The 269,549-nt window shown below is 44.3% G+C and overlaps 2 protein-coding genes across 3 annotated transcripts; both read left to right on the top strand.

The window, feature by feature from the left end:
* Positions 1–30,043: 30,043 nt before the first annotated feature.
* LOC138809327 (RING finger protein 150) lies at positions 30,044–161,068 on the top strand. The gene is made up of 9 exons (XM_069995859.1): positions 30,044–30,150; positions 30,317–30,488; positions 31,756–32,548; positions 104,701–104,951; positions 108,838–108,909; positions 110,302–110,384; positions 124,722–124,818; positions 130,596–130,806; positions 160,610–161,068. Exons 1-9 carry the CDS (start codon positions 30,044–30,046, stop codon positions 160,726–160,728), a joined length of 1,905 nt encoding a protein of 634 aa, XP_069851960.1. The 3' UTR covers positions 160,729–161,068.
* Positions 161,069–199,702: 38,634 nt separating this feature from the next.
* Positions 199,703–267,406, top strand: LOC138809333 (TBC1 domain family member 9). 2 transcript variants are annotated; one of them, XM_069995875.1, is made up of 21 exons: positions 199,703–199,954; positions 227,133–227,243; positions 234,180–234,298; positions 239,549–239,777; positions 240,426–240,687; positions 241,865–242,072; positions 244,007–244,213; positions 245,063–245,233; positions 246,276–246,426; positions 249,720–249,934; positions 251,825–251,942; positions 252,127–252,412; positions 252,642–252,771; positions 256,493–256,591; positions 256,750–256,818; positions 259,535–259,775; positions 261,579–261,644; positions 262,407–262,493; positions 263,902–263,976; positions 264,083–264,186; positions 265,023–267,406. In XM_069995875.1, exons 1-21 carry the CDS (start codon positions 199,825–199,827, stop codon positions 265,743–265,745), a joined length of 3,801 nt encoding a protein of 1,266 aa, XP_069851976.1. In that variant the 5' UTR covers positions 199,703–199,824; the 3' UTR covers positions 265,746–267,406. The 2 variants fall into 2 exon arrangements, with proteins under 2 accessions (XP_069851976.1, XP_069851977.1); XM_069995876.1 differs by lacking the exon at positions 199,703–199,954 and adding an exon at positions 202,124–202,319.
* Positions 267,407–269,549: the final 2,143 nt, after the last annotated feature.

The raw sequence follows: 269,549 nt of genomic DNA, 5'->3' as shown, positions 1-269,549 counted from the left end.
TTTCAAGAAGACAAAGAAACAATTTGTAGAGAAACTTCAGACACGTAGCAGCGTGAAGACACGAACAGAGAAGGAAGCAAGACCTGAGTCCTGCAAGAGAGGAGGCTTGTTCAACAACTGAGGCAAAGTTTTAAAAATCAAATCTTACCCAAAAAATTACATTTTAGAAATAGAGACTGGACTACAAATTCAGGTTTATCCACAGCAAACAAATCAAGTGAAAGTTGGCTGGGGAGATCTGCAAAGATGAAGCATGAAGTCATTTTGAGCTCAAGGACATCAACTTGGCTATCAGTCTTTCACTTCCTGAGTCAAAGAGAAGAGGAATATAAATTGGAAATGGGAGGTAGAGTCTCATATGCTCCTTAAACAGAGGGTAAATTTCATCACTAGATAAGCAAACTCTCTTGAAACTTACCTCTACGTAACTTAGCTGTTCCTGGTCAGGGTCTCCACATAACCATGTTAGGAAACCACAGGCTTTGTTGAGGTCCAAAGTCCAAAGTCTATTCTGAATATAGTGAATGATCAGTTCTTAGGTTTACATAGCCACCCATAGAAGACCTAAGAACAAAGCAGAAAATACATTCATTACACAATGTGTGATGCATCAAAACATCACACGGTACCCTGTAAATATGTATCATTTTTGTTTTTATGTACACACTAACATTACCTTTGAAAAGAGAAAGTAAGTACAAGGCAAAGATTCAGCTCTTTCCCTGTAAGAAGACACAATTAACCCTTAAGTAAGGGAAAATATACTCCAATGTTAGGGACATTTTATTATGGGGATTATAAATTGGGTACAATATTTTGGACATGCCTTCTCACTTAGACTTCTTAGCTTTGGGCTATAGGAGCATATCCCACCTTCTACTAGGGCTATGGATTTAGGTAGCCCTCATCCTGACCTGGGAGAAATGGTAAGAGAATGATTGGGAGAACAGAAAGCAGGAGAAAATGACATTTTGTCTCGCCCAGCATGCAAGGTCTTTAGAGAAGGAAGAGAGCTGAGGGAAGAGAGGCAGGAGATGAACTCCATCTATCTAAATTGGGGCTGAAATCAATACAAACTGACATCCATCCATCCCCCAGACATCAGCAGCATGGGTGCTAAGACCAGTGAAGGACTGGAGATGACTCCATGGATTGAAGAACCCCTCTGCTGTTGATCACAGAGCACACAAAAACCTTAGCTCTTCATGGAGACTGACACCCTGGAAAGCAAGATGGCGACCAGTACAGGGTGCTGATGTGTTCCTGGGGGAGCTTCTCTTCAAACGGACTCAATGCCAAGTGACAATGCATGGAATGACATTAATTTAGTAAGTTTTTCCTCTTTGTTACTGGCAAAAGGCTCATCAATATGAATTCATTATACAATGATAGTTTACCTCCTCTATATACCCATGTGTGGGATGGTCTCCTAACCTATTAACCCATGTTTTTTTTTTAATATTTTATTTTATTTTATTTGAAAACATACTATACAGAGGGGTTACAATTACATGGGCAGGATAATGCATACATTTCTTACCAAGCATTGCAGCCTCCTCCTTTGTTTACCCTTCACCTCCCTTCCCAGCCTCCCCCCTCCTCCCCACCCAATCATACCCCCCGCCCCCCCCACACCGACATTGTAAAGCTGGTTTTGACATGACATTTTGTACTTCTCATTGTTACAACAGATCCACCTGAATCCTTAAACGACTTGTTTGTCCCCATCTCCTCCACAAGTTATACTGACATCAAATATAGTGAAAGCGGGGGTTACACTGTGGGGGAGGGACATACAAAGCAACAAAGAAATAATCTTATAAATGCGTTAGGGACACATGCATGAAAGAAACGAAAACATTAAAATACATATTTAAGGGTTCGTTTTCCTAACATCACATTATCTGACCTTTTCCGCTTGACTCATACCTATACTAGATATTGCAAATAAGGGAAACCATGGGACCTATGTTTCTTTGGGCCTGACTTACTTCACTTAATATAATTTTTTCCAAGCCTTTCCATTTCCTAACAAATGGGGAAATGTCATTCTTTCTGATGGAGGCATAGAATTCCATTGTGTATATATACCACATTTTCTTGATCCATTCATCTACTGAGGGGCATCTGGGTTGGTTCCATATCTTAGCTATGGTAAATAATGCTGCAATAAACATAGTTGTGCTGGTAGCTTTAGTGTGGTCTTTTTTGTAAACATTAGGGTAAATGCCCAAAAGTGGGATTGCTGGGTCATAGGGGAGTTCTACTTGGAACTCAAAAAATTAAACCACCCAACAACAAATCCTCAAAGAAACAACTGCCCAATAAATAAGTGGGCGAAAGACTTAAAGAGAAGCTTCTCTGAAGAAGAAAGAAGGATGGCCAATAGACACATGAAGAAATGTTCAACATCCCTAGCCATAAAAGAAATGCAAATCAAAACAACATTGAGATATCACCTCACTCCAGTTAGAACAGCAAAAATCAAGAACTCTAACAACAACAGATGCTGGAGGGGATGTGGACAGAAAGGAACGTTACTCCATTGTTGGTGGGAATGTAAACTTGTTCAACCACTTTGGAAAGCAGTATGGAGGTACCTATTAACCCATGTTAGTGAACACCTGTATACCAAATTATGTGGGTGACACTTTTCCTATCCCGCTTCTCCTATCAGTAGTTATCTGATACCCTAGTCTTGGAATGAATTTTCTTCTCAAAATGATCCACACAGGAAACTTACAAGTTAGTGTTTAAGAGTGAAGATTGACATGCTAGTCAATTCACTCAGAAAGACCCTGAGGGGCCAGGTGCCATTCCTTCAGCCAGAGATGTTGCAGCAAGAAGAAAACAGGGCACATTCAATCTCCATTTAATAGTGACACAGCATGAGTCCATAACCCTATTCTCATACTCCCTATTTCTGACTTCTCTCTTATACTTACTATTACAAACTGGCCTTATCTCTATTCATATATTTTCCATTACTACAACATGAATAGCTTATCATTTATTCCTAACTACCAAGCAGCCCAGTAACAATTTTGCACATCATTAAATGTGTGTCAGATTAACCTTGCTATATGTTTTATTTAAATACCTAACCCTGGATGAGCATAGTACTCATATTTATAGATTATAGAGCATGGACATCTGATAACAGGAAAAAAATCAGAGAGAAAATTTGTATGCAAAAGAGAGTATTACTGAAAGAGTTGGGGAGAATTTCTATGCGTAATTACCCACATACAATCAAAGAGACAAAGAGCAGAGCTGCGGGGTATTTTCAAAGAGGTCAAATCAAGACTATCAAATAAATGAATTTCAGAAAAAAAAGGCTCACCTTGAAGAATGCATTTATTACTAATTATGTACAGGCAAAAACACTTAAATAGTTCAAGTCAATCATTTTATTTTTACCTACGCACAATTACAGGAATCTAGATAGTCTATTTTCTTCCTTTTATGTGAAAGGTTAACTTTGCAGCATGACATAATCAACAATTACTGAGAACATTTGTCCATATTACTTTCTTCTCGTTGGTGAAATGAAATTCGAGGCCTTACAAGGCAGCCAGTGACTTCAGATACCACAGGTAGAAAAGTGACAACAGATCTTTGCTAGGAGTTGACAAATAAATCCACAACATTGTGGTAGAGAGAGGCCTTCCTACCATACTATAATCCTGGCAGCACATACCAACTGTGTATTTCCTTTTCTTTCTTTTTTTTTCTTTTTTGTCAGTCGCGGGGCTTGAACTCTGGGCCTGGGCACTGTCCCTCAGCTCTTCAGCTCAAGGCAAACACTCTACCACTTGAGCCACAGCACTACTTCCAGTTTTTCTGGTGGTTAATTGAAGATAAGAGTCTCATGGGCTTTCCTGCCTGGGCTGGCTTTGAACCGAGATCCTCAGATCTCAGCCTCCTGAGTAGCTAGGATGACAGGTGTGAGCCACCAGTGCCTGGCTAAACTGTGTGTTTTCAAAAAGCTGTTGCCTTCTCAGATACCTTTTCAAAAATAATAAAGGAGAGTGCACTGCAATGCTTCTTTTGAATATCCCAAATCATGAAATTACCACATCTTCCTTATCGTGCATAAATAAAGATGTATAGGGTTGGAGACATGATTCAGTTGGTAGAGCTCTAGCCAGTGAAGGAAAGCATCAGGTACAGACGTAAAATAAATGTACTACAACCTGATATAAACTTTTGCCTTTATTACTCTAGGAAGTACAATACCTGAGAATGTAATGCAATATCTTCATGAGGCGGGAGTGATAGATGTTTGAAAAGAAAAAGAAAGGTGCAATCCTTTGAAAAGAGTGAAAAGTGCACGTTCTATTGATATGCTTAGTCTATAATGTGTGTGTGTGTGTGTGTGTGTGTGTGTGTGTGTATGTGTGTGTTCAACTTGCTGATTTTGTGCCAAATTGTCCCTTTCTAGGAAAGTGAAAAAGCTGGGGATGGCATCAAGCAGAGAAGAAATATCTTGAAGTCTGTGGGGGAAGTAGCCCTGGTGATGAAGTTTTGCTTCTATATTGAGGATTTTTTGTAGCTATTTTGAAAACATCCCCAATGCCCTTCTCCCCTTTCTGACACCTACAGATGGATAACTACAGAACTGGTGGATCATTTCGCTCCCTCCCAGAGCTAGCTTGACTGCTGTGCGGTGAGGTACAGGAAGCTGGGAATCCTGGGAATCCCTTCTTGCTTCCCATTTAGGGAGAGGGAGGTGAAGCAGTTATGAGTCTCCTGCTTGCCCCCTCCACCACCTGCCTTTGAACATGGTACCTGAGTAGAGGTTGCAGAAGTTGCATCTGTCTTCCAATAGCACATGGGAATCACAGGGACATTGCACCATCGGTCAGCCACCAATTCAGCATCAACAACCCATCAGCTTCCAGGCTTCTTGCGATGTGAGGAAAATCATCTGCTTCTGTGTAAACAAGCATCCATGCGCAGGGAGGCCACCTGCATCTTGACTGGGTACACCATTATCTGCGCTGCTTGTGACTGCAGAGATAAAAGACTAATTGGATGGTAACCAGAGGTGACAGTCATGCCAAGAAAGATTTCTTGTTTTGTTTTCTTTTGTTTCCCAGGAAAGAGAATGTCAGAGCTTATGTGTGTGGAAAGTGGAGCCCCAGCTTCTGACATGTCAGGAATGTCATTGTATCTTGTCATAGCTGAAAGGACATTTTTGACTCAGAGGTAATTACCACTAATTAATCTGTCTCTCTTTCCCCTGGGGCTTTGTACTGCACATAGATTGTGTAACAGCTACGGACTCAATAGCTATTAATGTCTAGAGGTTAACAAGACACAATTACTGCATGTGGCTACCTAGAAACAAAAATAAATCTCTGTGAAGCCCCAACACGATTGGAGAGGGGGGAGCGGAGGGTGGAATTGACCTTTCCTAAAATTCGAGTGGACTTAAGCAGCTGTGATGAGTCACTGTGTCAGCAGTATAAGGAAAATATTTATGAGAAAATAAATTTTTAAGAAGGATAGACCATGGACAAAAGAAATCACTCTTAAACACTTTCAAATATCAAATCCCCTTGGAAATAAAGGATGAACTACAAAAAGTTTCATCTAAACTTGAAAAGAAAACACATCAAATAGGTTGATTGGAAATGAGGCAAGCTCAAAATGAGATCCTATCTCATGAAAACAAAACCAAACAACAACAACAAAAGTGCAGATATATATAATCTCACATATTCCCATATGAGAAAGTGAGGAGGAAACATATATAGATTTACTCACTCAGGAAATCTTGATTGGCAATCTATCAATCAATCTAGTGCCATACTATCCAGCTATAATCTTGCTCTAATAAGGTATAAGCCAAACAGAGAAGGCAAACTCTTTTTTTTTTTTTTTGCCAGTCCTGGGGCTTGAACCTAGGACCTGGGTAATGTCCCTGAGCTTCTTTTACTCAAGGCTAGCACTTTACCACTTGAGCCATAGCGCCACTTCTGGCTTTTTCTGTTTATGTGGTACTGAGGGATTGAACCCATGGATTCATGCATGCTAGGCAAGCACTCTACCACTAGTCCCCATTCCCAGCCCCTAGAGAGAGTGAACTTTTAACAAGAGATCCTAATATATAACAACTCTATCATATCCCTATAGCTACATTTATTCTTGTTATATACTTCCCTGAAGGACAAGAAAAGGGCCCAAAGGGAGAAAGTTTAAGGATCCTAATTTAGATTTATGGGCCAGGGTTTCCTAGAGAAAGTGGCATTGAGCTCAGACATGAAGAACCAACTTGGTGTTGGTCAATGAATACGCATCAGGCTGGGTTGTGGTGATCCATACTCCACTCACACTCGACTTGGCAGGAATATTTCTACATAATTCAACATGAAAAATATTAAACTTGACACTACGAAGCAGTTGCATGCTGATCAACTTTCTGACACTGTAACAAAACGCCTAAAATAAATTAACTTACAAGGAGGAAAGGGGTTAGCAATGCCAGTCCAGTCATTTGACTCCATTGCCTTTGGGCCTGTGGCCCAATGCAACATGGCGGAGAGTGAGTGAAGCAAAGCTCTTCAGCTCATGACAGGTGAGAAGCAAAGAGAGAGGCAGGAAGGAGCTGGGCTCCCAGGATCTCCCTCAAGGGATGGCCTCAGTGACCTCTCTTCTTTTCCTCAGCCTATCTCGGAAAGGTTGTACCTCATCCTTGTGGCTCCACAGGTGACCATGCCTTCACCCACATTATTGGAAAAGGATGGAAACTTCATGGGGTGGGTCATGGGGGCATGTTCCTGAGGTCTCTGTCTTGTCCTGCTCTACTTCCAGGCCGCCATGAGGGAGGAGCTTCCTGTGTCCCATGCGTAATATCCTGCCTGGACTCGGCCTCAAAGCCATGGACCAGCCAGCCAGCCAAGGGCTGAAACCTCAGACACCATGAGCCACACCAAATCATTTTTCCTTTAAGCTGTCTCCCTCAGACATTTCAGAGTGATATAAAGTCCACGTAAACACCACAGTTAATGGACTATCTCAAGGCAATGAGCTGGTACAAGTTAGCCTTTCTCTTGCAAACTGTGTCCTCAATAACATTTTCTTTCAAAGTAAGACGAATCTCTTGGTTTTCCTAAATTCAGCTTTCTATCCCAGTGCAATTAATTCTCAAAGGAGCCCATATATTTTTACAAGGAAAGCTGTTTCTCCTTGCTTCTCTGCTGTGATATATTCACCACTTTCCCATGACTGTATTGAAATTACACTTTTGTATTTTGCCTCCTCCAGAAGTCTGTGGCTTTCCTGAGAGAGAGAAAAAAAGGATTACCTTTTAACTCAGTGTTCTCAGCTTCTAACCTAATTCAAACATTTGATGAATGAAGAAATATTATGGATTCAAATCGGCCTCGGTGCCTCCTAGTTCAGAAGCAAACATATCCAGCCAGGTGGAGGAAGTCTGCCTGGCCAGACTGCTCTCCTGTAGCATTCCATCACAGTCTTCCAGGAGCAAAGCTTGACTGTACTCTGGATTACTATAAAACCATCTGACATGGAGGTGATATGCTTGTTGCTTCCTTTGGCCATTCCAAAATAAGATTTGTTTGTTGACTGCTTTAGCACCTCCGAATGAAATGAAAATCTACCCACAGCTCTCACTCTAATGGATGTACAATTTAAGAAATGAAAATGAAAGCTATAACCCTTCTTAGGAAAACTAATCAGTCATTCTGACTGCTTTACCGATAGATGTTCTTTTGTAGGGACAGAAAAAAAGTTCTAACAGATTTTTATTTCCTAAGTGGACAAAGAGTTATCTCACAATTACAAGCTACAACAAGGGTAAATTAAAATGAGTTGCCTTTTGTTTCTTCACTCTTATGTTGTATAAACATGGATTTTGACAGCTCTGATCATCTAGAGGCAACCTTTAGCCATTCAAGCATTATGTGGTAATTCGTATCACAATAAAAAAACTACATGTGTCCCCCACACATAAAGTAAATGTCATCTATATGATGATGAAGTTCCTCAAAATAACTGCAAAAGTACAGACTAACTTGGCCCAGAGCAAAGTCGTCGATATGTTATATGCCATCTGACCTATCACTGTTACAAATATTTATAATAATGGAATATATTGTTAAACACCATGAAGCCTGATAGGGCTCATTAACTCTTAAATTAGATTCACCTCTCCATTTCTTTTCATTTGCAGACTGGTGATTCCATAGTTCTCTAACATTAGCTTAATTATAGGAGCACTGAACCATCCTCAAATCCAAAATCATGTTTAGTTTAATGCAAGATAAGTAGTAATGTTGGGTTGGCATTTCTGAGCAACTTCATGCATTTTCTGTATTTTTTTCATGTTGGCATTTCTAGGCTGTGGCACACATGGGAATTGTAGAGTTATAAAATACCAGGAGGTAGAGATCTTTCAAATCATAGAGATAAGAAAAATGCTTAAATGACTTGGTGATCATAGACTAAATCAATTTTATAAAAGGGGCTAGAACTAGAACTACTTTTGTAAATGTCAAAAAATACACATGGTAAACATCATACCAAGACAGATGAGAGCTAAAAGGCAAAAGTGAATACAGATATAAATGATTAGGGGTAAAATTAATAGCTTACCTTAACTTCAGATTTGAATAGATCAATCAATGAAGAATTATTCCCAAACCAGATGTTCTTCTTTAAAATGAAACATTAACTTTTTATTATGATTTTGTGGCTTTTTTCCTACTCAAGATACACTTTTTTTTTCTCCTTCCTAGATGAATTATTCTGATTCCTTACCAAATTATAACCATTAAAATATCAAAGAAATAATTACTTTTTGATAATTTTGTTATCCCAAAATTATTCTTCCATAAGTCAACAATATTTTTAGGCTACTTGTGAAAAATTACAGTTATTCCTTGCAAAGACCGCATATACAAAGTTACGTACTTTTAGATTGCTGTGGATACACAAGTATGACAGTTGGAATAAAGTTCAACACATTATCAACAACATCTCCCCTGTAGCAAATTTCTAATTCCTTCAGTCACTTCCTTCCACCAAGTGGGAAGGCCTCTTCTCCATACTTAATCTTGTAGCAATTGATTTGCCTTTGCCAGATTATCTCTGATAGCTTTCAGACTTTCTCTTTCCTTTCCTCAATTTACAGTATGGTAAGATTCTGACTGGTGGCTGCCAAAACAAACACAGAAGACTTGGCTAGCTGGAGGGCTGGGGTGGGACCTGATCGTGATGTGCCAGGTAATCTTGATGCTGGTGCTCTGGGACTAAGCTTCCAGGTTACAGCTGTAGGAACATTTATGTAACCAAGGAATGCTGCAGGAGTGTCACAGTGTTTCCAGGTGGTGAGAGATGAAAGTCGCTGAGGAGTTAAGAAAAATAGCCAGTGATGTTTGACTCTGTCTGAAATGTCAAGTTAATAAATCAGGAACTAAAACAGAGAGGGAGAAAGAGGTGAAGTCACATTTAGAGTGTGGAGAAACTGTGGGTTTCCTAAATCTGCCATAGAGCTATACCCCCAGGGGCTATGTTGACACTCCTGAATACAAGGTGGCTACTTGTTTTCTATTCACCTTTGAAGGTTACTTTGACCTGCTTGTACCTGAAAAAATCTTGAATGTCATTCTAGAAGGTTATACGCCGTCAGTGATTTGCCTCCTCCCCCCCCCCCAACCCCCTCAGAATCATTAAAAACAAACTACAAAACCCCTCTTCCTGGGACGGTACTCTATTCCACAGTGGAATACAGCGGAATACAGTGGAATAATTTGTGATCAGATCCTTGTAAGACAACCTGCACATTCTCCTTTTCCCTTCTATTAAACCTCTAGACACAATTTTTAAAAGTATGGAAGGGTGGAGTCTTAATAATTTTGTCTTTTTTACTTTCAGTGCCAATGTCCAGAGCACTATTAATTACCTTCTTAGCAAAGACTAGAATTTTATCTGTCCAGAGAGAATCCAAGGAAGGAATATCCTGATATTCCTGATATTCAGGAATATCCTGATATTGGCAAGCATTGCTTGGACTTGAAAGGCTGAAAACAAGCCACACATTCATTGGTAGCCTATACCTGGAGGCTTTGGTGTGATATCTGTGGTCAGCTCCTAATGGGAAGATAAAGATGGAGGAAGCATAGCAGCTTCTACTAGCCTTGGCTCGGAAAGGACATACATTTCACGAGTTCCATTAGCAGTTCTAGATACCTAAGTTCTAGATACAAACGGCAGAAAATTACAAACAGTGGGAAACTACAATGTGGGGAAGTGATGGTCCCAAACATCCTTCTCTGTTATCCAGCGTCAGTTCTGTGACTTCCGGGAAACACTACCATAAAGAATAAAGCAGGACAGACTGCGGAATTGTAGATGTACAGGATATTTATAAGTGAAATGTGTGTGTGTGTGTGTGTGTGTGTACACAGTTTGAACGTAGATAAAACCTTTGTGTTTGTACTTACCTTCCAAAACACCAAAATATAGACAAGGAAGGAAGAAAAAAATATCAGGAAGTCAAGGCCAAATGATTTATGCCTTTCAATTCATTATATGTTGTATTAATATTCTACAGTGTATTTTTTAATTTGGCACAGAAGAAGTTGAGAATTATTTAATTCCTTAAAAAAGGCTCATGATGGATGTGAAGAACACAAGAGTGGGCTAGAGTTTAACAGTAAGAAGCTAGGACATAGGAGGGCCTCTATGAACTTTAGTTTCCATAACAATCCTGTTAGACACACTTCATATCTCACAGGGACGAAGACTGAGAAAGAGAAATGAGATGCAGTCAAGTACAGAGCACAAAACCATACATTTTCTATGACCTTAAAAAAATGTCCAAACCCAATGTTAGACAGAGACACAGAGGTTGGGGGCTGGCTGACATATAATCAGTAAGTTAAAAAGCCAATCTGGTTGGAACAGCAGTTGGAATACCAATATCTTGAAGGATTTTCAAATAAGGGCTTCATGAAACTTCTCTACATATAATTGCAGCAGAGGCGTTCTAACAAAGAAGCATGGATGGTCAGAGGAAGGACTGTCTACAGCCCAGGTAAGCCTTCCCACACATCGTGACCTTGATCACTCAGAGTCCTCTTACTCTGTATAAATATGAGATCAGCCAACAGGCTGTTGGGACTGAAAACATGATTTGTAAGCTTGTTGTCCAAATGATATCCCCCTATTCCACTCAGTCTTAACAGATGCTACATGGAAAAAAAATTTTTTAAAGGTGACCCTGGGCAGCTTGGGTTGTAAAGCAAAGGTCAGCAACTGTTACCCAAATCTGACCCATTGCTTTATTTATGTCTACAGTGGGGCTTGAGCTCAAGGCCTGGGAGCTGTCCCTGAGCTTTTTCCCTCAAGGTTTGAACTCTACCACTTTGAGCCACAGTACCACTTCCAGTTTTTTGGTGATTAATTGGAGGTAAGAGTCCCACACTCTTTTCTGCCCAGGCTGACTTGGAACTGCGATCTGCAGATCTCAGCCTCTTGAGTAGCTAGGATTACAGGTGTGAGCCACCATCTCTTGGCCCGTTGCTGTTTTGAGCACAGACTAGGAACTATATTTGAAACTCTTATGGCTGTGAGGTTTTAGATTTCTAAGTGGTTGGGAAGGGAAAAAAATCAAAAGAAGAATAATGCTTCCTGGCATGCAAAAATTCTATGAAATTCATTCAAATATCATTGTCCGTATGCAAAGTTTTGTGGAGCACAGTCACCCCTAATGGATTTCCCATTGTCTAGCTGCTTCAGTGGGAGCTTCAGTGGGAGATTTGAAGCATTACAGCAGAGGTCCCAGATGACCCATAAAGCCTAAAATATTTTCTTAGCTGGCCCTTTGCAGAAGTTGTTTGACTTTTTGGCCAAGAGATTTGGATAGTTTGCTACTCAAAGTAATAGCAACTCTTGGATGTTGAGCAACTACCTATTTGTAATGCTAAGAAATTTTATAGCTCCAGATGTGGGCTGTAGTTTTCAGGGCTTCCAAACCAACTTGACTGAGGAGCCCTTCTCTCTTGAATATATTTCATAATATATTTTGAATAATGTCAGGTTGGGGACCAACTTTCTGGAGCAAAAGGAATGAAGACCTAATGGCAAAACATTGCTGTGAGGGAATTAATTGGACAATAGTCCAGGGGAACAGAGATTTTGGGTCCTGAACACCTGATATATCCACAGGAAATACTGATGGCGCTTCTTTGGGAATATAGCAAGGAGGAAAAGACAACTTTGAGGAAATAATGTTGTCTGTTGTGCAAATAATCCTACCATTCATTCACTGTAAAAAAGAGGAAGTAGTATAAAAGGGAAATGTCATGGGAAGAGCTGGCAACATCAGTTCAACCCCATGTTTATAAATGTTAATGCTTAATACACTAAAGATAAGCGTTCTACAGTGCTAATTCCTAAAGCCTTGGGAAAATCTGTGCATATTATGTAACACATATTAACATCATCTCACTTGGAATTTTAAAACAGATCAGGCATACAAAGTCCTCCTTTTGTGAAATCACAGTGACCTCCAGTGGCTGGCTTGATACTGTGCTTCATATTTCCTCAATGGCTTCTGAAACTGATTAGAGAAATGATGTACACACTTTCCCAGGCATTAAATGTTCATCTGAGTATCAAGAGATGCATAGGAAGAGTGTTTTTGCTGGTGCACCGTTCCTAGCATTAGGAGTTGAGCAGTTTAGATGCTGAGTGCTGAGCCACAGGAAACACAGTAGTGTCAAAGCTACTTATCCAGACAAGGCAGTTTGTTATTCAAGCCTCCACCATCTCACAGAGCCAAAAGAGTGACTGTGATGTTGTACGCAGACCTTTCTATCCTATAGTGCTCATTGCAAGTAAGAGATAGTATGTTACTATTATGTGTAGTTCCTTCCTTGGGGTTTTTACAAGAGATGTTTTTAAATATAGGAATGAGTGATCCAAGAGTTCAAGCACAGCAGTAAAAGAACAGATTGCCTTCTGAAAGCTAAAAAATGAAATCAGCTTGAAGGGTCTAGGGAATTTACCTTACCCCAAGACTCACCCTGTTACTTACCATTTCCTCCCAAATTTTCCAGGCCTGGCTGGGGCCTAGTTTGGTTCTGGCATTCAGCCTCTCCCTTCCCACTTCTCCATTACTCATTCCGGTTCTGAGGTCCAGCCTCCCATCAACTGTAACTTTTCTTCTCTTCTCAGTGACTGAATTTGGCCAGGGCAAATTAGGACTCAACTCAGACAAATGGGAGCGGAATTTTTCCTGGGAGCTACACTTATAAAGAGTTTGTAGGAATCAAGGTCACTCCTCTTTTTCAGTGTAGTGTCACCTCTGCATGTGACACTTGAATCTTCTGAGGCTGGTTATGAGCAAGAGAGGAGACACTGAGGACACCTTGAGAGGGGCAGAGAGAGGGGATGGGAAGCTCCTGCCTGCCTGCCATCGGCATTGCATTGGACTCAGTCTGCCGTAGAATGGTTGGCCTCTGGAAGTCTTGCTATGTGGGGCACTGAGTCCACTGGCTTTTAGACTGTTCTAGTTGGGAATTCTGTTACTTGCTGCTCAAGGCATCTTTACTTTTACAATACAAGGTGTTCCCCTTCTTTGAGAGCTCTATGCTTGGAAATGCCTGCACCTGTGTAAGTTTCTTTTAATGATCTGTAGAAATAATTAAATGTAATGTGTACCATACATGGAACAAAAAGAGCTCAAGCCATAGAGGAATCTATAAGGAGGAGGAGGGGGAAGTGGTAATATATGAGCTTGGTGAAGTATATCATCACTCAGTATTTAGCTTTAGGGAGTAAGCACACAGTTTATCTCTCTTGTCGCTCTGTGTCAGGCATAATGGTAGTTAGTTCCACCCACCTTTAGGATTGTTGATAGAATTAAGTGAAATGCTATACTAGAAGCATAGATTGTTGATGAACAAGGTTGGCCCTCTGTCCATCATCTTCGCCAAGTTCCAAACTTTCATCCTTCATGCCTTACTGAGAACTGGCCCTGTCATGACAGGCTTTGTGGGCATCAAATTCAACTGCTAATTTATTCCCCCTTCGCACTAAAGGCTATGGTCTGCATTTAAGTTTTTAGACATGGTTATGTGGGCATATATGCTAATTTTCTCTGTGTCTGTGTCTGTGTCTGTGTCTGTGTCTGTGTCTGTCTGTCTGTCTGTCTGTCTTTCTCTCTCTCTCTCTCTCTCTCAATACACATCAAGATTTCAAGGAGAGCAGCCAAAGCAGAAATTTTGTCTTCTTGTTTTTGAATGTGTGTGCTCCATGACTCTTCCCAGCTCTCCCTCAGATCTCCCAGATTTAGCCTACAGATGGACAGTTCGAACCTGGTAAATAGTGAGACTTGTTTGCTGTAATAGCCCTATGAAACACATGACATTATTGAGCAATCTGAGGAAGGACAGAATGACCTCTCTTTTTATTATGCAGACCTCCATAGTTCCTCTTCAGCTTTATAAAAGCCAGTTTCTGTCCCCAGGGTGGGAGTATTTGGCTACCTTATATGGGAAGAATGGACGTTGGAGTTGAGCCAAGGCCTGATAGCATTATCAACTGGACACACACTTTCTGCCTTATATCAACCATGAAGCAGAGATTTTCCTGTCACATACTTTGTGGACATTGTTGAAATAGCTCATTTCATAGCAAGGACTTACTGACTGCCTTTTAAGTTCTTAGTGCCAGTCTAAATATTTTATATGCATGTACTCCTCTGATAGTCAAAGCAAACTGAGGAGGTAGAGAGAATAATTACATGTTTTACTGGGGAGAAATTGAGCCCAGAGATAGGAAGAAAAGTTCCCCAATGGAGACAACTCATAACCGGTATCTCTGGAGTTTTTAACTTCAGCAATCTTAGACCAGAGCCTGCTCTTTACCATATATGGTACCACACTGGGTATACATTGTTGCATACTTCTCTGATTGACTATTGGTTTATCTCTGTGTATGAGCACTCGCTATGTTCAAGGACACAGGAGTACAAAGAAAAATTAGACATCATCTCTGCCCTGTGAGGTCTCACAACCTTGTGGGGAAGGAAATCACAGAATAGGTATTGGAAATCAAGCACCCCTTGGACCACCTAAACCTACTAAATCATCTAGTTGCTCATTATCTTCTTTGCATTAAGACAGCTAAAGGATCACCTGGAGATTTTTTTTCTTACCATTATTGCTTTGCTGTGTGTATTACTTCATGGAGGCTGCTATAACAAAGCACCATAGACAAGGTGGCTTCATGTAATGGGACTATTTTCTAGAAATTCTGGAGGCCACAAGTCCATCATTGCAATGTCATTGGAGTGTGTGTCTTCTGAAGCCCCTCCCCTTGGTTTGTCTTCTCACGTCCTCCTGGGGCTTTTTGTGAAGACCACTGGAGTGTGTCCATCTTTCCTGTTCTTATGGAGACATTGGACACACTGGATTGGATCCCACCCTAATTCCCTGGCTTTAACCTCACTGCTTTGTTAAAGACTCTGCCCACTTTAGCTGCATTCTTTCATACTAGTGGTCAGGGCTTCGATATGTAAATTAAACTCAGCCACTAATACTCCATTAACTCCCCTCTCCACCAACTTTTCCATGAAGTTATTTGACATCTTTAGTGACTACATGCCCCAGCACATGGAAGTCTTGAAAAAAATGTTCTCAGATTTAGACAGGGGAAAAATGAACATAATTATGTATATTGTGAGCAGAACATATAATGAAGATGTGTGTTTTCTGCAAATAGGCATTGGGTTATTCACAAACACTACCTATAGTTGCTTTCATACTGCTTTAATATATTCTTGTCCTCACAAAATGTCCCACATATGGTGAATTTGGAAGTGAAGTTTATCTAACAAAAACAAAAAAAGTTTAATTTCCCCCATTTTTATCCCAGAAGTAGTTAATATATGCCAAACATCTTGTGAGGTAGGATAAGAATGAGTCCTAAAACTAGGGTGAGAGGATACAGAATTTATCTTTATATTTGGGAACATCTCATAGTGAGCTGATATCTGGTCTAAGTAAAATGAGGGGTACAGTAAGCCTCTGAATAAATTCAACTCTTCCATGAAAATGAAAAGTAAAATTAAAGAATACAGACAAAATAACCAATGGGTGGTGCTTTGCTCATTGCAGTCGATTACATTAAAGCAACAAAGACATGTCATAGGGCAAAAGTAAAACGTTCAGCTATTCCATAGTCACTGGTTCAGGAGGGCTGATTACTCTCTCCCCAAAGTAATTATCTAGCTGAATTTATCTCAAATGTAATACCTGAAAAATGAAGGTTCAGGGTTTCTTCTTGTCTGCAAAATTCCACACTGTGGGCATTAAATCCACCTTTCAGATATATGGTACTGTGGGCATTAAATCCACCCTCCAGATATGTGATAGAACTGAGTTCTCGAGCAAACATCACCATAGCCATGTCCTGTCCCCTGAACAACCCAGATAGCATAATTCCCTAACATAAACTTACAGCTCAGCCTTCTCATGTATTTTTAATGATTCGCAGTGGAACTTCTCAAGTTCTTGAGAAGAAATACCAGATTGCAAAAGAAGCCATTGTTAAAACTGAATAAATGATAGTATTTATTAGTAACACTAAGGTCCAGATATTTTAGATGTTAGTGAAAATTTTGCAAAAAAGAAACAAAATAACCATATGAAAGATATATATCATGAATTTTTCCAAGACATATTTCCCAACAATAGCTATCTTTTAAATCAATTAAAGCAAGTTTTCCATCTGAATGAAATTTGAAGCTGGCATAGTAGAGACATTCTGTAAGGAATCTTATTGTTTCATGGAAACATATTTGCCCTCCTCAGGGGATTTCCATGTTTTTTGTAAGTACAAATGCTATAACGATTAGAAACATAATTTCTTTGTCCTTAAAATCAAAACAGAAAATCTGGCAAGCAGGAAACAAACAACAGAATAAAAAGTAATAAAAACCATGTCAGGAACTATTCTAAAGTAAAATGTTACATTGTGTGATATATAAGTTTTCTCTTAATTCTGATATTCTAAGTTCTGAGTACCATCACTTAGCGAAGTAGTCCATTTCACAGAATCACATGTAATAAATAAGCATGTAAAATTTGTCGTGTAATAGTTCTTATTATCTTTAAGTAGTGATACACAGGAGTTGCCATTTAACAAAGTAGTTTATGGTAAGATATATCTTGATCAATGTCACTCCTTTCAACATTGTCACTCATCATCTTATCTGGTCATATGTACATCCCTCCCCTACCCACACCTTTCGAACTCTTCTTAATTTTGTTGGATATATATTGAATTCTTGGCTGCATTCTTCCCCTCTTCTCCTCTTCATTTGTTTGCTTCTTTTCCCTCAAGCCCAGCCCACCCCTTCCATGTACTCGATTTTGGTGTTTCATTTGTGTAATCTCTTTTTTTTTTTTTTAAAAAGAAAGCAAGCAAGAAAGCAAAAGACATTAGTATAGCCCAGCATTGACTTTAATTACTTGTATAATGCCATTATTAAATATATCCACCATGAGATTATTTGTATAGTTCTTCTACAACAAAGAAGCTAAATTTATTTGCAAATCAAGTTATAGCAAAAGTAATTTAAAGACTCGATTCATTTCTGTATCTAAGGTGCTCCAAAGGTAATGCTTGATGGAAACTTAGGAAACAGCATAGCTGTTTCTTCACAGCTGTGGGCTTTTATTGACTTCTGCCTCAGTAAGTGTTTCTGTGGACCATATTGCTGATCACTGATGCATTTCTAATTGGTCCCAGAGGGCAGCCTGATCCATAGATTATAAAATGGCCTAACTTATGCCATAAGAATGATTCAGCTCCCTTGTTTCAAGGAATACAATTATTTTTGGATGGCAGAAGAAATGTTTCTTAAATTAAGCCATTAATAGTATCCGTATGAATATTCTTTTTTTTTAAGATGGAGAATAAACATCAGAAAAAGGTTCAGTATCAGAAATGTTTCTCCTGCAGATATTTTTTTCTCCTCAGGAAAATTGGGATCAAAGGCTCCATTATTATTATTTGTATTCATAATGTAATGTGAGCTTTTTAAGTGTGGTTTAGTCAATAAGACTAGCCCTATTTCTAGTTCATTAAACATGTGTGCCTCTCTCAGTAATTAAGAAAAACTAGTAGAATCATTTGTGTGTGTGTGTGTGTGTGTGTGTGTGTGTGTGTGTGTGTGTGTGTGTGTGTGTGTGTGTGTGTGCATGTTTTCTGAAAGCATCTTGTTGTGCTGAGTCCTGTGAACATGGAACCAGTCTAGTTATTTCTTCGGATGTAACAAATCAAGTACAGTTAAATTCTTTCTCCTGACATCATAAAGGGGACCAATGAAAAGCGGGCCGTAGCCCAGAGGCAATGGGATCCCGAACACATGGGAACTCCAGGCACTACGGAGCACACTGCATTCGATACTGTGTGTGCTCTGATAGAATGATAGCCCGAGACATAACTTGACTCCTTGAATTGTCCCCAAGATATAAAGTCAGGAACCTGAACCACAGCAGAACCTGAGCACAGGATCTTCCATGAGATACAGTTATGCAAGTAGGCCTTGACCCACGAGAGACTTCTACGCTGAGGGTGTAGAGCAGTGGTGTAATTGATATGGTTTCTGTCTTTTGTGTTTTATATAAATGAGATTTGTTTTTGTTCTGCATAATATCTGATCCTAAAGATGATTCAATTTAGTGTTCCCATGGCAAATAAAGCAAGTGTTCAGGTAGGACATAGAACATGTCTCTCTCAAAGTTATTCTGTATCTATAATTAAATATTATTCATATGAACACACACGTAAGGGTTGATATACACATATATGTTCACTCCTGTCTATTATCCTGGCTATGTTTTAGGCCTGTGGAATTCCTCTGGAATAGTCTTATATTTCTTTATTTTCTGCCTCTTATTTAACTAGGCAGTTTCTGCAATTTGCTTATTTCCTTATATTTAATCTTTAGTTTTAATAGTTCTAACTCAATTTGCATTTATTTCTTCATCAGCCAATGCTGCCTTTCCTCGTCACTTAAATGATATTTTGTAACAAATTTCCACAGCTCTATTTGCTATTAAAAACAGATATAATGTATCTACATGCATAAGTAAAAATCAGGAAATTACTTAGTCATTTATGAGCATGGACTACTATAGAATTTAGGCATTGTAGATGTATATTAATATTTCAAAAAATCCCATTTTTAACTTTTAAACAAATTAGCCATATGATTCTCATTCTAGCCACATGTTAGAAGTTCCAGAGTTGCTTTTACAATGACATGTGTTGAATCCTATCCTGGCCAATGGAATCCAGATCTTGGTAGCTATGACACAAGAAAAACCAAAAAACAAAACAACCCCTCTCATGGATGATTTTAACACACAGGCAGGGTAGGAATGCTCATGTATGCTAAATCTTAAGATCTGGTCCACTACAATATCACCACCAGTGAATATGGGGCTGTCAGGTGAGAATTGAGGGTGAAGGGACTACATCTGAAAAGTACCCAGACTGTGTGTGCTCTTGGTCTGGTAACATATGCCTGTATCTCACTTCATAGTTTTAAAGAGTCTCTAGATCTCACTTATAGCAAGACAGAGATAGACACACAGAACTTGCATTAACATGATTTATAAACACACACACACACACACACACACACACACACACACACACACACACACACACACACACACACACACAATTTCCTCTGATTGGAATCTAGCAGCAGGTCCTTGCCAACTATTTGCTTTAATAGCAGAGAAGTAGTTCCCATTCTACATCATTTCACTTTTCAGGTCCTTGTTTAATGTGTGGGAAGTAGATATATTTGTAGAAGTGACAGTGTGTGGTAGCAGTAACAGTTAATATTTACTGAACACTTGCTCAAGAGGTCATTCTGTTATGTATTTTTCACAAGTGGTATGTAGTCTATCTTATAACTACTCTTATTGTTGCCCCCTTATACCAGCCACAGAAATATCACTATAACATTATCTCCTTTGAATTGTATAAAAGGCCTGTATAGAAATTCCTATTGGAAGGTGATTGTGCTTGTTGCAAAAGCATAGTTAGAGGCATTGCTTATTATTCTACAACAGTAATGACAAGTGTTGTAAGTATCTTGAAATCTTTAAAAAGGAAATCATATATATTAAAGAGTAAATTTATCTTCATTGTTTTGTTAAACTAACCAAAAAACACTACTTAAATCAATGTTTTATTTTATGCCTAATTAGGAAATTCTGACTAAACCCAACACTCAAGAACAGTAATTAATACATTCTTTTACTGGTCATCTTTTTCTTCCTATTCCTTTCAATTAATTACATTTTCTCTTCTCAGACTTTTTCTTGGCCTATTTTCTATTAAGCACCATTTTGTCAGCATGTGTTAATTGTATTTCTGGAATGAGCACAAGACAAATGCGAAGTAACTGTCTTAAATGACCCGAGTTGTATTGTGATCTAGACCCAGTCAGATTTTGTAACTGATGAGATCCATTCACTATTGGAGGTGCATTAGTGCTTTTAGGAGCATAAAGACTGGTAGACACCAGAAAATTAGGTCTTGCATGGACTCACTTAAAGGGGTTGAGGGTTTATTTTTTAAGAAGCTCATTGTAATTGCTATGTGGAGACTCTTGGACAGGAAAACCCTTGTGCGGTCCCGTTAGAAGGCTGATGTCTTCCTCCTCAGGGAGGCCTGATGGACCAGACCAAGGCAGAACAGAGCAATGAACAGGAAGGCTGGTTTGAGATTTCTTATGAAGGTCAAATTAGTAGAACTAAAGGATGGATTCGCTAGGGGGAAAACAAGAACTGGTAAAGACAGGACAGAGTGAAGAGGGGCTCCTAATTTGAGAACCTATATGGCTATGGCTCCATTTACTCTATTATAAAGATTGACATGGAAAGAAACTTCAGCATGTGACATGTTAAGTTTGTGATGCACGTATGTCATCAATATAAATATGCAAATCCGGCAACCAGATAAGTAGGGGAGGGGTGGCTCGGCAAAAAAAAATTCAGAAGTCATCAACCTAAAGGTGAGTTAGATAACTAACACTGAGATAGATCACCTAAAGAAGGATACAAAAGCTCAAAAAGGGTCCCTAGCAACCCTAAGTACAGAGCCCTAAGGTACGCCAACATTTACGTGCTAGGCTGAAGAGTCAAAATAAAGTAGTTTTGAGGAAATCAAGAGAAAAGAATCCAGCAGAAGTGAGTGCTGCTTTGAGGATTTATAAGGAGAGGCAATTTGGCGATCATCACTGTTTGCCAGAGGAATCTCAATAGAATAATCCGGACATGGCTCTCTCTGTTTATTGGTGCTATAAGAAAATGCCCGACATGGGGTAGTTTTGAAAGAACAGAAGTTTGTTTGGAGCATGAGTCCGGAGCCTAGAAAGTCTGAGCGCACAGTCCTAGCACCTGCTTGCCTGTGGTGAAGGCCTTCTTACTGCATGATTACATGGCAAAGGGCACCACATCAAAAGACACAAGCATGTGTGCTAGTTTGGGTCTCTTCTCCTTATAAAAGCACCAATGCTGGGGGAACACCCCTCCATGCAACCTCATCTTACCTTAATTTCTTCTCAAAGGTCCAACATCAACTATTATTACATGAATGTAGAGAGTAATCAGAAAACGTGGGGGGATACATCCAAGCCATAGCAGAGTAGAAGCCAGCACAAGTTGGGAGTGGGGAGCATAGAATGTCTATGATGATACCCAACACTTTTGAAAAGTCTTACTGCAAAAATGGAGAAAAAACAAGGTAGCAGCGGCAGGGCCAAGAAATGGCTTTTGGTATTTGCAGAAAAGGTTTGTGTGTTGTTGAGAAATATTCCAGTTAGAAGTGATGTCTAATGCAAGAGAGCTTAAGAAGCTTAAGATGGGAGTGTTGGCCTCTCTAGGCTGGGAGATACTTTCCCTAAAGAATAAAGAAGAATACATTGGGGGGAAATAGACTGGTTTTTAATGTCAACTGTCTCATGGGAATCTTTCTGCCTTGGCTGGCTTCAAACCATGATCTTCAGATCTCAGCCTCCTGAGTAGCTAGGATTACAGGTGTGAGCCACCTCTCAGCTAAGGCTTTCTTTGTTAAATAAAAAGTGACCTGCTATTGTAAGCAAAGCAGCAGTACTAGGAAGTGCTCACAAGAGGCGTGAATACCCACAAGGGTGTGAGTAACTGCCAGAGAAATCCAAGAGGATTTTCGGGAGATGTCACTGGTAAGTTTATATCACAAATGTCAAGTCAAATCAATCCTCAGTAGTGCCACTTCTACGATATGATTAAGAGGAGCTGCCCCCCCCACTTCTGTTCCCCCAGTGGTCTTCAAGGTGGAGCTGAGTGAGTTCGTTGGCCAGAGTGTGTTGCTCATAACTTTGTTCTTATGCGAATGGTGTTAGGAGACTAGTCTCGCCAAAAGAAATTCCAAATATGCTTTCCAGATCCTTTTCTGGAATTCCTACGGGAATCAGCCCAAGTCATAATAGATGAAGGAAACTGTCCTTAGTTTTGGTCATGCCACAACAATGACAGTCACAGTGCGAAGAAAAGCAGGCATGGAAGCGTGTGCACAGGAGTTAGAGGGTGGAGGACAGCATACATTTCAGGGCCTCTGTTTTTCAGAATAGAAACTATGCCAGGAGGGTCTGGCCTCGCCTTTTTACTAAGTGTTTGTAGCATCGGTTCTGGCTTGTGAGACATAATAAACAAGTGTTGTTCCTTTCCGGTGACCTTATTATGTAGAGAGAGAGAGTCAGGCCATGGAAACATATTAATGCTCTAGTCTTGTGACTGGCTCTGTGATTGTGGCTCAGTAGATGTTTAGGAATTAATACCCATAGTACAGCATGCCAAAATGAGAGATTAGTCACGCTGCAGTCTTGACCTAAATAGCAAATTAGGCACAGGGCCGGATTAAAAGTCAGACACCTGTGCTTTTCAATCCTCATGCTGTGTCTCTCCATTGCCTCTAGGACTGGTTACTAGCCCGGTGGGAATAGGTGTGTAGTGAAAGGGAAATGGTGATGAAAACATCCTTTAGAAGGCCCAGGTGGGAAACACTGGAGAGAACACGGACCCCCTCTCCTCTGGTAAGTTTGACACCATATAATTCGAAGATGCTTGTGCCGAACAGCTGTCACCATTGCTCAGTGTGGAATACTTTGAGTGTCTTGATTTATCGCTGCATCCTCCCCCATCCCAGCTTCTGGTGAAAGAGACAAGATAATCTTAAGAAGAATAGGAAAAGAAAACTCACTCAAAAAATGATCTGAAACAATAAAAAGTGAACAACTATAAAAAATAAGGAAGAAAGAGAGAGAAAGCAAGCAAGCAAACAAGCAAACAAACAAGCAAGCAGATGTATTATGGTGAAGAGCTTTCTACTGGTCTTGGCTCAACTCTCACATCACTTTGTCTAAGAGAATTTCCCATATCTAGCCTCTTAAACATGTTTTTATAACGTAACATTGTTTAGGTTAATGAGAAGAGCAAAGATGCCCAAATTAAATGTCAAAATTGTATCAAAGATTGAGGGAAGAAGCCATTTGATAATTCAGAGGAGCAGAGAGAGAAAGAGAGAGCAAGAAAGTTATTTTAGAACCTTAGCCCATTGTTTCAAAATTTTACAAATTTAGAAGAAAAAAGACCCAAGAAACCAATATCATCAGTTGCATGCATTTTCTCCCAAAAAATTTCCATAGCCTTCCATTTCCATTTGCCTTATTTCCAGTAGATGTTTGAAGGTTTACTTGGAGTCGCAAAGGGCATACATTCTCCTTATAAAGCCCATGGCTTCTGAGAAGCAAAGTAGTCCACCCTGCATGGCAACCAAAGGAGACCATGAGGGACGGCCCAGAGCCAAAGTCAAGAGAGGAACTAGCCAGAAGCAAAAGAAGTGAAAATCCAAATCAGAATCAAGTTAAAGGAAAGATGGAGAGAAAGCCAAAGCAAAGCCAGGTCCTTCACACCAGAGCCTGGAGTCAGACTTACTAGCCGCAAGACTTCAGGCAAGTTCCTCCTTCCCTCCCTGAAATTCATGTTTCCTGATTTGTGTACTAGGAGTAAGGATGCCCACCTCATAAAGTCACCCTGAGAATGAAATAAGACATATATATGTCTATACATTTACTTCTATGTAGAATTATTGCTTATTAGTTAATTCTTATATGGCAGTTTTTTAAATTACCACACTTATGTACATTCAAAATTCCCTGAGATGAACACATCTGTTGTTAAATTCTTTAATTTTTAAAAAATTATCTTTAAGTTGCTGTACAGAGGGTTTCAATTCAACATGTCCATTTATGAATACAATACATTCTTATCAACGGCACTCACTCCTTCCATGGGTCTTCCCCATCTCTCCCAACCTCCTCCATCCCCTCGAGTTACCTGGTTCTATTTTCATATCTGCACATTAAATATTAAATATTATGACTATTCATCCATCCTTCCTCTCTCTATTCCTTAAAACTAGATGCTAAGTCCTTCGTGGCACAACTCCTATCTTATTTTTCTGAGCAGACAATGGAAAGCCTAACACAGAGAAAGCAACCGTACTCAAGTAGTACTATTTATGACTTGTAACTTTTTGCCTTTACAGTGGTTAAAAGCAATATGCACTGAGTAGAACCTGGACAGCGTTAAATTCTGACCTTTGCTGGGTAGCATGTACAGTACAGTACTCCTATGGTGTTAGAAAACAGTGGTCATCATGACGGCATCAGGAGTGGGAGTCACCAAACCTCCACTGAGGACTGGGCTGCTAAACTCTGGGCACATCAAATGCATTTTCAATTCAATGATCCTTTCCGTGGGTTTGTTAGAACCCAAACCCAGTGTAAATAAAGAATAACCTGTATTCACAAATGACTTTCTTGAAATGCTTTCAGACATTAAAAATGTTAAGATTCTCTTCCTTCCCACTCTGCTTGTCCTGCTTGACCCCTTCCTGAAGTCTCTCTCACTTCCATACATGCCCAGCCACATGCTGTCTTTTAGAATCTCTCACTAGCGTGGGGAGGAGATTTCTCCCAGGAAACTATGGTTCAGCCCAGGGAAAACAGCAGAGCTGAGATCCTCAGCCTTGCTGGTGTGGTGGGAGCATGTCCTCCCTTTGCAGTAAAAGGAAAACATGTAGGAGACAGGCTTCAGGAAGTCTCAACACTGGGGTATGTCAACACGGGGCTTTCTTCTTCTTCCTCTCCTTCTCCTTCTCCTTCTTCTTTTTTGTTGGTCATGGGGTTTGAACTCTGTGCCTGAACACTGTCCCTCAGCTCTTCAGCTCAAGGCTAGTGCTCTACCACGTGAGCCACTGTGCCACTTCCTGGGGTATGTTCTTGTGCAGGATATAGTTTTTAAATAATAATACTAGCGTTTACTCATAAGGTATGTGAATGCCTTATGAGCATGTTTTGAAAGGTATCTTCCACACTCAGTCATGGAGTTTGTTATTTAGCATATCAGAATCCTGCTGAAGAACCGAACAAGCATCATTGTGTGTGTGTGTGTGTGTGTGTGTGTGTGTGTGTGTGTGTGTGTGTGTGTGTGTGTGTGTGTGTGTGTGTGTGTGTGTGTGTGTGGCAAGTAGTGAGGCTTGAACTCAAGGCATTGTGATTGTTTGGCTTTCATTTTATTTTTCTCAAGGCTGGTGCTGTACCACTACAGCCACACTTTGTGTGGTTAGTTGTGCTGGTTAGTTGAAGATAAGAGTCTTGCAGACTTTCTTGCCCAGGCTAGCTTCAAACTGAGATACTAAGATCTCAGCACAATTCCACGAATTACTCAATTCAGAATGGAAGATCTAAAATGATGAATGACTTATGTTGATTCTCTTATATATAAAATGCCTATAAAACCATCAAAACATGGTTGTAAGGATACAGATTTCATAATAGGTTAGATTCCCTTTCACCATAATAGGCTCATGAATGACAAATTACAAAAACAGTGTCAAGCTGAGTACCAGTCGCTCATGCCTAGCTACTCAGGAGGCTGAGATCTGAGAATCAGGGTTTGAAGCCAGCCTGAAAAAAAGTTTGTGAGACTCTTAGCCCCAATTAACCAGCAAAAGCCAAAAGTGAAGGTGTTAGCTCAAGTGGTAGAGTTTCAACCTGGAGCAAAACGTTAAAGGGACAGCACCAGGCCCTGAGTTTAAGCCTCAGTACTAGTACATTTGTGCACACACACACATTCTCTCTCTCTCTCTCTCTCTCTCTCTCTCTCTCTCTCTCTCTCTCTCTCTCTCTCTCTCTCCCCCCCCCCTCTTTCTCCCCCTCTCCCCCTGTTTCTCACTTAAGACACAACCATTGCTGTATTCAAGTCAAGTCTGCCCTTACCTTTCAGGAAATAAGATCCTCTCCTTCTACCAAAGAGCTTCCTGGAGATGTTCTAATCCTGTCAGGACAGGGTGGCGTGGTTGGTGGAGAGAGTTCCCCCACATTCCAGCACTCAGCAGTAAGCTGTCTTCACTAGAAGCTCCAAGCACTGATTCTGAGAGTTCACTTCACTTGGGGCCTGGTAAGGCCAACCTTTGAGAAAGCAATTTGGCAGCCTGCATAGTGTGTCAATAACTTGAAAACTCTTTTCACGTGCATTGATCTAGCAATTTCCTTTCCAAGACTGTATGATGAGGCAAAATGAAACAAGTACCATTTTGGATAGCTGTAGGCACGTTGAGCTGAACTCACTCCAGCCTCTTGATCCTTACTTGAACAAATTCCCTTTGCAATCTGCTCCATCCTAGAAAATGAATGAATGACAACTTCACCTTACCAGATGCTGATGCTTTCTTCTTGTTGTTCTTCCTCTTCCTCCTCTTCCTTCTTCTCTTTTTCCTCCTCTTCTTCCTTCTCTTCTTTCTCCTCCTCTTCCTTCTTCTTCTTTTTCCTTCTGGCACTCCTGGATATTGAACTCAGCACCTTTGATTGCTCGAGCTACACATTCTACCCTTTGACTTTGTTTTCCAGGGTCTTGTGCTTTTGACTGTATACGCAGTACCTGGGACACTGCCTAATGGATTAAAATGCTCAATATTGCTTAATGAACAAATACGGTATTGTTTATCTCAGGTATTATATATAGGAGGATCTAACAAGTGGTTATTGAAATTACTGGAAAAATTAGCTGTGCTTGAGGAGAATATGTTAGAAACTTTTTAATGCCTTCATCCCAAGAAGTGAATTTTGATTTAAAAAATATCGTCATCTGCATTCTGGATTCTTGGAGAATATGGCCAATGGACACCAAGATTTTTGTCATTAGTCTTTTTTCTGATCCATTTAAAAGCTGCAGAGTCATCTCAGTTCTAGTAAATACTTCAGCATGCATCTATCACTCGCCAAGCCACACAAGAACATTCCTCCACAAAACTACAGTGCAAACATCCACAGAAGGAAATCACCACTGATAAGATAGCCCATACAGTCTACAGAACTCATTCGATTTCTGCCAACTGTTTGCTTTTGCTTTCCAGTCCAGGAGCCAATATTCAGGATCATTTGCTGTCATGTCTCTGGGGTCTTTTCAACTTGCAGCAGTGAGTTTTATCCCTCTTTGTTTTTTACGGGCTTGAGACTGGGAGAGAGTATACACCCTCCATCCTGTAGGCTGTCTCTGCCCCTGCATTTATATGGGGTCTCCTTGTGTGCCTGCTCAGGCCATGTATGGCCAGCAGGGATGTGACAGAAGTGGTGCTGTGAAATCAGTGGATTTCTCTGAGAAACACAAGGCCTGCTCATCCCATGTGGCGTGGTGATGTTCACCACCATCACCAGTCAACTTGGTGTCTTCCATGTATCTGCAATAAGTTCACCATCTTCCCCCTTGTAATCAATACATATTTTTCAAAAGATATTTCAAGACGAGATTAACATCTTGCTTAACAAATACCCCCTCCCCCCCACCTTACTTTTCATTGAGGACTCTTGTCTGAACAAAACAATAAATTCTCCAAGGGTGACTTTCTCTTGTCCCCCCTATTGGGTGGTATTTCTGTCACTAGGGATGATCAGAATTCTTCCCTACGTATTTATTACATCACTTATTTATATTAGTACAGATTCATCTCTCATGTAATCAGCCAGTAACTATCATTACTTATTTTGATACTGAAATTGTCCTTGGATTTGAGCCATGGCTCCTGTGTCATTTTGACATTTCCCATCATGCTTTGAGTACAACCATACCAGGATTCCAGAATCCTTTCTCATGTCTAGCCCTAGACTCAGCCATGGTTCCTTTTAACAGAGATGGCACATAGAAATCTGGCTATTTGATAAACTCTGTACTTCTCATCTCTGAAAGGGAGAATTACAGCATATATATGCATATATATATATACATATATGCACATGCCACTCACACATGCACATGTAGTTTTCATATTTCTTATTTACTTTTGTAATTTTTTACAGGTTATTATGGAATCTTGGTTATAAAAGAATTCTGAGAACTTAGATTTTTTTTTTTTGCTGGTCCTGGGACTTGAACCCAGGGCCTGGGTGCTGTCTCCAAGCTTCTTTGTGTTTAAAGCTAGTGCTCTACCACTTGAGCCACAGCTCCACTTCTGGGTTTTTTTCTGACTAGTTTATTGAAGATTAAGAATCTCATGGCCTTTTCTGCCCAGGCTGGCTTTGAACTGCAGAGCCTCAGATTTCAGCCTCCTGAGCAGCTAGGATTATACATGTGTGCTACCAGCACCTGGTGACTTAGGTCTTTTTTAACCTAAAAAAGAATGTTGAGACACACTTTCAAATTTTGGAAAGAATGGAAAATTTAAATCCATGCTGTCTGAGCCCTGACACTAGATGGGTTATGACATCACAATTCAGTATCCAGTGCTCTCGGTGGGATTGTGGTGGTGTCTCTCTTTTCTGTTTTGAAAGTGTATCCAGTGTATCCTATGTTACATGCTTTTTTTTAAAAATGGGATTTCATACTCACTTTTAATCTAATTCAATGCCTTGGGTTTTCTTAAAATAACTTTCTTTTCGCCGGGCACTGGTGGCTCACGCCTGTACTCCTAGCTACTCAGGAGGCTGAGATCTGAGGATCGCCGTTCAAAGCCAGCCCGGGCAAGAAAGACCGTGAGACTCCTATCTCCAATAAACCACCAGAAAACCAGAAGTGGCGCTGTAGCTCAAGTGGTAGAGTGCTCGCCTTGAGCTGAAGAGCTGAGGGACAACGCCCAGGCCCAGAGTTCAAGCCCCACAACTGACAAAAAAAAAACAACTTTCTTTTCATCTTTATAAATTCCACCTCCAACAGAAAAAAATGTGGCTACCATTTTACTTAATATTGTACTTATTTGTCTCAAAGTCCTATGAAATACCAGTCTCCTAGACACGATGCTGCCTCCCAGCCTTGTATAACCTCAGCCCCAATTTAAAAATTTTTTTTCCCACGGGAAGGAAAGGGAAGAGGCAGTCACCCCTCTCTTTTTAAACAAATATGTTCATTTGTTTTCACTAAATAGTTGTACAAAGGGATTTCAATTCCCAAAGTCAGGTTATGAGTACAATGTGTCTTGATCGATATCACCCCTTCCTCCACTCCCATCTTTCCCCATCCTATCTCTACCCCCAAGTTGCATAGTTCAATCTGTACATTGAACCTATGACTGTCAGAGTCAGCATCATATACGTGTTGTTTTGGGGGAGGGGGTGTGTGTGTGGGATGCGCGCACACACACGAACACTGATCTTAGGGCTTGGGTGCTGTCCCTCAGCAGTTTTGCTCAAGCCTAGCACTCTATCACTTGAGTCACAGCTCCACTTCCAGATTTTCTGGTGTTTAATTGGAGATAAGAATCTCACTTTCCGCCTAGGCTGGCTTTGAACCATAATCCTCAGCTCTTAGCCTCCTCTGAGTAGCTAGGATTATAGGCATGAAATGTCAGCAAGTCATATACTCTTAACTGACATTCCCCAAGTCTTGGAGCTAGATAAAAGTTGCTAAGAGATAAAGAGGTGAAAGGATCCACAGTGTGCGTCAGCATGGTTGAGCAGAATCTACTGAAGGCTTTGCAGACAGCAGTTTCCTTCCTCAGACCCTGGAGGTTTAGAGACCAGCAGCCTGGCAGTGCCACTTGTGCCTCCTTGGCGTTAGGCTATAAAAAGCACTGTCCCAATTGCCTAGAAGCCTATTTTCTAAAGTGGATAAGCTAGGAACACATACAAATCCAGCACACGCAATGCTGCAGAGATAGGTTCTTCCAAGTAGTTCTTGTGCCTGTTCTAATCTGGGTGCAGCTGGGCTCTTTCCCCTAGCTGCCGGCGGTTTGTACTGCTGTCTGTAAGAAGATGGCTGGTGGACACTCAGCAACAGAGCGCTGCACGCTTACTTAGCAAGGTCCCGCGTAAATGGGAGATTTATTATCATGACTATGAATGCTCTGGCTGTCTGAAAGTCACTGGTGCATTTTTGGACAATGTTTTCCAGGTATTTCAGGTCAAGGAAGCCATGGAGGCTACATGTTCAATCTGTAAGGACTGTAGGCCGTGTCCCAGATTCCAAAACCCTGCTGGAGGGTGACTGTGTCCTCGCTGCAACTCTGGGCACAACTGGAGAACCGGCTTTACACAGTAATCCAAACAGACCTCCCCTGTGGGTTGACACGGTGCACCCTAGAAGCGGTCATGGGACCACAACAAACGGTGGAAAACGATCTCACCCAGCGTCTTGCCTTACAGAGTCAGACACACCATGCATAAGAAAACAAATGCCGGCCAGGCGCCGGCCACTCACGCTAGTAGGCCTAGTTCCTCAGGAAGCTGAGATCTGAGGATAGGAGGGGTTCGAAGACCACCCCCGGGCAAGAAAGTCCATGAGACTCTGATCTCCAGTTAGCCACCCAAAAAGCTAGAAGTGGAGCTGTGGCTGAAGTGGTAGAGAGCTATCTTTGCACCCAGGCCCCGAGTTCAAGCATGTAAAAGCAAGCAAACGACCGCTTGCTTCCGGGTGGAAGGGAAGCTGGGCTTCCCTGCCCGGACACAGGCCATGCTGGGGTGACTAAGCCCAGCACCCGGGCAAGGTGCTGGGGGCGCTGCGCACGGGGTACCAGCTCCGACACTGCCTGGGCACAGTTGTCCACCTGAAGCTTGGTCCTAAACCGTGTCCCGGGAGTGGCTCTGGAAGGACCCAGCAGCCTGCGAGGGGGAGGCACGGGTGGAGACGCATGGTGCTCCTGAACGGACACGTCGTGCAATAGCAAACCGACGCGCCTTCCCTCGTGAGGCGGGAACCTTCAGGAGCAAGTCTGAGATACTGTGCGGTGTCGAAAGGCGCGGGAAGTTGTCCTCCTGGGGTCCCCCAGGAGCCGTTTTCCTTTTGCGCCCCCAACAGGTTGGGAATACGCGCGAGGCCCGGCAGGGGTCGCTGCGGCCCGCGAGGCGCGGGGCGCCCGGCGCGCGGAGCCCGGGAGCTTTGACATCACACGAAGCTCCTCCTCGCACACGCGCGCGCGCACACTCACACACACCGACACGCACGCCCGCGGGCCGCGCTCTCCTCTCGCTCCCCGAGCGCCGTCCCCTCCGACACAAGTGTGTCCCGGCTCCGCCAGGCCCGGAGGCCGGCCGCCGCGGGAACCCGGGCGGGAGGCGGAGGCGGCGGAGGCGGCCGGGCAACCTGGGCAGCACCCGGGGACTGCGAGCCGCCGACCGCGGCCCGAGGGCCCGCTCCCGGGACGCCGCCTCCCCTATGAGAGCGGGGGCCGCCGGGCGCGGGGCTCCGCACGCCCGGGACGGGGCGCCCCCGGCCTCCCAGCCCCCGGCTCTCGCGGGGAGCGGGATGCAGCCGCCGCGCCAGCGCTGAGCGCGGAGCGGGGGACGCGGACCGGGCCGGCGCCGTCCGCCCGCCGGGAGTCGGGTCCCCGGCGGCGGCCCCTCGGGCCCGGCGGGAGTGGAGCGCAGCCCCGCGCCCGCGCCCGCGCGCGGGGCCGGCCGGCCCGGGGTTGCGGGGACGGGGTTCCGGAGCCGGACGGACGCGCGTGGCCGGCGAGGGCGGCCGGCGGAGACAGGTGGCCATGTCTCTCGTGCAGGCGTGCCGCAGCCTGGCTCTCTCAACATGGCTGCTTTCCTTTTGTTTCGTGCATCTGCTGTGCCTGGACTTCACGGTGGCCGAGAAGGAGGAGTGGTACACGGCCTTCGTGAACATCACCTACGCCGAGCCCGGGCCGGGACCCGGGGCGGGGGCCGGGGCGGGCGGCGCGGAGCTGCGCTCGGAGCGCACCGAGTGCGGGCGCTACGGCGAGCACTCGCCCAAGCGCGACGCCCGCGGGGAGGTGGTCATGGCGCGCGCGGCGCACGAGCGCCTGGCCTGCGACCCCGCCACCGCCTTCGCCGCGCCCGCGCACGGCCGGCCCTGGATCGCGCTCATCCCCCGCGGCAACTGCACCTACCGGGACAAGATCCGCACCGCCTTCCTGCAGAACGCCTCGGCCGTGGTCATCTTCAACGTGGGCTCCAGCGCCAACGACACCATCACCATGCCCCACGCAGGTGAGCCGCGCGCGGGGCGGGGCGGGGCGGGGGAGGTCCGGGGGGGCCCCGGGCGCGCGAGCTCCCCCCTCCCCGCCCCCACCGAGTCCCCTGGGCTGGGTGCTGCGTCTCCGCGGGTCTGGGTACTCTGACCCAACTAAGTTTTGCTTGGCATCCCCTGGGGGCTGGGGGTGAGCGCGGAGGGGGGGGGGAAGGAGAGGACCGGAGTCACCGGGCTGGGGACCCCCCCCCAGGTACAGGCAGGACCCACCCCTATCCCCCTCCCTCCGTCTTGCTCTGGCACCTGCTTGGGACAGGGAGATCCGATGACTTAGCTCCCCGCGCGTGCGCGCGCGCCCCTCCCGCGTGCCCAAACCCCCGACTCGGGCCTCTGTCTGGGTATCCGGACTCGGGGGAGGGTCCCCTGCTAACAGGTTACCTGCTAGTCCACGTTCCCATGCCGTCCCCCCCTCCCACTCCTGCTGGGTTAACGGACGTCATTAATAACATGAAAAGCGGGGTGCTCCACGGGGGCCTCCACGGAGCCGGCCGGCCGGCTGCAAACCCCCGGTGCCCGGGCCTCCAAACTCCACACCACTCTCTTCCAGCGCGCGCTTTATCCGTGCCCGGCGGGAGAGGGTCTGACTGTGCTCAGTATGGTTGTCTTCTTTCTGGCCAGGATGAGTGGTTTCTCTGCTCTCAGGATCTTAAGTGCAAAGACTAGAGATCCACTGCCGCGCCCCCAGAATTCAACGAGGTAGCGGCACAGGAGCAGGGTCCCCGGGGCAGAAACCACAGCAGCCTCCAAGCTGTGATCCTCCAGGTTTGTCAGCCAGAGCTGACAGTTCGCAGCCGAGGCTCCTTGAGTCGTGGAGAAATGTGGGGTGCCTGGGCTCCCAAGTTCCTGAGATGAGTCAAAGCATGACTTTACTTAACAAAGCCAGAACATAATAAACAGGTTACTGACATAGAGCGCTAAGCTTTGGCAATGTTCTCCTAGGAGACAGGTTTCCATTGTAAGAGAGTTCGTGCCGCTTGTTAGGGAAATAGTCAGTGGATTTGCCTCTAGGAAGCAACACCAGCTGTTCTGGTCCAGGATCTCCTTAACCCTAACACAAACAGGTAAGGAGGAAAATTGTTTGAGGCTGAGAAATCGCAGGCCCAAAGAGTGCTGCATGTTCACTGATGAAGGGAAGAGGCAGGTGGAAGTCTTTAAAAAGTTAGAGGGCAGTACTTTAGAAGTATTTGACCTGTTTCCTGGAGCCCAACACTTTTCTAGGGGAAAATACTGTATTCTGATCTTGAGTAGGAGGCATACTGGTTGAACTTGATATCCACGAATGTGCGCTATGGAGACGTAGAGCGGGCAGTAAGTGGTGTAAAGTATCTTTACATTAACCTTTCATATAGAAAAACTGCAGTCAGAGGATGGGGAGGGAGCTGTGCAGATTTTCATGGATTCAGAAACTCCAAGGTGGTTCGCTGACTGCGGAATTCTTTAAGCAAGAGGTCTTCAGTTTAGCTTCTTTGCTCATGAACTAAGAGGCATTGCTTACCACTGTGTAAAAGAGGTTTTCCAGAACTGCCAGCAGCTTGGATCAATTGGGGGCTTGTTTTTAAAGAAAGCAAAGCTGATTTTCCACAAAGATGACGCTCCATGAAGACATTGCGAGAGTACAAGGTTTAGTAAGAGTTAAAGGCCAAAAATATGTAAGGGAAATTGCCTAATATCCAATAGGTCTTTGACTCCAAAAGTATGTTAACGCCGTACCTATTAATAGCTAGAAAACATTGTTGTTGTTGTTTTAAACATTTCCCCATATTAGTCAAAGACTGCCTTGAACTGCTCATCATGAAGGACATATGTGGATGGGGGTGTTGCAAACCCGTCACTGACTCTGAAATTCTTCTTCCTGGGTCACAGGCAGGGCCAGTACTATTCTGTCAATGTCTTACACTTGTTCCAGAACTTGAAGGCTTTACTTTTTGTAGTTAAAACATGAGTCTACATTCTTCAGGAAAGTACATGTGAGCTGCTCTCCACTCTTCTTGCTCTGTGCCTTTGGAATCTGATCTACCAGGGATCCTGTAGTTATGAATTTTAAATTCAGTTTCCAAGAAGATCTTTGGGGTCATGCCAAGGCTGACATGTTATCTTTTCTCCCATCTAGACAGTGCCTTGGGAATAGATGGTGTCCCAGTGAGAAGGGGCTAGGTTTTGAGTGATGCAGAGATCTTATTGTAGGTGGGGGTAGGGGGTAGGGGTAGGAGGACAGACACATGCACACTCAGTATCCTGACACTGAAATGATTCTGCACCCACCTTACTTCTGGAAATCTGGAACTCTAATCCAGGTCCTCACCTATGCTAGATAGTATTCTACCTCTGATCCACCCCTTTCCTTCTGGTTTTTAATCTTTTATTCTGCATGAGTGATTCTGGAGTTTCTGCTCCTTCTAAACCTATGGTTTTTAATTCTCAATGATGCAGATTCACCAGTGATAGACCAGTAATTTGCAAGGACTGACTTTGTTTTGCTCAGCATAACAGTTTCATTAGTGTATAATTTGCATACTCTGCAATTCACTTACTTAAGATACAGTCAGAGTGCTTCAGTATCCTGAGTTAAATCTTGCTAATTCTGGAAAAAACTTGTGCCAGTAGCAGTTACTCCTCACTATTCACCCCGCACTCAGTCATAGATAGGCATTCTGGAATCTTCCATCTTTAAATAGAAGGAAGATTCCACTCATCTGAGTAGAATCATACAAAGTCTATTGAGGCTGTAGCATGTGTCATCACCAATTCTTTTTAACTGCCAAATAATGTTCCATTGTATGGATGTGTCACATTTTATTCATTAATCAACTGATAGATATTTAGGTTATCTCCACTTTGGGGTTTTTATGAATAATACTGTTAGGAAATTTTTGTACAGATTTTTAGTGTGGATGTTTCTCCGGTATATATTCTAAATATGAATTTCCAGGTTAACCTTTTGAGGACCAAAGTACAGAGTGGTTTCATATTTATACCAGCAGTATGTGAGGCTTTCTCCATATCCTCATACACATTTGTTATGGGTTGTGTTTTTTAGTTTGCTCATCCAAATGTGCATTTCCCTGGTGCCTGACAATTATTCTTTGACATACTATTCATTGTCTATCAATTCATTTGTCCTCCCCCCCATGTCAGCTACTACTTGTGCAATTTACACCAAGATGACTTCTGGTCTGGGAGAGTAGACCAGAAATTTGTATGTTCCTTAAAAAAATAGGAAGGATCACATCTTAATACAAGATCGACCAGGGACCAGAGAAAGCAGCTATCCAGAATGTGCAGCAGCTAACATTCGGGTGTCATCTGAGGAAACTGAGGTATTAAAAATTTCTACAGGAAATATAGCCTCTAGAAAAACCACTTGGCTCTATGTCCTGGCTCTGGTACCAGCTCACTGTGTATCTATCTATCTATCTATCTATCTATCTATCTATCTATCTATCTATCTATCTATCTATCTATTTTTGTGCTGGTAATAGCACTTGAACTCAGGGCCTTGAACTATTGCTCTACTTCTGGCTTTTTGGTAGTTTTTATTGGAGATAATAGTCTCACAGACTTTCCTGCAGGGCTGGCTTCGATCTAAGAACCTCAGATCTTAGACTCCTGAGTATTTAGGATTAGAGGTATGAGCCATCAGCATCCAGCTGGTATCTTTAAGCAACCCATTCAACCCTTCAGAGAATGAAGTCTTCTTAGTTGTAAGATGAGGTATAATGGTATCTGTGAGCCTCTTATGTATGCCCATAACTGCTGAGCATTGAGCCAACCTTGTTTCTTAGCCTGTCTTCACCTTTATAAAATACGAAGTTTGGATTCATTAGTCTCTAAGAAATGTTGGAATTCTAATATGTATTCCTTTGTGTTAAAAAAAACTGAACATATCTACTGTAGGTCAAATTTTAGACTTATGTTGATAAGAAAATCCTGCTCCAGTGGTCCTCCCTGCCTCCCTCCCTCCCTGCCTGCTGCCTGCCTGCCTGCCTGCTGCCTGCGTGTAGAAGCAGCAGGCCCTCCAGTTGGCCAAAGTCCTTGGCTTCTTTTTTTCATCAGTAGAGATTGAACTCAGGGCTCTGGGCTTGCTGAGAGAACAAACATCCTACCATTTGACCTATGTCCCCACCTTTTGTTTTTGAGGCAGGATCTCTACTTCCCAGGCTGGTTTCTAACTTGTGATCTTTTCACCTAAGTCTGCAGACTCTGAAATTATAGGTCCCTTCCTTCCCCCAACACTTTTTAAGCCATCTATTATTACATTATTAAAAAAAAAAACAAAACAAAACATTTCTTAACAGCCTCAGTTTCCACTTCATTGTTCTCCTGAGACACACAAAGCAACTGTCACGGATGTTTGCTCTTCATCTTTCATGCCAAGCAGTTTCACTTTCCTCTCTCCAGTGTGCACGTATGTGTGTACTTGTTTATTTTCCACGAAACCCTAACTTTTCACCTGACTCTCTGTGGACAAACAGCTACCCAGCAGCCAGAATTCCAGCCTCCATTAATAAGAGCTATCATTGTATGTTTAGATGATATTCCTGCAGTGGGACTGAATCTTTATAGATGTTTCACTTGCTAAACCTAGCTCAAGTGGTGGAGTGCTTGTCTGGCAAGCTCAAGGCCAGGAATGGCTCAGCAGGATCGGATGGTAGTTCTGTTTTTAGTCCTTTAAGGAATCTCCTTTCTAATGTCTGTAGTGCCTATAGTAATTTACCTTCCCATAAATACTGCTATTGGTTCTTTCTTCCCACGATGCTCACCCACATTTGTTATTTTCTTGATGTTAATCATTCTGAGGGAGGAGAGATTGAATCCCAGTGTCATTTTAACTTTTCATTTCCTTTATGGCTGAAGCATTGCAAATTTCTTCACGTATTTATTAGTCATTTGTATTTCTACTGCAGAGAATTGTATGGTCAATTCATCTGTCCATTTACTAATAGGATTAGTGGTTCTTTTGCTGTTTTATGTTTTGGGCTCTTTGAATATCCTGGGTGTTAATTTTGTGTCTGTTGACTAGGTGGTAGAGACTTTCTCTTGCTCTGTGGGTTGTCTGTTTATTCTGATCATCATTTCTTTTGGTGTGCAGAAGCTTTAATGCAGCCCTGTTTGTTAGTTCTTGCTCATATTTCCTGAGCTATTAGAGTCCGACTCAACAACTACTCACCGTCTGTATTTGTATCTTCCAAGATTTCCCTGTTATCCTATAGTAGTCTCAAAGTTTCAGGTTGTACCTTAAGATATTTGGCCTGTTTTGATTTCAATTTTGTACAAGTTGAAAGATGAGCATCCACTTTCAGTCTTCCATATATGGAGTTCTAGCTTTCCCAACACCGTTTGTTGAAGAGACCATCTTTTCTCCTAAGTGCGTGGCACGTTTGTCAAGAATCAGATGGCTGTGGCTGTGGGTGTTTATTTCAGCTTTTCGATTCCATTCCATTGGTCTCCATGTTTGTGGGGAATCCTGAGCTGCTTTGGTTACTATAGCTTGGCCTATTTTTGATGCATGGTGATGGGAGAAGAACATTTGGCATGCATCGTTTGTTAGGTCTATTTTTACATTATATTCCAATATGACTTTTAAACAGACTACAGAAATAATTTGGAACTAAATATATGGCTCATTTCTATCCTTTCTGGGGAGAGAGGTATAATGAGCATACATATTAGGTAAGGTTTTCTGAAGAGGTTTGGTTTCTTAACCAGTCCAGCATGATGTTTACCCACTTATGCACTAACTTATACACTAACAACAAGAAAAAGACTTGAGGGTTTGGGTGAGCATTGTCAGTAGACACACACACATACATGCCGATTTTACCTCTTAATTCACCACCCCATCCCCAGTCTCCACTTTCTCTAGAAGCTATTAATCTGACTATTGCATAGCCCTGAAGTGACTAAATCTATATCAGAAATGTAATTGCAAATGCCCAAAGGACAGTGAAAGAGAAGGGATGATTTTCCTCCATTTACCAGGATGTTCTTCCTCCCAGAGGTCCACAGAGCCAGTGGCTTCTTCAGCGCCTCTATGTCATGACTTCACAACAAGGCACTCCACACCCATGCTCCTGCCAACAGCTTCCCCCCCACCATCTCCTCCTCCCCTGAGTACCTTCTCCTTTAGTATCTTCTGTGGCTCCTCCCTCCAGGATGAAGTCCCACAAGCGCAGAGGTTTTAGGCATGTTTCCTCTCATGAGTAAGTTCTTCAAGCTGACAGGAGTCCTGGCATGTGAGAAGTACTTACTAAATATTATTAAAGAACTTGGAAAGATGGGCTCCATGGGCATGCTCATCTCTAATTTCATAGAAGATTAAACTTATCTGACGTTCCCTTTCTGAGTTTGTGGCCTCTATAAATGAAGTGGATGAGTTTTTATTTGAGTCTCCATTACAAATGTGTGATTCTGTTTCATAGAATGTGGAGGAAGTTGTTGCCTGGTTCAAGTCATGCAAAAAAAGATAAACTGGTAGTCCATTGAAGAACTTCTTTAAAAAGTCTCAAACTTTGTAATCAAATACAGTTGTGTTTATTGTCTTGTAGCTCACTATATACAGTTTTTAGAAATGTTCTCCTTTTAAATGAAATGCATATGGCATCTAGATTAATTTGAAAATACAGAACATTTGAAAAGGAAGATGAAGGTAATCAAAAGCCATTCACAAACTAACTTACTCTGTGTATTTTCTCATTTCACTATGTGAAATATGTACTGTTACTAAATTGGGGCTGTATTGTATGTATGTGTATTTCTGTAGCTTTTTAAAAATTAATGGTACATTTTGAAGTTTTCATAACGTTCCCATGATATTTTTTCTTTTATGTAAACAACACTGCAGTAAACATTCTTTTATAGATAAACATGAATTCATACTCGTGATGACCTTCTTAGGTCACGTTTGAGAACATGGGGTGAGTCAAAGGTTAATGGTGTAGCTGCGGAGCAGTTCTTTGGGAGTGTATGTTTTGTTTCATAGCCTATTAGAGAAGTCTTTGTGTGCCTGCTCACCACTCACTCACTCTTGTGGTGCTCCTTTGATGGAGAGGATCCATCTGTCTGCCGGTTCCTAGAGACAAGGCCGCCCCTTTTGCTAGTGAGGGCTCTGTCTCAACTCTTCAGCATCACTCTGATGCAAGCTAGACTAGTTTGGCAGCTAATGCAAGCCATAGAATGTGGAGAGTCAGAAGCCAGGACTCCTGGGCTTGAGAACTGTCAGGATTATGGCTAGTGACCCCCTCCTCCCACATCCTGATGTCTGGAGGACGTTAGATGCAAACTGCAGCTGCAGTTGGGAAGCGCGGGTTTCTGTTGAGATCTGTTGGCAGGTCACTTCCTCCTCTCTACTGGTGAGCCAGGAGAGGCTCCTGGAGGGGATCTTGGTTTAGACGAGTGATTCTCCACCCTGATTTCACATTGGTCTTCCTGCAGAGAGTAAGCAGCCTGGGAGGTAGAAAGAGGAAGGCTGTGCTTTCCTGAAGGCTGGAGTGTGGAGACTGGGTTGATAGCTACTACCCTGGATGTATTGAAAGTCCCCTCAAGTTCTTTCTTATTGTTACTCAGTATTCTTACAAAAAAAAAACATGTATCTGAAAACATTTTTAATAGGGATAGGGAATTCTTTAATTAATAGGGAATTTTAAAAATAGGGATAGTGAATTTTTAACAGGGAATACACTCAGGTAGTTCAACCTCCTTCCTCCAAATACAGGGAGTCTGTGCAAATTTAACTTCTATTTTATTCCCACCTCTCTCCAGGTAACATCTGTGGTCAGTTTATAACCACTTGAGTGTGTTTACTTGCTTATTAGAGTAACACAAAACACATGATGTTTCCACACACACACACACATATATATATATATATATTTAATAAAATAGAAATTAGGTTAAACGTATCTCCTCAAGAAGCCATCATTTCTTTCTGATGAAATCATTCAAAATCTTGTTTCCTATCTTTCTGAGACACACAGCACATGACTGGTAGGGATCATCACTCCACAGAAATTCTTCTTCCCACAAACTGTAGCTCGTCAATATCACACGATATCCTCCCTCCACCTACTCCCTGCTATTCTCTCTCATGAGCTTTTATCACTTGGTTCTTCCTTACGAAGTAGGGATGCTGAATCTGACTGGTGCCATCTTGGCTACGTGGTGGTGTATAATAGGATATTGGGTTTAACTGACGCCATCTTATCTCCATGGTGGAGGCAGGGAAGTCCCACTTCCCCGGTGGCTAATTGGTGATAAGAGTCTCTCAGACTTGCCTGCCCAGGCTGGCTTCAACCCACATCCTCAGATCATAACCTCCTGAATAGCTAGGATGACAGGCATGAGCCACCAGTGCCCACCTTGCCCTTGTCTTTCAGTCTTAAGAGAGTGGCGTACCATGTTGTCTTTATCAAACAGGAAGTACCCAGTTTTACTCAGTGAGGTTGGCCTTACTCAGTTTAAGAGGCAGAATAAGGTAATAGAAGGCTCTGGGACACTATTGCCCTGATATGGTCATATGCCTGGAGAGACATGGAGCAACAGAGGGCTGAACACAGAAGCCTCAGGTCATTTGACTGGTGGGGACCAGATTCCAACATTCTCAGAGGTGAAGGACTGTAGACAAGGAGCCACCAACATACACAGCCCTTGATGAACACAGGGATCTGGGAGCTTCGGACCCACGCCCGAATTCCTCTCCCGTAAGATGAAACGCATGCTTCGTCTATTGAGCTGTGAAGTTCCTATGCTATGTAGTGCAGTAAAGAGGAAGTCCTGAGCAGTTAGTAGGCATACGCTGTAATGACTGAAAAGAGACTTAATCTGAATCCCATCACTTTGTACCACCAGCACTGATTGTGATCTCTGGCCTGTATGGCCTCTCTCACATCCAGCTAACATCTGGCTTTTATTCTGGTCCATTTTAATCTGTATCCCAGCCAGCAACATGTGCTGGTGACAGAAACCTTCATTGATAAACAGCACAGGTTTCTTGAGTGGGCGACTGTGCTTGGTGACATTAGCTAATTGTTATGATTAATGGCTGCCCATGCTGATGCCCATCACCTGCTGAGAGATACCTAGCTCTGAAAGGGAGTGTTTAGGAGAAGCCACCAACACCTTTAAGTCTCACCTTGCTGTATATACAAGGCCCACCTCAGGGAAGAAGTGCCCCTCTCCCCCAATCCACCCAATCACAGGGCTCTGCTCAAGAAAGCACATGGTGATGCTCTTTCACAATCGAAGTGTTACCCATTAAAAAGTCCTTGTCTCTCCTCATCCCCTTGACCTTTTGGAATGTCTTTAAAACCTCTTCACCCAATTAAAACTAGATTCTTTTAAATTAGAGAGTCTAGTTTTTAATAGAGCCAAGTGGTTCTTATCAACTTGGCTTCCTGCTATCCAACTTCCTCTCTTTCCATGAGATAGTCTATAGACTATTTGCATATCTCACACAAGGTCTTCTATGTTTATGTTTATTTAGTCATAGTGTGGAAAACACATTGTATTATAGGCAAGAGGGGTGGGGGAAAAGGCAGTTTTCTTTAGGGAAATACATTAGAATTCCTTTTGAACCACAGCATAGCTATGAACCTGCCCTACAGTTTTTGCATGTAGTCTTTGAAAGATTGGCACATAATTACTATAGGATAGTTTGTGAAATCTGGAACAAGTGGTATTATGATATTAAAGTGAAATTTGTGAATAGGTGAAAATACTGGAGCAAGCCATGCTGTCACTATTACGGTAGAACAATTGGAGTTCATTTATTCATGAAAACACATTCTGTTGTGTTTCCTGTTTGCAGTTCACATTTATCACTGGAACAATGAAAACGAAAACAGAAAAACACACCGCTGGAACATTGGCCCTTACTGATTTATTGGGTAACTGAACTGGAGCATTGCACTGTGAAGGAACAATAGTACCGAATTGCTCCACAGTTCGGTGGCCACCATATTGCTAAAGAAGGGAAAGTGACTGGGGCGTTAGTGTCATTGAGCATTCATTCCTTGGTCACCTGCTTCTGGGTGAGTCTCAGTCACAAGGTCCTTCCATCATTTTTGAAGAATAGGACTTTCTGGTTCGATGTACACATTACCCTAGAGAGCAGGAAGCTTGAATGTGATACTCTCTCAGTGCTATGTCATTTGTAAACATGACGTTTGCAGTGAAAATTCTCCAGACCAAGAAAAACCCAAGATAGAAGGATTCTTGAATCATCCAAACAGTGTCAGTTCAGTTGCCACGGTGTTGGGCTCAGGGTCCTGGGTTCACAGACCAGCAGATGGGTATGACCTATGCCCCTCCACCTGACTGTGACTGCTATCTAAGCAGCCCACTGACAGGGTCAAATGCAGATCATGCTTCCATGCAGATCATGCATGAGCTCGGGGCCCTGTAGCAATCCTGGCACTGACTTTTTAAGGCCCAGAGCCTGTGTAGCTCTTGAGCGAGATGACTGATGAGAAGTGGGGAGCCCAGCTGTCAGCAGCCCCCCTATGAGGGATACACTGGGCATTCTAATAGCCATATTGCTCACTGACAATGGACACAGACTGGCCATCCTAGCAACCACAGAGTTCATCAGTGAGGGACAAAATGGCCATTCCCACAGCTCTTCTTTTCACTCAATCTTACCTTCCCCTGAGTGACCCCATTCCTGATGGAAATTTGTATCCTTAATACAAATAATCCATTATCCATTGGAGCAACGAACTCAGCAAATCTATGCTGGATAGAATACATGATTACAAGGCAAAGAATTGTTCATTCTGAGTACTCAAATGCTCAAGGTGGTATGCTGGGGTCCTACCTAGCAAGCTTGCTCCAAGTCATAAACTTATAGCAAACACAAAACTGGGATTTGTAGACCAGAGCTATGTATGTTTCAACTAGATCATGAGGTATGTAGCTTTAAATTTTTTAATTTCTGTTAATTATGTGAGGAAAGAAAGACATTTCCTCAAAGCTAATCAACTGCCTAGAAATAGTTTCCCACAAAAATCAGGTAACTTAGTATTAAATTTATTGTATATTTGCACAATGCAATTCTTTTGTAGAACAAGAAATATTTCTAATTGAGTAACATGTAAATTATTGTGGATTTAATTATTACACAAGTCAAATTCATCCCTTCTGCAGTCTTTGATGTATTATAGTCTCTGTCTATATGTTTTTGCTTAAAAGATAGTTCTGGAATGATTTATTTTTGTTAATAAAAATAATGGTGTTCCTAGAGAATTGAGTCAGGATCCTGCCTGCTAATGCAGTTTATGCAAATTTGTACCTGTAAATGTTAATTTTAGTTTTATACATAAATCATTCTCATTATATTCTCCTGCAGTGGTTTCCCTAAAATTGTAGATTGCTATTCACATGTGCAAAACAACTTGAGAAATATTTTTTCATGATAAAAATCGGAGTGATATCATTACTATCATTGTGAGAATAAAAAGCATGCACATGTATTGAAAGCATGTAGTTTAGAAATTTAATGGGACTTGGGTAACGCCTGATTTGTGTATAGCCACTGAGCACTTTTATTTGCTCATTAAATGGCTACATCCTTGATTTTAAATAAGACTTTCTTGTACTTGTGATTCCTCAATAACTCATTTTGTTTACTTTATCAGTCCTTGTATTGCTTATTTGGATGTAACTTCTGGTTTCTGTACACATGTAGAGAAAACATACCACAACGTTGATGTACCTGGTATCAGTTGCAAGAAGCATCATGCAATATTTCTCTAAGTTCATTGTGAGAATTACGGGGAGTTCTACTAGATTATTATTAAATATACAGCTGTACAATGTTGATAATGCACTAGTACACAATCTAGAAGCCCTGTGTCCCTTACAATGGAGAGGTATGCAATTCATTGAAATAGAGCACAGTACTAATTAGAAAATGTAAGATGATCGTCGAAAGCATACTGGTTCCACACAGATTATAAGAGAATCTCCCCCTTGTGATTTAGAAGAGCTATGAAGAAGACTGTTTTCCACCTCAGGGTTGGCAGCAGACAAGGGTGCTACAGAGAAGTGAGCTATTTTTGGAGAGAGTGCTTTCACACTATTCCTCCTTGAATGTTATGCCAAAGAGGGGACAACAGCATCTCCCTGTGGGGTTATCTGTGGGAGGAGGAGCTGGAGCAAGCTCATAAAATACGAACTGTGCACACCGTAATTGAATTGTAGTTGGTGCACTGGGATTTTTCAAGACAACCAGAAGATCTGAAAGAACAGCCCTGCCATATTCTCTGCTTTTGCTTTGGCATGGGAGAGTGACATTTTAGTGCTTTAGCAGAAGAAATAAATATATGCCCTGTTTGAATAGGTGCATGGTTAGCTTATTAAAATGACGTGATTTTTTCCGGTTTTCTTGTGAGTTATTCATCTGGAAAAGAGGATGTACCTAGAATGCCCTATCCTTGCAAGTCCATGGGGCATGGGAGTTTGATGAACAGATGATATAGCTGAACTCACAGCCATGCACCTGTATAATCACTGTCACATGAGTACCACTGTATTCAAAAGCAAAGCATGCTGTCATTTGTCAGTAGTCCTGTCATTTAGATGAGTTGAGTTCAGCCCATAGAGAGCCCTTAGCATGAATGTATCCTGTAGACCCCAGAGCTGCCACTCACAGTGTGAGTCAGTGAGGGACAGTGACAGCCTGAGAGGCCAGCGACCGCCAACAACAGCCCCAGACTTTATAAACCCAGGCCACATCGGCCGCACTGAACTCATGAAAAGTGAATATTCTCTGATAGCAAATTAACCTTAGCTTACTGTGCCCCCTTCTCCTTTATAAACTGTGTCATGAATCTTTAACTCTTTTATAGTAAGTGTACCTTAAAACATAAATACATTGTGCAGCTATAAAAATAGTCTTTCTATCCTTCTTCAGTAAGCTTTTCTCTGGGTAATTATTTTTAACTTTTAAGACTTTTTTGGTTAAAAAAGAATACACAGCCGGGCACTAGTGACTCATGCCTGTAACCCTAGCTACTCAGGAGGCTGAAATCTGAGGGTCACAGTTCAGAGCCGGCCCAGGCAAAAAAGTCTGTGAAACTCCTGTCTTCAATTAACCACTGGAAAATCAGAGGTGGAGCTATGGTTCAAGAGATAGAGCACTAGCCTTGAGTGAAAAAGCTCAGGCACAGCACTCAGGTCCTGAGTTCATGCCCTGGGTTCAGCACAAAAAGAAGAAGAAGGAGAGGAGGAAGAGGACGAGGGGGAAGAGGACTAGTGGGAAGAGGAGGGGGAAGAGGAGGAGGAGGAGGAGGAGGGGAAGGGGAAGGAAGGAAGGAAAGGAGGGAGGGAGGAGGAGGATGGAAGGCAGGAAGGAAGGAAAGAAGGAAGGAAAAAAAGATGACACACAGGAACATGAGGTCAATACTACCACATATCCCATTGTGAGGTCTTCCTGGATGTACATACATGAAGCCAGTGTGTGATGTTCAATGGTGATGTCATGGAGATTTCCATGATTATAACAGTCTTCTGAAATCCTTCCTGAGAAACCAGTTCATTCTTTCGTTTTCTAGAATTAGAAGGAGCACATTCTAAAATAATAGTAAAACTATAGTAAGTATATTAGCCAGTAACAGTTGTTTATTATCGCTATCATGTATTAGACATACTTTCATTGTGATGCTTTTATATGACTTGGCAATGCAGTGGGTTTGTTTGTACAAGTGTCACCACAAACGTGTAATTCATGTGTTGTGTTTTGAAGGCTACACTGTTGCCAGGCAATAGGAATATTTTTAGCTCCATTATAATCTTATGGGACCACTGTTGTATATACAGTCTGTTATTGACTACAATGTTGTTATTTGGCACATGGCTAGACTTGGAGTAGACAATAGAAAGGTTCTTTCTCTAATTATCATGCTGGCCCTTGGATTTGCAAGTTTTCTGTTGATTTTTCTAAGGGAAAATACTGTCAGTTAAGTAGACAAGTTTAGAGACATTCTTTAACTCACAAATCCGGAGTTTAAATCAAATCTTTTAGTCCACCAAAGTCTTTATTCCTCCTTATCTAGAAATATGAATTTGGTCCTGTCATTGTGAATTCTGGTGTTTAACCTTTAGGAAAAACTTGAATAATGTTTGTGTGGAATATATGGATTTAGGAGACTCTAAATTTAATTTAACCATTTTCAGCCATCTGAGTGCAGGTGAGTTTATGAAAATGAGTACAGAATCTGTTCATATTAATATTTGGATGCCAGATCGAATCATGGCGAAGATGAACAATACCTGGTACCTTCAACAGTAGTATATGTTTGTTTGTGTGTGTGTGTGTGTGTGTGTGTGTGTGTGTGTGTGTGTGTTAGAGAGACAGACAGACAGATAGACAGAGACAGAAACAGAGAGACAGAGACAGACAGAGGCTGATCCATCACTTAGTTTCTATTCAGGCCTGACTTCAACTTTTACAAACTTGGTACTTTGGAATCTTAACTCTTTGAGTGATATACTGGCCTATCAGTTCTTTTTTTATTGGCAAAGGAAAGTTGTCCATTTGGGCTCTTGTGATGACTGCAACCATTGGATCTGGAAACAGGTAATGGGAACTAGATGAACTGTTGTTCATAGCTGGTGTGTGGTAGGCTTCTGGGAAGGGAGGCAGTCTTTTGCCCAATCTTGAATGTAGCATTCTTTATTTTTGGTATTTTTTATTGTAAAGATACTGTACAGGGGGCTTACATTTACATGAGTAAGGTAATGAGTACATTTCCTACCTAGCATTGTTACCTCCTCCTTTGTTTTTTCCCTACCATCCCTTCCCATGTTCAACATAGTGTCTTGTACATCTCATTGTTACAATGGGTCAACCTCTATCCTTATTTCAGCATTTTGTTATTTCCCTTCCCCTCCCCAAATTAGAAAAATGTATCTACAAGATGCAGGGCACCAGAATCAAATACAGTGAAAACAGGGGTTACACCATGGGGAAGGACATACAAAAGAAACAAAAAAAATCACATAGGACATTATATATACATTAAAACCAACAGCAAGAAATATAAAAATGCTGGTGTCTCTATCTTGGGGCTCATTTTGCTTAGAATCATCTTATCTGGTCATATGTCCATAGCTTTTGACCTTTTCTGCTTGTCCTTGACTTATACTAGTTACTGCAAATAAGGGAAACCATGGGACCTATATTTCTTTGGGCCTGGTTTAACTCACTTAATATAATTGCATAAACATATCCAAAGGTGCAATGTAGTCATTGGAGCTTTGCAATCTCTTCATTAAGAGATGGCTTTCCTCACAGAATGCATTCATTTGCATTTTGTAGCTCCTCTGCTGTTGGCTGCTACTTTGTTCTGACTGCCTGACTGCCCCCCCCGCCCCCCGCCACTTAACATTGTTGAGCAGGACTCAAGATGGATAAAAAGAAACAGGTTTCTGTGCTAACATGCTGCCGAAAGCCCTTGAGAATGTGGCTCCCAGCCATTGATTATGCCCCATGCTCATGTAACACACATTGGCAGAAACCTTGGAATTTTGCTGCTGACCTCTGACCTACAATTGTAGGCATCTCCAAATTCATCATGTCTCCAAGCAGCCACGACTGAAGTTCTCATTGGGCTCGGGGGTGGGGGGGTGAGGGGTGGGGGGGAGGGGGGAGGGTGGGGGGAGGGGGGAATCCACACAAACCAAGAAACCGTGACTGTCACTCCTTTCCCCCGACGCCCTCAAACCTCCTTACCTTTGGGCTGCCTTTATACAGCCACTCCATGAAGGATTTCCGAACTAAGCACTGTGCTTCTGGTCAATTAATTCATCCTGACTCAGAGTTAAAGCAGACTGCTTTTTCCTTTAATAGAAATTAAGTAGGTGTTCCCTAGACCTTTATGCTTAGAGTTTTGTGCAAACAAAATAATCCTAATAGCTTCAGGAACAGAACCTCATGTCTCAAACATGCTCTCGAGGTGTCCAGATTTCCTACAAGTAGATTAAATCAATTGCGTTGCCACCTGTCTTATTGACCTTTTGTAATGGCTGTTTTTCTAATTACAGCTCAAAAAAATGTAGAGGCTTATATAACACTTGAAACAAATGAAGCGAAGAAAAAGATTGCAATTCAACACAGGTAATATGGGTTGCTAGTGCCTTGTGGCTTTTGTTTTATTACATACACGCATGTATGTGATATGAAAGCTGTGGATTTAGGTGACTACTACCCAGGGATGGATGTTTTCTCTATTCTGTAAAGGAATGTTGTCATTCTCTGAAGAAGAAAGAAGGATGGCCAATAGACACATGAAGAAATGCTCAACCTCCCTAGCCATAAAAGAAATGCAAATCAAAACAACATTAAGATACCACCTCACCCCAATTAGAATGGCAAAAATCAAGGACTCTAATAACAACAGATGCTGGAGGGGATGTGGACAGAAGGGAACCTTACTTCATTGTTGGTGGGAGTGTAAACTTGTTCAACCACTTTGGAAAGCAGTATGGAGGTTCCTCAAAAGACTCCACATAGAGCTCCCCTATGACCCAGCAATCCCACTTTTGGGCATTTACCCAATTTACAAACAAGACCACACTAAAGCTACCAGCACAACTATGTTTATTGCAGCATTATTTACCATAGCTAAGATATGGAACCAACCCAGATGCCCCTCAATGGATCAAGAAAATGTGGTATATACACACAATGGAATTCTATGCCTCCATCAGAAAGAATGACATTGCCCCATTTGTTAGGAAATGGAAAGACTTGGAAAAAATTATATTAAGTGAAGTAAGCCAAGCCCAAAGAAACATAGGTTCCATGGTTTCCCTTATTTGCAATACCTAGTATATGTATGAGTCAAGCAGAAAGGTCAGATAAGGTGATGTTAGGAAAATGAACCCTAAGATATGTATTTAAATGTTTTTTTCTTTCATGCATTTGTTTCTAACGCAATTATAAGATTATTTCTTTGTTGCTTTGTATGTCCCTCCCCCACAGTATAACCCCTGCTTTCACTGTATTTGATGTCGATATAATTTGTGGAGGGGAAGGGGAAAAACAAGTCGTTTAAATAAGGATACAGGTGGACCCGTTGCAACAATGAGATGTACAAGTTGTCATGTCGAAAACAAACTTTACAACTTTGATGGTGGGGGGGGGAGGGTTGGGGGAAGAGGCTGCGAAGGGATGGGAAGGGGAAACAAAGGAGGAGGCTACAATGCTTGGTAAGAAATGTACTCATTATCTTGCCCATGTAATTGTAACCCCTCTGTACAGTATTTTCACAAAAAAAAAAAGAATGTTGTCATGATCGTGCAACATCTCCCTTGCCACCCAGTGGCTAGCTAGCAGGATAATTATTACTGCTGCCAGAAGGTTTGCTAATAGAAGCTAGTTCAAGTTTTGTCTTCTGGTTCTTCTTTATTATCCTAGTTTAGGCTGGACTGGTCAGCTAATAAGGAGAGCTTTTGCAACTCACAGATAATGTTCAGGGGGTCTTTCATGATGGCACAGGCATTTTCTTGGAGTGAAGGGTGTGAGTTTACCTGGGGAAAGGTGTAGCAGATGGGCTATGCATTGTCTAGCAGGAGTAAGCAGCATCCACCCTGTGGGCCATATAAAGCTCACAAAATTATTCGCTCTGGTTCTACCAAGGTGACCACGGGCAGGACTCAAAATTCAACAAACAGGACCTTTTTTCCTAGCCATGTAAACATCCATGCAAGCATACATCACACACCCAAAGCCCGTGACAGTAAAAAGCTTTCCTCTTCCAGTTAGAGCCATAGGAATGCGGTTGACAAAACCTACCCAGCCAAGGAGTCGGGCTGCACCGTGTTCCGGGAGAGGAAGGGTTTTCCATTGGCGTCTTTATTTTGAATGTATCTGAGAGAATGAGTGTGGGAGAGAAGGAAAGGCCGTGGGACCTGTGGCCACCCTGTCTGCGCCGGACTCTCTCTCAGTCATGCCCAGTAAAGAGCCTCTATGCATCCTTAATGGAACCCAAGTCAGTGATTCTTAGTTGTTCAGTTTTTACTTTCAGTTGCTTCGTTATTTACGTTGCTCAGAACAGCTGCTCAGTAAAACCAAGTGTAGTCACTGTGGGATGTCTGCAGGAATCTTGTCCACAGCGGTGTTCCTTCCTCATGAATTCCCAGCAGGCCTCAGTGATGAAGAACAGGCCAGCCAGGGACACAGTGGTTTATGGGTAGGGCTGCCCTTGTTCCTGAATGCTACTTCTTACCTGAGATTTCAAATGTCTGGGGGTGAATGTGACTTCATCAACTTCTCTATTAATAGGTGGATTGCAATGATGCTGCTGCTTCTGTGTTGTGTTAAGAAAGATGGAAGGTGGCAAACTGGGTATTTATACCGAAAGGCGAACTTGTTAATGACCTATAGGAAAGGAACAGATTGATCCGGCAGTGAGTATTCAGTATATGGATTATTGCTTTCCCCCCGATTCCTAATATTCTGTGCCTTTTGCCATTGCAGTTTTTTAGAAAGGGTAAGTATGCAGTGAAATTCCAATCAATATTGCTAATATCCCTGGCAGAAGTGGTATATAAAAGACTCAAGTGTGCTTTATTTGTACATCTTCTGTGAATGTGCAAGCAAGGCTGATCATAAGTACATTTACTACCCAAGCATGGGATTTTCTTCACTGGTAAATCCCAGGTTAGATATTGCGGAGGCTGAGGAAGTATCATAACAGGGAATGGCCCAATTGAATTATCTTTCAGTATTGACTTTGCATTATATTGGAGCTGCCAACAGAGAAAATGCCTGAACATTCCCGATGCCATTGCTTATCAATAATAGATATACAGTAACTATGATGAGATATTTTGTTTTGTTGTCATTTCTGGATATGGTACAAGAAAGACTATTGTTCTTTTCTATTAGTGAAAAAAACAAACAACAAAACTTAGAATCTATTCCAGAGTTTCATCTCCAAGCAGAGATAAAAATCTCTCGTTTCATTCTTCCAAGAAAGACTTGGAATTTCTTTCTGGGAAATTACTGCTTCTCTTAAGAAGTTTTCCAAGTATGAATCATGTTGATAAATTTATAAAGACTGGAACACAAATCAACACTGAGTTACATAAACATCATTTAGGCAAAGGAGTAAAATTCAGGTATCAGTTAGCTGTTCATAGTCCTTTGGGGTTTAGATTACATTGATGCTAGTTTTGTTTTTTTTTTTTTTTTCCCTAGAGCATGCAAAAGTTCAACTACTTCTTTGTGACTTCCGAGGAGGGTGGATACTGGGGATTGAACTCAAGAGATTTTGCTTGCTGGGCAAGTGCTCTACCACTTGAGCTGTAATCTCAGTCCTTTTGCTTTGAATTTGTTTTCAGATGGGGTCTCTCATATTTTTTACACGGACCATCCTTGGACCACAATCTTCTCATCTCCACCTACCAAATAACTGGAATTAGATTCAGGCACCACATCTCCCAGCACCTCTATATTTAAAAAATAAAAACTTTCCAGAGGGCTCATATCTTCATGGTTCTCACAAGACCTTGATGATTCCACATTCAGTTGTCATTAAACTAAATCTAGTTGGGTTCCCGATACAGGTGCTTGCATACCTCTGAAACACACACACACACACACACACACACACACACACACACACACACACACAACACACACACGTGCACACGTGCAGTCACGCACTCTTGAAGTCTTGTTCTAATGCAGAAAGTTTTTACTGAAAACCTGACAGGTAATATCAGATACTGTATTGCTTAATATTGCATTTAAGATACATAATTTTTCTCTCAAGATTTTTTTTTTTAGCTTTGGCAATGTGGGTGGCAATCCTGTTCTTTGTCATCCGTCCTGTCACTCTGGTGTCTCTGGTCTCTGATTTTTCCATCTACTCCTTTGAAACAGTTACTACCTCTAAAGTCAAAATGATCTCTGCTCACCTTCTACCGCCTTTTCAAAACTCTGCTTGCCAGCCCACTTGCCTTCATTTAAAAAAAAATTTTTTTTGGGTGGGAGAGATAGTATTGAAGTGAATTCTCTGTGATGATTTAGAGAGAGTTTAACAACTGGTCAACAGAGTTTTAGTCTTTATTCCCTGCAGAGTTAAATCTTGACCAAACCGCCTTCCCTGGAGTGTCTCTCTTGCTTTTCCTTAAGTCATGTTCCTCTCCTGCTTTCTTCCCCAGTCTGAGTGGTTTTCTCCCTGAAGCTCTAGAAGCTGTGGAACATTGTTAGCCTCTCTCTTCTGCCCCGGTCAAAGACATGTCCTGCTTTTAGACTAATCCTAGCTCCAGCTCTTTGGAAAATCACATTTTTGTCTTTGTCATACCAGCCAATATAAAGTGTGGCTCATATGAAACATACCGAAATTATAAGGAATAAGTAATTAGGATTCATTCTTAGTATAGCTATAAAGGAGAGACCAAAATGATGTTGGGGACACAGGAGAAAATCTCAAACAGCCACTTATGGGGTTGGGGGATGAGTCAAGTAATTACAGAACAGATTTCTGAAGGAAGCTAAAAGCACTCCATACTTGTGATCGTTTAAAAGTGAAAGAATAGACGTCCTTCTAGGAGCATTCAGTGTTGGCCGAGGAGAATGGGTCAGAAGCCCAGTCATCGCCTTTAATGTTTCTAATCTTGACTTTCATGTCTGCCTAGTCCTGTGAGGAAGGGAACTGGGGTCCAGGCTGCTCTCCACTAGTAGGAGGAAGCGTGCAGGACATGCGTAAGGTCAGCGGCTTTGGACAGACACACACCTGGACTTGTCACTCGTGCTTAAGTGGGCAGCACTGCACTGTACATGGTGGACCCAAACAGATTAGGTATTGATAAACCTGCACTTCTCTCATCTGAGAGACAAGGAAACTGAGGTTCAAAGTGACATTTCAGTGAGTGGAAAAGCCTGGGCCAGCACTCGGAGTATACAGCGATGCCTCCTGTGCAGCAGCTGCCCTGGACTTGGGTATGGTGGCAGGTAGCTCACGCCTGTAATCCCAGCCACTCAGCAGGCTGAGATCTGATGATCTTGGTTCCAAGCCAGCCGTTGCTATTTAATCTGCTAAAAAAAAGTGTTGTCAATTAAAATGAAATAGCGCACTGTCTTTAGGTGCTTAAAATCCATTTCATAGTTCCATAGAGCTCATTTCTTTTTGCAGTGTACATGTTAATTGTGCTGAATCGTGGCCTCTTGTGGTTTTGTCAAAGTACAGAAGGTACTTTGACAGTATTTAACCCCGTGTCCCACACCTATGTAGGCTCTCTCTACACTTAGATAGAGGCTTTGACTATTGACCATTCCTAAAAGTATGCAGGAAGAAAGTATAAGCAACGCAAGCTGACCTTCTCTAAACGTTTTCGGAGAATCTGGCACTTCTGAATCGCTTTTCAGTGGTGGCCTCTGTGTCTGTGCCCTGAGGTCACCTGCTGCTTCTTCGGCAGCTGTGAGAACAGAGCTTCTCATCAGAGCTCTGCTCAGCCAGCCGCCTGTTTCTTCTTTATTTCTAGGCCACCGACACCTATTCTGTGAGATTCAATGCTGACATTTTCATGATCCTAAATGAGGTATGAAGATGTTACCACAGGATAGTCACAGCTCCAGTTCCTCCTGGGGTGGTTGTTAAGTGGTTTTCTGGCTGGAGCGTTTCAAGGTGGCACAAGCTGTGACAACCACATGACAAGTGTCACCTGGCTGGCTGTGGCCACAAAGCTCTCTACATTGCACAAAGTCTGATTTCAGAGGTGTTAGCACACGACAACATTAAAGCAGTGAGATACAGTGTTACACATTAGCACAGTGTTGTTCTTCACATGTGATAGCAGGTACCCTCACAATACTTCGTTGTGTGTATACTTTTGACCCAGAAAATAACCATCTAGGGATGGATCCTAACCAGAGTCACTGCGAGTGAAATTTTTACAAAGATGCTTTTAAAAGACAAAGCTTTGTAATAACTCAAAGATGTCCATTGAGGTTGAGTTGGTTTAGCATTCTTTTAGCATGTAGCCATCATGCCAAACTTAGTCATTCCTCTGCATTCCAGAATTCCATGAGCCCCAGTGAGAATGGCTTGCGCAGACTTACAAGATACTAGGATGTTGTAAAGAACAAGTAATAAAACAATGCACCCAGTCATTACTAGTACTTGCCTCTTTCTGTCCTGCACATTTCCTATTACCTTTGCAGTTAGAATGAAGGGACAGTGGGATTTTTTTTGAATGCATCAAAGCCAGCTGTAGAACAGGTTTATTGCTATCACCTAGGGCAGAGTCTCACAGATCTCCATGGCTTATTATGCCAGGTAATAGAACTGGTTCGAGAGTATGGGCAGAAGCCCAGGGAGAGGCTGGTGGATAGAGTTCAAGACTGGCTTGAATGCTTTATCAGTCAGAGTAACTGATATATCCAGGCCTCTGTGGTGGGTGATAGGAAGTCTCGTGATGCCTACAGAAATAAAGATCCTTAAGGGAAAGTGACATGGCATCCTGAGTGGGAAATTGGTTTAAGCTTGGGGCTCCACAGAGACTCCCTGGAAGAGAGACAGAACAAGGGCAGGAAAGGTGGAGCCTGCTCTTGAATCTATGTATGTAAGCTACAAACTCGTTTAAAAAATGTTCTTTTTAAAGAGCTGACCTTTTCATTAAAATGTACTGTGCACATGTATAATCAAATCATACGGACTTTCAAAATTAGTGATGCCCCCGATTAAGAAACAAAACACTAATGTCATGAACTCTACTTCTGGCCCCATCTGGTCACTAACTATCGCAGGGCCAAGCACCAGCCCTAATTTAAATTCCATAGATTACATTGACCAGCTCTATGAGCTTTCCATAAACAGAATGGTACAGAATGTACTCTTGTGTCTGCCATCTGCTTCTCAACATTATGTTCATGAGTTACGCTGTGGTCTAGACTTAACCTCCTAAAAGGTATAAAAGCATCTTAATCATATTTGTTATCTCACTATCAGCTCAAGATTGGCATACATAAAAGTGTGCAAAATGCATGAATGGATGGCTGAAAGAAATTAATTTTCTGAGCTGCAAGCAAGCAAACGTACCCAACAAAGAGCTATCAGTCCCTTCCTTGGATTGCTGGCCCTCAGTTAGGCTCTGTCAGGACTGAAATACATACAAGAACATCTCTGGTGTGGTGAAACTCACACTAGATTTGGGGAGAAGGAAGAGATTCCCAAACATTCCAGTTCTGCAGATTATGGTCTGCTTAGACAAACAATTTCTGTCCTGATGTTGCCTGGAAAGTGCACCATCGTTTCTCTCTTCCTGACACCTGAGCTATTATTTAAGTGAAGCCTGAAAGATTTTTAGACCTGGAAAGAACATTAAAGAACATTAAAGAACACTAAGACCCACATTTAAAAAAAATCTCCTCATTTTCTTTATCAGTCATTGTAATCAAACAAAGAAATTTGGAAGTTATTTCAGGTTAGAAGAAATAAAACACCCATGGTTCTTGAAGTTTCTGGAAATTTCAGCCAAGTTATTTTCGAGAAGAATTTCTTTGGCTGGCTGCTTTGGACTTCCAGGGCCCTTGTATGTGTAATGGACTATGCAGATTGTTACTTTGTCCAGAATTTTTATAAAAATGAAAGGATTATTTGAATGAAGTAAACATGAATCTCTCTTTCCTGTATTATTATCCATAGTCTGGTTATTTCTGGATTTATCCAATTTAACAAAATGAAAGTTGGGTAAGCCTGACAACTCACTCATTTGAAGTATTTTTAACATGTAGCAGAAAAACATCTTCCCAAAATGGGCATCACATATTGTTTTAGAAACTAAAAATTCTGCTTAGTGTTTTAAAAATATGTGTCTATATATAGTGTTCTTTAAATATACATATATAGATATATGTATATTTATAAGCCAGTGTACAGTCTTCTTTATGATATGAAACCAAACAGAAAGGGAAATATATTTGATAAGAAATAAACAATACTGGGCTTTGGTGGCTCATGACTGTAATCTTAGCACTCAAGAAGCTGAAATCTGAGGTTCAAAGCCACTTCAACGCCAGCGTAGGCAGAAAAGTCCCCATGAGACTCTTACCTCCAATTAACCACTCAAAAACAACAACAACAACAACAACAACAAAAACCAGAAGTAGTACTGTTGTTCAAGTGGTAGAGCGCTAGCCTTGAGCACAAAGGGGCTCAGGGACAGCACCCAGGCCCTGAGTTCAAGCCCCACAACAGCAAAAACAAAAACAAAAAACTGTTATATGTATCTCTTCACAGACATTTAAAAAATTACACAATATATTATCTTTGTACAGGATATATATAACACACATATGGAGTTTAAAGAATCATGTACAAATTAAAACATTCCCAGCACTTGGTCTACTAACTAGATGATTAATTAATGGCACCTATTGGTAGCCCTGGCATCCATGCCAGAGTGTAACCCCCTACTCTAAAGCCAACCACTTTCTTTGAGTTTTGAAGTCAGTCCTTTGTTTTACTGTTGCATCCATGAGTATGCCAGCCAAGGGGAAACAATATAGACATATGCACTTGATTTTGTTTTACTTGTTTTATATAGTATATAAAAGTATGTGTATATATCCCAACTCTTTATAACCTGCATATACAAATTTTATTCAACTCAGCAGGTTAATCTGATGTAGGTGAAATCATAATTTTGTGTGGAAATTTTCCCGGAGAGTTATTATATTTTTGAGGCGCAGCCATTTTCAAGCATGGAGAACATATTCTTTTGCATGATGGGCCAGCACATTCTACTGCTAATTCCCTTGGGAGGCATTAGAGTTGCCAGTGCCATGTTTTCCTTTTCCTTTTGGCTTTGCATGAATCTTTGGCTCCAGGAGGGACCGGTCTGGGTGAAGAGTGGCTTCTGTGCCCTTCCTAGACCAGTAGCTGGTCCATTTCCTCTGCCTGGGACTGTCCTGTTTCTGCCTTGCCCAAGCCCACCTGCAAGGTTTTTAGAGAACTTTTGACCACGCACATCTTGCATCCATCAGAGACACTTGATTTATGTAGATCATCTTTATCTGGAGTTTTCACATATGTTACCATTGGTTGGCTCATTATTTCTTCCTGCATCTCAGACCTGAGGTGTCATTTTGCATGTGTTTGAAGTTTCCTTTGAAGATCCTGTACACTAAGAGTCTGTGGGCAAATGTCTATTGAGTGAGTACCCCAACCCATTTCTAGTTCTCTATGTACAATATGCATACCTGGGACAAAAACAACTGTTTTTCCCTTTAAAAACAGGATCTCAGGAGGTGGCAATCAGAGGATCACAGCTGAACCCTGGACAAAAACAAAAACCACAAACATTTTAGCGAGACATCATCTCAGCTATAAACTGGACCTTGATGTCATGGGTCATGCCTGTAATCCTAGAGAGGTAGAAGGCAGAGATGGGAAGATTACAGTCTAATGTTGGGCCCGGAAAAAAGGCTAGAGATGTGACTCAGTGGTAGAGTGCTTGCTTAGCAGGTTTATGACCCCAATCTGACTGCCAAATCAATCAAGAAGTAATAAATCAATAAAAACACAGTGCAAGATAGTAAGAAGATGGTGGAATTTGGGATTAGAAACCCCCCACTACCACTGACTCACTGTAGATCCTCAGCCCAATGTTTTAGTTTAGAAAGTAGATGTACCCTGCCTACTGCATGATGTATTGTAGGAAAAATAATAAAGCAGTCTGTATCTCTGAATACAGTCATAAATCATCAGGTACTTCATAACTCTACAATATGGTTCTTAATAAATGAGGCAAAGAAAATACATTTCAGGTACCGCTAACACTAAGGGCTGGAAGAAGAAAAATGATAAATGCAGATTTTGTTAAGACATTTTGTTTATGTCTCTTTTGCTCCATTCCAGCAAAATCAAATATTGGATCTGGGAACTTTTACGGTCACATTAGCATTGTAATGTATAACAGTGTGCAGTCAGTGTAATGAAAAACAGCTTAGTACAGTTACTGAGATTGCAGTCAGACAGGTCGGCCTTGAATACTCCGTGTGTATGTGTGTCTGTGTGCATGTATGTATGAGAATGCGTGCATATGTGAGTATGAGTATATGTGAGTGTGTGTAAATATATATATATATAGTGAGAGAATGTATGTGTGTAAGTATATATGTGTATGTGAATGTATGTATATGACTTTGTGTAAGTGTATGTATGTATGTGTGAGAGTGTGCATTTACGAATGTGTGTGTGTGTGTGTGTGTGTGTGTGTGTGTGTGTGTGTGTGTGACATAGTAGAATCCTTGGTAGTGCTGCCTTCCCCATATCTGGAGTTTCTTTTACAGTTTCCTTTGTGTGTTGGTGGCTTAGTTCATATAAGCCTCTTAGTCTATTTGTCTCCATGTCACCTCATCATTAAAGTCTCAGGGCTGGAAAGGAACTTAGAGCATTCAGTTTCTGTAATTCCTGCATATACTGTGGTTGAGTACTTGACCTTCCTTCTATGTACCTGCCTCCATTTTCTCGTCTTGATTCCCTAAATGATATAGCTTAGCAACTATGCCTGCATTTACCTCGGGGTGGGTATTAGTAAAGCAAACAGGAAGATATTGTGGAGATTATACACAAATGCAAAGCAAGCACTCTATCACTGAGCCACCTTCCCAGCCCCAACAAATACTGGAACAATTCATCTAAGAGACTTGAACATCCATGATTTTGATGGTTTGGAGGAGAATAGAACAAATCCCTTGATTGTATGAACTTCCTAGAAGTTAAGAAGCTAACCCAAGATCACATGGCCAATAAAAGGTGGAATTGGAATTTGAAGTCACCAGTTCACCACTATAGTCTCCTCAAAGAATGGAAATAGAAATAAAAATGGGGTTGGGAGGAGGACTGAAGGGAAATCAAAGCAGCGTAGGGGTTTTCTTATGGGTTTTTCTGGCCTAATATTGTTCAGAATAAAATAGCATTTAATTTAACCCTTGAGAATCTGATGGGCTTTGTTAACTAGAGTCGGCCTTTGAGCTAGAGTCAAAGAGAACAGAAAGCCAACATTCTCAGCCAAAAGATTTAACCTCTTCCTTGTCACCTTGGACAGCGAATCATTCCTATTAACAATAGATAATTAGAGCACAAATCAGAGCAGAAAAATGTAATGAAACAAATCGCTCTTAGAACTCTCCTACCCAGAGCCATCGCCATGTTCTGCTGAGATATTTTGCATTTGAAATGGAAATAGTCTTTTAATGAATCTATCTTTAATCTTAATTTTCTTTTATAAATTGCCACCGTCTCCTCCAGTTCTGGAACAAATCTAGCAGCAAATTAATGTAAAATAGGTGAAACCTTGTTTTGCTTGTGCAGCAGAGAAACACAGCCAGTGTAACCCCCCTCTCCCCAACACCCCACCTCCTCCCTCTTCAGAGAAGAGCAGCGGGAAAGGACTCCAGGCACCTGTGTTTCCTGAAGTCCCTGTTGGCTTAGGACAAAATCCTGTCACACCCCTCCGCTTGCCACACCAGACCAGAGAATGGCATCAGGCTCCATGGGGTCTCTGCTGGAAAGGCTACATTCCCAGAGAAGTCATTTCTTCCTCTCCATTTCACAATTTTTTTTTTGGTCCGGTTTTTTTGGTGGGGCTTGAACACTGTCCCTCAGCTCTTCAGCTCAAGGCTAGTGCTCTACCACTTGAGCCACAGCACCACTTCTGGCTTTTTTCTTATGTGGGGCTGAGGAATCAAACCCAGGGCCTCAGGCATGCAAGGTAAGCGCTCTACCACTGAGCCACCTTCCCAGCCCCTCTTCCTCTCCATTCAAAGCATGATGAGATTTTCTTTAAAGAATCATTTTGAGAGCAGATGGTTCTGTTCCTTAGGCCACGCTTAGGCTTTCAGAAAAGAAAACAAACAAAACCCCCCAAGATTAATTTCTTTTCCTGATAAAAGTTCAGGGATTCATGTGAGCAACTGCTGCTGGGGTTTTTAGTGGCTTTGTTTTAAAGCTACTGCAAGAAATATTGAAGACTGCACAGTTTGGAGAATGGACATCACCTCGGTGACCAAGGAGGCGGGACCAAGCCCCAGGCCAGCCCACCCCTGACACAAGCCCAGGGCTGCAAGGATGAACCTCCAGTCTGTCTGCAGAACAACTTGAGCAAAATCTCTGCAGTAAGGACAGAATGCTGGCCGCCAGCGGCCTGGCTGGTCCCCTATCCACAGAGAGGAAATTTAAGGAAAAGAGACCTGGAGTCTCCTCCTCAACTTGAAAACTAAACAATGGAGGTATTTCATTCATTCAGCCGCTCACTGAGTCTTGACAAATGGTGTGTCATAATTACAAGCAAGATGCAAGATGGTTCTACCACACGCACGTGCTCTTCTGGGACCCTCCTTCCCCCTCTCCCTCCTTCCCCCAGCCTGCACATCACAGGTCTTCTCTCTGTCCCCATCCTTGGGCCACCGACAAACCATGTCAGCTAACAGCACAGAACCTTTTGTCTCTGGCATCTCATGCATTTGGGACTCACTGCCTACTGGGTAGCAGTCCTCTGTGTGCTGTGGTTCCTGTTCTCATTCAGTTTGAGAAGACGATAACAAAAGTTGTAATCCTTACATAGATGAGTTTTATGTCTTTTTATTTGAGGGCAAATTTACTTTGGAAGGGGAGAACCACTATTTCAAGCATATTTGAGGTTCATAAAGTAGCATTGCATCATACTTCCCTCTGGTGCTATACGTTTGGCACAGCAACTTTGATCAAATGTGTATTGGATTTAAAATTTTTAATGTCATAAATTATTATAGGTAACTGGTTTAGTGTCAAGATATCTCTGGGTTTGTGTTTAAAAGATTTCAGTGGTGTAAACTAACTGGAACGTTATGATAAGGTGCCACTGGTATCTTTTATTGAGAAAGGTATTACCATGTAAACTGCTGTTTACTGCTCATTTCTCACAATACCATGGATGTCTTTTCGTATCCTGACTGTAAAAAAACAAACATCACTAGCATTCTAAAAAGATATAATCTTACAGAAGATGGAGCTATGCTTCTGAAGTTTACAGTACAGTTGTAGGGTATTAAAATGACTAGAGAATAGGTTAATTCTTTGCACAAGAACAAGCGATGCTTGGACAAGCGATGGTGCTGAGCAGCCGAGCTGCGGTGCCTCCTTCGCCACATGAACACCTCTGGACCACAGGAATCCACCAGGCTTTGAGGGAGAAGGGTTAGAAAGCACTGGGGACAGAAGGCCAGAGGAGATGAAACTACCCAGGCAGAAAGAATATCACAGCCTTTGATCTCAACACCAACAGCTTCTGCAAAGGAGCCTTTTCTGGGGTTGCTGAATAAAGATCTAAGATTCCAGCTTATTTTAACATCAGAATAGAGATGGATATGCTAATGCCACACCACCTGTGTTTGAAGGGTCACATGTAAGCGCCCAAGCTTCGTGTGGACAGAGGGAGCCCAGACAGGTTCAGGAGCAGACGTTTGGGAGATCAAGGGAGGACAGGACAGTGGCCCACTCCGGGAATCTTGAGGACATTGATGTCAGAGAGATAGATGAGCCGAGAGTGTCATTATTATTCAGTTGCACATTCCAATCAATCTTCAGAGAGTGAACTGTAATGAATTTCTTAGCTCACATAGACCCAAAGTTACTGCCTTTTAAAATCTGCCTTTCATGAAGAGCCCTATCTTAACTGATGATAGGAAAAACTTGAGAAGACATTAACTGTTTGCAAGGGAACTTTCCCTCCTGTGTTGAATTCTAGAAGTGATTTCTGTTTCTAATGATTTCTAAGTGTTTCAAACATGTTTTTTCTTTCCTGTTTGAGAAGGATCAGAAACATCAGGTATCCGTGACCTCATGCAGGAGTAGGATGTGTGACCTCTCCTTAGAGTCATTCAGGTCACAAGGATTCATCTCTGAAACTGGAGAACCAAGTGGTTGTAGAGACTTTAAACTTTTTGATATGCATAGAAGTTAAGATTTGCCAAACTATTAAACTTAAAGCCTTAAAACCACATCACAGTGTCAGACTGGCTGCCTTGCTTTTAATTCAATCCTCTTTAGTTGAACAAATAACGCTGGTAGTATTCTACCTCTCCTTTTGTTGATATTCATTTCTTTTCCCTGTCTCTATTCCTTTGTTGTTGTTGTTGTTGTTTTAATGTCCTTGGGTCTTTAATGTGAATGTAAGTACATGCATGTAGTTACATTTTTACTTGGTTTGGCTTGGTTTTGACAGTAGTAGGGTTTGAACTGAGCCATTCTTTCAGCCCTGTTGTTCAATGGTTGTTTGGGGAGATAAGCAACGGCCTCTGTGGCGTGTGTCTGAGTTATGGTCTTCCTAGTTGCGGCTTCATGGTGTTGCTTGGATCACAGGCATGCTCCACCGCTCCAGTTTCCCTTCTGTGGAAATGGAGTCTTTAAGACTTTTCTGTGGGGCTGGCCTGGGTTCATACTCCTCCCAGTCTGCAGCTTGGAAAGAAAGGCACACTGCATTTTGTCCAGCTGTGGGTTGAGAAGGGGTCTTGTGAGCTGTTCTGCCTGAGCTCACCCAAGTAGCTAGGATTACAGGTATGCAGCACTGATGCTCAGTTAGTTGGCTTTTCATCTTAACAAAGGAAAGCCAGTGTACAGTCTTCTAGCTATAACCTTCAACTCATAGTGTTCACAATCTGTGGCCCCAAACAGAAATATACATAGCCGGTGATGGTTAAGATTAATTGTCCTAATGCCCATCATATTGTGGACAGCATAATATGGGTTTTATTATTAGTATACAAAGGCTGAAGTCTCATGTCTGCCTCTTGCCAGCTTGGTTGTTTAATTTGTAAGGTGTAAAGTAATGGAAATAAGAGTACTTAATTCATAGGATTGAGCTATACCAAGTGCTTAGAATAGTGAGTGATACACAGCCTGGGTTCAATATGTGTTTTATGTTTATTAAATAGGGCTTTAAAAGTAGAATGGAAGAATGAGAAAAGAAGCTTGTTTGGATTCATCAGTGGGCTAACTTGGTGCAATTGTTTATGGAGACACCAGTTGATTTTCATCATGAGTGGTTCGGTCAGAAAGACTGAAAGCCAAAACCTGCCACTAGATAGAGTATGACTATTTGTTAGCTTTCTTTTGCAAGGCAAGAGCTCTACCACTGAGCCACCTTCCCAGCCTGTTATTTTCTTTTGTATTTATAACTCCCCTAATCAACATAAGTGCACAAACATACAGAGCACAGGTATGAACACACACATACATTTATATATTCAGCTTATGAGAGTTGCAAATGCCTGTTGCTAGATTTAGCATTTTAGCTTCTGCAGTAGTGTAATGCAAAGAACCACTTGGGTTATTAAACATCTAACACCGTTTCTTTTAGGTCTTCTTGAAGAGTAAAACAATGTTCATCCCAACCACCAACTGTTTTTCTTATAGAAAAGCAATTTTCTTTTATAAAGAGCCATAAAAGGATTTATATAATTTATCCTGCAAATTTGAGACTCTAGCATAAGGAAATAATGCCTTTAGTACAGCAACACTTAAGTCTGTGTTCGTTTATTAGAAGTTAAGATGCTGTAGGAACAGAGGAGGTGTCGATTAAGGGAAATGTGAATGCTTCAGTGGAATTTAAATTCCGTATCTTCTTGGGAAGCAATTCTATTAGTTTTCAATGTTGTTTTATTTATGTGTTTTACTGAGTAATTTTATGAGTAATTTACTAATGATTCACTTGATATAATGCATGTATAAGCTTGTGAATACTAAAATTGTCACTAAAATTGTTTTTCTGAAGCTGTAGAAACAAAATTACCCAACAAAACAGCAAGTCTGTCGAGTAGAATCCCAGCTCTACAGAATGCATGGGACAGCACTAGCTGGATTGATGCCATGTTGTTCAAAGGTGCTGTCACTCAGGGTAATATTAGAAGTGACATTTCCCCAGCTGTTGTTTGCACACAGATACCTTACAAATTTGCTATGACTTCCATGTATATGTGTGTTATATATCCATATATATGTACATTAATATATGTATATATATAATATATATATATGTGTGTGTGTGTCTTTTTTTTTTGTCAGTTCTGGGGCTTGAACTCTGGGCCTGGGCACTGTCCCTCAGCTCTTCAGCTCAAGGTGAGCATTCTACCATTTGAGCTACAGCGCCACTTCTGGTTTTCTGGTGGTTAATTGGAGATAAGAGTCTCACAGACTTTCCTGCCCAGGCTGGCTTTGAACCGAGATCCTTAGATCTCAGCTTCTTGAGTAGCTAGGATTACAGGCGTGAGCCACCAGTGCCTAGTTTGTATGTCTCTTTTATACTACAAAAAAACAATGTTGTAGAAAGTCTTGAAAAAGTCATCAGTTTCATATATTTAAGAAATTTGTTTTTCTTATTTTATCTTCATATCTTATATTACTATGGGTACAATGTGTGTATGAGCATGTATGGTTATAATTTTCCTGTTTTCATGTACCATCAATGAAAATCCTGAGTCCTGAGTCCTAAATCCTTTTGTGGTCATATTCTTAAATCTTTTCACATGTCATTACCACCATGACCTCTAGGCAGAGTAAGATTCACATTGCTGTACTACATTTGAAGCAATTATAAGAATTTATTGGGCCAGGTGCTGGTGGCTCACACCTGTAATCCTAGCTACTCAGGAGGCTGAGATCTGAGGATCATGGTTCAAAGCCAGCCTGAGCAAGAAAATCCATGAGACTCTTATCTCCAATTAACCAGCAGAAAACCAGAAGTGGTGCTGTGGCTCAAGTAGTAGAGTGTTTACCTTGAGCTGAAGAGCTCAGGGACAGTGCCCAGGCCCGTAGTTCAAGCCCCACGACTGAGCAAAACAAAAAGAGAGAGAGAGAGAGAGAATTTATTGGCGTAGTTGATGTGCTGTAACTCTGTTTTCCCAAAGGCAAGTCAGATTGCTTTTTCAGTAATTATAAAGGCAATTTCCCACTTTTTTTGCATTATATTCACTTCTCCCCACCTTCAGTTTATTGTGTATCGTCTTGGACTTAAATTGTACATCCCCTGTTGTTATTGTTTTCAAGAATTATTTCTGTTGCTATCATATAACTTTCAGGTGCATTACCTTAGCTTTCTATACAGAATTGTTTAAGTCTTTTTTTCCCCAGATAGAGGCTTGTGCTTTTGCCTGGGAAGCCTCAGCACATCATTCTTCTACCTCTTCCACATATCTGGAGTTACTGACATGTTCCACCACATCTAGCTTGTTTTTTGAAATAGGATCTCATTAACTTTTTGTACATATTTGCCTTGAACTGAGATCCTCCTTTCTCTGCCTCCCAAGTAGCTACATAATTGTTAATGCGTAACAAATGGAGACTATTCAATAGAAAACTATTTTTTTAAGGATAAGTTACTGAAAAACATAGAGAACAGAAACTGGGATGAATTATAAAGAGAAATATACAAAAATTGGGTCAATAAACTTCTGATGAAAGCACAGATTCTATTAGGTTTTTATTTATGTTTTTGTGTTCACAAACACAAATCAGCGAGTGAACACTCTACCTGACCACTGATTGTAGACAGGAAGCACTTCTTTTCGTGTGTGGTGTATTTAAGACCATGGAAGTTATTCAAAACCCCAATCACTGAAGGGCGTCTGGAGTAGATCAAAGGATGGCAGATTAAACACACACTTCCATTGGGAAGTGCATTTTTGTGTGTCTTCAGCCCTTGTTTCGTTGTCTTGCATGCTTGCCGCTTCCTATGGTTGCCATTCTGTCAAGGCACAGTGCTGTTGTGTACAATTTGGAGAAGATCACTCTGAGCTGGGTTTTCCCCCAGCAGCAAGGCAGGGTGAGCTCTGAGGTCTGCTGGTTGGGAAGGACATCAGAACTGTCCATCTTTACCTACGCAGCAAACCTAAAGTGAGAAGCCGAAGAGAGCAGATACCAGATTTAAGGCACCAAACAAAGGAACTTCCTGTTCCACTCCTGTGAAAGAGCTGAGGGGTCCTCAGGAAGCCATGTTCCCCTGGGGTGCAGTGGGCAAACCCACATGAAAGCCCCCCAGAGGAGAGACGGTGCTCCTCGCGACTCCCCTGCAAGGTTGTTGAGTACTTACGCCACTTCAAAGGAACACACAGGTGTATTCAGCAAGCCAACTGGTTTGCACAGATTCCTTGCTGTTATTAAAAACTAATCACAAAAAGCAAGTAGAGCATGATGCTGAATTGCTTTAATGAGAATCACTTTATGGAGTTTCAAAAAACGAAACTGGATACTGAGCAGGGTTTCTTAGCATGTTCCTGGATGGTCAACCCTCCAGAATTAGGACCAGAAATCTGACAGATGAATCAGAACTGCATTCTAAATCCAATAGAATGCTGTTTCAGTGATCTCTCTGTGCCATCTGTCCCATGGCTATCCTTCAGGCCACCTTGGCCAGCTGGTTCTGACACCAGAGTCTGAGTAGAAATACCTGCCTGAGAACCCGAATGTTTGAGATCGCCAACCTTGTATGATTTTGAAATTGAGTAGCCCACTTTGGATCTCAGAGCACATAATTGGACAAGGTATTCTGGCTTTCCCTTTTCACCCTCGGAAACAATGTTAGAAGTCATGGTATATTAGTTTGTAGAGTTAAACTACATGGCTGGGGATATGGTCCCGTGGTAGAGCAGTCTCCTAGCCATGTGCAAGGCCATGAGTTCAAACCCCAACACTGGGGGAAAAAATTAGAAAATAAAAAGTAACTACCACTTTTACCTCAGCCAATATTTTACCATTTTGTTGTGTTTGTTGCTAAGGTTCTAATAGCAAGCACCGCGCTACAACACCAGTGTACATTTTCAATAAAGCCAATCAGGAATTTGGAAAATGTCCTGTTGGTATGAGCAAACACATGCTGGCCCAAGAATTGACGTTATCTTATTTTAAGAACAATGTTTTTCAAAGAGTGAGGTTTTAGAGTCTTTCAGACAGCTGGGTCTGTTTATTAAGTAGCTTAGTCACACAAGGAAATGAAATATTTTTCAACATTTTTGTGTTTGGGGAAAGCCAGGCTAAAATGATAGGTGGCTTAACTTTTATGGCTTTTGATGAAATTTTATTTTTATAAGAATACTGGTGGTACATATTTAAGGGCAAACAGATCATTTAAGTAATAAAAGGCTGAGTGAGTTCATGTGAGTACCACATGAACCACAGTATTGGGAAATACCACAGAGACTGTTGGGGACTATAGCTTTTTAAAATCATGTCTAAATTATTTAAGAATTACATATTGCATGTCATTGTGCATGTAGTTTTAAGTGTGTAATTTTAATCGGGGTATAATTTATAATCATGTAAGTGTAACTTTTGTGAAATAAGCATGACCGCCAGGGAATGCCTGTCATATGCCAGGCCCTGTTCTAAGTGCAAGCATCCCAAAACGAATGCCCAAAGGGAAAATTAGATGTGGTGGAACCTAAGGATGTACTAATTCTTGCTTCACAAAATCCCTGTGGGAGATTCTGGCTGGCCATTTTGCCTACCGCTCACTCATGATAGAATACCAATGTAGCTCATGTCAAGCTGTCAATCACTAGAATGTCTGTTGAGGATATTCCTGTTTGTCTCTTGGACTGGCTGGTTTAAGCCACTTTAGTGTATCCCCCATCTCTGGCTTAAACCTGGAATCTGTCCTGACCCCTTCCTCCTGGGTACTACCTCATGCTCATGTCTGGACGTCCCTTGATGACACTGATAACAGCATTTGCTTTCAGGTAAACATCTCTGTCAGGCTCCCAAGTATTAGTTTTATTTTTTTTCTCTGCTTCAATTTCTCTTATCCTGTGAGCTCGGCAATGCAATAAACCTTTTTACTGCTAGCTGTTTTATGTTTTGGAAGGCCTTTAAAACATTTACAGCTTCACAATTTAGAAGAAGTAGAACAATATCGCATTATACTTCCCTTGGAAGTAGTTTGAGATAAAACTTTAAGAAACCACATCCCAAGCTACAGCTGGTTGTGTTTCATCATGGAGCTGGCTTCCCACCATGCCTGCAAGCAGGCAAACACAATGCTCATTACGTTGAGTATTCCTTAGGAATGGGGGGGCAGATCTAGAGAAGCTACTGGTCAACAAAGCTGATGAAGTGGATGGGCAAAAACAACAGAGCCCAGCTTGCTCTTATTTTGTGTTCATTTGTTTCCACAATGATCTCTGTGTGTCTGGCACAAGGAACATGGACACCTGCTGATAAATGACTATGTTTGCTTGCCCCAAAGGGCCAGGTGACATTATAAAGCATTCAGAATCCATTCCTCTATCTTAATCAGATTAGCAAACACTCCTCCCCCCCACCAAAGTTTCAGACTTTGTTTCATGTTGCTGGCATTTGAAGCAGACTTTGCAATTACAGGCCAGGATTTCCATCTTCATCAACACCTGCCACTACTCCTTGCAACCCTCTTTTATTACAAACCATAGAACTAAAATCTAGAGCTAGACTTGCTTTACTTCCGTGGGGCTCTTTGTGAGGAATGGTGACATCATGCTCCCTCTTTTTTTTTTCTTAGTATGTATTATAAAGTAACGTGTGTTGCAAAATACTCAATTTTATTCTTCGTTACCACGTTTGCTTTGGAAGTGTTCCCAGTCGTGAGTGTGATTTATCGTTTCAATTTGATATGTGCACTTTGCCTCATCCTTTATTGCATTAGTACCTAATGCAGTTCAGAGCGGTGCCTTGCTCACATTTCTGGGTATTGGATTGTTCTTCTTTATCACATTTTCAGGCCTGCAGATCTACTACCACTTTTCTCCTGGGCAGTTTGTCCCAAAAGAGAGGGCTGCCGCTCCTATCATTACCACCAGCACATTAACCTTATCAGAGGTATTAAGAGGGGAAGGGGGGCGGGCTCTTGATAGTCAGTATTACTCTACTAAAGTCCATTTCTAATGTGCCCAGACCCTTATGAAGTCAAGAGTCATTTTTAGAGCTGAAGTGTAGCTTGCTACAAATCACATTCAGACAAAATACCTGCGGGCTTGCACCCATGCTTCCTTGATTCCTTTGTAAGAGGGTTATGATTTGTTCGTGCACAGCTTAATAAATACAGATTGCAGAGAAATTTTAAGATGCCCTCCTATTTTGGTCTCTTCTCACTAGTTAGAATCTATCCTGAGGAATTAGTTCAACAGCATTTAAAATAGAAATAAGGACTATTGAGTGAATAATGAATATAGGAGCATTTTCTGTGACAAAAAGTTACTTCCAGGTCTGATATTTTATTAAAGCATGAAGCATCATCTTGGCTATTTTGCAGACATTTAAGTCGTAAGTATAGCCATAGAAACCTGGGTGGTCTGGGGCTGGGAAGGTTGCTCAGTGGTAGAGCGCTTGCCTTGCATGCCTGAGGCCCTGGGTTTGATTCCCCAGCAAAAAGAAAAAAATCCAGAAGTGGCACTGTGGCTCAAGTGGTAGAGCACTAGCCTTGAGCTGAAGAGCTTAGGGACAGTGCCCAGGCCCAGAGCTCAGGCCCCACAACTGGACCCGGAAAAAAAAAGAAAAAAAGAAAGAAAGAAATCTGGGTGGTGTGTATTTTTTCTATATGCTAAGTGAGCAAAATAGGTAATGATTATTACTCGATGAATCTACTTGGACACAGATCAGACAGGATACAGAAATGTAAAGAATTGTATTCACTTTGGAAATTAAAGGCAATGTTTGAAACATTTCCCTTTACTGTTTTTCATGGCTTTTATGGCAAATATGGGATTTCTGAAAGCAGTAAGAGGAACAGGTATGGGTAAATATAGGGCATTGTGATTGTCTCATAGTCAGATCACACTCCCCTGCCTGGGACAGGCCTTCAGGGCCAGGTTCTAGGGTGAGGTTTGAAATATCCTTTTGAAGCAGGGAAAAAGGGGCCACTTTGAAGAGGGAGTTCCAGCGAGGAAATGGAGCTGGTTGCTTCTCCTGCTTTCTCTTTCATCTTTATCACCATTCACAGGCTCCATGTTTGTGCCTGGTAGCTGATTTCCCTTTACCCCCAAGCCCAGGCCAGAGGCCTGCCCCAGCCAGGGGACCAGCACACACGCTTTGCCTGCTCTGAGGACCTCCTTCCCTGCCTCGCCCATCCCTCTTCCTTCACCTGCAACCACATCACCCTGTTTCCATGCAAGACATTCGATACGGTGTCTTGTCCTCTTGTGAACCCTTCCTCCACCCACACCCCGCACCCTGCCTCACTGACAGCGCACGCTCACACATCCATCCCTCATCGTAGGGGTCCCGGTGTTATTCATGATTTTGATCATATTCGGCTCAGCCTGTTTGAATTTGGGTGTATATCCTAGGATTGGTTTAGTGACAGTGACTCTTTGTTGTCATTTTAGTGGTGAAAGTGCCACCCCAGTTTAGCTGTTGAGTGTCGCACACACACAGGTCCGTGTGTGAAAACGTTGGCTCCTGGGGTGTTGCTGTGGGGAGATGTGGAGATAGGAAAGGTCCTTAGGTCACTGGGATGCCATCAGGAGATCCAGCCCTTCCTCTCTGGCCACGCATGCCGTCTGCAGCCAGTGTTGAGGGCCTGAAGTCAAGGACCCACCAGAAGTTTGCCTGGAGCCTCCAGAACTAGGAAACATTTATTCTCCTAATTATCTTGGGTGTTTTGGTATAGTCATTGCTGAGCAGACCAAGGTGGAAAGCTCTCTTGTGTCCCTCACCTCTTGGCCCAGTACCATCTGCATCCATTGTGTGTCAGGAAACACTGTCAATCTCACTCAGAAACATCAGCGCTTTCAAGTAGGCAACTACAAAATACCTATTTTAGGTGGAAAACCAATTACAAAACATGGCACCTTTTTTCCTTTGAAACATTCACTTTGTGATGAGCAGTAAATTTTTTTTTCCTAATCACGTTTTAATTGGGTGTCATTATTAATTTGTTTTTAGACACTGAGGAATAGAGAGGCCAAGCAAGCATAGGAAATGTCAGAAGGGGCAAGCCAGGATCCCAAAGGGAGTCATTGGATAGTAAAAACAGTGACTGAACTCGATGGGATAGGAGGAGAAAAATGATTTCAGTGTTTCATAGCTTGAGAGAGATCATCAAAGTATCCGAGTTTGGGCTTTTCTTGAAAAATAATGAAGTTTGACTGCAATATGTTAGAGCTGAGTAGAAGTTGTTCTGCTGGAGGGGAAACAGACCCTAGAATGCCAGAGTTAGTTTAAGTGGCCTATATCTTTTGTGCTATTTGACAATGGGGCATTTCTTGACATTATGAAATCTGGACTATTGGGGGACTTTTGATTGTTTCAATGAAATTTGCAGTATTGATTGCTATGGGGGAAAATTACTTGTAAAATCTAGCAGTTCAAGGATATGAAGTTAAAATGGATATGTTTCATTGAAAAGGATAATACAAAAAATTAATATGATAATAAAAATTAATAAGAATGGGAAGGGTTTGTGCATAGTGTGTCAGAAACGGAAGCAACTCAAAAAAAAGAAAAAAAATAAATTTCCCTAAAATATCCAAGACAACTGACTAGACTTCCTTCTCCTACCCTTCCTCTTGTTCATTTCTTATTTTAGCCCTCTCCATTCTCCTTCCTGAAGACCAGCACATAAAAAGGAGGAAAGGAACAAAAGCATATTCTGAACAGACATGGCTGGGATTTTGTCAGGGTCAGCCACTGAGCACATGGTCTTCGTTGGGAGGCCTAGCAAATTATGTGCCTGTGATTCAGAAACATGATCTAGCAGATATAGAAGTTGTTGCACTCCTTTTCTCTAATTTAATTGGATTTCTGAGGGAGAGAGAAAGAGAGAGAGAGAGAGAGAGAAAGAGAGAGAGAGAGAGAGAGTTCTCAAAGTGAAATGGTTTCTAACTATACCCTCTGATGTATGACTTGAGTTTATTTACTTTTTGATGAAAAGTTTATCCTATGACTTGCCATCCGTTTGTGTGCCTGTCTTTGATGAGTTCTGGGGACATGTAGTTCTTCCTCTGGGCCAGCCTCTCTGACTTTCTCTGCCACACGTGAATCGTGTTGGTAGAGGACTGTGGGGTACAGGGCTGGCCAGCTTTCTCGCAGCAGGAAAGGGCAAAGGCATTTGACACATTTGATTAGAATCCTGTGACATTTTAATGCATGTAAGCAGAGTCAAACTCTTGCACGGTTATTTCTAACGTTTTTCAGATGTAGGCAAGCTGTGGAATGTTAATGCATAGAAACACACACGTGCACGCACACGCACACACAGACACATGCACACAGCCTTCCCGTGAGGCTCAGAAGATCTACACTAGTTTTCAAAACAAAGTTTAAGCAATTTTTCCCCCTTTTGGTATCAAGGAATTTCTTTTATTGATGTTTAGGGCAAATGTTAAACCTTGAAAGACAAAGAAAATGATTTGATCTAAATATGTGCTACAAAGAAAGTAAAACATGCCTGGTATCTTCTTTTATTCTGATATCCTTTTTTTCTAGAAAAACAAGTAGAATCCATCCTCTTACAGGCTCAGGAATCGCAAAGCCGCCTGAGCCTCCGTCTGGCAGTAGCTCTGTAGTCAGTGGGATAAATGTGGAGGAAATGGCATGATGAATTGCCTTTTGATTCTTCTCTTCTTCAGCTGGCAGAAAAAGAGAGAGAGAAATTAAAATAAATGGTCATGGGACAGAGCCACAGGGATATTCTGAAGCTAAGAATCAGTACTGGGAGATTCCTTCAGGCCCCTGCTTCCAAAACATAGAGCCCGTGACTCCATGAATGTGAATTTCCATCTGGGTCCGGGTAGGTGTTGCTAAATAACAGTTGTATGGAAGCAGAGCCCCTGGCAAGCAGTTGCTTCCCAGACTTGCGGTTTTGTATGTCTAGAACACCCATAACAAGTTTACATAACTGGTCCCAAGCTCTGGCAATTGAAGAATGGCCTATCATCCAATCATGATGTGTCTGGTAGAAAAGAAGAAGGAGTGTTGGTATCTATTTAGGTAGGAAAAAGAAGGTTTTAACGTTCTGTAGGAATGTTGTTCTCCTAGCCCCGATCAAGGTTGTAGGAAAGCAAAACAAAGTTATAGGCTATCATTCAGAGCAAGTGCATATTTGATAACTTTTTATCTGCTGTACAGAATCCTATCTTTAAATCACAATTTCAGCATTTCTGTAATTGCAAAATATTCTGATTTTTGACCTGTATTTCCCCTATATAACCAGACCCTTCCCTTCAACTTTCCTATTAACTCATGCTCCTTTGTATGTATTATTTATTTCAACTTGAACATTCATGTAGAGACTTGGACTGATGAAGAACATTTTATTGATATTCTCTAAAACTGATGGGAGTAACTCATGAGAGTGTGTTCATGAATAAAAATTGGTTAATAAGGCTGTGGAGGTTACTTTATCAGTAAAATTGCTCGGGACAAGGGACCTGATTTACACATGTTTACATCCTAGACCCCCAAACAGAGAGTTCTGACCAGAATAAGAATCTGGAGAATATTGGGAGAGTATAAGTCAGACTAATAATAACATGGGAGAATAGAAACATAAAGCTAGACTAAATACCAAGGATATATTTACAGCAAGAAAACAGTTACACAATTTTAGTCTCCCTACAAAGAAGTTTTGTGGAAAAGATGTTTAAACTCTGCATCCTATGAATAGATAGAATATGCCAAGTTTGGGCATTCTTTTTGTTTGTTTGTTTGAAATTGTTTCTGGCTCTTTAATGATTTTAATCTTAAGCTTTTTTTTATAAGTTTTTTATTGTGAAAATACTGTACAGGGGGTTACAATTACATGAGCAAGGTAATGAGTGCATTTCTTATCAAGTATCTATTTCTAATTTTACTGAGCCTTTTGGAACAACTGTATTTGCTCAATCATTTTTGTAGGACTGAATGTTTTATGAATTATTGCTTAAAGAATTAATGACATAATTACTGTATGAACACCTCCAGAAACCTTTCTTTGCCATCATCTGTGTATAGACTGGCATGTTGGCTTCATCAGAAAGATGGACTTGGGAGACAGACTAAGGAGAATTACAAGATTGAAGCCAGCTGTGCTACAAAGTAAGACATTGCTGTATCAAAACAAGAAGGAAAGAGAGAAGGAAGAGAAGGGGAGGGGAGGGGAGGAAAATAAAGAAGGAGAGAAAGGAGAAAGGAAGGAAGGAGGGAAGGAAGGAAGGAAGGAAAGAAGGAAGGAAGGAAGGAAGGTTCAGAAGTCAAGTGTCTGTGTCCCAGCCCTGTTCTCAAACACATCATATTTTCTGTTTTAGAAAACACACTCTACTCTTTGTTAATTGTCTATCTCTTGGGAAGATTTCTAGTTTTCCTGACAGACAGGTCTGTGTTGGCTTACTACCACTAAGAAATATTTGAATATTTTCCTTCATACTGATAATCAGATTGTATTTTTCAATATAAACAAGTCATAGAATTTCCCAGAAAGGACTTGATCACTGAGACAAATTTTAAATCTATGAACAGCTTATCACATATCTTTACTATGTTTTCCCCAAGATAGTTAATGTTTGATCGGTATTCCAGGAAAAGTATTTTGAAGGCAAGGTTGGACTTTACTAAATTCTGTGAGGGTGATAATAAAGACACTTAACACAAGTGTAAAGAAACTATGACATTCACCACCACCATTGCAGGAGGGGAGAAGGAATGAGAATGGGTGTGTGAATATCAGAAAATGGCACAAAGTATCTCTGAGGGGACAGTAGCACTATCTCCAATAGAAATTGAATTTTAGTGTTCCGTTTACATGTTCCGGTATTTCCTTTTCTGTTTACTTTTGGCAGCAGTCACAGTGCATGCTTTTCTCTTTTATGATGTTTATCCCAGTGATTGTCTTTTATTCTTGGTCTGTGCCACAGCATGTTGCTTTGCTGCCTGATCTCTGCACATCGAAAGGACTACAGGGCCCTAAAATTTGGTTGTGTGTGTACACTTCTCTTTTAAGTCATCTTGTGTGGGTGTCATTTACCAAACTAGATTGTCAGCTGGCAACTGAAATTTATCTTGCTTCTCTAATAGTAATAAGATATTTCTGTGACACTTACTTAGATAAGAAAAAGTCTTTATACCCATTCGCCCTGCCTTCCTTCCTATGCATTATATTATTTTATATATAATTCAAATTTCATAAACTATACTTTAGCTTTTAATGGATAGTTATAGTGTAGTATGTGTGCTCATGTTAGCTGTTTTAAAGTGTACCTTCTTCTACAATAAGGCTAACACATGGTGACTTATATACTGTCTAGCCACAGCTAGGTCTGCAGGTCTAATCCGCAGAGCTTCAATAACTGATGGCATTGCTAATCTCCCATTGATTGTCTTTCTTTTAATATTATATGAATGACAGGAATTAGGCTACTATCAACTCTCTCAGGAAAAATGGAGTTTACTTTTACAGCTGGAAATAATTTAATCCTTGGCATACATCTCTTTAGCTTTCTATCTTGGGAAAGATGATTTTTTAGATCCAACAGTTTATTGCAAAAATGATTCAGGCTTCTGTTTACATGATGTAAAAAAATTCAAAATAAATTATATTTTTTATTGGGAAACTGGGACTAAAACTCCTTCAAAGCAATCTGGAAATTCCAAGTCTTCTTGAGCTATTTTGTTCCCTTCAGAAGAAAATGCAATTTTCCTGTTCTCATCAGATTAAGTCAGATTCTGTCTGCTTTTGATTTTTTCTAAATGAAATTTATCCCTCTGGTTCCAAGCTTACCCTCACATTAAAACAAGGTTTCTCAAGGCTTTTTCTTAAGGTCTTATAAATTACAGTAATTGAATTAAAGAAGGGGAGTTTACACTGGGGATATGAGCGATAATACAAGTTTACTTTGTGCTATATTTTATGTTTTCTCAAAACCTTAAAGGCCATTTCGTAGAGAGATGCTGAACAAAAGTGATCCTACTTTAAAAAGAGAGAGAAAAAAAGCACCTTAAGTGAAATATTACATGTTTAAGAAGAAATAGTAGAGGGGAAAGTGGCTCACACCTGTAATTCTAGCTATTCAGCAGGCTGAGATATTAAGCTGAAGGTTCAAAGCCAGCCCAGGACTGACAAATCCAAGAGACTTTTAGTCCCAATTAACCAACAAAAAGCCAGAAATAGAGGTGTGGCTCATATGATAGAAGGCCAGCCTTGTGAGAAAAAGCTCAAGGACAGTGCTCAGGTTCTGAATTTAAGCCCCAGTACCAGCACACACAGCCAAAAAAAGGGAGAGGAGAGGAGAAGAGAGGAGAGAAGGGGAAGGGAGGGGAGGAGAATGAAAAGAAGAAAAGGAAGAAAGAAAGAGAGGGAAAGGAAGGGAGGGAGGAAGGAAGGAAGATGAAGAAAGGAAAAGAAGAGAAAAGGAAAGGAAAAAGAAATAAAATTCTATGTATGTCTCTTTAAAGCAAATAGGGGCAGCCAATCAGCCTAAAAGTTCTTCAATAATCAACAATCCTTTGTCTTTCTTCTATAATGAAGACCACATACAAGAAAATACAGTGACACTGCTGATGAATTTGTATAAAGTAGTGGGTCAGAGTTTCAAGGTCATGGGCAGTGAAAACCTGGAACTCAGAGGATAAACGTGCGTTGGTTGGAAAACTCAAACCAGTAGTCTATGACTTCCAGCAGTTTTTGGTTAAGGATCTTTTGGAGTAAGATAGACAGGTTACATTTATTTTGAACTATGCTGTGCTGTTCATTGTTGGGGTATTGTTTTGAATGATTTCTTCATTAATTTAACTGAATGCTATTTGAGTACTAGTACCAATATTTTTTAGATAAATTAATATAGCAGCAATTATCACAATTATATTAAATTGAGATTTTCCTTAACAAATCAAGAATATAAAGTTGTGGTCAATTCACTGTGCAGACTCACCAACCAACAAGGGATTTTCCTTTCAGGCAAACTGTTGATGTTTTGACATAAACTTAGCATAATTTTTTTAACCTTAGCATTATTGCGTGTTAGTTCCCAAATGCAAGACAATCTTTTATGAAAACTTGTTTAATTTTATATATAATTTTATGTCTTTAAGTAGTTGTGAAAACCTTCAAAAACACACTCTTGTCTACCAAAAAAATAAATAAAAATCCAAATTCTGGGGACTAGTGGATGAGACTTCGCTGAGACCTGGAGGACTGTGGTTTGAAACCAGCCTGGACAGAAAAGTCTTGGTGACTCCATCACCAAAATAACTAGCAAAAGCTAAGCTGGAGGCATGGATGAAGTGGTAGAGCACCATTAAGCAAGCAAGCTGAGACCCTGAGTTCAAACTCTAGTACATGTAAAAAACATGCAAATTCTGAATGGAGACTTGAATTAAGAAAAGCTGTAGAGAACTGTAGTACAACTACTTGTCTATATATCTGTATCTATTTATCTATAGATATATATATGTGTGTGCAGATATATCTATCTAAAATTTATTATACAGAGAGAGAGAGAAATTCACATTCAAAGTCTAGAAATTTGTAGTAGTTATGATCTGGCCCTCAAGTGTCTTTGGGTTATTCATTTAGGTCATTCATCTTTAGGTTATTCATTCAACACAATGTTCCAGTTCTCATTATATACCAGAAACGTGAGTACAGCGATGAACGGAACAAGTACAGCCCTATATACAAAATTTAAAATAAAATATGACTAGCATAGACAGGACCACTTTAATTGTTCTTGTTGTTAAGGGTTTTTGGTTTTTTTTTTTTTCTTTTTGGCCATTGGTATCTTTAGCAATCACCACAAAAAAACTTGACATTTACATACTTTCTTTTTTTTTAATTTTTATTTATTTTTTATTGTGAAAATACTGTACAGAGGGGTTACAATTACATGGGCAAGATAATGAGTACATGTCACAGCTTTGTTTATGATACTTTGTTTATGCCTCCCTACTTTCTCCTTGAGCTCCTCAATTTCACATTCTTTCTCGATCTACAAACAGTACTTTCGCCATTTAAGATGCCATTTAAAACACAGTCTCTGACATGCAGCTCCTCCTTGGAGTGCCATTATGTATTGTATAGCTTTCTTTATCCTGTGCCTGTAGACAGGGGGCCTTCAGAGTGGTTTGCACTATTCTGGATACTAACCTATCTTCCTTGCATGGCAAGGACACTGTGAAAGTATCTTGAAAGCAATGGAATGTGTTGTTTTGATAATGATGGTAAAGTTTGGCTCTGAAGATTCCATTCCATTCCGCCCGATACCCTATACACTTTATGGTGAGTGGACTCCATATTGGGCTTAGATTCATGGGCTTGTGGTGGAGCTCAGCGATGCTGAGGACATGGTGCATGCGGCAAATAATGAGGGTCATGCCCTTCTTGGGCTGTGTTCTCCCAGCTGAGGCTGCTCCCTGAAGCGGGAGTAGCATTCCAAATTCATTTTCGTTCTTCAGATACCTCTTCTGCATACTAACTCTGTTTCCATACTTATGAGAGAGTGGAAAGACTTCTATCCATCAGTAGACACTTCATAAGTGTACACCCTCGCTGTTTTGAACAATGTTACTATGAAGCCAAGACTTCCCGTAACCTCTTCCAGGCCCTGTCTTTAGCTCTTCTCAGCCTCAGTATTCTGAGGAATCTCCAAACCGATTTCCGCCGTGTTTGTGCCGGTTTACATTTTCACCAGCATTGCACAAAGGTCCCACTTTCTTCACAACTTCCCCAGCCCTTGTTAGTTTCCACTTTGTGTGTGTGTTTGTTTTTTGTTTGTCAGAGCCATGCTAGTTAGTGTGAAGTGATGTCTTGTGATCCCGGTTTGCTTTTCTCCAGTAATTACTGAAACCGACGGGTGGGGCTTCCTTACACATTTAATGTCATAATTTAAGTAGGAATGTTCTTTAGTTGGTCTGCCGAGGCCTAAGCAGTAATTGCTTCTTCTCTGTAAGTATGATCAGCAAGGTACTTTCAGTGATTAACATCTTCCCAATTCCATTAAACCAATAATGATGGCAAGGCAAACTGGAGCTCCAGTATTAGCATGATCCATATTGGTTATTGATCCCTGTATAATGTGTTAAAGGCATTATGATTTAAATGGTCCCAAAGTTGAACCGGGACTAGCCTAGTACAAGGAGATTCTGAGTGTGTGAAGGGGGAAATGTTCGGTTTCCCAGGGGACTTGGCGATACTAGTTATAGTAAGAGTAGTAGAGTAGTAGTAAGTAGAAGGGTCTGGAAGTTTCCCAGTGTTGCATGGCGAGAGTCTGTTTCTATACAGGATCCAGGAAATGACATACTTAGCAACCCAGTGTAGGAAAGAGGGAAAATGTTTGTACTTATTTTTCTAGGAAAGATGTACATTCTGTGGTGTGTATAGAATCTTCTGTCTCAGGAAATATCAATGTGTTCATGAGTTATATAGATTCAGCTTCTCCATTAGAATTCATATCCAGGCCATCAAATTCTTAGGATCCAATATTTCCTGAGTACTAAAATAAAATAGGATCATTAATGATTATTTAGTGTATTTTAAGAAATGCTGTGGGTTTGGGGAAATATAGTTGTTATTTTCAAGTGCAGATTTCTGCATCTTAAATTAATGTCATTATATCGAAGAGAGCCCAGTAAATACTTGGCTGCCTTTTAGGGCATGAATTTCACTGGCATAGTTTTCTTTTTTATGCGAAATAATATTTTTACTAATGGAAACCATGAAATACATCAAAATGTCAAGAATGCCCTGGGGAGTAATATCGTGTTTTACATTTAAGAAGCATTTCATTTTTACAATTTTCCCAACACCAAGACTACTATTCAGAGCCTCAAATAACCAACAGTTGGTACTTGAAAGTGAATTGCAAAGTTAAATCTATATTTAATTATAAAAGAGGATGCTAAAGAGCACAGTTCTGCATGGCGCTTCCTCCTTTTTTACTGTTTTAATTTGTTGTTGTTGTTTTTAGTGTCCTTTAACTGACAGAAAAATTCATACTCCATTTGTCCAGCAAGCCATAAAGCTGGAATTTCCTAAGAACACTGCTTATAATGATTATGGCCAAATGCCAAGTTTTTCCAGTGGGGAACAGGATTTTACTCTTTTTTTTTTTTAAACTGTCAAGCTGCTGGCAAAAGCAAGCACTCTAGTTAAATGACTAAGCAAATGGTTTATGAGCCATGCCCAGAGATCTTTCAGCAGGGGCCGTAGAAGAGAGAGAGAGAGAGAGAGAGAGAGAGAGAGAGAGAGAGAGAGAGAGAGAGAGAGAGAGAGAGAGAGAGAGAGAGAGAGAGAGAGAGAGAGAGAGAGAGAGAGCCAGCTGAGTCACTGAGCCTCATTTACAGCCATGCATAGCAAAGATTAATCACCAAGGATTCTGACTAATTCCAGCCACTATCTCTTAATGAATGTCAAATGTGAGCCCATCAGTCTTTTTCCCCCCCACATGACATGAGTAACATCTGAAAGAACCAGTTGTCTAGTGCCCCATGCAGTAATATGATTAATTCTACAGAGGGTTTTGGTTCCAGCTTGTTCCAGCCCTGTGTGTGCCGGCTGAGAAGTGAGATTTCAATAGTGTTTATCTCAGTAGCAGAAAACCTCAGCCCTGGAACCCATCATCTGTCATATTCTAGCTTTAACTTCCTGTCGGGCTTACTCTATGCATCTTGATCAAGCCAGGTTAGGAAAAAAAAATGTTTCAAGATCATTAACTAATGGTATTTTAAAATGTTAGAGTACAGACGATGGAAAATCAGTGTCTAATGCAGATGTCTGTGAAAATAGACTAGCTCGATAAATGGAAATAAATCCTGTAATCCACGGGTGATGAGAGGAGAGGACTGCTCTGAGCCAGCGGCCACTCAGGGGCCAAGGACGATGGAGACTGTGCCTTCCTTACTGCACAGCCCTAGAGGCTGCCCTGGATGCCCACGAGCATTCAGCATGTAGAAAAGAGAGGGAGGATGCAACTAGATAGGCCTTCATAGGCCACACTGAGAAATGGAGCATCTTGACCACCTGACCATGTCTGATTGCAAGGGAGACTGGGAAATGGGGTCTAATTGTATGCAAAGAAGAGAAAACAAGTGGAGACTCCAGATACCCAACCACTGCCCCAGATGTGATGGGAACCAGATAGAGGAAGATCTAGAGCAGAACACAGTGAATCAACCTCTCTCTTTCTCTTTCCTTCCCTCTTTCTCTCTTTCCCTCTCATCCTATCTCTTTTTGTATGTTTTTTATTGTAAAAATACTGTACAGAGGGGTTACAGTTACATGAGCAAAGTAATGAGTCCATTTGCTAGAGAGCATTGTTGCCTCTTCTTTGTTTTTCCCCTACCATCCCTTCCCTCCCACCTCCACAACCCCCTAGCCAGAGTTGTAAAGTTCATTTTCACCATAGTGTCTTGTACATCTCATTGTTACAATGGGTTAACCTGTATCGCTGTTTAAGCCCTTTGTTTTTTCCCTTCCCCTCCTCGAATTAGACAAGTGTATATATAAGATGTAGGGCACCGGAATCAAATACAGTGAAAACAGGGGTTACACCATGGGGGGAGGAACATACAAAGAAACAAAAAAAATCACATGGTACATTATAAATATGTTAGGAACAATAGCAAGCAAGAAAAAAGATATCTGTGTCCCTATCTTGGGGTTCATTTTGCTTAACATCATCTTGTATGGTCATATGTACATAGCTTCATCCTATCTCTTTTTCCTTATCTCTCTTTCACATACACATATACAACTAGTGTTTGTGTGATTGAGCAATGCCATTCAAAAAGCAAATGATATGTATTAGAACAGACATAGCTATTATCTACATAATACTTCGGACCAACATTCTAAATATAATCATGCATTCTAGACCGTTTTGACACTTAACATGACTTACTAAGTATGCCAGATTCCTCTTGAACCAAGCTGGTTCTAGAACCAACAGAAACCTCTCCGTGACCCACACTCTCAACGTCCAGGGAGTCTTAATGTCCAGCATTGTCGGTGAGTCTTCTCCTCAAAGCTGGAAGACTCGCTAAGGAGGAATGTTTGCAGGAGCAGCTAACAAGGTTGAAGTTGGCTTTTGCCTGTCTTCAGCTGTGGGAAGGCTGGGCCCCTGGAAGAGTCATTGCAAGGGACCATTCAGATTTAGTGGAGGGAGCAACGGCCACGGCATCTGAGCCTCACATGGCCACATCTGAAACCAAGGGGCATCCAGCATCTCCCAGCCTGCCCCTCACCCCAGACAGATGCAGGATTTCATGTCGCTGGAGTTTGAATAATCCAAGCGCCGGTCTGACTGCTGCGTGTGTTTCCAACTTTACATCTTCCCCATTCCTTTGATGACTTTCAAGATTGGAACCTGTTTCTCAAACCTGGGTTCCACTGCATATTATTCAGAAAGTCATTAATGCACATACTATCGACAAAATCTACTACATGAGAAAATACCTTTGTGAAACATTATGCTGTGTTCCTAGTGACCAGATATGTGGATCTCTGCTGTATGTTAGCTAGCATTTTGTAAGGTTTTATAAAAGGAGTATTTCAACTCATTATTCTACCATATTCCCATAATCTCAGATTTACTGCATATTAAGTGGAAGAGTGAATTTAGATGAAGTAGAGTGGGATTCTGGCAGAGAGACAGAGACAACAAAGCAGGAGAGTACAAGGTGGTGTGTGATTGTTCTATCTAGACATCCGCTGCATGACGTGGGAGCCACTAGCTCTACACGCCCAGCGTCTGAGCAGAGACCTATTGATGGTGTAAAATGCACATGGGTTTTGGAGACAATGATTTTCACAAGCGGTCTCTGAAATTTTGAATGCATTATATACATTGTCCAAGATATTTTCTTTTCTTTTTTTTGGGGGGGGGGTCCGGTCGTGGGGCCTGAACTCTGGGCCTGGGCGCTGTCCCTCAGCTCTTCAGTTCAAGGCTAGCGCTCTACCACTTGAACCACAGCGCCACTTCCAGCTTTTTTTCTTTTTGCTTATGTGGTGCTGAGGAATCGAACCCAGGGCCTCATGCATGCAAGGCAAGCACTCTACCACTGAGCTACCTTCCCAGCCCTGTCCAAGATATTTTCAAATTAATTGCATATCTTTTGGGGTAGTACTGGGATTTGAACTCAGGGCCTTGCACCTGCGAGGCTACTGTTCTACCATTGGAGCTACACCTCCAGCCTCTCCACCTTCTTTTTCACATGGCTCCCAGAAATTTTCCAGTTTAGTCTGTGACTCCCCTGTGTCTGTTGAGCAGCACTAGGGTGCATCATGGTCGAGCAAATGGATGAAAAAAAGCAGTTAGTAATCTTGACTTATCTCTTGCTGTTCCAAAAGTTAGCATGTGATGAATTTTATAATATCTACAAACATTTCACATTCATAATCTTACATCTATGGAAGTGAGACATGACAGAGTAGAATCCAGATGCCTGCAGGGTAGGAAGTTAGCTAAATGCTTTTGGCAATTACTTCACAGAATAAACTACACATCTTTAGTAATCTTCCAGAAAATTTTGGTCATGTTTTAAGACATGTAGGAACATTTTTACATAATAATATACACCCAAAAAGCATTAGGAAAGAGTGATAAAACCTAATCAACTTTCTTACTTTGCTATTGGCTTTTCCCAAGAATTTTAGTCCATCTACTTCCCCAAGTCATTCATACTCAAGTATGTGGAAAGACCAAGAAGGTGCTGGCAGATAGACGGCATGTGTTTTGTCCCAGTACTTTTGAACTTGCTTGTTCACTCGATGGTATTTTGCCTTTGGGTTGAGAAATGAACTGCAACTGGCCAAGTCAGCTGTGCAGAGTTTGTGAAGTCATCACCTCACCGGGAAACCAGCAGTGTGACATTTCTGCATGTGCCTTGCCAGCTTTTGCCTTTGTCACTCTATACATTCCACAAGCACCCTCTAACAAAGTCCGTATGTTCTGTTTCTACGTGGGAGTGTGGGGGATGGGGAGTAAACTCATGAAAGAGGAACATAAGCTAACCGGTCTGAGGCTCCCTGAAAGCTGTTAGCCTACCAGCCTACAGACACAAACTCTAGTGCCAAAGGATCTTACAATTTGATTCCAAGTCCTACGCCAGCTGGTTGTCCCCAGGGACCATTTTTGTCTGGGTAAAGAAACAGCCCTCTTGTCCGTTGCCACTTGTTTCCTGAAGCTGGCCCTGGTATCTTTGCCCATTTGCTGGACGGGTCTGCAGCTGTCTTTGCAGCACGCAGACCCAGCACTCTGCTAGCACTCTCTTGGTCACTGGCTGCAAGGGCAAGTAGCAATCTCTTGCTTTCCCTTTGAGCCTCCCACAGTGCCCACGTTTATTTCCTTCTCCTTCCGCTCATGCTCAGCTTCCACATGGGGTAGTTCCTCACAGCCGCCTTTCCGGTATTGGTTTCTACCTGTAATGCTGGGACACATCTGTTTCTCCTTGAGGACAGGGACATGTGGACCAAGTGATTAAAGCATCTGGAAGTGCGAAGCACAGCTGTCTTTGAAGTGGGATTGTCTGTAACTTGTGTGTCTTTTTAAAAATTTAATCTGTATATTTAGTATTCTAGTCTGTAGGGAAGGGATTGTTAGATACCTCTATTAATGGTCCAAGGGACAAAGAGACAAAATGTCCCAATAGCAAAGTGGAAAGGCAGATTTAGTGAGCAAGAGCTTTCCCTGTGTTACCGCTGACCCTCTCAATATCAATACCGTGTGCGTGCGTGTGTGTGCATATGTGCCAGTGCCAGTCCTGGTGCTCAATTTCAGTGCTCAGGCGCTATCCCTTAGCTGTTTTGCTCAAGGCTACTGCTCTACCACTTGAGCCACAGTTCTACTTCCATCTTGTTGTTATTGTGTTTGTTTTTGTAATTTTGGTGGTGATTGGGGATAAGAATCTCCCAGATTTTCCCACCCAAGCTGGCTTCAAACCAAGATCCTCAGACCTCAGCCACCTCCTAGGTACTGCGACTCCAAGTTTGAGCCACTGGCTCCCACTTGTCCCCACTTCAGTTTCTGGTGTGACACAGAAAGATCAGTGAGCAAACAGAAATGCTTTCCTTGAATGTTCAGTCAAACAGAAGACGAGGAAGTGTTTTCTTTTAGGTTTAAAACAGCTTGCAAAACTGGTCTTTGTGTAACTCGATTTGGGTTCTCCCTGCTGTTTTCCAGCTACATTAGCTTTTTAGAATTCTGTGTTTGTTCTGCATGGTCCAGTGTTAGCGAGGCTCCCGCTAAGTTGGCCTGGCTACCCTCAGCCTGACGTTCTCCATGGACCCCAGGCCGCTGCCTTGCTCTACAGCCCCGTTTCCTCATGCTGTAAGCCAAGCTCTAAAATGAGAGAGTGAGAGTTCTAAAGAGAATCTGTTTTTAACCACTCTACTACCCAGCTCTGCTCTTCTTTTCCTATAGTGTTTGTTTGTTTTCACATGAAGGGAAAGTGTCTAAGCATGGAGAGCTGCTGAAGAAAACATGCCATGCAGCACACACGCTCCAGCATTGCCTGACTGTCACCGGCAGACGAGCTGGGACAGGAAATGTATGGCAGCCATAGGTAGTTCCTCATTTTGCCCTGTTCTCTGGACCGCTTAGGAAGATTGAAGGAAAGAGTCCCTTCACCTTTAGGTCCCCGGTCAGTAGGAAGCGGCATAACCAACAGGTCAAACAAAGGAGTTTCCTAGAGCCATGCCACTTAGGTACTCCTGGGAGAGTTTGAAAAATTCCCAGGTGACCCATCCTATCAGGCACTAGGCTTGCTGCTTAGATTGAGATTCGTTCCAGTACACTCTCACCCCTCAGACTTGGCCTGCCTGCAGGGAGCTACACCTGTACCTTCCCTAAGGATGTGGAGTGGCATTCCCTCTGCATATAAATGACAAAAATGTGCACTAAGGGGCAGGGGGCGAAGACAGAAAGAGGGAGGAGAAGAAAACATCATCAGATTTTCCTGCTGACCAGATGGTCTATGAAAGTATACCTCAGGGTGTGGAAAGAAAGAAAGAGAAGGAAGGAAGGAAAGAAGGAAGGAAGGAAGGAAAGAAGGAAGGAAAGAAAGAAAGAAAGAAAGAAAGAAAGAAAGAAAGAAAGAAAGAAAGAAAGAAAGAAAGAAAGAAAGAAAGAAAGAAAAAGAAAGAGAAAGAGAAGGAAGGAAAGAAAAAGAAAGGAAAGAAAGAAAGAAAAAGAAAGAAAAAGAAAGAAAGAAAGAAAGAAAGAAAGAAAGAAAGAAAGAAAGAAAGGAATATTTTTTTACTCATTGATCAATAACATAAAATGAGAGCCAACCAGAAAAGAAAAATTCCAATGGCCAAGGAACGATGAAGAGAGGTGCTTTGCGGATGAACACTCAGCCATGAAGACCAGAGACACCATGATTCCTAAGGAGCTAAGGACACAGCTGTCCAGCAGTGGACAGGATAGCAACAGCTTTCACATTGAGATTCAAGACGTGTGACAGTCTAATTTGGACTTACAGTCGGAATTTAAAGCCGTGATAAAATGATAAACTATTGCATTTATGTTTGAAGTCGTTTTCCTTAGAAACTTGAGAGAAGACCAAAGTAGTCTCCTTGCTGCTACAACTACCTAGAATTGAATAGCCTGTTATTCAGAAAAACTCTTGAATTGGTTAGCATTAAAGATACACGAGAGAGACATTTGCTCTTAGCACACTGGGATATACAGAAAGGTTTTCAATATGCATTTCCAGACGGCAGACATTTAAATCTCAGTTTAGTTTTTCAACATATGCTGGGGGCTTGGCAGTAGAAAGAGTGCTGCTGCTGCTGATCCTTGAAACAGCTCAACTAAGAAGTCACTTTAGCGCTTTGCGAAATACCGTTGTTCCACACGAAGACAGGCTCTGTAATAGAGAGATGGGGACGTTCATGAGACCTGGAAAGTGTTCTTGATCCTGACTGGACGCCGCGTCAGATGCAAAGCAAGCATCATAAGAATGATTATCACACCCGCCTGACAGGGTCCTTACGACTGTCCTCAGGCGGCTGGTGCTGGCAGCCGTCTCTGAGAGGTGACGCTGCTGTGAGCAAGAAGAAAATCACCTCGAGGTTAAAGATCAAGTCTTTATAACAGTTTACCATTCTGTGTCCACCAAGTATGCCATGGAGAGCCCCGTGGATGAAGTCGACCTCAACAACCTCAGACAATGGAATATTATTTGGCGTTAATAAGAAACGAGCTCTCGAGGCAGAAAGGGCATGGGTGAATATTCAGTGGGAGTGAAAGAAGGCAATCTTGAATCGTTAATGACTGCAATTATAGACCATCCTACAAGGTGAAGTACAGAGAGTAAAAGATGATCTTTTACAAGGAGCAAAATGGGAGGAAGAGGTAGAGCACAGCGGACTTTCAGGATGTCTCCCATGAGGGGCTTCCCATTCTCCTGAGTTGGTGTACACACACACACACTCTCTCTCTCTCTCTCTCTCTCTCTCTCTCTCTCTCTCTCTCTCTCTCTCTCTCTCTCTCTCTCTCACTCTCTCTCTCTCTCTCTCTCTCACTCTCTCTCTCTCTCTCTTTCTCTCTCTCTCTCTCTCTCTCTCTCTCTCTCTCTCTCTCTCTCTCTCTCTCTCTCTCTTAATAGTACAACCTGGGAGGAGCTAATTTCTTTACCCTACATTAACTAACAGTCACATTTAGGGAGAGGAACACTAAGAACACTAACTACTTGCAACTGTTTTGCAAGCTTTTGGAAGTAGCCCCGTGTGGTGTACAGCCTCCGCTGGGCCCGGCTTGTCGGCCGCTATGGCAGCTCTCTCAGAACACAACTGACCTCCATCAGCAGAAGCTCCCTACAGGCCCCGCGCATTGGGATTTGAACTGAGGCTTTCTGAAAGAAAAGACTCTTTATTTCACAATGACTTCAATACGAATGGCAGTGATTAATGAAAGAAAGAGGTTTTTAAGGAGTAGCTGTACTCAAAAGGAATGAGGTTAACCAGAAATACAGCCTTAGAAGATGATGAAGTCTTGAAGCTCAAGTTCATATCAAAAGGGTTCTTTGTTCTTCACAACCACTAGGTACATCCCTTGACATGTGTCCAAAATTCCTTTCCCTCTAAGGAGATTTTTGTGCATGTGAATCCGAGTCTTGGTGTTGTGTATCCTGGCATGGAGTTCTGTAATCATCCAGTGAATGGAAGTCGCCTTCGGTCACACTTACTGTGGTTGATCCACTTTGGTTAGGATTTTACAATGCAAGTTAAACACAGAGGCGAGAAGCAGAGGGAAGGGAGGAGATGATAGGTGTCTATTGGACATGGTGGTACTGTGCCAGGTGCTTGGACATAAATTATTCTTTTTAATCCATGCAGATTTAAGGACTTGGTGGAGTTCCCCAAGTCCAGGCCACATCGCAATAACATGACTGAGCCGAAATGAGCCTCACATCAACTTGACTTCAAAGCCAGCAGTGAGCCAGACCACTCACTCAGCCAGAAAAGGGCGTGTGGGGGAACTCTCCTCAGTGGCAGCCCACTGCCCACGCAGACACTCTAGACCCTTAGGCAAGATTTTCAGGAAAATGAGGTTTTCTTTTTGTTCTTTTGAATTTTTCAGGGTGAGATGCATGGCTTTCTGAATTATGATAGGAAAAAAATGTAAAATCAAGTACAGTTGCACGCCTTCCAGCAACTATTTTTCTCTCAGTATCGCATCAAAAGCCTTCAAAGCTCCAGCTTTCCATTGTTAGGAGAATAGTTCCAGCATTTCATTTAATACTGAAATATCTGTGATCCAGAGTACCCTGACTTTGGCTCATTATAAAGAAGGTATTTTTAAATACCTGGAGATAAAAATGTGCCATGGTTGTGCATATTAAAACAAAAGCCATCAAGTAACCTCTGTGCTATTCATTGGCCTAGTCAGGAGACGCTGTACTTCGTAAAACCTTGTTTGGCCTTCAAGACACACTGCTCCTCCTGCGGACCTCAGAACTTGTGGTGCCAGAGCCCAGACAGCCGTCCTCCCTGGGGCCACCCAGTAGAGGTGACCCGTCCTGTCTCTGTGACTCCCCAAGACCCGAAGGGCAGCTCTGTGGGGCAGAGGTGGGGGTTCTGGTGAACCTCCATCAGAGGCTGCTTCAGTGATAGATGCTTCAGTGGGTAGAACCTCACTATCCCAGTTGGGAAGTTCCCCCAGAAACCAGGCTGCAACTCTAAGCAGCCTGAGGGCTCTGTCTCTCTATGAAGGAGAGGATAGAACTTAGTTTGCTTCCCTAATGTGTAATTTGCACGTATTCCCAACTAGGATATGGATCCCCTGTTTATAGTCCTCTCTGGAAACCTGAACATAGATGATCTGACGGACAGGACTCAATGCAAAACAAATGCAATCCTTTGACACAGGTTGTCTTTAGATTCAACGTGAATAAATCAAATCTCTGGGATAAAAAAAAAATCAAGGACTTTCGAACCACAATATAAAGCTCCAATTCTCCGATGTTAAAAATTTAAGCAACTTAATATGCCCCAAGAGAATTACTGCTTTTAAAATCATATTTGAAAAATCTCCTTCAACTTCAGATTTTATTAATGAAGGCCGATCATCCCTGACCACTTATTCCAGACAGCCCAAGTATTTTCACATCCTGATTTAAGCCACTTTCCCGAGTCTTAGTACAATTGTTCATCACCTTGCTGTCACTTCTGTAAGCAGCTTTCTTTAGCTGTTTTCTTACCCAGAGAGCCATGTCTATTCTAAGACCCTTGCTTAGAGTCATGGAAAGTCTGGACCCATTGTATATCACATTTTTTCCTATACCTCTCTATCTATGATGAAGTTTAATATATAAATTAGGCACACTGAGACTAACAGTTTTTTTATTGTGAAAATACCAAGACTAACAATTATAAGCACTAATAGAATAGTGACAACCATACATGCAACGAAATATTAGAGTCATTTATTTCTAGAATTTTCCACTTACTATTTTTGGATGTAGTGGACCTGGTGACTAAAACGACAGGAAGGAAAATTTGTGCATGAAAGGAGACTGCTGTGTTGAATTTGGGCATTTGTTTAAGAGCCATTCATGGGGCAGGCTTCTTGGAAAGCAACCCAATCAGGTAACTTCACTCACAGACATCCTGCGGTCTCCTTCCGGATTCAGTTAAAAAATGAACCAGCATTATTGAACATTCAGGAGGAGAGCACCAGGCAGGGAGCCGAGAGGAAGCGAGCAGAGATTTCTGCCTGTGGAATGCTTGCAGTGTGTGGGGCAGATACAATGGCAGACATGCAGGAACAGCACAGCCCACAGCCCCAGTGAAAGGTGGTGAATGTGAACACAGACAATGAGGTGAAGATGAAATTAGAGAGAGAGAGGAAGAGGGGGGAAGGGAAAGAAAGAACCTGGGTGTCTATGAGAATAAGATTTCCTTCTCTTTCATCTGGAGAAAATTTCATGCAGGAAATGCAGTAGGAGCTAGGAAGAATTTGAAAACAAATAGGTGATGGATAGGAAAGTACTAGTGACTAATTGGTAATATTTCTTACTAAATCACCATTCCCACAGGTATGTATCATCTGTCCTCACAGGATGTGGGTGAACAGAACAAATGACGGGTTGGCCCGATGAACTCTGGGTCCATGTGAACACAGTGACTTAGGTTGGGGGAGAGGTGCACTGCAGTGTGGGCACTGCGGTGGGGCTGGTGCTCTAAGCCAAATCCCTGCAGAAGGAAAAGTATCATGCATGGAGAAGGACACGAGCAGCATGAAAGGTTGGGGTGAAGTCATTGAATGATGTATAAGCTACATTTAGCCTGGTCAGATAACTTTCCATCGTTCGTATCACTGCGCCCATATATACTTTCCAGTTGTCTCATGTTCTTATCTGCTTTTATTAGTATTTTCTTTTATAAATGCCACCATTTGAAAAAGAAAGAAATTCCACTATTTAGTGACTATAGTTTCGTTTTCTCAGCTAATTAATGATGAGTATCCTTCCAAAATTGATAGGAAACACAATGAATCTCAATGAAAGCCACCCAGGTCATGAACTTTCATGCAGCACATATCTATGTGGACATTGAAAGGCTAATGTTAAATTTTTATGAAAATGCAAAAAAGCTTAAGAGTTATAGCCAATACTGAATAAAGAGATCAGTGTAGACTGGCTTAGAGTATGGACATCAACACTTGTAATAAATTCCAGTAATTTCGGCAGCATGTGATTTCTGCTGGGAAAGACAAATAGAACAATAGCACAGCTGAGAGTCCAGATCACACCAGGGGACCACTTAGTGTGAACTCTCTCCACTGAAGTGCAGAGCAGAGAGGATGCTATTTTAAATGAATTCTGACAAGTCCATCAGCTATCCATGAGGAAGATAAAGATTTCTAAACTCACCCTTTGCTATATAAACAATGAATGTAAGAGAAATTAGAATTTCAGAAGTGAAAACTAAAGCAATCTTTTGGAGAAACGCCAAGGTGGCTATCTTTGTAATGTTCCGTGAAGATGACTTTACTTGGAAATAAACAGCACAGACTCTGGAAAGATTAATGAAGTCATCTTAACTTGGCAATGTATGCTTATTAAAAGAATCCATTAAGAAAGTGGAAAGACAATCATCTATTAGAAGAAGATACTTTTACTACATATATTCAATAAAAAGGCATACATAAATTAACTTCTACAAATCAATTTTTTAAAAGTGAACCCAATTAGCAAAATGGCTTAGGCACTATGAAAAGAGGACAAATCTAAAACACAGGTCAAGTGCCAATTATAGAATTTTAAAATGTATACTGAAATCTAACATGCTGAAATTCTAAAACTGAGATCTACAAAGTACATCTGTCTCTTGATAGGAGAGCCTGCATCACCTTCCAGTGCATCTGGGATCTAGCCAGGGTGGCTGAGCCCTGGTAGAATTTGGGTGGAGCAGACTGGAATACATTTTTCCATTTCCAGTCACAACTTCCTTGCTCAGGGTTTTAACTTAGAGCCTTCCTGTCCTTCACTTAGACAAATGCAAGTATTCTTAGGTTCACATACCATATAGGGGACAATTCTTCCTTCCTCATTCTTCACTGTTAAGAAGTCTTCAGTAAGGGACTCCTACTATTTTCTGATAGGAATGGAGATGGTGGTTCTTTGTCTCCATGGGTCCAACAAGACACAGAAGGTAGGGAAACGTGAAATAGGCAGGTTGTAATGGGTGTCAGCTTATTCCTGTTACTACTGTTACACAGACACACATACACACACACACACACACACAGACAGACACACACACAGACACACAGACACACACACACACAGACACACACACACAGACATACACACACACACACAGACACACACACACACAAACACACTATCTGAATACTCAACACCTGAAGCAAGAACCAAAACACCAAACCTACTAAATACCTACAAAAAATATAGCCATTTGGTATTGTATATTACAATTTATAATTGATCCAATATGAAAGTACACAAGTTATGTGACCTAAGACTGTAACATTAGCAATGGAAAACTGTTTAATTTTTTATCCTCTCAAATCTAAGGAAATTCCTTATGTAAGCCTTATAACCTTTTTTTTTAGTGTTTTAATAAGATAGCTAGATAATAGAAAGCTATTTCCATTAATAATTCAGTGAATTCCTGGTTTTGTAACTTGATCACTCAGAGGTAGTTGAGGTATTGGAAAGGGGATAGGATTTACAATGAGCCAAGATTAAATTGAATACTAATTCTTCTGAAACCTGTAACATCAACCTGCTGGCAGCTGACTGTTCCCAGCTGAGTCTTACTGTGCATTTTGCTTTCTGACTTCTAGAAAGAAAGAGCAATGATGAGCATTATCTTGGAGCTCAATAACACACGTATGGCACATGAGTCCTGGGAAGGAGAGGAGGTGAGGAGGGGGCAGGATGCAATGAGGCACAGTTCTTTTGGGTTGGTGCTATTTACAACAAAGAACGGGAGCCATCCTGTCTTTGGGATGTGACCTTTGTTTGCTTGCTCTGTGGGGATTTGTTCTGTTTTGTGGTGGTGGTGGGGTGGGACAGAATCTCACTCCATGGAGATCTATGTAGCCCAGGTTGGCCTCCAATTATGATGCTCCTCATTCTGCCTTCCCAGTTGTGGAATTACAGATAAGTACTACTTCTCCAGGCTTTCCAGTTTTACATATAAATGTAAGAAAAGAAAATGTGAGTAGAATGCCACGTGAGCTTCCAAGTTTATTGAGATATTTAAGGTTACCAAATATCAACTGAATCATAAAACAAGATGAGTTTTAGACCTGGCTTAGACTTTATCGATTATCTAAACAGTCCACTTACCTACAGAGAGAGAAGTTGAGTCTCAGAGATACTTACTAATTAGGCCAGTTACACAGTTAATAGGGCAAAACCAAATACTTATCTAAGGCCTTTCATTTTCCAAGGAAGAGTCATTTTCTCAGCTTGCATTTAGAAAAATTCTCACTATTTTACATATAAATAAATGTGAATGCTCAATAAATCTGTCATATTAAAATAAGGGTGAGAGCTGTTGCTTTCCAGCTCTTTCTGTACTTCAGGTGTGTGAATGTATGAATCACTAGAACTAGACTATAAAAAGAAAGGATGGCAATTTATTATTACCTCAGTTCCTTTCTAAATTTAGGGAATCATTATATTACTTTGAAAACCAGAATCATAAAATACAAAACGAGCGAAGGCTGGAAACTTTGAAATGCCCTTTGGAAGTAAGAACTATTTTTCCCTGCTAGGGATTACCTTTCTCAGACAGCTATAGCTTTCTTTTATTTTTTGTATAAGTATTTATATTTTAGACTAAAACTGTTTTCAATATGTTATCAAACTGAATATATACACCACACATATATTTTTTGGGAAATTGCAGCTAAAAACATTAATTTTCCAAATATTCTTAATGGTTAGGAAAAATAAATTATTTCAGTATAATTTGTTTTTTCCCCCGTCCTGGGACTTAAACTCAGGGCCTGGGCACTGTCCCTGAGCTTTATTTGCTCAAGGCTAGCACCGTATCACTTGAGCCACAGCACCACTTCCAGGTTTTTCTGTTGATGTGCTACTGAGGAATCGAACCCAGAGCTTCGTGCATGCTAGGCAAGAACTCTACCACTAAGCCACCTTCCCAGCTCCATTTCAGAATAATTTTTAAGTACAAGTAAGCATCAGTAGCAGAGCTCTGAGCCCCACATGACCTCCTTGTCTTGGGAAATAGGTAAAGGTGTTTGCAGAGCCAGATTCCCAAATGTCACCTTAAGCAACCATCCACTGCCTAAGCTAATGCGTCCATTGCAATCATGTACTACTAAGAGAATTAAACAGAAATGAAGGTGACATTCGTCTAGGTTTTAGTTGCATTCCCTTCCTTTGTTCCGTGTTCCCAGGTGTTGCTTTCTTGGGTTGGGTGATTCTTATTACTGTCACACAGAGGGAGGGGTTAGTTGGTCTATAGGCGAGTGCAGGACTGACTGCCAAACTGGCCAATCAAAAGAGAAATGCACAAAAGTGAGTAAAGGTGTTATACATCATTCCTCCTTTAATCCTTACTCTAGCCTCTGAAAACAGAGGTCCAATGAAAGGCAAATACCAAAAGAAGTGCTATTAGAAAGAAAACTAGTCTGGCCATTCAAAATAGTTGAGATTTCACTATGGTAAAGTGTACCATGGGCTGGTTGACACCACTCCCCATCTCAGGCCCACCAGAGGACTTCAGCAGACAGATTTCCCTGGTGGTTTTCAAGAGCTGTGGATCGGTGGAGAGGCATCACTAAGTACATCTTCCGTCTCTCCTAAAGAGTTGTACCCTGTGGTACTTACTTTCTGTGTGGTGGAAATTTATCTTAAAGCCTGTCCATATAGAACTATTGCGTATTATGTGTATTTGCTCCCTACAAACATTTCAAGGCCTGTTTTCACCAGGGTTCTCAAATTAGTCTTTAAATGTTTGTTTGTCTATCATGTCTTCACACAATAAGTGATAAGTAATTTTGTGCATGCTCAAGAAATATCTATTAGGCAGAAAGTGATGTCAACTCTCCCAAGTAAATCACAGTATTTCAGAGTGAAGATGGTAAATCTAATCTACTGTGTGTTGCACAGTGCTAAACCTAACCTACTATGCGTGTCACCCGGTGCTGAACCTAACCTACTGTGTGTGTCACAGGATGCTGTACATCATGAATATTATAGATACAGTTTCTTTCCCTTTTGGAATGTAGAAAGATCTCCTTAAAACATTTAAAAGTCATAGAACAACGAGAAGACACTGTTGAGGTCATGAAGGCAGAGTTGATTGTTGAGAAAATGGTAGCTCAGTGAGGACAAGTGGGGTGTCCAGAGCAGCAGGTCTGGGGCTACAAGGAGAGCCTGCATTTGCCCAGCCGTGTCTCCAAGCTCACCTCCGCTGCATGACTGCAGTTACCTGTTGGAATGATAGTCTTGTCTGCCTGCAGCAGACCTGCAATTTGTCCCTAGGATTAGGCCTAACTGTACCATGTCCAGCGCAAGCTCGCTCAGTGAGGAGACGCTTTCTCCAATCTGAGGAGGGTATGGAGAAACTCACAAGGGAAGTGCTTTTATAAGACAGAAATAGTGAGTGTTTACATAACCATGCTGGACCTAAGCTCTTAATCATTCCGTGTGGCAAAGCTTAAGAGGCTGAGGAGAGGAAGAAGGTGGGTGAGGCAGATGGATTAAGGGCTGACATCATAGGCCTGTTCTTAGAATGAGAGGCTGTTGGTGGGGCTGTCCATGATAGCAATCGAATAACCTGACCTGGCGTAAGTGAGCCAAGCTAGTACAGGCCACGTCACATGCTCCTTTGTTCGCAGAAAATTAAGTGTTTCTAATGCACAAAATTATAACCCTTCGATGCTACTTTTACTACATAATAATCTGCAACGGAATCAACCGCTTTTTCTAGGCAGCTATTTCCTAAACCTGAATCAGGATTTATCAAGCCATGAAAAGATTTCAGATAACACACGAGGCAGTATTATAATTCTAGGTAGATAGCTAGCAGGCACCAAGAGATTCTTGAAGTAAATGGGGCAGAGGCTGATGGTCAGGGCTGACAGCTGAGACGCTGGGACCCTGGGCTCCCCAGGCTCACCGTGGGTTTGGCTCAGTGGTGTGATCGTGGCTCCTGGGTAGGGTTTCGGAGGTTCTCTGTGAGCCAGGCAGCGGGGGAGGGGGCGGGAGGAGGGTTGCCCTGGCTGGAGGACAGCCCTGCACAAGAGTCTAGAATGGCGCCTGCATTCCTTTGCATCCAGCTGCCATGACAAAACACCCCAGCTGGTTTGGCTAATAACTGACACCATTTATTAACAAAGTGAATCAGAAGACAGTGAATCAGTATCACTGCATATGGAGCTAACGATGCATCTGGTTGGTGCATTACAAAATCTGTGAAGCGTTCCATGATGAATTGGCTGCCATTTCCCCACCAGTCTGAGACTGATGGCCTGTTGCATTGTATTTCTCAATTTATTGAGTTACACTTAAAACATAAGAAGTTGACTGCAGTGAATATCTACATTAGTATTGTTTCACACTTACTGAATATCTTGTTGGGTAAGTTCCTACACGTGGCATGCTGAGAGCAAAGCCCCGTGCCTTTCTGTGTTGATGGAATTCACATGGTCCCCCTGTGGATTGTAAGAGAAGTTTGTGCGTGAAGCTGAAAGTTGGCAGTTTCCCCAAAGTAGGAAAATGTGCAAATTTTCCATGGATTGGCTCACAAATGTCATTTTCCAGAACGTTCTCCCACTCCTCTGCATTTTTACCCCCAGTTCTGTGGTGTTTTCCCTGCTGGTGCTCTGCCTCCTTCTATCCCTAGTCTGTACCACATCATGAACTCTGCTACTTGCTGTCGGGAAATCAAACAGACTGCAGACGTCCCTATGCTGCTGCCATATACTGCTGAGCTCTTCAAAGATTTCTTGCATGTACATCATTTTTCACACTAGACTGTCCATTCGAAACTTCTGCAACATTTCACTGGATAAGAATGAGTTTCTGCATCTATCCTGTATCCTCCCATCCTTTAGAAGTAGCCAGAGCAGTAATTACTCCCCTGAAGAGGCAAGAAGCAGACACATTGGGCTCAAGTCACACAGCTGTGAAGGGAAATGGCTAGGATTTTAACCCTGTTTTGGCCATTCTTAGCATCAAATGGTGCCTGGCTTTCCATTAACAGTTGTAGATTGATTGAATACAAACCCCCACCCAGATAGTCCCAGTGAAGCCAGGGGTGACAACTTTGAGTAGAAAATACTAGCTAGTGCTAGGCTCTTGTGAGCCTAGCATATGAATGACTTCAGCCAGCAGTGCCAACAATATTCAGGGAATATGTAAAACCCTTCCTGGTTTTTAACATTGCCTAATTCTTCTCACCCTCAGACCTAGCTTGGTGCTTCTTAAATGTGAATTTTGTTGTGTGGCCAGTATTGTAAAGTCACCTTCTGATATTAGTCTCTGGCTTCAGTATATGAGGGGTGTTAAATAAGCACTGGAGGGGGGCAGGGAGGGAGGGAGAGAGACAGAGAGACAGAGAGAGATTATCAATGAAGACATTTCCTCTAGAACAATCACAGGTTTATTATATTGTATATTTTTTCAAAAGACATTTTGTGTTATTTTAAGCCTTTCAGTTATTGAGTGACCCCATGAAGATTTATCTGAGGCTGATTGTTAACATAATTCTAGTCTTTCTGTATTTGGTGTACATTATTATATCATGATACTGGGAGGGAAATGATGCTTTTCTCTGCTCTCTAATTTTATCTGTTAGTATTATTTCCATATAAATTATTGTTCTAAAATTTCAGTGAGAATGAACGTACTTGGCTCAGATGTGGAAAGATGACTTATCAGTTGCTCAGCAACCCAAATATGCAACTGCCTTTTGCCTTAATTAGAATCCTGTTTAATATTGAAATCTTGGCATTCAGAGTTTTGTATTTCTCCTGAGGAAAGTTTTCTGGTCCTAATGAACTAGTATGATTCTGTAATTCCAGGAATGTATACTTGCAAGTAATTTTTTAAATGAAAGCTGTCACTGTGGTAAAAAGAAAAAGCTCATCATTTCATTTTATTTTGAGATTTCTTACGAAAGAGAAAACAAGCAGCAATTTTGGAGCAAGCTAAGGAAAACGATGACCAGCAGACAGCAGGTTCCTGCGTGCGCCATGTGGACAGCATATGGAAATCCTGAGAGGTCTTAGAGAAGACCCCAGGGTGCAGTGTGCTGAGAACATGCACAAGTGGATCCATGGAATATTAAAATTGCACTTGGTTAACATGTCTGTCTAAGGCTGAGGTTGTAGCTCAGTTGCAGAGCCCGAAGCCTTGAGTACATTCCCTGTACCATCGGGGGAAAAAATAAAATACCAGGGTTGTCTAAAATGGTCTACCTACAACTTAGATCATTCAAATAGATGCTAACGGCAGGTAAAAGAAAAGTTAGTTGTACAGTCGAATGATGCACATGTAACAGGGTCAGGATTTCAGGGCATGTCTTGTGAAGGTTCCTCCCTGAAAAGACTGAAAAGTCTCCTAATTCCTGAGGCCGGTGACCTGTCACTGGTTGGAATCTTTCTAAAATGAAAGACTAGGACTAGACTGTAAGTAATTCATAGCCTTAAGATTTGTGTTTCATAGGGTTTTGGAAAAAACAAAAAGCTAAGTAAAAGGATGATGATTTGCTGCTTCAGTTTATATATTAGTCGTTATAGTGCACAGGATAAATGACCAAAGGTTAGAATTATTTGATTTGAATATTTAAATGATTGTTTAATCTTTTCCAGGAAGCTTAGATTGTTAGATTGTATACATGACAACTTGCATTTAGAAGATTATTATTTATCTGTGAAGAATCCATTTCCATCGCGCGCGCGCGCGTGTGTGTGTGTGTGTGTGTGTGTGTGTGTGTGTGTGTGTGTGTGTGTGTGTGTGTGTGTGTGTGTGTGTGTGTGTGTGTGTGTGTGTTCGTGCTGTGTCTGAGGCTTGAACTCAGAGCCCGGATGTTATCCCTGAGCATTCTCCCACCTCAGCCACAATTCCACCTCTGACTTTTAACAAAAATGTTAGTAATATTTTCATAAAAATATTTTTCTAAAATTTCAGTCAGAATGAATGTACTTGGATTAAATTCAGAAAGATGACTTATCAGCTGCTCAGCAACCCAAATATGCAGCTGCCTTTTGCCTTATTATTAAGCACACATATATGTGATATATATATGTATATATATGGTAAGACTCTCACATACTTCCTGCCCAGGATGGCTTCACCTCTCAGCCTCCAGAGTGGCTGGGATTCCAGGGGTGAGCCACTGGTACTTACTTCCATCATTTTTTAAAATTATACTTTTATGATCCTTGAGCATCTAGTCTCCCTCTGTATAACTACACAAGGGGCTTACCATTCACCAAATCCGTTTATGAGAATAATGCATCTTGGCATAATTTTAAGTGGTTTTTGAAGCCTATTTGTGGGTCCACTGCTCCCCTGCTTCTGTCTTGGATAGCTTCTCAGGTCTTAGCTTCCTCCTTTCCACACTGTACAGACTGGGTTTGGCAGGCACCCTCTGACTGGCTTGTAGAAAAGCAATACTGTGATCTGAGGCGGGTCTTCATATCTGTCCAAATCCAAAATCAGTGTCTCCTGTGGTCAGTTCAACATTGGTATTTTCTTTGGATGAACATCAGCCAAAAAAACTATCTCCATGACAACAATCATAATAAAGCCCTGATCTGCAATTCCAATTGCACCTACATGACCTTGTGGAAAAAAAAAAATCTCACAATCCTATTTTCCTGCCATAGTGAGCTGCATGGTTAGTGGTGAAGAACAGAATAATTCTGGGAACCAAAGAGACAACCACATCCAGACCTGGGGCCACCTCAGAAACAGCCAAGCCCTCACTACCTATGATAAGATTAAATCACTGCAGCTGGTGATGGTCTTTGCTGAAGGCACATCCAATAGGCTACAGGGAAGTACCCTGTTTGTTTGTTTTTTAATGCCATATAAAACTGCCAATTAATTATTTTTTTTTTTGTCAGTAGTGGGGCTTGAACTCTGGGCCTGGGTGCTGTCCCTCAGCTCTTCAGCTCAAAGCTAGCACTCTACCACTTGAGCCACAGCACCACTTCTGGTTTTCTGGTGGTTAATTGGGGATAAGAGTCTCAAGGACTTTCCTTCCCCAGGCTGACTTTGAACTGCAATCCTCAGATCTCAGGCTCCTGAGTTACTAGGATTACAGGCGTGAGCCACCGGCACCCGGCCAATTAATATTTTAAGCATGTGGAATACTGTGGGATGTGTAGCGCCCGCAGTATGGTTTTGCTGTTGTCTCCAACATGTAAAAAGACAGTTGGAAATAGACTTGGGGAGTTCAATTTTCCCATCACTGGATTCCCACGTAAAAGGCCTCTGCATGATAAGGTGTACCCCGACTTCCAGATAGTCCAGTGAGCTGAATAACAGTGGATCTTAAGAAAGGAAGAGTAGAGAAGAGGTGGCACTGGTCATGCGTATTCAAAAATACATATCTTGAGGCAGAAAGAAGTAATAACACTTCGCATTTACATGGTACTTTACAGTTTTTATAATTATTTCACACATTACTTGAGAGTCCATGATAATCCAGAGCTGACAAATATTTAAATTTCAGTCGCTTTCAAGTGCATATATACAAAATAATCTACAAATGGAACAAAAGTTTTTCTTGAAATCACCTATATCCTAAAGAGCCAACAGCAAGACAATCACAAACAGGGATGGGGGCGGGGGAGGAATGCAGAAGACTGAAATTGAGTTCTGATCCCATGAATTCAGAAAAGGCTGGCCACACACTGACCAAGATGCATAGGGAAGGATGGGCTTACAGGCTCTGCGTAATATCTACGACTCTTCTGGTTTTGCAAGTGTTTTTTTTTTTTTTTAATGCAGTGTTTGAACAACCTGGCTTGAATTTACACGTAGAGGTTTTCCTGGTTCTTAAACATTCTTTGTCTCTGTGAACTTTTGTTCTGATTTCTTACTTACCTGCAAAGACAAGGTGAAATAGAACCAAAGAAGGTGCTCCATGGCTAAAGGAAGCACTGAAATCTAGAGATGCTCCCACTTTTTCTGGGACCTGCTTTTTCTAGACCTGCTCCCAGGTCTACAATTGTATCTACCTTTCCATCACCAGAACTAAAACCTAATTATAAGTATTAAAATGAACAAGGTTGAGGTTGAGATGAACAGAATCACCCCACTCCTGGGTTTTTCTTCTTCAACAAATATATATTAGAGGCTCAACAGTGTTACAGATGGGACTGGGTGTATGGCTCAAGTGGTAGAGTGCCTGCTTCGCCAGCACAGGGTCCTGAGTTCAATCCCTGGTACCTCCAAAACAAAGTGCTACAGACATCTCAAATCTAAGCATTTAAGTTTTTTAAAAAAGTGTTTTAGGATAGTTAATTGTTCTTTTCTCTACAGAGGAAGTGTTTTCTCAAGTCCCTGATAACAGAAACTGAGCAATTTAAAGGTTTCTGGAGATCAAAATTCGATTGCCTGGTTTTTTTTTTTAATGTCAACAGAGGTTTTAAATATGCTGTCCAATTGTAGAGACCCACTCTTAACTCTTAGACTCTGTGGTTTGTCAAGTGTATGTGCGTGGTAGCAAAACTATAGAGTGAGGACTGGGGAAATGGTGAGGAAGCAATTTCAGCTACCAGACAGGAAACAGGCTAAAAGCTCCAAGACTCAAGAGCCTGGACCCGGTTCAGCAGAAGATGGGACAGAGGTCAAACTCACAAAAAATAAACAAGGTACAAGATAGGCCTGACATTTTCATTTCAAAAAACAAATCTCAATTTTGTTATGTTATTTTTGCCTATCATAAATGTCTGTGTGCATATATAACAATATATATAGAGAGAGATCTCTCTCTCTATATATATAGCTATACACACATATGTGTGCATCATTCTAATCTCTCTTCTTCCAATCCATTGTAAGATATATATATATATATATATATATAGGTATATATATATATATATATATATATATATATATATAAAATGTTGTTATGAAATCACTTGGATTTGTTTGAGATTTAAATGCAGAAATTCAACAAGCTATTTTAAATGAGTGCTTCTATGTTCTTGCATGGAGATAAACATTTAAATACAAGTACCCAAATTGGGAGCTATTAAGGAATATATTAATGGGATTTGTCTACTGAAATAAACAATAAAATTATGCATGTCTAAGAATAAGAATCCTCATAATGGCCCCCAAAATACTGCCCACAAAAACAATCTAATTCTAGAGCTTTCAATGACTGTGTCTAATGAATATGCATAGGCACTAAATGAAATGAGAGCTTACAATTCTCTCATTACCTAAATAGCTGCAGCACTGGGGTAAACTTCCCCAGGCTAGACTAGTCCAGTGTACAAAGGAGATCATGTTTCTGTAGAATCTAAACCTGCCAGCAGCCTTAATCCCTTGCAAAACCCCAGACCACATGAGCCGCTGGCCAAAGTAAACACAAAAGGAAAAGGAGCGGCAGGATTCGATAAAGTTGGAATTTGAGCCATCAATTTAAGTATTTCTCCAAAACAAAACAACCCAAACAGTCACTGACTTTATGATTTTAAGTGGGACCAATGTAGGAAATCTCAAAATACACACAAGATGTATTACACAGCCACTTTTGTATATAGCGGGCTTGTTTAATGATAGAAAAGTATTTCATAATGAGAAATAAAGAGTGCTAATGTGGTTAGCTTTGGAAGTAGTTAGCCACAGTGAAACACTACCAAGACTATAAGACTGAAAACCTGAATAGAGACCAAAGTAAAGGGAAGCCCCCCGTAGCTTCTGAAACACTTGCAGCACCCTGAGCAAACATGGGCTGACCAACTGCAGGACGAGCGGAAGCCAACTGTAAACAACTGTCGCTGGGTTTCATTTTATTCTGTGTCTGCAAAGTGCCAGTTTCAGATCATCTCCCTTCAAACTGTGGTCCCTTCAAATGGTGGGTTATTTCCACACGGGTGTGGGGCTGCATGCCCTTACTGTTTCACGTCTTCTCTTGTGGGTTTGATCTGAGCTGACCCCTGGACACCCATAAAGAACCTAGCATTGTCTCCTGCGTAGCAGGCTGGTAACAGGTTCGGTTGCTTCAAGTGTCACGTTCTTACAAAAGGACCCCAAGTAGAGACCTTAGGACTCCTTACCCAGAGGCTACCCTGTGAATGGTGTACAAATCCCCATAACTCAGACTTTAAGAAACGTGCTGCTGGTTTTAAATTGTGTGGTGAACGAGGCAGCGTAGTGGGAATATGTGAGAAAGGGGAGGTAAAACAGCCCTGGAATTATCTACCCTACATCTTCCCTTTGCTTAGTATGGGGTCACAAAACTGTTTCCCTTAAATTAGGTAAAATAAGCAGAAAGTAGCTCCAAGAGCATTATTTTAGCTTGGCTAGTCATACCAGAGATCTTTCAGAAAGTCTTTTTCTTTCTTTCTTTTTTTGTGGGGCCTGAAGCCTGAACTCTGGGCCTGGATGCTGTCCCTCAGCTCTTCAGCTCAAGGCAAGCACTCTACCACTTGAACCACAGCACCACCTCTGGCTTTTTCTGCTTATATGGTGCTGAGGATCAAACCCAGGGCTTCATGCATGCAAGGCAAGCGCTCTACCATTGAGCCACCTTCCCAGCCCCAGCCTGTCTTTTTTGGTTGCTTGGGTATCCACCATCAGAGAAAATTGCCTTGACAATGGTATTTGGAACTCTGTGACTGAATGTTCACAGGATCTGTGAGCCTGGAGGGAGGAAGAGAGAGAGAACCAGGCAGGTAGCGTAATAATAGGTGTTTTACCCTTTGCCCTCCTGGAGGACCCGAAGACTACAACATGTAGCTGAGCACTTGGTTCTTTGTGGGGTAAGCCAGGCTCAGCACATAGTGATATGGAAGAGTAGCTTCATCCTGGCCTTACTGGTGCCAAGGTCATGAATCCCATTTTGGTGTTTTGGTGTGGACAGAGAAAAGCTTCCTAAGGTAGCTGAAGGAAAATGGGATCTGATGTTCTCAGCCTGGCCTAGGATTCTCAGAAGCAGTGTCATCCTTTGTGAGCCCAGACACTTTTTACGATGAGCCCTCTTGCCACAGGTGTGGAAGACATTGTGGCCATAATGATCCCCGAGCCGAAGGGGAAGGAGCTAGTGAGCCTGCTGGAAAGGAATGTCACGGTGACCATGTACATCACCATCGGGACCCGGAACTTGCAGAAATACGTGAGCCGCACTTCGGTTGTGTTTGTCTCCATCTCCTTCATTGTCCTGATGATCATTTCCCTCGCATGGCTGGTCTTTTACTATATCCAGAGGTTTCGATACGCAAATGCAAGGGACAGGAGTCAGGTGAGTAGCAAAGTGTTTTAAATATATATATATATATATATATATGTATATATATATATATATCTCATAACCTTTAAAAGTTATTGCAAAAGCAATGCATGTCACTGTATAAACTGAAAAAAAAATCACAGAAAATGTGTCAAAACAAAGTCAAAACTACCTGCTATTTCCACTTGACAAAAAACACGGCTGGCCGGGGAATAGTTTTTTTCAGATGTCTCTTAAATATCTGTACGTTGATGTCTGACCAGATGTGGTATGTACAATGGCATGATCGATCCCTCATGTTTACTGCTTTCGGGGGGACATTTATTTAATTAGGCCAAGAATAATGAAGGGAAAAGGGACATGAACCTAGAGCATGCTGATAGCACCAACATAATTTGAAAGAGCCGTAATTATTCTCTTCCAGCACAGCAGGAGAAATAGAGATTTTTCAAAATAAGGCTATTTTTAAAGCGATTACTTTTGTCTAAAATTGAATATGATGAAAAAGCTATTCCTTTCCATGTATTTGCCACAGCTGCTCACGTGCTACTCTGAGGATTTTTTTTCCTATTCTGGGAATATTTTCCACACATGTAAATGCACATACTTCTGTGTGCGTATACACGTTTGTGTGTTATCTAAACAAAATGAAGGCATGTTTAACTCTTTACTCTTTTCTCTCACTTCATCTTAGCCTCCAAACCAAGATGCTGCCTTCTCATGGCTAAAGACAACATAGCATTCTGTTGCTTGTGTATGTGACATTTATTTAACCACTTCCTATTAACAGACATATCTTTTATTTTTTATTTTTTATTTTTTATTTTTTATTTTTCTTGTCGGTCACGGTGCTGGAACCTAGGGCCTGGGTACTGTCCTCGAGGGTTTTGTTTTGTTATATTTTTTCTCAAGGCCAGCACTCTACCACTTAGAGCCACATCACCTCCACTTCCCCTTTTTAGGCAGTTAATTGGAGACAAGAGTCTCATGGCCTTTCCTGCCTCAGCTGGCTTCAAATCACTATCCTCAGATCTCAGCCTACTGAGTAGTAAGGATTACACATGTGAGCCACCAGCACCTGGCCAGACATGTTGTCTCCTAAAGAAAAACATTTTCACATGATATGTAGAGTATTTGAAAGTGTATTGTAAATCCTGGAAGTGCAATTTCTAAGGCACAGGAATATGTATTTTAAACTCTAAGAGAGATGCAAAATTATCTGCCAGGAACTGTGGAAACAATTTGTACTTTAACCCATCAGTATCTAGAAATTAGTTTCCCATATTCTCAAAAGAATGTGTTTTAGCTTTTATGCTGTGATTTGCTAACTCAGAAACAGTATCACATTTTTCATTGGAAGAAATGTTAAACATATTCTTAGGCCCGGTAGGAAAGGTGATGTTTCCCTGTGAAATATCTGTTCATACCAGTTGGTTGCTTTTCAGTAAAGTTGTCAGTTATTTTCTTTCTCATCATGATGATTAGCCCTCTTTACAATATAGAATGCAGTTATCTTTTCTTCCAGCTTATTGTTGTTTTTAATTTTATGGTGCATGTGAGCATGAAAACATTTTTGGGTTTTGTGTAGCTAAATTTATCAGTCTTCTGATGTTCCTTTCAAGATTTGTGTAATAAGATTGTCTACATTTTCACATCTTTTTCCACTACATTTTTAGAATTAAGTCTCGGAGAACTTATTTTAGTGTATAGAACAAAACTCTGAATGTACAAAATATATTGTACATGACCTTCCAGAACACTTTCGTGAAGTCTTCCCCATCCAGGAAGCCCGCCTTCTACTCTCTGCACATGCATAACTCATGTTCCTTTTGTTTCTTGTTGCACACATAGGTGCTCACGTTATTTTGGAATAGAAGAGGTAGTGGGATTTCAGACAAACTTGAACTTTACAGGGAGAGAGAAAGGAGTATGGCAAGTGTCAGCCACCAACACAGAGTAGGCAGAAAAGTGTCTATCTCGTAAAGAATAAGAACTAAAATTACCCCTGAAACTGCTCTAGAAGAACAGGCTGAGCTCCCAGGCTGACAGAAGACACAGGGGAAGGTCACATCTATAACGTGAGCAGTGAGCTGACGCATCGCCTTCCTCTGCGCCACCGCTCACACAGAACAGCGCTGGGATTCAACCCGGGGCACGTGCACAGCATCATCAGCGCCATCCACACAGCCTAGCTCTCCGTCACAGGCTGAGGCGTGATTTCCAACCCTTGGGCTGGGTCTGGGAGAATCCTTTTCATGGAGGAGAACAAGTGAGGATAAGGCGGGAGTCACTCAGAGCCACTAGACTGCATGCCGCTTAGTTTGCCAGCGTCCTTCCTGCACCTAGAACTCAGAACACTTCATTATTTTCTCCTTGGTGATGGGGGTGATGGTGATTAGCACAATTTAAAACAATAGTTTTGCGGGGAAAAGAGGGGTCAGCTATAGTTATCTGATCAGCTGAGATGCCACGTATGCAAACTCGGTTCTGGTGGTGTCATTTGGCAGGAACATGTCCTCCCCCGTCAGAATGGTCACGGCCAACCAATCTGATGACACAAGAGATTAACAGGAGAAAAACACACTGGATTTATTTAGTCACAGTTTCACATGGCACGGAAGCCTCCAAAGACCCAGGAGAAAACTGCCTTTATTCTTGGATTCCGTGTAGAAGCGTGGTTGCACAGTGATCTAGTGATAGACTGGGTAGAGAGGCAAGGCCTGTTTGCGTTGTATTGGTTTGGGTTCTCTGGGAAGCATTCCTTCAGTCTGGATGTAGGGCAGGCCCCTTTTGAGATGAGGGTCTTCAAGGGAGAAGGGGGAGTGGTCTTTTGAGGTTTCACAGCTCGTTTGGGAATGAGGGTTCAAATTCTCATGGCTTGCCCTGGAGAAGGGAAATTCCAGTCCCCATGACTCATTTCAGGGTAGGAGAAAGAACTCAGGGAGACACTTTGCTTGTGAGGCTCTTGAGTCTCCTTTGGCCCAAAGAATTCACCCACCAGCCTCTGTATTTTAGGATGTCATTTTTTAAGACCCCATACTGTGTTTTGTGTCTTTGTGTTCCTCATTTCTTTTGGTCTCATCATTTTTTGTTTTGACCACTTTCACTGTATTGCTAACACAGGACATGAAGAGGAAAGTGTATTTTTTCAGTTTCTTAAATATTTACATGGTCACTAATTTATGTGTCTTGGGTTCAACGAAGACCTGTTCACCACCCTTGTACTATTTTAATGTATGGTTCTGGTTTAGTTACCTTAAAACAATTCACCTTCACTATTGTTAAGAGACCAGTTACTGGTAAATATTTTTATTGTACTTGTTCAGATCAAATCCATTGAAAAAAATGAAAGTACCAAGATACCCAACTCCTGCCATTTGTTTAATGGAAAAACAAACAAGCAAACAAACAAAAGGATTGAATCTGTGTTGGTTAGAGAACATCCAGAGAGAAGGGAGGAAGAATCTTCACCTGGGATAGAAGGCTAACTCTCAGCTACAGGGTCTAGGTCTGCTTACAGCCAACTTCAGCCTTCTTCAGCCATTCTGTACTCCACATTTCTGAGAATCACCAGGGAGAGATTTTCTCTTGTGATAGACCTCAGGTTCCGATGCCAACATTCTCCATTTAGGCTTTATGCAAGATTTCAGTTTGAGCAAGGCCTGTAAATTTCCTTTTCCTATGTCCTGGGCGCAGTAAAGAACCCGATGACTGAGCTCCTGCATAGACCCAGGAGAGCTGGTATCACTCTGCCCCATCCCTGCCGGCCAAGGTCCTTAATGTTCATGCCACACGTGCATGATGCCAGAGACAGCTGCCTTGCTTTGCCAAGTGACATCAGAAATGCAGTCCAGAATGGCACGTCTTTATTACTAACAAGTAGCTCTTGGTTTTTCAGCGCCGACTTGGAGATGCAGCAAAGAAAGCCATCAGCAAGCTCCAAGTCAGAACCATCAAGAAAGGTGACAAGGTAATGGCCTCTTCCTTTCAATCAAAACAAATAAAAAGAATTTCTTTTTAATGAAAAGGTATTCAAAGAAGGGGTAGGAAAGAAGGAAATATGGGAAAAATAATTGCATGTAAAAGTTTGCCTATAAATATTTGCTATGTATATGTATTCTCTAACATATTACTTAAAGCAACAGAAAAGCAAGCACGCAATACCATAGACAAAGCCAGGATGGGATTGATGCACAAATGCATCAGTATAAGAGAAACAGGCCTCAAATTTAGCTTCCAGCTTTCTAGCAGCCAATGCCAAAAAGAAAACAAACAAACAAAAAAGACAAGGAAACAAAAGCCAATATTCAAACAATTTCATTACCTCAACCCAGTGTCACACAGGTGAAAGCAAAACAGTTACCTCTAGCATTGTGACCCAATAAAGTATTTCCAGGAATCCTTGCAGAAAAGACGGGTTTCTGTGCTGGGCTATGTTCTCCACTTAAGTCTGAGGTTTAAATGCAGGAAGGACATTTTTCTCCCTATGAGCTTAGTATAGAACTCCAAAGTCATAGCAACAGCCTCTCTCCCTGCAGGATGGTAACATAAAACCAAAGACAACTGCCAGTCTTGAGGAAGACTAAAAAGGCAATGTGGTCCCAGCCCGCAGCCCTTCGAGGCCGCTCAGCCCCCAGAGAAGCTTAGAGGAATGAGTTTGGAACAGCATGTGGGTTTAGGGCTCCTTAGAGCATTCCCAACCCCTGTGTATGACGTGTCTCCAGCATGAATCACCGATCTTTCTCACAGATGATGTGCTGTCATTGGTTTGTTTGTTTACCCATATGAAAACACGTTGGATTTAATGAGACAAAATTTATCTGAAAGAATTACCAAATTTAGAATTAACATTTTGGTCATTATTTTTCCCCACGTAAAAAAAAAAAAAAAAAGAAAAAAAGAATAGCAAAAGTGCAAGGACCGTTCTGTGAGTAATAAATAAAAAGATCTGAAAGCATATATGTATACTTAGAAAAATTAGGACTTTTTTGTTTTTCTTTACATTTCTTTTTATACCTTAGATTCAAAAGGAATAGGTGGATTAAATGTCATTCAGGTGCTTCTCCATAAACGTTGTTTCTGACCCTTGGGGTTTTGGTATGTCATATCTCATTGTGATTGGTAGCACTGTTGGGAATTCTACACGACAAGATGGTTTCGCTCACAGGAGTGCTGAAGTGGAATCCAGAAAGAAAACGTGGCGCTCAAAAGGAAACCAAGCTGATAGTAAATTATTGATTAAGAAAATTGGCAGGAGACCTGTTGAAAGCTCCTGCTGCAGACCAGCTCTGCTTCATTTTCTGTAGCTGTTGACCCGAGGACCAAAGCTCACGTCAGGCTCATCCGGCTGCTTCCCTTTCAGGAAACTGAGTCCGATTTTGACAACTGCGCTGTGTGCATTGAAGGGTACAAGCCCAACGATGTGGTCAGAATCCTGCCCTGCCGGTGAGTCCCGGGGTGCCAAGCTGTGTGCCTGGGCATGTGTGCAGAGGGCCCCTACCTTGCTGGTCTAGCCTTTTGACGATCGTGTTGCAAGCATGCAGAACACCACCGCTTTTTGTGGAATCTTGTAAATGTCTGTCTCTGGAAATTAGAAATATTTTTTCTAATCCATTCTACATCAAAGCAAGTAGCAAACAAACCTCTTGAGAAAGAATACAATGATGGTGTCCAGGTGTGAGTTTTCTTGAAGAATAGCTTGCCAAGATGTTCTGATCAGTTTTGGTTCTGATTAAAGTAGCACTCACTCATGCTGTGTTACAAAACAATATACTCTCTGTTTTGTGAACAGAGAGCTCAGCATTCAGTATATGGACAGGAATAAGTAGGAAGCCAAAGGCAGATTCCATGTTTCATAACTTCCTTCTTTTTTATTACTAATAGAAGGAGAATGTGATAGTCACCTTCTCCCCTTGCCAAATTCTGGAATCTAAACCAAAACATCAGTACGTACTGTTGGGAAAACTCCTAAACAGTTGTCATATAACCCTAAGTCTTCTTCCTGACTGAAATTCACGGTTAAAGCTGCCTGGATTCTTTTTAAATTGTTGAAATTCAATAAATATGAACACTTCCATTAAGCCAAGTGTTTTCAAATTACATAAAAGCTATCCTCCACTCAGATCCCTTCTAGTATTTTTACATCTGTGCAAGGATCCTAAAAATAAAATAAAACTGTGTTTTGATGAGATGTTCTTCAAGAGAAAGATTGGCTGTAGCAATTCTTAGAAAATTCAAAAGTAAATGAAGCAGAAACAAGGATGACTAAAAATAGAAAAGAAATCCACTGGTTCCTTAAACTAATGTAAATTTCAGATCTTTATTAGACATACAAAAGGAATAACATGTGCCTTTAGGGGCAGTTTAATAATCTCCAAATGACAAAAATAAGAATAACAAAGAACTGAACACTCAAACAGGAAAGAGGACAGATTTTCCTTGAAATTCTCCTAGGCAAATTGATCCTGAGGAAAATGGGGATAGTAAATAGTATGGTCCACTCTCCTTAGTTTATAGGTAGCTGACTGTCTCTAAGACAGGACTTTAGGTATGGTCCGTGGAGTGTTGGTAGAGTCTGTGTGTGCAGTCATTCTGTGAACTTTCTTTCTAGACATTACACTGACTGTTTAGCAATGACTTCTAGAAACGTTGGCAAAGCACGGAAAGCCTGTGGACCACTGCCTTCAACACTGCAATGTTTTCATCAAGATCTATAAAGTCTTGTGGTCATAAGCAAGTCATATGTTTCCCTTTACTTTCCTACTAAGAGATAATTTAGAGTCTTATGAGGCTTTCACTAATAAGAAAAAAATAGCCACAGCCAATAGCAGTGAAGTAGTTGTTTCTCTTGAGAATCTAGAAAATTTTCCAAATGCAACCAAGAAAAATCTATCTGTCTAGATAGTTATGTATATGTGTATATATATGCAGATATATACATACATATATATATGTATATATGTATGTTTGTGGCTGGATACTGTGGCCCATGTCTATAATCAAGTTACTTGAGAGGCAGAGAGCAGGAAAACTGTTATGTTGAGTCTAGCCCAGGCAAAAAGTTAGTGAGACCCCATCTCAACAAATAAACTAGTGGTGGTACTTGTCCATCAACTACCTATAAAACATAAACAGGAGAATCTCAGTCCAAGATTATCCTCAGGCAAAGAACAGAAGACCCTATCCAGAAAAATAACTAAAGGAAAGATAAGGCTGTTTTGTAAGACCATGAGTTCAAACCCTAGTACAGCCAAGAAAACAATACTTTACCCCTACAACCCATGCAGTATGAAATCATTCATTCATTGAAGGCACTGTAATGAATTAATTCCATATGACCACAAAGAATGCTGGAAGTTGCACAATAGCCATGCCAGAGTTGTGCCACAGTGTAACTTACCATGCCCTAGTCTGCAAAGTGACCCCATTTCAATTTTAATTATGACAAATTACATAGCTTTAGCAATCCTCACATTTTTATATTGGACCTAACTCCTTTCACAGTATACTATTTTAGAAGAATAAAACTCTAACAATGACCATGAGAAAGAAAACTTTCAGAACTTTAATTTTATCAACACGAGCACTTATCCAAGCTAGTACAGCATGGCTCAGGCTCCTCTTTTCTCACATGATTAATGAATTCTTGGCTCATTCCTGTCCAGCTATTTTTATTTCCTTATTTTGGATCCTGCTGTAAGTAGCAAAATACATCAAGCATTACTGAAACCAGATCATAATCAACTTACCGGGTTATAATCAATTACTGTTTGATCGCATACTAGCCCCCTATACATACTCTCTGAGTACTCCATGCATTTCTTTTCCTGGATGAGATTAAAATCAGGGTATTTCTTTGCCTGTTGCTGTTTCTCCCAGATAGTTTGCACTAATGGATGTTATCCAACAAATGCGGTGGTGTTTGCTTTTGCTGGATAATTTCTTCTAGTGTATTATTAAACTTTTGCTTCTATGAACATCCTAGACTCTTTTTCCAATTGTTTCCAGGCTGACTCACCCAAGAATTCTTTGCATCTCCTCCTTTAATACTTTGTTCTGTGGCCTTACAGCCCCTGACCTTCTCCTCTCTTATCATTTAGAAATCACTCCAGATGACCCAGATGTGTATTCATTTGTACCATGACTCTTCAAAAAAGCTCTGTTGTTAGTCTTTGTCAGAAATCCCTGCACATATGATGATAAACTGGTATCATGTAGTACGAACCCTCTTGTCTTGACATGGTGGTTATTGAAGGTGATTCATGTACATATACACCCTGCATTTCTACACCCCCCCATTCTTCCTTTTCCTGGGCCTTCTATTGCATCAGAAGATGAGGTTCCCTCAGATTGGGCCGGGCTCTGTGCACACACTGCAAGAGATCTGGCATGGCACGTACAGCACGTAGGCACCCAATTCACGTAGCATGGCAGGTCTGACTTCCGTGGTTTGGCCTTGATCCTAATGTACCACTAAGACATTTTCCAAGAATTGTTGGTTTTGCTGCATCATAGAGATGCTAAAAAAAAATGCACTAGACTGTGTTTTCAGGAGAGATTTTTATATCTTGCACTAGTGTATGTGATTATACATTTTAGCCATCAAAAGCTGTGTTACTGAAGCTGACTGTCTTCTTTTGTCTGGAGAATAAGTTGGGCCTGGAGTTTTTTCCATGGCTTTCATCTTTTGGGGGCATTTCTGTGCCTCAATGAGCGCTCACTCCCTTCTGTCTGAGTGAATTCTTTGGGCAGGCCAAAGGGACATAACGTCGTGTGTGTGTGTGTGTGTGTGTGTGTGTGTGTGTGTGTGTGTGTGTGTGTGTGTGTGTGTGTGTGTGTGTGTGTGTGTGTGTGTGTGTGTGTGTGTGTGTGTGTGTGTGTGCGCGCGCGCGCGCACACATATATGCTACTACTGGGACTTGAACTAAGATCTCAGCCTCCTAGATAGCTGGAATTACAGGTGTGAGCCACTGGTAGCTGGCTCCATATTTGATAAGCTTAAAGGCAAAATAATATATGTATTCTTTTCTACCTAGTGCCCATAATTTTTTTTCATATCACTACAGCCCTATTACTAATTGTGGAAATATTAGTTTCTTCTGTCTTTTTCTTTGATGTGGTGAAGTCTCCCTAATTGAGAAAAACTTTAGAATTATCTACTAGTCTACTGTTGATAAAATTGTTAGTAATGGGATGCTTCTTTTTGAACAACAGATATGTGTTTTAGTCGGTCATGGGGCTTGAACTCAGGGCCTGGGTCCTGTCCTTGAGCTCTTTTGCTCAAGGCTAGCACTCTTCCACTGTGAGCCAAAGCTTCTCTTTTAGTTTTTGAGTGATTATTTAGAGATAAGAGTCTCACGAGAACTTTTCTACCCAGGCTGGCTTCTAACCATGAACCTCAGATTGCAGCATCCTGAGTAGCTAGGATTACAGGTGTGAGTCTGTTGTCTGTGCCTGGCAACAACAGGTATGTTATAGGAATTTTGTACCAGAAATAGTGGGTGGTACCAGAAACGAAAGGACAAATGGTATGTTCCACGTTCTCTACAGAGAATAATTGAATAGGAAAGGCAGGAGTTATAATACAGAGTCAGAGTAGAGAATGAAACATGAAACAGTAATAATAACATATTTTTTTAAATTAGCAGAACTAGTACCAGGCACAAGGAATTGAGAAAATGCTTCACAGACAAAAACAATACCTTCCTGTTTCATAGTTTCATTGGTCCTTTATATGCTGTGGAAAATTGGTGAAATGTTGAACTAGCTCCTAACTCCTTCTTTGAAGTAACTACTGCCAACATGTATTTCCTTCCTTTATATGAATGCTTTGTTGTGTCCTTCCTTCCTTTTATTTCTCATGCCCTTTTTGACATCCCATTCTTTCAAAGATCATTATAAGAATTTGATAGAAATGGTACTAGATTCTTCATGGCTCCCTTGGACGCTGAAGCTGTGGCCAGTGCTGATGATGCTCTTACTCAAATAACTCAACCAAAGGCCCCTGGGGTGGTACACTGTGCAGACGCTTCACTTGAAGGGTCTTTGCATGATGTGACTGGAATTTTTCCCTGAGTTAAAACAGGGAAGTGTCTGGTCCTCCAGGAGTGTACTTCTTCAGACCCCACTGGTGGGGGTGGCTGTTCACAGCGCACCATCCTACCCACTGTGGAAGAAGAGAAGTTTGCCCATCTCAGTGCTGCCATTTGCGTATGTGGCTAGTAGAAGTCTTGTGTCCTGATGACTCGTTATGATCAGAGCTGGATCACAAATAAAATTCTCTAAGGCTCAAGCTATTCTTTGGGTGTGATCTCCCCAACATTTACTTGGTTCACAGATCACTGGCACTCACTCTTTTGTGTGTGTATTTCCTTAGAGTTTGTAAACAGTGGGTCCTGACGGGACTCTGAACAGTAGCGTTGTTGAAGTTGCCTAGGTGTTATCAGACCTCTAACTCCCATCCCAGAGGACGGGACACCATCTCCCCTCCCAGAGAAGCAGCTCTGGAGACACCTAGTGGACGCTGCGTGGGGAGCAGCAGTGGAGCCATATGCAAAGCTTTCTCAACAAGCAGGCGTCCTAAGGCTCTGAGTGACTTACCCGTCAAAGACCCAGCCTTCTCCAGATGGAATTAGTAAGATTTCCAGAGCTCATATGAGAGAGAACTCGGAGCTTGCAGCAAACGTACCTGTCCAACAGTGACTTGTGTCCAGCCAATGCCTTGGTAGACTATTCGGTATTTCCCAGAGCCTCTCCTCGTCTTTACTGGATACTTCCACCAAGCCCACCTTAGCAGATTATCACCACCCTGTCCTGTCCCAAAATTTCCTTGAGATTTGTATGTCACGATTCCTTAGTGACAAAAAAGTCAACACCAGGGGCTGGGAAGGTGGCTCAGTGGTAGCACGCTTGCCTCGCATACCTGAGGCCCTGGGTTCAATTCCTCAGCACCACATAAGCAGAAAAAGTCAGAAGTGGTGCTGTGGCTCAAATGGTAGAACACTAGCCCTGAGCTGAAGAGCTGAGGGACAGCGCCCAGGCCCAGAGTTCAAGCTCAATACCAACCAAAAACAAAAAGCAACACCAAAGCTGGACTCAGAAGCTCGTTTATGAACTTCTCTCCGCAGGGAGGAGCTAGTGCTTGGCCATACTCCCTGACAGCTAACACCTGATCGTAGAAAAATAATAACCCGAGGTAACAATGCACATCTTTGAATATAATCAAAAGTACTAAAAAATAGACACTATCCCCTTAAGACCTATAAACCCAGAGAGCACTTTGATTTAAGATGAGTTAAATGGACTGAATGCCTGTGAGGAGAGAAAAGCTTAACGTCTTTAGAAGTGAAAGATCTTTGTTAAATGCTGTAGTATGATCAGGATTCCGATTATGAGACCTATACCTAGTGAAGTACAAACAAGGAAAGCCTTTCTAGCTGGGCAGACATGGCCTCACCTGACTTTTACCCTGCTTGATTGGGAACAGCCTTTTTCTAAGATCCTCTTTTTGATGAGAAGGATGGTTATCAGTTGTATTCTTCACCTTTGACTTATTCTTTCATTCATGTTATAGGAATTATGTTATAGACCATTCTATGTTTAAATGTTTATTTATAGAAGTGGTACTTTTTTTGTCAGTCCTGGGGCTTAAACTCAGGATGCGGTACTTTTAAAAAAATAACTTTTAAGGTTCTTTTACTATTTTGGAAAAATTTTGAAAATATAAAGTTAACAAAAGCAAATCAGCTCATGATTCAGAAAGAATTATTGCTATATTTAATTTGTAATGAATATTTGTTAACAATGCATTATGTTTCTAAATATAGTAGAGTCAAGATATCAATATTTTGGTCCCACTTTCTCAGTTAACAGTAAAGAATAAGCAATTTCCTATAATAATTTTGGAAATTATTAAAAATAATTTAGTACTTACATAAATAATTGGGTTTTTTTATCCTAATCCTAGTGCTTTATCTCCAGGCCTGGACACCGTCCCTGAGCTTTTGTGCTCAAGGCTAGCATTCTTACCATTAGAGCCACAGCTCTCCTTGTAGCTTTTCTGGTGCTTAACTGGAGATGAGACTCTCATGGATGTTATGCTTGTGCTGGCTTTGAACCATGATGCTGAGATCTCAGTCTCTTGAGTCACTAGGATTACAGGTGCTAGCCACAGTGCCCCAACATAGAGTTCTTTATTTAAGTTGATTTAACCTCCTCCAATTCTTCATTGTTGAATTCACTTGTAGTTTTTAACCATTATAAGATTATGACCTTGGATTTTTATTTGGGGAGTTTTGTCTTCTTAATTTTTTTTCCCTAAGACACACTTCTAAAAGTGAACTCATTGGTTTACTAAGATTCCCTCACTATTTTGAGGGATCTTGACTTGCTTGCTTTTCTGAAAGGAGATTATGACTGACAGCTTGCTAGCAGTAGGGAAAGGATTTATATTCATATCATCCAGGAAGCAGGAAGTAGTATATTTTTAAAGATTTTTTTTGTCCGGTAGACAACTATTAGGGTGATTTAAACTCCTGTATCTTTGCTTTCTCTAAGATATTACTATTCTCAAACACAAGATCTTCATGTAAAATACTATTTTTAATGTAATTTGTCACTGATTGGAACATGTTTGCTAATTTGGGGTATATTAAAATGGAGAAATGCCACCTAGAATTAACTACATTTACCACTTTGGTTTTATAGTTTTTGTTAAATAGTGATTTTCTCACTGCATGATTTCATTTGTTTTTTTTTTCAACACTGTTTGACTTAGTGTTGAGTTGTTTTCTAAAGTTTTTGAATTTTCATCCACGTGTTTTTTATCTCTTTCTTCTTAGTTTAATCCTTTCCTATTAAGAAATCAAATAACTGGTCAAGTTAACTATGTTCTTCCAACTTACCTGAAAGCATGCCACTCTATGGTCTTGTTTTTCATAAAGAATATTTTAAAAACGATTCTTCCAGAAATGGAGTCTTACTGACAAAACATTCATGAATTGTAGTGGGGGGTTGAATTGCACAACACCTTGGAAACTTGATAGTTGCTATTAAAGTGACATTCGTGATGCTCTGTGTACAGAAATCCTGGTCTTGGATATATTCCCAAGAGAAAAGAACATGCTGGTGTCCACAGGAAGACTTGTCCCCAAATGCCCATCACAGATTTCTCCACAATAGCTATCAAATCGAAACAACCCACATGCTTGACTTTAAAAAAAAATCTGTAGATGAAATTCTACTTGTCAATAAAAGAAACAGCTACTGATAGATCCTAATGTATCTCAAGGTACAGATGAATTGACAAAACGTTATTGTGTGCAAAAGAAGCCAGCTGAAAGAGGAACAGGAGAGAGCTTTCTGGGGTGAGAGTTCTGTGCCTTTCACCCAGGTGGTATGCACCAAACTATGCCCCCACAAAAGAAGTCACCAGGTTTACTTGAGATTTACATGGTCTATTGTACAGTATAACTTCACTTAATGGAAAAGCCATGAAAGTACCAAAGAAGAGATTTCATAGAATTTAATTCCCTATACAGATTAGTCAAAATAACTTCATTTTTTATATTCAAAGTTTAGCTGATGGTGTTTCCATTGATTACTGCACCTGTTGATGTATGTGTACTACCATTATTACATCATTTAATCAAGGAATTAAAGGAAGGACACAGGAAGGAGGAGGGAATCTGGCAGATGGTGTCTGATGTGTGTACTTCTGTTGTCTTTTCAACAGAGCAAATGCTGCGTGAGTAAGGAACGGTCTTGCACTGTAATAACCTTGTTAAATATGGCATTCTGACTTCCGTGTCCTGTTCCCCGGTCCTATCCATCAGCTGGACACACAGATGAAGGCCACCAGGCTTTGCTGCCCCAGCCAAATGATATAATTAGAACAGGGTCAGGTGCTGAGCTCAGAGCCTGCAACACCAGAATCCTAGGGAGCAAGGCACCGCAACCCCTTGGTTAACATGCACCCCCAAAGTCAATGTCTCCCACTCTAGTTTTAAAAGGAACCAAGGACACTGAGTTTAGTAGCAAGAGGAATGGTTAGTACTAGGGGAGGAAGTGGTTGTTTTGTTTGGGGGATTTAGTTGGGTTGCTGGATTCTTTCATCCATTTATACCCCATACACTGGAGAGCTGGATGAGTGAAACAAATGCTTGGTTCTTACAATGTTTTACCGCTGAAAAAGTTCTATAATTTACAAAGTACTTTTGCATAAGTATATGTAATTGTATCTCATAATAGAGAAAACACCACTATAGCCCCTGGGTTTTACTACATCAAAGCCTTAATGCAAAAAGATAGGCCACAAGCTCAAAGCCGAGCTGGCTCAGATCTCAGAGCCAGTGATCTTTCCACGGCCACTGGCTATGGTTGGACACTTCCCTTCCCTCCCCCGCCCTCAGCTCTGCACTGCTCCTCTGCCTGAGAACTTGGCTGAAAGTCGGCTCTCCAGAGACGGATTTGCCTAACAAGAAATTTGTCTTTGACACCCTCAAGGCTCTCTAACTCTGGCTTACTTTGCTCATTCTTCCTCCTCTTCCTTTGCTTCCTCCTTCTCCTCTTTGTTCTTCTTTTCTCTTCCTCTCTTCTTCTCTCTTTTTCTTCCTACCCTCCTTCCCTCTCTCAACCATCCTTTTTTGTTTATTAGCTCTGTTGTATGAAACTGCTATCAGATTAGCATCTTAAAACCAAGTGATAACTTTGGAACAGTGATCAGAATACAGTTAGTACTGGGCCTTTCTTTTTTCATGTCCTTCTGTTCTGACATTTAAATTTATCATTATTATTATTATTATTATTATTATTATTATTATTATTTTGTCAGTCGGGGGCTTGAACTCTGGACCTGGGCACTCTCCCTGAGCTCTTCAACTCAGGCAAGTGTTCTCCCACTTCAGCTGCAGCACCACTTCCAGTTTTCTGGTGGTTCATTGGAGATAAGAGTCTCACATACTTTCCTGCCTGGCCTGGCTTCGAACCACAATCCTCAGATCTCAGCCTCCTGGGTAGCTAGGATTACAGGTGTGAGCACCAGCTCCCAGCTTCCATGTTCTTCTGTTCTGACATTTAAAATCATCTACATTTCAATGCAACTGAACTCGGTACACCTAAGATGCTGCTTCTTTACCTTGACTCATGTAAATTCCTCTTCCTTGGAATTCGTTTCTCTAGCTCAACTTTTCAAAGTTCCTCTCCTCCTCCATATTTCATGGTTTTCCCCATCCTTTAGGCTGCACAAAGGCCTCATTGTATGCCCTAATTTATTAATTTCCTCACAGAGTGACAGTTCCCTTCCCTAGATCCATGGCAGTTTTGTTTATTTCTGACTTCTCATTTATGTGTTGAACTACATGACTTAAAATAGCTAAAGTCACTGTTACTCAGTGAGCTTTTACCCAGCCCTGTATGACACATATTTAATTCCTACAGCCGCAAAGCTTATTGTCCAGAATTAATCACATGACCACAGTTACAACTAGGAAACACATGGTCTTCCCACGTGCTGGGTCTACCAGATGAACAAACAGTATTATTATTATCCTCATCCTACCAATAAGATAAGGTCTAGAGAGGTTTAGGGCTTGAAGAAAGTCATTGGAAGAAACAAAAGTGAGACTACTTCCCAACTGCCCCCTCTTCCCCATGACCATGGGGGAAGGGACAGAGAAAGAGCATAGAACTGGGCACTGACGTTAGGTCCAGGCTGGGACTAGGCTTAAGTCCTGTCCATACAGCCTACCAGGTGCTTACTTTAATGAGCAATAGCTTCCTCCTCATGAAATGAAAATGATTTTAACTCACCGGACGGTCCTGCTTTGGTCCTGCTTTTGGTCCTGGCATACAGTAGGGATAGAGTAAAGTAAGTAGTGGATACTGGCAGTAGTATTTACCCCTCAGAAGGGACATTTTGGCAGAAGCACTTATTATCTTTTTTAAGTCGCCGATGCTGCCTGGTGTTTTGGTACCTGAGCAAGTCATCCTTTCTAAGCAGCACTTCACAAAGGAGAGTGAAACACTCACTGATACCACAACAACAGCAACCAATCCCAATTCCAGGACGGTAGTGTTGAACACGCCTGCAAAAATGAGCAAGATGGAAAAGACAGGGGAAGAAATGTACATCGCAGGAGCTTTTCATACCTTTGGGTAAAAGAACCACAGCAAGCAGGAGTCCACACATGTGGAAACATTTTTATCTTGGTTTGTCCTTACTCCTAAATGAAATGTGAGACCTGATTAGCCATAATCACCTCAGCAGCAGCATGGAACTTCTCTTCTTGAAAGTGTTGGAAGCTTTTACTGTAGAATGTTTGCTTTGCTTTGGTAAGTAGGAATGAAACCAGTTTTGTTCCCCTTCTGCTTTAGTTCCAATTTGCCAGGGTCTTTAAGAGGTAGACATGCTTGTCCTAGAACTTCCCTATACTGCCTTTCTCATGCTGTTTGTTGAAATATGGAATGCTGGTGTCAGCTCCACAACTGAGAAGAGCTCTGACTGACTTTGCCTTTAAGATGTTTCCTTAATTGTTGGTGTACTTAAATTCCAGATTCCTGCCCTATATTTTAGTCTGCCCACCACTGCTATTTTTCTTTCCATTCAAGACAGAAAAAAATGCTCTGTGGTCACAGTTATAAGAATACTGTTTCAATATTTCATGGTTCGCACAAGAAATATGGTGCTAGAAAAGTGAATCTTAATAATAAACATGATTGCTCTATACATCAGTTCAGCACTTTTTTACTTTTAGTTCTCTAAGGTTGTTTTTTTTTTTTAGTTTGCAATTATTTGCTTTCATTGTTGGGAAGGTTTTTATCAAAGAGTAGCAGTTGTAGTAATCTTGCGATGTCTAATATCAAGATGCAGGAGCCGTAGTAATAAGGTTAATTAAATTTACAAGTTAGCTAATCCCCCAGGATTTGGCAAGGGAGGCGTTAAGTTTTATTTTTTGAGACAGTGCATTCAAGCATAGGCTGGTCTGGGATTCACAGTCCTCACGATTTCTGGGATTACAGTCGTGAACACCGGGTACAGCAGGATGTGTACCTGCCTCTATTCCTAAGATAGAATTTCATCAATGAGTGACAGAAGCTTAGGAAAGTCCTAAGATTCGAAAGTCCGGAAGCAGCGCGTCCTGCAGTGTGCATTTCAGGGGTCTTGGCCTGCTTGTCAGCGAGCAGTCACTGGAGGCTTTGCTGCTGCCTTGAAGGGCGGGACCTTGTCTTCATCTCCGTACCCAGTTCCTAGTACAGAACAGGATGGAACAAGAGGGTGACGTAACTAGGGCGCTATTTTAGGAAGATAAATCTGGCGACGATGAGTGGGATGAGGAGAACAGGAAAAGGCCTGGCAGAGCGGAGAGGGGTGTAGATGCTACCGCAGTAACAGACAGCGGAAGATAATGAGGCTGAACGGGACGGCGGCTGAGGCAGCACGAGTGAATCAGAGCTGGTGACTGGGTGGAGAAGCGGAGGAGGTGTCCCCATCACCCAGCCAATGTGTCTTGAGCATCCGCTGTGGCCAGGAACTATCGCAGTTCAGGGATGCAGCCAGGAATGGTTTTGTTCTCATTGAGCTCACATGCCTATTGAAGGAGGTTGGGTTCTCTAGAGAAGGGGAGTCAGAGGGAGATAGACAGAGAGCTATGTAGAGGAGGGCTACATGTCAGGGCTGGCAGGTTGTAGGTCTTCAGGGCAGGTCTATGGTCCGTAACCCATGAGTGGATGCTACAGTCACAAGGTGGAATTTCTTCACAGGGAAACCTCATCATTACTCTGGAAACCTTTCAAATGATTGGATAAGACGTACTTAGGTTATTAAGCATAATCTCCTTTGCTCAAAGCTCACCAATCACAGGCATAATCTACACTTGCATACCAAGGACTAGATGAGTGGTGTCTATGCTGAGTAGACCCAGGGAAACGCACAGAGGTCAGGCAGGTACGACAGAACTGTGGGGGTGTTTGAGGACAGTGGGCAGCTGCTGTGGATCGAAGTTCCAGGAAAGCCTTCTCTGCTTGAGTCGATATGTCCCCATTGTGCAGGGCATGCTGGGACGGGAGGACATTAGGAGATTTGTCTAAGTCTTAACATAGGTAACGGTTGGTCCTGCCAGCATCATGGCTCCCATCCATGACGTGCAAAAATCACACATGAGCCACCTGCCTCCTGGGTACCATCAAAGGGACCAGAATAATTGACTTGTCCTAGGAACGTCACCCACTGGTGAGCAAGTTTGTGTGCGGAACCTGTTTCTGGAGAGTACAGTGTGACCCTAGGAAGGCCAGTATTCTAACAGCACCCTTTCTGCTTGTCACCCTCCTGCTCACCGCTGCACCGGGACTGGGGTGGCCTCCAAGGGCCCAGCTCAGGGCCGCTGTATGGTCGCTCTGCAGGAACTGCTCATTCGGCCCAGAATGTTCTTCCTCTTATCCCTCTCCCCTTTGTGAGGGCCATTTCCACAGAGTCCACACGTCTCAGCTTGTCCTTCCCCCTGCAAAACCTGAGCTCCCGTGTGCACCCCGGTCATGAGTCCCCAACACACACACATTCTTTGTTCTTCCGTCAGGCCACTGTCTTCACTCGGTTATCTGTTTATATTGTATTTGATTAATGTCTGCCTTTCCTGTTCCCCTAACCCAAGGTAAGGAGCCAGGCCACCATCGCCAAGCAGTAAACTTGCAGGGCTTCTGGAACAATCACCTGGAAACACAATCCCATAGCCTGCTTGCTCGCTCTTCCTTTTTGTAAGCCCCAGTCAGGTCTGATCCCATTCATGTCTCGGCCCATCCTTGGTGTGTGAATTCTTCTGAATTTCAGTTTAACCGAACTCTTCCCCAAGTCAGGAGGTTCTTTTTAAACAGTTGAGCCCAGAACCCCCTAGCACAAAGCACATGAGCTTTTCAGAACGGTGAGAACAAGGATGAAAAGTGGAGAGCAGGTGGAAATATCTGAGACTCGTGCCCTGAGGAGCAGAGAGTCAGGAATGGATGGAATGTTCTGAGGAAGCCCTCATGAGAACACAGGAAGTACTCTCTCTTTGTACCCTCACCCCATGGGGAAATTCTGGATGGTTCTGCCCAGGATCTAAAGTCTCTGAGTAAGAAGAGAAATTTCTGACTGGCATAGCGAGTGGGTTGGGGATCCACCTTGCTGCTCCCCCATGCGAGATGAAGGCTCAGAACACGTGGCACTTGACCTTGGCAGTGCAGGTGAGCACTTTGCTAAAGACAGGCCTGCTCCCACGTGCCGACTCCACGCCGCCCTCCTCACTGGCTACGGCGTTGAGAGCCAGAGCGACGTCAGGTGTCCTTTGTGCTATGAAATGCTCCAGGTACCCCTCTGCCCTTTTATACTAGTACCCAAAATACAAATAGAACTCAGCCTTTGCTTGGTAGCTGTCTTCAGATTTTGTAGCAAAAGGAATTGGAGATTTTTGAAAAAGAGCCTCCATCAAATCCTCCCTCCGGGCCTTGTACAAATTTTCCCACTTGCGATGTTGCCATTAAACATTCTTCTGGTTGAGAATGAGAGAAATCTCTCCCCTTCGGCATTTCTCTGTCTTCTAGAGAGCGTGAGCTGCAAATCCTGGGAATCCAGACAGATGTGGGGCTGGCTCATCACAATTGATAGTGGAACACACTTCAGCCCAGGACCTAGGTGGCAGGGGCTCACATCTTGACCCTGCCACTGAGCAGTTCCGTGACCCTGGACAAGTAGCTGGGCTGCAGGGGACTTAGGCAGAGTCTGCACTTACCAGCGCTCTATGGTTCTCATTGCAGGCATCTTTTCCACAAGTCCTGTGTTGACCCCTGGCTTCTAGACCATCGCACCTGCCCCATGTGCAAGATGAACATTCTTAAAGCCCTAGGGATCCCGGTAAGCACAACACAGCTGACACCATCGTAATGTCTGTCTTTCTGCATTACACCAAAACAGGGGCCAACTCTTAGCTGGATTTTCTGTGTCCATCCAGCCACACAGCAGTGGCTGTATCCAGTGAAACCTCCAGAGAACTCAAGAAACATTCCTCCTCTTGCTCTTTCTCAACCTAGGACACCCAGATCCTTGGCCGTGTCATTGTGTTTGTGAGTGAGTCAGGGTGGCAGCAGGCAGCTCCCAGGGACCTCGTCTGCGGGGACTGGGACACCAGGAGATAGGACGAGCAGTCGCCCATTGGCTGCCGCTTGGGCGGCCACCCTGCTCAGTCCTCGAGGAGCTGTGCGTGCACGTTGCTCATCTGGCCTCATGGGCTTCTGGCTGTGACAGGGAAATGACTGTTTCCCCACCCCCAGCACTGGGAAGCAAGGACAGTGGCTGAGAAGTGAGCTCAGAACCACATCTCTGCAGGGACCTGGATGGAACCGGCAAGTTAAGCCAGAACTGTTGATTCTAGCTCTCCCATAGAGGCGAGTCTGCAGTTCCACATTTAATCTCCTCCCCAGGGCAGAGAGCTCGGCAAGCTGGCTACGTGCTCCGGGGAAAGGCTTTCCCAGAGCCATATCTCTGAAGCCCAGTGGCGGTGGCGGTGAGACTCAGCCACTCCTAGCAGAGGAGGGCAGGGAGCAGGCCAGGCCCCCGAGTCCAAGCACTGCGCACAGAGATGGGAGGGAAACCACACAAGCAAATTCCAGAAAGCAGCCCCCCTCCCTTCCCCGCAGTCAGTCCATGCTCTCTCCTCATAGCCAATGGCAGAGACTAAAGGGAACATGACCTGCCCCTAGCTGACACTGAAGAGGAGGATCAGATCATGTATTGGAGGTTTCTTTAATGCCAAAAGCCCACTTAAAAATATCAGAGTGACTGTCGCAGATGGCAGAGCTGATGATGATGAGGCCAGGCCCTGGCTGCTTTTCCAGTCCTGGGCCAGCTGCCTTTGTGCCAACCATATGCCCGTTTATAGGATTGATCCACCACACACAAATCAAACCTACATGACTAAACTACCTTGAAAGACAATGTCTTACATGTTCAGGCCAGAGATGTAAATGCATAGTGTACTCACAGTAAAAATCCACTAGAGCCAATGTGAAAGGTTAAGAGAGACTAGCCTTTCTACCAGACACTGGTGACGAAAAAAAATCAAACTTCACACCAAGCATGGTGGTTCAGGCCTGTAATCCTGGTTACTTGAAAGGTAGCTGATCTTGATTCCAGCTAGGGCAAAAAGTTTGAGAGATACCATAGCTGGGCGTGGTGGCACACACCTGTTGCCCCACGATGAAGAAGACAGTGGCTGTACACAGTAAGGCTCATCCATCATCCTCAGCAACACAGGGGAAACACAATGCTATTACAATAGCATCACAGCCCAGGCTAGTGTGTGCATAAAGTGAGACTCTACCTCAAAAATAATCAATGCAGAAGGGAGCTAGAAGTGAAGCAGAGACCCTGCCTAGCAAGCATGAGGTCCTGAGTAAACCTGTATTACACACACACACACACACACATACACACGCGGGGAAAAAAACAAAGACTTCTATCTTTGTGTTCTGTGTACTTCTGAGTATAACTGACTATTTTAAGGGAGCCAGTAAATGTGGGGTATGTATGTGTGTCTTTGCTCTCTAAGCCCTTCACCATCTTCATAATTAAAGGAAGCCGGATTGTACATTGTGACCTAGTTCCTGTGGCTCAAAGCCTATGTGTCAGCCTGGATCTTCGGTCAGGATAATGAAACCAAACAACTTCATGGCACTTAAATTTTGGACTAAACAGTTTCTGACTCCAAACTTTTCCCCTTGAGGTAGCTATCATTTCTCCAGGGACTACTTGCAGAAAAGTTACAAATACAACTATGAATGGCTGCTAAAATAGAATTCCTCGGTAGTTGTTGGGATTGTTCTCAAATGTACTGAGATTGTGCAGTTGAACATTCTGGCCATACTCTAGTGCCTACCAAGTAGGGCAGGATTTTACTTAATTTGGAGGAAAAAAAATGTTGGTCTTATCTTTTGGATTTTTCCAAGGGTTTTGAACATAACCGTCAGCCAAGCTCAACCCGCCGAACAGCACATCCTCCGTGAAAAATAAAGCGCAAGTAGCAGGGGATAGCGCAGGAAGCCCAGGCATTTCCCCGCCCACCCGCCACAGAGGCCTCTTCTGTTTTGTCCTAGAGAATGGCAAAGTCACAGCTCTGGCGGAATCTGGGGCTTGTTCCTTTCTATGCTAATGAGGTAGTTTCTGTGCCTTCATTAAAACCCTGCGTGTCATCTACAGGCTCTCTTAATTAGAAAAGGCTTCTTCTACCACAGTGTTCAATTGAGCTTAAAGAAATGATGTTAGCGTTTTTAAAGACAGGGTCTCGCTATATATCCCAGGATGGCCTTGAACTTGCCATGTACCCCAGGCTGGTCTCAAACTCATAATCCTCCTGCTGTAGGCTCCAGAGGGCTAGGACTGTAGGTTTGCATGACCCCTCTTGGCTCACCATTTCTTTTTATTTAAAGAACACTGAAAAGACCCGTCGCTCTCTGATAAGTGGTGTCTGTTGATTCCTTCATTTCTGTGTCCTTTTCATGGACTTAAGTATTCAATAAATGTCTGTGAAATAATAGCACTCCAAGTCTCAAAGGCTTTCAATCCCAGACTCAGACTTTACAATTTACACTGATTCTCCTTGGAATAATAGCCTTGACTCACAGACACCTTGGCTGTAACCATCACCCACTAGGTCATTCCAATCCAGGCAGTACTGTTATATTATTTTTGTTTGCATTTTTTGATTTGGTTGTTTTCAACCAAGAATCCGTGTACCTGCCCATGGTGTAAGACAAATAGGTGTATGTCAAGCGTGAAGAGCTGGAGTCACTTCTTTTTATTAGTGATTTCTCTGCAAGGAGCTAAAGAATGAGAGCACAGCTCACGGATCAAGAAGTGCCCCCCACAGCAGGTGTCTGTCCCCAGTATATTTTGCTCAAAGAACTATCACACTAAACTGGAAGTGTTGGGAGTTCTTGCCTATTGAAAGCATTTTATCCCTTGGCCCTACAGTACAGTGCTTTGATCCTACCTTCTACCCAGCCAGGTCCAGAGCTGTTTTTGTACATCAGCCCAGGTTAGTGGATCTCCTAAGCTACTGTAATATACCAGCAGCCCCCTTTTCCCACCAACACTGTCCTGATAAAAGTAGGTTGACGGCTCCCTTCTAGAAAAGCCTGTGTACCTGATATTTCCACAGTTCTCCACTGTCAATCTATTTTCATTGCCCAATGCTGTGCTGAATTTCTGTACCTTCATGGGATTTGTTTGCAAACAGAATTTGATGTCTTTTTTTTAAATTCCAATTGTGACTTTTCCTAGAAATATGTAACTGGGTTTCATTTCAAAATGTTCTGTTGGATGAGCCACCTAGAGTGGATGTAACTGTCAGTTTTCCTTAGTGAACATCTTTCCATAGTGTATCTTACATTTTGCATGGAACGTCACAGCCCTTAAGGTATTTTCTCAAGTCTTCTTGTCACTCATCTTAATCAGATACATATGTGCCCACATTTTCAGGGCAGGAATCAGAGACTCAGATAAAACGTTCAAATCAACGTTTCCTGAACACATAGTTGTCGTGAGCAGAACACTTCATGATCCATACCATGTGATTGCTTCTCTTCACAATGCTCATGGCCAGGAGACGAAGCAAATACATGATCCTCAGCCACACGGAATAGGAGAGGTGCTGCAGGACTGGCAGTGGCTGCTTGGGAAGCAACACTGGCTAAAATGTAACATTGAGCTGGAATGAGGGGGCCTAGGAATCCGCCTGGAGTCAGTTGGAGACCTTGGGGATGGGAAAGGAGTGGTGATGGGGACAGGCGACACTGAAGAGAGGGACGCACAGCTCCATTTCCAGAGGGTGAAGGTGAGGTCGCAGAGATAGGCTGCGGCGGGCCAGGCATCTGCCCTGTCACAGCTGGGAGCGTGTAAGAACTCCGGAGGGGAAGGAAAGGAGGGCGCCCATGCTTGTTTTGTCGCTTTCTTTTCTCTTTAAAAACATTCTGGTAAAAGAAAAATTGTGATTGAAATAAAGCGAGAAAAGACTAGGAGGAGAGAGAAAGCCTGGTAATGGAGAGAGAGAGTTCATGTCCAAATGTCCAAATCCCTCACGATAGTAGATTTCGCGAGTGGGTCATTCTGCGAAGTGAATTTTGACAAATTGAGTTTTAGAGGATTGGTACCCTTCCAGAAGAGACAGAGGCAAAAGACAGAGAGAAGAACGGTCCGCACTCACTCTGCGGGCCTTCCGCCCGACAGTGGAGGCCCCGTGTGGCGTCCACCGCTGAGGGACCCAGCCGCGGGGAAGTAGAACCAGGGGACGGCACTGCACCCCGTCTCCTGCTTTGTGCTCCCCAGGAGTCCAGGGGTCTTAATGAATTCTGAATATAGCATGTGATGCCAATTCCAGGGTCCACCCAGAATTCTCTTCCCTCCATCCAGCCATGTGTTCTGCATATACCATTACCACGCATCGAGCTGAAGTTCAGCCCAAAGTACAAAACAAAATCACGCCCATTCTTCATGTACCTTTCTTCTGTATTTTAAAATGAGTCTTCATGAATTCACATAGACAGCACAACTAAAATCTCATGTAGGAGAGAGAGAGAAAAATGCATTCACATTGCTTAAACAGAAGATCAAAGAATGAACAGTTCAGTGAGTAATATTTTTCTCAGTCGTCCCAGTAGTTAGAGGAGTTCAACTCTGGCTGCAACTCCTGCCCAGCTCAGTGGAGCTAGCTCTGCTGCTTTGACCTTGGCCGGAGAGCAGGCAGCCAGCTCAGGGAGAAAGGCAGTGACGGAATGAATGAGGTGATCTCACCTTATTTTCATGGTCCTGATTTTGAAGTTTAAGATGATGGATGATGGATCCTGTGTCAAATACATAGGAGTCTTTTTCTGAAGTTAGGCTGTAGCCTACTTTTTCTTGTATTTCTTTTGGAAGAGGGTGCTGTTCATGGGGCTTGAACGCAACACCTGGGCTTTGCCCCTGAGTTTGCTTGCTCAAGGGTTCTTGCTCTTCTACTTGTATCACAGCTCTACTTCCAGCTTTTTGGACTTTCCTGTCCCAGCTAGCTTTGAATTGCCATTCTCAGATCTCAGCCTCCTGAGTTGCTAGAATTATAGGCATAAGCTACCAGACATGCAGCTGGCTTATTTTTTTTAAGCATCCTTGCACAGTGTTTTGTGTATGTTTGTTTGTATATGTGTATCTTTAATGAGCACTTCACAGTGAGTCAGATTCCTCTCTCCTCCAACTTTTCTCCCACCAGTGTATTTGTAAACAGCGGTGAGTCCCTGGGGATAGTTACTAAGATGTCAACTCTATCCTATGTGGTAAACACTGCATGAAAGGAAATTCCCTCAAAAATAAATATCCCTTGTTTCTCCAAAGTATTTAAGCATGGAAATCTTGCTGCTTCTCCAATTAAATCTGCAGAGCTTTCTCTAACAGGAGCCTTTGTTAGGAGATTTTGGGAAGATCTTTTCATGTGAATGTTAAGATTTTTTTTCATGTGAATGAACTATATTATAGACTTAAATAATAAAATAGCTGGAGAAGAAAACAGTAGAAAAGTTAATTTTCTTTTGGGACAACATAGTGTAGAGACATTTCATGTGTAAATGAGTGGCATGCTCTGAGAACAGGCTCTCCTCTGCCCTCAGCCCAATGCGGACTGCATGGACGACCTGCCCACCGACTTTGAGGGCTCACTGGGAGGACCGCCGACCAATCAGATCACAGGGGCCAGCGATACCACCGTGAACGAAAGCTCAGTCACTTTGGACCCTGCCGTGCGGACCGTGGGAGCCTTGCAGGTGGTCCAGGACACAGACCCCACGCCCCAAGAAGGTGAAGTCATCTTTACGACTAACAGTAAGTTCTGTGGTGCCTGACAGAGCCATGGCCCTAGGGCTCTGGCCTTGTGGGAGCTGGAAGAGGAAACCCTTCCCCAGGCAGCCAACGCAAATCACATGAGTAGATCATGGCCAGGCATACCAGTCATAGCCGCCCGGCTCTTAGAAGCCAGATCATTCCAGAGTCAGCAGGACAGACGGCAGACAGGCTCTGGGTGTCCACACTCGGGCCTCTGGGGACACCTGGACATTCACCACAGCCCTGGATATTCTCCCCACCCTTCCCCACCCTCCAGCAGGTGGGACAGGGAGCCTGGCAAAGAAGCGACAGCAGGAGACGCTCCGGTGGACACGTAGACTATTTCCCCCTCCTCTGTGTGTGTGTCCTGCACATGTGTGTTCGCTCTAGCCTCCCAGGAGTACCTGTGGCTAGGAGAGCTTGTCTGGCGTGTGTACACGTTGCTGTGCGATCCACATGGAAACGGACCTCTATTATTTTTATTTAAGAGACAAGGTCTTGCTGCTGGCCTGAATGCCTGTGTTCTAGCAATGCTCCTGCCCTAGCCTAGCAAGTAGCCGAGACTACAGGTGTGTCCCATCCTATCCGACTTAACACATTTAAGTTTCATTTGGATGTGACCATTCTTCCTCGCATCTCCCGCACAGACTGCCACTGAACCCTGTTCTGTGTGATGGCAGTTATCAAAAAAAAATTTAAATATCTGTGTGAGCATGAAGATTGAAGGTCAAAGCTAAAGTACCTACTATTTAATTTAATCGAGTAAGAGATAAAAGCTTCAGGAGTTCTAAGAAAAATCAGCATGCAAATTAACTGAGGTTTAAAGTTAAAAGAGTAGGTGGATAATGTAATTTTTAAACAGAGTGCATTTCTTTCTCTTGATAGAAGTAACCTATTCAGTATGGAAGAATGAGAAATATAAAGAAGCAGAATGAAACATCTTGGGATGTTGCCTTTTAAGTCAGCGTCTCATTTTTTGTCTTTGTGATTTTTATAGATCTAAAAATTATGCTAAAAAGTAAAGATAAGCATTTCAATATTAATTCTTGAAAGATAGGAAGGGAAGAAGGAAGAAGGAAAAAGAAAGAAAGACAGAAAGAAAAGGGAGGGAAGGGAGGAAGGAAGGAAGGAAAGAAGGAAGGAAGGAAGGAAGGAAGGAAGGAAGGAAGGAAGGAAGGAAGGAAGGAAGGAAGGAAGGAAGGAAAGGAGGGAAGGCAGGGGGAGGGAGGGAAGGCAGGGGAGGGAGGGAAGGAAGGAAGGGGAGGGAGAGAAGGAAGGAAGGAGAAAAGGAAGGAAGGAAAGAAGGAAGGAAGGAAGGAAGGAAGGAGAAAAGGAAGGAAGGAAAGAAGGAAGGAAGGAAGGAAGGAAGGAAGGAAAAGAACCAGAATACCATTATTTAAACTTAGTCTCTTTTTAACATTATGGCCTATTTCCTCACCATCTTTTCTGACAGAGCTGAGATAGTCCTATAGAGTTCAAATGCTCTCTAGAAGACTTCAAAGAAGGTAACCTAAAGAGGAAGTGACTTTTAGAGGTGTAAGGACCTCAAGATGGAAACATTGCTCACTAGATAGTTAAACTCCTGATGCCTGTTGACGACAGGTCTACATTGAGGCTAATAATAATGCAATACCAGGCAAATATATGCCACAGTACAAAATTTAAAAAACACATGCGTAAAGATCATTTTAATAACATACTTTACTTAATCTAAGAGATCCAAAATATCTTATATTCCTTTTTGGTGTCCTATCTTCAAGATGTAGAACACATTTTACGCTTACAGAATATTTTAGTTTAGACTTGCCACTTTCCAAGTGCCCAGTAACCATGTAACCGGTGGTTACCATATTGGAGAACACAGATGTAGTATCTCAATAATTTAAATAGGAGAAACTTAAGGATTATTATTATTATTGCCGGTATAAACTTCTAATTTTGACCATGAGAAAATTGTGAGCAGAGGATAAAAATGTGTGACCCAAGTCAAATGGTAAGTTCCCTTTTTAAGAAGAGGACAGTCTTATGATGTTTCCCTATATTGAAAATCTTACCTCACACCATGAGACATGTAGTCACACTGATGATTTTTTATCACCAGTTCAAAAAAAAGAAAGAAAGAAAACTTTAAGACATGAGCATTTTTTAGGACTGTAAGAAGAACAAAATAAAAGTTGGATGATTATCCTTACAATTGAATGATGACTTGATTTTCAAGAGATAATGTATCATCTCTTAGATTCCTCATTTTGAAAAGTGACCGCATATTTCATACATCTTGGGAAATCGCAGAGGACCTAAAAGCATTTTAAATTCAGTGTAGATTAAATAACATCCCAAATGAAATTGATGTAAGTATGCCATGGGTTAACAGCCAAAAATAATGAAATAGAAAATTACGGTCTGTATCTGACTCCTCACCTGTGAGCTGTTTGGACATAAAATACAGCTAGTGTTGAAGTTATAGCAGGCAACCGTTAAAGCTTATTGAATATAAATAAGCCTGAAGCCAAACCTTCAGTTTACAACAGGAGCAAGCTAACAGGTAGTTTCAAAGGAAGGGTTGGATGAAGAGGCAGAGAGAATAAACAGTATCTAAAGTCAGGAGCCTAAGTGGAAGATGAAGAGTTTGCCTCGTTCCTCCTTGTCCTTGCCCATTTCTACCCCTCTCCCTCTTTTCCTGGTGAGTAGAGCTTGCATGCTTATAGGTCCAATGCGCATCAAAGGCATTTCAGCACTTTTGGGGGAGAATGTGAACAGATTGTGTTCAGAGGGAAGATGAGAAGATCTGACATTAGAAAAAAAAAAAGTTCCATAAGGAAAAGAAAAGTAATTACAAATCCAAGAAAACCCAAGCTCTTCCAAGAGGCATTCTTGCTTATGTGTTTTTAAACATTTCTGACATCCTGTCTTCTGTAACCTCGTGTGGCAATCAGGATCCCAGTCTTTCTCCTCCCTGTCAGTGCGGAGGGCTGAGTGCATGAATTCCCACATGCCACTCAGCAGCTTTTATCTGCAGGCCCAATCATGCCAAAACATACTTTGCCTCTGACTCCCCAGCTTTGGCTGAAAATTACTGTGCTTGCTTCTACAGGGAAAATAGTTTCCTAGGAACAAAGGAAAACATAGCTAAACAAATAGCCCTGTGTCTTTGGAGACTCCTGAGTGGAGGTAGAGAAAGACCCTAAGGGAGCCTTTATTAACCCACAGCCCTTCAGTGCCACTCCACATCACGTGGGGGGGGGGCCTAGAAACTTCCCTTTATTGTTCAAGGAGATTGTAGAATCCACCACCCATTTCCTTCTTTCCCTACCAGTGTCCTGTGGTATTTCCTAAAGATCATTACCATTTGCCTTCCATCTCTAATTGGAAAGAAACCACTGTAGATGCAAGGGATGGAAGCAGAGAGAGATAGACTCAAGTCCGCCCACAGGACATTCTGAAAAGCAACTGACAAGATGCATGTGGCCATGTCTAGTCTTTGAGCTTTCCAGATTGGAAAATAAATCACAGGAATTAGTATGGAGGCTAGTAATTCAATGGCTAGGTAGTCCAAGTCTCTGGGAAATGTCTTCTGCCAACGCTCTGTCAACTCTGGTCCTCAAGGGAAGAGTTGTGCGTCTACCGTATTGAACACACATGGCTAGTGACATTGCCGAAATGCATCTTAATTTTGCTGTACTGACACTGAGAATGCATCAGTGGGTGTGATGTTCCCACACCTGGATGAAAACTCCAGCGGGCCCAGGAGCTGTCTGTTTATTCTTAGGTAACTGACAGTTCTAAGAGTCCCTTGAGGTCCCAAACACAGACACCAAACAAGTTGATATTTCTGACGAGCCTCAAACACTGGCACAAGAGTTCTGATGAGCTCTTTCCCTTCCACTCCCAGCATCTCAGTAGAGAAGGATGTGTGTCGCTGACACACAAGTCCTTCTGCAAACTGCAAGCCTCCAGCTGTCCATTTTGAGCCAAAGTCTCCTACAATCCCCTTGCCCATACAGGAGCTCATTTTAGATAAGACCCATGTTGACCCCCTGTCTAACTTGCTCTCCTACCTGGCCACAATGATAGAGACTCTCACAGATCACCTCTCCCAGTCCAGCAGGACCCTCTATAGACAGAGGAGAAATCCACGTCCACCCTTGGCTAAAACAGAATGCTTAAGCCTTTCTAAAGTTTGAGTCCAGTGTGGCTGAGTCCCACCTACATTGACCCCCACCTCCAAACCCCTCAGGAGCATCCTTCATAGACCTAGAGATTGACAAATATCCTTTCCCAACCCATCAGCTGCAGGAGGAGATTCACCATGACAGCACTCTATCCAAACACAAGCTCCAAGCCAGTCATCTGCCTTCTACCGCTCTCCTCTTTTCTCATCTTTGCAGATCATGGGGTCACTGCACAGGTGTCCTTTGTATGCATTGTCCATCTCAATAGGAGAGTGGTGGACTAGAAGGGTGGGTGAAGTAGGAGAATTGGTCACCTATTTCTTTGATATCGATACCTCTTCAGGAGAAATTGAGGCAGGGAAAGTCCTATCGAGCATGAAAGGAGTCATTTCTGAGTGCTTTTGTGATCTTTGCCTGAACATCATAGTTTTAGCTGGTGTCAGTGCCTAAACTGAATTTCCTTTTTTAAAGAAGCTAGAGATATTAAACTCTTTGGGGTTAGAATACTTTTGTTTATACAAATAGGTAATGGTATGTGTACTCATACGCTCGTATTCTTCAAAGTGTGCTGACAAAAATACCTGCTGTGGCCTGGCTGGAGTCATTGTTTTTGTCAGCTCTAACAGCCCTTGTGTTGGGCACACAGGACTCCCCGGGGACACACATTTCAAACTAATTATGGAAAATGAAAAATAAAACATTTAAAAAGTTCATTCAGAGACTTGTGTTTAGTCTCTGAAATGACCCACTTTCTCTGACTCAGGGAACTCCGTAGAAACCTCTGGAGATTCTTCACTGCTAAACACACATTCACTTAAAGTAAGACCAGAAGTGGATTCACTCCCATTTTCTACAGCCTGTGTTTTTGGGGAAGCAATGGATCAAGTATTTGGAGTATCTGCTGTATTCAACAGTTTTAAATGCTGTGAGGCTTGCTCTGACACCAACCTGAACATGGAAATTAAAAAAAGATATATTCAGGACTTTTCCAAGGAAGCTGGTCTTCATGAGTCAAAACAGCTGAGGGAAAGAGAGAAAATCTATGTGAACATCACACTTCTGTTTGGGATACGTGACTACATTTACTGCATTTGACGGACAGCAATTTCCAGGTTTTGTGTGACTACAAAGCATGTGGATGCACTCAACAATGAGCATATTTAAGAGAATGAATGCTTAGCTGTCTCCCCACAGGCCCACAGGTTCCTCTCCTAAAAACCCAGGGCCCGCCAGTCCCCCCTCACCTAGCGCTTCAGCTAAATCAGCAGCACCTTACGGGTGGTGCTACCTCCCGCATTGGCTAGCCCCAGCATCACTGGTTCACTTGTGATCTCTGTCTTCTTCCTGGGGAGCAGTCCCAGCTCTTTCCTGCCAGTTCCCCAAGGGATTTATCAGGCCAAGAGTTGGGAATAATCACTGAGAATACATGAACACATCTAAGGAAAGAAAGAAAAGCTAATCAACTCCTGCAGCCTAGGGGTTGAGAGTGCATGGCTAAGGACATCTACTTTTCCTCCTGGGCACTGTCATCTGAGCATATCAGGAGAATGGGCTACAGGTTGCCAGACAGGTTTCATGTAACCTTAGCCATCAGGGTCATTCCGGCCACATTCCTCTCTTTCTAATGACATATGGCCTTGTCTACAGGGAGAGATGAGTTTGTTAGTAAACCTTGATATTTGATATAAAAAAAAAACTATCAAGCTTTTCCGTGTTCATGAGGGAGCTGTAAGAGTAAGTTGCCACATCTGCTTATTTGACTGGCCTTAAAGCCAAAAATGGCGAAGTAGCTGCCCTTCACTATGCTTAAATACGCCAGCTGGAACCAGCCAGGAGAATATCTCCCTCGCTGCCAGTGACAGTCCCCTTAGCCTTGGGATGATGACTGTGTTGATGCGTGAGCATAGTCCATTGTGGCCAATGAAAGAATCAGCTGCCCATTGAAGAAGTAAGACCCCTCTGTCATCTCCTCCTCTGGAAGTGGTGAGGCTTCCATGAGGAATTCTACTCAGCATGAAGCATTCGCAGATTATGATGTTGCTTAGGACACATCTCTCAACGTGTCTGTCCCTGGAGAAACATTATCCCCTTGTTCTTGAACCCTCCAACTCTCCAGCACAACCACAGCTTCACAGAGGACAGCTGTTGTGAAGAGCAGAGATCCTTGCAGTAAGCAGGACTCTACTGTCAAGCTTACCCAGGAGGCAGCTGTCCAGTCCACAGTCCGAGGGGGCTTCTGTGATCACATGCCTCCAGACAGCCAAGGTTTTCCTGTCTCATGTGTCTAGCCCCTCTGACAGAGGACGGAGGAGCGTCACGGTCACATATGGCCTGGGAGAGAATGAATCGATTTTTATTGACACTTGGAGCACTCAGCCTGGATATGACACACACCATCCACCCAGAAGAAATGTGTCTTCCTGCAGTGAAGCAACTCTGCCAGCAGATGAAATCGCAGATGCTCTGGAGTTACTCATGGACAGCACCATCTCCAGTTTAATGGCTCCTCACAAGGTTGTCCTACTTGGGATAAGTGCAGCTATTTCCAGTGTGAACCACGGGCAGGCCCATGGAGCAGGCCTGGACTTCACCAGACGTCGCCATGCTGTGCACAGAGCTCAGAAACCAGGCAGCAGCCGATGGATGGAAGCCCAGACAGTAGGCCAGCACTTTCTCGGTTTGAGGAGCATCGGGTATAAATGAGATAAGGTTTCTGTTTGCACTTCAATTCAAAAGTGAATCATGGGGAAATTCTACCATTCAGAGACTAAGAAACAGAAACAGCTGGGGAATGTGAAAGTGCCTCCCGTGTTTCATAAGATTGGCTCTGAAGAATCAGATTCTGAAGGCTCAGTAAGTTGCAGTATTTCAGGAGTGAGATTCAGTGGTTCAGCACCAGAATATCACTAGAGCTACTGGAGGTCAGAGTCTATCAAGGGAACACAAGAAGCCAGACACAGGAAACTTGGGCTTTTGGCTTCGTTTGGCCTTGGGAAGCCACCAACCCTCTTTTCTGTTAAGCATTTGTGGCCGAAGTAATTTCTAAGAGCCTTTCCAGACGGCTGACTCTGTGATTATAGTTAGAGTCCCCATCATACTAGGAAAGGCTCAAGATCTTGCATGCTCACGCATTACCCCTTCCAGAGCCACTACGCCAACATGCAAAGGAGCCACGCCCACAATTCCCTCTCACCCCACATGCTTAAAGACTCCAGAGAGTCAGTGTGAGGTCCAGCCTCTTCCCATCTTCAAATGAAATGATTGGCGGAAGAGACAGTGCATGGAAGTGACTAGAAGACCAGCACTTGGCCTTGGTCTACAGCTGTGGCCTGTGCGCCATCTGGGAGCCCTATGCTCTGTAGACCTTGTACTCCTCTGCACAAAATGTTCTTAAGTGGAACTTGCCTGGTTCTTATATAGCCTTAGTGTAGATTCTAATAAGAGCCACAGTGGCATGCAATTTAAGTCAAAATATGAGCATGGTAGTTCACATCTGTAATACTGGCATGCTTGAGGCAGGAATATCAGGAGCTCAAGGGCAGACTGGCTACACAAGGTATGTCCCAAAAATCAACAACAGGTTGTGTATATGTGTTTCCATGTATACATTATAAAACAAGTCTTCATTATTGCATTTTAATATTCTCACTAAATGATATGCACACATTACTTAGGGGGAAAAAGCACTGGGTTTCTTCTGGAGTGTGGAGAAGTCTTTATGCATTTCTGTCTATGTGTTTATACCGTGTGGGATATAGTTCCAATATCTACATCTGGGATTTTTGCATATTTATGATGCTTTTATTTTTACAGTAAATACCACATATATTTTCTCACTTCCTCTTCTCAGGGAGGTGGTTAAAAACAACAGAGACATGATGTGGAATTGGTTTTTTTTGGACAAATGAGGCACAGTACTACATTCAGAGTTGTTTATCCAAGTCAAAGAGCAACATTCTTGTACCTCACCCCAGTCAGAGCAGCCTGTGCTTTACGTGAATCAGTTCATATCATCAGTCAAGTGCCTTTAAAGTAGAACATTCTTAATCACCCAAGAATAGCTCCAACTCACCAACACATTTTAGAACTACTTTGTCACCAAAATGTTTAAGCTCCAGATAGTAGAGACTTAATTAGCGAGCAAGGTGAATGCTAAAAACTTCTAAAAATTTCTCTCTTTCTTTATAATTACAAAATATGAAGCAGAAAAAATATTTTGCAAAGAACACTTAATTTTATAGTTAAAGTCAGTCCTCCATTGAAGCACCAGGAATAGTAAATCTGAACACTGGGGGCAGAGTAGCTCAGCGGTAAAGCACTTGCCCAGCGTACAGGCCCTGGGATGATTCCCAAGCACCAAGAAAGAGGGGATGGGAGAAGGAGCAGGCAAGATAGGAGGAGAGAGGAGGGGAAGGGAAAGGAGGGGAGGGAAGGAGAGCAGAGCAGAGCAAAGCAGAGCAGAGACTTGTGTTCTCCTATCAAAAGTATCTTGAGTTCACTGACTGGCCTTTCTTTACAAGATCACAAAAAAATAATTCACCCATAACTTCCAGGTCTGACTTCATAACATTCTAGAAACGAACACTAACACCATCCCAAATGGAAAAACCAAAGCTGAAATGTTCAATCAACTTTCTTTCCCTAGGCAAGTCTTTCCAAAACTGGACCGTGTGGTTATGCTGGTTTCTAGAAAGAAATGCCAGAAGGGCTTAGTTGTTCCAAACTAAAACTGAAGAGTTAATACAAAAACAAAACCACAACTAACTAAAACAGGGCCATTTGAAATGAATAAGACTCAAGGGCATCAACACTGGTCTTCTTGTCAACTGGACTATCTAGAATCCTCTCAAGATTTCTGGCTGCATGTGGCAGACTGGCCCATGGGTTTATCTCTGCAACAAACCCAAGTTCCTCCAAAGAACCAATAAGAAAGCATAACTACATGGACACAGCCGAGTGAGTACGGCAGACCATATGTCCACACAGTGTAGATGAGGAGCCATAGAAACTCACTGGAAACAGTGGAGGCAGTTGGTGAAATTGAATGCTTCCTGAGGAAGAAGCCAGTGAGAAGCAGAGTTTCATACAGAGTTCCGGGGAGCCCTGGAATCAAGGGCTGGGTGAGATGATGCTCAGAAGATGAGTAGAAGCCCTGTGAAGGGCCCCGAGGTCCCTAGCCCATCCTGCACCACCTAACCATTGCCTTGCTCCTTATGGAGCTCCACCCAAAGTAGCAACTTCAAGAAAAACGAGGAAATTTAGAACGCAGAACTTAGTACACTAATTTGTATTACTATACAATTACGAGAGAGGAACTCATCCATGAAAAAAGAGACATGAGAAATGGGAGTTTGCAGAGAAGAAAGAACTCTTTGAAAGAATTCTTGGAAAATATACTTTTATTTTAATTGTGATATATGTATGTATATACACACATAGATATGTGTATATATCACAATTAAAATCCCCTTAGAATGATTGAAGTGTGAAAGTGATTAAAAGATGAGTAATTAAGAGCTAAAGTAAAAGATAAAGTAGTATTGCACTATTGGTCCTATTTAAACTATGCTCTTGGTATAAAACAAGGATTGAAAAACTCTGATTTTAAACATTGAATTCAAAAATAAGGAAAAATAGGAAAGGTCAGTTGACACAAAATAAAAAAAAAATTCACTAATTCCATAAGCATTTGTATTAACATCTCCAGCAAAAATGGAAGTTTTTTTTAAAATTTAATCACAATTAAAACTAATGTCCTGATGTTTGTGGTTCATGCCAGTAATCCCAGCTACTCAAGAGGCTGAGATCTAAGGACTATGGTTTGAAGCCTGCCCAGAGAAGGAAAGTCTGTGAGATTCTTATCTCCAACAAACTACTCAAAAAACAAAAACAAAAAGCCAGAAGTGGCACTGTGGCTCAAGTGGTAGGATGTTAGCCTTGAGCAAAAGAACTCAGGCCCTTTTAGTTAAACCCCAGGATGGGTATTTTAAAAAAAGAAGAAAGAAAAACTAATATTCCTGCATGGCATACTTATATATGCAAAATATTTAATTATTTTTTAGCAGGCTGCCATTGTATTGTGTGCGACATATTAGTAGACCGGTATTTTGTAAGTTGGTGACTGCTACGTTTACCGTGAAGTCACTTGCTAGCTAGCCTCGAGCCAATAGCAAGGTTGCCCTGTGTTCTTTCCCCTCTGTGATCCTCTGTCAAAAGAGCCTTTCCAAGCCCAGTTCCTGCATCCTCTGTTACTGCTGTAACTCACCAGCTTACCATTGCTTGTACTTTGTGCATCCACCACACCACACACATCAGCATCCTGAGTACTCAGCTGTACAGATGCTGCTTGTCATTCACTCCAGGTGTTCTGGTCATGTCTGGGTTAAAGCGCTCAGCCTCACCAACCTGACACGCTCGTTAAGCATGTAGCCTCTGTGCCTCCGTCCCTTATTTAGCACTGTTTCTATGGAACACTTTACAGGGAAGCATTTCCAAGCCAGCTATGGTTGCGGACCCCCTGCCCTGTGCCCCGCCCCTCATGCTTCTCCCTCTTCCTGCCGTCCTTCAAACTTGTCTCCGGACTGTACTCCCTGAGGTATCTTTTCACTACCCCAAGCACTAGCTCCTATTTCTTCTCCCATTACCTCTGTGACAATTTCTTGAGAAATTGCCTGTCTTTCCATTAAGTTTATAGGTCCTCAAAGGGTTTGAGCAGGACTTTTTGCCTTTATGTTCTAAAACCCAGCATAGTTTATGACTCCCAGGTACATTCAATGAGCCTGAGTTGGCCGAATGAATATGATGAATTTAAGGCAAGCCAGTTGTATTGTAATAGGCACTTGTATTTTGTCTTCTAACAAGATGAGCAAACAGTCATCGGATGCCATTCAGTTCAGACTGGGCTTCCTGATAGACAGTCCCCCAGGTACAGAGGAGCACCATGCTGAACGGGCCTGATCACAGGGGAGGAGGGAGACTAATGCTGTGTAGAAATGGACTAATGGTGAATTATTTATCAGTATTGATACTGTACTACCCGGCAGAAATGGGATTAGAAGCAGTAAAGGCAGATAAAACGCAGAAACAGCAGCCCAGGGCACTGTCTTGGAGAAAGGCTCCAAGGCCTAACTGTACTCAATCTCTACGGGTAACCCTGTTACATCAGGAAACCAAATTCCCAAGAACCACTGCAGACTTCCATGAGGTGGTGTAGTTCAACACAGGCACAGCGCCTGTTACTTCAAATTCATCCATAGTAAAAGAAGATGACCCTGCTGGGACATCATGGAGGGCTGTGTCAACCTCCTGAGTTTGGAACCAGGTGTATCTGGGCTCAAATCCTGCCCTGTACACATACTAACTGTGGCCAGTTCTCTAACCTCCCTGCCTCTCCTTTCCTCAGCACCAAAATGGTCGAAATAAAACGTACCCCACCGGTTCGCTCTGTGCAAAGATTCTGGCTTCATGCCTGGCACTCAGTAACTCATAAATACCTCAGTCCCCAGCCCACCTCTGTACCTCCCCGTGAGAATTCATATAGGACAGACACATCCTGAGTGTCCTATTGGTACAATTGAAACTTCTTTATATAAAAATACCTAGGAGCTAGGAAGGTGGCTCAGTGGTAGAGTGCTTGCCTAGCATGCATGAAGCCCTGGGTTTCATTCCTTAGTACCACATACACAGAAAAAACCAGAAGTGGTGCTGTGGCTCAAGTGGTAGAGTGCTAGCCTTGAGCACAGACAGGTTCAAGGGCAGTGCTGAGGGCCTGAGTTCAAGCTCCAGGACCAGCAAACAAAATAAAAATAAATACCTACACCTTTCCAAGGCCTGATAGCTCTCAGCTAGATCTTAAACCGTCTTCCTGTGGGGCTAAGCACAGATGTCATCTTACTCTCATCCAGTTACCAAGCTTATATTAGTTCTGATGCTAGAACTGCATGCTTGCTTATCATCATGTATCCTTTCTGTTAATTGGCCATGGAAATGCCCCTGAGTTATTAACTACAACTTTTATGACTGTGATCTCATAAAAAATAATGCCCTCCTTACAGAGTCATTTACTGTCCTTTATTTTTTACAGATTGCTGAAACTAGAAGTTTCAGATCTACTGAGTCTTGATACTCTTCGTATAGTTCTAAGTTTAACCTTAGAGGAAAAGTTATCCATATCATCACTAGTTAGTTCCACAATCAGTCAGCAACTTACCCGAATCAATTTCTAGAAAGTCATAATTAACACCCTTTCTATATGTGGCTCTGGCGTGGTTATTCGGGTCAGTAACACTCATTTCAGACATCAGGGATTCCTGATTTCTTTTTTAGATTTTGAAATGCTACTCGCATATCTGTGATGAGCTATCTTGAGGATAAGACACATTTAGACATGACATGCTTTTATGGCTCATATATTCCCAAAGCTACTTTTATGTCATTTTTGTGTGTTTACATTTTGACTTTGACTTGCCACATAGATCAGCTGTGGCAATTTCCCTGTGGCATAAAAACAAAATGTTTCAGAATTTCCAGTATTTTGGATTTCATATTTTGGATTAGTGGTGCCCCTGATCTGTATTCAATACACCAGGGCCTTAGCATTAACCTTCATGCATTTTGAGCATACTAACCTACAGATGGCTGATTTATTTTTATAGATTACTGAAACTACAAGTCTCAGATCTATTGAGTCTTGATACTATTCTTTAGTTCTAAGTTGAACCTTGCAGGAAAAGTTAAAGCAAAACTTTTGGAAACATCCACCAATGGGCACCCGCAGATTCTCTGTGTGTACATGGGGGACCCATAGCAGGCCCTCCGGTTGGTGGCTGCTCTACCCAGCTTCTTCTGTGATAGCTGTGTCTCCCCAGCTTCTTCTGTGATAGCTGTGTCTCCCTAGCCTCTTCTGTGATAGCTGTGTCTCCCCAGCTTCTTCTCTGGTGGGCCTCTCCGAAATTTTCTCCTCCAGGATAAGAAAATTGCAAGGAAAACTCCTGGAGGAAATAATACATGCTGTGTTTAGGTGATTTAGACTAACTATCTTCCTCATATCTGTCCAGGACCCTGCTCTGGTTGTCATAGTTAGGACACCCTCCCCGCTGGTTGGAGAAAATCAGGATAAGCAGACTGTCCTTCCTAACTCTCAAAGCTTCATTTGAAGCCCAAAGTGAGAGTAAAGATTCCCTATAACCACGTGTCCGTGTGTGTGTGTGTGCGCGCGCACGCGCGCGTGTGTGTGTATTCATGTCCATCTAGGCACATAAACACACATGCCAACCCCTGGGCGCCAGCTCATCATCCAGAATCACTAGGGTTAGCTATCTAGGGCATTCCAGGAATTGCTCTGGGCACAAGCAGTAAACTGGTGCCTCATATGACTGCCCCTCAGGAATGCATAGAATGCACTGGATAGAATTCAGGCAGGAGGCAGTATTTAACATGGGAAGGTTTTACATACAAACCTGAAACTCCAACTTGGGAAAATTGGAAGACACAACAAGTTGGGGCTTCATTCCTTGCTGGTGATGCACGGCCCGACTGGAGTCATCACAGCCCTCTTGAGATAAAGCATGACTTCAGAAATCCATTGGAACTTGACTGCCTCAAATGTGGACACAGTTTCAGGGCTTCACGTGCATTGATTGGTGGCACAGAAGAAATCAATGTTTTGAGTTTTCCTATTAGATCTCATTTAATTAAAATACTGGAAACATCATACAGTAAAACAGCATGTGTGCCTATTAGCCAACAACATACACAGCTAGTATCTCCCTGGTAACTAATGTTCACAGCAGGACGGAGTAATTAGTAGCTTTATAGACTAAAGTTTCACTGAAACTTTTTCTCAAATTATTCCTTTCCATAAATAAAAAGGCATATGCCTTAATCAAAGATGCCCAAGTACAAAAACATTGACTAGACTAAACTTGACTGTGAAAACAAGAAATGGAATGAATGTTCTCAGGAAAAAACAATACCATACTAAGACTGCCATAGTTAGAAGAGGAGTTAGCTGGGAAATGATTGGGATATCAAACCTAATAAAGAAACACAATGAATGCCAAACCTATCCTTCTTGTTAAAAAAGTTGAGATGAAATGTGTACATAAGGATACCCTTACATACATAGCACCCATGTACACATGTGTGAAAACCTAAGAATGCAGAAAAACATGCATGCATATATATTCATATATCCATATCATATAAGGCATGCTTATTTAGCTAAAGCAGTACTTATACAGGCATATACATCTGTGAGTGTATGTGAAACAAACACTCATGTCTGCAAACATAGTTACCAACATTCACCTCTTTATTATTGACTCATCTTTTAGCATTTCCCAAATGAGCATGAATGCAATTCTATGTGTTTGGTTGCTGGTTAGATTCTTCTTTGTGGAACATCTATTCTGTATACCCCCATCTATTCTATATACCCCCATGCGTGCAATGAAACTGACCACTGGATTCTCTAAACACGGATCCAAATCCCAAAGAAATATCCATGTAACATATAAGTAGGTTTTTGTCTCGTCATAACTTATTTGTGGTATTGATGAACATTTGACACCCAAAATGGCTATGAGGGACAGGATACCACTGTCTTTTTATTGAATTACTCACTCTTTTTTTCTGCTGTTGATGTGTGTGACTCTCGGGGTATAGTACAGGCACTGATTTACATTTTGAGCTTAAAGAGTAACTCCTGAGTTCTCTACTAGAATAAGGAGGAAGTGCTTTTGTAGAGAAAATACTCTTAAGCATCCACGGTACCAGTGTAAGTTCTTGATCCAACAGGATGGAAGATGATTGAATGAATTAAAATTGGTTTCAACATGATTTTACTGAGGTAGCAGGTCTTAGTGTCTTAAAATTAACTGCTAAATGCCAAACAAGGCACCAAGGTTCCATGTTACAGTTCCTATGGGCTCATGGAACTAAGACCTTCCAAATAGAATCTGGTTGTCGGCCACTACCAAGCAGAAGAGGAGGGTGGAAACTACATGCCGGGAGTCTGGTACTTACCCAGCTCTCACGACGCAGAGCTAATTTCGCACTGATGTGTTTTTGTCATCAAGGTGTATCGCTGGGGCTTTGACTCTCCACTGACCTAGCTCCAGGCTTACGATATGCTCCCCTCCTATGGCTACAGTTGTCTCCCTGTCTCACTGCGCATCCTCCCGTCTTCCTAAAACGCAACTGTAAAATGGAAACAAGCATGCTCACCTTTGATGCTGGAATAACTGTCAGTTCCCAAGGAAGAATGTCTACAGCACTCTCCAATCAGCTCTTTCAGTCGGCTCTCATTCTCATATCTCTGGGGTGTTTTCTCTTAGAGGGAGTGGAAGAAAACCAAAGATACCCTCAGCCCCAGACTCCAGTGGGTTAATGAACGGGATTTAGTTAGTCAAGTCCTCAGGGGTCCTGGCTTTATTTTTCCACACTGGTGTTCCTGGTGGATGAGGTGAGTCTTCTTCCACAGGAGTTTCCCTGGATTCAACAGGCACTATGGCGTCAGACAAGCAGGTTGTATGCCTTGTGGGGGCTTATGGATATTTAACCATTCTGCATCATGTTCACCATTATTGAGAAAAGTACCCCAGATCAAAGAGAATGTCTCAGTCAGGTATTGCTCTGTGGCAAAATAATACAAACTATTTGAAAGCTGGGAAGAAAAACTTAAAGAGGCTGCATAGTAAGATCATTTATAATAGTGTACCTGCTATTGGGGACATAGGTCATGCTTGTGTCTGCAAATTTTTCAAAAATGATCAGCTCAAATTCACTTTGATTGCATCCTCCTAGAAAATGCTAGCAGAATGATAATCCCAGCAATTCAGAAACTATCCTGGGCAAATATTTGTGGGGTTGAAAAGAAAGGAGGGGCTTGTGATAAACGTAACTGGTCATAACAAATAGCAGCAGCATGACACTTTTAAAAATGATTAAAATTCAGAATCTATGGGGGTTGCCTATAGAAATGGCTGTTAGGGAAAAGTTACAAGACATAGTAGAGCAAACAGGAAAAGAAGAAAGTCATAAAATGCTGAAGATGTTTAGTACACCTCCAAGAAGTTAGTCTGGGAGTTAGTTCCACTAATCCGTCAAAGCCATTTGCTAGAGATGTCAGTGATTTGCTGCAATATTTATTAGTATCTATTTTGAGCAGGGTTGAAATTTCCCCTGCTCTGAAGGAATTTAGATTCCAATAGATGTAGAACAGATGTGTGTGAAGTAAAGGACTTACTTTGCCAAGTGCCATTTCTGAAATATTAGTCTCATTCCCCAGATCAACTGAAGGCTTTGTCTACCCAAGGGACTTACCCCTCATTAGTTCAAAAAGGAGGAAAAGAGTAATGATCCTCTTTGGCTGGTGGAGGAGATAATAAAACCTTAACCCCCATCTTGAATTCCAGAAATTCCCAATGGGCTTATTTTCAAGGAATTTGGCTTTTTGAAGAGATATTGATGAAGTGCCTGTGTCTTCGAGTTTCCATAATACTAGGAAACTTCTAGTTCTGAGTCCTTTTCCTCATCCCGTGCGTACTGTGGATGTGCTGCCCCGGTTCTGGTAGTGCCGCTCTAGATGGTACTTTTTGGTATCTCCCACCTCTTCATTTTCAGAATCACCAAGCTCAAATCAGAGCCGCGGGCATGCTCACACATCAGTGCTGCCAGTGACAGGTAGAATTCTACACAGGTGGGCCTGCACTCAGGGAGGTCCGGAGAAATGTTCTCAAGCTGGAAATGGTCTTAGGAGCTACCTGATGAGGCGTAGCTGTTGGAAGGAACTGGAATAAGAACTTCTTGGCCCATCAAAATCAGTGAAGCCCTAGTGTGCTGCTGGGTGGTCCAGATTCGGTAGCCTGTTCTGTGGACCTGCCCCGGTTCCACACCATGATGTAATCCACGTACATCCAAGTAAAAACAGTACGAGTGTCCGTCCTCAGTGTGTTAACTTTCAACAAACCAATGGCTTGGGACTGTAATCTACAGAGACAGATCAGATTTATAATTTGCTCTACTTTGGAGAGGAATATATCCATGCTTAGAATGTTGAAATCAAGCAGCGCTATTCATTGGGTAGCTGGAAGAGTGTCTGTTACAAGTGCTTTTCAGAGAAAAGCAGAGACTGTGGTAGGCCGCACTAGCCCTACGCCTTGAAATCTGGGACGTGGTTTTCTGGCTACCTCCATCTGCAGTGAGAGGGCACTTGGAGGGCAGGCAGACAAGCTGCCAAAGACCCCCAGCCCACTCCACAGAGAAGAGTTGCTGCTGCGTTCCGTGGCATGGGAGGTGTGGATCGGTCATAGCCTGTCCTGCATCTCACACTTCTTCTGGACAAGATGGTTAGCAGTTGATAGCTATTCAATATAAAGCATGATTAATTCTGAAAAAAAAAGATTGAGAGAGAAAAGGAGGTGATACTGTAAGCTTTTGTTAGTATCAAGGTACACAAAATAGTGCCTGACTTGTTTATGGATTCATCTACTCTCTGCTCAAAGAGACACGTACACATTTTGAACATGGAAATTTGTAAGAAATGTACTTAAGTTTGTATTGACTGTGGGATTTTCATCAAATCATAGTTGTGATTGTTTTGTTGAGGTGTATGAAACTATACATAAGGTCTCAAAAGTACTAATGTGGTATTTTTTAAGTTGTCTTTTCATTTTGCTTTGCTGTAAAGACAGGCTTAAATATAACACAATTCATTCTATGCATTTTGATTAGAGCCTTGTACTTCACACCCTGCTCCCCGCGCTAAGGAATTAGTTGGGGTGTAGCCTGCATCTGGTCTCACAGAAAGGACATCCAATTAAACAAGTCGGTAAATTATGGATTATGATATCAAGATATAACTAAGAACTAAAATAAGGCCAGGAAAAGAGTTAGAGAGTGACCATGGAGTCAGGCCAGGGAGAAGGGCTTACCCAGTGATTTATCCTCAAACAAGACTTGAATGTCAGGAAGCATCACTACTTAGTGAAGGAGACAGCTTGCTATTTTCCTACCTACACTTATGTAGCATTTCTTAATACCTTTCTTCCCTTTCCCAGAAGATATAATTAGAGTAACCTGCTTGTAAGTGTTTGCACCTTTAAAAGATGCACTAAATTCTGACATAGCATTCGGGCATAGTAGTCTTTTGAATCAATGGTTGGGGCTAGGGCAGTTATGTGTCTGGGCAAACCTTATGTAAGACATGAGAAAGCATCTCAATGAAGAGATAAAAATTCTGAAAAACTGGCAGTTTAGATTAGATTAGAGGGAATACAGATCTCATTTTTTATCTTGAAAAGTAAGGAGAAAAAAGGAAAAGCTCAAAGAAAAATGAAATGAATTTGTAAGAATTCAGGACTTAATTAAAAGATCAAACATATGTATTGTAAGTATTGAGGATGGAGAAGAGAGAAAAGTGCAAACTATATTAAATAGAGTAGTAATATCAGAAAACTTCTCAAGTCTTGAAAAAGAGAAACCATTCAGCTTCACATTGTTTTTAGAATACCCAATAGATGAGAGCAGAAAAGGACCTAAGAGAGTAAAACATCAAGCAAGAAAACGAAGACACTAAAAGCAGAAAAAGCAGGTTACTTACAAGTGAACCCCTACCAGAATGACAGTTGATTTCCCAACAGAATCTTCAGAACAATCAGAAATGACAATCAAATTCCAAACCTTATATAGTAGTGGTACAAGTTGATTTTTAAAAAATGATGCCTGTATATAAAGATCAAATGTACTCAGGTCAGTGTTAGTCTCCTGCACTAAGAAACACAGCCAATCATTTGCTTCCTAACAACTATGTATCTCACAAACCATCTGCCTCAAATATTTCCTTATTTTGAAAATCTTTGGCTTGTGTAAGATAGTTTGTTTCTGCTTCTGTCTTTTCCTCTCCAACCAGTCCCTAAGCGAAGGAAGGATTACCAGTTTTGTTATGTTCTGTGACTTGACCTTTAAAGTCGACCTTGTGTTTCCATCAGAGCCCCAGTCTCTCATTTCTGTTGGCTCTAGGGCCGGACTATCATGTAACAGACTGAAGCGCACACAAGATGCAGGAATAAGGCTTTCATGTGGTGGATGGGATCTTAATGGAATGTGGATGCACTGACCTACATCCAACACGGAGGAAATAGAACATTACAGAAACAGCGGGATGACAGCCAGGAAAAAAAAAGACATTCCATCCAGCACATTCGTGAGGGAAGAAGGCCTAATGGGGAAAGAATAAAGCAGGATTTCTATACATATGTTAAATACAATAACAATCACCTGGGCAGTATAGCATGTTCCAGACATGGTTAACAATAGACTGAGTGTATGTGCATATGTGTGTGCATGTTTGTGTGCTTGTTTGCCAAATCACATTGCAGACTAATAAGAGTATTAATGCTTAATTTTTTAGCATTTTATCTAACTGAGACTTTTGTGATGCCAGAGAGTGAACACACAGGGCCTCCCACATGCTAGAGAAATGCCCTCCCACTGAGTTATAGCTATACACTTTAACAATTGCTCCCTAAGCACCAACATAATACCTTCCAAGTACTTGTGCCACTTCAGCCCAGCATTCAGATACCACTATAATCTAAGTACTGCCTCTTCCTAAGTCTATTGTATGTGTCAAATGAGATCAGTCAGGAAAGTGGGAATGCTCTAGGTATCTCAGAATAAAAGAACTCAACACAATAATTATATTACAAAAATGGGAGGGAGATACCTCAGCTTCTGCCTTTGCAGCATGCATACAAAATGACTTTAAATGGGTTGTAGATTCCAGTGTAAAAGCTAAGCTATAAAACTTCTAGATGAAAGCATGATAATAATTGTTTACATCTTTCAGATAAGCAAATATATTCTTAAACCCAAGCAAGAACCACAGAAAGATGGGTACATTGATGACTTCATCAAAATTTAAATTATTTGCTCTTTCAAGTATATATTTAAGAAAATGAAAAGTCAAATCGCAGACTGAAGGAAGATATGGGCAATATGCATATCTGACAACAAACTTGTAATCAGAATACAGAAGGAATCCTTTAACTCATACAACCAAGTTTTTAAATGCGTAAATTTGCAGATGACTGGCCAGCTTGATGCTCTGGGGAAGCATCACAGGTACTTGTTTCAGCTAATCATTCTTCCTTTTTAAACTCTGTGCTGCCTTCTCTACACAAATACAACACAACACAACACACACACATACAGACACACACATACCGACACACATCTCTTCTAGAAAAATGTAGAGTATAAATAAATAGTATTTATTGAAAAAAGTGCAAAGAATTTACTTTGGTACATTACAAAAAAGATTTGCACACTGCCTAAAATACCAGGAGAAGAAGCCTCACTTCATTTGTCATCAGGGAAATGCACATCAACTCCACAACCAGATACTTCAACATGCCAACTAGAGTGACTGACATTCAAAAGGCCAGTGATGGCAAGTGTGGAGATGAACTGAAATCTTTACACTTGCTGTTAGAAGTGAAGATTGTACAACCCTGCTGAGAAACAGTTGTGAGATATCATCAGCAAGATGGCAGACTAGGTAACCCCAGACCATCATTGTCCACCATGGAGGTACCAGCTAACTTCAGAAGAATCTATGGACCAACTGCCTTTGTAAGAAATGCAGAAACCAGTTAAGATGCTCCTGCACCCAGGCAATATGATGAAACAGAGCCAAACATGGGGGAGCCAGACAGAACAATCCATGGAACTCATTCAAAGAATGACATGGTAGAAAACTCTCAGCTCAGAACTTTGTGGTGAGCAGGGGGAAAGGAAAAGATATACAGGGATGCGTCCAGTATTTTGACTCGTGGAGGACAGCCTTTGCAACTGGTTTTTGTCTCCTGAATTTCACCATGATCATAACCCAGTGACAGGTTGGCAGCCACAAAAAACAAAGGTAATCAAGATGACTTAGTTGAGCCCAGACCTCAAGGACAGACACTAGGGGGCGCTCCTACATCCCAGCTCTCTACATCATCTGGAAGGCTGTGGCGGTAGTCACCAGCTGAACACAAACTTCAATATGATTACGTGAAGAAGGAGAAAGGACTTGGGAAGCCTCCAGAATTTTTAGCCTACTATCTGTATGAAACCAGACTGCAATGACTGACAGAGATGGCTTGTATTTGCAGTTCTGAGATCCCAACAGGACCATACTAGGGCAATGTGTATTCAAATCGTGGGATCAAATTAAATATCCAGAAGCCAACACATAGAAAGATGGAGATAGATGACTAATCAGAGGATTCAAACGAATTTGCCCAAGGACTTTCGGTGAATTGAGAGGACACAGACAAGCTCCCCCTCATATCTGATTCTGGAATCATAGGGACCTATCCGATGAATCAGAAACATAATAGCTTCCCCATTCCTCCTTCCTCTCTGTCTCCTTGACAGAATGTAAAGGAAAGCCGCCTGGCAGAGCTTGGGAACTGTAGTTTCTAGGCCCCCTGGGAAACAGAAGTGAACACAAGAAAGGCAAGCAAAGGGCAAAAGGCAAAGGGCTGTTTCTGACATAAAGCTTACTGTTGTAAACTGCAGCCAAAGGAAACCATCCATATGCATTGGAGTTTGCTCTGTTGTTCCGCTAGTGATGCTGGGTCTCTGGAGAGGAACTCCATTTCCCCTTATCTCCCTCTTCCCCGATCCTAGCTGACATAAACTCATGGTGAAATGAGGTCTGTACATAATTCGGCTTAGTTGCCAAAAAGGAGGGGTTGGAGGAGGATGACCATGTATGATCTCCAAATATGTGTCCAAATCCATCTGGAAGCGTCTTCCTTCTCACTCCCTTTTTATTCCAGTAACGCTCACACTTATCAAGAGTCTTTTATCTACCTGATATTATTCCTAGGGCTTAAAGCTCTCTACCAGTGGCATTAAGGTGGTTCATAACATCACTATTGACAAATGTTGTCTTCTGTGCAGAACTTGAATGGAAAACTCTTTTAGTACAGATATGACTTAATGAATGAAATGCCAAAAAGAGCCAGTAAAGAGTTGGGGAAATTGGAGAAGATCTTTCTCTTGCTGGGTATTTCTGAGACAGAAAAGCAGTAGGAAAGAGCTCAAAGCAACTATGTGATCTCATTTAACAAAACCAGTGATCTGAACCCCTCACATGTGAATGAGAAAGTGTCTTTCTCATCGGGTTTCATTGTGTATATTTACAGTTATGGAGAGACGTTTAAAAGGCAAAATTGCCAGCTATGTCTGAGCCATTCTAGGAATCACATGGCCGAGTGGATGAATTGGTATTATAAGCCTGAGATGTCTGGCTCACAGGTAGCTGAGAACAACGTGGCTAAATATAAATGTAGGAGTTCTGCCATTCCAGAACGAGAACAACACAGTCCTCAACAGCCCTGGCTGGTGTCACCGTTCCCTTCCTTCCACTGTCTGTGACAAGCCAACATCACTTGTAAGTGTGAAGCGGTAGTGGGGTTATCTCATACACCATGGGGGGAGCAGATTGAGAGGAGTGTAACAGATGTAGCCTTGTTAATTGCTTAGCACATTGTCTCACAAACAGGAAGGACCCAATGCATTCTCCACAGTACTAAACATTCTATGGCATAGTTCCTCAGGAAAGTAGCCCAGAGGCCTGCCATTCTCACAACAGAGTCTACTCATCAATAAGAAGATGTAAACCAAATCAGATGTAATTTATTATTTTTATTAGAAATTTTTATTAAACCAAAACACACAAAGGAGCACATTTCTTCATTGAAAACATCCTGCATTTCAAGACCAGGTAATATTCTTGCTAAGATTATGGCAAAGAATCCATAGGCACTGCTCCAGCCAAAGGAACCAACTCCACATTCTGAGAGGAGCTGAAAAGGAAATACCTCCCCAGGGTGCGCTTTCATGCTATGGGATTTAAAGGGCTGGAGATGCATTTGAGTGGTAGAGTGCTTACCTAGCATGCACAAGGCCCCTGGTTTGCTCCCAGCACCGTAAGAAAACAAAAATTATATACGATACAAGACTGACTGAAAATCATATCTTTTTACCATGAAAATGGATCTCAGTAACTATGGAAAGAAAATATCATTTTTCTCTGAAACCTTACTTTTCACTACGTAGAAAAAAAATAAGGATTTATGCAATAGATAACTTCCAATGTGTGAGCACCACAGCAAGCCATCTGGAGAATCAGGACACCCCAGGGATTGTATCGCCACCATGTTATTTCCTCTCAAAACAGAAAGATCTTCCCAGGGCGATGTTTGTTAGTTCCTGACAGAGAAGGATGTATTCCAGCCTGCTACTGCTCTGTATCTCTTTCACAAGACAGGCAGCGGAGTAAATGCAAAACCTCATTCTAGGAAAGAAAATCTTCTGCTGTAACTTCAAATAATTTCCATCAAGAAGCTATTAAGTAGCAAGCTCATATGAAAACTGCCATGATAATTTCATAGAACATCTCAGGCAGAGGCATGCAAACCAAAATATACATTTAAAAGCCCAAACAAACTCAGCTTCTCTGTTGCTCACACTACCCAACAAAGCAAAATCTCTTAACTTCCAATGGTGAGATCTTGAATCTGATGAAAGATGCCAGAAAAAAAGTGCCTACATGAAGCTAAGCACAAAGTTGTGCATGTCATTTTATGTATGCCAACCCACTACACACACACACACACACACACACACACACACACACACACACACACACACACACACACACCTCGTGCTTAAGATTGTAACTCAGTACAGCGTAGGCTGTGGTCATGTTCATGAGTCATACAGAGATGGGTTCAGCTCAAGGCGAGCGTTCTACCACTTGAGCCACTGCACCACTTCCAATTTTCTGGTACTTTATTGGAGATAAGAGTCTCACAGACTTTCCTGACCAGGCTGGCTTTGAACCGTGATCCTTAGTTCTCAGCTACCTGAGTAGACAGGATTACAGGCATGAGTCACCAGCGCCCAGCAAACAGGAATTTTTAACCATTTCCAGCTTTGAATTTTATCATCAGAGGACAGAAATAGTAATGCTTTCTATATCAAACATCAATTGCGAATATTAAATTAGAGAATCTACTTAATATACCTAGCATGGCTGCAGGTATTGATATTGATATTATTTTTTTAAAAAAACTATAAAAACATATTGCCCTTCCTGACCAGAGAGCAACTTCAGCTTAGTTTCAGTTCCACACACAGTTCCTATTTATGGATTGTGGTTGGATTTGGAAATGGGAGTGTTGACAATGCAGTGCATCTGGGTGATGAATTGATGAATGTGAGCCAGGTGGGCAGACAAGCGTTAACTCCCTGCTGCTGTAACGTATTCCCAGAGACAGGGAGGATTCTAAACAAAAATACTACCAGCTCACAGATTTAGAGATGGGAAATCCAAGCCTGAGCAGCCACATCCAGATATTTCATATTTTATCGCGTGTGTGTGTGTGTGTGTGTGTGTGTGTGTGTGTGTGTGTGTGTGTGTGTGTGTGTGTGTGTACACGTACCAGTATTGGGGTCTTAACTCAGGGCTTAGGCGCTGTACATTACTTCTTCTGCACAAGGCTGGCGTTCTGCCAGTTGAGCCATGCTGGCTTTATTATGGTTAATTTAATACAACTTTCACAGTGCGCTGGCCTCTTGGGTAGTCAGGCTTATCTGTAAGCTTATCATGAGCCACTGGTGCCTACTTTGTTTTTAACTCACTACCTTGGTGAGCAGCCAATGGGTCTGACCCAGACAGCAAAGGAAAATCAGGTCACGCATCCTTTTTATCAGAAACCTACTCCCATAATAATGGCATTGAGCCATTCATGAGAATGGAGTCTCTTGAGACCTGATCACCTTCAATGTCCCCACCTCTCAACTCTGTGACGACGGTGATTGTGTTTAGTATGACTTTGCTAGAGACAGAACCAACCACAGTACCAGCACTGGACTCAGCGGATCTTCCCCCAAGGTGGGAAGGACTTCGGCTGTCTTCTGGCCCAGGGTTGAGAGATGATCGAGTCAAGGCCACGGCAGAACCCCAGACATCATCCTCTTGCTCACCAGGAGAAACCTGTGACCCTTGGGTATCGTTGTATGTATTTCATAAAGAAGGAAGCGAGAAACCAAAACTTAATAATTTATGGATTAAATGGAATTAATAAATCCGACCACTGTGACTTGCTGGTTAGCCACAGATGGGCTATGATGGGTTTTACTCAGAACTAAGTGGGGAAACACGTTTACAGCGGTAGTTATGGGTCATCAAAGTGGGTCACCCAGCTCCATCCAGTCAGGCTCTCCGGAAGCTGATCAGAGATCCTAGAACATGTGATGTCTTCAGATCAAACTTCTGAATGACCCCCGATAATTCAGGAGTACTCAACAGTATCCCATTTCTTTGGATATGGATAGGTGGCCTGTAACTGAGATGAAAAAGCCACATGAGCGTATTTAAGATACAGTAAGGAAAGGCGTGGCATGACCTTCTGCTGATTTTTCTTTTACCCATCCTCCCCCAGCCCCACACCCGGTCCTTTTGAGTCTTTCGTGAGGATTGCTGTCCTCGGCTCTGTCTACCCTCCGTGTTAGTCCCTTGAATGTAAGGCGTCACGCTTCGCTTTCCGCGCGGTCTAGGAGGTGACATCATAGATGATGACGGTGCTAGGAGGTGACATCATAGACGATGACGATGGTGACCCAGAGCGCCTTCTCCCAAGGAGGCCGCTCCATCCCCACCAGCGCCTTCCTCCAGGCACCAGGCACAACACTGCCAGCTCTCCCTTCTTCCAGGGTAAATTTCAAGTATATGTTTGTATCTGAAATGTACTGACTTTTAAATATTGGCAACTAATTCGCATGTTTAAGAAAACACACTGTGGGCCAAACAGAGTTTGAGAACACGAGTTTGAGTTTCTGGCTCTAGGTTTTGGATGCTTGGAGATCTCCTGCTGTTGTTATCTTCTTACTTCACAGTCCTCCCTAGGAGCCTCATCCGGCCCCATGGCTTGAAAACCTTCTCTGTGCAGAACCCTTGGGAATGTGCAGATGGCCGGGGCCTCTCCTCTGCGCTCCAGGCGCCTGCATCTAGCGGCCACCTCGGCATCTCCCTGAAGGCCTCACGAGCACCTCACACTCACAGCATGTGCAAAACTAAGCTCTAGACCTGTCTCCAGAACACTCTCCCCTTCGTCCTCTCCTCTTGGCTCCATCCAGAAACACGGTTATTCTCTGATTTCTACTCTCTTGTTGCCACTATGAGTAAGTAGTCCATGCTACAGAGTAATCACTGCAAGTCATTCTCCAGTTTCTCTGCTCATCTCCACTCCTGTGGTCTCAGGAAGCCAGCACGTTCACGGGTGATTCTGTAACCGTGTCCTTGTTGAACTTCTGCCTATTGGCCAGCTGCAGCCAGAGTGATCTCTTAAAATATTAAGGAGATCAGACTTCTCCCTGTTTAAAATCTCCCAGTGGCTTTACAATGCACGAAAATGAAGAGAAGAAAGTATGTCAATTACTTCTCATCTGTAAAATGAGACTAATAATACCAACAGAAATAGATATAGATAGATAGATAGATAGATAGATAGATAGATAGATAGATAGATAGATAGATAGATAGATAGATAGTCACACATCCAGTTTCACACTTCCTCCCAGAACTGCTCCAGTCGCATTCTGTCCTTGAAATGAAGGATCCCTGTGAACTTTGTACACTTATTGATCCTGGAAACAGAGCTCAGTCTTGATGTTGGTGTTTCCTTGTGAATCGCCCCATTTCTGGTTCTTTAGGCCGTAACTCTTTATGAGTTCTTTTTATTTTTTTCCCATCAAAATATCTTAGGAATTCATTACTCTTCGTGAAACTCATAAATCTTCCTTAACTGTGCCTGAACGATACATATATATATCATATATGAATATATATCATATATGGACATATATATCACATATATGCATATATATGTATGTGTATATGTATGTATATATCGTACATCAGTGATTATCAGAGGGAGAGTATTATAACCGTCGTTCCTCTTTATTTCTTAGACATTTTCAGACAATTTTAATTGCATGCTTTGTAACAGAATGTACGAGAGCTTTGCAGTTTAAGGCTGTCTCTCTGCAGTCAGCACTTCCCGGCCACCCACACTCCCTAGCTTGTCTCTGCATCCCAGCCTCACTTCATCATCTGATACCTGCCTCCCCAAGGCGGGTATCTGCAGCCATCTGTGCATGCTGTTACCATTTCTTGAAAGGTTCGTCATCTTACTCGTCTGGGAAACATACAGACCATGCTTTGCGATTGAGTGTAGACATCGCATTGGATAAGACATTCTGCATAGCCCTTCCCCTTCCCGCCCCCTCCTGTCCCTAGTGAATCCATTGTGTATCCATTGCCTTGTATCTTGTTGGGCTGATTGGTTGCTTTTGCCATGTGTAGGGTTTTGTGTAGTACTTTGAGGGGAGAGGGGTGAGAGTTGTTGGTTTGTTTGGATGTTGGTTGATAGCTTGGTTGGTGTTGTTGAGACAGGTTCTCAGTATGTAGACTAGAAGGGCCTTGAGTACTCTACCCTCCTGCCTTAGCTTTGTGAGTGCTGGGGTTACAGGAGTATGCCACCACACCTAGCCAGTAAATATACATAGGTGAATGTATAATGTATATTTTTTGTAGAATACTTGGAAAATTTGATGAAAAGGGCTTTTTTAAGAAAACGAATATGAATTCATAATTCTATATTTCCATATGAAAATATTGTTTGTAAACCAGGTGCCAGTGGCTCACACCTATAATCCTAGCTACTCGGGAGGCTGATATCTGAGGATCTTGGTTTGAAGCCAGCCTGGGCAGGAAAGTCTTCGAGACTCTTATCTCAATTAAGTCTCAGAAAAAGCCAGAAGTAGGGCTGTATCTCAAGTGGTAGAGTGCTAGCTTTGAGCAAATGGAGCTCAGAGACAGCACTCAGGCCCAGAGTTCAAGCCTCAACAATTCCAGAGAAAGAGAGACAGACAGACAGAAACAGAGAGAGAGAAACAGAGAGAGGCAGAGAGAAAGACAGAGAGAGAAAAAAAACATTGTTTGTTCCAGGGCCGGTGGCTCATGCCTGTAATCCTAGCTACTCAGGAGGCTGAGATCTGAGGATCATGGTTCAAAGCCAACCCGGGCAGGAAAGTCCATGAGACTCTTATCTCCAGTATACCACTAGAAAACCAGAAAGTGGTGCTGTGGCTCAAGTGGTAGAGCGCGCGCCTTGAGCTGAAGAGCAGCACCCAAGCCCAGAGTTCAAGCTCCACAACCAACCAAAAAAAAAAAAATTATTTGTTTGTGTAACTACAAATACTTTGAAAATTCACCTCAATGTCCTGTAAGAAGTAACATCATTTATACAGATACTCTCTGTTGTTGGACATTTTAAGTTTCTTGTGAAGTTTAGTTGCTATAAATAATGCTCAAATGAATTTGTTCTTTAAGACAAAGTCTTACAAAGTAGTTCAGGCTGGCCTCAAACTCACGATCCTCCTACCTCAGCTTTCTAACCTCTGGAATTACAGGAGTACGCCACCATGCCCAGCTTAAATGACTGTTTCTGCATCTCTAATTAGTTCTTTATAATACATTCTGGACATGAAATCACTAGGTAAAACTTTCACAGCTCTAATGTCTCTCTTGCAGAAGATTAAAACAGAACAATATTCACTAATGACTAGGAAGGATGGGGGGAGGCAGGATGTAACTACTGGTTAAAACAGTCCAGGATATTTTCAAAATGAATGGAGAAATGAAAGTATGAAATTCCCAATGCATAAGAATGATTGATGTTGCTGGGGTGAAAATGTCATTGGTGTGATCTGATTACTGCTCCTAATGCATGTGTATTGATTAGTGTGGTCTGATTATTGCTCCTAATGTATGTGTATTGACTAGTGTGGTGTGATTATTGCTCCTGGTATACATGTATTGATCAGTGTGGCCTGGTTGTTGCTCCTGGTGTATGAGAAATTGGTTTTCCATGTATGCCCTGTAAACATGTACAATACTATGTCTCCAAAGAAGAAAGGAAAGTCCATAATTCTGTATGTAAGGTACCAACATACTTATCTCAAGGAACTCTTTATCTTTTTTGAAGACTGAAGGCTACAAAGGCAAAAAGAATCTCTTCTTTGTTTGCCTTCTATTTATATTGTAGTCTTCTATGAATCTTGTAATGATAGTACTTGCCTATCTTTCTTAATGACAAGTATTTGATATCTTACGACTGTAATCCTAACTTTTTTTTTGCTAACTCTTCAATCTGATATATGTCTTGCAATATTACTCTAAATATTTAATGTTCCTATAGGTTTTATACACAATTATCCATCTTATGACTCTCTTAATTTTTTTCCCTCGGCCTCATATCAAATACATATTTTCCTACTTAGAGATATACCTCAATGACGTATTTTCTTTGAGCTCTGCTAGGGTTATTTTTTGGTCTTTACATTTAATGTTTGCACATTTAGAATTTATCTTGAAATATAGAGTGAGATGTGGCTCACACACACCATAACCAATTTTTCTGCCACCCTCCCTTGGGCATTAACGGGAATGCCATGAGAAGGATTTACAGGGAAATACACTGTGTGAATTTGCTCTCTTCTTCCAGGTGAGCAAGAGCCAGCTGTGAGCAGCGATTCAGACATCTCTCTCATCATGGCCATGGAGGTGGGACTCTCTGATGTAGAACTTTCCACTGACCAAGACTGCGAAGAGGTGAAATCCTGAAATGGTGAATGTAGAAAACAAAGACAGCAGGACCTGAGGGCATAGAAGGTCAAGTGCTCCGAGGCATGGACCAGGCCTACAGCCCTCCAGGCCCCGGGGCCTCTCCGCTCAAGGATGGTAATGAAAGCAATATCCAAAGTCTCTTCATCAGGATTGAGTGTCCCCAGCTCGGCAACAGTCCATGGTATGGGCAGCAACGTGGAAGTTGAAAGCTGAGTTTTCCCCTCCCATGCCCTTGTAGACAAACACTCATCCAAAGCTCCTAAAGCAGAGACCGAAGGAAACCTTCGGGGTTTCTCCGTTCTGTTTCCATTCTTCCAGGTTGTATTGTTTTTTTGTGGGTGGGGGGTGGGAAGAGTGTGTGATTTCCTTGGAAATTTCTTTTAAAAGACTGTGTTGTCATTGACACCAGCTCCTTTGTCCTTCCTTTGATTCACCGCAGCTCTATTGGGGAGCTCTGTGGAGAAGCATGCCGACGTGAGGTGCATGTGGCTTCCAGAAGAGCCTGACACCCCAACACGGTGTGCAGCCAGCTCCCCGGCAGAGTCCAGACCCGCCCTCAGGGAGTCTGGAGAGTCCTGGCAGCCAGAGATCCCAACGCTAAGTCCCACGTCTGTGGTGCCCACTGCCCGCTACTGTCAGCCAGGCCACCCCGGCTTCCACCGGCCAGGATCTGGCCAAGTCCACGGTACCGCACCAAGGGGGCTGGAGTGGAAGACTTCAGCTCTTTGCGTGTTAGAGTCTTGGGCTAAAATTCTGACCTCACCAGGCCAGGCTTGCCAGATTTTGTAAGTCGTATCCTGACTACACACCCAACCCCATGTCTTCTTCCCGTGGAAGGGAATGCCACCAGGAGAGCAGTCCCGCCTCTCCATGGTGGGGTCTGCAGGAGGCGGTGGGAAAGATGAGCCCATCTCCCTCTCCCTTTATGTCCACTCCTTCTGATAAACCCAAGCAGACCACTGAAGAACATAGGGGAATCCTTCGAGGGTCACCTCTCAGGGTCCTTGAGAAAGTCCAGACACCAGGAAGGAATGAGGCGCGATGGGTGAGTCAAAAGAGCGGTGTGGCGCTTTGCTGCATCAACTGACTGAGGCCAGGCAAAGAGCTATCCAGGAAGTCTTAGCACCTGCCTGTGCTTTGCAGCTGTTTTCGGGTTCTTATCTTTATTTTTCAGTAACTATGACAGAAACGCAGGCAATTTTGTAATAATCCCATCTGTCCCAGCGAGGAGAGGACTAAGGCAGTGGCCTGTGATGCTGGACAGTCAGAGGTAGATTTGCCTTCGCTTCCTAAGCAGCTGGAGGTGGCCGGGCAGCTGCCTGGATGAACTGTGACCATGAGTTCTTCTCACAGAGCTGTTTTCTTATATTTGATGAGTGTTCTTCCACCTCATGACACTGACACTCATTCAGATAGCGTTTGGTTGGGCTGTAAACCCTCACTGCCTACTGGGATGTGGGATGAATGCCAGTCAAGAAGGAACACAGTTTCCTCTGCTTTTCCCACCTTTAAAGATCTCCTATTTGAGGGTTTCTCAGTGTACAGCAAGGCAGGGGAAATTGTCACCACTTTCCAAAAAGATCACATCTCCCTAAGATCCCAGGACCTCCTGGGATGAATTCCAGTCTCTATGGAAAAGAAGTTAGGCAAGGCGGGGTGAGGAGAACTCTAAACCAAGAGACGGAGGTCTGAGAGGAGTCAGACCCCCGTGCGGGCCTCCACTTTCCCAGCTGTAAAGGGAAGCGTTTGACCCAATTCCCTTTGGATCCCTGGTGAGCACTTGTCCGCAGGATCTTTGCTTTCAGATGATCGTGTCATCTATCAAGCAGGCTTCCAAGCTGAGAGAGGCAGAGTTCCTTAGCATGTCACCTGTAATAACAGCCTTGGGAAAGTGGAACTTTTACGGTGCTGAGAACAAATATCAAAATGATTCTAGTTTTAAATCCAAGGAGTAATTGGTTTGCTCTGCATTGCTTCGAAACCACTATGAAGAGTGGGAAGTCTCTGGATAGTGTCGAATTATAGTTCTTACCTTGGAATTCTTCATCTCAAAGGCATTTCTTTGTCTTGATCAGCATTGGCCTACCCACAGCTCAGCTATGCCCCCAAAATTAATGTTGGTATTAACTGAGAAATTAAGAGCAAAAGAAATGTAAACTGTGTTGCGTTCCTAGAAAACAGCCCTGTGGTCCTGGTTGGTAAGGGCTTCCTCCTCCCATCAGCAGCTGGGTAAATCAGGGATTGAGAGCGTGTGTAATCACCCACCCCTGCTTGTCCCAGGGAATGCTGGGCAGATAGTGACAGGTCCTGGCCCCCAGCTGGGGCCTGTGGATCTGACCCCAATGAGGACCTGCTGCAAACCCCCAAAACCCGTGAGATTCTCTAAGAGAATTGGAGGTATTTCCTGTGGCCCTGGCAGTTCAGATAGAATAAGAAGAGTTAAGCCTTTCAAATGAATGTAGAAGGACCTTCTTCACAGTCTTCCTTGCCACTTTCCCCAAAGATCCAGCGAGCTGGTGATCCACATGTGAGTGTCAGACCCTGTGTAGTTCAGCATGTACACCTGGTGTATCCGCAGAGGTGTGCTTTCCTGAAACCAGGGTCTAGGCCAACACTGTCCAACAAAAATACAATACATCTAATATTTTTTCTACTGCCCACATTTTAAGAAATTAAAAACCAGGTGAAGTAGTTTTAATAATCTATTTTTATGAACCCAATATTACTGTTGGAACATGTGTCCAATGTAAGAACATGGTAGTGAAATGTTTTCCATTCTGTGTGTCTACTCAATCCGTTGTGTCTTTTTCTAAATCTGCTGTCTTGTACTCTCATGCCACACCTCAGTGTGGGCTAGCCACATCGCCAGCACCCTCCAGCCACTGGTCAGCCCAGAGCTAGCACGGCTCCAGTACTCTCGCGAGACTCCCCGATCCTTATAGGAGAGAAAGATTAACACTCAAATACCTCCAGACAGAGCTAGACACCATCCAACTGCCTTGTAAAACACCCAGAGAGCCATTTGTTTTGTAATCAATAAAGGTCAGGCAGCCTCTAAAAAAAAGAAATTCTGCTTGTACTTTCTACCTACTAATGTCTAATAACATTGATTGTGTCTTCTCTATCAACTTTTTAAATTCACATCAAACATGTTGATTTGGTGCTGAAACAAAATTATATTTCTCACTTCCATGAGAACCTTATGCTGCTACATGGCCCTTCAAAGCCAAAGAATTGCAGACCAATGCCATCCAACTTTACCTGAAGCCTAGTTGTTCCTCTTTCCCAGGCTTGGTAGAAGGCCTTTGCCCAGTCCCAGACTCCCTAACCCTATAGCGCCAGCCCCAACTCACACATTTGGAAGGCCAGATGGGAAATTACCTATGGGCTCCAAGTACAAGCGTGTGGGGCCTTATTGGAAAAGGATCTTTGGAGCCTGAGGCTGACCAGCCTTAATGTGGTGAATTATGAGCTTGTGAACATCCAGCTTTATACTCAAGTCAGTGTCGACAATCACCCCAAGCATGTAGAGAAGAAAGAGACTTGCATTCATTCAGAATTGAAGGTCACTTCCTAGAATGGCTTCTTCCATGTGGATAGTCTTTTTAGAAAGAGCTGACCATAAATGAAGCATTTGAATCCTGATTGTTGCCTAGGGTTTGTTAACCCTGGAATTTCAGTTCTCATCCAGCTAGTCATCCAGCCAGAGAAGCGGTGGATAAAACAACAAAGACACAGCAGTGTTGTCATAAGACATGGGGTCACTCCTGGCTATGAAGACCAGTCTCTGTCCACAGAGGGTGTTTTTCTTTGTTGTTTAGTTGGTTGGTTAACTGATGGTTTGATTGGTTGATTTTGGTAGCAGCAGGAATTTGAACCCATAGCCTCACACTTGCTAGGCAAGCACTCTGCCACTTGAGCCAAACCTCTACCTGTTTTATGCTGGTTAATTGTATTTTGTTTTTGTTTTCTTTTGCCAGCCCTGGGCCTTGAACCCTGGGCCTGGGTGCTGTCCCTGAGCTCCTTTTTGCTCAAGGCTAGCACTCTACTACTTGAGCCATAGTGCCACTTCTGGCTTTTTCTGTGTTTAACTGAAGGTAAGAGTCTCATGGACTTTCCTGCCTGGGCTGACTTCGAAGTGCGATCCTCAGATCTCAGCCTCCTGAGTAGATAGGCATCCACCTCTGCTAGTCGTTTCTTAAATAGAGTCTCTTCAACCCATTTCTGCCGAGACTGGCCTTGAAACACTCTCAACCTCCTGAATAGCTAGGCTTAGAGGTGTGTGCCCTCCATGGATGTTTGTTTGGTGTAGCATTTTCCTCGCATATGCATATTCATGAGTCACTGTACATATTCATGAGTCTGGATGCGGGCAGTGTCCAGCGGTCACCTTAGCTGACACCTGAACACCCCCGTGGCTGACATACTTTCAGAACCAAAAGCGCTGACAGTCGAACCTGAGCTTTACAGTCTGTGTTTAGACAGGAAACCTTCCAGAGCCTAAGAATTCGATAACAGTTATCACCGAACACACGGTCTTGGCTGAAAACAAAGAAATCCCCTGAATCAAAACACTCTAGGAAGATGAAATACAGAGTCACTTCCTGTGGTACCAAGGCCACCGTACCAATTTCCAGTCGCTTTTTTGTGTTCTCTTGGATTTCTTTCCCTTTTCTTCATATCTCTCTATGTCTTTGTCTATCTCTTTGCACACACGCACACACATACACAAACACACACACATTTTCCCCATCATCCTTATTCTTATTTCTTCATTTTCTTCCAGTCAGAGCAAAACATTAATGACCACCTATATAATCGCTACCAATGTGGTGATGACTGTTGTTTGTGATGTGGGTGTTTTTCTTCTTTTGATTGTGGTAATATCTATACTTTTGCATCACATGAGGAAACCTGTGTACTCTAAAGACAGCCTGAGTTTCATCCTAAACTTGTAACCTCATTGTTTTCCCTTGTGTCCCTAATTTTATTGCAAGCCACCTATAGCTATTACCTTTTTGATTTTTCTTTTTGCCTTTTTTTTTTTTTTTTAACCAGACCAGGGCTTGAACTCAAGGCCTGGGCACTGTCCCAGAGCTCCTTTTGCTCAAGGCTAGGTCTCTACCACTTGAGCCACAGTGCCACTTCTGGCTTTTTCTGAGTGGTTTATTGGAGATAAGAGTGTCACAGACTTTCCTGCCCTGGCTGGCTTCGAACCACAGTCCTCAGATCTCAGCCTCCTGAGTAGCTAGGATTACAGGCATGAGCTACTAGCACCTGGCACTATTGCCTTTTGTTCTTTGTCTAAAACCAATACAGACAAGTCACAATTCCAGAATGTTTCTTTAGATCTATTATCTTGCACCAACAGACTTTGTGACCTTCATAGTTCACAGTGCGCCTGCAGCCAGAGAGGCCTTGTGTGCTCCGGGTATTTGGTAGCTGAGATCCACTCCTGCCTCTCAGCATCTTAGCATCTTAGAGAGCTTGGTCCTTGGATGCCACCAGAACCACTTAGCTATGACAGAGAGGCATAAAGAGACTGCTGTCCTCCAAAGCGGGGCTCCACCGCTTCCTGCGTCTCACCGGGACCTCAGCGACCCCATCCAGGCCCTTGCCCTGCAGGGATGATTGCACACCGCCAATGATGGTGGCTCCTGCGCATGGGAAATCAGAATGGACCAAGGCAGGACCCTCAGTTACAGAGCTGCACAGAGAAGGGCTGGAAGGCTTCCATGATGAACAGAGCTTGCAAATTTTCCCCGAGGAAATGTCCATCCCCCAACTTTAGAAAGAATCTGGGGCTTGCGGGAACCAGGGGTGTTTAAGGAATTCGATGCTTACGAGCTCATGAACTCTGAGAAGCAAATTTGAGTTTCCTGGCATCACCGGCTCGTTTCCTTTCTCCATTTTTCTCCTCACCACACAAACCCAGAGCCTTTGTAGCAGAAATAGTCAAGCTTAAAGACTCAGAGAACAATATCACATCCTTCCATTTTGAGGGTTTGGGGTGGGAGGGGCTCTGGATTATCATCTCAGAACTAATGAAGTAAGTCCAGATCCCAAATTACCAAGTCCTTTCATCGCAAAACCTGCTGTTTCTACTGAAAACTGTTGATGTCACTCCTGTTGCCCTTTTCCTTTCTTTCTCTGGGGCTTGAACTCAGGGCCTAGGCGCTATCCCTGAGCTCATTTTGCTCAAGCCACAGCTCTACTTCCATCTTATGAGTGATTAATTGGAGATAAGAGTCTCATAGGAACTTTTCTTCTCAGGCTGGCTTCAAACAGTGATCCTCAGATCTCAGCCTCCTGAGTAGCTAGGATGACAGGCATGAGCCACCAGTACCTGGCACGTGTCTCCCTTTTTCTGTGCTTGATAACAGAGTGGCTTTTTTTTTTTCAGGAATCTCTGAGATCAAAGACTTTCTAATCCTGGATGACTTTGATGACTGCACTTACTACAGAGCCATTTGTTATGTGTCCATATTTCTTGACTGATGGTTAATGTTAAGGTAAAAAAAAACAAACATATATACATATTCTAAGAGGTAGGCTGGTTTGCAAACAACCAGAGAAAAAAAATCCATGGAAAAGGGAGTGTAAACCAAGTTACCCAAGGTCATTGGCAAAATGTCTGTGCACTTGTGTTTTGTGTGTGGTAGCCTTGGAGAAAGGGGGAAAGGGTAGGGAAATGCTAGAGCCACACATGCTATATAAACCAAAGACTGGTCGCCATCCAATGGACATGTATTTCTTCTATGGACTGATTGAGCTTTTCCTAATGTTCTCACAAATACAAGATCAGTCATCATGAAGCAAGAGGAGCTTTATTTTCCATGGGCTGTTGACTGACCTCACTAAGTCCAGAAATCTAAAATAAACTAACTGTGGCCTTAGTACCACATTATCTTTAAAGTTCTAATGCCTCATCCCCTGTCCCTTTCAGACAAAGTGAGCTCTTTGTTGAACTCAGAATATTGTTCTTGGAGAATGTGAAGATTTTAAGTAGCCAAAGAATTTCCATGTGTAAGTAGCTCATTAGAGTCTAACCTGCTCTTTGAAGAAAATACCAAACTGTTGCCTGTACTCCTAGACGCAGAGCAGCTGAGGGACGGGTAGGCGGGCTTGGCCCTCTGCATTTGTGTTGGTGTCGCAGGCGCTTGCGTTCAAGCTGTTATTGTGAGGGTAGTATGCCCTCTGCTGGAATAATGCCATTATTCATTCAGCAAGTCCGTGGGACTCTGGTTTCTTATTTCCTCCACTTGTTTCTGCCTTTTCATCATACCATTTCCTCAATTGCTGAGAAAGCTGCTCTCTGTTTACCAAGAGAGGCTCTACTGTCCCAAACTCTGAGACGTTCCAGGAGTCCATAGAGAAAATCTCACTATTGACACACTGTGGAAGCGCATGGTTGTCATGGCTGGGAAGATGCCAGCGCGTGCCACTTTCCTCGAAACTGCAAGGAAAATCTTCCATCTAAGCACCGCATCCACATGAATGTAAATTGTATGAAGAACTGGTGTGTTTTGTACATGTACATAGTATATTTACTTCCTGTTTCACGTGAGAGCCCAGAAAGGGCTGTACTCTTTTATAAGTAGAAAGAGACGTAGGGATGGGTGGGGGGCTGTTATTTTTATAGTGGGCTTCCCTTTTACTTAGAGAACTTGAAGTCGTTTTGTATTTATGACAAGTTACATTCCATCCACTTCTGGGAGGAAAAAGGTTTTTAAAGGTTTGGTTCTTCAAAATGTCTGTGGTTTGTAAAAAGGTTATTCTAGTCCTGAGGAGAGTTCCCTGAGCCAGGAGGGCTTGGCACCCAGTTTTGTAGGCTGCAGACCACAACTAACAGTTGCTCATTTAAAACATGATGGGAAAAAATCCAGCTTCTCTGAATCCCTTTGTGTAGCATATCATTTTTTCTTACTGAAAAAAAAAATCTTCCAAGAATGGTTTTATAGTTATGACAAAATCAGATATAAAGTCATAAACTAACATGCAGCGTGCATGCATGCGCGTGCGCATGCACACACACACACACACACACACACACACTGTTGACAGGAGGGAAACCCAAGGGCTCCCTACTGGGAGCTGGATGGTTTCACTGTAGAGACAATTACACCACAGTCCACAGCTTACTTTGTGGCCACACTGCTGCTCAATTAGAGGATGTCTGATGACCCCATCTCGAGCATTGTTTGGCATCTGTTGTTCCTTTGATCAAGAGAATGGGCTTTCTTGATTGCTTTGCTCTCTGACTTCATTGTGATTTGAGGGGAGCTTTGACCTTGAACTTGGGTTACCTCTGACTTGCTGAACTAAGGTGGCCATGAATTCTACAGCCATTTTCCCCCAGACTCCTTGTTCTGTGTGAAGCCATGCACATATTGTAGGATCCGTTGAAGTGGTCTTGCTTGGTTTAGGTTCTGCTTCATCCCTGCCTTTCCTTCTCCTCACTTCAGACACCCCCCTCCTCTTCCTACAAAGCACTTTATGTCTCTTACAATACAGAGATATGTGGAGGAAAGAAAGAGCCCGTCTTCGAAGGAATTTGTCTCCGATTAGGAGACATAGACTTTATTTTGCTTTGTTCTGTTCTCTGCTTGGAGAGTGTCTCCGGTTTGTCTCGTGCTGGGCTAACGCTGAACCATTGGGGCGATCATTGGAAACAGTTGTACAACATGACTATTTTTATTCTATGGAAGACGAATGTAAATACGCGCAATTGCGTTCTTACTGGTTTAAAATATATTGCGGCTATAAAGGTTGTACCACAAGAATTGTGAGTTACAGAATTTCACTGCAAAGTTTTGTTCATTTTGGGTTGTTTGGGGTTTTTTTTGTTGTTTTTGGTTTTTTCTAATAAAAACGGAACTGGATGTTTGCCTCGGTCTCTGCCGTCCGTCATCCTTGGCACTTTTACTGTCCCTGAAGCCGGGGTGGTGGCCGTAGGAATCTTACAACGTGGACATGCTCTGGGAAATCAGGATCATGTTCAGAAGATTCGGATAGTGAGACTGCTCTGTTTCTCTTGGGTAAGTCAAGTCCCACGGGCGCTCCGTGGCGTGCTGCTGTGCTGGCGAGCTGGCCCAAAGACCGTGAGCAGTTCTGCACAAGAATGGCGCTAGAGTGGCTGGACACGCTGCGGGGGTCACGGGCCGCCTCGCGCCTGTGGCCCTGTCCCGTCTGAGGGTTTCCAGGGCCCCAGATGAGCAAGCCACATCCTTTGGGAGCTAGTGTCCTTTGGGAGCTAGCGTCCTTTGGGAGCTGGCATCATTTGGGAGCTGGCCGTCCATTTCTGCAGGATGTCAAACCAGAATTCTTCTGGGTTAGCAAGGATTTAGCAGAGGATGCATTCTTAAAACATGGGGTTTCCGGGGTGGGAGGAGGGAGAGGTTGTCCATTGGAAGGGGCCGGCCTTGGTCCCTCCGATACCCCTCACGCTTCCCTGGAGGAGCGGGCAGTTGGCTAGGCCAGGGGAAGTCCAGCCGATGGCCAAAAACCTTCCAGCCCTGCTCCCGCCCGGAGTTGCAGATGCCACACGCCACACTGACAAAGCTCTCGCGTGAGCTGTGCTGGCAGAGCTGTGAAGAGCAGCCACTGAGCACTGGGCGAGGCCAGATTTGAGGGGAGGAAGATAAGGGTTTCCTGGGGGCCGTTAACCATGGCGATGGTTCCATCCTGACACGTTTCATCTCACAGAGAGAGGGAGACCCGCAGTCAGCAGCATCACCCACACCCACGGGCCTGACGCCATCCCCTGAGGTCCAGACGCCATCATCCCACCTTCCAGCACCTTCCCACGCCACCAGGGCATGCGCGAACCACAAGTCACTAAGGTAAGACCAGACTTCAGATGATGCATATCAGGTGTGGAAAAGTCCTGATGCAAGGCCACAGCTCCCTGGGATTGACCGGTGAGCGCCGGGGCTCAGCACCACTCCGGTGTGCAAACACCTGTGTGTGAACACCTGTGCCCCCGTGTGCACACATCCGTGCCCCTGAGAAGTGAGTGTCTGGTCACGTTTGCCCCCTGCACCCTCGATGTCTCGGGGAAGAGTCACCCAGTTTGCACAGTCACGCGGTTTGCAGCCACCCGGGGCCTGGCTCACGCGGGATGGGTGTATCCCTGGGACAGGTCACAGGCCGAGGGGCGGGGAGAACCCTCAGCGAGCCCTGGGCAGTGGCCTGGCCAACTCCCGCTTCTCCTGTCCCACCCAGGAGCTCCGTCCTGTGGCTTTCCTTTGCAGGGTCCGTGGAGCGATCATCCCTCTGAGGATGGAGAGCGGAAAGCTCCTCCGAGCCGTGCATAAGCCAGCAGGCTCAGCTTTGCCAGGGGACTCTTATTCTCTTAATCTCCACTTTGGGGGCATTGGGAGGGGGGAAGGGAGGAGGGGACTAAACAAAACCATGATTGAAAAAGCCCAACCGTAGGGGAGAGCTCTTTTCTTCTAAGTCTCATACACGCTTTGAACGCATTGGACGCATTGGGCCCTTTGTCTGTGACCGTGTCTTCTCTCCCCTCCTGGTTTCCATTGTGATCAAAGCTTTCCTCCCAGTAAGTCCCACCCTAAGTCTCAGTGGAGTTCCAGCTTGTCTGCGCTGGCATAATGGGGTTAACCCCCCCCCCACACACACACACAGTGCTCTTAGACCTCGCTGTTGTAGAAGATATCTTGTACCCTCTGGGACATCCAAACACTCTTATCAGGATCCCAACCCAAACACCCCTCCACGCCCCCCTTCAACAGCCCGACTTTCTCTGTTCTTGAGGATCTTATATTCAAGTCAAGAGACAGCGCAGCCACAGCCAGTTTTCATTGGCTCCAAACTGCCTGGGTGGCGAGGTGTGCACAACACAGCCATGGCTGAGCTTCCAGGCCCAACAGGAGCCAAGGGGCTCAAATCTCTGACAATGCAAACGTGCTTCAGAGGGTGGAAATGGCCTCCCTACCTATTAATAAACCAGAAAGCAGAGAAGCCAATCACAGAAGGTAAGGACACCGTAGACCCAGCCCTCAGGATAAGAGAGTATCACTCACTGTGCACACCAGCAAATGCACCAGGAAGTCTAACTGCAGAAGGCGGAGGTAAAGTGGCAGGACCCTCACCCAGCTGATTCGCAGGACCTCCTTCCCAAGCGTGAACATTCAGGGTGCCCGCTGCTTCTGCTCCCGCTCCTCCCCTGTCCTCGCTCCCTGTCTTTGCAATGAGGAGGAAGAGGAGGAGAGGGAGGCGTCCGTGAGGGCAGCGTTACGGCTGGCACATGGGTCTTCTGACCCCGTGCCAGGGTTGCCTGGGCAGCACCATGCTGCTTCCATACATGGTGAAGCAGCTGCTGTCTGCTCAAAAAACTCAGGAATGGAAACGAAGAAACATGGAGAGTAGTGATCTATCAAATGGCTAGGAAGACAACGGTGGCGTCACCAGGCAGCAGCAACGCCGACTTGGGGGAGAAAAAGATGGATGCAATCACAGTATCGAAGCAAGGCTAGATGGGCGCACACTACACACCACACAAAGCAAATCCCTCGTGAATACCATCTATTTTCAGCTATGCAAGAAAGCTCACAGCCTGAGATCCCTCTGTGTGTTATTACTCTCTAGACTCACTCCTTCAAAACACGATTCGTTATTGCACCACACACTCCAAATCGGCTCACAAATGAGTCTGCTCTCCTTATACGCCAAGCCTTGCGTGACGGCATGTGAAGAGGGCGAGCTTCCTTCTCGTGTGCGGTGGGGGATGATCCAGCTGCACAGCCTCCCCCTGAGAACAACATAGCCAGCTAAAAATGACCCCGACTGAAAAGAACAAGCAACACATCCCACGCCTCCTGTATGAGGAACAGCTAAGCTAGTGCAAAGACCAGGGACACCCTTGCTCACCCGAAATGACAAGAAAGGAGGGATACAGACCAGGGCTGAGGAAGCCAGGCCCAGAGAAGTGAAGCCTGCATGTATGCGTGCGTGGACGGACCCCTGGCGGTCGTACAGGTCCATAGACTTTGTCTAGAAAGATCAGTCCTGTAAAGATGGCAAAGAGCTTAGGTTTTGTGAACCATGCATAATGTCTTTTACTCACTTAAGTTGATTTTTTTAAAGAAACACTTAAACTTGTTTAAAAAAAATTAAAGTCCAGCTCAAAGACCACACATACACAAGCCCACTGGACAGATGTGTGCTGTTCCTATCCTGAACAGAGATGGAGCTCAGTGTCAGAATCAAGACTTGGGACAAAAAGAACACCAGGAAAGCAATGGCCAGCGGGCCTCCCAGAGGAGCTGTTGGTGCCCCTCCATGCAGGCCTTCTTCTAACCTAGATAAAGATGGAGAAGGACAAAGGCTCACCCATCTCTAGGACTCCTAAAAGTTGTTCTGGAGCCAGGCACAGTGGCACATGGCCACAGTGGTACATCTCATGAGGCTGAGGTAGGAGGATCCTGAGTTCAAGGTTAGCCTGGATTCCATAGCAAGACCCCAACAAACAAAAGCCAACAAACAAAAAAGCACAAGCTGGTCTTTACCACCGCATCACTTTGCCTTTCATCTTCTGAAAGGAAAGCTGACAAGTTTTGTCTCCTGTAAAATACAGATAAAAAGATTTACATGAAAAATATAATAAGAAAGCCACCCTGGTCATCAAAAACAAAGTAGAACAACAAAGTGTCAGAGCACAAAGAGCCCTGGAAGACAAGGCAGGGTCATGTCATGTGATCTGATGAAAATCCCAGGACCAAGGACAGTAAGGAAAGCCACAGACAATGCAATGAGAAAGGTCCGGAGCTGATGGTAATTTGTCACTGTAGTTCCTTAATTGTGACACATGTGTCATGACCATGTCACACATTGGCAAATGGGTGACTCCCAGTACTATCTTTATAGCGCCCTGTGACCCTGTAACTATTTTTAAATGTTTATTTTAAAGATGCTTTTATTAAGTTTAAGAATCCATTGAGTTGACTGAAACATGGACGTGGTTTTCTGATGTTTTCACAGAATGTCCTTCTCCTAAAATGTTAGGAACAGAACAGAGAACTCAACAGCCTGAAAAGTTTAGTCCTTCCCCCCCTCTTCCTCCTCCTTTTTCCCCCTTCTCTTTCTCTTTTTCTACCTCCTTCTCCTCCTCCTCCTTCTTCTTTGGTTTGTTGTTGTTGTTGTTGTTATTGTTGTTGATTGGTTGGTTGTTTGGGTCTGGTTTGGCTGGGTTTTTGTTTTGAAGACACCCAGACGGCCTGCCTCAGTTTCCTAAGTGTTGGGATTACAGGCATGCAGCACCACAACCAGCTCAATGTTCGCTTCTTGAAACAGGAAATTAGTCCAAAATATTTCTTGACATCAGTTCCATTTTTAAGACTGTATTTGTGGTTTGCATTCATAACGACAGCGACTTTTGAATGCAGCGAGTGGAAAATGCAAGCGTGGGGCCTAACTTTTGTTAATTAGGTGTCAGGGATTCAAGAGCCAAGAAGAGTCACCACCATTACCGCAGTTATCCGGGGCTGAGCACCTCACAGAACTCTCCTGCACCAAGCCTTCCAGAACCCTGGCTCTCCCATTAGGGGGCGCTGCTGCCCACCAAATCAAAAAGGTTTCCTGGCAGTCGCGCCCACAGGTGCCTGCATTCAACTTTGACCGGCCTGTGGGATCCCTTGGAGCAAAAATAACCATCCGAAAATGGTCTCCAGCGATTTTCCGGTAACAGACACGCAATATGGCAGGGGTGGAGACCTGTTCGGGGAAGGGAATTCTCAGAAGGTGCATTGAACTGCACAGGCCTCAGGAATGGAGTAAGAACCGTAAATCCCACAGTGCAAAGCAGGGAGAGGGGATGAAGGCAGAAGTACCGTAACCCAGGCCATACTTGTGTTTCTGAAAAGTGGTGTCAAAGAACGCTCTTGGAACATCACTGTGAGTTGCTGTGTGAGGTGAGCAATATGGCTCACGCATTGAACCTTTATGTAAATGCAGCAGGAGACTATGCACTCCTACAAACACACGCAGGCAAAATGCGCTCAGGATCTCTCGCTTCTGTTAAGTCAGATTAGAGCTTTCCCAGTCCCACACTGAGAAATTCCTCATATCACTCTTCCACAGGATCCACATCCAGCACAACACAATCCTTAGCATCTTCTGATTCTAACCTCAGAGCTCTCTTCCACCCCAGACAGGGCCTTTGCATGAGCTCTTTCTTCTACTGGACTGCTTTCCCTGTTTTCTCTTTCTTCTTTGTAGCTATCTTTTGATATCGTAACAACTTTCCCTTGGAAGACTCAGGCCTCATGAACGCACTGCGAAGCATTTGCCCCCAATACCTCTAATGACAGTCCCACTCCATAGGACTAAACAACATGGATTGTTCGGAATTTTCTTATTTGATTGCTAGACCAACATCAGTTCTCTCTAGATTAAAAACGGCATGAGAATAGGATCTACATTTTTGTGCTCCGTGCATCTCAGTATATCACATAGGATGGGGCTTACAGCAGGTTTTCAGTAAATATTGGTTGAATAAATAATTGAAGGAATGGAGGCGTCCTTGCCAGGTATGCTAGCCCGCACCTATTCGTGAACTGTTCTCATCCAGAAAGAATGAAACACTTCCACACAAGAGTTAGCGCTAGTAATATGAGGCTGTCTAGGAGATGTGGGGAAAAATGGTATAGAAAGCAAAGTACCAAAATGTTACTCGTACAACACAGAAAAAAGCAATATAGAAGAATATGTGTTAACCTGTCATGTAATTAATAATAATAATGTATCATGAGCCATGTCATTAGAGGGAAAAATCTAAGGAGCCATCTGCCCAGCCGCCATGCTAATGGAGAACAAAGCAGCACTTCTCTGTCCTCATGTAGAAAACAGACTGCAGTGAGTTCAGGATAGACTGGAAACTGCAGCCCCTGGCTGGGTCTCTCCTGTGCAGACGTAGGTCCTGTCAGATGGAAGCAAAGCCAGCTCCATGCGACATCAATGCAGCGTTCCCGCTGCTCCTCTCCCTCCTTCCCGCCCCCCCCTTTCCCTGCCACCTCTGGCCAGGGCCGGTGCCTGACTTAGCATCTGAGCCTTGTCCTGAGATTCCTCACTGTGTGTTGTAACAGAATGTTCCAGAATCGCTTTTCCTGCTCCAAACGTGGGATTGAGCATGTACCTGAGATGTGGCAGGTCAGGACCTGAGCCGGGAAATCACTGTCCTCACTGGCTACTGGATCCCTTCTTGTCTCTAGGCCTCTTCAATAATGCATGCATGTTTTGTGTTGTTTTTTATTTAAAAAAGAAAGAAAGCCAAGCACAGTGGTGCACTCCTGTAATTCCAGCACTTGGGAGGCTAAAGCAGGAAGATCACAAGTTTGATGTCAGCCTGGAGTACTGAGAGTTTCAATAAACATTTAAAAAGAAAACCGAAAGATGATAGTTGGTAAGGAGGAAAATAACCATGATGATGATGATATAAGTGCACTTGAATTTACATTGACCATTCCAATTCAAATGTAAGTCTCTGAAGTTTGTTATAAGCACACCTCCACTGCATCTGTGTGCATCGCCTTTATGCTACAGGGAACATTTGGAATCTCAAGGACAGAAGGACAGAATGTCAGTGTCCATGAATTATTCATGTATCTACACCATGTGCGCCAGAATCTCGGCACTCGGACTGCAGAATACTTTTCTCTCCACCAGAGAGAAGTGGGTTCCTGCTGAGCCCACAGAGGAGAGCCCAGAGAGCCTGTTGTTGGTGACGTGGCCAGCCGCATCTGACACAGATGCCCCGGAGACCTTGAAACCCCGACTCGAGGGCAGATCGCCCAAAACAAGAACGCTCTCCCACCCCGCCCCATCTGCCCCCTTCCACGGCCCCGCCTGGCTTCACGGTTTCTGCCTGATAGCAGGCCCTGGTTGGAAGGAGCATGCACCACTTTTTTCTTCAGCCGGACTGAAAAGAGACTTAGCTGCCCTTCCCGAGTGTTCAGCCCAGATAAATCCTGTTGGTGTTGAGTTTGCCTTTTGACCCTTTTCTTTATGCATACTCCCAATACTCAAAATATTTCTTCACAGAGAGAGCAGAAGAATAAATTAAATCCTGTCTATTTGCAAACAACATATAATATAGAAAGTTCCAAGGGAAAAAAATTCCTAGGGGGAAAAAAAACAATTCACAAGTGAATTCAACAAAGTCACAAGAGGTAAGATCAATATATCCATTGCTTTTCTATACATTACCAATGGACTCATACACTAATGTGGAAATGCAATGCCATTGCAATCCCTGCTAAAGAGAAGCACTTCAGCGTCCATCCACTAAAGCTCCGACAGGACCAATTTATACCCAGCCCTCGAAACTGTAAATGCCAAAAGGGACCTGGAGAGGGCGGGGTAGAAGCCACCTCCCCTCCACTCTGTGAAGGAGAGGATCTCGATGATGAAGAGCAACCCTGAGGAAGAGTGTCCAGAACCACAGGACCACTGAAGAAAGGCAAATCAGTGGGGAAGCAGTGAAACCCAGAGGATGCTTTGCAGCTGCAGGCCTGTTGCTCCTAGAAGGAGAGGAAGCCAACGCCTCCTCCACGACGCAAGCCAGGCAACCTCTGAAAAGGACCAGCTGACCAAGCTGTGAGCCTAGTCCACACGTCTGCCAGCGCCAACCCCCAAGGCAGAGACCTGGACGGGCAGTGACTTGCCCAGTGTAACAGGCCAGCACCAGACAGGACAGCCTTTTGCTCCTCATATCTTGGAGAGCTGCCCTGTGGTGCCATGTTGCAGAAGGACCTCCTGGTCCAGGCAGTGGTTCTGGGGTATCAGATTAAGTTAGGGGTACAAAAGCAGCCAGCAGTCAGCCAGACTCTAACACAGAGATATAGCCAGAGAACTTGGAGACCAATTAAAAGTCTGTGATCAGTGGGATCTATGATACCCAGCCACTATCCAGCCGACGTCCAGTTAATGTCCAGCTCTTAGAGAAGCCCCCGCCCAGTTAGAGCAGAAAACAAAGGATCTGGCTTCTGCTTGCAGACAGAGGGCTCCAATTACAAACTGATCGATTTACATTGATTGCTGGCGGGCAGCCTGCAGCCAGGCCGGCTTTTCCACGGAGCCACCACTGGTAGGGCCTGGACATCAAGCGGTACTCGCTGATAGGAAGGGCTAGGAAGGGCTAGGACATGAAGCCAGGGCCCAGGTAACAGATTGCCATCAGAGAGGGGAGGGAGGAGCTCTGCAGTCACAGCCCCACCCAGCACTTCAATCCCTGTAGGGCCGGAAGAAAACAAAGGATCTAGCTGCTGCTGGCTGACTGTGAGCTGCTTGTATTGATTGTTCGCTAGGCTTTGTAACTGAGCCATAGCCCGGTAGGCTTGGAGGTCAGAATGCCATTGAGGTTAGGGATTTCTGGGTCACACACCATGGTAGACAAGTGTCTGAGGCCAACACAGAAAGGGAGAGGCAAGCAGAGGAGTCCCAGCAAGAGATGGGGAAGCCATTGGCTGAATTACACTTCAGAAAACCAGATAGCCACTGCTAGACAGCTCAGAGGCGAGCTGCTGCCAGAGGGGTCAGTTTATATTAGCTCCTTGCAAACAGTCCTGAAGCCACTCTGGAAAGGACTTGGAGAACCATCGGGAGATAGCCCAAGATGTGGTCCGGGAGTAGAAGAGGCTTAGACACCAGCAAGGGAAAGAATCTAACCCACCACAAAAGCTCTGACAGTCAAGGGACCAGAGGGTCCTCCCTGGCTACAGCAAGAACCATCGCCTGAGGATCAGAGCACCACCGGTGGCTGGCAGAGTGCTCAGCATCTAGGAAAACCTAGTACCTTGGAGGCTTGCAGTCAGGCAGCATGGGACTTGGGGATCGCACGAAGACAACCCCAGCCTCCTCACACCGTACCAGCTGCTGGGCAGGGTCCGAAAGGTGGACACCTGCAGTCAGAGCAGCTGGGTCCCTCAGTTCCCCACCGCCCTGCAGTGAGTTATTTAACCCCTCCCCCAGGCTCATTAGGCAGTGTCCCACAGGCAGTCCATCTGCTTCCCCAGGGGATACAAACACGGGGATCAAGGCAGCTAGTAGAAACTTGACTAGCCCAAAGACTAACAAGCGCTGTGCAAACAGCACTGGCTTCCCATAGGCAAAGACAGGGAGCTTCCAAGATGGAAGCCGTGCAGAAAGAGACAACTGACCCTTATTCAACCTCACCCACAAATCCCACATAACACCACTCCAAACACAAGGCAATACAAAAGACCCCAGCTAAATCCTTCTCTACTTGAATGTGCTGAGAGACCAGCCCTACTGTCATGAGTATGTGGGAAAAATGTGGCCTCTATCCATTCCCCAGTTTGACGGTGGGAAAGTATGCTGTAACCCTACTACACAATCCTGAGCATGGTGAACACATCAAGTGATGAAAGCCTCCAACAAATGGGCGTCTGGTACATAAATCCCAACACAGGAACACAAGAAGAATGTAAACACAGGTAGCATGACACCTCCAACGATCAAAACCCCAACCAAACAGACACAATGGATGTCCAAGAAGAGGAAAGCCCAAAGAATTCAAAACATGGTTATAATAATAATCGAGAGGACATGTATAAAAAGCTGAATGAATTCAAAGAGGATATAAAGCAACAGCAAAAGGAACACAATGAGAATACAAGTAATAAACAGCCAAACCAAATACAGAAGACAATGCAGAATACGAAAGAGGAATTCAATATACAGAAATTCTGAAGAAGATCAAACTGAAATTTAGGAAATGAAAAGTTCAAAATTCAAATAAAAACTCTGGGAAGTTTTTCCTGTACAGAGGATGGAATTGGAGACAGAGATGAATTAGAACAGACAAATGAAGAAATGGGGGAAGGAGGTATACAAATGGAACATGGAAAAAAATCTCTGACCACCATTAAGGAACCAAAGCTAAAAATCACAGGCATTGAAGAAGGAGAAGAGATGCGATCTAAAGGGATAGAAAAGTATATTCAATAGAGTAGGAGAAGGTGGCCTGGCCTTCAAGTTCAAGATCCACTCAGGATGCTAATCCCAGTGTATCACAGGGGATTCTGGCATCATACATCAGGAAGCTTGCACCTGGCCTGGTTTAGCTGATGTCTTGCATGATCTCTAGTACCACCCTAACTGGAAGGAAATTCTCCCCCTCTACTCAGTGGCTTGCTGCTGGTCTGTATATTGCCAAACTGACAGTCACTCCTCTCCAAGAACAGCAAAGCAGAAGTTAAGTTGCCCAGGTCCAGAAGCCATCAGTGACCGAGAGGCATAATTTCAACCACTTTACCCACGCTGATCATATGAGCTTTTTAACAAAAGGAACTGAAATAGGTCTCTCAAGAAATAGATTCTGAAAAGAACCAGAAAAAAAATCTGTTAAATAAGAACAAGGGGATTGTTTGGTGCCTAAACAGGACGTTCAAATCATGTGACTGGCTCTGCTATTTTCATCTTTCAGACAGATTCAGGCTGGACTTGAACTTTCTAAATAGCCCAGTTTGTCCTCAAACTCTAGACCTCCTGCCTCAGCCTCCAAAGTGCTGGGAATACAGGAATGCTCCACCCGTGCTCACATCCTAATACTGTCAGCGGGGGAGCACCTAGTTTAATGGAGTCCTAAATGGGAAACGATTTTAAAAGACACAGTTTGAGGGGACCAAGGGATAAGGGCTGCTCTGATGAGATGTGTGGGATGTTTTGGGACAATGGCTTGCAGGTGTAGCAGTTCTGGCATGTGCTCTAGCAATAGGTGGCCTAGCCCTTCCTCCTGAGTTCCCTGCACCATGCTGAGCTTTCAGGGACCAAGAAGACAGGCTGTGGATAACAGGCATCACCCCTGTGGCCCGGGCTCTATATAAGAAATAGTGTGCTAAGAAAGAATCATAAAGGAGAAAAAAAGAGTGATCCATAGGCTGGGATTGGTAACACATTTGCCCAGCATGTATGAATCTCTGGACTCTATCCCTAGCATTGTTGAAAACAATATACCCAGTAACGGATTACAAGTTTCTATCTGAGATGTATACTCCAAACTGAAAACATGAGATCTCTCAGTGTCTTTTTCTCTGCTGGCTACATTTTGGTCTGTTTTCTCAATTATATCAAAGAAAGGGGAACTTAGTGGTTTTTGTGCAGCTCATCCATTTAGCTGACAAGTGCTGCATACATTTTACTTGATAAATGATCTGTGAATGACACTTAGTGGTAGGGCAATATCCTTCTATAGAGAGAGGATGTCTATTTAGAGCCTGGATTGAGATGGGCTAGTTTGTCTCATTGGCAGACAGTCATGGTTTCCTCATCTATAACGTGTGGCGGTACTTTCCTGAGGGAAGTGTAGGTCAGTGTGCTTGGTGAGTTGAAGAATATCAAAGAACGGTACAAATACTACCAATAGCAAAAACAGTTTCTTGGAAATCTGGGTGATAACAAGCTCATCAGCTAATACCAAGGCTTAGTGATACTAGAGTTGAACTCACAACCTCACAATTGCTAGGCAGAGGCATTACCTCTTTACCCATCACCTCTGGTCTGGAGGCTTGAAGGAAAACTTTCTAATAAGCCAAGAGATGATAGATGATGATGATGGTAATGGTGATAGTGATGAAAAAAGATGATACATATACATACATGTACACAAATATAGATGGATAGTTAGATAGATAAAAAGGTCTCAGAGAAGCCTTGCCCTGGGCTAAGAAAGTGGGAGTCAGCCATGCAAGAAGACCGTGTGGGCTCGATCCTCTCTCCCACCCAAGGTCCTAGAATTGGCACAAGGCACCGACGCTCAGACTCCACACTCCAATAAAAAACTCCATTCCCTCAGCCCAGGCCCAACGCCCCTCTCACACTCTGGTCAGTTGTATCACGGGCTTGTTCTAAAGAGGTGGCAGGTTTCCCCCGTGGAGGTCCCACTAAGGGAGTAACTGCTACATTTCTGGACACTCGTTCTTGAGCTGTGTCCTACAGGTGGGACATTCGGCCAGCAGCCCACGGGATGCGCTGATGTCAGCAGAGCCTGTGGCAACAGTGGGTAGCGCTGGCCTGGCGCTCACCTCGGTCTGTAGCAAAACTGGGACAAGCCAACCACCTGTGCAAGATCTATGTTATCGGCAGGATTTGCGCCCAGATGTTCTGGCTGCTAAACTCACCCCAAGCATGGTGTTCTGATGTCTAAAAGCAGATACACTGAGCCAGATTCAATCCAGTTCCATTTCTTTCCCCCTCAAAAATATCTATTCAGTTCTTCAAACCAAAGTGTCCAGGCAGGTCAAGTTCTCTGAATACTATAAGCAAGGGTGGGGGAGGGAGACGGGGGGGGGGGGTCCCGAACTGAGAGCCTGGTGCTGTCCCTTGGATTTCTCAGCTCAAGGCTGGCACTCTGCCACTTGAGCCACCGTTCTACTTCTGGCTTTCTGCTGGTTAATTGGAGATAAGAATCTCATGGACTTTCCTGTGGGGGCTGACTCTGAACTTTGATCCTCAGAGATCAGTCTTCTGAGCAGCTAGGATTCCAAGTGTGAGCTACCAGGGCCTGCCTAGCAAGTTTTTGTTGTTGTTGTTTTGAAAGCAGTTGAGAGTACAGAATTGTGATCCAAAGAGAAAACAGGAAGCAGGAGGTGCTAAGGTGACAAGAGGGACACTTGTCAATGGCCCTGCACGGTCCCCCCATGTCTTGATACCCAGAGGACACTGAGAGTTTGTGGTGTAGCTGTCGCCCAGGTTCATGACATGTTCACCCCCATTCCTCGCTCACTTCCCGGGCACTGTTCCTCAGCAAAGGGAAGGTCTATGAGGACCACCTGCTGTGTGGTCGAATGAAGCTTGAGGAGCAGCCCAAGGACTCCTGTGCGCCATCCGATACCCCGCTGCCCCTCGGCGCAGCGTCCAGCACTGTCTAGCCTTCCTCAGTGACCCTGGTAGCCTTTGAAACCCTCAGTGGTGGAGATGTAGGTTTGGTTTGGCAATGGGTTGTTTTTCAATTCGAATCACTCTCCAGTGAGCCTCGTGCTGTGCCTTCTAGAAGAATCTCAGTGTTGTCAACTAGATGTTTTCGTGTCTGCTTTTGGCTGGTGGTTCCAGGAGAGGAAAGCCTTTGTCTAAAAGTGAATTGGCCCCACATGGCCAAGTTTGGATTTGCAAAGGTGGTATTTCATGCCATTTGTTTCTTTCCCCACCATAGATTCCCAGCCTTGGGTGCCATATTCTCCCTCGGCGCACGTCACTCTCCCAGACAGACCTTTTCACAATGATATTGGACACTGGAAGCTGCTTCTGCTTTCTCGCTGCTCTTGTGTATCTTCTTAGCTAGTTTAGGCAGAGGGACCAGCAGGACAAAACGCCCAGGCTCCATCACCACATCAGGAAATGCCTGGAAGGCAGAGGGTCAGACTGGGGTTGCATAACCCGTAAGAGAAGACTGCAGGGGGTGCGTTAGGCCGGCATAATGATTGACTGTCTTGCATTACAGTCTCCTAATGGCCAGGGAAAGCCGCAAGACAGTCTTTCAAGGGAAATAACAAGCTCAGCTGTGTGTTTTCGAATGCATCTGGGTAAAGACTAGAACCAGCAACATGGTATTTATTCAGTATAACCGGATAAACCAGGGAGAGATGTTCCCTGCTGTGCATGTGGAAGGTGGGAGCGGTCTTCCAGAGTCCTCTGTGTATCCCTCGCATGGTTACTAACCAAAGTCCCTGTGTGCTACAGCAACAGATCTCTTCCACTTTCATTCCTCCTCAGAGAAGCTTTGTATCTTTTAACCAACTCCTCCTCAGCAAATCCCCAATCTCCATCTTCAGGGTCCTTCTGCTTCTCTGGGTTTAACTGGTTTAAACTGGGTTTAACAGGTTCAGACTTCCACACAGAGGAGAGATCATGTGGTATTAGTTTGTCTATCCCTGGCTCATTTCACTAACCATAATGTTCTCCAAGTTCATCCACGTGGATGAAACAGACTTTTTTTTCCTTTGTTAACTATGAGTTTAATTCCTTAATAAAGGTTTTTAAAATGGCCAAATAACTATTTTAGTATTTTTGTTCAAACGTTCATCATTTAAAAAGTAACCATTAAGTGGCCATTGCTAATTGCTTTAATATTGCCTTACATACATTAATCTGTTTTATTTTTAAAGGAACTATAGGAGCCAGGGGTGGTACACACCTTCAAAGTCCAGCACTGGGGATACTGAAGCAGGTACATGGTGAGTTCAAGGTCAGCTTGGACTACACAGCAAGACAGTGTATCAAAGGCAAAATAATGTATTGAGAGGTGGTGCTAGTGGGTGCAGAGCCGTGTGAAGTGCTCGCCGGGCAGGTATGAGGCCCTGTGTCTGGTCTCCAACTCCGGAGGATGGACAAAAAATTACCATTTGGGAATAGTCATTTGGTTTTGACTGTTTAGTTTGTATTAAGTACTTGTGCAAAGGGGTCTCCACTGAGCATGCCCGGGTCTGAGTACAACACGTCCGTTCATCGCTGCTTTGTCTCCGCTTTGCAAATGTTGGAGCGGTGCACTCCAGGCCACTGTGGGACCAGAGCCACCCACCCCAAGTTCACAGGTGGAGGTGCACACCCCTCCAGCGTGACCTGCTTGAGATGAAGAAGCCATCAGCATGATCCTTGCTGTCCTTGCAAGAAGGGAAAACGGGGTCCAAACGTGAGCAGAGGGCTGGCCACGCATGCCGAGAGGAGACAGCGCCAGCCAAGGGGGAACCCGGGCTCTGGCGTCCAGCTTCTGGTGTGTGTGTCCCCAGCCTGGGGTACTCTGTCACGGGAGCCTGGGGGGGACCACCGTGGCCACACGGGCATCCGTGCCTGGGTGAGGCCTGGGGAAGTGAGGCGTGTGGTCCTGTGACTCCTATGATGCTTCTGAGCAGGAGAAATGAACAAGGGTGGAGGCGTGGGGGGATAGGCCAGAGAAAGTTGGGGGTCCTGAGGGCCACAGGCCTCAGACCACCCAGGCAGTTTCTCTGGCTTGGTCCCCCGCTTGGAGAGCCAAGGGAGGGACAGCAGTCCGCTCAAAGAGCAGCTGCCAGCCGGGACTGGGGCTGTGGGGAAGCTGCTGACCCCCCTCGGCTGGCCCTGGCCAGCGCAGGTGGCCCCCAGGGAGCCAGGCCCTCTGTTGGCACCAGGATGCTCCCATCTGTTCTGGCCTCGTGGAACCCACAGCCCTGGGTGCCTCGCCCTGCTGCCTCTCCCTTTGATGAGCACGTCCCGCCCCGTGCCTTGCCTGTCAGCTTTCCCACAGAGGGAACTGCTTGCTCTCTGCTCTCCCTGGGTGGACAATTCTAAGAGGTGTCTTCCCTGGAACTTCTAGTCTTAGCCTAGCAGGTGGCGAAGTCTCCTGTCTGCAATGTCTTCGCCTTTCTCCTTTCCCCCACCACGGCGGTTAGTTTTTTTGTGTCCATCTAGGCGGGCCACAGATCAGTCAGATCTTTTCTGGTTGTTTCCCTAGCGTTTTCAGGGTGTTTCACATTCACATCTGTGGCCTTGGAGTGAAGCCAGCGACCTTGATTCATCAGAAGGTAGAAAGAGAACAGAGACTGGCCTCCCCTCCCCCCAAACCAGAGACCGTCCTGCCACACACAGGCTTTAGGCTTGGCCCGTAATCCTCCCGTGGGCTCCCGCTTGCTGACGGAACCTAGGAGATTCTGAAATCCCAGCTTCTTCAATAATGTGAGTCAATTTTAAGTAATTAAAATCACCCAATCAAGGGGCTGGTGTGGTGGTGAGCACACCCACTGTGACTCCAGCTAGACTGCATCAGCCCAGGCAAAAATCAGTCAAGACCCCTTCTGAAGAGTAAAGCAAAGCAGGGCTGGGGTGTGGCTCGTGTGATACAGTATCTGGCTAGCAAGCCTGAGTTCAAAGCCCAGTACAGTTGTGTGTGCCTGCATGTGCGTGTACATATGTGCATGCATGGGTAATTATTTCACAATGAACATGTAAGGGTATCTCAAAACATCACATTGTACATCTATTGATCTATCTATACTTTTATCTGTGAATTGTACTTTTACTAAAGCTTAAACATAAGAACTCAACCAAAGGTACTTGGTAGTACTTACTTTAACTTTTAAGACCAGACTACATATTGCAAGAGAACTTAATAGGTTATGTTTTCCTATATAATTTATTACAATAAAGAGCATGACTATCTAGCATTGTTACATTATTATAGCTCCAGACAGGGTAAACAGGGTACCCATTTCACAGATGAGGAACCCATTTTTTCCCATTGTTGGACTTTTTTGAGACAGGGTCTCAAAAACAGGGAGTGGCTGGAAGTTTCCTCTTAACACAGATAAGAAGGCCACAGCCTACAAAAGCTCTGGAGACCTTAGACAAACAGCCTTTGTAGGGAGGATAGCACAGCACCTGGCTTTTCAGGGGAGAAGGAGGAAGTAGACGTAGGAGATGGGGGAGCGTAGGGTCAGGACCTGGGTTTTCACTTCCTCTTTCTGATGGTGGATGTAAATGAGCAGGAAGACGCTGGAGCCGACTGTGTGCTGCCCTTTAAACAAAATAGAGGTATTCAGGCGGCCAACGAGCCACTTCCGCTTTGGGACCGTATCCTAGCCTGCATCCCTTGCTTGAAGCTGAACCAATTTGTGCATTTTCTGTCCTGATAAAGGAAGACTTACTCTCATTGGCTGCTTCTCCTACCAGGCACTTAGAGAGTTTTATTCTCAAAGTCCAAGCCTCTTCCAGCAATTACTCACACATTCATGTCTGGATCTTGAAATAGTGATTTTGATGACCATTATCTAGAAGGATTGCTCTTCTTTCCTGGAAGCTTGCATCTTATTGGTGATGCCACAATCCTTAGTTTCCATTTTGCTGAGTGTTATGGTATACTGAGCTGCCGTACGATGATTTAAAAAACAAAACAACTGAAAATGAACTTTAAACTTCAGGGGGAGGAGGGGAGGGAGGAGTTGAGGAGGTGGGAGGGAAGGGATGGTAGGGAAAAACAAAGGAGGAGGTAACAATGCTCGATAGGAAATGGACTCATGTAACTGTAACCCCTCTGTACAGTATTTTCACAATAAAAAATATATATAAAAAATAAGAAATAATAATCTGAAAAAAATAGCAACTGGCTCCCAATTCTGGAAGCTCAAAATCAAGATGTCTACAGGCTTCGTTCCTCCAGCAAGCTCTGAGAAACAGCGTGTTCCGGATGCTCACCTTGGTTTGTGGGGTCTCCTCATGTTTCCTCCCATCTACGATCATCTCTGCCTAAATTTTGCTCCGTTTACAAAGATGCCAGTTACATGGGTTAAGGTCCATCTGAAAAGCCATACTTTAAGTCCAGAATGTCTCTAAAGACCCTAATCTATCACCAAATAAGATCACGTACAGATGTACTGGGGTTAGGACTGCCACACAGAGACCTTCTACAGGTACAGTTTGTTAGAGGAGGCACATGGTGAGCATGAGCAGGAAAGAAGACACCCCCACCCTCGTATCTTAGACATTCCAAAGGTGCCACGCACCCTGGGTTTGTGCCTAATGAAGAATCTCTTACAGAGGTCCCACAACTTGGCAACCAATACACTTACTCTGGACCATTAGGGCAGCATTAAAGATGGGCCTATGAATTCACAGCAGCAGATTTTCCCTCCCTAGTGCCCATCAAAGGGCTTGGGAAGTGCTAGCTGGGGACAGTTGTCCCCTCAAATCTCTTCAGAAGAATATAATGTCCACACAAAGTCTTTCCTTTCATAATGTGTCTCTTTCTATACTGAGAATTTCTCTGCCAGCTTATCTTCCCTTCTCTGCACTGGGATAGGGTTCTAATTTTAGAGGTAGTTCGTATAGAACAAAGCCAGTTACAACATCGTCAAACACACCCACCACTGCCAAGAGGAACTTATTAAAGTTCCCATGATGTGAGGAAGAGCTCTGCTGTCCTTTGCAATTCATGTGTAGCATTATATATGGATGGTGATTTCCCCCTCCCATAGTACTTTCTATTTAGTACTTATTATTTAGGACTTTTTATTTTAGTTCTGACAAAAGAAATCAACGCTGGACATGACACATCTGTTTCCTGCTTTTGCCTATGTATCAGACAAATGAAAGCTGTCCTTGGCAACATAAAGTCAATGTCACAAAAAAGGCAGAAATATTCAGTTCCTGTTTGACTTTATCTTTCATTATTAAAGAGACTCATTTTAGTTTGGAAAGGAGGAACAGGAAGCTTGACCTTTAAAAAATAAGACAATTTAAAAGAAGACTGGAAAGCCTCTAAATCAATCTCATAGCCTAAAGGAATTAAGAAAGAAAATATGCAGAATCCTTCACCCTGCTATTGGCTGATTGTATCAGATTCATCGGAGTGTGTCCCACAAATCCAAAATTAAACATGAATCTAACCTCCCCTCCACACACACCCAAAGCAAAGGTGCTAGCTACATGGCTGGTGTTAGAATCACCCATCATACTGGCCTATCACCTAGCTGAACTTCTACCCTGCTGTATTTTCTTACTTGTCTTTCAGAACAAAAGTTCAGTTTCAGAACAGAAGTTCAGAAGTTCTTCTTCAGTTGGCCTCGCCCAAACCAGTTGGGTCCAAGATGTCTACCAAACAACCTAAAATTTTATTGTAATCTAATTTCCATATGAAGTGGCACACTAGTTGGCTACAGTGACAAGAAGCTCATAAGAGGAATGAAACAAGGTAGTGTCTGAGTTCTGGGACACATCCACCTACTCCAGGAAAAGATAGGAATGTTAGGCTATTCTTTTATTAGTCTACCCCTCATCCCTTTTACCCCATAATCATTATCTCCCCAATTCTGAGGGGCTGAGAAGTTGATGCATGGGCCAGATTCCTATGTTTTTGATGTTTTAGTTTTTTTTGTATTGTGGTACTCAGCCTAAGTCTCATCTTTGACTTGCAGACAACAAAGGGGAAAAGATGCCCTGGGAAGGCTGGGGCAGGGCCCCTCCCTCTCTTAGAAGAGGGGCCAACAAATGTTCAGTTACATTCCTTTTTAAATGCTTAAAAAAACAAATTAGCAATAGCAAATTGGTTACTTCAGCTTGTATGTGTTCATAGAACATAATCAAGAGAGTCGTGAAGTGAGGTAATACAGAAATTATGTTAGATCACACATAGTTTGTCTTAGATAACAAAAAGCAGTAAAATGGGATGTAGGATGGATAGTCTACAAAAAAAAAAAGGGAAGTTCTCGGGCCAGCTGCTGCTCTAGACCAGAGTCCTTTCAGCTCTGTTCCAACACACAAGATGATTGCCTGCAGGGTCCATGGTTCCCTGGGCAGGTGCACCACTCCGGCACAGCCCAGGGCTGTTACAGACTGAGCTTCCCCAGTGTACACCCTAAAAGCAGCCCCGCGGGGTCAAGCGATTAGACTCCATCTGTTCTGCCCTAGTGCTAACACTCTATGATTTCCATCCTAGTGGTTCTTATGCATTTTTAATATCTCCTTGAAGTAGCAACTAGCATTGATGAGCTTCCTTGTGGGCTGTCTAAAGATCTCCATTTGGAGAAGGTTCTATGTAACCAGGCCAAATTTACATCAGAAGGAGCAAAAGTTCAGCCCCAGAGCAGGAGCCACTAAGGTAAAGCAAGTTACTATCATTAGTGGTCTGGAGACAACCAAGCATAGATATTGAGTGCTGTCTCCAGCTGTTTTGTTCCCAGAGGGCTATTATTTGGTGATTATGATTTTTTTCAGAAAACATTTCTCAAGAATACATATACACACATACACACACGCACACCACATCACATTTTCTTCATGTATTTGTTTGCTGTAGGGCATCTAGGTTATTTCCATAACTTGGCTATGGTGAATACTGCAACAGTGGACATAGCTAGACAAGTGTCTTTCCTGTATCCTCACTTGTAATGCTCTGGATAGATGCCCAAGAGTGGTAGAGCTAGATCATAGGGAAGTTCTGTGTTTTGCTTTTGGAGAATTCTACATACTGTGACTTCTATAGTGGTTGCACCAGTTTTCTTTCCCACTGACAGTGTAATAGGGTTCTTTTCTCCTGCATTCCTGCCAGCGTTAGTTCAGTCTGCATTGTTGATGATGGCCATTCTCACTGGAGAGAGATGGTATCTTGATGGTTATTTGATTTGGTTCTAGAAGAGGTCTCTATCCCAGGGCCCTTTGTGGCTGAACATGCACAGACAACCCTTCAAGATTAAAGAGGCTTAGAAAGGATAGAGGCAAGAATGCATTTATTTACATTCCAACTCTAAGTCCCAGATAACTGCCTAGCTCTCACGAGTCATTAGCGGCCTGATAATTAAATTATAGCAGGCTAAGTGGCAACACACCTGTAATCCATGACTCAGGAGGCTGAGGCAGAAGGACTGTGAATTCAAGGCCAGCTTAGACTATATAATATACATATTCTAGGTGTACATTCATATATGTATTAATATATGTATGTTTTAAATATACACACATACATATACAACAAAAATTGGTATTAGAATATTAATAGCTTAAGCACGTTTGCTTAGGCAGCTCCTCACTTTATTAGGATCCATAAACACTTCAACTTTTCATTACATTCATGAGTGTTTCATCTTTTCCCACTACTTTTTGCCATTTTCCCAAAGTAGTCAAAGAGCTCTCTAAGCATTTAAACACGGAAGTGCCTGGGTCCTGCCGCTGAGCGTCAGAGTTCCCAGGCATGGAGGTGGAGTCCAGAAACAGAAGTGAGAGATGCGTTTCTGTTGGATATGCTGTAGGTCACGGCGGTTCCTTATCAGGCGCTGGTGGGTGTGTGTTAGCTGTCCTGGTTACCCACAGATGGCAATCTCTGGTCTCTGTACAGAGATCACAAAGGCGCCATGCCCTTCCTATTCCAGTTTATCTCCACCCTCACCAAAGGAGAACTGAAAGAGGAACAGACAGACAGACAGACGGGAGCATGCACAGCCCCAAACACCCAGCGTCAGACACTTCTGTATGCGGAACAGTTAGTAAGTGCAGATCAGTGTCTCAGGACCCCGCAAATGTCCCCTGCCCTGAGGACCCCGACCAGGCAGCTAGAACACCTGCCATCTTCCTGAGTCCCAGCAGGCACTGGTGTAGACTGAACTCTTCCTACCTGCCAAGCATGCCACCTGGGAAGTGTCAGGAGAGGCAATTTCTCTCAAGTAACACCACTAAGGAGGGGCTAGTGTTACTCTAGAATGCACACACATACCTTACTTATAAGGATATTTTGAAGAGTAAAGGAAATAATAGCCAGGCGCCAGTGGCTCACGCCTGTCATCCTAGCTACTGAGGAGGCTGAGATCTGAGGCTCATGATTCAAAGCCAGCCTGGGCAGGAAAAAAGTCGTGAGGCTCTTGTCTCCAATTAACCCCCAGGAAACTGGAAGTGGAGCTGTGGCTCAAGTGGTAGAGCGCTTGCCTTGAGTGAAAATGCTCAGAGACAGCACTCAGGTCCTGAGTTCAAGCCCCACGACAGACAGAAAGAATGAAAGGAAGGAAGGAAGGAAAGAAAGGAGGGAAGGAGGGAGGGAGGAAGAAAGGAGCAAGCGAGCAAAATGCCTCAGACAAGGCAATGTAAGTGTCTGTGGAGAGTTGCTGGCTGCTCAGAATCCCAGCAGTGAGCATCTGACCTGGCCCCCCATAGGGCTCAACCCCCCAACGCTATACCTCCCACAGCTCTGAGCCAGGGAACAGACTCGCATGGAATCAACACTTCAATCGTGTCTGTCTTGTCTCCCACTTCCCCTTCCCTTCCCTCACAGAGGAACAAGCCAAGGCCCAGGAACATTTCCTTATTTAAGATAATGATCAACTTTGAAAAGAGGAGCCTCATTCCATTCCACTTCATACGGCCTTTGTCAGGCTTATGTGGTGGATAGAATGTAAGCATGTGGCTTAAAAAAATGGTAGAAACTAGACTCTTATCTTTGGCTTTGCCATGCTCTGTTCAGTTAAAGCTGCCAGGATGAAATGTGTCCCTCATTAGTCACGATGCATCATTTGCCTGGTGTCAAACAGTGCTGAGATTACTCACACACTCACAGTGAGACACTGAACATTGCATTGTGCAAGGCCTACATTTGCTCTAACTACCATCCTTCAAGTTTGGGCTCTGAAGGAAGCTGGCTGGCCATCACCTGCTGTATCTTTAGAAAGACAACAATACCCTTCTGCTTCCTTCTCCTTGAGCAATCTTGTACTGTACGTGCTGAGGAAGAGGATGGCCTGACTTTGACCTCTTCTTACCCTGTGATGGAGACATCTTTACAATCATGAGGAAATCACTCCAGCATCTTTGGTTTATCTGGACTTTAGGTACATGTTTTGAAATGTTTTAGCAACTCAGAGTCTTTCCAGGAGGAAAAGAGCATATGGTTCTCTTCTTCACCATTCTCTCATCTTTCTTCTGTCTTCTACCGCTGTCTTCTGAGGATGTCCTTCTTGCAAAAAGGCCGTGGAGGCGAGCAGATCTGCGGGCCCCCTGACCCACAGCAGGTGCACTGCTCATCATCCATCACAACATAACGGGGCCATCCGACCATGGCTTAACACCTTCTTGTCAGAAAAAGTTGAAAGTGATGCTGTGGCTCATGAGGTAGAGCACTAGCCTTGAGCACAAAGAGGCTCAGGAACAGTACCCAGGCCCTGTGTTTCTTGAAGAAAGCCTGCCCTAGATTTTAGCACTAACCACACAAGGAGTCTCGTCTTTGAGAAGCAGTATTTGCATTTCTCAGTTCTCAGCTTTATTAGAAATCTGATCTGATCTTTTAGACAAAACAGGAAATGCTTATCATGCTGAAAATGGAGTTTTCTGCTTCGGTTGCAGTTTTCCTCTCAGAGCCTTTCTTACCTGACTGTCCCTTCCAGGGGGGTGGGGGTATGAAGTTAGTTTTTGGTTTTGTTTTGCATGCTGAGGATCAAACCCAGAGCGTTGTGTGTGCTTACAAGTACTCTGCTCTGAGCTATCTATCCCCAGCCGCTTTGAATCACACTTGACAGTACTTTCAAGATGTTGAAAAACATCTCCCTTCTACGTCTGAATTCTCAAAATTTGCTATAGAAAATATTTTTACAAGGTAACAGTATGATGAAATTGTTAATTTGCTCCTCTCAGAAAGAAATTCAGTCATAGAAACCTCCCTCTTGAGAAGACATCGTCAAAGAGGTGAAAGGTCTAGGCTTAGGTGTGGATTCTTTGGTGAGCTGAGTTAACTCCCACAACAACAAATGCTTTCTATCATGTGCCTTCCAAAAATGACCTTAATCCTAAAAGTATCACTGGATACTTGGAGAGTCTTAAGCTGTAATAAGAGTGAAGAATTATATTAATGCGTTGCACCCTCAAAACAGCGATGGACACTTTCATGAATTATACTAGATGACCTTGGGGGGAAATCAGTGCTGTTCTAGTTCCTGGAGGAAAGAATTAGCATGACTTTCTGGAACATCATCCGACACAATGTGTATCAGAAGCATTAAGAAGATATGTTCCAGTTACGCTAGAATTCCTACTTGTCTTCATCAACCTCAGAAAATAAATAAATGTATGAAGATACGTAGCTATCCATGTTCATCTTAGATTTTTTTATGATGTGGTAAAGATGTAAATCATCCTGGCAAATGAGTTAAATAAAGGAGGTATATCATGCAATTAGTATCTAGCCAATATAAGTAATGAGTGTGTGCATGTGTGTGTGTGTGTGTGTGTGTGTGTGTGTATGTGAAGACAAAAAAATCATAATATTGTTGTGGAATAAAAGGAGGCTGTAAAAATTCCTGTCTAGACACAGTGGGACCAAAGGAGGGTACGCTAGGAGGGGAACACAAGGCACCATGCCTCTGTGCATCTGATCATACAAAATAATAGTCATCAAAATGACCTCCAGGAAATGGAAGCATGTGGTTTATTCTTTGTTGCTGTTTTTTGCTTTCTTTTCTTTTCTTTTTGTCTCATTTGTTTATCGGTCTCCGGGATGAAGGGGAGGCACAGAAGTAGAGGAACAAAGGTGAACAAACCCAGCAGGGGCGCTCACTAGACACGATGTGGAAAGCGAATATACAACCTGTGGGCGAGGATGGGAGGGAAAAGCTGGGGGAGAGCGAGGGAAAAGATGGCATTGTCCAGAAAGAAATGTACTCTTTACCTGACTCATGTAACAGTAACCCCTCTGTACATCACCTTTATAACAATTTAAAATGAAGAAAACAATTCTGTCTGGACAGAAAAACACCACCTATGTGAATTTAGAAACTTTTATTTTTGGACTTTTATGGAACCAACATTATTTGCTTAAAACACACACACACACACATACACTCACACACACATACACATACACACACTTAGATTTTATAACACAAGTAATTTGTTCCAGGTTCTGGTTCTGGCATAAGCTTCAAGACATCTCACTACAGCCTAACGATGCCTACCTAGAATTGACTTTTATTTGATAAAATGTAGGGAGGAGAAGAGTGGATACATGCAGTCATTGCAATCAATGTAAAAGTCAACCTGCGCAACTTGGGGGTATGGATAGAAGCGGGAAACATGGCGGAGAATGAAGGAAGGTGTGGCATTGACCAAGATGCACTGTATGTGTAATCTGACTCGCTGAACTGAAACCCCTTGTACAACTACTTAAAATTTATATATATATATATATATATATATGCAATCACATATAATTATATATAATTACATATGCATATATGTTCTCTAGCAGGGCACTGCTGATTTAACAATCTTCATCTAGAATTTTTTCTCTTGATCTATCTGAAAATTATTTTTTCCTTTCTCTCAAAATGCTATGTCAAGTTTTTATTGTCTGTTTGTTGACCTTATTTGTGTGGTGCTCCAGGGACTGACCTCAGCGCGCCATGCTGGCGGCCCGGCTCTCCACCTGAGCCACACCTCCCGACCCCTGGCTACCGCTGCGGTTCAATCCCACTTTGTGCTGGCTCCACCTGCACTGCCATCTTCCCGCGTGTGCTTCTCCGTGTCACTAGGGAGGACTCCACGATGACTTCAAGATAGAGGCCCCCAAACTTCTTTTTGCCAGGGCTGGCCTCAACCAGATCTCTTCCTTCCAAATAGGATCAGAGGCCTGAGCCCGGGTGCCGCTTTCAATAGGCTTCTTCCTTGGGGCTTCTGGTTAAAACTCCAAAGGCTCTGATCTACAGAGCAGACTGCACTTGGTGGATGATTGTTTTGGGGTCCAGTGTGTGCCTTTCCCTTGGAGGTTCGGGGGTGAGTGAAGATTGACTCTGCATAAAGGAAGATAGAAGTTTACTTGTCGAAAGTTCCATTCAGGGACAGAACGTCCATCTAACTGAGTCACCGCTTAAAAAAAGCAAACTAATTTTCATTGACATAGAAATCAGTGCAATTTAACACGTTCCACATCCTAGTGAGTTACAGCGACAAAAAAAAGCAAAATTTTCCCCAGTTCAATGTTAGGATGAAATTTCTATGTGGGTCTGAATTTAATAAAAGTAAAAGACATTGCTGAGACAACAAGTCAGTGAAAGAAAAGCCGGTGGGCAGTGCCTGAAGAAAGAGTGTGTGTAGCTGGGATTTCAGCCATAAGCTACCATGCCTGGCTCTGTGTGTGTGTGTGTGTGTGTGTGTGTGTGTGTGTGTGTGTGTGTGTGTGTGTGTGTAAGATTTAGCAAGGATTTATTTTCATATAACTAGGTTAAAATGGGGAGAAATAGAAAAGGAGAAAGAAACATTTCCTACTCTCTATGTGGGAAATAGAAACCAAAGATTCTTCTGTTGTTTTTATAATGAGAGAGAAAATGGATAAATGAGTCCTTGGTAAAAATGAACTATATAAATGTGAAACAAACCAACTGTCTACCTAAGAGGAATGAGACGGCTAGGTTACCATCCTCAGAACCCAGAACTGTAAAGCACATTGAAGACTTCTTGCTTTAATTATGGTTGATTGGCTTGTATAAAATATGGGAAGTGTTGGGCATTGTCCAGTTGGTTTAGTATTTGAAGACCAAGTAAAGGACAAGGATAGCCACAGGATAGCCAACTTCCTAGCAGAAAAGGGCCTTTAGCAAGAATGTATCAAGGGCCAGATTCCCCATGGGCCTGACCACGCAGAGAAGCACCTGGCTCCTTGCGGAGAGAACCACTTCACCTCAGGAACTTTAAGAACTCTCCAGATAAAATTCACAGTTAATCGTGGCTGCTATGGCTCGACTGCCACCGCCAGGAGACAGACCCCAGTGATACGCATTCTGAGATGAGAGGGGCACAGAAGCTGAGCTCTAAGCTGTAAGGAGGCTGGACCCTGGAGACAGACACAAGAACAAACGGAGAGAAACAGAAGGTCTGGAGATAGGTGGGGTAAGGACCTACTGAGCTTCCCAAGGCTTTCTGTTCTAGTCTATACAAATTCCCATAATAATTCTTTGAGACAGGTTACTCTGTTGCACAAGCTGGCCTTGAACTCTTGGAAGCAAATGATCCTGCTGTAAACAACCTCTGAATCTGTTTATCACAGGAGTTCAATCCACTAGGTTTGCTTGCAGGAAATAAAGCAAAACGTGTTACAGTTATGCAGTATCCAATTATACTCAAGAGGATGCAGTACCTAAACAAGGTGTCAGTAGTAGCTTGTCTAGATCTCTTTCATAAAGACATCACATCCTGTCCGTTACTCTAGTAGTGCACTGATTTTCCTCCAAGGATTTCCCCCTACACAGACCCCAGTCTTCCGCCACCACCGACCAGGGCGCAGGCACGTGACCAGGTCTGGCCAATCAGTGGGGGTCTCACATCCATAACACAACAGGTTATGACTGCAGATGCACTATATTTACAGGATCTGTTTGCATTTCTGGGAAGAATATGATGAAGAGTATGGACCGAAAGAAGGAAACACTGCCCAAGTGCCCCTAGTCCAGTCTGTTTGCTCTTCGGGGCTTTCACACTCTTGTGTTTAAAATGAGAAGCCCAGTGCTCACTAGATCTGGAAACCTAACTGCGGTTTAGATATCCAGAAGTTGTGTATATGCTTGCTTCTTAGGTGCTGACAGACCCATGGGTGGCAGGCCTGTGGAAAGGATGGTTGTCACCGTCCACGAATTGCCACGCGCAATGCTAGGTCCACTGACACACTACTGACTGTAGCCGAGCCTTCACTCTGCCCCAGTCATTAAAGTGTCCTCTTTCATAACAGCTAATTAATTTGGAAAGGAATCGTTTCATATTCAGCTTTGCCCAGTGACACAGCCCGGTTTCTTCTAGGAACACAGAAGACCCAATGTGGAAAGAAAGACTGTTGCGTTCTTTCTCTTGTGTTTGTTTCCAGAGCATCTCGGAGTTCAACACAGGGCGTTTCATCCGCTTCAAAGGGAGACAGGAGTGAGTACTCCTTGCTATATCTATGGGCTCCCCGAAATGCCACTAGCTGGGGGAAATTCCCAATAGCCTGGTGAAGTGGCCATGCTTCCAAGCTGGACAAGGAAGCAGAGCAGTGACCAGCCTGGTGTTTGCTAGCAGGTGCGGGGGGAGGACAGGGCTCCCCGGGATGTACTCACACTTTGTTTCTCTGCTGCCACTGAGCTCCTGAACCGTTGAGGGACATGGCTGCACTCTATTCCTTCTAGAACTGGGTCACGAGGAAGTATTGGGGTGGGAAGGGTGCATAAGGCAGGACTCCAACGTTTCCAAAAGAGGGCCAAGTCCCACGGAGAGAGGACTAGGGGATACTTGAACCAGGGATCCCCGAGATGAGAATTGCCAAAGACAAACACACTGCCAGCCAGCGGGCCTCAGCAGACCCAAACAGCAAGCAGTAAACCAATTCACTACCCCAGGCTCTGGCCGCGAGAACCCTTTGAATAGATTCAAATGGCTGGTTTGCTTGCTCTGCTGGTGCTCTACTACTTAAGGTATACCACTAGACTGGATATTTGCTGGTTATTTTAGAGATGGGGTCGCTTGGACTTTTATGCCAGGCTATCTTTGAACTGTGATCCTCTAGATTTATGATTAGCTAGAATTAGAAGCCTCAATCACTGGTACATGACTCTTTTTGTCTTTCTTACTTTCTTCCTTTTTCCTTCCTTCCTTATGAATGGATAAATGAATGAATAAATGCATGGACTGCTCAAAAAAACACTATTTTGGTATCAGCAGATCAAAAGAGGTTGAGCTAAATTTACTGTGGAGAGCCAGTGTGGAGGATTTGGTGCCAAGCCACAAGTGTGAGCAGTTAAGAGCCCTGAAATTGGCCAGGCACCAGTGGCTCACACCTGTCATCCTAGCTACTCAGGAGGCTGAGATCTGAGGATCAAGGTTCAAAGCCAGCCCACGCAGGAATGTCCATGAGACTCATCTCCAATTAACCACCAAAAGATTGGAAGTACCCTGTGGCCCAAAGTGGTAGTGTGCTTGCCTTGAACAAAGAGCTCAGGGACAGTGCCTAGGCCCCTAGTTCAAGCCTCACGACCAACAAAAAACAAACAACAAAAACAAACAAAAGAACCCCCAAATGACAGTGTGGCCGTGTTGTGTAGCAGTCCCTGCCCCTGGAAGTGTGGAAGCACTTCAGAAATACTGAAGTTATGTGCATGTGCTGATCATCAATTTTACATACCAGAGTTATATATCTTCGTTGTTTATTTGCAGAATTGATGACAGACGCCGCTGTGCTGTGGTTTTCCTGGTTTGTCTTAAATAGGTGGCCTGACTGCAAATACCCCCAAAGCCTAGTGTTTCCTAAACAGGCAAATGGGCTGGATGAGTCAGGAGGGTCTCAGGTTCACACCATCCTGGACTCAAGATTAAGACTGAGGCTCATATAAGACCGAGGCTCATAGAAGAACACGTGTGGCGAGGTTAAAGGGAGCCCTTTCGGGGCGGTGGCGGCCTGGCCCGCATGAGCGGCATGGTCGTCTCTCCTGGGCACGATGTCCACGGGGGGACTGTGTCCATGGGGGGGCTGTGTCCACGGGGGGCTGTGCCCACGGGGGGCTGTGTCCACGGGGGGCTGTGCCCACGGGGGGCTGTGTCCACGGGGGGCTGTGTCCACGGGGGGCTGTGTCCACGAGGGACTGTGCCCACGGGGGGCTGTGTCCACGGGGGGGCTGTGCCCACGGGGGGCTGTGTCTACCAGGGGCTGTGTCTACCAGGGGCTGTGTCCACGGGGGGCTGTGTCCACGGGGGGCTGTGTCCACGGGGGGCTGTGCCCACGGGGGGCTGTGTCTACCAGGGGCTGTGTCCACGGGGGGGCTGTGCCCACGGGGGGGCTGTGCCCACGGGGGGCTGTGTCCACGGGGGGGCTGTGTCCACGGGTGAGAGTGAAGACCACCCCGGGAGAAGCCACCTAGAGCTCCGCCGCGCTCCACGCGGCCGCGAGCGCCCCACGGAGGCCGGGCGGCGGCGCGGACCGCACCCCCCCGCCCCCCCGGCCGCGGCTCCCGCCCCGCGCGCGGTCGAGGCGGGCGATGATGTAATGCGCTCGGCCGGCCGCGGCTCACGGCGGAGCGGAGCCGGGGAGGGGCCGCGCGGCGCGGCAGGGGCGGCGCGTGACCGGCCCGGGGACACGGGAAACAAACACATCCGCGACCCTTGGCGGCGTCCACTTCCCACCCGGCACCCAGCGGCTCGGAGTCCGGGCGCCTCGACCCACAGGCTTCCGGGGACGAGGGGGGCGTCGGGAGTAAGCACCCCCACCACCGCCCCAGGCTGGCGCGGGCCGGCGGCGGCCTCGCTCCCGGGGTGTCCGGGGCGTCCTCGCCGCGGGGCCGCGGCGCGCGGTGACCCGGGGAGCCGGGCCCCGCCGGAGCCGGAGCCGGAGCCGGAGCCGGAGCCGCAGGGCTGATCGCTGGCGCGCGCGCGCGGCGAGGCCGGTCCCGCGGGGAGGATGCTGCCGGCCGCGCCCGCGCCCCGCTCCCCCGCGCCCGCCGCCCTCCGGGGCTCCGCGGCGGCGGCCCGGGACGCCCGGTGAAGCGGCCGCCCCGGAGCGCGTGCGCCCGGCCGGGAAGTGCGCGGCGGTGCGGTGCGGTGCGCGCCCCGCCAGGCGCGCGCGCGCGGGACCACCGGGCCCCGCGGCCCCTTTGTGCGGCCGCGACCATGTGGGTGAACCCCGAGGAGGTGCTGCTGGCCAACGCGCTGTGGGTCACCGAGCGGGCGAACCCCTACTTCATCCTGCAGCGGAGGAAGGGCCACGCGGGCGACGGCGGCGGCGGCGGCGGCCTGGCAGGTGAGCACCGGCGCGCGGCCCCGCCTGGGCCCGGCCCGGGGGCCCCGGGGACCCCGCACGCCCACTCGGCCCGCGTCTGGCCGTGGGGTCGGGGGTCGGGGCTCCGTGGGGACGGGCGCGGGGCAGAGCGGGGCTCGGTCCCCTCGGACCCCCCGCGCGCCCTCCCCGGCTGTGCCCGGCCGCGGAGCCGGGAGGGCGGCTTCGATCCCTTCCGCGCCTTGCTGGGCATGAAGGCCTTTTGTTCCCAGGGAAGCAATGGGCCGAGGAGGAGCCCGGTGCGGTCATTTCCTTTCTCGGTCAGGACGGGAAAGGGAATGAATAAGGGGGGGAAAAAAGAATCCTCCGCGGCTCCGCGCTAGACCTAAAGCCGCGCCAGGTATCCGTCTGGTTCCGGCTGTAAAGAAAAGGATTTGACTGTGTAACGACGTTAACTGGTCACCCCGGGGGTCTCCATTCATCACTGAACGGTAGCCAAGACGCCCTGTGTCACTCCGGATTGAAGAAGACCCATCACACCCTTGTCTCCAGAGCACCATATTGGAAAGGGCTTCCTTTATTAACCAACGAGCTTGCACCACCAGATCGCGGGCTCACACCGCAGGAGAGAAATCCGACCGGGGCTTTGCCCCTGTCCGTTCAAAGGAACACAGCTGGAATAGTTGTGAAGGCAGAAAAGTTAGCGGAAATAGCTTAAGGAAGAGACGCGGCAGGAAAAGAGAGAGAGAGAGAGAGCGCTTTGGACCTCTTCAGAGGCGAGACTCAACCCTGCCAGCCTCCAGGAGCGGTGGGTGCCCGGCTGGGCAAACTGTTTCCACCAGCCCCCGCTGTGAACGCTCTGGGTGGACTTGCATTCCTTCGTGATTGTATGTGCAAACTAGTCTTTTCCAGGTTAAAAAATCAAGGGTCATGTAGCGCTGCATAGACTGACATGTTAGAAAGGTGTTCTTAGTGCATTGGGTGACCTGTTATTTAGCTGACTTTTTCTTTTATACTCTTCTACCAGAGAAGGAAACATCTTTAGAGGATTTCCCTGTTCCTTTTCTCTTAGAAATTGTCTAGCTGTAAAGTGCAACTTGTATTTCCACTATTGGGATCAACCTAGTTTGGCCTTCTTGAAACTGAATACAATGTATAAAGTGGAAAGTGTCATGGTGACCAACACATCCTGTTGTAGTTAACCTCTGATACTAGTAACTACTAAGTATTCATTCCTCTCTCTCTCTGCAATAAGAGGCAGAGATAGCAGGGCTTCCAAGCCTCCTTTTCCTATCTCACATTTCTATTTTCCTCTTGATTCAGAGTTCTGACTGTTCACAGCCCACTTAGAATCCGTGTCACTGATGACTTGTAAGATGGGTAAAATTATATCACAGTGATTGCACCTGTTATTTCTAGTACAATTGGAATTACCTCTGTGAGTGCAGATATTCCTACCAACAAAAGCTATTTTCAACCAACAGAGGTAAAATATTTGGTCTGATAGATTTCTACCATGTCCAATGTGGCAGGAACATTTTAGAAAGCCTTGTGCTGTGTTTAAGTTTATCCCAAGTCTAGTGAGAGTTCATCTCTTTGCTCACTAACTTGCTAGTTCATTAATACAGATTTGTTGGTAACTTTTAAAGTGCCACTGTCGTAAAGCCTAGCAGAGGACAGATGTGGATGTAACGGTCACATAAATGAGCACCAAGCGTCTGCTTTCTAGGGTCCTCTCAAAACCCAGAATCCTACCTAGGGCATGTGGAGGTTTAGAGAAAAGACCACTTAGAAAGACGGAGGCTGGATTCTCAGAGTACTGAAAGTTACAGCCATGAGACTAACCTACACCTGAAAATCACCATGATGTTACTGGGATCCAAGAAAGGTGGAGCCAAGGAGGAGGGGCCTGAGCCTGGAAGCAGCAGCCACCTCTGGGGTTTCCACAGCGGAAGGGCTGGACATGCGCTCTCTGGCTTCTCTTCTGCTGCCTTCCCAGCTTCTGCCATTACTTTTCCACCAACAGAACCCAAGAGGAAGCCAGGTGGGCAGGGAGCCCTAGTCAGGTGGTCCCTCAAGACCCACCTCCCAGGGAGGGATCTGGGAGGTGCAGCCACTGAAATGGCCAGTGCCAGGGGAGAAACTCGCTGTGAGCCTCAGCATAGGGATCAGATTTGCCCTGGGGGTCCCAGGAACATGGCCTGAGTAAGTGACAAATGACTGAGAAGCAAAGGAAGAAATAGATAGGCCGGGCCATGAGAGAGAAGAAAGAGCAAGTGTTGTGTGTCAGTTGTTGGAGATTGCCTGGAAGATCTCAGGATTTTTCAATAGTGTGCAATATGTGGGCCAAGACCACCCGTGTCCAGTCAGCAGAGGATGGTGACCACAAGTAAGATGCCTGTCCGAGGCCAGCTCTGTGTATGGTCTTCATGGTGCTGGGTGTGGGGTGTGGACGCCGGAAGCTGTACCAAACAATGAGCACAGTGCAGAAAGAAGCCGTGCTGTTCTTGATTTGAAACAATGTTGTGTACAGAAGCAATGGAGCATTCTGTTGTCAAGCCCTTGATTTGTTTAACCTCTTTTCACTGAGATTTCATACACACAGATAAGTGTGTTGAATCAAATGAGGTGCAGATTGCCATGATTATCACAGATGAACACTTTGCAACCCACACTCAGATTTTTAAAAAAATCATACAATATTACCACTCCCCGAGGCCCCAGGGGACTCAGCCAATTTCTACACACGTTCCTCAGAGGATAAAAACTATCCTGGATGATATTCAGTAAACATTTCTTTGCTTTTCTTTCAGTGTTTCCCACACACACACACACACACACACACACACACACACACAAAGAACATACTCCCAACACAATACCTTGGCTTTGACGTGTTGTTGCTTTTTTAGATGAAGGAATGAAATGGAATCATTGAGTGCATTTGCTGTCTGACTTCTTTAGCACAGCGTTGCGTTCGTGCTAGAGATCATCTGTGGGCATGCTGGAATGTACTGACCGACTGTTGATCCTCTGCTTTCCTGGTGAACTTTTGGATTGTCCATCTGGGGCATCCTGGGTGCTGTGGCTGTGGTCCTAAGCTCCAGTGGTTTCTGATGTGGTTGTGCCAATACAGCCACCAAAGCAAATGGGAGTTGGCCTTGCTCCATGTCCTTTGTCAGAGTTGTCAGTATCTGTAAGTTTAGCCTCTGGTATCATAGAAATATCCAAGGTGAGGTTGATTTGTATTTTGGGTGAGTCCCTTGTTAAATGTGTGGCAGGATCTTCATTCTCCCACTCACCTGTTCAGTCCCATACTGAGAAGAGAAGATGTAAAACAACAACAACAATAATAATATCCAAATCTATTTGGGGGGGGGCAGTTGTGGGGCTTGAACTCTGGGCCTGAGCACTATCCCTGAGCTTGTTAGCTCAAGGCTATTGCTCTAGCACTTTGAGTCACAGTGCCACTTCCAGTTTTCTGGTGGCCAATTAGAGATAAGAATCTCACCAACTTTCCTGTCCAGGCTGGCTTTGAACCACGATCCTCAGATCTCAGCCTCCTGAGAAGCTAGGATTCTAGGTGTGAGCCACTGGCGCCTGGCCCAAATCTTTTATATAAGATTTGGTTTTCCCTATGTCAGGGTCTGACTGTCCTGTGCAGTGCGTCTTTTCTCTACTGTAAGGTTTTAAGGATTGCTTCTATATTATCTTTTGAAACTTTATAGTTAGAGGACACAACCAAAGATGGAGTTGTTTTTGCATTTTGTGCAAAATCCAAAGTGTGATTTTCTTCATATGCTGTTAGATTTCAGCATACTTTGAAATGTCAACTTGAAAAGAATGTTGTTATGTTAGAAATGTGTTTGAATACCATGGCGTTTAGAGTGTGAACTCCACAGAGATGCAAGAGAGAAGAGACACATTTCTGTTGCTGGCCATCACTAACCTAGTGACCCAACCTGGGGGTCGAATTTACGAGTGTAGAATGAACTCATGATTGTAGACCCGTGAGCATGGGAGCGGGTGGTTTCATCTGAGTTAGAACATGGACCTGGCTGGGAATTTCTTTTTATACCCAATGGAGAATTCCAGAACTAGGAAAAGTTTGTGTTTGGTAACTACACAATTAAAGATCACCCAGAAGTGGGGGAGTGGGGAAGAGAGGGAGAAAGCGATGTTGTTATTTGTTGTCTTTTTTCTTTTCCTATTTTATTTTATTTTTTGTGCCGTACTAGGATGTGGACCCAGGGCCTGCGGATGTCCCTTATGCTTTTTTGCTCAAGGCTAGCACTGTATTACTTGAGTTCTGGTTTCTAGGTTTGGGTGGTTAACTGAAGGCACATGTCTCACAGTTTAACTGCCTGGGCTGGCTTTGAATTGGGATTCTCAGATGTCAGCCTCCCCAGGAACTAGGATTATAGGTGTGAGCCACCAGCATCCAGCTTTGGCTCAGACTGGGTTCCTTATACCTTTACACCTGCCAGTATCCATTCACCGCTTAGCTCATAGCCACACCGCCTCAGATCTGCTCTTTCTCCTGGCTCTCCAGTGCGGATCTCCATTAAACATTTGCATGTGGGTGAAGGTGACTCTTTCCAATGTTTGGATGCAAGGAGCACAAAGCCAGGTGAATATCTCAGGAGGTGATCAATGTATGGGACCGGTCTTCTCCTCGGTCCCATTTCTCTAAAACTTGCCTGGCAGGAATTGGCTGGAGTGAAGGTGAGAGAGAAAGTAAGGGCTGATCTCTGCTTATACTTTAAACAAAGGTGAACTCTTTGTTTATTTTAGTGGCTTGTTTGTCTTTAACATCCTCCCTCCCTTCCTTCCTTCCTCCCTCCCTCCCTCCCTCCCTCTCTCCCTTCCTCCCTCCCTCCCTCCCTCCCTCCCTCCCTCCCTCCCTCCCTCTCTTTCTTCCTTCCTTCCTTCCTTCCTTCCTTCCTTCCTTCCTTCCTCCTTTCCTCCCTCCCTCCCTCCCTCCTTTACTTATGTACAGGTACCAGGATTTGAATTTTGCACCTTCAACTTTCACTTAGCTGTTTTGCTCACAGCTGGTGCTCTACCACCTGAGCCACACCTCCACTTCCTTTTTATTTCTTGCAACAGGGTCCTCTCTATGTAGCCAAGGTTGCCCTGGAACTAGCGGTCCCTTTGCCTCAGCCTCCAGAGAGCTGGAGAGAGCTGCAGTCATGAGCCTCTTGCAGCTGGCTACCATTATTAACTTTTTTATTTGGTGCTAGATATTGAACCAGGTCCTTGTACTGTTGGCAAGGCAGGTGCTCTGCCACTGTGCTATTCCCCAACCAGTATGTCTTCATGAAGAAAACTCAGTCATACAAATGAATTCTTAAATCTTTGTCATGCCTTAGGAACTGGATTTTAATGAAAAATAAAATAGAGACTCGTGTGGACACCATAACCGAAGCATCAAAAGAAGAAATCACATATTCATTAAATCTCTCACATTAATCTCATTTTCTGACATTTACATAGCCTTGCTCCAATGGAAATTGTAAAATACTTTATTTCTAGACGCATCCTTGTAGTACATTTTCAAACTGTCTATGCGATCTGAAGCTAAATTTCAAAGCAACATTGTTGCTGTGCGATCTCCTTTTAAAAGTGGGAGGGGGAGGGGGTCAAGGCAGGATTAACATCTGCTGAGATCCCTGCTCTGCTGAGACCTGTGCGTGCCACATCCACTAGAGAAACATTCTGAACACCCCCGTCCACAGGCAGTTTTCTTTCTGTTTCTCTCATTTTGAATTTACATGAGCCTAGAATTTCATAGATGACCAGGGTTGTTTTTTTTCTCCTTGACTTATATCAACTAACTCTTCATTTTAGACCTACCATGCTTGTGCTAATGGGGGACGGCACTTACAAGACGCATCATAAATGTAGGCAGTCTCCTAGAGGACAATCTTCTTTGAAAGGACCTTGGACGTATTCTGCAAACACAAAAGAAATGTTGGGGAGAACATGTGCTCCTACTTGAAATCATTTATGACTGAGCCTGGTCGTGTGCTCTGTGGGTCTTTCACTGTTGATTGAAGTTGTGGTGCGGTGGTTTGACCACTTGTGCTGATGGCCGTCTTCATTGCCATCTCTCTGGAATGAAAGTAGCCAGTCAGGCACAACTCACCTCCCTCCCCCAGACTGTGCTGCTCAGACTGCTTCTCAAAGAAAATGTGTCCTCCAGAAAGTGGGGAGTTCTTCCTGCCCTCCCCCCCCAGGTTTATTTTGAGAGTCAAGAAAGGTGCTAGCAGGGTTTGAAAGCAAGAAGCTCTGGTGTGTTCGCAGGAGGGACTCTGTTCTCAGACAGGACTCTCTTTGATCATGTGTCCTTGTATGTAAAGCGACAGTGACAGAGGCAGGGCCCCAAACCCACCAAGCAGCTAGCAGCTGGGTGACAGCACGCGGCCTGTATGAATATTGTGTAAATACAGGGACAGACAGCCCTTAGGAAGGAGGGAGAAAAGGAACGAGGAAGGGAGAAAAAAATGTTGGTTATAGTAACTATCTGGGATGGTAAGTTGCCAGGGCAATTGCTTTAAAAATGTTGGTTATAGTAACTATCTGGGATGGTAAGTTGCCAGGGCAATTGCTTTATTTATGAATCTAAAAAAAGAGAAGGATTCTTTTCTTTGGAAATAGAAAAGAGCATTATTTTTATATCACACACAGGGCCACACGGAAAGCATGGCTTGTCCCCAGATGTCAGTTCCTTTCCACTCCATGTCCTTCGTCATGATTTCATTGTGACAATCAAAGCAGGAAGTGGAGAGAAAGCTGCTGGCTGTGATCTAGAGGCTGTTCGTCTAGCCTGGACAGGCACAAGCAGGCAGACACTGGCTCCAGAGAAGCAAGCGTACAAACAGGTGCCGTGAGAAGTGAGTGCTGTGGAGTTGAACGGTGTGGTATACACCATTCATCATGCCTGTTTGTTGAAACGAACAGGGATCGAATGGTGTTAGACTTGCAAGCTTCCCCAACCTGAAGGATCTGAGAGATTTCACTGAAAATATTTGTTTTCCCTGGACAAGTCTGGACCTGACACCAGCCAAATAAAGGAAGGATTAGAACCAGGATATTTCATTACTCCTGGCATTTAAAAATCAAACAATCATTTGGAAAGGGAATGAGGAAGGAGAGACTGTAGGAGAGAAGGGTGCTGCTTCTATTGTAAAGGTCAGTTTTCCGAATAATTAAACACTTAGGACTGTTTTTATTGCACACAAAAGACCTTTCCCAAGTATGTGGAAAGATACCCTTTATTTTTCTATCCTTGATAGAGACATGCTTTATAGTTAATAGATATTCACAATGAATAATGATTGTAATTTTTTTCTGGCAGTACTAAGATTTGAACTCAGGGCCTCACATTTGTTAGGCACAGACTCCCAGCTCTTCTTGCTTTTCTTTATTTTTCACATGGGGTCTCAAGACACACCATTATCCTCCTTCCTCCACTTCTTGGATTGTGATTAAGGCATGTGATGTGGCTGTGTGTGTGTGTGTGTGTGTGTGTGTGTGTGTGTGTGTGTGTACTCATACTATAGTGTGAATTCAGGGCCTCATTCTCTCAAGTGGCTTACTTGCCCAAAACTGATACTCTACCACTTGAGCCATGCCTCCAATCTGGCTTTTTGGCTGGTTGATCAGAGAGGGAATCGTACACACTCTTCTGTTGAAAACCAAGCTCCTCCTCATCTGGAATTATTTTTAAGTATGAAGAGTTTCAAAAAAGAATTCTTATTTATCCAGGTGGTAAACACAGACCCACTGGGTTCCCATGACAGGGAGAACACCAGGTAGACAGGAACCTGGGAACCTGGGGATGGTTGTAAGCAGCTGCCAGTTTACACTAACAGTTGTACTGGACGGGGAGAGGGGAAGGGCCATTCTGATCCAGGTGATTATGATTTACAAATAACCGTACGCTGTTGGCTGGATCCTATCATCAGGAATGCAATTCACGCAGTATCTCTGAAATTAGCCCTAAACGATTCCTGATTCAAATAATCACACGTGCCACAGAAAACCCGGTTTCCTGCTAACAGTGAAGAGTGGGCGGACCGCTGCCTCTCCTGACAGGCCACGTGAGTTCTGTTTGTGAGCTGGTTTCAGCTGGTTGGTAAGGGTGTGGCTGGGCATAGTGATTTCTGCTGATAGCAAAGAAGAACTTGCCGAGATGAGAACTGAACATCTCAGTACTTGGCGATTAAACAGAAACAATGTTTTAGCTGAGAAAGGGGGCGTGATTTCCCAGAAGTTCTTGGGAGATCTTACATGAGTATCTGACTATCAAGGCAGGACTGTATAAGCTTTGCAGACATCTGCAACGGTGGCAGGTCTGTGACGGGGACTGACAGCTGCCCCGGGAGACTTGCTCCCCGGAAATCAGCGGAAGATTAAAGGTACCACTACCCTGCACCTGTAAACCCACTCTCTGTAGTAACTCACGGTCCATTGCATAATATACATTATTTATATATATATATATATATAAATATATATATATATAAATATATATATATATATATTTATATATGCGTGCTGTTGAGTTTGTATTTTCTACTAGAACTGTCCTAAGGGACAGAAGTCTAGCGGTTAACAAGTGTGGACTTGTGTTTCAGGGCTCTGACCTGAGCCCGTGCTGTCCAGAGCTTTATACACAGAAAAAGGTGTTGTGTGAGTTTTGCCACAGGAAGCTCAGTCTCCAGCTAGAGCCCGGGCTAGATTTCACCACTACCCATCTTTTTAATCCCAAACTGGTGTGAGTGAGTGAATTGAGTGTCTCTGCCTCAGTCTCCTTATCTGTAAAATAAGGATGAAAACAAGCCTGAAGGAGGGCACCGGTGGCTCATGCCTGTAATCCTAGCTCCTCTGGAGGCCGAGGTCTGAGGATCGAGGCGGAGATCTGAGGATCATGGTTCAAAATCAGCCAAGTCTGTGAGTCTCTTATCTCCAATAAATTGGAAATAGAGGTCTGGCTCAAGTGGTAGAAAGCCAGCCTTGAGTGAAAAAGCCAAGCAAAAGTGTGAGGCTCTGAGTTCAAGCCCCAGTACTAGGACAAAGAAAAGACAAGGAAAGAAAAGCAAGTAGCTGCAGTGTGGAGGGAAGAGGAAGAGTAGAGGAGTGGAGAGTGGAGAAGATCTGGCTTTGAGACCAAACTCCGCCAGCTTCAGTTTTCCCATATAGTTATGAAGTGAGAAAAACGTGTTTCTTGGGACTTACATGAATATAACATGAGCAATGAATCTGAACACATTAAGCACTCTCCAAATATTTGGTGAGCTTTTTGTTTCCTTGTTGTTTGGTTGGTTTTTACTATCATTATTTCCTTGAAACAGACATAGTCTCACCATGCAGCCCAAACTGGTTTTGAGTCTCCAGAGTTCTGGGATTACAGATGTGTACCACCATGCCTGGCTTTTGATGTTTTGGGATTGGGGTGTGTGTGTGTGTGTGTGTGTGTGTGTGTGTGTGTGTGTGTGTGTGTGTGTGTGTGTGTGTGTGTGTGTGTGTGTGTGTGTGTGTGTGTGTGTGTGTGTGTGTGTGTGTGTGTGTGTGTGTGTGTGTGTGTGTGTGTGTTTCAACTTTTACTGTGGAGGATTTTAGCCAAATATTCATTGTTCAAGACAGGCACCAGATTGGAAAACATTTGCCCTTTTGTGAATCAGTCATTTTGATGGCTCCAGATTTTCTTTTTACTGAGTAGTGAATCCAATTTTGTCAGTGAGACTCCACATAATAATTACTCGTCCTAATTGTATGCATCACTAGCTGGGCATTTCCTGAGAGCCCAGCACCGTGCTGAGTACATTATACATGTACCCTCTCATTTGACCCACACACCGCTCCAATAAACAGTGCTCACGTGATTGCTCCGTGGCAGAGGGGGAGCTACGCAGCCACTGTGTGAGGTGGCCATGTGTGTGCTGGTGTCTTAACGCTTGTAAGGCCTGCGTACTGCCCCCCATACAGGGAACTGGAAGGTTCAGGAACTGGAACTGGAGAGTCAGGCCAGGTTAAATGGCCTGTCGTGTGAGTGTGACAGTAGCTAGTCATCTTTGGATAAATGGTGGGTGTTATTAAATGCAAGTTCATTGATAATAAGCGAGCAAAAATTGTTGAATTGCTTAGAACAGCAGCTCCAAGCATGTTTGGGGTGGTCTCCGGTTGTTCCCATTGGAAGAAGGTCTGTTTGCGTCCCATTTGGGATGGAGAGTATTGATTACTTGCATCCATTACCTGTGGGGTTTCTGTGCATCAGTGGTGCTTTATTATTGCACGTTTGGGTGTCATACATGCCGTATGGTGGCATTGGTGTGCACACAGGTATGTGTCCTCTTGATTTTACAGGTGGACATTGCTATTAGATTCTTAGTTTTGTTTTGTTTTAGATGCTGGCCTTGGAGCTTGATCTGTTTCTGAGCTTTTCTGCTCAAGGCTAGTACTCTGCCACTTGAGCCACAGTTCCACTTCTGGCTTTTTTAGTGGCTGATTAGAGAAAAGAGTCTCAAGGACTTTCCTGCACAGGTTGGCTTCAAACTTCAATCTTAATATCTCAGCCTCCTGAGTTCAAATTACAGGCATGAGCCACTGGCACTGGGCTATTAGATTCTGTTTGTCAGGGTGTCTTTGGAAGTTTTAGGTAGCATCTGATTTGCTCTGATTCTAACAACTAGAAATAGAGGACTTTTACTGACTAGGTCCCCCTAGTCTCCTATTTACCAATAAAAGACCAGAGGCTAGGGGAGAGGCCTTAGTTGTTGGAAGAGGTGAATAGGAAAAGCTACTCATGATGCTTCTATGAAGGCTTAAGTATGTAAAAGGCTGGAGTCTTAGGGAAAAAAAACTTTCCAGTGCTTTATCAGAGTGGGAATCAAAAATTGAAGGCAGGAAACAACATGGGTTGTAATGGCTTGGTCTTAAATGTCTGTGGTGCTGGGAAGTGTGGAAAGTGGTGGAATCTTTAAAACATAGGTCCAAGTGGAAGGAAGTTGGGCCAATGGGAGATTGCCCATGAAAATGATATAAGGATCCTGGCTGCTTTCTCTCTCACCTTTTGCTTCCTAGTCTATGAGGTGAGATGATTCCCTCTCCATTGTTCCCACCATGATGTGCGGCCGTACCGTGGCCCCTCCAGGATGCGCAGCCTTACCACAGGGCCAGAGCCAACAGGGCTGAGTGACCTGGTCTGAAATCTCTAAAACCATCGCCCACAGATAGGGCCCCAGTCATACATACTTCACCAAAGGAATGGAATCTGACATGTGGATCGAGAACGTTTTTCTGCATGGTTTTTCTGGGCTTCTGTGTGGAGAAAACATAGTACTGGATATGTTGACATTTGGGGCCCCCACAAAATATCTGGGGGCATTGGTTGTGATAGCCCTTCGAAACAGAGTGCCTGTTCAGATCCAAGTGAACTGTTGTTCAAAGAGATTTCTACCAAGGGTGACAATCCCATTATTTTGTTGTTTTTAATTACATTTTTCAAACCAAGAGGAAGGAGGGTGTGGCCTGCCGTACTGGACTGCAGTTTCCTGGTACCTTCAGAGGTCCCCTGGCTGTTGTGATGGAATTTGGGGAATGCAGTTGTGGTTGAATGCCGTCTCATTTGCATATCATCACAATCTTTTGGCATTTGTTAAAGCTCCTTGAACTATGGACATTTATGCAAACCATGCATCAGATTTCTGAAAGACCAGATTCACTAGTATATGTCTTTCCCACATTACTTGCATTCTGAAATTCAGGGAAATGGCTTTATTCTGTTATGTGAAATCTTAGAGAGAGAGAGAGAGAGAGAGAGAGAGAGAGAGAGAGAGAGAGAGAGAGAGAGGATAACCAATTAATAGCATTTATTATGCACTTGTGGCAAATGGAGACTGCATGGCAGACAGAAGTCCAGAAGAATTAAGGCTAGAAAGGGAAGTAAAACAGAGTCCCAAGGAGCTCCCACGGGCCCCAGAATACTGTGGGGGGAAAATGTGTTTACATTCTTTGTGTTTTATTTTCATTCCAGAAAGTAGACTTCTGCTCTTTCTGAAGGCTATCAGAGATGAGCTGACAGCTTTGTGAGGACTGTTGTCTCTCCCATTGGAAATTGTCTGAACTTGAGAGAGAACTTGCTTCTTTCCCCTTTGTGTTGGATTGTGGTCTACCTTCCTGACTGATGATGAACATGGTATCAGACGAGCGCGTGGGAAGTACACACCAGTGACCTTTGCACTTGTTGTATTCCTTGACTGGAGGAACAGCGTTCGCCACCTTGCATCCTCGTTCACTTTCAGAAACCTGTTTTAACTTTAGCCTTGGCAATTGGCCAGGTACCAAAATATCTCCCTACACTGCACCTGCAAATGCTTCAAGATAAATATGCATGGAAACTCAGCACTTAGTTTCCTCCTAAACTAGGGTTTTAAAGAACATCTTCTGTGGAGAAAGATTTTAATTAGTAAAGGGTAATCCTGGCTCAGCATAATTAAAGAGAGATGGTAGAAATGCTGCAAAAAGACCAAGTGTTCAAAGTCTACCAGCATGCATCACTTTAACAGGCTCTAAATTTTAATAATTCATCGTCATTTATTCATCCCATCATTCACTGACTTTCTCACCCATCAAACAGATGTTGGGTGGTAATCACAGAAAGACACCGAGCATGCAAAACATGTATGCTGCAGAGACTCAATTTGGTAAGACTGAACAGATGTTTAATAAGAACCCAGTTTCTTGGGTTTTGTTGAGATTTAGTGAAAAGAGGCTTTGAAATGCGCACTGAGGTATATGAGCCCCGTGCATGATGTTATTTTTGCTGACTTGGGATTATGTCATGAGGATGGTCCACATTCTCCTTGTAGTTGGTTTGAGATTATGTCCTGGAGCAGGCAAGGGAAAGGGGCCTGGGCTGCCCCCAACTGTGGGCAGTGATACAGAGATGAAAGTAAACTCAGGAGACATAGGGCCAGACCCCCAGAGGCTTAAACAACAGGCTAAAGACATGGAGTCTTTCACAGAAGCAGCAAATAGGAGAGCCTGTGAGTATACCTGTGAGTATATATAGCTAGGGTCTGTACACAGCTTCAAGTCTAAATTCCTTGTATTTTCAGTTTTATTAAGATGTTAATAGTACTGATTATTTTTTTTTTCCATCCGGAGGCTTGAACTCAGGGCCTGAGTGCTGTCCCTGAGCCTCTTTGTGCTCAAGGCTAGTGCTCTATTACTGGAGCCACAGTGCCACTTCCTAGGATGTTACTACTACTAACAAAATAGCAACACAAAGTTTATTCTAGGTTATCACAATGGCTACCTTCTGACTGCTGACTGCTTTGGATACCCAATTTGAGTGTTTGATTTGGCACTACAGATAGATTCATGGTGGTGTCTGGTCCATTGAGCTTGTAATGAGCATTGGAAAATGGCACGGGCAGCTTGGAAATGCAAAAGATATATAGGGCCCAAAGAATGGCAGATGACTTTACAGCACATAGAACAAGGATTTCCTGAATTTGAGTAGAGAATGCACTAGTAGGGTAAATGCTCCGCATAACGAAAGGCAGTGTACTGAAGCCCAGGAAACTTGGACTCCAGGATGAATTACATCGTACAATATTCCTAATCCAGGTGATCATTTAATCTCAGCAACACAACTTCATCTTCCACAAGAAACTAATGTGGTTGTGTCAGACTCACACTGGCTTTCTAGTTTTGCTGTATATCACTTGTTGATTACGTTTTGGTTCGATCATTGTATAGAAACTTGGATCATAAAGAAGTTGCTTTTGTGTTTGTGTGCTGCTAATTAACACCATTTTAGGAAACGCGGTGGTGAGAATGTTTCCACCTCCAAGGTCCATAGCTCAAATGTAAATTATGACCCTTAGCAGTTCTTGACAGCTCTGCCCCAACTTTTGAGGTGGATTTGATGATTTTCAACAAAGACAGTCACTTTGACAGTCACTTTTTTTTTGTCAGCCGTGGGGCTTGAACTCTGGGCTTGAACGCTGTCCCTCAGCTCTTCAGCTCAAGGCTAGTGCTCTACCACATGAGCCACAGTGCCACTTCCAGTTTTCTGTGTGGTTTATTGGAGATAGGGGGTCTCATGGACTTTCGTGCTGGCTTTGAACTGGGATCCAGGATCTCAGCCTCCTGAGTAGCTAGGATTACAGGTGTGAGCCACCAGCACCCAGCTGGAGTTATAACTATAAGGTTTTAAAGATCTAGAGTGTAGCTCCATTGTCATGCGCTTGCCTAATGTAGCCAAACTTTTAGGCTCACATTTTGTAAAGTCTGAGTGATAGTACAGTCAATTGGTTCAAACATCCAAAGACATTACAAGGTATATGGAGCAAAATTCCTTTCACCCAACCATCACCAAGTCCAGTCCTACTAATCTTCCAAAATCAGATGAGGTTGTGGAATGTCTATCGATTAAGGAGGAAAACGCCTGAATTCTTTCAGCCAGCCACTCACTTATCCCCAACTCTAGTTCACTTCTGTACACATGTTTCATCACCCAGGTGATTTCTGCACATGACAGCAGATAAGCAGTGTGGGTCTAGTCCACCCCAACCCTTCATCGACAAAGATTTTTTTTCTGCATCATGGTTGTTTTATTTGTAATGAACATTACATCTTCTCGTATCAAAACATAGAATGCTACCATTTTGCTTTATTATGGCTGTGTGTTTTCTGTTATATGACATTGTCTTCATTCACTTTAATTCTCCCCTGTTAACAGATGTTTGTGAGGTTTCCAAACTTTTACACTATCAGTCACGCTGCAAGAAATAACCTCTTCCTGGCACCAGGAACTCATGCCTGTAAATCCTATCTACTCAAGAAGCTGAGATCTGAGGATCTCAGATGAAGCCAGCCCAGACAGGCAAATCAGAGAGAGTCTTATTTCTAATTAACTAGCAAAGCTGAAACTGGAGACGCGGTTCAAATAGTAAAACTAAAACCTCCAGTGAAAAAGCTAAGCAAGAATGTGAAACATTGAGGATGAGCCCCAGTACCAACACAAAACAAAGAAGATAAGGGACTCTGCGTATGATAGGTCATTTGGATAGTGTTATGGAACATGGAATCAATCCTGAGTGAAATTGTGGGATGTTGCATGTTTGCATTAGGGATTTTTTTAATGGATTTTCCCCGTGGCCTTCCCTGTGAATTTTTCCAGGCTCCCGGCTCACAAATGTGTGAGGAATGTCTGGTTTCCCATTCTTACAAAACAGCATGTGTTATCACACTTGGATTTTTGCCATTCTGACACAGAAAATGGCATCTCAGTTATTTGTAATTTGCATTTTTCTTTTAAGTGATGTTGAACATTTTTTCATGTGTGTCAGCTATTTATATTTCCTTTTTTGTTAACTCTGTTATTTTTCTGCCCACCCACTTTGTGTTTGTTGGTTGTACTTTTTCTTAACATCAAGAACTGTTTATGTATTTGGTGCATGAGCCCTTTATTTGTGATCTAACTTGCAAAACCCTTTTCCAGCCTCCAGAGATAATATGTGAGTCCAGAGATAATATAGTAAGGATCAAATAAGAAAATGAACCCAGTGCCTAATTGCTCATGTCTGCAATCCTAGCTACTCAGGTGGCTGAGATCTGAGGGTCAAGATTCAAAGCCAGGACAGGAAAGTCCTGGAGATTGTTATCTGTGATTAACCAGCTAAAGCCAGAAGTGGAGCTATGGCTCAAGTGGTGGAGCACCAGCCTTGAGCAAAAAAGCTAAGGGACAGCACCTAGGCCCTGAGCTCACGCCCCAGCACTAGCATAAAAACTTTAAAAAGAAATTCATTTAAAGGATCAGGATGGCTATGGTTGCGGCTGACATTTTAATGTTGTTTTAGGAGCCAAATTAAATATTTGTTTGCTTAGTATATAGAGTATATTTTAATTTTGGTTTTTGTTCTCCTTTCTGTAACTAAGGCAATGAGCATTAAAGAAAACTTGTAGTAGAAATAAGAACTGTGTTCCAGACCATTCCCCCTTCCTCCCAAGAGACTCTGGAGGTTTCTACCATCTTCCTCGGTGCTCGTGTGGTCTGGAGGCATCCTGTAGAGACTAGCTGGTTGAGGGCAGCATCTACCTTCAGGGACATAGGAAAGGAGCTCTGCTGGCTGATTAGACCCAGGCTCCACAGCTGTTCTGTGGTCCCAGGTACGAGGGTCACGACCTTCCCCGTGGGAGAAAAAATACCCAACCATGGAGACTGGAGCTTATCACTGACATTAGAAACTTGCGGATCAATGGAGGAGCAGTGAGTGTGAGCAGGCCTCCTCCAGCATGTGCGATGCAAAGCCTTCCTCTGGGAGCTTGCCCCTTCCCAGAGTCACAGCCCTGGTGGGGCTGGCTTACCTCCTCCTGCCTGGTGTCCCTCCCCTCCTTGTGTGGGACGCGGTAGGGGCAGGCCGGCAGCATGGGCAGCTCCACGTTCCTGTCATCTGTGAGATGCGGATATTCACTTGGCTGGTGTGGTGAGTTCCTGCTATAAAGGAAGGGGTTTCTGAAGGCGATTTTGAAGCAGTCCTCTGCCTCTGTTTCCCCTCCTGTCTTCATCACACGACTTTCTATTCATCACACATGTGACCTCCTAGCCTAGAAACCACAGCTGGTAAAACCCAGACACTTCCCAGGGTGCTGCTGGCCACAGCCCATGTCTGCCACACACCTTCCAAAGCGTTCTCCACCGATGAGCCATGGACTGTGTGTGTTGTACGCCCGTGTGCCCTCACCATGCTGGGCCGCCTTGCCACACTTGGCAGCCACAGATGGCACCATTTATGGAACTCATCAGGAGCCAGGTGCCCAGCACCATGTGTTGTGTGCACATCATCTTTCATCCTTACCACAGCTCCTGTTGGGAAGGTACTATCGTTATCTTTGTGCTGGGGGTAAAGAAATCTTTTTTTAAATAAATTCTTTATCACAAAGTCACTGTCATGTAGAAGGCTTGCCTGCACATATTGATGCAGCATCTAAAATGAAATGTAAAAACAGCAAGCTGGGCATGGTAGTATGTGCCTGTAATCCCAGCCCTCGGGGAAGATCATAGTTCAAAGCCAGTCTGGACCCTCTAAACAAACAGCAATTACAAACAAGAAATAAGCCATTGAGGCCTTGAACACCTCTGTCTATTTCTGTCTGTCTCATCCCTCTCAATACAAATGACAGGAAGGAAAGGTGGGCAGAATCTTGTCTGAATGTCTGCTTCAAGGACATACTGATTGGGGAATATAACATTTACCCAGAGTGCCACAGAGACCCAGGAAGATGGTGAAACTCATGTTTGTTCAAAGACCATATTGGTTGAAAAGAAAGCATGTTGATTGTCTTCTTTAAAAAAGATATACGTAGCTTGCATCCAAATGTTGCACAATTAGATATAAGACAGGTGAGCATCAGTGGATTTTGGTGTCTTTGAAAAGTCCTAGAACAAGTCCTCTACTTAGGGATGACTCTGTGTGTGTGTGTGTGTGTGTGTGTGTGTGTGTGTGTGTGTGTGTGTAAAAGTTTAAGGAGCTGGATTAAAATGAACACAACGGGGCTGGGAAGGTGGCTCAGTGGTAGAGCGCATGCCTTGCATAAATGAGGCCCTGGGTTTGATTCTTCAGTACCACATAAGCATAAAAAGCTAGAAGTGGGACTGTGGGACAGTGCTCAGGTCCAGAGTTCAGCCCCCACAACCAGCAAAAAAAAAAAAAAAAAAAAAAGAACACAACTTCATTACTTTAAATGTCCAATTCATATACAGAACAGTGATATAAGAAATAACTTACCTTGTTGCTTGTCTGTCATTGATTAAAGATGCTGGTCATGAGTATCATGAGTAATGCCAGTATGAGACTGTTCTGTGTTGGTGGTAGGATTATAGTTAAGGAAAAAAACAAAGCAAGTTTCTTGGAAATGATTGTGAAATCATATTGCAAAAAATGTTTCCCAATCTAGTGTGTTGCTTTTGATTTTACCGGTGATGGGATAGATAGAAAGAAATTTCCATCTATTGTACATATTTTTAAAGAGTTAACAAGCTGTTTCTAGGCCATCCTTGGACTACTTCTAAGGAAATCTCAATTAGAGCTAATATATTCCATAAGGGACTCACCTACATATGAGGTCATTGGTCCATGCTGAACACACATAATGTTATACTCGACACAAAGGAAGAGTGTATACGTGCATTGCCATCTGGCTTTGCAAAGACCAAGCACCTGGGCTTTCTTGTTTGTCTGTTTGCTTGTTTGTTCCGGAATCTGGATTTATTCTGTGGTCTTCTCTGCTCAGTTTCCGTTTTAGCGCTTTCTCTGGGCCTTTGATGCAGGTGGCGCTCACTTAATGCCTTAACACTTACCAGCACAACCTGACATCTCTCAGTGAAGCATCCCTCAGCCTTGTCGGGGACTGGAGGCTAAGCCAGAGCCCGAATTCCTCTGGGGAGGGCAGGTGGGGTAGCGCCTCCATGCCAGGAAGCCGACTCCCATCATCATGCCACGCCCCCTGCCTCTCTCTCCAGCACATACACGATTGTCTTAATCACCACCCTTCTGCAGCCACTGTTGTCATCTGTGTTAGAATACTGGCTGTGCGGCAGTCATGCCTTGGTCCCTTGCTCTAGAACCCTGGGCCAGCTATAGTGTGGAAGGGGACAGGCACATGCCCAGCCCACCTAGAGCCAGTCAAGGGAATTCATCACCGCTTTGATCGGGCATTGCAAATGACAAGGAGCAGAGACCCAAGCTGTCTTGAGTCCAGGTTCTTGGATTTGGTTCTCAAGGTTCATTGACTGGGAACCCAGCCTGCAGGGCAGACCAGAAGCAAGGCCACAGGGCGGAAGCGACTCTTGCACTCTGGCTGTCTGGGACGTTATCTACCTGATCCGCTTGTTGGCACTGTCCACTATCTGCTCTTTCCTTTCCCTTCTTGCTGATGACTGGCTTCCTCGGCCTTTACATTCTTTCTGTGTTTACTTCGGTGTCTGCTTTTGTCTGTCTGATCAGCTTGCTGGCTGTGTTGAACCCTTTCAGCTTCATGACTGGCCTGTCTTACGTTTTCACTATCTTGGTTTCCGTAATTGTAATCTGTGCTCAAAGGCAGCCCAAGGAAACTGTGCCCCGATGTTACCTTTGACCTTCCCAGGTAGCCCTCATCTCCCACTGTGCTGAGTGACCCATTCTTACAGAGCCAGTGGCCTTTATAAAAAAAGTACCAGGAGATGACTGGTTAGTTTGATCATTTATAAACTTTTATGGTAGGATTTCCACTGTACTGTTTTCTAAACCCACTTTTTAAAAATTGCTTTAGTAGAATGCATAAGATTGTGCATAAGTATGAGCACAAGGTTTTACACAGTCCCAGCAGTATGATAATTACTTTGAATTTGAAATTCTAATAATCAGAAAGGTCTGTGATTTCTCCTGTATCAAATGTAATTCCCCCAAATTTAGCCAGTATTAAGAGCTAATCCTTTCAGGTATCTCCTAAGTCACTATAAGCACTTAATTTATACGTTTGCTTCAGTTATAGATGTCAAGAGAGCTTATGGATTGAATGAACATTCATTGATGAGGTGGCGAAACTAACTTGATTCTCTTAATTTTTATAGCTTTTGAGTTGAAATGAGCAAATTTTTGAAACAGCCAATGTCTACAAGTAGTTAAGCAATACAGAGCTGTGTCTATGAATCTGCACCATTTTGAGCAACCATAGACTTCGTATACCAGAGTTTAAAATGAACTTAGAGATTATAAAATGTGCTGGGCACCAGTGGCTTATGTGTGCAACCCTAGTTACTCAGAAGACCTCAGTCCAAAGGTATCCTGCGTAGAAAAGTTTGTGAGACTCTTACTGCTAGTTAATTAGCAAAAAGCCAGAATGGCTCAAGCAATAGAGCACCAGCCATGGGTGGGAAAAAAACAGGTACAGCAGGAGGTCCTCAGTACACACACACACACACACACACACACACACACACACACACACACACACACACACACACACACACACACACACACACACACACACACACACACACACACACACACACACACACACACACACACACACACGAAAAATTTCTAAAATCAAGGCCCCTGCTCATGTATATATTGATGCCTAGGTCTTGTGTTTTATCAACAAGATTTCTTGGTTACTTCATGGTTATCTTTAATAAGGACCAGAGTTATTATAAGCATAGTAACTGCCAGTTCACTTGAGGTCATGATATTTGTTTGAGTAACATATAAACGTGGAAGAAAATCCAAAATGTTTGTTTTTCTCATTATACAAGTACTAGATGTACACTTGAGAGACTTTTGAAAGCACAGGACAGCATAAAGCAAGGTGATCATCTCACCCACTGACCTTAACGTTTGTTGTAATTTTTAAAAATAATATATGCATTAAATTTGTAACAGAGGTGAAGTTATACTTTATTGTGACAAATTAGGGTCATGCAAAACAAAAATTCATTTTGCTGCCTTTTACAAAATAACACATTAGCTATATTTTACCATGCCAATGAGTTATCATAAAGGATGTGATTTTTAAAGGCTTTATTATATAGCTGTATTGTAATTTCTTCAGATGTATACTCTATTACCTACATGTAGTCTCCAATTCATAATTATTTCTATTTCATAAGAGTTTATTATGTAGTTATTGGTGTGTGTATGTGTGTGTGTGTGTGTGTACACATGCGTACCAGTACTGGGGCTTGAACTCAGCGGCTTATACTCTTATCTGGCTTTTTTACCACTTGAACCACAGATTCACTTCCAGCTTTTTTGTGGTTAATTAGAGATAAGAGTCTCATGGACTTTCCTGCCTGGGCTGGCTTTTAACTGCAGTCCGCAGATATCAGCTTCCTGAGTAGCTAGAGTTACAGACATGAATCACCCCCACCCGGCTAGAGTTATACTGAGTTATGCTGTTAGATTCACGAGAAAAGAAAGTTGACAGTGATTTGCAGGCCGCCACGTCTCCAGCATGGCACACTGGAGAGAAAGGCTCACAGGTGATGGCCCAGCTCTTGGGAACAGAACAGGCTGCAGGCTGCCTGGCGGTGAATGGCTCCCCAGCGCCTCAGCTCCCTCTTCCTGTCTCCGGTCTCTCTGGTCTCATGGTGGCTGGCCCTGGATCTCAGATCTGCCTCTAGACAAGGTGACCGCCTTGTCTGCAAATGTCGCGGGGAACGGCAGCTGCCTCCTCCTTTGGGCTGTGGAGTCCAATCACACAGTTGGCTTAAGATTTTTCCATTAAGGTTCTTGTTGGTTTACATTGGGCAGACTTGAATCCCAGAAGGAAGTCTGAGAACAGCAGAGTACTTTGCAGAATGAGGAAGTCTGAGGACAGAAGAAATGTTCTGTGGGAGGCGATCCCAGCAAGAGCCGGGGTCAGGGCCTCTTCCTTGGTGCAAGGCCCGTGTGCAGGGAGGGACCTGAGCTTAGAAGTGTCCCAAGCTGGCTTTAACGTCCTGTTGAAACCATCCTGGAATTCTTAAGATGTTTTAGACGGAGGGACCCGATTCTCACGTTGCACTGGACCCTGCGAATTAGCAGGTCCTGACTGAGGAACCAAGCAAAGTATAGTGCAGAGAGGTACTTGAGTAAGTCCTTCTAAGTAAGTCCTTCCCCAAAGGGAAGGGAAAACCCATCCCAGCTGCTTTCCGCACCAGAGGGGGGCGTGTGTGGCTTTAAGAGCTTGACCTGCCTGGAGAATTAGAGCAGCTCCTGCAGGAGTTGGCCTTTCAGGTGCTCTGGAGATTGGAACCGCCTGGACCTAATTGTCTGTCTCACAGAGGCCCTGCGGATCCAACGGATCCAAGGCTCTCCAGATCTCAGCCTTCCTTAGAAACCAACCTGTGCTTGACCTCCTGAGGCAGAGACTATGAACGTCACAGTTGGGTTTGCCTCTCACCGTGCTTGCCCTTTGAGGGGTCTTGGAAAGAAGGAGTGCTGCCCACCTGCGACCCCACGCTGCAGGACAGAGGCTCTGTGTCTCTGCGTGCTGCCGCGCTGCTCTCTGCCTTGTAAGAGGGGGAGGGGGGAGGTGTCACTGGTGGCACACACCCAATCCGAGCATCATCATCATTGACAACACTGAAGCCGGCCCCCCGCCCCCACAAACGCACCACTTGAGCCTCCTGACTCCTGCGCTCATGTATTCTCACCTTCGGTTGAAAAGTTGCATTGACTTTGACTTCCATGCACTGCGAAAATAATTGTTTTCCTTAAAGTAGAGGTCGTAAGATTGAATTGGGTGGACTCTTTAAAAGGATCAATCCACAGGATTCTAATAACTAGGCTGTTGAGAAAACCACTGCCATGGAGCCCCCTTCCCCGCCCAGTGCTACTTAAAGTATAGGCTTTAAAACATGCCACCTTGAGACCCGGCATCTCCACATCTATCTGCAGCGCTGTTCTGTTGAATCTAGTCATAAAAATTGGGAGCTCGTATTTTTGTCTTTAAAAATATATGTGGCTGGGTGCTGGTGGCTCACGTCTGTCATCCTAGCTACTCAGAAGGCTGAGGTCTGAGGAGCACGGTTCAAAGCCAGCCTGAGCAGGAAAGTCCGTGAGACTCTTACCTCCACTGAACTACCAGAAAACCAGAAGTGGTGCTGTGGCTCAACGTGGTAGAGTGCTAGCCTTGAACTGACAAGCTCAGGGACAGAGTTCAAGTCCCACAACCAACCAAAAAATAAATAAATATGTGTGTGTGTGTGTGTACACATTAAGTACTTTGTATGCAGTGTATGTGTGTGTGTGTGTGTATACATTAAGTACTTTATATGCAGAGTGTGTGTGTGTAGACATTAAGTACTTTATATGCAGAGTGTGTGTGTGTGTAGACATTAAGTACTTGGTATGCAGTGTATTTTAGAAAAGTGTGAACTTGGAACAGATCAGAGACTTAGAAACATGCGAAGACCAATTCTTGGCAAGGAGGGGGAGAAGCATCATCCTGAGGAGAGAGCCAGCAGTGCTTTTTGGCCCTGCCAGACCCTCACCCGTGCCCTTTTCCACCAGTGGGCCCCTGAGCGTGGCTTGGCTGCATGCTTTCCCTGCCCGCCATGAAGCAGCACCCTTCGAGGGTCAGAGGAAACTCATGGAGTCCAGGGGGCGGAATCGTCGCTGGACTGCAGATAGCAGCCTTTCAGGGGAGGCTAAGGAGTTACCTAAAGAGATTGAGGGAGTGCGAGGAGACAGGCTACTTAGGCAAAGGAAAGTGTTCTCAGACGGCTCTATTCCCCTCCACACCCAGGCCAAGGGTTACTTTTCTTCTCCCTGTACTTGCAACACGGCCCTTCAGATCTTCCCTGCACTGGGCTCTGCCAGCCGTGGACTGTCTCCTTCAACCTCATCTCCCACTGACTCCGTGCCTGAAGAACAGGGGAGAGACCAGGGGCCCAGCTACACCTGACATCATGCAAGCGATCAGCGCATGGACTTGGGTTTCACGAGTCGTCTTCCTTTGTCCCCATGTCTCCTGACACACACCTGCCTCAGAGGGCCGATGAGCTCTTCCTGCAACCACGGAGCTCCAGCCTGCCCCTGGCTCAGCCAGTGCCCCGTAGGGATGGCAAGTCAGGCTCCACACGCCCTGTAGTACCCAGGACCCACCAAGTGGGGAGATTAGCTTTGCAGTGTTATCTGAGCCTCCTTGAAATCAGCATTTTAGCCTTGCAGGCTGCTGCTGCTGCTGCTGAGCGAATGTAATAGGTAGATGCAGACAAGAGTTATTTTGAGGGCCATAATTTGGTTGCGTTCTCTCAGGCGATCAAAGATTGTTTAACACCAGAAACAGCTGACTAGAACAGCTGTTTAAACAGCGCTTTGTGTGGAGAATGAGGACAAGGTTCGGTGTTTTGACAACTCTTCCAGGGCTGTGAGTAATAAGACTTCTAAGAAAATCCTGATTGCTGCTTTAAAATGGTTGTTTTTTTTCTCTAGAATTTAGGAAGATTTTAGGAGATTTTTCCATCCTCTAGTATTCAGTGTGGATAGAGGATCAATATAGCAGGAGTATTTTCTCTTTCCTAGAAGTTTTCTTAGAGGGTACTGGGGGTTGGAACTCAGGGCCCTTGCTCTCACTAGACAGGTGCTGTGCCACTGAGCAACACCTCCAGCTCTGTTTTGGACTGATTATCTTTAAGACATATGGCCTTACTTCCTGCCTGGGTGTTTACCTGGACAGTGATCAGCCTATTAGTAATTAGAATAATGATGATGGAGATGGACTTTAATGTGGATTGGGTTGGATCTTTTCAGAGACCTTCTGTCTTCTGTGTCATGAGGTACAAAAGTTTTGTGAACCAGAAAGGGTGGTGGAGAAACTGAGGCTCTGGAGGCTATGACAGAGCTAGGACCTCTTTGTCCACTGCTTTCCTCAGTCTCCTTGGAGTCTCTGTCATGATTCCTTTAGAGAGGCCTGTGAAACCACATGGATTAATCCTGGATGCAGCTCCCTAACACCAACTGAAATCCATGTGTCTAAAACCAGCATTCGATGATATGTGCAGTCATGTGGGCGTTTTATTTCTTTTAACCCAAGATGCAAGAAGTACTACTAATACTCATGTTCCCTAAGGAATGTGTCTGCATTCTCCTGAACTTGGATTTTATTTCTAGCAGGAGGAAATTTGTTTTCTGCTTTTCCCATTAATATACACTTCTGTCTGTGGATAATCAAAGTAATTAAATGTCTTCACTGAAAATCTGAGTCACAATAAAACAAGCAAAAAAAATTTCACATGCACGTGGCATTATGTGGAAATTTGTCACCTTGGAAAAACTCTGTAACTGCTATACACTTTATTTGTAATATATTTCATATAGACCAGGGAAAATGAAATCATTTCTACTTTAGCAAAAATGTGTTTGTTTGTTCTGGTATGTTCAGGTCAACTAATGGTCACTGTGGCTTAAAGGTAAGCTAAATAGATGCTTTGCCCTTGCACAAAAACCAAGGACAATACTAGGACTTCCCTGTGGTGGTCTACCTCACTTAGGCCTGCTGATTAATAAGCCTAGTTCAGGAAGACACGTGCTATTGCGATCATGACTGAGAAAAATCAAAGCACTGAGAAGGGAAATGGCCTGTCCACTCCACACAACTGGCCGTGACAGAGCTAGACCCAGAACCCAAGCATTTCTGAACACGTACTGACTGGCCCACACATGGCTCTCTCTCACACACCCAGGAGTGCTAGAGCTGGAGGAAGTATGTTTCCGCAGTATTGTGCTTATCACGCTCTCACCCAGTATGGTAACACCATGGCAGGTGCAAATTCCAGTCTGTGATTGCCAAACGGCACATCAAGAGATAACGCATGTAGCTGGGTGAGGTGGCCCACCCTTGCAATCCCAGCACTCAGGAGGCTGAGGCAGTACTCTTGAGTTCAAAACCTAGACTAGAGAAAGAGAGAGAGGGGGAAGGGAGAGCTGGGGGGGAGGTTCAGAGGGGAGGGCAAGGAGGGCCTCGTGGCTCACATTTTCAGCAGAACTTGTGGTTTCCAACGCAACAAAACGTGGTGAAAAGCCTGCCCGGGGCAGGGCTGTGCCTGGGGGCTGTGGCTGCAGGGCAGCGATGGCCTGCAGTCTCCTCCTCCAGCATCGTTGACATCATTGTGACTCAAAGCCACCCTCACAAGCCTACAGTCTAATACAAGCAAATGGGAGGAAAGGCAAGGCTTTGCAGGTTCTAATCAGGTTGCCGGCCTCACCGCCATGCCCGCTCCCTCAGCCCTAAGCAACGGTCCAATGACCGGGCATAGTGTTCATTTTGCAACTGAGAAAACCAAGACTTTGGACACCTAGTTGTACCCTAAGATGACTGAATTGGTCTGAGTCCTTCCAAGATCCTTCTGAGTTTAAGCATGGTGCTGAGCTGGGTTCGGTGAAGATCTAGACTAATTATGGGCATTGAATTTGTAGGAATTGTTCAAGTAACAAAATACCTGACATAATCAGCTTATAAAAGAAAAGGTTTGTTCAGCTCACAGTCTTAAGAGTTTCTGGTCCATGACCAGCCAGACCCATCCCTCTGGGTCTCTGGTTGGTGTGCCTCATAGCACTGCTCGCCCTCAATGCAAAGAAGAGAAGAGAGATGAGATCCCACAATCCCCTACAAGGGCATGCCCCCAATAACCTAAGGACTTCCCATTAGGCCCCGCCTCCTCAGATTCCCCCCACTCCCAATGGCACCACCCTGAGGTGCAAAACAGAGTAAGAACCACACACACACACACACACACACACACACACACACACACACACATCTGCAACCTCGGGAAACAAGGTCGCGCTGGCATTGAAGATGAACCAGGGAGGCGAAACAGGCTTTCATTGCAACAATGGTTCTTTGCCATTTGTGACACAGTCACTAACCATTGCAAGAGGTAACTAGAGCTCACTTGTGCTCTGATGATGCAGGCTGGGGTCAGGACATGGAGATTTGGTGGGCTGAAGCTGACTTCTTGAGGATGGGAGCCTCAGTGGTTCCCTTATCCAAGGCTAACCAGGCCTTGGGAAACCTACTGACATCCACTACACTCACTGATGCCTGAGCCTTCCGCAAATGAGGTCAGCCTTCTACCTGTGAGAAAGACGAAGCCCAGGGGCTTCATGATGTGTCTTACACATAATGGACAATTAATGAAAGCTGGGCAGATTAATTACCCGTTAGGTATCAGGCTGGCACAGTGAATCAGAAGTACCTACTTGCTTCCTGTGACATTGTTCACTTAAATTTATTTTGTAGTCTAAAAGGAAAATAATGATAATACATATCAGTCCTAAGATGGGGTACATGAAACCCTACCCTGTCGGTGCTTGGGACTTACTTTTATCAACAGGGATTTATAAATACCATCATATGCAGGATTATTTGGTGACTGTCTTAGCATTATGTAGTTTTGAAACCCTCCATTTTCTCTCTGGTGCAGTTTCTCTCAGAGCTTCCTGAAACTAGTAGTATAGCCACACACACACACACACACACGCACACGCACACGCACATGCACACACGCCATGCTGTCTGAGATAGAAGCACTGTGAAGGGCTGGGGCAGGGGTGGTAGAGCTGTTGGGAGGTGGAACAGAAGGGGTACAACGCCCTCACCTCTGGGGGTTCAGGAAAGTACTATGGGAATCTTTACCTGTTTCCCTCTACATCAACAGGCCTCCTGGTGGGTACTCTTGACGTCGTATTGGACTCCAGTGCCCGAGTTGCGCCTTACCGAATCCTGTACCAGACTCCTGACTCCCTGGTCTACTGGACCATCGCCTGTGGTAAGTTCTGGCACTTCGTGATGGGTAAACTTAAAGTGTTAGGCCCTGGGTTCAAACCCCATTATCACAGAAAAAAAGGAAAATTGGAGTGAATGTTCAGAGACCTCTTGCCCAGTTCCCTCAGTATGTTTGTTAGTGCAGGATATGCATTACATTCGTGGATATGTACCAATGGACTATTGTGAAAGAAGGTCCAGAATCTCTTCACATTTCCTCGGTCTTCACTGGTGCCATTTTTCTATCCAGAATCTTCCAGTATACCACATTACAGGTTGTTGTCAAACCATCTGAGTCTCCCCTTGGCTGCAAGGGTTTGCCAGGCTGCCTTGTTTGGGAAGACCTTGCCCGTTTACAAGGACTCCGGTCAGGTGAATCGTGGGCCCTTCCTCCCCTGGCTTCATCTGGTGTTTCCCTTATTAGCCGGTTGGTGAGGGGTTTCATGAGGAAGATGACAGAGATGCAGTGACATTTTCCTGTTAGCAACACAATGGGCCACAGCTGGTCCCATGCATTGCCTGGAAGTGAAGTCACTTCCCCTCCTCCTCTCGAAGTCTACTCTCTGGAAGAAAGCCACAGGGCCCTGGTTCTTCCTTGGGAATGGGGTGTCTTTCTTCCTTACTTTCAGGATGGATTATCTTCCTGATGTATTGGGAATTCTTCTGCTTGCTAGATTTGTCTCTCCTCCCTGGAGTCAATCACTTATGCCAGTATAGATTCAGAAACATTTATTTCATGTCCTGTGTTATGATTCACTGTTCAACTTGTCCCTGCTTTTGGCCTTGGGGGGAAACTCTTTCAGTTGACTTCATTCCATTTTTCACTGATCTCTGTTTGATGGAAGCATGGTGCTCGAATCCAAAGACAGCAAGACAGTTAGATGTGCTCCCTGCTCTTGAGGAACTGGAGACTCACTAGGGTACAAGGATGCAGTCATTTACAGCCCACTGCACATGTGTATTGTATGGGTCTGTGACACTGGAGAGTTCCTGGCTGAGTGCAGGATTCTAGGCAGGCCTTCGGTGCTAATGAGGAAAGTGGCTGGATGCGATTTCGGGCTTCTGGAAGGCTCAGGTGACCTAGTTATATTCCCTCAAGGACTTAGCAATACTGGAAAATTTAGCATGGTAAACTGTGTCTCTTTTAAAAGTATTCTGGTTAAGAGGCAAGCAATCCCATGGGAAACAATTCTGAATTTCTTTTCATTTCCATATTTCTGTTGAAGAAGATGTAGCTTTAGGCTTTTAGGATCACCAAGAGTGACGGTCGGGGACTGGGCAGCAGGAAGGGGATGAATGATAAGCAGGGAAGCTGGCACTGTCAAGAAGAGGGCTTTACCAATGTGTCCTAACCCGCGGAAAGTAGCACTCCAGCCATCTTGCAGGTTCACTCTCCAAGGGGCAGAGGGGTGGGGGTGGGGGGGTTGAGAGAGAAGTGTCACATGGTCTGTGGTGGTGATTGATTGGAACACATCTGAATAGCAATAGATCATAACGCAGGATGAACACCTGTGAGTCTAGATGGACAGGTTAGTCTAGAATTGTATGAAATCAGACACTATGGCCAGTCAGTAATGAAGCAAAACCAAAGACCATTATCCTGGAGAAGGGAAAGTAAGGAGAAAAATGAGGGAAGGGGTAACAAGTTTGACAAGAAATGTACTTACAAGCCGGGCTCCGGTGGCTCACGCCTGTCATCCTGACTACTCAGGAGGCTGAGAGCTAAGGATCATGGTTCAAAGCCAGGCCAGGCAAGAAAGCCCAAGAGATTCTTATCTCCAATTAGCCACCAGAAAACCGGAAGTGGTGCTGTCTCAACACGGTAGAGCGCTAGCCTTGAGCTGAAGAGCACAGGGACAGCTCCCAGGCTGTCCATGACCAACAAAAGTAAAAAGAAGAAAGAAATGTACTTACTACATTACTTATGTACTGTGAGCCCCTGTACCTCACCTTGACAAATAAAAAAAAGAGCGAGAGAGAAATCCTAGAGAGATAGGATTGACCACTTGGCTTGCTTGATTGGTGCCCTCATCGCTTCTCACTCACCTCCCACAGTTCCACTGCTTCCTCTGAGTCCAAGGTCTCGCTTTCTAGCCCCCTGGGCGCCTGGGTCAGCTGATGGCATGGTATGTGCCTTTCTGACATTTCTTCGTCCTCATCACCAGCCTCTTTCTTGTTTATTGCTTCTCATTTATTGTGCTGTCCGTTTCTGGGGGCTTTGCCATTCTGCCAAGCAGTTCTTTCTACAAATATTCTTGTGGGGTAAAACCCAGAGTTACAAAGCTGGGATATTCTTCATGTATCCACCCAGCCAAGATTAACAGTAGACTGTAATTGTGGATGGTGTGATCTATATCCCAAGGAGTTGTGTTTTTATTTTTCCTATAAATAATGCCTGCTCAACGGCATGATCTCATTCTAATAAACTTAGAATGGTTTTAGCTTTCGTGAGCATTGATTACTCCTAGAGACAACTCCAGAATTTCCTTACAAGAGACTGCGGAAGTCACAGCCATTACATACTCCCGGTCACCCATTAATTGTTCATTCTTAATGATTTCCAATTTGTGTTTAAAATCTAAATTGCTAGCTCCCTTTCTGAAAAGATTTTTAAACGCGGAAGCTACTGCCATAAAAAAATAGTTCTTCAATATGTTGACCTTTCTGTTGCTAATGTTAATGTTATTTTTTCCATAAAGTCAGTTTTCTGTAGGAAATTATGTTGAAAGCTTGTTAATTCTGAGAAATGTTTGCTGAAAGAGGAACTTTAGTAAAAAAAAAAAACAAAACAGGTGAGTCTAACTCATTGCTCTGTGGAATTCATAGGATTATAAAAACTCATCCTGCATCACACACCTGATACATTGTCAGTGAATATAAATTAAAGAGGCTTTAATTCAGTAATTATCATCTGAGTGTTGATGTAAAACATTCCCTGTAGACAGCAGGAATATTAGCTATAAGTCCCAGTTGAGCGATTTGCCTTAGATCTGGGTCACATGGCACCAGGCAGGCAGAATCTTTGGGGCTTGTGTGGTTTTCAGCCATTGTGGTAATCACTTGGTCCTGGACAGTCTGGCCTCACTGCTTGATAGACATCTCCAGGGTAACACAGCCCTGACCAGTGCCTTGACTTGACTTGCTATTCCTTCTCTTTTCCATTCCATAATCTCATCTAGCCTCTCTGGCCATTCTCTTCTCAAGCTGGAAGACACACCTACCATCATCTTGACCAGTCTCTTACTTTAGTAGGGCCTGGAGGCAGAGTGAATTTCTCCAAGTTCACATTCTATCCTAGCTATTCATTCCCAGGCTCTGGTCCCATCCCAGGCTGTTCAAGCGAAGCGGTGCTGGTTTTATGATGAACCATTCTTTCAGTCAGTAGCTATCAGAACCACTGTATAATTACAGACTTCTAATTGGTCTGCTCTTACTGTTCCCCTACAGTGCACAGAAAATGCTGGGTAAGTTACTTGTCTTCTTCAGGAGACAGAAATATATGTGAAAGTTGGTGGGCATTTTTCCTTGTTCTTTCTGGGTCTGTGAACCTCAAGAATTATTCTAGCAACCTGAGGAATTCAACAGCATAAAAGAAACACAACATTCATTGTGAAAGTTAGAATATATCAATAAGTAAGAAGAGTAAGAAATGGGGCTGGGAAGGTAGCTCAGTGGTAGAGCGCTTGCCTTGCATGCTCGAGGCCCTGGGTTCGATTCCTTAGCACCACATAAGCAAAAAGAAAAAAGCCGGAAGTGGCGCTGTGGCTCAAGTGGTAGAGCACTAGCCTTGAGCTGAAGAGCTGAGGGACAGCGCCCAGGCCCAGAGTTCAGGCCCCACGACTGGAAAAAAAAAAAAAAAAGAAGAGTAAGAAATGGAAAACCCATTTCCTATCATCAGATTATATCTATGTTCGTATGTGTGATACTCATTACATTACATACTTCCCAAACTTGCACTTAAACATAATTATATATAGCTTCTATATGCTATATAGACTATATGTAAGTTACAGCTGCATTTTATATTTTGAAGCAAATGAAAATAAAAAACATATTTAATAATTTATTGAAAGTACCTCCCACATCAATAAAATTCATTCCTCTAATGTCAGTTTTAATAGACAATACTTTATTGTGTATACAATATCATTCATTTAATCTGTGGTTATTAAAAATCAAGGGCTCTTATTCTCTGACACTTCTGCATCTCGAAGATTCTGAACACAACCTCTGGGCATCCCCTTATCCCCTCAGTTATGGCCTAGGATTAGTTTATATAGGTAGATACATGGAGTCAAAGCATTCCTGTATGCTTAATGTCTCAAGCCCAAGGGCCCTCGAGAGTCAGTCACTTCCCCTGTCCAGGTAGAGGCGGCCTTGGCCCTAAAGCGTTGGCCGCTTACTCTGCCTCTGCCCACCTCGATCACACAGGTGCCTGGTGGAGGCTGAGTCATGGCTGGCCCTGACAAGGCCCCGCGTGCCCTGCCCTCTACCCTCCTAGATCCTGTGACACTAGCTGCAGTATCCAGCACTACCACCTCAGCCCACCCTCAGTGGATGCAGGTGTGCATGCACGTGCTGCACACACACACACACACACACACACACATCTGCAGTGTACACATGGTATTCACAGGCATTTAATCAACAAACAGCTACACCTCCCTGGCATCGCAGTCCATGAGTGTCCCTGTGGCTGGCACTCTTCCCTTTCCTGTTTTCAAACACAGCCAGGCATCGCTTACTGAGGGGATGCAACGAGTATTCGGAAATTCTGTCGTGTGAGCATACAGAAATTCTGTCGTGTGAGCATACACCTGTGCTTACACATACCTAGATGGTATGGGTAGCACTAGGCTACACGGCACAGATCACTGCTGAAGGGCCCACACCACTAGGCTATATGGTCCAGTCCATTGCTGTAGGGCTTACCCTTCTAGCCTACATGGTATAGTCCATTACTATACAGCCCACCCCCTAGGCCACAGGGCACTGTCCACTGCTTCCAGGCTACGAACTTGTGCAGCCTATCTCTCTGTATTCAGTCCTATGGCAGCTGTCATGCATTCATGAGGTTTATGCATGTCAGCAGAACTGCAAACATAAAGTGTTTAATGGTTTAAGACATTAAGATGCTACTATGGAGAGACAGCTTGCCTCGCTGGTTCAAGGTCCTGAGTTCAAGCCCAGGGTCTGCGGGGACTTATTCTAGAGGGTGGGGACTTATTCTAGAGGGTGCAGGAGCGCCTGGGACCTGAGGCTCAGGCTTTGTGACACTGCCAGCCAGCGCAGATGGCGCCGCGGGTGGGGGAAGACACCTGCCGGTGCCCATTCTGGACGGAGCTGTCAGCGTCTGCGCCGTCCTCCAGCCCGGGGAGGAAGTGACCTCTTACAGCCAAGGAAGGGCACCCCTTTTAATTTTATAGAGAAAAATGTCCAATTTCTGTTTTACTTGTATCGTTTAAGAATGTTTCAAAGTTCTCTGTCAAACTCTCCAAGGTGACTCATTTCATGCCTGTTCCAAAGAGCATTTCCTACCTTCCAAAATATTCGCAGACACCCTTCCTTTTGTCACATTGGTCTGGTTTTTTTCTTTTTACTTGTGTCCATTTTATTTCTTCCTCTTCTGGTTCTCCTCCTCCCTCTCCTCCTCCCCCTCTTATTATTTTGGCAGTACTGAGGTCCAGCTCATGGCTCACGCTTGCCCGCTGAGTGCTCTGCCGGCTAATGCCACCAGTCCTTGCCTGCTTGTAGTTATTTTTCACATACGGTCTCTCACTTTTTCGCTGGACCAGCCTTGGACCACAGTCCTCTACCTGTGCCTCCTGGGTAGCTAAGACGGCAAGTGTGTGTCACCATGCCTCCCAATGTGCACTTTACAAGTAGCTGGGGTGACAGGTGTAAGCCAGTGCACCCAGCTCTGTGTCCACTTTACGTGTAGAGAATTTGAGAGAGATTAAACAAAAGGTCAAAAGTCATCCTGCCAGCTGGCGGGAGACAGAAAGAGGGCTGCCGGTGCTCTGAGGGCTAGATGTCCCCGTGGCACTGTGGTACAGGGTCTTCCTGTGGCTTTTACACATGAGTGGCCAGGACTCAAACAAGTGATCCGTGGAAAATATCCTCGATGAGCGTCAGTCTGTTCTTCAGTGTTTTCGTGGGCCGCTCTCTGCCAAGAGCTCCGCTGTGTATCTGCGACAGACATCACTTGTTTAAATGCTGTTCATGTGTGTTGCAGTGCCAGGGATGGAACCCGGGCCTTGCACGTTGGGCCAAGATGGCTGCTGTCTGAGGCCCCCAGCCTCTGCAGGGAGCTTTGGTGTTTAGGGTTGAAATATGAGGAAGTGAACTTGGCCCTGCTTGTGATCGCCTCTCGGGACGCCCCTCAGGCTTACCTGGCGTCTGTGTGATTTCAGTTCTGTGAGCAAGGCAGATGCTCTATGTCCCCTGCCTTTCTTCCTCTTGACTCAGAGTGAGATCCTGAGAAACCTTGCATGATTGGTGACAAAGAACAGAGAGAAAAGACACTTAGAGGAAGTAATGAGAAGATTTCTTTGGAAATCTAAAGAGATGCCCAAAAGGTGATGAATGAAATGGTGATGTTCTGTAATGGGAAGAGTATTATATTTCACACACATGCATACACATGTTTATTTTACATCTATACATATACATACAGCGCGGGCATGTCGCCGTCTTCCAGGCTGAACTATGGTCCTGGAAGTTCTCAATGCAGTCACACTTCAGTCAAACAGAACCAGTGGGGTTTCCCTGGGCTTTCCCGTCTTGCTGAGTCTCCTCTGGAGGAGTGTCAGCACACAGCCGGAGCTTTTGCAGTGACTCAGTGTCTCTCTGGTGATGTCAGTCTTTGGTGAGGACACTTGATGGCTGACACAGCCCGCCATGACACCTGACGTTCACGATACGCTTCTCCTCCCTGCAGGTGGGTCCAGGAAGGAAATCACGGAGCACTGGGAATGGCTGGAGCAGAACCTCCTGCAGACGCTCTCCATCTTTGAAAACGAGAATGACATCACGACGTTTGTGAGGGGAAAAATACAGGTAGCGTATTCGAACTCACAGAACTCACATTTACAGGATTCCCGTTTACAATAGACGCAGTGCACGGAAGCGTTATACAGCAAGAACCGTATGGGACCGGCATGTGCACCCTTTACCTGCCTGTTAACAACCTCCTCATTTCTGTGTTCATTTACTCTGCTGGAGAGAAACTTCCTCCCCTATACTAAAGCGCTATTTCCTAAGCATAGGGATAGTCTACCAAAAACCCTCAACAGTTGTCAGTTGCGTTCCTTAGCATAACTAACGCCGTGTCAATTCTGTACTCCCGGTTTCCTGAGCACCTGGTCATCTGGACATGATGGCTTGTTCCCAGTCCATCTTATGCCTGTCTGGCCTGGCTTGTGAGGTGGCTGTCCACTTTAAGAGTCCTTTTCCTTCTCAGCACTGCTAAGTTTTTAACTATGGAAGAAATTAACCTGCTTCCAGAAGACAAAAAAGCGTTTCTCCCTTTTGCATTTCTGCTGCCGTATTCCTCTCTAAGGGCCCAGAGCAAATCGCCTCCCTTGTTACCCAGCTGGTCCTTGCTGCTCCGTTTTTTGGGGGAAATACGCAGGTATGGGTTTCCCATCACCACGTCATTCTTTCCTATAGGGTCTCACGTGTGTCTATGTAAGTGGACAGTCCCAAGGTTTATAATTCCCTTGTGCGGGGATGGGGGGGGGCGGGCGGTCACACTGACAGGGAACCACTTCCCCAGACAGTGTTACGCAGCAGATGACACAGACAGCGCTTGTGGAGTGTTCTCCTTGACTCTCACCGTTCTGCTTCAACTGCTGCTGTCACAAAGGAAGATCTGTAGGAAGTATCTGAAGCTTAAGGGTGAAATGAATGAATGAATGAGTGAGTGAGTGAATGAACAATAGTGGCCAGGAACCTTTTTTTTTTTTTTTTTTTTTTGCTGTTTGTATTGTACCCAGCATGTCTGGGTTAATTCTCCTGAAGCCAGTTAGTAGGCAGGAACTGCTATTAATGCAATTATGGTGAAAGTATTTCATTCACGCACAGATGAATAGTTCCTGCCTTTATAGATTGTCAGGTAATTAGGAGAGACCAACAAGGTTATTTGTTTTGAGCTCTAATTAACTGTGCTACATTACAAATGTAATCATTCACTATTGAGGCAATCATAATTCAAATACCATACGTCTTTCTAGAGGTCTCTGTACATGGGTTGTAGTAATGGCCCCTGAATACATATAATTTGTTACTTTGCTTTTTTTCTGCCTCAGCCAGCACTGTCTATACGAGTGTGTGATTTTAGTTGTGATTTCAGTAGCTGAGGATGACTCTGTAATTATCGTTATTCTCTTCTACAAGTTACCTAAGCCTCTCACGGAGCAGGGCTTAGGCACGAACAAAAGTAGTGACCACTTTTGTGCAAAATCACTTTTCCCATGTTATATATCCCCTTTGGGATAGGTTATGTAATCTATATTAATAGGTTAAATAGTCAAAATATTTTAATGACCCTCCCTTTTGGGTTTTTTCCTTCGTAGTAATAGGATTTGAACTGAGGGCTTCTCCATTAAGTGCTCTGCCACTTGAGCCACCCCTCCAGCCCTTTGGGTTTCTGCAGATTAGATCTTGTTCTTTTTGCCCAGGGAGGGCTTCCCTTTAGCTTGGATTACAAGCATAAGGTACCATGCCCAGCTTGATTCTTGAGATAGGGTCTCATGAACTTTTTCCTAGGCTGGACTTGAACCACTGTGCGTTTCATCTCTTCCTCCAGTTTAGCTGCTGTTAGACGCAGGCAGCCCTGAGCCCCCACCAAGAAGACAACAAACAGCTAATGGGCTCTCATGGATCTTGTGGGTGCATCAGAATCCCTGTGTGGTTATACATGGCATTCTTTCAGGTTCTCGATATTCAGAGGGCTTCAGAATTTAATGGCGTACTATTTCACTTTTCTGTCTTGGACTGATGATGAAGCTGAACGTATTTTCATGTTGTCCGAGTTAATTTTCCTCTTTATAAGTTGCCAGTCCACCTCCTGGTGGGTATTGAAGTGAATGTTATCCGCCTACTTATTTGGATTGCGTTACTTCCTCCATGGCTGAGGAGCACGTTGCCTGTAGAGTCTGAGTCCTGCAGAACCTGTGGAGCTCGGAGCACGGTGACATTCCGCCCTTTGTTGCATCAGCCTGCCTCCTGGCTGAGAATTGCAGAAGCTAATAAGATTTGGCGTTCTGGACCTGAACTTTTCCTACAGGTGGGAAAGTTGGCAGTGGAGGCTTTTAATCAGCCTTAAGCTGAAACTAGACGGCCTGTGGATGGTTGAATCTGAGGCCTGGAGCTGGGGTGGTGGCCCATGTCTGTAAACCCAACTGCCCTGGAATGGAGAGATCGGGAGGATTGTGGTTCCAGGCCAAGTCAGACAAAAAGGGTTCACAGAACCCCGGCTAGACAGAAAAACTGGGTGTGGCGGCACACACCCTTTATCCCAGTGATGTAGGAAGCATCAGCAGGAGGCCCATGGCCCAAGCTAGAGTGAAAAGCAAGACCTCAAAGTAATCAGAACAACACAACGAGGGCTTGGAAGTGTCGATTAAGCAGCTGAGTGCCTGCCTAGCAAGCCCAGAACTCAGACTCCAGTCTCACTAGAAGAAAAAACAAACAACCAAGCTCCATATTGCTTCACTATTCCAGTGCACTCAGGGCCTGGGCTGGCTCTGCCACTGTTCCCACGCTCCTCGTCAGTGAGCCCAGGTGGTTTTATATCAGCTGGTGTCTACCCATATCCTCCTCATGCTTAAGATCACTTTCTTTTATCCTTTAAATGAGCATTCTGGAAATGTGGTATTTAGTAGCTTGTCTGACCAAAGAGTGTGGACTTCAATGTTTTTCCACTAAAACCCAAGGTGGGGGCATCATTGAGTCGTTACACATTATTCTTCACCTTCTCCCTACTTTGGCTCCCGGTAAGAACTCTGCTACTGCCATGGGGATGGAGGCTCAGTATCGGCCCCGGGCAGGGGCTTCTTCAGAGTTTGCTGGCCACTAAGACTGCTTACCGAATATTAGTGGACTTTCATCATGTTCCTCTGTGTATTCCCATTTGTATATGTGTGTGGGGGGGGGTGCATATGTGTGTGTGAGTGAGTCTGTAGGGGTGTGTGTGCATTTGTCTTCCTCTAGCAGTTCTGAGATGCTGCATAGGCTGGGGGTATCTTTGAGATAGCACTGAGACAGTAGTTTTCGATCCTTGATCCTTCAGAACCGACGTGTCTGGGCCTCCTGCAGGGGGGTCTGAGGCCCTGGTATTTCCCCGGCTTGTTTGGTCTGTGACGTCACTCCACCACAGCGCTGCTCCTCCTGAGCACTGCCCAGGCCCCGCGCTGGTCGGCTCCTCCTGAGCACTGCCCAGGCCCCGCGCTGGTCGGCTCCTCCTGAGCACTGCCCAGGCCCCGCGCTGGTCGCCTGGCCCTGCGGCTCTCCAGCCCCTCCATGGTGAGGTGTTGGAAATCACCAGATGACAGCGGCCTCATCTCACGTCTCCCAGGGCAGGGCCTCCCAGTGTCTCAGGACAGCTGCACTGCCATCCTTTGCCATGAAGACCAGGAGTCAACAACTTGCCACTGAGCTTCCTGAGAACTGCCAACCCTGTCAACAGTTGGTTTTTAAGGAAATCCCCAACTCTGAATCACATGACCCCAGCTGAAACGCAGGCCTTTAGATGCACGGCGAATTTCCCTCTGAGAATGCTTGTTAGGTGCTAGATACTGAAACATGTTCAAGACACTAGCGTGAGCCAGGCACCCGTGGCTCGTGTCTGTAATCCCAGCTACTCTGGAGGCTGAGACCTGAGAACCTCCATTTGAAGTCAGCCTGGGCAGACAGCTCTGAAGAGACTCACATCTCCAGTTAGCCAGCAAGAAAGCCAGAAGCAGAGACGTGACTCGAGGGAGTAGAGCATGAGAAAAAAAATCCACGTGAGGAGTAAGAAGACCTGAGTTCAAGCCCCAGTACTGAGACACGTGTGCGCACATGCACACGCGCATGCATACACACACACACACACACACACACACACACACACACACACACACACAGAGAGTCCTATTTTCTGGAATTTGCTTGAGGGTAGAAGGCCATATACACAACATTTTCCACCAGCACAGAAATAAGAGCGTGGAAGTACAGATGCTCATTGAGGCTGCTGATTGTCGCAGGCAGAGGCTGATGTGGTTGCGTGGAGAGGAGGCATGCGCTCCTTTGACCCTGCTCCTCTGTGGGAGCTGAGTGGGAATGCTGTCCTCAGATCTCTGCTGTAGAAAGGGGCTGTACAGGGTCCGAGTGTGGAAAGAATCTTGATGGGAGGCCAAGCAGGAAGTGGCTGCCATGATTGATGGGCCGTGCAGAGGCCTGAGTGTCCGGCTAGGAGAGTAGGATGAAGGCTGCTTGTGTGAACAGAGCAACTCCACTGGGCCCTTAGAGCTGGTGTTCATATTTTTATGTGTTAAGTAGCAAATAATCGTGATGGGGGTTAGGGCACTCCTCATTTTCCCAACTGCTGGCAGTGACACAGGAAGGTGTGGCAGGGGGAGAAAATTCAGCACATAGTCTCAGGACATAATGGGGAAAATCAGCGAAAAGGAGCACGGTTAGGAGAAGGTTCACAAGGAGGTGTGAATTAGTTCAAACAGACGTTGGGGCTTGGTATTCAGACAGAAAAAATTCTCCATCTAGATATTAAGCCTCCAAAGTGGCAGGATCACAGGCAAAAGGTAGGAAAGTTCAGAAATGACAGGCTCAGAGGGCGTCACCCAGGCCATGGTCCTCTGTAGTTCAAAGGTGGCAGAGTTGGTTGGATCCAAAATATTCATGATCTAGAATCTTGGACTGGTAGAAGTAAGAACTCACATGGATTTTTTTTTTTTTAATCCATTGTGGGGCTTGAACTCTGGGCGTGGGTGCTGTCCCTCAGCGCCTCAGCTCAAAGCAAGCACTCTACAGTACTTCTTTGAGCCACAGTACCACTTCCTGTTTTCTGTTGGTCAATTGGAGATAAGAGTTTCACAGACTTTCCTTGCCCCAGGCTGGCTTTGAACTGAGATCTTCAGCTCTCAGCCTCCTGAGTAGCTAGGATTACAGGTGTGAGCCACCCATGCCTGGCTGAATTCATCATGTCATTTACAAATTTCTGGCCTTAGAGATAATTGCTTTCTTTCCAATATGCACAGCTCGGATCCTATTAACACAGTTGTGTGATCGCATTTTATCCCTGACTAGGGCATCATAGCAGAATACAACAAAATCAATGATGTGAAGGAAGACGATGACACGGAGAAGTTTAAGGAAGCCATCGTGAAATTCCACCGGCTGTTTGGGATGCCTGAAGAAGAGAAACTTGTCAACTATTACTCTTGCAGCTACTGGAAGGGGAAGGTCCCCCGGCAGGGCTGGATGTATCTCAGCATTAACCACCTGTGCTTCTATTCTTTCCTGATGGGAAGAGAAGGTAAGCCACCCAGAATTGCCAAGAGAGGCTTTGTAAAGTCTGCCTGGGCCTTCCCTGAATTCCTAAACCAGATCAAAACAATCAACCATGCATTGTAGGTATAACTGAGTCCCTGCTACTTTTTAACTGTTTAACCAGTGCATTTCGTCCAGCATTTGTAAAGAAATGATCACTAGGGAAGATTATTCAGATTCAGCTTTCCCGATGGTAAAGTAAGCCTATTATCCTCACTACTCAGGAGGCTGAGACCTGAGGATTGTGGTTGAAGCTAGTCAAACCAGACAAGTCTGTTGAGACACTGATCTCTAGTTAACCACCAAAAAGCTGGAAGTAGAGGTGTGACTCAAGTGGTAGAGTGCCAGCAAAAAAGTTGAGTGAGAGCATAAGACCCTGAGTTGAAGCCTCTATTATCTAAACAAAAAGAAAAAGAGAAAAGACTTACTGAAGGTTTAATTGACTTAATAGCTCTGTAGCCTTGTAGTCATTCTGATCACCGAATAGGCAGTACAGTTTTGGCTCTTGAAACCAATGAAGAGCTGGGGTCAGACACATGAGGAGTTGGCTGGGACTGGGGGCTTGGGTGGTGAGATGGAAGGATCTAAAAGGTCTCTGGGAGCCAGGTGCTCACCAGCCTCTCCCTGTGCTCAGCCAAGCTGGTGGTCCGGTGGGTGGACATCACACAGCTGGAGAAGAACGCCACACTGCTTCTGCCCGATGTGATCAAGGTGAGCACCCGGTCCAGCGAGCACTTCTTCTCCGTGTTCCTCAACATCAATGAGACGTTCAAGCTCATGGAGCAGCTTGCCAACATAGCCATGAGGCAGCTCCTAGACAACGAGGGCTTTGAGCAGGACCGCTCCCTGCCCAAGCTGAAGAAGAAGTCTCCCAAGAAAGTGTCTGCGCTAAAACGGTGAGTGTCGGAGACGTGGCGTCCTACACACCTTCCACGAGCAGGGCACCACCCACGCGAGCATTCCCACTAAGCTTATCTGAACAGCCTCCAGCTTTCCTGGGTACAGATAGAAGGTTGGTATCATAAGAAAAGGCGACGTGTTGCGGAGCCTGCAATGTGTGGTTGCAGGCTGGTGAGGACGGTGATGGGTTCATAAGTAGTGAAGCCGGGACTAGCCCTCACGTGGCTGGGCTGTGTGAAGCCTGTGAAGAGAGGTGTGAATGGGAAAAAGAAGAGTCCCAGGAAAAGCACTGAAGTCCGCAGAAGACCCAGACGCTACTGGAAAGCAGAGTCGTCTAAGCGGTGGACTGCTCCAGGTCTCTTCACGCACTTTGTCATCTGTTTAGGGTGGAGGTGACACCTGACAGGCTGGCATGGCTGCTGCCTGCTCACTCGGTCCCTGAGCGGCTCTGGACAGGCAATAACCTCTTTAGAACTGATTGCGTGCGTAGGAAGATAATGCATTTCCTTGTTCCGAGTCTAGTCTTCTCAAGATGCGCTGTGTGTATGTACATCTTGTCTCATTGTCTTTGCTTTGAGGCAGAGCCTCTCTGCTCACCCCGGTTAGCCTTGAACTCGTGATCCTCCTGGCCTCAGCCTCCTGGGTGCTAGAATTACAGGTGGGGTACTGGCACCCGGCTTGGGAATGTTTTATTGTGACTCATGGGGCTTGAATTCAGGGCCTGAACGCTGTCCCTGAGCTCCTTTTGTGCTCAAGGCTAGTGCTCTCCCACTTGAGCCACAGCGCCACTTCCAGTTTTCTGATGGTTCATTGGAGATAAGAGTCTCACAGACTTTCCTGTGTGGGCCGGCTTTGACCACAATCCTCAGATCTCAGCCTCCTGAGGATTATAGGTGTGAGCCACCAGTGCCTGGCTTTGGGAATGTGTTTTAACCAGAAATGTCTTGAATCATACATGTTGCAGATATTAATTGGAAAATAGCTACACAACAGACATAAATATATTAAAATCATCTCACTGTGCTTTCAGATTTTTAGGTTGGTGTTAACACTAGTGTAAATTAAGCAGGGGAGAAAGAGGAGACTAGAAAGATGGAGAAGGGTATGGTGGGCTGGGTAGAAGGCACCACAGTATTCTTCTTGTGTGGGTAGATCATAAGCACTGCCTTCCAGAGATCTGGATGCCCGGGCCAAGAGTGAGCGGTACCGCGCCCTGTTCCGGCTGCCCAAAGATGAGAAGTTAGACGGCCACACCGACTGCACCCTCTGGACGCCGTTTAACAAAATGCACATTCTGGGCCAGATGTTCGTCTCCACAAACTACATCTGCTTCACCAGCAAGGAGGAGAATCTGTGCAGCCTTATCATCCCGCTCCGGGAGGTGAGTCTCGGAGCCCCATGGACGGTGGTGGAGTTCCAGTCATAATAGTTGTCTTTGAGGATCAGGAGTGTGGGTTTTTTGGGGTGGGGAGGGGGTTGTTGTTGGTTTAGTTTGGTTTGGTTTGGTTTCTTTGTGCCAATCCTGAGACTTGAACTCAGGGTGTGAGCACTAGGTGCGGTCCTTGAGCTGTTTTTTGCTCAAGGCTGGTACTCTACTACTTTCCGCTACAACTACACTTCTGGTTTTCTGGTGGTTAATTGGAGATAAGATTCTCACATACTTTCCTGCCCACATTGGTTTTGAACCGTGATCCTCAGATCTCAGCCTCCCAAGTAGTTAAGATGATCTGTGCCTGGACTGGGCATGTTTTTACCCAGAAATGAATTGATTCCTCAATAAACCCTAGCAGCCCTTTTGTTTGTCCTCACAGCTATGACTGTAGACTTGGAGCATCTCCTCTTCATCTTATCAGTGTTAGTACTCAGAAGTTATGAGGCGTAAGGTCAGGGCTGAGTGCTTTGGAGAGAGAACTGTGTGTCCCAGCACCTAAGAGGAAAGGGCATGACAAGCCACTCAGGAAGAACCTTCTGGCCCTGCTGCCCGCCGCCTCTGCGTCTGCTTCAGTGAGCCCTCGGGGATGGAGAGGCAGATGGTTCCCAGTCTCAGTCTGCTCGCTGTGTTCTCCTGGTAGGGCTGAGACCATTCCGTCATCTTTCAGATAAATGGGAAGAAGGCCAATATGTAGCAGTCTTCAGAACTTAGCATGTTAAACTGGGTGCTGGTGGTTCATGCCTGTACTCCCAGCCAGTCAAGAGGCAGAGGTCTGAAGCTCATAGTTCAGGGCCAGCCTGGCAGAAAGAAAAATCTATAAGACTCCAACTCTAAGTAACCAATAAAAATAACTGGGCTGGAAGTGTGGCTTAAATGGTAGCGTGCCGGCTCTGAGCGACAACCAAGCAGAGAGTGGGAGGTTCTGCGTAATGCTTGCTTTGAGAAAGCAAGAAAATAGTTTTAGTGCATTGGTCCTTGCTGCTTCCGTTGATGAAAGTCCTATTTATAAACCATCCGTATCTGTCTTCAGTTCAGAGCAGATGCTACTTTTCTTCTTTACTCCCACTGCAATGGACTTCATTTGGTGCGCGTGCACGTGCGCACGCGCGCACACACACACACACACACACACACACACACACACACACACACACACACACACACACACACACACACACACACACACACACAGCTAGTGCAGATAGGGTTGCAGGCTCACATCATGTCTGCTCAGGAAAACGGATCCTTGAAAACTCTGGATGGAAAATCCCTGGAGTCTAAGTGAGATACTGGACAGATTGTGGGATTTTGAAAGCCATGCTCACATTAAGCTTAGTTAAAGGAACCAGCGTCGTGAATCATTTTTCTATTTCTGGGTAAGATAGCAGCTCAGAGTCTTCTCTTCTATGGCTCCATGAAACATTAACGAAAAGCAAAGAACTCCTATGGCGGTTTTCGGGTCTGGGCACTATCGATATTGGGGGCTGGGGTTTTGGCTGGGGACTGTCCGGCGCCCTCTGGGACAGCTAGCCTCCTGGCTTCAGCCGCTTCATGGTTGTCACCTTGACTGTTATAGTGACAGCCCCAAACACATGCAGACGTTGCAGAATTTCTCCAGGACTGAAACTGGGGACAGAGCCACCCCCAGCACAGAGCCACTGATTGAGAAAAAGACCAGAAGGTAATGGTAGTTCCTGGCCCAAAGTCGAGCTCGATTTGTTGTGAGCTGTTTTATATTATGGGAACAGAGTCAAAGAGTCTCTGTCCAACGGAGTCAGATACGGGCTGTCCCCCCAGAGGGACCAGAGCACCGAGTCCGCCCTCGGCGCTGCGCCTGGGCCCTTCCTTCCCGACCCGCACGCTCTGGCTCTCTCATGTCTCAGGTGACCATCGTGGAAAAGGCCGACAGCTCCAGTGTGCTCCCCAGCCCGCTGTCCATCAGCACCAGGAACAGGATGACCTTCCTCTTCGCCAACTTGAAAGACAGAGACTTCCTGGTGCAGAGGATCTCAGATTTCCTGCAGCAGACCACGTCCAGGATATACTTGGACAGAGAGTTTGTGGGAAGCTACTACAGTTCCGACGACGAGGTGTGCGGAAGGCGGTGGTGACCGTGTCTTAGTCTCTTCCCCAGAGAGTTCGTTTCCCTTTGTCCTTTGATTTGCTTGTGAAGCTTTGCAGCTGAGTGAGCATAAACCATTCCCCTGAAGCCCGGAGAGCCGGACCTCAACACAATCTCATTTAAATTTCAATGAGTTTGTATTTGAAATGATAGAGTGAGGGGAACCTTTGGGATCACCTGGTCTAAGCCTCTGTCTTACAGTTGAAGATATCATTAAATGACTTGTCCTGACCATATAGCAGATGACTCTGGTCTCTAGAGTGCCATTGGCAGCGTCTCTCTAATTTCAGATCCAGCACTGCAATGTTGAGTTTTCAATGATAAAATACGTATTAGGTCCCTGTTAAGTCAAACCTGGAACGGGCATGCGGGAATCTGGGAGCACTGAGAAGGTGCACAGCTCGCTGATACGAAATGGCATACTTTAAGATGGCCCGTAAGGGCCACCTGGTCCATGTAGGCAAGCATTTTGAAGGCAGCAGAAACTAGAGAAGTTGGACGGTCCCAAGAGTTCCTGATTCAGCAGTGGCGTGCTTTGCATATACGCAAATCACAGAGACGAATAGCCAACCACTTTGTTGCAGAAATGCACCCACAGTAATCTACTTTAAATATTAAAATAATGTCACCTGGGCCCGTGGCCCACACCACTGCCGAATCATCTCTGACAATAGTCTCCAGCTCCTAACTAGCTGTGCTTCTCCTGGTCCTTCACATTGCCAGACCAAGTGGGAGCTGTGGATGGTGCTTGGCCACCAGGGGTGGAGTTCTGTTGCCCAGACTCTTCCAAACGGCGGCCTCTCCTGTGTGCCCGCAGGTGTACTCTCGGCCCCGCAGCCTCGTGTCCTCCAGCCCCCAGAGAAGCACCAGCTCCGACACAGATGGTGAGCGCCCTTTCAACCTAAATGGCAACAGCGTCCCTACAGCCACACAAACGCTGATGACCATGTACCGGCGCCGGTCTCCTGAGGAGTTCAACCCCAAGCTGGTGGGTTCTTCTTGATCTTCCCTGAGGTTTTCTATAGTAGCACAAAACCATGTGAGTGCAAATATTTGTTCATTTGTTTATTTATGTTACCTAACTGGGGCTTTTTCTGCTCAAGGCTGGCACTTTACCATTTGAGCCATATCTCTCCTTCTGGACTTTTTTTTTTTGCTGGTTAAATGGAGATAAGAGCCTCATGGACTTTTCTGCCAAGGCTAGCCATGGTCCTTAGATCTCAGCTCACGATTCTCAGCTCTCAGCTTCCTGAGTAGCGAGGATTGTAAGTCCGAGTCTCCAGTACCCGGCTTTGAAAATATTTAAATAGTAATAAATCCATGAATGGCTATAAAAGTTTTTTCTGATGGAGATGTATTTCCTTAAAAAAGGGAAGTAATTTTATTTTGTTTATTTATTTATTTATTTTGTTGGTCGTGGGGCTTGAACTCAGGGCTTGGGTACTCTTCCTGACCTATTTTGCACAAGGCTAGCACTCTACCACTTGGAGCCACAGTGCCACTTCTGGTTTTCTGGTGGTTCCTTAGAGATAAGAATCTCACAAACTGTGCAGCCCTGGCTGGCTTTGAACCACAAGCCTCAGATCTCAGCTTCCTGAGTAGCTAGGATTACAGGCGTGAGTCATCAGGCTGGGCTTGGGGAAGTAATTTTTATCTAAGTAGATTATTGGGTTTTAGAATGACTTTATGGAAGGGGACAAGAGTTACACAGGAGGTTTGGGTAACTTCTTGGTCTTTATTGAAGTTTTAACTAGTTGAGAAATCAATCCACTAGTAAGGACAGAATTTCTCAGCCCACATTTCAGAAGCATTATTTCACTCTTACCTGGGGCTGTGGACATAAACCACAAATTTGACTGGCCTTTGACTGTCTGATCTCCAGTAAGCATCATTGCATGACCCAGGCGATAAGCATGAGAAATCTGAACTCTGTGTTCGCATGAATTCTGTCCGGAGCCCTGTTCTCCCTTCCCCAGGGAGGTGGTTCTGGCCTTCTGTCCCCATTGCTTGTGTTTCACTGTGTCTTGCAGGCCAAAGAGTTTCTGAAAGAACAGGCCTGGAAGATTCACTTTGCAGAGTATGGACAGGGGATCTGCATGTACCGCACAGAGAAAACACGGGAGCTGGTGCTGAAGGGCATCCCAGAGAGCATGCGCGGGGAGCTGTGGCTGCTGCTGTCAGGTATAAGTCGGCTTCCTTCACTCCACACACTCGGAGCAAAGGTCAGCGGGTCCCAGGCTCTGCAGACAGAGCCTGAGTAAGAGAGAGAGCGCAGTGCGTTATCATCAGGGGAGTTTATTGTTGACCTCACTGAGTGCCCATTGCCGGTCTTCATTGGACGGGGGAGATGTGAGGAAATGGAGGTACAGAACCTTGTCCTCGATGGTTGCTTTTTGGTCTGAAGTCTCTGGTCAACCCCGGAGTGGTGGAGATGCCGTTACCCCTTGAACATTTGGACAGTAGTTCCTCCTGACCTTAGTGGATCCATTCCTACACCTCAGATGAAGTGCCTGAAACCACGGATAGTACTGAACCCTTTATATGTCAGGATTCCAGGTGCAGGCATGCTAGCATTGGGTCTTGAACTCAAGACCTAGGCACTGTCCTTTAGCTTTTTTACTCAAGGCTAGAGCTCTACTACTTCAGCCATGGTTCCACATCTGGCTTGTCAGTGGTCTTACAGACTTTCCTTCCCAGAGCTGGCCTCAAACTATGAGCCACAGCTCTCAGCCTAATGAGTAGCTAGGATTACAGGCATGAGCTACTGGTACCTGGCAGGTTTTTATTAAACATTCATAAATACTACAATAGAGCTTAACTTATAAATTAGACATCCTAAGAGGCTAACAAACAATAACTCATAGTAAAACACTACTAGCAACATACTGTAATCGTTATTTAAAACGTCTGAATTATTTATTTCTGGAATTTTCCATCATAGCATTTCAGTCCTGTAGTCTATTCCACCACTACTTTTGGCCATTCCAAAACATCTAGTGTATCACAAGGGCCTTTTATGCTCTAAAGCACAGCTTCCCTCTGGACATTGCCAGCTTGGCTTTAACATATAAATCATCTGAACGCCCTGCTTGGAGGTCTAAAATGTAAACATTTTAAATAAGCTTAAGTGAATAATAGTCCAACACAGGAATCATTCTTAAATCCCTTTACTTAAAAATGATATTAATGATGAAAAATAGTTACCAGGCTTATCAGGAAGCCTTAAACAAAACCTTGGCAGCTCTTTTCTAAAAGTATATATAAATGGTAAAGTTGACAGTAATGAGATCTTTATACATCTCATTATGTTGGGGGGGGGGTAAATCTGAAAAAAATAATGGTTTTTACCTATTTCATGTAGACCTGATTTAATTTCTCTTCATTTACTCATCCTGTTTTTCATTTTCCCAAGTCAACCAGCCAAGTCTCCTCATTTAGAAGCCCAAATCTGAGTCAAATTATCTGTAATTACAAATCAAGCCCAGGCAGATCATTAGTCTACAAAGTCTTCCCTTGTCTTCCTTTGATGAGCCGGTCACCTTGACAACCAGATTCTCATCACCGGCAGTAAATGCAAAAGTTCATTCCGTCCTCCTGACTCAAAGGAGAAGTTATTCATGGTTGCAGGCAGGATGAGAGTGAGACGGGGACGCAGAGGCTCGCCACCGCCCGGCTGCCAGGGCTGGCCCACGCAGCGGGTAGCCCGTGCTCCTTCCCCAGCGGGGGCCTGCGCGCCATCCCGAGCCCACGTGCTGCGCCCTGCCCTCTGTTGGGCGGATGCCCGAGCCCCATTTCCATTTACTCAGCAGTGGGGTTCACACCAAAAGCAGCTCGTCCATCAGAAGAGCCTCGGTCCTGGTTGGGAGCCCACAATGGAGCCCACTTGCTTCTACAGCCTGGACTCAGTGTACCCTCGGAGGTGAAGTGTGGCAGACCCCTGAGAGACTCCAGCCAAAGCCAACGGTCTGGTGCTGACTGCCAGGCAAGGATTGGTCAGGCTGGTTCTCCATCAATGCTGGGGACAAGCGCAGGGCCGGCCCCGTGGGCGGGGCATTTGGCTTTCCAGAGGATGGAGCCCGAGTGCCCACCCTGCCATTCTGCACGACACTCACCTTTGTTTATTCTTTTGTATAAAAGCTGTATTCAAAATAGCTCACAGTTCACCAAAGTGTTGATTCACGGAACGATGCAGTGATCAACACAATTAGCTTTTGGAAACATTGATCATCCTTGTAAAGGTGATGCGCAGAGGGGTTCGGATGTTGTCCACCGTCACCCCTCCCCTCGCGCTCTCCCAGCTCCTCCCCCACCCCCACCCACTTTCAGCTGTGAGTACCACTGCTGCGTTTGTTCACCCTTTGTCCCTCCCATTTCTGTGCTCCCCCTTGCCCTCCCCAAGACAGATAAACAAGACAAAAAGAAAAGAAAACAAAAACAACAATGAAGAAAAAATACTTCAGTTTCGGCACAATTAATTTTAAGACATTGTCGCCAGCCAGCACCACAAACAGTTATGTTTCTTACTCATCATTTGCTCTTTCTCCTCCACTGTTCACCCACTTTCTCTGTAGATTTGTCTACGTATCAGTGAAATCACACGATGCATGATTCCCATGCCTAACTTCTTTCACTTAGAATGAGGTCTTCACCGTTCACTCTGTTGTAGCACATCCATTCATTTTACTTATTTATATTTTGTGTCAGTCCTGGGGCTTGAACTCTGGGGCAGGTGCTCTTCTTGAGCTCTTTGCTCAAGGCTATCACTCTACCACTTTGAGCCACAGTGTCCCTTGCGGTTTTCTGGTAGTCAATTGGAGATCAGAGTCTCACAGGGACTTTTCTGCCTGGGCTGGCTTCAAACCTCAATCCTCAGATCTCAGCCTCCTGAGTAGCTAGGATTACAGTTGTGAGCCATCAGTGCCTGGCTACATCCATTCATTTTATAGCCAGCAATTACACCATTGTATGAATACTTTACGCTTTTGTTTATCCACGTACTAGTTGAACATTTAAGTTGTTTCTGCTTTTTGAGTACTAGGATTATCACACTGCCAGGAGCTTTCACATACACAGTTTGGGGTGAACACATATGTTCATTTCTATGGGGTGGAGTTTTTGGCTCTACCATGTTTAACCTTTAGTAATACTTCCTGGCTGATTTTCGAAGCAGCTACACCACCAAAGAAGTAAGAGATTTAATCCCTCTTCCCTTCACCAAATCGTGTTATTATCCCTTTTATTGGATTTATCCTGGCAGGTGTGAAGTAGCTTTGGATTTAATTTCCTCAAAGGCACTGATGTTTAGAATGTTTTCATGTGTTTCTGCACAGGAATATCTCCTCAGACCTCCGCTCACTGTTAGCTAGCTTTAGTCACTGAGTTGTAAGTTTGAATGTATTTTAGACATAGGGCCTCACCAAACCTGGCTGCCACTTTTTTCTCCGTTAATGTTGAATCTGTTGTGTTCCTCTCAGGTGCCATTAATGAGAAGGCCACCCACCCTGGATACTATGAGGACCTTGTAGAAAAGTCCATGGGGAAATACAACCTTGCCACCGAGGAGATTGAGAGGGACTTACACCGCTCGCTTCCCGAGCACCCGGCCTTCCAGAATGAAATGGGGATAGCCGCTCTAAGGAGAGTCCTCACGGCGTACGCCTTCCGCAACCCCAACATAGGGTATTGTCAGGTAAGCCGCACGCAGAGTTTACGCGTGAAGAAAATTAGATCGGAGTCTATGTTGTTAGACGGCGGCATGGGCATTGTGGACTAGGCCTCTCCAGAGAGCCCTAGGATGCCCTTTGATACCCTTGTGTGGCTTGCCATCGTCTCTAGACCATGATGGCCCCTGAGAAGCAGCCTCTCCCTGGGTTGAGACTTCTCTGCCGATGACAGAGCAGAGTGCAGCTCCCTTTCCAGGCCTGTCATTGCCCGATTACTGACTTAGGGCAGGGCTGGAGGCCACAGGCCCAGTACAGGGCCTTCCTCTGTGGACAGGGGCTGGATTCCTATTCCTATTCTGTGTTCTCTTGAGCGGCGATGTCCTTGAGCACACAGCGTTTCTGTGCCAAGGTTACATTTTAATACACATTAAAATAAATGTTTAACTCAGCCTGGCAAAGCAATGTCCCTCAACAATACTACCTAAAATCAGTTCTTCTATTGGCAATTTGGAAAACTGCACAGCCTCAGACTCCGTATGATCAGAGAGACCTTCCTTGACCTTCCCACAAAAGCTGAAGGTAGCTTAAGTCCTATATACACACACACACATGCACGCACACACACAGACACACGCACACACATAATATACACATAACACATGAATGTCCACACATGCACACAAACACATGCACACACACAATACACTTATAACACATGCACATCTATGCATGTGCGTACACACATACACACAAACACAAACACATGCGTACCTATAATATACTTAACACACTGCATGTCCACACACACATGCACACATACACACAAACACATGCCCATCCATACACATGCACACATGTACAAATATACATATTCACACATATGTGTGATGCACACATGTACACGCACTCTTCTCGATACCTTATTATCTATCTTTTTGATAGTATTCAATCTAACCATGCCCCCAGATCAATTGATTAACCCTTGTTAATCTTTGTTTTCTGTCTGGTGCCGGCATTAAGCCCCATGAGTTTGTTGCCTGCGTGTCCCCTCCCCCCTGCCCCCTAGTCCAGCCTATCACACGTGGAGCCTTGGAACACCTATCTTGACTGAAAGCCTGAGGAACTTGACTGTGACCCTAATCACAAACTAGCATCAGCAGGCTCCTTCTTAATCGGAATTTTAATAATGATTTTTCTTAGAGAAGTATTAAGGCTTTTAAGAAAGATTCTGTGAGGCCAAGGGACCTGGCTTGGTCTTGTTTTCTTTTTCTTTTTGTAACTGATATTGCAGAAATCTGAAGGGCCCACTGCTGCTTTCTAGAAGATCAGGACAAGTACAGAGCTCCTTCTAATAGAACAGAACTCATATTTATCTTTTGATCTTCCTTTTTTAATTAAGAGGACTCTTTAAGTAGTAGTTCTGAAGGACTCGATAATACCTTTTAATAAAGTGAGGCTACTTTAGAATTTAAATCGCCATTACTTTCCCAGGCTGCTGTTACCTGGAGGGCGCTCCTGGGCGGCCTCCAGCTCTGAAAGCGTCTTTGTTCTCCGCAGAGAGCCTGGAGCCCTGTGTACTTGGTTATGGAAGGCATTCCTGGAAGGTTGTAAAGGAAATAGTTACCTCCCTGAGTTAAGGATTAGGACCATGGAGAGATGTGGCACCGGGGCGGGAGCTTGGCCAAGCAGCCGTGGGGCAGGCTCTTTGAAGCCAGGGCTCTGCCTGTGCATGTTGAGAGCTGCGTGGGTGCCAAGGCCGTGTCGTGGCCGATGGCTCTAAAGGGTCATCAGCCAAACCAAACCCAGGGGCCCAGACAGCGCCACGCGGCCCCGAAGGCACCAGCACAGACGAAAACCACGGAATGACTTCCGAGGTTGCCGCTGGTCTGCAGTTCAATTCTCCCTCGTTCCCCTAGGCCATGAACATCGTCACTTCTGTGCTGCTGCTTTATGCCAAAGAGGAGGAAGCGTTCTGGCTGCTGGTGGCCTTGTGTGAGCGCATGCTGCCCGATTACTACAACACCAGAGTCGTAGGTAGGCGGGGCGGTGACTGTCTTGGCAGGAAGATGGTTCTAGAACGGGAGCCTCCAGCCTCCACGGGGCCCCCAGAGGCTGAGAACAGTGAGCAGAGAGGAAGTAGATTGGAGACGGGGTGGCTGTGGTCCCGCCCTCGGGCCCGCGGCGGGGGCTGAGGCGGTGTGGTTGTGCGCGCCTGCAGGTGCGCTGGTGGACCAGGGCGTCTTCGAGGAGCTGGCGCGAGACTACGTCCCGCAGCTGTACGACTGCATGCAGGACCTGGGCGTCATCTCCACCATCTCCTTGTCCTGGTTCCTCACGCTCTTCCTCAGCGTGATGCCCTTCGAGAGCGCCGTGGTGGTGGTGGACTGCTTCTTCTACGAAGGCATCAAAGTGATCTTCCAGCTGGCCCTGGCGGTGCTGGACGCCAATGTGGACAAGCTGTTGGGTTGCAAGGATGATGGGGAGGCCATGACGGTGCTGGGAAGGTACGGTGCCCGCCCGCCTGGCAGGACCCCCCCTGGCCTCCTCACCCGCCCCTCCGGGGCGCCGGTCCCCGCGGACTCGATGGGAACCTCCGTCCTGAGGACTCAGGTTCACTGCTTTGTCCTCACGAGTCGAGGGGATTTCATTCTAAAGCGCAGCGTTTGCAGAATGACAGGGGGGAGCTCTGGTCCATCTCCAGTGATCCCCCCGGTTCGGTTCGTCTCCCCTCAGGTACTTGGACAGCGTGACCAACAAGGACAGCACGCTGCCGCCCATCCCACACCTCCACTCGCTGCTCAGCGACGACGTGGAGCCCTACCCCGCCGTGGACATCTTCAGACTCATCGGGACGTCCTATGAGGTGGGTCCGGCCCCCTGGCCGGGTGGTGCCGCTCCCTGAGGCTGCTGAGAGTTCAGCCGCTCCGCCCTTGCTAGCCCGCCCTCTAATGGTTGGGAGATTAAAGGCTCCAGCAGATGGAGACTCCTGCCTTTCCCCCTCCAAGATGGCGTCTGAATGCCTGCGTGTTGCCCTTGGGAGGAAGACCATGTCTTCACGCAGCAGAAGAAAGACTCCACAAAGTCAGAGCCCTCTGCATCTAAATCCCTCCCCAGAGGCCCCACCTCCATACACTATTGCATTGGAGACTAAGTTGGGGAGGGGATAAAAATGCTCAAAGCATCGTTTTACCCGCTGCCTTTCACATTGTGAGAACTGGTCCCCACCAGCTCAGGCTTTCTGTGTAGCTGTGCCCAACTCGAGTGAGCAGAGGTCTCGTAAGCATTTATGCCTGGGCTGGCTTCTAACTCTAATCCTCCCAATCTCAGCCTCCCCAGAGCTATAGTCACAGTCATGAGTCACTGGCACCTGTTGCTTTCCTACTTCTTGATACTTAGCTCTGTAGACTTATAGAAATCACCGTGCGCTTGCTACCAAGCCCGTCACACTTTCTCCAGGTGTAGGGGGCTCTCAGACTGGAGATCCAGCAGCACTCTGGAGGCCATGATAGTGGCCATGATAGTGGGCAGGGCAGAAAGTAGCTCTCGAGCTGAAAGAGCACCAGGCACTGATGTCTCACATCTGTAATCCTAGCCAGTATCAAGGGGACTGAGCTTTGAGGATAAAGTTCACAGAAAAGCCCATGACATTCTTTTTTTTTAAATTGATCAATTATGGGGCTTGAACTCAGGGCCTAGGCACTGTCCCTGAACCTCTTTGTGCTCAAGGCTAGGGCTCTACCACTAGAACCACAGCACCACTTCTGATTTTTGAGTGCTTACTTGGAGTTAGGAGTCTCACGGGGACTTTTCTGCCAGGGCTAACTTCAAACGACCATCCTCAGATCTCAGCCTCCTGAGTAGCTAGGATTACAAGCATGAGCCACCAGCACCTGGCTAACCGGTGAGATTCTTATGTCTAATAAAACTACAAAAAGCTACAAGTACAGGTGTGGCTTCAGTTGGTAGAGCATCAGCCTTAAGTGAAAAAGCCACATGAGGGCAAGAGGCCCTGAGTTCATGTCCCAGTACTGACCACACACACACACACACACACACACACACACACACACACACACACACACACACACACACGCACACGCACACGCTGCACACATACACAGCAACAGAGAGAGTCAGAAATGTGTGCCTTTAACTCATCATGGGGAAAGAATAGTGGTTACATTTTTAATTTTCATTGAGATACCCTGTTTGGTTCCTTTCCACCTAGGAGTCATATAAATGATCTATAATCATTGTAGAAACTGTAGATAAATCTGAAAGACAAAATGAACTGCATCCTACAAATATTTCACAATACTTTCATCAATTATGTATTACTTTTACAGGATACACTTAAAAAAAAAGATCTCACTAAATACTGCTCTGTCACACACCATGTATTTCTTCTAAACCACACCACAAGAAATTCTCTAATACACTAAATATTTGAAAGGCATGACTTTAGGAAATGTTTTTGTAGCATGCTTTTTAATGAGTGAGCAAAGCCTATTTAACTGGTACCATTTTTATTTGGCCATTTAATTTGGTTTCTTTCAAATTTCTATTACAGTATAGCTCTGGGATACCCTTGCATGCACATAGCACATCCCCATTGAAGAAGGGCATTTGATGCATGATCTCCAAGCTGGTGGTCCTCACTGTCCAGTTTCTGTAAAGACTGTCCAAGTTTCTATTTCCATATTCAGAGATTAAGCAGCACGGGTCTGCTGAGCGTGTTGGCAGAGTTTGTAATCCCTGTCCCTGGGAGGTAGAAGTAGGAGAACTGGAAAGAGCCGGGGCTGCGATTCCCAAGCCCCTCTGAACTACAAAGCAAGACTGAGTCTCAAAAGCCAGACACAAACGAACGAACAAGCAAACGAAAGTCAGCTTCGCCTCCCTGCCTTCAACACTGCTTATTATCTCTATGCATGTTGAAAAACATTTGGATAGAACTCTTATCATAAATGGCCAGTGATTTTATTTTCTTTCAGTAACAACAACAACAAAAACCGTAAGATTGCAGGCAAGTAGTTAATGATATCTGTGGATTCTTTTCCTAAAGACATCTCTTGAAACTTTTTTTTTGTTAAGAGAATTCTGAGCCAAGGTAATACAGCTTTGTACATGCAGCCTCGGCTTTATTCTTGACACAGGCAGACCAGCCTGGGCTGGGGCTGGAGCTTCGCCCATCTGTCATGGGAGAGACTAGATGGAGGTCGGCTCTCCTCTGCTTCCTGTCCAAGTCCTCCATGGCAGGAGACACCAGCAAGGCCTTCCTCTGCCTTCCAGGGAAGACAGCCTCTTGTCTGTAGCGCTACTTTACCTGGTCTCGTCTGGTCTTTGTGGTCTCCACCCTGCCTGCATCCTTAAAACAGCCAAGTATTAAAAAAAAAAATGAATTCCCAGGCTCCATTTTAGACCAATTAAATCTGAATCTCTGGCAGGAAGCCCAGGTCTAAGGATTTTTTGTTTTTTTAATTTCCCCCTGAGATTGCAAATGTGCAGTGAGGTTGTGGTTCACTGCCCTTCAGGGGGACTGACCTGGTGGAACCCGAGGCCTTTGCAGCCTGGCCCAGGCCAAAGTGTGGCACCTGCGTGTTCAAAGGCGCACACCACCCGTCTCCCTGTGCTCCAGGAGGGCGACCCCTGGGACTGAACGGGGGAGGAGTTCTGGTCCATCCCAGGCCTCCCAGGGCGATGGAGCTTGGTCTGGTACCATATGGAGAGATGAGAACCCCACTTCATAAAGCTCCAGGTTTCTTCTGTGTGTGCCTTGTGAGAGGAGCTTTGCACTTCTGTCAGAATTACACAGAAGTAGAACCACAAAGTGTCAGCCTTCAAATGTGATGTCTAGACTAGGAATCCCTCCTCCACACACATGCACACACACACACACACACACACACACACACACACACACACACACACACACACACACACACACAGAGGGCCCCTCGGATTTTGTCTTTGGCAAGAGGTGGTGGCCTTGGGTGTTTCTTTGTGGTCAAGGGACCTGTTCCCTATGGGTGTTGTCTGAGAAGGGTTGAGTAGGGAGAGGCTGGTAACTTTTTATTTTCCTGACAAGCTCTCCCATTTTTGCCCAGGGCTGGCCTTGGACTGTGATCCACCTATTTACACCTTCCAAGTAGATGGTACATATGTTCACCTTCACATCTGTCTGGCTTTTGGATTGGGTGGGGGGCAGTTGGGCTGGAATGTTTCTTCTTTACCTCCTGTGTAGCTGGGATGACAGGTGAATCTCAGCCTCCTGAGCATGAGACACCAGTACCCAACTTGTTATTCTTTGTCTCAAACAGCCTAATGTAACCCTCCTCCTGCCTGATGAACTATTGGCTGGAGGAAGCCATATTTGACTTTGAAATTCCACTCGGCCCCTGAGATACACGGTGACTTCCGGATTATTTATTCTGTGAGACGAAGCGTGTGGTCATGTGACGTCCTTCCTCCTGTGCCAGGAACCTCTCACCCCGATGGCGCCAGCCAAGCGGCGTCCTCGCGCGGCGCTGGGTGCTTTCGCAGACTTTTCTTTTCCTCTCACCAAGTCCCAACCTTGCTCCTTCCAGAAATTCGGAACCATCCGGGCAGATTTGATCGAGCAGATGAGGTTCAAGCAGCGGCTAAAAGTGATCCAGACCCTGGAGGACACCACCAAGCGCAACGTGGTGAGGAAAGTCCTTCCTCCGGTCAGCTCGGGGCTTCGCGTGCTCCCCCTCCCGCCCTGCTCGCCCACCGCCCTGCTCCAGCCCAGCGACGGGGAGACGGGCCCCCCCCGGATGCTGAGCCTCTGCAGGTTGTGCAGCTCATTGGTCTCCTCCTGTAGGTACGGACCATTGTGACAGAAACGTCCTTCACCATTGACGAGCTGGAGGAACTTTACACGCTCTTCAAGGTGCGCTTCAGAGTAAATCCACGTCTCCCCGAAGGAGTGGAGGTGTTGATTCATTAGTCGATGAGTTCTTGGTTTTTGTTTGAGGTTGCTCGGGGAGAGCAGGAATCCCTGCATGCGTAACTAGTAAGAGGTAGGAATGCAGAATTATAGTCCTTGGCCAGGCATGAGGGTGCATGTCTACAATCCCAGCCAGTCAGCAGGGGGAGACTGAGAGGATTGTGGTATAAGGCCAGCATGGTGCTACATTCCTGTAATCCCAGCTTCATTGAAGTTATGGGTAGCAGGGTTATGGTCAAAGGCAAGCCTCTGGGAAAAAATGTGAGCCCTTATTTGAAAATAGAGCATAATAGAGCTAGAGGCATGGCTCTGGAGATAAAAAGCTCGCCTACCAAGCTTGAGGTCCCACATTCAAACCTCAGTACCGAGAGAGAGACAGAGACAGAGAGACAGAGACAGAGAGAGAGAGAGGGAGAGGGAGAGAGAGAGAGGGAGAGCACAGTACATAGCACAGAACATAAGCAAATTCTTACCACTAAGTTGTCAATATTTAAGCTCTCTTTCTCTCTACATTGTAGCTATTTTCTTGGACTTAAGAAAAAAAGTGGCTATTGCTTTGTAAAGCTCATTAGAACAATGGTTGACAAGTTTAAATTCTTCCAGAAATTCTTGGGACTGTGTGTGTGTGTGTGTGTGTGTGTGTGTGTGTGTGTGCGCGCGCGCGCGCACGCGCGCCCTTCTGACTTTTTTTTTTTTAATTAGAGATAAGAGTCTCATCGACTTTTCTGTCAGAAAAGTCAGGCTGGCTTTGAGCTGTGATCCTCAGACCTCAGCCTCCTGAATAGCCAGGGTTGCAGGTGTGAGCCACTGGTACCCAGCTTCTTGTAACTTTTAATTTCCTATAACAAGCTGTAAAGGACCCTTAAGATGATGCAGACGTCAGAGGCTCATGCCTGTAACCCTACCTGCTCAGGATCTGAGGATCACAGTTCAAAGCCACCCCAGGAAGCCAAGTCCATGAGAATCTTTTATCTTCAATAAACTACTTGCCCCCCCAAAAAAAGCCAGAAGTAGAGCTGTAACTCAAGTGGTAGAGCACTGTCCTTGAGCAAAAAGAAGCTCAAGGACAGCACCCAGACCCTGTGCGCCAGCCCCAGGATCCACACAAAAAGAAAAGAAAAGGTCATGTTGCTAGTATAAGAATAGAGAAGACTAGAAATAAAGCAAACTTGGTTAAGTTTCTGTAGTGTCTGTTTTATAACTGAGGACTTTGGTAACACAATTCCTGTATGTTTCTTTGTGCAAAAGAATATCTTGTAACTGTCAGCCACCTTGTAGGTTAAAATGCTGGCAATTGTCAGGGAAAACCATTTAAAAGTTGCCTTTGATACAAGCACCAATTCCATCACAATCTGCAGTTCCCTGTTAGAAATGAATGTGGCTCTTTGGAGCCCTGCAAAAGATAGTAAGGGCAAACAGGAAGAAACATCAAGGTCAGGGTTGAAGCCTGACATCAGTGGCAGTGATGGCTGCGGCAAGGCTTTTGGCCTGTCGGCCACTAGAGGGCACCACGACCATATTCCTGTTTCACTAGTGTCTGCTAAGTTCTCTCTCCTGGTAGGTGTGACAAAAGCATGTATTTATTAAATTGGTAGATACAGTATGAGCCTTGCATCCTTCTGATGAGACCGACAGACGCAAGTCTCTGCTTTGTGGCTCGTTAGCTGTGTGTGAAGGGTCACCGTGCTCACAGAGCGCAGTACAGCAGCCCAGCCTCCATTCCACACCTCTGGGACATCTCTGTTGTGTGGCAGCTTGAGATCCACACGTGTGTGTGTGTGTGTGTGTGTGTGTGTGTGTGTGTGTGTGTGAGAGAGAGAGAGAGAGAGAGAGAGAGAGACAGAGAGACAGAGAGAGACAGAGAGAGAGAAAGAGAGAGAGAAAGTACCTACAGGTGTCCACACCTGCAAAGCCTATGAAGTTACCTGCTCTGTGTGAATTTGACTTCCACGCTGCATGCTCGCCAGGGCTCTGCCCACCTGCCACAGATCCTGGAAATACCTGTGTGGGGGTGGTCGTCTATCCGGGCCTCTCTGCCTCTCCATCTGTCTCTGTAGGCTTCTGAGACGGGGTGTGCGCCTCTCTCAGTCACATGACTCCTGAGTAAAGAGGCTGCTGCTCTCCAGGGATGGGCTGGGGGGTTGTCCGCTGACCTCAGCTCCCTGTGCTCCTCTGTGTAGTGATTTGTGAAGTAGGAAGATGCTGGTAATTGCACCTGCAATCCCAGCAACTCAAGAAGCTGAGATCTGAGGATTGTGGTTCGAAGCCAGCCCAGGCAGGAAAGTTTGTGAGATTCTTACCTCCAATGAGCCACCAGAAAGATGGTGGCCTGATGCCAGTGGCCCCGGCCTGTAATCTTAGCAACTCAGGAGGCTGAGATCTAAGAATCACAGTGCAGAGCCAGCCCCAGCAAGAAAGTCCATGAGACTCCTAGCTCCAATGAACCACCAAAAAGGTGGAGCTGGCGCTGTGGCTCAAGCGGTAGAGCTACTATCCTTGAGCATAAAAAGCTCAGGGACAAAGTACAGGCCCTGAGTTCAAGCCCCAGGACCGGCACACACACGTCAAAGGAGCACACGCATGTAGGCTGTGTGCTGCGATCTTCTGGGGGATGGGGCCGTGGGGAGCTGGGGTAACCGTCCTGTGTGTGGGTTTGCAGGCAGAGCACCTCACCAGCTGCTACTGGGGCGGGAGCAGCCACGCACTGGACCGGCATGACCCCAGCCTGCCCTACTTGGAGCAGTACCGCATCGACGTGGAGCAGTTCAAGGCCATGTTCACCCTGCTCTTCCCCTGGGCCTGCGGCGCTCACTCGGACGTGCTGGCTTCCCGTCTGTTCCAGTTACTGGATGAGAACGGGGATTCCCTCATTAACTTCCGGGAGTTTGTGGCTGGCCTGAGTAAGAGCCCTGTTACACAATGAGTCAGGCCAGGGGTGGGGAGCAGTCGCCCCCAGATCCTCGGGGTTGCACCGGTGGCAAGGTTTGCTCACCCCATTTCTGTGGGGTCCCCTGCACCTCATAGAGGGCTCCTGCCACGTTCTCACTCGGTGAAAAGATAATCCGGCTCCCTCAGACCCCTGTGCGGACGCCGGTCCCCCCAACACTAATTCCCCCTCCCCGGGGATGATGGCCACGTAGAGCTGGCAGACACCTCCGACATTCATGCCGCAGCACCACGCCGCCTGCTTATTTCATCTCCCTGTAAAACGGGCTGAAGGGAAAGCCGCCGGGTCGTGGCCACTTGCTCAGACGATTATTTTGAGCCAGTCACTAAGACTCTGCTGTGGACTTGAATGAGAGGCGTAGTGAGTCTGTGTGGGAGCCAGGATGGCGAAGAATTCTGTCTGTCTGTCTGTCTGCCTGACTCAAAAGTTGCTCTTTTTTTCTTACCCTTCTGAGATATTAAAGGGAGATTCCTTCTAGAACCCTGTCCAGAGATATAATGATTGGAAATTAACACAGAAGGCAGACAGAATAAGAGAAGGGAAGACGATAGAAACCCACTATGTTACAGGAGAATGTAGAAGGTTCTGGAAAAGCTCGTTCTGTAAGGATGAGCCACCAAACACCCCGGCCTAGAGGAGGCGCTGGTTCTGTTCTGTTTGCCTTTGAAGAATCCAACATAGAAGGCAGCTCTGAGCCACCCAGCCGTTTCTAAGCCACGGATTCTTTAAGAGCTGGAATAGTCTTACTACAGACCTTTTCTCCTCAGAAAGCACACATGCATGTAAACCCAGAATTTTACTTCTTGGACTTTCTAGAAGAGCTTTCAGTGGGAGAGGATGTCTCTGCTTAGAGCTGGTCCCTGTCCGAGAACACTGGCGTAGATCAGAGATGAGGGCTGGCAGGAAGTTGGAAAATTCAGCAATATAGATGTCCCCCTCTTACCCCTTCCAATCTACCTTTGTGACTCTCTCTTCTTGTTCCAAGTTGGGTTCATCTTTAATCAGGCAGTCTGAGAATATATACTTACAAAGGACTTTTAGATTTCAGGAATAAATATGGAATTTAAAGGGGGGAAAAATAACAGGATTCTTCTGACGCTCTGATCATGTAATGGAGGCTAAGTTAGAATAGATTAAAATCAGTCAGGCACTGGTGGCTCACGGCTGTAATGCTAGCTTCTCGGGAAGCTGAGATCCGAGAATCATGATTCAAAGCCACACCAGACAAGAAAGTCTATGAGGCTCTCATCTCCCATTAACCACCAGGAAACCAGAAGTGGAGCCGTGGCTCAAAATGGTAGAGTGCTAACCATGAGCACAAAAGCTCGGGGACAGCACCCAGGCCCAGAGTAACCTGATGTGATTCCAAAAATGTGCTTTGATTTTAATTCTGAACTCTCACGTAGGCTAGGAGCCTAGCCACATGACCTTCCTCTTTAAGAACTCAGTATCTTAAGTGCCTGGCTCCGAGCTAAGCACTTGGTACGTATTAACACCGGTATTCCTCATGCCTCATGAGGCCCAGGTGCTGAGATCATGCTAGAACCTCCCATTATCATTTCACCTTACAGTGGGGGCGCTGAGGTACAGAGGCTAAGTCACCATGGCATTGAGGAATCTCTGAGCGTAGCTGGCTGAGCCTCTCCACCACCGAGCTCTGAACCCCTAATACGGCCAGGCAGGACAATGTCTTGGTAATTGGTAAAAAGCAAACTACACTCGCGACACATCTGTCACATGTCCTGTGTCCTCCTAGGTGCTGCGTGTCATGGGGACCTCACCGAGAAACTCAAACTCCTCTACAAAATGCACGTCCTGCCTGGTAAGCAAAGTGCGCAGCTGGGCACAGTGCCGTAACCAGGGCGGGGCTTGAATTCTCTGGCTGGCGGGTAGGCAGATCGGGTCAGGGATTGTACCTCTAAGGACAAGTTGAGTGTGGATAGTTGTATGGCTGAGGGCCTGACTCCGAGTGCTCCCGGATCACTCACCTCTCTATGGTAGGAGTTGCGTGGGGAGACAACAGCTCAGCACCTGCTAGAGAGACGTGGGGATGATTTGGTCACGTGTGGGCTGCAGGAATTAGGAGAGGAAGGGCGGATGGAGTCCCTGTGTGAGTCTTGGGGTGCTGGTCTCCACCTGGAGGAGCCAGTGGGCAGCGCGGGGAGGGTTTGAGCTTAGGTTTAAGCAAGGCTGGGCTAGATCTAGCAAATACAACAGTGCTAAAGGTGAGGAGAGATCGGCACTTCAAGATGGCCAAACTGGAGACTTGGACGTTGTCTTTGCAGCATGCGGGCCCTAAAGCTGGCTTACAAAGCATGATTCCAAAAGTTTCCAGAAACTCTGCATTGAAAGAAAAAAGAAAAGAGACCCTTTGGTGTGGAGTTGTTCAAAAGGAGGATGGAGGGGAGAGAGGGAGCGGGGGAGAAGAGGAGGAGAGACCCCACTCGGTTCAGGCTGATATCCACCAGGGGACTCTGGCGTGGCCAGCACGCATTTCTGACTGTGTCTTCCTCTTCCGGTCACTTTCTCGCGTAGTTAAGTCCCCGTTTCATTGATATGGAAGTCTTGTTTCCTGCTTTTCCAGAGCCATCTTTAGATCCGGATGAGCCCGATTCTGCTTTTGAGGCCACGCAGTACTTCTTTGAAGACATCACCCCAGAATGCACTCACGGTAGGTGACTTCCCTGCTGGGCAGGCCAGGTCTCCCCCGGAGCCAGCGCCTCCACCGTCGGTTACTCAAACAAGCACACAAGTATGGCTGACCCTTCCAATTTTCTAGCTATTTTGGATACTGCCTTGGTTTCCTAAATCATTTTCCACATCCCGAGGGGAGGAATTTCCTGGTGGCACAACGGTAGGGGGTCGTTCCCTGCTAACATGGCCCGGGCTGGTTTGCAGGACAGAAGGAAGGCTCCCTGTCTGGCACACTAGCTTCCGCTGGGGTTGCCGATGGAACTCTGGATCACACTCTTAGAGCTCACAAACTCCAGGGGAATCTGAGGACGTTGCTCCGCTGCCCTGTGCAGTCCCGTGTGTCCTGTAATAACTGGTGTGAAGAAGAAGAAAAGGGAGTTAGTTATAAGTGAGCTCTTTAAGGATCATATGTGGGGTTTATGTACGTGGCTCACATCTGGAACCCCGCCACTCAGGAAGCAGATGAGGAGGTCCACCCAGGAAAAATGCTAGCAACACCCCGTCTCACCTGATAACACTGCGGCAGTCATCCCAGGGAAGCCGGAAGCATAGTAGGAAGGTTCTGATGCAGGTGGCCTGGGCAAAAAGATGTGAGGTGCTCCCCGGAAGAGGCATGAGGCCCTACTGGGAAGATGGCTAAAGCAAAAAGGGCCAAGGGGGCGTGGCTCAAGTTGTTAAGACCCTTGCCTAGTTAGCCCAAGGCTCTGGGCACTTACCAATAGCAAGACAATTAGCAAGTCAGATTCTTGAAATGCTAAGTTATGAATCTTGAAGAACTTTATAGCATATAACATTACAGTGAACACATCCATTCTGTCAACATAGATTTTAATACTCCTGAAAGGCCTCTTTTTGAGGGTTTGACAAAAATAATCCTCCTTCTTTGTACAATGCTGGAAGAGGGGCCAGGAGGAGAGCACGCTGGCCTGGTGAACACGCCGTGCTCTACAACATCTGAAGACTACAAGGCTTTCTCCCTTTAATTTGTGTGTGTGTGTGTGTGTGTGTGTGTGTACACACGTGTGCGCACTGGAACTTGAACTCAGGGCTTCACACTCTCACAGCAAGGCTGGCTCTCTTCCACTTAGGCCACACTCTACTTTCAGCGTCTGGCTGGTTAAAGATAAGATAGTAGAGATAAACTTTGACCAAAAACAAAATGATATCTACCTACCTATGTAGTTTATCTGACACTCAAATGTAACAGACTATACTTGTCTGTGTGTGCATGGGTGCATGTGTGTAGTTTGTCTGAAAGTCAGATTTAACAGGGTATGCTTGTGTTTTGTTTGCTGAATCGGGTTGCCCTGCCTAGAGCTTCTTCTGATTTTCCTACCAATGCATGGAGTAACGTGTTCCCTTTTCCTCCTGACGCCTTTTGCCAGTGGTTGGACTAGGTGGTCGCAGCAAGCCCAGTGTGGATGACGGCTTTGTTGCAGTGAGTCTGAAGCCAGACAAAGGTACCGCCATTCCCTCTGAGCCTCCCTCCCGCCATTCCCTCTGAGCCGGCTGAGCCCGTGAATGCTTCCACCTGCCGGCGCTCACCTCTTGCCATTTGGCTTTTAGGGAAGAGAACAAACTCCCAAGAAAATCGTAATTATCTGAGACTCTGGACCCCAGAAATTAAATCGAAGTCGAAGAACGCTAAAGATTTACCCAAATTGAACCAGGTGAGTAGTATGCTCATCCGGTCCCATGGGCTCTATCCTGGAAGCTATTTTTTGCTGTTGTTCATAAATGAAGGATAAATATTCCTCAGAGTAACTCAGGGACTCTCCGTTCATCTATTTGGATCTCTCTTTGTGCATCAAAAAGACATTATTTACTTTTAAGTAAAAATTTGTTAAAAATTCGATGTGTGCCCAGTTGTGAGAAAACTTGAGTCACAAAATACTCAGTTTTAAGTATCTATGACATCTTATGCCACTCACCAAAAGTACTCTCAGGTGCTCCGATCACTGTGCCTGGCTAGAAAGGCAGCTGACATGGGTTTTCCTTAAAAAGCTGAAGAGGAAAGAGGGAGAGTTTTTTTTTAAAAGCCTACATAATTATAAGTAACTCCTGTAAGGAAATCACCTGATTGAAATGAAGGTCATCTGAGGGGAATGAAGGTCATCTGAGAGGCATGAAGGTGTTGCTTGCATCTGGGGGCAGAGGGGCTCCATCACGGGAGAGAGGAACATGGGAGGCCTGTGAAAGTGGGTAGATGGAGGAAATGAGCATGGGATTTCCTTTTGATCATGGGGTGGGGGCAGGGGGGAATCAGACTAAAAGCAAAGAAGAAAGGAAGAGATTCAGGGTGAACGTGGTCATGAGATTTATTCTCCCGTTCTTCCTATTTTCACGAATGTTTCAAGTCTTCAAATAATTAAAGGGGGGAAAGGTTGGAAACCCCAACCAAGAGACTAGAGACACGGCCTCCACTCCCTCCATGGGGGCTTGTGGGGGGCGTGGGGTCGGTGTTCCGGGGTGGCCCCTGCGCCGTCACGCTGGTGTCGCTTGGCAGGGCCAGTTCATCGAGCTGTGCAAGACCATGTACAACCTGTTCAGCGAGGACCCGCACGAGCAGGAGCTCTACCACGCCACGGCCGCCGTCACCAGCCTGCTGCTGGAGATCGGGGAGGTGGGCAAGCTCTTCATCGCCCCGCCCGCCAAGGAGGCCGGGGGCCTGGGCGGCGCACCCCCCTACCCCCCGGCCATGCCCGGCCTGCTCTTCCCCAAGAAGGGGCCCGGCCAGCCCTTCGCGGTGGAGTCCACGGAGCCCCTGCCAACCACGCTGGCCCCGGACAGCGAGGAGCGCTCGCTGGGGGGGCAGATGGAGGACATCAAGCTGGAGGACTCCTCCCCCCGGGACAATGGCGCCTGCTCCTCCATGCTCATCTCCGACGACGACACCAAGGACGACAGCTCCATGTCCTCCTACTCGGTGCTCAGCGCCGGCTCGCACGAGGAGGACAAACTGCACTGCGAGGACATCGGGGAGGACACGGTGCTGGTCCGCAGCGGCCAGGCCGCCCCGGCCCTGGCCGGCAGCACCGGCCTGGACCAGGACTGGGCCATCACCTTCGAGCAGTTCCTGGCCTCCCTGCTGACCGAGCCGGCGCTGGTGAAGTACTTCGACAAGCCCGTGTGCATGATGGCCAAGGTCACCAGCGCGAAGAACATCCGGCTGATGGGCAAGCCGCTGCCCTCCGCCAGTGACTACGAAATCTCCTCCCTGTCGGGCTGAGCGTGCCCCCCGGGGAGAGGGGGCGCCCAGGGGGCTTTTTTATGTTCTTCTGTGCCGGGGTTTCTTTTTTTCCTTTTAAATTAAATATTTATTAGTACTTGGCTTAAAGCCTAGTGTTTTCATATATGTAATACTCTGAAAACTGTTGAGATCAACATGGAAACACCTCAGTGCTGGGGGATGTGGGGAAAGCGTATTCCACGAACCCCCTCCCCCCGCCCCAAGTCGACTGTCAGTGATATGTGTGTATTCTAGCTTATTCCTCTTCTGTTGAGCTGTATCCATGGGTTCAAGACAGACGTGTTTAACTCTCACTGAAGCAGCAGTTGCCTGTGTATCTGGGCTTCTCAATTAAATGCGAGCTGTAAGCGAAATCAAATGTGTCAAGTAGAAAACTGTTCTTAGAAAGAAAAAGGCATCGTCACTCAGGCAAATCCTCTACCAAACTTGCAAACATTAAAAAAAAAAAAAATTGAACCAGTTGCTTGTGGCTCATGCCTGTCATCCTAACGACTCAGGAGGCTGAGATCTGAGGGTCATGGTTCAAAGCCAGCCTGAGCTAAAAAGTCTGCAAGACTCCTATCTTCCCATGAACTAGCAAAAAGCTTAGAGTTGTGGCTCAAGTGGCAGAGCACCACCCTTGAGTAAAAAGCCAAGCAAGAGCTCAACACCTTGAGTCCAAAACCCCCAGTACCAGCAAACACACACACACACACCCTAAAAATTATTGTTGAAGATTTTGAAATATATTTCCTCAAAGTCCTCCATTCAGAAATCATAATCCATACATGTACCTTTCAGGATGAGCGGGCCAACATTTGGGGTTCAAAGCTGTTATAAAAGCAACGGTGGTTTTAGCATGATGTGATGTTGGCATAACGCTTATATGTGATCAATTTAGATTGATCAGTTTGAACATTAGGATTTTGCATTAGCAAATGGCTCGGGTGGTTTATATCAGCAGACCAGAATTCTCTGGAAGTGAAGGGGTCTTTAGTTAGAGATTCTCAGAGTGTTCGGGAAGAGGGTGGAGGGCTGGGATAAGGCTTAGCTTTTGTTTCCAAAAGACTAAACATAGGGATGCTTCTGATAACTGGATTTTCAGCTTGTGAGTCCCTGCCAATACACAAAGGGTAAAACAGTCCCCTTTACCACTCCCCCCTCCATGGAGCCCAGAAACCACAGCAGGTACCACGTGAGACCATCTTCCCTCCCACCCACCCACGTCAAGATCCTGTACATGGAAAAGAAATCCTGCAGGATAACGTAGTAAGATGTTTTCAACAGAAAACTTGTCACTTTATGTAAAAGAATAGTTCCGTCTACTTCCCCCAAGGATGTGGAAATGAAAACTAGCACACCTGCACTTTGAACTTGGCTTTATTATTATTATTATTATTACTACTGTGGTTTTGTTTGGAGCAGACACTGGACATTCTCTTCCTTCTTGTTGAAGTTACAATCAAGCACTCATTTGTTTTGTTTGTTTGGAATGTTCCTTTCACCACATTCTTTTATTATCCATTGTGTTCTTACTTTGTTGCTGCTGTAATTTTTTATTTTGTCGAGGGGTTGATTTTTTTAAACTTGTCAAACGAAGTAGAGTTAACTTCAAGTAGGATAAATGTGAGCAAATAAAGTACTTCAGATATGGCTTTTGACCTTTGTCCTTGAGTTCCTAAGGCAATCACATTTCTACAATAATTTTGCTGGGGAGGTTTTATCACCATTATGACTAAACTTTATAGGTGAATATGTTGAAATGCAAAGTAAAACATGCAGCATTGCAAGGAATGTGTTTGAAATAAGGAGAATTGTTATCAGTTACCAATGTAAGGAAACAAGAGGGTGAGAATTCATATTTAATCCTGGGAAGAGTCTGTTGGACATTTCCACCGGAGGCTGGTTTTGAACCATGGTCCTCAGATCTCAGCCTTCTGAGTAGCTAGGATTATAGGTATCTGTTGTAAGCGTTGGGCTTGTTGTGCCTTAGTTTCTTCTCAGACCCAGCTGTGGGAACCCTCCTGTGAGGATACCACGATCCCCTGTGACCCAGCGGCCTGGGGTCTCCATCCTCAGGTGACAGGTACTTCCTGCCTCCAGTCAACACACCGCTCAGGAGTGGCAGGCACTCCCGGGAGCCTGGCTGCTGGGCCATGCATGCCGGGAGAGGGCCTCACAGCTCCAAGGACCTCGAGGTCCGCAGGCCTGATTGGGCAGGGAAGGGACACGCGGCCAGCCACAGGGAAGCAGGGAGTGTGGGTATCCCAGCGGCCTCGCTCCTCACCAAGGGAGCAGGCCAGACACTCTGGGAGCCGGCGGAGGGCGGTTCCCCTGCTGGGAGGGAGGGACGCTAGGCTTCTCCTCTGCTTTTTCCCCGGCTTCCCATGTCCTACTGGGACCTCCGATCTCAGCAGAGCAACCTCGGGAGGGGAGAAGCCTGCACTGGGCGGGGACGCCTAAACTGAGTTAAGCACTCGGTTCCCTCCTGAACTTGACCGTGACACCCAAGGCCAGGGCACAGCCACTGCCTCCTCTCTGCTCCCCCTAACCTAGCCCCCCGAGATGGGACACTCACCCACCCATCCAGTAAAAAGGCCTGGTCAGGGCAGGACCTTCCAATAGCAGCTAACAGGCTTGAAATGACTCCTTGGAGAGGGAGGGCATTAGGATCCAGTGCGAGGAGACGCACGGAAGCCCGCACTGCACAATCCATAACAGCTGCGCACCCACAACGTGATTAAGTTGGAATTTGCAGAAGATTCTGGAAACTTTATTAGAAGAAATTCAAGGGATGGGGAGAGAGAATTTCTAAGTCCCAAAGTCAGTGCTGCAGGACCTAATGTATGTAAAATATGAATAAAGTTTTGCTAAACTTCTCTTGACAAATACAACAGGTGGTCATTTGAGAGTTCTTGTTTCTGGAGAAGTCTTTGAAATGCAATCAGTTTACTATGAAGTCTGCAAGAGGGAATGAAGAATGCTGGTGAGTCCTTTGATATTATTTAAGACCCTGTGCCTTGGTTCAACATATTCTTTGTTTTGTTTTGTTGTCATGGGGCCAGAACTCTGGCCTGGGCATTGTCCCTGAACTCTTCAGCTCAAGGCAAGCAGTCTACCACTTGAGCCACAGGACCAATTCCTGTTTTCTGGTGGTTCATTGAAGAGTCTCACAGGCTTTCCTGCCCGGGCTGGCTTTGAACCAAGATTCTCAAATCTCAGCCTCCTGAGTAGGTAGGATGACAGGCGTGAGCCACCAGCGCCCGGCTTCAACGTATTCTCAACAGTCTAACTGCATTTAAAAAGGGGAAGGCTAACAGCCAGAGAAAGGGGCACACAGTGGACCCTGGGTGGGTCTTGAGGCCTAGAACTGGGTCTCCCACTGTGGCTCCTGCAGTTGCAGAGACAGCTGCTGCGCTGCCAGCAGAAGCGCGTGCCGAGCCCAAAGCCATTCTCATGACCTCCGGATTCTCACGTTCGGATTACCCGCCTCTCCTCCATGTTCCAGGAAGGCCAGAGCTCCACCAGAGCACTGACAGCTAGGCAGACGCCAGGCCCGCTGGCCTGGAGCGCATCCTCCGAGCCCCACCGGGAAGCCGGCATCTTAACCAGACAGACTACGGTGTGGAGGCTTTTCTGACTGAACACCATGGCTATGGATATCACTGTAAAAAAAAAAAAAAAAAAAAAAAAACAGTCTTGGTTGACGATAAGCTATGTGGGACAGAGTTGAAAGGGTAAGATTGCTGGAGGAACCCAAGGACCGTGGAAAAGTCACAATAATGCCCACCCCTTCCCAAACAG

Source organism: Dipodomys merriami, unplaced genomic scaffold, assembly GCF_024711535.1.
Source record: "Dipodomys merriami isolate MVZ:Mamm:240054 unplaced genomic scaffold, mDipMer1.0.p SCAF_491, whole genome shotgun sequence".
NCBI lineage: Eukaryota > Metazoa > Chordata > Mammalia > Rodentia > Heteromyidae > Dipodomys > Dipodomys merriami.
The sequence above is the reverse complement of the archived record's forward strand: the minus strand, read 5'-3'. Positions and strand labels throughout refer to the sequence as shown.

Excerpts from the sequence above, each read along its gene's own strand:
- LOC138809327 (XM_069995859.1), top strand. The coding sequence starts at position 30,044 with ATGGTTGAGCAGAATCTACTGAAGGCTTTGCAGACAGCAGTTTCCTTC. Across the intron at positions 104,952-108,837 it reads ATGCAAGGGACAGGAGTCAG|CGCCGACTTGGAGATGCAGC; the intron begins GTGAGTAGCAAA and ends TTGGTTTTTCAG. Across the intron at positions 108,910-110,301 it reads CCATCAAGAAAGGTGACAAG|GAAACTGAGTCCGATTTTGA; the intron begins GTAATGGCCTCT and ends CTTCCCTTTCAG.
- LOC138809333 (XM_069995875.1), top strand. The coding sequence starts at position 199,825 with ATGTGGGTGAACCCCGAGGAGGTGCTGCTGGCCAACGCGCTGTGGGTC. Across the intron at positions 252,772-256,492 it reads TCATCGGGACGTCCTATGAG|AAATTCGGAACCATCCGGGC; the intron begins GTGGGTCCGGCC and ends TGCTCCTTCCAG. Across the intron at positions 259,776-261,578 it reads GGAGTTTGTGGCTGGCCTGA|GTGCTGCGTGTCATGGGGAC; the intron begins GTAAGAGCCCTG and ends GTGTCCTCCTAG.